The sequence below is a fragment of the Grus americana genome, chromosome 5 (genome assembly GCF_028858705.1).
Source record: "Grus americana isolate bGruAme1 chromosome 5, bGruAme1.mat, whole genome shotgun sequence".
Lineage (NCBI taxonomy): Eukaryota > Metazoa > Chordata > Aves > Gruiformes > Gruidae > Grus > Grus americana.
This window is the reverse complement of record NC_072856.1, coordinates 3,865,446-4,153,803: the sequence shown is the minus strand read 5'-3', so window position 1 is coordinate 4,153,803 and position 288,358 is coordinate 3,865,446. Positions and strand designations below refer to the sequence as shown.

Below are 288,358 nucleotides of genomic sequence, written 5' to 3'. Positions count from 1 at the left end.
GGCGAGGGGCCAGCAAGTATTCTAAAGTCCATAAGCAGATTGCTATTCACGTCGATGGTTATATATAGTCTATGGGATGGGTATTTCGCTCACGCCAGAGTAAGCTAAAAGTAACATGACTAAAATCAATGGAATCACTCTGTAGAAGCACTATTATTGGCTCTGAAATCAGGAATTCATGATGAACATCCTCATTTATTTAGAGGCATGGGCTGAGGCTACAGTCCTAGAAGAGTTAGAAAACTGTAAGATTTATTGGCTGACTTCATTGTTTAAATGCAATATGCTCTCCTTAGATTCATGCAGGTTAATTGCATGTGCAAAGAAGAATGCAATGTCCTTTTCTGGTTAGCCGAACTGCTTGTGTGGCAGCACTGTACAGAAAGGTTTGGGGAATCCTGCCTCTTGGATGTGGTTCTCAGTCTGATGGTACTGGAAATATGTAGTATTTTCTTTATTCCCATAAATTGTTTTGTTTGAAACTGGGTCACCTAAATATTCTCAGAACTGTCTGAGCTGCCACAAACTCATCTTACTTCAGCAGATATTGCAGAGATTTTTTCTGTATTTGAATTTATGATGTAGCTCTGCCTATGACAAAGATCTTTTGATACCTGCTCCTTTTCCAACAAATAGTTCTGTACTTTGCAAGATCTTTATGTACGGGCTTAAACTCAGAATAAGTTGGTAGCATTGCTGCCCGTAATACAACTAAAGTTGATGTGCTTTCTCTTGTTCTTCAATGAGAAATATTAAATATATTATAACTGCTTTTTCTGTGGCTTTTTTGGGTCTAACTAGGATATAACAATATAACAATGAGTGCAATGTCAACAGTTGCTTTGTTTTTTATACACAAGGGATATATCACAAGCCCATTTCTATTACTACTTCTGCCCTTCTGAAACACGTGCAAGTAGAATATGATGAGGTCACAACTATCGGTTATTGGAAAAAGAGTCTCTTTCACAAGTTATCCAGAGTATTCACAAAATCCCTTTGCCCAAACCTAGCAATAACAGAAAGGCAATTCATCTTGACTGTAGGATTACGTGGTAGGTGGTGGGTACCAGTCACTGGACGACTTGTTAACTAACAGATAACAATTAATGTTGAAGTTTTTCCTTAAAACTAATAGTTCATTTTACTTTCTAAACAACTCTTGTTTTCCAAAACCTCCGTTTTCATTTTTCTTGACTCATTCTTTATTTGCGTAAGTGAAGCCTATCAAGCGCCTATCAATTCAGTTTTTCTAGTGCTTTATGAAAACTGTGATAAGATTATTTTATTTGTATAATTTTTTTGCATATGTTCAGGTGTTCATTACATTAGGAAAAAAAATGTTAAGTCTTTTGTACCTGAGCCAGACTGACTCTAACCTCTCCCAAACCAGATCTCCTTCAGGGATGGGAAGAGTTTTGACCTACTCCGAAGGACATGGGGAATCAGATATGCTTTTGAGTAACTTACTAATTCTGGGGGTCATGTAAATAAGCACAGATGTGGCTCAGCATAAATTTCTACCTGTCTGGAATACAGGCTCTCTTAGGTGATCATCCTCACCCTTATAGTACGTAGCCAAATACATGCACCTTACCTCTGCAGTTGGGAGCTTGCTTAGAAGCACCAAAGCCATACCTGTGAATTTTTGTCTATATATATTTTATAGGCTTAGAGTGCTCTTAATGATAGACTATAGGCTTGTTCTTGCTCTCCTGGAAGTTTAGAGGAAAAACTTTTCCATGATGCTGGTAGCATGGTCAAACCTAATGCATACATTTGTGAACTTTTGCCCCAGCAGGATTGCTGTCTGCTTTTGATGAACAGAGCTAAGGCCCATTGGATATGGTCCAATGTTTTAAACTTAAAAAAAAAAAAAAAAAAAAAAAAAATCTATAGAATTATATTGTTGAGAGTTCCTGTTGCTTATAAGAATGCAATTTAAAACAAACAACCAGGCTGTGATAGGTATAGTTATCAGCAATACCGAGAAGATCTTGGCAATTACTCTTTATAACATCAGAGATCTGCTGAGGGTAATTAATGTGTATTGCCGTAAGATTGTAGCACACTTTACGCTTTACAATCACATCATAAATAGTAGGATATCTGCGATCTCTTTCATGTCTGTGACTCTGCTTTTGCTTTTACTTAAGAGTGTTAACCAGATGACACTTCTGTCCCTTAATTTATTCTAACAGCCTCTCAAATGCCAAAGCTCCTGCTGATGGAAACCTTGTCTAAGGAAGGAAAAAAGGAGCAAATATAATCTCTGGGTGAGTTTACTAAATTGTGTTCTCTTCCACACTCCATGCAACCATACCTTGCAGAAGTTGATGTTACATTTTCCTGCAGAGGGGGATTGCAGAATGTTGCATAACAAAAGGCAACCAAAGAGAATTCTTTATCTTTTCTGGAAAGACAGCAGTTTCTTTCATATTTACAGAAAACCAAAAATAAATCACAAACTTTGAAAACTTGGAAGTAAAAATACTATTTGGATCTATATATGCTGAGGGACGAGAATCAATATCAGTATGTAGGAAGGAAGATATTTTTCTGTGCACTGTTTTCCCAGTTACCCTGCATAAATTACTAAAGAAAGGTGTCTCTGTTTCAGGTAGTTGTACATGACTGAAGAAAATTAATATACTCGCCTTAAAATGCAACATGTGTCTTCACTTTTTGAATCTTCCGATGAGTTCAGAAAATAACTTACCTGTCTGGAAGTCAAAGACTATTTTGCCTTTTATCTCAGTAGGATCAGGATTGAACCCCAGCATTACGTTTCCATAGCAGTCACTTGTGAATTACATCAAAAAGAGAAATGGAAGTTTTCCAGCAAAATAAATATTTGTTTCTAAATTAGTCTTTTATTGGCCATGGTTCTGTGAACACGTACAGCCATTCTTCATGTGCACACAAATCTTCAGGGTCCAGGACAATAGCCATTAAAATCTTTTTTTCATGTGGTGTAATACTGAGGTAATAAACTGGTCAATACTGTGAACAGTATACACTAATTGCGATGAATGCCTTAAATATTCCAAGCAAGAAGGTGGCAGTTCCTATTTCTATTTACAGAAACATCGATTGGCAAACTTTTAAACCCTTCTGCGCATGCAGGAAAATAAGTACATATTTACCATGGTAAATGTACACGTAGGTACAGTTTTAAGAGAGTAGCATTTACAGGATCGAAAGCCTTAATCTAAATGAATACTAATTTTGCCGTTGTCTTTAGGGGAGTTTCTATCTACAGAACTTTTCTCTAAGCTGTTTGTCTAAAGCAGTATAATATTGATAATGATGCACATATATGCTTTTATCAATGGTATATGCTTTTCACCATAAATGATCCAAAAGTCTTTTATATTATTTATAATATATAGACTACCTTTACACAGTACGATGTCAGAAGATGTGGGAACACCTCTGAAGGCAGCATTACAGAGCTATTTCCCAGTAGAGAATCTGGCCAGGATCTTTAGGTTAACTTGCCCATGTCCTCTGCAAACGAGGAAAGCATCAGGTCTTAGTGACGATGTGCAGACAGGACATACGATTGTTGTTCAGTCTGGAAGGGCCTCAGTCCCTGCAAGTGATGAAAGAGCAGTGGTAGTGAAGGCTGAACAAAGTTTGTTGTATACATTCGTTTTGTGTTCACTGAACAGCTGCTGTCATCAACTTTTTTCTTTTCGAAGTGCTAAACACAGGTACAGCATTAATGGAGATCTAAATTTATACAGATCCATATAAGCACTCTGTAACTTATTTTCCCTTTTGACTACATTTATCTATACATGCATAAAGTATCTTTATACCAGTATAACTGCTATATAATTACACTGTACTGAGATGCTCTGTATTATGCCTGTTTAACTTTACTAGCATTCTTTTGTATATAAACACTACAATCTGATCCTGAAAACCATTCTCACCTCCCCTGGAATCTGGATTTTCAGGCTAGAGGATTGTCTTAAAAAAAAGCTACAGATAGATAATACCAAGGAAGCCTTCCTTAGGCAATCCCTGTAGAAAATGTCTTAATTTTTTTCTTTTTTTTGTTTTTTACATTACATTCAGAACACTTACAGATTTTATTTTTCTTACACTTAGATAACAGAATTAAGTCTCATTTATCTTGTATATGCCAGCTGACCATTGCAAGAGGTTTAATGGATTCAAAAGGCTCTAAAACCTTTCTCATTATGATATTTCAATTAGTACATCATATGTTTTATGAAGTTTTCCAACAGAAACATTATGTGGAAACTTTTATATAAGATTTTTAGTGGTTTCTTGAATGGTATGGACAGTAAAATGTATTACAGCTTTACTCTGTATTTCCCAGTGAACTCGATAACCATCATAATATCTTTTGTCTATAGAAGAATATACAGGGATCTGCCTTTTGTTGATTTAGTTTTAAGCTACCGTAGTTACACAAATATCTGTTGAGTTCACTCATGTCAAATGTGTAATCTTGTATTGGACCTCTTATACTGATCCTCTTCTTACGATGCCTGAATACTGTCCTTGGGGACTGATCAGTGAAGCGTGAGACTGTCTCCTGTACAGGGCAGGAGCAACATGGAGAACGACAGCATAAACTTTATGATTCAGTCTCACCTCTCATCTGAAAACATAGTGGCCTGAGATTTCAGTTTTGTTCTCTTTTTTTTTTTTTTTATTTGACATTTTGGGTGCTGATGCAAACTGGTGAAGCATTTGCTCGCAGTCCACTTTGCTGTTGTCCTGCACTTTACGTCTGGCTTTCAAGGAACATACAAGCTCTCATTCTTCTCTGATAGCTCTCTAAGCCCACTTTAACTGCTCGCTTTGCATTTTCCTGATACACAACATGTGTGTGTATATGAATGACTGATCTCAGTTTTCACTGCTGTGTTGCCTTATTTCTAAGGCTATCTAAAAGCTTCACAAATTACAATAAAGTATACCCCTGAGTGTCGCTGTGGCATGTGAGAGGCATTGATCTCATTTTACATATGATCTCCTGGAGAAAATGGATAGATTTTGAGCAGATTTTTAATGGTTTTTTTCAGGTTTATGTAGGAAAAAGAAGAGCAATATTTCTTGTTAGATGTTCCAAAATTGGTTAAAGAGATCCCCAACACAATAAAATGGAAAACATTTTTTGTTAGACTACAGATTGGCTTAATCCTTACTACAAGCTAATGCTGAAAGGAAACAGAGAAAAAGTGTAAAACACAGAGTTGTTATGAGTTGTTTTTTTTAGAAACTGGTAAGGACAGAATCAAAATCTTCCTTCTCTTCTTGTTTCTTGCATCAGGAAAAAATTCCTCTCTATCCTGTAATGCAAACACATTCAGATCACCCATCCCACGCACTCTCGCATTTTGGTGCTGTATGTTTTTACGTAGTGTGATATGGCTCACTGGAACAGATTCTGTCAGTGTCACTTAGGTGTCAAACTGATCTACCTCTGTGAATATCTTCTTAGAGGTGGATGACTTTGGTAAAGAACTCTGCCTTTGGAATATGATGTTCTGCCTACGTGAGCGCATTTGTCGGCAGTGCTTCTTCCATACCTGCAGTCATGCAACCGTGGCCCTTCGTGTCAGGAGAGTGCAGCCTCCGCAACACAACTCACTGCTTGTCACTTTTATTCCTGGGCACCCTTGCTGCTTTGGGGCAGTAGCAGAGGGCAGACCTGACCTGGAAGCAAGTGCCTTTCCTGCCCACATGCTTCTCACCGCTGTTCCGACAGGTGGAAAGGCAGCCTGTACGGATTTATCTGCACCTTGTTGCCTTGGAGCACAAGATGGGTGGGGGTGAAAGTAGCCGCTGAGCAAAGTCATTGCAATGGCTGTTTTTTGCAGAGTGTTTCCCCTTCGGTGTCAGTTTTCAAATGGAAAATATTTCACGTGTCACCACAAAACAGAGATACTGCGGAGTTACAGAACAGTGCTCTTGAAAGCTGTCGTGAAATAAATATATATATGAGGTTATAAAAATGGGTTTTGTATAAACTGCCCTCTTTTAGCAAACATTTCACTTCCTATAATTGTGTGCGCTTTTGTTTGAACTTATCAAATATGTGATTGTTCTCCTTCTCCTTCAGGGAGATAAGAAATCCACCCTCCGGATATGCAGAATGATGTTGTTGTAATCACTCTTCAAAGGGAGATCCACAGTAAACAAAAGTTGCTAGCCTGTCACCTCTGCAGCTTCTTTCTGCGAGCTGCAGAACTTCCAGAAGAAGGCTGGGACTAGGAGGAGAGGAGACATTTAGCTTAAGAACAAGTAGATAGTTTTGCTTTCTTCAGTTCCAGGAAAGACCAAAATGTATAGGTCTGTGTAAGAACACCTCAAAAATATTTTTATATACATATTTTTTTTTCTAAGCAGAAATTATTTTGCTTCAGAATAGGTTGACTCTTTGAAGTTTGCCAGCGTTGTTATAAAATAGCAAGACTGGGAAACAAAATTATGCCTTAAGGAAAAGCGCTTGGACCAGATAACACAATATAGCAGCAAGAGAGTTTCAGTGCATGAGCTACGTAAGGGTTTTATTGGTGCAGTTACACCTGCCAAAATCACATCTCTTCACCGAAGCTGCTATGCTGGCCAAACTTTTAAATGCAGACTACAACTTATAGCTGTGTGTTTGGGTATGGTTTTTTTTTTCTGCAAAGATAAAGTTCTTAAAAATGATCAGATCAGCCCTACGGAACTAAACTCTCTAGTCTGCAAAGTTTCCCAGCCTGCCCAGTGTTTCTCCATCTCTGAACAACACAGCAGACTCTTTCCACTCTTCCACTCTAGGCCTTCTGTGTTGAAACTAACCAAGCCACCCAGTCTTAACATAGGTGTGGTCATGTCTTGGACACCCAAGTGAAGCAGGGCAGGGCTACAGCTGCTACCTCACTCTGCCGAGGGGTTGAGTCCTCTGAGGGCTGACGCAGAGTGTTTGTAAGCATAAGGTCAAACGTGGTGAAGAGGCTCATAAAGTACCTGTGTTCTCTCACATAAGCAATGGAGCAGATGCAAATTTCCACCTGGTGTGGAGGTGCTTGGCTCATTTCTGTGTTCTGTATGCAGCCAGATTTGTGTTAGAGTGCAACAGATTTCTGCTCACAGCTTCTTATTGCTCAAGGAATCTAAAGAGCAAAGACCAAAAGCTATGTACGGTGCAAACCCTTGTTTGTTAACAGTACAGTATCCCACTAGAATAGGTGGAAATCCTCTTTGATTTTTATACCCACCACCTTAAATTCATATGAGCTGGAGAGATATCTCTTTAGCTCTTGTGAACTGTTAACAGAGTGAAATTCCAGGCTTATAAATTAGAAGTTGGATGTGATTCATTGTCACATAGTTTGAATTCCTACCCAAATCTGATCAGAATCCTGAAACTTCTGAGATTTGCTGATGCCTAACATAAGCCTTAATGAGTAAGATAGATCTTTAAGGTCACACTGAAGTCAATGAAATTAGGTGTTGCTTAGGTCACAGACAGTTAAAACCAGAAGACGGTTCAGATGTTACAGGACTTTCTGCGTAACTACTGTGGGAAGAATCATCATCTCTTCTTCTCCCTCCCAATTTTCTGAGGTCTGACAACAGTGGCTGAAAAAGGGCTGTATAGTAAATTAGCGAGAGGTAAACATTCAGTGCTTTTGTCAGCACTTAACAGACTTCAATCTCAGCTAGAAAAGTGTTTGTCTAATTGTATTGCTATTCATGAAATGCATTCATGTATTGCTATTCTGGATGTGCTTAATCTTAGCGTGCTTAAAGCCACCATAGGTTTAAATGTCTTTCTTGTTTTAGGCCTCAGATTTTGCACGATCTGGTTACCTCCAGTTCTGTTGTGTACATTTTAACCAGAATTGAAACAAGCAGCTGCTTCTTACAGTGTTTGTGCTCTATTTGAAGCAAAGAGGTGGGAGTGACACTTGAGGATTCACTTTTGCAAAGGGTAAGGAAAGTGTGGAAGTGCAGTCATAAAACTTTGAGTAGCCAGGGCTAGTACACGTGGCAGCACCTGGGAACCACTGCAATAGAGTAAGAGCCTTCTACGCTGTCACGATGGCTTTACTGAGAGGATGGATTATGAAATATTGTCTTCAAGAAAGACTTTGTATCTTCCCTGTTTTCTGGTCTTCCTCCTGAGAAGCATTAGTAACATTGAACATATTTACATTTGAAATAAGATCTAACCTAGCAAAGTGTTTAAGCAAAACTACGCATATCCTTTGAGTTAAACATACATATGTGTGTTTTGCAGGTTAATTATTTTGCACTTTAATTTTATGATTTATGCTGTACTCTTGGTTACAAATCTTACCTATAACTAAAACCTGTCAGCTAATATTAAAGGTCTCATATTCTGAGTGACTGTCATTGCCCCCGCACTCAGATCAAACAAACCCATTCAAAAATGTAAATCCAAGATGATTTTTCTTGCTTTGAAAACAAAGGCTCAATTGTCAGAATTGTCTATTATCTAAGCATTTTTGCAGAACATACATGGATTCATGTCCCTCTGCATAGTGGATCCTTTGTTTGATTTGCTTTCAACATTTTTGACGTAGGTGATTTTTTTTCTTTTCTGTGCTAAGAAAGGTAGTTTCATTTTTCATCACTTCTTTTCCAAAGAATAAAATGTTTGTCTTTACAAAGTTTCATTGAATGATATCTGTAGCATACTAACTATTAATTCATTGGAAGGATACTTGGTGACTACAATAGTGAAATATAAGACTTGTCTCAGTGGAATATGGATTTCCTCTCTTTATGTTGGTTTGGTTACCTAAAGATCAACAGGTAGGAATTTTGTAAACACTGTCAAAATTAGATCAACATCTGAGCACCCTTATCAAATTCATTTTCAAGGTTTCTAGGGCATCCAAATCCTGCCCGAGTCAGCAGGAGATGTAGGGTCTCAGCAATTTAAAAAGCAGGCTATTACTTTTTAAGTGCTTAAAGATGGATTAAGGAAGCTAAATCTAAACATCAAGATTGAAAATTGTGAGGTTTAATTCCTTTGAACTGAGCATTAATGTCATTGTCCCTGATAAAATGAAGGTGTGGGAATTACGGCTGCTATTATGCCACAAGTGTGTGGATATTAGAATCTATTTTGTCTATGAACACTGAAGTTTTGTAGTGTGTGATAGCTTGCTGAAGCTCTCTTGGATTCTAAAAGTCCATTAAAATTCCATTATTAATGTTTCTTTTTCCAACGGTACCTCTAGACACAGAATGCCTTCAAGTAGCTGTATTTTCCATTTGAGTCTACTTGCATGAAGGAGCCTACATGTATAAATATCCATCCTCAAAAAAATTCCATTGCATGTATATAAGCTCAGCTGTTGCATTTAAAATTCTCCTGAGAATCCGTCTGTTTTCTTGTTCTCACTTTCTTCAAATAGTTCACGTCTATTTTTGCAAAATTATCTTGCACAGACATTCACTATGGTGGCCTTGTCTTCCTTGTATTACCATCCTGACACAAAGAAAACTGAGAAGACAATTTTCTTCATTATAGTAAGAGGATTTTTTCAAAGCTTGAATTTCACATACCCTTTATGATTAGGTTTGCTGTGTCTTGTTTGGGTGACTATTGGCTTGTACTGCAAGAAAAAAGCAAGAAGTACAGGTTAGTATATTTAGGTAGCATTTTGAATAAAACCTAAAGCATTGGGGAATAATCGTCTGGAGTGAAAATCAAATTGGTTTGTCATTCTTAACAAACAGTCAGTAAAAAGAATACAAGTAAACTTTGCACAGTGACACAGGTTCAGGTCCAAGAATCCAACATGCAAATGTTCATAACACTGTTTCACACTGATGCCCGTGTTCTTCTGTTGTTCTCTAAGTGGGAGATGTCAGGAGCAATCTGTGCTCAAAGGAGTTTCTGGACGCTTCCACCCATCTAAGAGTGGAGAAAGTTACAGGTATACACATGGTACAAAAGCACACCCAGAAATAATTGTGTGTGACAGATCGTCATCCACGATCTAGTTACAGTACCTGGCTCGATCTGCTGTAGCCATATTACCACATATATTGGTTACATGCCAAAATGTTCTGTGAATTCTACCATCTTCACAGTCGTTTAACTAAGTGAAAGTATTTATGTATACCTTTGAGAAATAGAGTTTAGTTTATATAAGACTTAACCAAGAGCCGCAATAGCAAGGATGGGCAGCACATTGTTAAGAGCAGAAACCACAATAACCAGAAAGACTTTCTGTTTTATTTACTGACCAAAACCACAGGAATTCTTTCATTTCTTTCTTTCTATTCATGTACATACCAAATCAGGATGGGCGAGCTGTCTCCAGCTAAGCAAATTAACCTGCACAGAAACAAAACAAAATGCAAGTTAGCAGGTTTCTGATATTTGCATATGAAAATGAGCTTCAGAACCAAGGTTGTAATCTATGTAAATTCAATGTAGCCACTCAGTATCAGAAGATAACTCCACTTGGGCCACTTAAGGACAAAAACAAGGGTAAAAATATGTTAAGGGTCTACGCTGCAACACCAGATTAAGGTACCTATTGTGTCAGAAATAAATAAATAATCATAATCATAATTTTGCAAGCTTCTCTAGCCTCTGTTACTTGAAGTTAAAAGCAACAAGGATTCTAGTGCAATGATTTCTCTTTTCTTTCACAGTGCTAGCTTGGAGCTACCTTTTGCCACTCAAGTTTATTGCTTTCTTGGACTTTAGTTTGGTTTCTTCTGAGTGAACCAAAGATTGTACTGACCTAAATGTCACTTGAATTAATGTATTCTTGTTTCACTCTTTATTTTTCTCTTGGAGCCACTTCTAGCTTAAATTACCTTGTATTTCAGGGCTTGAAGACAAGGTCACAGTCATGCAAAGAATTAGAAGTATGGGATGTTTCAAGTTTGCTTTCAGTATTTTAAGAGAAACAGGTCTGAACGCAATTATTCCTGAGCTTAGGAAATAAAATAACTATATCAGTATTAATAGCCATTATTATTACTACATAAACCCACTTGCTCAGTGATGTATTCTTCAGTGAAAGTGAGGGGGAGTGACTAGCCAAGCCATATAAAGCTGAGCGTGTAAATCATAGTGGGAACTGGAGAACTCCTCGGCCACAAGTAATTCTGCTGCTGATTTTCATCTTATTTTTCTGATGAAAATTCCTTTCCTTTTGCAGAGCCCACAGCCATCCTGAGTCTCATTGCGTGGCCGCACAGCCTCCACACATAATACTTGGTCTGTCAGCTGCTCGTGAGTGATATATTGCAACAACTCCATGTGCAGTTTTGCCAGTTAGAATCATGGCTCTCCTGGCACCGTTCTGGACTGTCAGTAGAAAAGCAAAATATTAGTGTCTAGTATCCAGAAACATTCTTCAGGGAGAACAAGCACCATTATTAAAGCCCACTTTCTATGAGAATAACCAAGCTATTGCATTCTGCTGGTTACGTGGTCGTGGCAATTTTCCTGGAAAACAAAGGCTAGAGGCACTATTCTAGCATAAGCTGAGCTTTTCTAAGAAGTGGACTCTGCTATTTTGTAGCATTCCTTTAATCCTGGTAGGATTCTCTGTGCTCTCTGCTTTTTCGAAGTACGTTGCTACTTCTTGCCTTAATCTTGTAGCAGAGCAGTGTCAAGGTTTTCTGACGTTTTAGGGAAATATTTGCCTGAGAAAAGAACAGTAGAAAGTAAGGCCAGACTTTTCAAGAGTGGCCAGCTTCATTGGACCACAAAAAAACCTTGGAAGTCTTAGGATATTGGTACTGGTGAATAAAGTCCTCTTCCATGATTTTCATCAGTGGAAGAAGCAAGCCGTGAACTTCAGAAGGACGAAACAAAGGGGGAAAAAAGTCCAAGAGGGTTTCTAGATTCCATTTCTGGATACGTTCTATTTCAAAATTGCCAAATATAATGGGCAAAAGAGAAAACAAACCCTACAACTCACATTTTAAATAAGATTACCTTCCCTAGAAATAGCTTATATTAATATTTGGCATAAATTAACTATATAATGTCATGCTTCCTGATCATTATACTTACAAATAGCAGTTGCAGGCATGCAGAAATGTACTATAATACTAAGGCAGGTGCTATTATTCCATAGCTTTCTAGTAGCTTTTTCTTCTGTTGTTTTTCCATAGACCAGACAAGTTCATCTATCATACAATCTTTCTGTGAAATAAATAGATACAATGATTAGAAACAGCTAAGGAAGAAAAAGAGAAGCATATAAACCAGAGAACAGGAGAAGCTTTTGCTTTTTCATGTTTTCTGTTTATATTCAGTTTGTATTTGTCCACTTACTGTTTAGGTCTCGCTCTTGTCTCTTAGAAGGTAATTCGCTTTTATCTGCCGCCTTGGTTTTCTTATGCTCCTTATGGAGACTGTTCCATGTGCTGGATACTTTTTACATTAACTAAAATGCCTGAATTCACTCTCTGCTCTCAACTTCTACCACTTAAAAATGACAAACTTTTAGCTGTTTCCTGTGTTTTCCTGAAGTAATAGCAGCTGGCACAAAGAATCCCTAACCCCTCTCCAGTTTGATTCATAACCTATTCCCCCTGTGTGTCACACTCTGTTCTCTCATCTAATGTAGGTATAGAGTACAGACTCCAATGAATTGCCTAAAATTGTAACTTCTAAGTGGTTTTCCCACTTAGAATATACCCTCTCTTTGTTAAGAGGCTTTTAACAGCTGTTAATAATTTCTTATGGACACTTTTAAGTAGAAAATTAAATGGAAAACTTAAAATGAAGATGTGCTCACTTTTATCTTAATAATTTGCTTATAAGGTGCCCATAAAATTAGGAAATTGTTTGAAAATTTATCAAATAGCGAAGTGTTTCAATCATTTGCATATGGCAAGAGAAAATGATTTGCATAAGCTATTTTGAATAGAAAATATTGTGATGCTGATCATTCTGGATACATTAGGAGAATTGGCTAGATCTGCACTCTTTTTAAATTTGATATGTGCCTCAGTTTAGGGTCAGAAGGAAGTCGGAGGAAATTGCTCCCTTTAAATGTCCTGTTCCTCAGGGAGTTGGGTGGGTCTAACATCTAACAGACTAAGATATAAAGGAAAACTGTGTTATGTAATTTGCAGCAAATCCTAAGCTTCATCTAAAAGCTGTGGCTCATCAAACTTGTAAGTGCAGTATTCAGGGAAATATGATGTCGCAATGCACATTACATCAGTACTGCAGATACAGTACACTTGGTACTGCTGCTGCTTGAAATTGCTGACTTGTAATTTTTCTTCTGGATCAACTGAGTCAGCAAGTTCAGTGTATTTGGAGTTGTTTTATTTCCACAGCAATTCTGCTTTCAAGTGGTTGCAGTGAAAATACATCACAACATTTCCTGCATTCCTCAGCAAAAGTCATTGTTTTTTAATTTTACTTTTTCTTTGTGTACAGCTGTGACCCCTGGAAAAGAAGGAATCCTCTTTATTCATATTTGACAAGCACTCGAGCCTAAATGTTAGCAAACACCGGGGTAGTACTTGTCTGGCTAAATATGATAAACAGAAGTAGTTGCAGGGACCTTCCTACCCATTCTTCTTGGATGTGGGATTTCTCATGGGATCGACATCCCACGGTTGAGCAACACCTGGTCTTGCTTCATCTCCTGTCAGACTTTAGCTGTGTTATCGAACGTTGTTACTTAAAGCCAGAGAGGAGGGCCTGCATTTCACCCTACCCAGTCATTTGTGGTATAAAGGATGAGGAATAATGATGTGAGGGCGTGGAAGACGACCGAAAGAACGTCAGGGTTATGTACTGCTGACAGAGTTGCTATCTTTATCAAGGCAATCATGGATTCAAGCTGGTTGCATGCCCTGGCCATGTCATCAGGTTATCGGGGCCTAATACCAGCTTTCCTCTTGGACAGCAGGAGCTGCACCACAGCACATGCTTGCCTTGTGGTCTAGGCATAGCCTGGAGCAGCCACGGACTGAGGAGGTCTGGCTTGAGTGCTTGAACATCTGCATTTTGGGTATAGAGCTGAAGCCTGGAGGAATAACCACAGCTAGGAAAGTCTGTGTCTGCAAGAGAGCGGTTGCAGAAAAAGAGATGTCTTGCAAGACCTAGGAAAATGTAAAGGAATGATGTGTAACATTAAAAGGGTTACAGCAGAGAGGCCAGGCTTATGAAAGTCACTACTGTTGAAGACACAAAGTTCGGCAGCTATGTGGGAGGGAAGGGATCACACTGGACATGGAGTGGAGGCAGAGGAGAGCAGAGGAACGACTAATTGCAGAGAAATGCAGAAAAGCCTGCCAATCTGCAGAGCTAATATACCACTGATCACTGAAGCATTTTTAAGCAATTTTGTTGGTCTTTTTGTAAAGCATATGTGCAAAGTAAATATGCAAATAATACTTGTTTTGTTAGAATAAGAAAGCATTTAAGTTTGGTGGATATCATAAAAATGTTTGAGAATATTCAAGAGTAATTAAAGCCTCAGAAATCATGAAGTTAGTAAGAACAACTGTAGATACCAACGTGAGGGAAAAAGACTGTATATTCACTTGGCAAAAGATGGGAACATATTTGTAAAGATGGTTTAAAAGCTTCTGGCATACAGCAGAGCATAGACTCAGAGCAAATATATTCCATACATCACTGGAGCCTAACTTGCAGGTTGGCAAATGTCCTGCAGGCTTGAGTCGGAGTTTTAAATTTGATCTTTTGCTTGCATATTACCTGTGATTCTACAGTTGTCATCTCACTGCTTTCAAGAATTTCCTGGCTTGTGAGATTTCAGCCCCCGTTCTCTCTGCTTTGGGGCTACAAGCAGATCCCCATGTCTTACAATTTTTAGTGAAAGCCACAGAGGTCTTTGTATTTAGCAAATAGGCTCAAAGGCTGCGAGCCTGGTGAGTGAAGGATAATCAGACAGAAGAAATAGGCAGCATTCAGATTTTGTTTCCTAATACGAAATGAGTCTGAATTCTCATATATCTGAAATCTGCCAATCATTTGTAATATTTTAGATGCAAAATGCTTGGCTTAACTATGGTGGATATCACTAGAAAAAAATTAGATTACCTATGATCCATGTGTTGTTACACGTAATTAGTGGAAATCAAAGCTCCGTGGCAATGATTTTTGTATTTGCTTTCATAGCGTTAACTTTCTTGCACATTCCTCTGAAACAGCTGGAGCCAGCCATTGCCCTTCGCAGAATGGTGGCCCAGAGCTGCGAGGCAGGCTGCGGAGGCAGAGCGTGAGAGGTACTTTGGGAAGGAAGGCTGGGGGAAGCTTACATACCTAAAATGGTTTTCCGCCCATGTTTGGGCCAAGCCACTTGTCATTCCTGGAGTAATAAAAGAAGATCCACCAAGAGGTACGGGAGGGACTGCGAGGTGATTTGCCATGCACCAGTTCTCTTGGTCCCCAGGAGGTCAAGAAGTGAGAACAATACCATTCATTTTTCCTCGTTGTTATCATCTTCTGTGTTTCTGTGCAAAACAGTAGAGAAGGTTTGAGTCATAACAACGTGGGAAAAGAGCTGTTGGAAATATTCCTTTTGTGGGAGCTAGATGGCGCCGTGGATTAATGCTCCAGCCTTTGATCGGGGGATGTTCTGGGGCAAACCCAGTTTGGTCAGGTAATGACTTGGCAATTAGTTTGCTGGTGGGAATTTAGACCTAGATCAACGGAAGTATTCAGATCCTTAAATCCTCCTAGGTGCCCAGCCTCTCCTGGACATCAGCAAGGACTCGTAGCTGGAATCGCACCCCTACAAATTGAGCTACGATCCTCAGCAGACACCAGTACCTGCTGCAACAGGAGCCACTCACCCACCCACCCCAACGGTGGGCTCTAAGACAGGTGACTGAGGTAGCAGAAATCGTGCATTTGCATTAATATACCCAGGTGGAGAAATGTACAGCTGGTGCTGCACCCGAGTTTAATCTCTGCTTATCAGCCATAAAAGTCTTCTAAATTTTTTTTTAAATCACTTAACGTTAAAAAAAGCAAAAGTAAGAAACCAACAATCCATAATTCCTCTGGCAACACTGAGATGTATTTCTGGTTTTTCAGGCTATTTCTGTGGTGGTGTTGTTAAAGGATACTCGCCTGGAATCATCCAAACTTTCCACTGAACTATTTAAAAAAAAAAAAAGTAAAGCACAATAGAATAAACTGGAAAGCACATCTCTGTGCACAAATGTCAGCACACTGTTGGGCATGGGATTTGTATTCAAAGTCTTGCTCTTTCTTTTTGTGGGAAAAAGAGTCTTACTTAAAAACAAATGGCTTATAAAACAATGCAAAGACCACTTTATTGTGAAAAACTGAAAATTCAAAGAGCACAGCAATGGGAGCAGCCACAGGACAATTTGGAGGATGATCAGTGGGGATTGGAAACTGTTTAATGGGGTTAAATATCCAGCTCCGGCAGATGCACTGAGTTGTTGTTCTGTGGCCAGTATGAAGCAAATTCGGTAACAACCAGCTTCAAATTCTCCCCCTCCCAGCCCTTCATCATCGTCACTGACCCCAGCTGTTAGGAGAAAGATGAGGAAACAAGTTAACCTTTGGCCGCCTCCAGAAAGGTTGAAACACCGCGATGCCGCCTCAGCTGCCTGGCTATGCGAAAGGCCTGCATATTCAGTTGAAATGGCAGGCAGGGTGCATTGCTGCACGGGGGTGTCCAGACCGGGAGACCTGGGCCTCACTCTGGGTCCCTTCCCGCCCTTTCTCTTCTGCTGATTTCAAGCGCGGGCTCCTTTGCTCAGCAGTCAGTGAACAAGGGCTCTCCTCCACCCTGTGCTGCCCTGACACAAATAAGTGCTTTCAAGCACCTAAAAAAAAAAAAAACCCCAACCAAAAAAACCCAGAACAATAATGCAGCTTAGACAAAATACCTTGGGAAGAAGCTTCCAAGGTTTGTTGCAGCAAGGAAAGAAGATGCCTATGTTTCTTTACTGGCCATGTGAGGGTCAGTACTGAGGGGAGAGATGTTCATTATGGGGCACATTCTTAAAGCTTTACTTCTTCCTATTTTTTTCCTGACATTTGCTGTTTTATACTCTCTGGCAACCAGCAGAGCTCCACCGATGCTGACTTGCAGAGCCCATAGAGATACTAAGGAAATATTTTTCCTAGCAACAACCGGCACACGAAAACATGAAGAAACACTTCTCCTGCTCATATTTCCCTTCAGTTTTTTTCGGGCATCTGGTGCTGAGATAAGAGCTGCACGGTGAAACCTGCTGCTAGCTTGTGTTTCGCAAGGCAATCTGGAATAGAGGAACACGTAAAAACTTTGCTTTTGTCATTGACTAGCGTAGAGACCTGTCTGAAATCATGGCGGCATAGTGCTGAGGGGGCACACTGGCCGCCATGCCACCTGGCCTCCATGTTGCTGGGTCACTCCCATGCTGCTCAACACCAGCTGGTGCTGAGGTACCTTCAAGCAGCTCTTCAGCCAGTGAAGACAAAGAGGTGTATGGCATTGCCTTAACATGGCAGCTGCGTCCAGGCCCCGTAGTACAGTGGATAAATGAAGTGATGCTGTCTGAGGCAAGTCTCTTGCGAGCACTGCCTGAGGCACCTGTTCCCACAGACTCTGGCTCAGGTGAGGCTCTTAGAAGTTGCTCTAACAAAAATGCAACAATTAATGAGGGATAAAGGCAAGCTCTCCTGGGTGTCAGGGATGGGGAGCGTCCTCCAGGGATGTGGCGAGAGGGAGCCCTTGCTGCCATTAGGCTGTGTAGGTGGGAACTCTGCCGGTGTCTTTCTGAGGTAAATGGAGGAGGGATGATGGCGGCCGTTGCCCGCAGGGCTCCCAAGGAGGCCCCTGTTGGGCCCTCCCCAGCTGATGGGCAGGTGTCCAGCAGGCACCTGGGGCCCATGGGGAGTCCTGGCCACTGCAGGTGCCCAGCACACGGGTACGTGCCATGGCATGCTGCTCCATGGCCGTGCACCGCTCGATGGCCGCGCTCCTGAGGCTTCCCTCTGGGCTGGGTCTGGGCAGGCAGAGGGATGGCTGGGGCTGAGACATGAGAGAAAGGGGTCAGCAGTGAACAAGCAGGGATGGGCTGTGGCTTTTTCAACTGAATGTGGTGGCTGGAAGCAGGTTGGAGTCCCAGAGCAAACATGTGAAGCATGGACACCATTTCCTTTCCCTTTATGGCATTGAAAACCTGAGAGGGGAAACTGGGGATGGTGCTTCATCCTGACATGGCAATATTTTCTATTTTCTGCCTGCTAGTGGGACAGAGCTAAAGTGTTAACGTTATTTTAACTAAACTGTAGTTTCCTGGGATTGAATTATTAGCCATGTGGGGCAATGACTGGTACTTGTGTCTGCTTGTGAGTAACTCCCCCTTCTTTTCTGTCCTTGCTCAGCCATGCTGAAACAGCGTTCACAGATGCGAGGGCAGCAGCCACGGCAGAAAGGCTTTGTCAACACCAGCAAATCACTGTTTCTGCCTCTGCAAGGTCAGCTTCTGAAGGCAATGTGTCTGAGACCACGGCTCCACAACCGGTGAGGAACGTGAATTGTCAGGAAGCATTTAGAAATTACACAGTATTAGTGGGTAGGGCAACAGCATTTTCATGGTAGAGCCAACCTCTGAATTTTAGGCCAGCCTTGCACCCATAGGGTGAATACTTTGTGAGTAACTTCAGTGGGGTTAGGATGAAGCCCAGGAGATTCTTAGTCATCACTTGACGGGTTACCGACAAGAAGACATCTGCAGAGCACGTTCCTGTGTCATCAGTGTATTTCCTGAATTTGTCCTCTAGTATTTTAGAAGAAATTATCCTTAGGAAAAAGCCCGATACAGCAAACTGAAAAGCTGTAAGTGGAACACTTATTTTTGTAGTCGTTTAGAAATAGTTTGCATAACGATAGGAGCAGGTTTGTAAAACTGGTTTGAAAGCTGCATGTAGGCAACAGAATACACACTCTATGCAGACATACATGTCCCAAGATAAGAAATTATCCTGCAGGCTTAAACTGGAGATCAAAATCTTGTATTTTACCTGAATGTATATCTCCGTTACACTATGATTCTTACAAACTCTGCTTAATACTGCCATGGTTCCTGTGTGTTGAACTGGAGCTGGTTTTTTTGCAGTGAAACTTCAAATAGTCCCCAATTACGATGATTTAGCAAACTTGAAAAGAAAACTGAATTGTGAAGGATAAAGTTTTAAAAATAATCCCTCAAGGTTTTTTTTTAGCTGAACTTGAACTCTTAACGGGTTTCAGATTTGCCAGTCGCTCATTATAATTTATCCGGGAATTGTATTACAGTGAACATCCTAACATGTAGGGACCAGATAGAAGACCTAAAGACTCTATTGTGTGAGGAAGGCCGTATTTTCTGGTTTATCCTTCACTTCACAGAGGAAAACAATGTGAGGAAATGGTGTGTTGATCAGTATGTTGTACACATCATGTTCTATAGAATGAGAGATACAGGGCAATTGTCTTCTGTCAATTCAAATAATGTACTGTGGGTACATTGGTAAGGTATGCACCCTACTCCATACAGTGCTTAATGGCTTTTTACTATTTATTTTCTGAGCTGTTGCTGAAAGAGTCTAAATATAAGTCAGAGTAAATTCAAAAGCATGTATTTATTTCAAGATAGAAATGGAAACACCCCTCCTTGCAGCTAATAATAGGATCGACATTGTTAAACAATTAAATTGAAAAATATTAATAATAGGTGCTTCATGCATGTTAAACAAAACTTCAGTAAGCGCTCTTTTATTGTTTAACTGTACGTATGAGTCATAAGGACAGTATTAATGTTTGGGACAGATACGAATCGTGTATTTGTGAACAATCTTCCAAGGCCAGCACTGAAATCCCAAACACATTTATTCTTTGTAGTTAGTCAGCTCTGCGCTTGGAAACTGAAAGTGTAATCAAAGTGAGAGTTTGTTTATTAACTAGCGGATGCTGTGCATTTTATTTACACAGATTGATAATGGGGGGTGAAAAATAAGGAAGAAAGCTGGTAATGCATGGAACTCTGTGTCCCTGGGGTTCAAATCACAAAAGGAATCTGAGCAGCAGTAGCACTAACCATTAAATGCTGAAAGCATTCTGTGACTTTAAAAGAAAATCCCATATTCATGAAGGGAATCCATATGGCACCCTATTTGTAAGGAAAGGTGCCCCATTCTTTTAAAAGCTGACTTGCAGCATTTATTGTTTTGACTGCTCTAGCATTAGGGTGAGAGAATTCACTTCAAGGGGAACAAACAAAACAAGTGGAATGCACAGGAGTAACTTGGGTGTTATTATTTACTGTATTGATTTGTATTATAGATAGAAAATTGGAAATACTGAAGGACAAGCTCTTTGTGCTGGCTCTATTTGGGCATGCTAAGGAAATCAGATTCTTTGTAGAAAGTAATCCCACCTGGTAATTATTTCTGATCATTGGTAATAAGTGTGTTCCTGGCAAGACATGGAGTGAAAAGGAAGGTTGAGTTGCTTGTTTTGGAGAAAGGAGAGAGGTGACTGCTAGGGCTCACGCTCAGTGTTATAGGTTAAGAAAAGTTTCTGAGTGCTAGCTGTGGTTTAGGGGAGACATCTCGAAATCTAGTTCAGCCTCTGATACTGCCTGACCTTTAAAAAACCTGTTTTTCTTGTCTGTTTTCCCAACTGTGAAATGGATCCTGAAAAGCATTTGGTCAAGCTGCCTATAGTATGAAGCACAATCCCTCCCTTAGTCAGGGAATTGTGATTGAATTTTAGTTATGCTGGGAGTGTATGATTTATGCCATTATGGCATACAGCATGGAACTGCTTTGGGATGTGACTGAATTAGCGTTGCTTTTGCAAAGGTATGTGTTTGTTTATCTAGTTCTCTGTTGGTTTCTTATAATTTTAAGATGTACTTAACTTTTTTAGCAGTAACAAAAGTTTTCATGTTTCTGTGTACCTTAAGCTAATGTAACATTACCAATCTAATCTTGTAAGGTCATAAAAATTTGAGTATTAACAATAATATTAAAAAGAAGCAAAAAGTAGTTTAAATAGCTTGGCAAGGCTTTGACTGAGCCTGCATTTGAATGGAGAATTCCTGGCCCTATACTCCTACCACTGAACCTCATTTACAGATAAGAAATACCATATATTCACAAAATGTGTTCGTACACAAACTATTCTGCTTGAGAGCCTGAATAACAGGTTTTGCCACACGCTGAAATGTGACTTGTGCTCTCAGGTGACAGGATGCTTTGAGTCACAACTGGTGCACTCCTGGCCTCTTTTGGAGGCTACTGCAGCCAGCTCCACGTTGCCCCGTGGCTTGGGACTTGCCTTTGAAATTTTGTGGAGAGAAGCGTGCTTTTTCTGACCTTTAACTTTAAAGGAGGTAATGGTTAGTGTGCTACTCAGAGAAGATGTAACTGAAGTGAGATTCGGTGGTGGCTGACCAGGTAGAAACATATCTAAAGTACAAATCAACAGTGATTTTACATATAAACTTCATTTCCCAGCAACTTCCTAGTCTGTCCAGTTCCTCAAATGTAAAATTTTCTTTCTAATGTGCTAATATTCACATGTTTAAAGCCAGGCAGTTGCACAAGGTTTACAATAACAGAACCAACTATATAAAGAATTAAAAGCAGCCTATTTTGTTATTTTGGTCTGTATTAATGTTCTGATTAAACAGCTGTGTCTTTTTTGAGTGGGGCCGGACCTATCGTTGCTACTTTCTTCTGTTGCAGAAACATAAATTGAGATTTGATTAGGATTGCCTCCTACCTCAGCCTGTGTTGATTTCTTTGTATTTCTAAGTGGTATGTCCTATCTGCTCTGCTTAAGCAGAAGTAGGGGACTTCTAGTTTTAAAATTAAAGCCCTTTAAAACCCTTTGCGCATTAGCGAATTTAGCTTTTTAATTTTGTGACACCGTATAGGTCTCGTCTTCCTTGTGCAATTTCAGTTAGAGTACAAATACAAATGTACAACCCAATGGCCTGTTGTTGCTTCACAGCAAGGTACTTTCTGGAGGCTGAAATAAAAATTATACGTTCAAATGTATTAGAATTTAAACTTCATATGGCAGACACTTGGATCAGTTTATCTTGCTGTTCTGACAACATTTATTCACTTGCTTGGTACCAAATAGTGTCTGTGAATGATGGTATCTGCAGATGTATCTATATTTATGTCTCCAAATAAAAACTTGCAGTTATGTATTGTAGCAGAGATCAGGAAGATCTGTTCAAAGAGCAATTCCATTGCAGCCTAGTGTGAGCTGATACACTTATGTTGTACTGCCTGGCGTGACAACTGCCCCAAATAAAGGGACCTCCCTGCAGTGCAGAGCTGTTTGAGTTACTCTTCCTTTAACGCATATCCTTATTGAAGCATGTCCAGAAGAAGGGATGGATCTGATGCACTATTGCTCTATTGGTGTCGTAGTCCTCCCTTAGCCTGGATGAATTTAAAGATGTCTTACAACCTTTCCTGTTCTCTCTCTTCTGAGTAATGCTGTGCAGTCCATATCCATAATTTAGGTTGCAGTCTAGTGGTTTTCCTTTTTTGTGGCTTTAGCAGTAGGTCAGATTTATTGAATTTTTTTCTCGTTAGAAGATTAAGCCATTTCTTGTCTACAAAGAGTCTTTCTGACTTCTGCCTGCCTTCAGCAGGGTCAGCTAGCAAAGCTTGCTGCCTTCTCAAGGTTGAAAATTTAAACTTTGCTGCCATACGTTGTCTGTGGGTTAAATAATGACTGTGCTGAGCTGATTAACAGAGAACATTCAGTTTCCTTATTGCTGATGAAAGGGCTGGAATACATGTCCAAATCCCATTAGTGGAAATCTAGTCACTGCTGAACTATGCAAGATTTTCAGAACTTATATAGTAAAAATGTACAAATATGAGGTATGAGAGAGGAAAAAAGAACTCATTTTATGAGCTGCTTCTGCACTATTGCAGTGTATTTAAAAAAAAAAAAGAAGCCATAATCTTTGCTGGTGCAAGGTTAAATAATTATTACTTAACATTTTGTAGTTTGAAGGCACACACAGTGTCTATATAACACAGTAGTTGCACATCTTACCTAAAGAGTCTCCAGACTCTTACAACCAATATACCTGCAAAAAACCAAACTAGCTGCCAAGCTCTCAGTGATGTGACTATGACTGAAGGCAAACTAAAAATGGTCCTGAGTTGCACTTCTTGGATGCTTGTATTTAGCGGTGCTCAGTTGCTTATAGGAGCTGTTGAGTGCCTGACTTTATCAGACCCTGTGCTGTTGAGAGAACAGAATGAGCTGTTATTATTTTTTCTCCTCTACCTATTGAAAGATCCCATGCGAATAATTCATTCAGTCCCAAAGGAGTGCTGAACTCTTCTGCTTCACAGTGATTATCTGGGAAGAGGAGGGATTGTCCTGTTGTTCATGTTCTTAGGGCTGCTCCAGCCAGTTTATAACATCTTCATTGCTGTATCAAGACCTCGAGGTTGGAGCCCTAGATTAGAAATTTGTGGGGTTTTTTCCTGAAATACAAACATTACTGTTAAATGCAATTATTAGGGGATATTTAATATTCAGTTACAAAGAAACTAGTTGAATTCTCTTAGTCGGGGGGGAGGTAATGAGGGCGAGGAGATTTTGTACAGCTCCTTTGTTTCATGAGGAGTCTTCCTCAACAATGGGACTGTTTCAGTCAGCCTCTAAACAGTGACAACAGTGACAACATTGAGAAATATGATTAGGATGGAAAGTTGGTTGTATTTTCGTTGCCCTCCCCCCAATGCCTATTTTGCTAGCAACAAAAAAACCTAACTGGCATTGAGCACAAGTATTTTAAATATTGGAATTAGCACACTGGGTTCACGTTCCCTGCAGTTGATACCTTTCACTGGGCTATTGATAATCACTGGTTTTTGTTTGTTGCTTCCACTTTAGCAGCTTTGTGGTTTGAGTGGCTGTTTGTACAGTATTATTAACACATGTTCCACTAACCTGTTGTTGCAGACAATTATTTCGTATTCACGTACTTTTATTATCACTCCTTTACAACCTGCTTGTCAATTTTTGGGCAGGTAAATGTACTATGCTAAATTGCAGAGAAAGGTACTGATACTGAAACGGCTCACAGACACTTAATAGCTTAGAGTAGTTTATAGCGGCAGGTGTAAGAGATAAAAGAGTGTCATTTACTGGTATATGAGATTCTAGTAAGTGTCGTAAAATCTGACCTAGTGCATCAGAACAGTAAGCAAATTGTTTTATCTTCTTTAAGCTTGGTACACTTATCATTGTAATATTTTGAAGTAAGCTTGTCTGCCTTCTCCTTTTATTGTCTTCAGATTCATCCAGTCATAATATTCTTTGCCTTAAAACTAGAAACACAGACAAACTGCTGATTACTCTGAGTAGGAAGTAGAAAAACAAAAACCAAACCAGTACAAATATTGTGAGAACAGCTTAGAGTATATTTGGATCCAACCTGTTCTTTCTTAAAGACTGAAACATCTCTGGATAAGGTTTATGATAAATTGTGGGATTCGAAACTATTCCAGGTTCGGGGGCTGAGTTCCAAATTGGAGAACTGGAAGTATCTGACAGTTGCTCTTATTAGAGCTGGGGAAATCTGATGTGCTCAGAGAAACCTCAGGTAGTCACATTCAGGGCAAATGTATTGCATTTGACTGAAATTAGGGCCTGCATTAAGTCCTTATAATGATAGATTCAGTTCCTGAACAGGAATTCCATTTGTGCTTTCCCAAAATTGAAAGGGATTTTTAACAAATACTCTGGTTTTGGCTCATTTCTGTTAGAAAGGGCCCCTTACAAGATTTGTTGTCTTTGAGGCCTCTCTGGTTGCACTGGAAAACATTTACAAGCTATACTTCCTCACACTGGTACTTGAAAATGCAAAGGCAAGAATTTTACTCTTTAGTAGTATGTGTCCAGCCCCTCATTCCCTGGATTGAGTAGGTGTTATTTGTCGTGACTCTTTGGAAGGTTTTTGGCAGCCAGGCACCTGTACATTTGAAAGGAGCGGAGCGGATGCCTTTCCTTTTTGTGGCTGTTTCATTCAGGTTATTTCCTCATTACACCAAGACTGCCGGCTCAAAACTACCATTGTGTTAAACAGAACATATAATAATCCATTTAAAATATAACACATTTATCACTTGGCTCAGATCAAAGGTGCGTGGCTTCAAAGGCTCTAATTAAATTGTGATGATGTAGAATGCTGGCTTTATCTATATAGGTTACAGACTGATGGTTGGGTGTTTTGTTTTGTTTTTTTTAAAACCTATTGAGTTAAATATTTGAAAACTCTTGTAAGATGTTTCCCATCATTGTTGTTGATCAAAGTGTTAAAATAAATTCAAATTTTCCCATTAGATTCTTTTTCCTAGCTAGAAACACTTAATATATAAATTGTTTTGTTTAGCTATGTCATGGTATTACTATTCTTCCTTGCTGCCTCAGTTTTCCATCTCCCTCATTTGCTCTCCAAGTTTGCTGCAATTTGCAAACCCTGTACAAAGATGCCACAAATGGGAAGTATGCCTGTTTCTAGTTCAAATTTGGATGTGGAATTCAAGCTGTACTTAAAAGTTTGTAAACCATTTAGGTCAAAATGTGATTGTGTGCTGCAGTCCATAGGATAACTCGAGCATTACCTTGAACTATGGCTCCTTCAAGGATTTGGACTGAAATGTAACCTGGTTTAATGGTTTGCAAGGCTTCAATCAGTGATTTTTAGAGATGGTCAGGAACAGTGTGAGCCGGGCCAACATCCCCTAACACTTAGAGTAACAAAACTCTGAGTAGAACCTATCGATTTTACACACCTTTGTTTAAAAACAACTTTCTTCAGGAAAGCAGAGTTAATTATAATGTATTATCATAAGCTGTCTCTATAGATTGTCTATGAATTATGTTTCTAAGTACTGTTAGAGAGATGAATAGTAAGGTTGAGAAAACGTAGGTGGGCAGATAGCATTGAATTGCTGGATTAAAAGTAAGAAAAATAAGTGTGAGAAAGGTGTGAAAGTCCTGGGTTGAAGTTAAAACTTCAACTGGTTTAGCTAGGTGCTAAACCAGTAAAAAGGTAAAAATGTAGGTAAGAGAGGTTAGGGTTGTGAAGTAAAGGGGGAAAGGCTGTGTGTAGCCCAGCTGAGTCACAGTGTAGCTTCTCTGAAGCCAGTGGAGTAGCACCCAATTAAGGCAGGTATAATTTTTATTTTATAACAGAATTATTAGCAAAACAGAGAAATTAGTTGCCGCCAAATCCAGGGCAAACTCCTTAGCTATAAATGACCCTACTTCATTGAAAGGAAAATGCTGAAGAATGAGGTAATTTGTGGCATTTTGACTCAGTCAAGCATGCGTTGCCAGACAGAGTGGCTCTGGAACAGTAGAGGTGGTTCCAGAAAGTAAGGTACCCAAGACTTCAGCTCTACAGTCTAATAATAATCGATAATAAGCTCAATATTGGGTGTTTTTTATGGTCAGCAGTTTAGAAACAATGGTGAAGATCAAGTAGAAAAATGACATTTTATTTACAGAAATTAGTATTTCCATCCTCACTTTATTTCATACTCCGCTGTTTTCTTAGTGTCAGTGAAACTCTCCTGAATATAAAGGGACAAGCACTCTTTCTCCTATTCTTTGTATCTTTTGAGTAGCCAGGACCATATGTTCCACTTGTCTATCATCAATGAATCATCATTTCCTTTGGATTCCCTTGTAAAATGACATATTCATGTAAGTCTAGCACGTGAAAACTTAAAAGTCCAATCTTGGAAGCTTGCATGAGCAACTAGTCAAGTGAACGGTCTTGTTTAATTCAGTGAAAATGCTCACAAGCATTTTTTGCGAGATCAGGCACACCAGATGATAAGCTGTGTTTTATTACAGTATACCCTATGCTTTTGGCCAGCATAAAGCAGTGATGTTTTGTGATTTTTATATTTTTTTAATTTTTTTTTGGCAAAAAACTTCACTGATATTCAGAAATCTGGAAGGCAGATACTGCATAAATAATTCACTATTTCAGTATAAAGGGGAGGAAGCAGATTTAATATAATTTTCCTCACAATGCATTTAAATTTGGTATGTAGGGTCTTAAAAAGAGCATAAGTGAGAGCCAACTGCCCACAGAGAACTGTCTGGTTTTTTCCGCAGCCTTTTCTTTCAGTGCAGCCAAGTCATCTCTTGCAGTAAACTGCTGAGTCAATACATTTAAAAATTCACCAACTGTTTCTTATTTCTGTATAGTTAACTGATAAGGACCTGTTTAAGGGTTACACCCTTCCGTATTTACAGTGTTAAGGCAAACATGGTTATAGGAAGCAATTACATTTAAAATTTGCAGTGCATATTATACAGTATCACAGTATTCTTTTGGCATGTTTAATTTAATTTTTGTGTGCGTGCAAGTGTAGTGCTAGAAGTTGGAGAGCTGCATTCGGTATGATGGATATGGCAGGCTGCTGCCAAGCAGCTTCCTCGCAGAACCTTCTCTCAGCCTTTCAATTGACCTGATCCTCAATGCTCCTAGAAATAGGCAAGTCCTTCAATCCCCTTTGCTATTTCAAATTCTGGCTGCACCAAAAATTTGCTGTTTATTGAAACAAAGAGATAAATCATACCAGAAATGGCATTCCCAGCCATGGGAAATAGTTTCTTTTCCCCCTTTATGTATTAGTGTTCCCTTGATCTCTCTTTAGGACATTCTTAGATGACTGCAGAGGAACATAGAATCATAGAATACCACGTTGGAAGGGACCTCAAGGATCATCTGGTCCAGCGTTTCTTGGCAAAAGCTCCATCTAGACAAAAGCATCGTGTAGACAAGATGGCCCAGCACCCTGTCCAGCTGAATCTTAAAAGTGTCCAACGTTGGGGAATCCACCACTTCCCTGGGAGCATTATTCCAATGGGTGATTGTTCTCATTGTGAAAAATTTTCCTTTTGCATCCAATCGGAATCTCCCCAGGAGATCCATTTCCTGGATCCTCATTTAAGCCCTTCTTGTATGTAGGGGTGACATTATCCTTCTTCCAGTCTTCTGGGGTGTCCCCCAATCTCCATGACTTCTCAAAGATTGTGGAGAGCGGCTTCACAACAATGTCAACCAGCTCTCTTAGTGCCCTTGGGTGGATATTGTCAGGGCCCATTGATTTATAAGGGTCAAGCTCCTGTAATAGTTTGCATGCCAACTCTTCCTTCCCTGACAGCAGGTCTGTGTTTGCATCAACCTGGACTTTTGTTCCCAAGGCCTGGAGCCCAACTGTGCTGGTAAAGACAGAGGTGAAGAAAGTGTTGAGAATCTCTGCCTTTTCAGCATTGCTGTTGACTAATTCACCTCTCCTGTTGAACAGCGGGCCAATGTTGTCCTTCCGCTTCTGCTTGTTTATATACCTGAAGAACCCTTTCTTGTAGTTTTTTTTGCATCTCTGGCCAATTTGAATTTGACCTGAGCTTTTGTTTTTCTGACTGCATCTCTGTATGCCCTTGCAATGCCCTTATAGCTCTCAACAGGTATTTGTCTGCTTTTCCATCTCTGGAATGCTTCCTTTTTGGTTTTGAGCAGCCTCGGAAGCTCACAGATAACGTGGAGGGGTGCTGCGAGTTCCAGGTACAGTGTCAGCTCTGTGCAGTCATGGGGGAGTTCTGCTGAAAGAACAAGCATCTGTAAAGTTTATAAAAACCACTCCATAAATGTATGCGATGGAATGGAAATCATGTTTCTTCCAACATTTTTTAAAACATTCTGCAGAATTAAATAAATTTTAGATAGAACCATCAATGCAAATACATTTAGATTAAGGTGATTTTTCTTTTAAGATCAAAACTATAAACCATAATTCAATGGCATATAAAAAGGTTTTTGAAAGCTCTATTTTGGATTCCTAAAATTTGCACGTCAAAGATGAAATAATAAATATTTGTGGTTTGGGTGTTTAATTGTAAACAGTCAAGAACCTTCACCCCATCGCATCTCCTCATTTCCTACTCTCATGGGTGATGTTTGACCAAAGCCAAAAGACAGTTCTAAACAGCGCTGTTTCCACGCTCTCTCTGTCTCCTCTTTTCACCTTTTGGATAACTTAAGAAAAAGCAGCTGTTGTGAAGGGTGACAAAACTCAGTAGCTATCTCTGGGACAGGGCAGGATTAAACAATGTGGAAACATGCAATTTCTGCTTTGGATGAACTGCTAAAGAGAGAACTGGGACCAGGATTACAGTTAGAAAGAAATGTTTTGGTTTTTTTCCAATGGATAAAATAGAAGATTGGAATTCAGGTCTTTTGCTGTTTTCTCATTTTTCTGTTTGGTTTTTTTCTGTCTTCTTACCTTTAAGATAAATATTTCAGCAAATAAACTCATTTATAAAATATAGCCAGGTAATTGGTACTGCAGTTTCTCTTCCTCTTGTTTTAAAACTAAATGGTAACCAATGCAAATGTGACATGATCTTGCAGTGTATCTGAGGTACAATCTAAGGAAACCCACCAAATGGAAGCTTCTCAATCCAGATGGGCAAAAAACCAGATGTAATGTCTGGACTTAGGCTAGGCTTGGCCATGACACACAGGCTGAATTCTTCAGCCTTGTCAAGACTGAGGTCTTCAGTGGGTGTTGGTGCAGAACAGGATTTTGGATGATGGCATGCGTCATATCCAAAGCTGAGGCGTGAGTGACATTCAGGCACCAGCAGTAAGGTGACAGCTCAGGTAAGGGTTTCCAAGATTCCCAGCCTGCTCTTATAAATTCACTCAGGGTCTACTTGTAATATGTACCTCTTTCCTGTGCATGACTTCCTTCTTTCCATGGGATTTCACGGGGTGCTGGTTACTCGGATAACCTTTATGCCTTGGAAAAATCTCACTGCCAACAATATTTATGTGATGTACGAACCTTTCCAAGGACATTACGAAATTTAACTTGACTGTCTTTAGGGCATCTGAAAACTCTGGATTATAGGAAAGCTAATAATTATCAATTATTTTATTGCTAGCTCACTTGTGCTTTTTTCTGGGCAAAGAGCAGTATGGGTTTTTTGTTACCTGTGGTTTCTGTGTGGAGTAACAACCTTAGGCTGATTTTTTTAGGGATGTTACAGTAAGAATCCAGATGTTTCTCAGAATAAGAATGAAATTACATTTGGTTGTCCATGTCAAAAATACTCTGATCATCTTATTTTGGTTCATTAAGTGTGCTAATGCTTGAAGCTTAGATTGAATATAGTATCTGAAATTTGGCAGGATTGCTGACTTTCTGTGAAAGACTTTTTTTTTTTTTCCTGTGAATAGAACACATTTTTTAAGTCTTGGGCAAAAAAAACCCAAGTCATCATTTGGATGTGCTTGTTAGAGATTTGTGATACTGCCATTAGTTCATCCCTTGAAGTATGTAAAATGTATTTGGACTCTTCAAGCCCGGAGCTGCGTGGGATCTTCTTAAATCTAATAGCAATCCTGCATTGCTGTGTTCCATGTTAAAAATGGGTAACTGTAAGAGGAGATTTTATTTTCTTTGCTCTTAGAGTCGTTCCTGCACAACATAAAGGAACAAACTGATTGGACTGCAGATGGGATGTAGAGACTGGGAATACAGGTGAAAACCAGAATCTGGATGTTAGTTTAATAGATTAGAGTTGCAACTAAGGAAAAGGAGTGATGTTTAGTGGTAGGGTGTTGAAGACTAAAATAATTTGGGCAAGAAAAATATGATGAGAAACCAATGGAATAGTTGATAAGAAAGACCTGAGGAAGGGTGTGGGCTTGAAGAGAGAAGTAGCATTGCAATAAGGAGCCTGGTAGCTGAGGACACTTGGATACAAAAGCTGAAGAGGAGCTAGAAGATGACACAAGGGAAAACAAGAAAGGGTGTTGTGACTGCAAAGAGTATTGGAGTTTTGCCAGGGTGAGGCTTCTGCATTCATAAATAAAAAGACTGGGACTTGGATAAGGAGGAGAGGCAGAATGGGAAGTGGGGTATGATACCATTAGATGAGCTGATAGGTTTTGCATTGAGAAATGCTCAGCAGTTATTCCCTTGATCAAGGAGCATCAAGATTTTGTTTTCATGTTTGCACTGGGTGTAGTTCTGCTGAAGGATCAAGCCCAGCCTTCCATAAGCAGCAGCAGCAGGTGTAGGTAGGGACAGCCCTAGTGCCACTGGAACTGTGCTCATCTCTCTGTAACCAAAAGTTTCCCATTCAGCTGCAAATTGCATCTCACTCGCAGAAACTTGTTTTGGTGAGAGAAGGTGATGATTTGTGTAATTGCTCAAGCTTGAAATGGATGAAGGGAGATCTTTCCATTTGGTTAACAATTGCAGGGGATACTCCCAGCGTCTCTGGCTGCTGCTTACAAATGCAGAATGAAGCTCCAGTGAGCCTGGCTGTTTGTGTGCCACTTCTGAGCTGAATCATCACCATTAAAAACCACATTCAATACTTTACTCAGAGCGCGCGTGGTATTTCTATAAGGGAAGTTACAGTCACACTGGGTGGAGGAACCTCCCTGTCTAGCTATGGGGATAGTGAATACAAGGAAATGCTTGCGGTTCTGGGCATGATGGCATCTTTTGGTATTTTTCTGCTATTTTTTGCACTGATGCATTTCGTTTGGCAGTTGAGAATTTCATAGCAAACACTGTAAGATGCAAACACTCTGTTCCAATGTTTTATGTTTTGGAACATTAATGGATTTTTTTTTTTCTCCTTGCTAAATGTTTCTTTTTCTTGTGGAGTTAAAGCTCTATGTGAACTACATACTGACAGGGGCTGCTGCCCGACTGAGGCAGGCACACAGATGCTTTTAGTGTTCCTGAGCATCATGAGTGGGCTTTGGGAGCCGCTCTCAACCCCTCCTGTCCAAGACTGGAGTGTGCTTTCCTTTTCCCTCTCTCTAAATGTTGTGCAACGTGCATGTTTCTTAAGAGATTCAGATGAGGAAAATCATTGTTTATCCTGGTCAGTAGCCATGTAGCACTGGAGAATGGACAGTGCTCTGCTTTACATTCTGCTACAATTGTCATGTCCTTTTTTCCCCACCCCAGCAGTTTCAGCCAAGGGTGAGAAATACTTGATGCCCACAGTCTCTGTTCAGATTCTCTCTTTAATGAGACTTTTGGGATCTGTAAGGAGTATTTTGTGGGATTTGCTAAGTGTAAGTTCCTCTGTATCGTGATGAGAAGTGCATATTACTCAAATTTTTGTGGGCTTCATTGTATTGGCCTAAACTTTGACCCTGTACCACTGTGACCTGGCTTCCTGGCAACTTCTGAATCGAGGCCCTTTCATCCCAGCTGTGTGATAGATCCCAAACAGGAGCATGGAGTAAATGTGGTTTCTTATTCATGAATTAAGCCTTAAATGAATTGAGCAACACTGGTGTATTGTAAAAGGCAAGGAAAGATTGAAAAGGTCTTTTTAGAGGACCAGTGCTGAAGGTATTTGGATTGAGACAGAATAACTTGGAGGAGTTACAGCTGGGCGGATCAGTTTATTATTTCTTCAGATTTTTAAGGCCTCCTTTCACTTATTAATAAATTCTAGTCCGCTATCTTTACCTATCTAATTTTGAAGAAAAATAAAAATGATCTGTGGCATAATTCTCCTTTCTTTAGTCTTTGTTGATGAAAGGAGTGCTTACATGCAACTTAAATAATGAAGGCTTCCAATGTGCACTATTTATACTCCCTCTTGTCTATACTTATGCTTTCACGAAAATGAAACTTGACTGAATATACTCTTCATTTCCTCTTCAATATTTTGTTAATGCACAACCACGGTTTATTGAATTTTGCACAGAACAAAATGGAGCCCTATCATGAAATTAGTCTTTTTTGAATGTGGAATATTAAGATATAATCCCTTTTGCTTTCTGTGTCACTGAGTCCGAGAACAGACAGTAAATATGGCTTTTAAAATATATCCCTGAAGTCTGACAAGTCTTCAGTTTATCTTTCAGAAATAATGAACAGCTGCCATTGTTCTTGCTGACTTCAGTTGAAATCTTAGAGTGTCTGTTGCTTAGGAAAACCAGGTCTCTCTCACAAGAAAGAGGTTTGTTTGAGATAGAGTGGTATTCTGTAGTCAATGCGTAAGCCAGAGAAACCTTTGATAATAAAGACACAAGTGGAAGTACAAGAGCAAATGAACATCCGTAATCATTCATGTGCCTGTTGGTGGTTGTAAGCACCACATGTCACTGCGTGGCTGGAACGCCTTCAAACATGACTTGTCTCTGGCATTTTGGGTTGGCCTTGGTTACTGCTCTGCTATTAAAATGCTAGCCAATATTTGAAGTAAACCTAACCTGTCTGTTCCAGGTAACTAATGTTCTTGTCACAGACTTACTGTCACACTTTCAATTGATTTTAAGCCGCATCTGATATGCGTACTTGAATAAACAAGACCTCCTTCCCACCTCCCAATGAACTTTTGTGCGCTGGAGTTGGTCATTTTTAATTCATCTGTGGTTTAAATATATGTAGATAAGATGCGTACTTACGTGTTCAAGAAGACTGTGGATGTATTTCAGTTACTGTTTCAGCACTGGCAAATGAATACCTTTCAAAAATATATAAACCTCCCACTTGTAGCTAGTAGTTTTTGTGCGGTTGATCAATGGGTGGGTCTGTGGTATTTCCATGGGGAAGTGAATGAAGTGAACGCAAGGCTAAGACTAGATGATCTCAAGAGGCCCTTTCTAACCTAAACAATCCTGTGACAGCAGGAGTTGCTGAAGTGTGTGCACAGCACTACTGGGACACAAGCCGTTTCTGAAGTGGTACTGGAAACTCTGCCTGTAGGGGTTTGGTTTTTTTCCAAAGATAAGAAGGGGAATAGCCTTCTGGAGAGCAAATGGCACCCCAACAGCCAACCTCCCCCTCTTGTGAATGGCCTGCAGAGAGCATGGAGCACGGTGCTGCGTCTGGCTCTGTGTGGGCAGGGATGGCAGGGCCGGGGCACTCCCCCACACACGTAGGGCCTGGTGCTCATGAGGGGCTGGCTGCCGGGCCGGTGGGGCAGGGAAGTTGCTTCTATCCAACAGGACTGTCTGTGCAGGACGAGCAGGGCCCCCGCACTTGGCTCTGACTTCTCTCCCCTCTGAACACGTAGTAACCTACATGTGCAAATGTGAGGTCAGTGGGCTCATCCAGGGAGCTTTTGGCTTTAGAGTTTAACTGCTGAGGAGCTTTAATCAAAATGTCTTCTCTCTTTTTCAACTATTTGCTGTTCTATAACAAATAGTTAAATAATGTGAGAATTATTCTCTTGGTTCAGTGTCTCAGCTGAGTTACTGATGCAATACCCTGGGGAACTCTGAGTTTAAAATATGCTATTGCTGTCATTATATCCTTATACTCCATGTATTTTCACGCTGTTCTCAATCCGTGCCTTTCCAGCCATTAATGCCACACAAAGCTTTCCCTTGGGAAAGTGAGCAGAAGCAGCCTCTAGTTGACATTAGGGACCTCTGGGGAGAAAAACAGAGAAATGGAAACTGACTGTAGCATGAACAATTTATTGATGAAACAGATATCTTGTGGAAAGTGGATTATTTTTTTTCCCATGCAGACTTTCCCCTCTGTTGCTACTGCTCTAGCAAATCTATTTGTTAGTGGTAGAAAGAAAAAAAAATTGGTTTCATTCACACAGACCTGATTCTCAGAGCTTCGCAGGCCTTACTGTGGCTTTTGCCAAGTAAAGACATAAACATCTAAAGATTTGACTTTGTGAAAAAATATGATGGCAATAAACCAATCAAATTCATTATATTGACAGCAATAACTCTTCTGAGTTATTTGACTCAGAAGAACTTTGAAGGGACTATTATTTTACCAGGAATTAATCCCACCTGCATCACCTTTATTTTTATGAAGCAAAGTATCTTTGCCTTTGCCTGCATTTACACTGGTCCCTTCACTTGGTGGTAACCATACATACATACAGGGAAGGAATGTTTCCTGTGCAGTTTATTTCAATAAACTATTGTGTATCAGAATAGATGCCTGCATTCCATTGCAACTTAGTTTTCAGCAGTTTGTCCTAAGAAAAATAGGAGATGAAATAGCGGAAATATCCAACTTCCATGTATCAGGAAATCATATGTAAAAGTGTTGTTATTGCTGGCGTAGCCCAATCTGCTGTTAGCCCTGAATCCTTGTTAGTGACCTGATGAGACCGGATTTCATCCTGTGTACCTGCTGGGTGGAAATGCATGTCACAGCAGCAAAAGCATCTGCTTCCTCTAGTTCAAAGCTTTGGCAGTGGTATGTTTGATTCTTAAATTGGTCTTAGAAGTTGTTTGGCAAGTGTGTGCTTAGTCATCTGTATTTTTATTTTTGGTTCATGTCACTCAGCAGCAGCTCTTGGTTACATTCTTCCATTAAAAATGCACAGGTTTGCGTTCTTTTATAGCTTTGAATATCTCTGAGTTTGAATGGTTAACACCCTGAACATCTGGGTGGCAATGAGAAGTGAAGAAGCTTTGAATTCATAAAGCTGGAATGATAGTTGTATGCACAAATAACTCCCCTGTCTTCTCAAAGAAAAAAAATTTTATGAATGGATGAGTCATATTGGTGCAGATGGTGATATCAAAAAATAATAGCTAATCGAGAACAAATATTTAAAGTGACTTTCACCTGTGTACAAATAAACCAGGTGCCTTTCAGCAAACCGAACACTACGACAGCCAGAAAGATGTGCAACTTGCAAGTTATTTGATTGAGTGATATCTGGTGCATAAAGTACTTTCTCAGTCTCTCCAAGTTTCAGAGCTGTATGCAAACAAAATAATTCACTGTCCTTCTGCTTGTGTTGATGATATAGTCTGTGCCTCTGTCATATTTGGGCTGTACATTCCAGCTAATAGGAAAGCCTCCCTCTAGTGCGTCTGTGACTCTAGAAGCAGCTCATTCCATTTAACTTTGTCTAATTAAATTAAACTCTTTAGCATACAAGTCTTGCAGGAATGTTATTGGTAGAAGGCAAAGTTTTTCTGCACTGCAAGAGAATGTGATAAGGTTTTGGACTAGCACAGGTGAGCCAAGTGATGTGGTTCTTACTCGAGAAAGAAAAATGCCCCTGCGGTTTTACCTGACCTGAAATCATTTTATGTGAACTTGACTTCAGTCCAAATTTAGTAGGGAGAGAAGGATGCTCATTGCTTTGCCCAGCCAAAACATATCAGTCCTTTTATAGAGTTTGAGAGTGGGGATTAGCCCTTAATGCCAAATCTAGGCTAGACTTTTACAGTACAGGCTGACAAGTAGAATATTCATTGGTATCTATTACGGTTTTATATATACCTGTGATCAGTAGTGAATGCAGGGAGACTACTAGCTAGTTGGACTGGCCACCGGGGAGTAAGTTTTGTCTTTCTATCCAAGTGAAACTCATAACCTGGGCACCGTTGAGTGGAGGAGCCAAATTTCCCAGGTATTTCTGAGAGGAGGGAAGATTCTAGAATTATGCCCAGTATAAATTCTGCTTTAAAACTATACACGGTGTAGTATTCATGCTTAAACAGATATGCATGCTGTCAGATAGGAACTAAAATTCTTCCAAAGACCCTGCAAATGTAATTTATTTTGCCCATTATGTAACTGAGGAAATAAACACAGACATATTAAGTTATAAAATCTATGTCATTGATTGCAAGCAATCCCTAGAACGAGTCTTTCTTCTGGTTTCTAGGCCTATAGCAGTCCTTTGGCTCTCAATGCCTAGTACACTAATAAGGATTTATAGGGAACACGATTGTTTTGAAGACAGACGTGGAAACTCACTAAGTCAGTAATGGAAAAGACTTGACTGGTCACCTAGCCTAAACCTACCACCTGTTAGTCACCTAATATACTCTTCTGTGGACATAAGTAAAATTAAGAATTCAATGGAAGAACTGCTTCTGAAATTTGGTGTTTTGTAGCTTGGAGGCATAGGTCCCTGATGTGGCTCCCTTGACGTGTACGCTGCAAAAATATTTGCAAAAGTTTAGGAGTTCTAATGCCTTTTGCGGCAAGTTTATTTGCCCTCTCTTTTACCTCTGTCATCACCCCATTTCCCTGATCCACTCAAAAAAAAAAAAAAAAAAGGTAATTAAAGTGATGGGGGAACTAACTGGATGTAGATAACTAACCCCTTTTTGATTTTGCTGTCATATCATGCACATGGTTGATCATGAGAAGTTTCATCTTGCTTTGAGATATAATAAGGGCCATTGAACTCTAAAAATGTAATGTCACAAAAAAAGAATGTGTTTGTACTAATTCCTACTAGCTGCGATGCCGGCACTATAAAAGCTTCTGTACATGTTGCACTGTTTTATGTTTTAGATGCGAACACGAGACACTGCTCATTAGAGAAATGGGAATATCAAAACAGCATTTTTAAATAAGTTTGATGAAAACATTCATGGAATGTATTATCCATACATAAGTAACACTAGTAGCATTATTCATTCTGGCCTTATTTCTTAGCAAGAAATTATCTCTTGAACTCTGCAACTAGGCAGGACTGAAAGGCAAAAGGGTAGTAATGGTTGAAGTGCAAAAGAAAAGGAAATTCTTTAAAAATAAACTGTGAGAAATGGTAACACAGTTTACAGTGACCCTGAGTGTAATACTTATGAATCAATAACTTGCATGTAAATCTGCAGGAGCATTTTATAATGGTGACTACAGCTGCTTGTGTTTGGGTCCTCTTAGCTCTTGTATCAGCCTGGCTCCATTCTAACACAAGGGATTGTGGAAGGACTACAATGCTGTGAATAGCCATACCAGTTCTTCAGTAAAACAGTGTGAAATGAGGTTTTCTTACAGATTTTGGCTGCTGTTGTGCTATTGGAATCTCCGGTTCTGAATACGATATAAAATGGAGATCCTGAGCAGTTTTTGATCATACTGCAAGGCTGGGGGAGAAGTCCTGCTGCCCTGCAAGTAAATTACTGCTGCAAGTAAATTACCCTCTATGATTTTGATAAGTTGGAGCTGTCTGGGAAGATCCAGCAGGTCAGGCCTTTGGTATGCACCTCAGAGTAGTAGGTACCTGATAGCTGGACCTAGTCACTAAATCAATTTTCTAAGAACTCTTCACAATGTAGAAAAAAAATGATCATGGTTACTTGGGGTGATGGGGATGAAGAAAATGTAATCAGTATGACACTCACAAATACAAACTGCTAATTTGTGTCTTGGAATCTGAATTAGTGGAATGCTATGTGACTGCACTGCTATAGATCTTGATTATGCGTATGGATGCATTCTTCTGCTCTTTTTTGTACAGTTATGTTGTCACTATTATACAATTTATAAAATTAAGTCAATATATGAACTTCATTAACTTATCCACACAAGGCTTTGTTGTTTGTGCATTAGGGCTGTGATTTTTATACTGTTTTCTGTTACTGGAGTACCTTTCTTTTGCGAACCCTAGGATTTCCTTAAAGTTCTGCCTATAATTACTCCAGCAACCTGCCTGCTTTCTGACATGCGGCTAGGCTTGCTTCAGTTTGTCACTTTTGATCTGACTAGCTGCTAATGGCATGTGTCAGGGAGCAACTGACAGCTTGAACAGAGATCAGCTTGGAAGAAATGAATCACTTTTTTCTTCCTGTTCAGGTAAGATTCTCCACTTCCATGAGTTGAAAAAAAGAGGGAAATAAGCCAAATTATAGCTCTTGTAATTCTCTCAGATTTAGATGATGCCATTTTGAAGGAGTTACAGGTGCTGAAATAGCCAGTCAGCAGGAAACGAAATACCAAAAAGGGTGTTATTTAAGTTGTCCTACTGCTACATAACTTACAAGTTAATCAATGTTTCTGAGTTCAAAAGAGAGGAAGGTCAACATGGATTCTGATAAAGTTTATCTCACATCAGTAAGTTCAGAGGCTGGAGAGGGAAGATGAATTGAACATTTTTAATTGTATAGTAATTCCCCAAAAAATCTGTTAAGGGAATGCAGATAGTATGGACCCATGGCTAAGAACGTGCAGTGGGTTACTTTGAGAAAAGGAGAGGTATGCAGGGCTGTAGTACAGACAGTATATTTTTATAGTTCCTTGTTTTTGTTTTCCGTATGTCTACCTTCATTCTTGTGGATAGGCTCTAAAAGGTAAAACATGCGTGGCCACACACACAATACTGTTACAACTGTGAAAGCAAATCTTTTGAGTTAAATATTCAAAACTCTTGATTACTTCTAGCACCATGCTAGAAACAAAAACTGGTGAAATTCAAGGCCCATTAAAGCCAGAGGAATTTTCCCACGCTTTTGCTAAAGACCTTCTCCACTTGCAAGTAGTCCACCTTACTTGATTTATAGTGTTGAGATTCTGTTGCCGATTCACTCTTGGTTCAGAGTGTGGTACTCAGCAGGGCAAAAGGATTGTATCGTAGCAGAGAAGTAAAGTCTATTGCAGCATCAGAAGAGAACTTGACTGAGAACACTTTTTTAGATGCAGTAGGTAATGGATAGCTACATGCATTGCAGCATTTTGCAGAAAGATGCATCTGGAGATGCTGCAAGCAACCACTTCCAGTACTCAGAAAAGAGAACTTCAGAAAAATCTGATCTGATTGCAGTTTGGGCATTCAATACTGAAAGTTGTCTTGACAATAAATGTATTTCCCAAATGATTTTTTTTTTTCCTGGCAGGAAATATAGTTGATACAAAAGTTAGAATGATGTCAGAAAATGTGGAATGTCTGCTAGTTAACCCAGAGTTCAGAGATTTACTTAGAAAGACAGATGTATAATAGAGAACCGCTTGGGCTGGGCATACGAAGGGATGAGTCTAGGAGACTGATTTTTTTGGGATATAAATTAGTTCTAATACATTATTTTTGGCCACACGTGGAAGCATATGGGGAAAATGCAGTTCATTAAGAATATTGATATTGGCACGTAATGTTGGGGGTACTGGCAAGTCTGTCTTCATAATTGTACTGTACATCTCCAGGTTTCTCCTCATATTTTTTCAGAGCTGTATATTTTCCAGCTAAGTATGACATGATCAGCTAGTGCTGAAATAAACTGAAGCAGATTTGGTAACACAAATACCTTAGTTAGGATTGTAAATGCACTTTCTCATGAGTAGATAACTGTCCCACACAAAAACATAGACTTTATTAAAAAACTAGAGATGGATTTATTTCATTTAAGGCTGGAATCTGTATTGCTTGCTGTTCTGGAGATGTAATGATCCAAAATAGGATATTTTTTTAATGCTTAGTGGAAAATGTGTTGACTTTTTCATTGTAATGAAAACGTCGAATTCTAGTTGAACTCATTCTCTGTAGTTCCTTGGAAATTTGTCTAAATATGAAAACCAATTTTCTCAACTATTAATTTCAGCTTGTTGTCAGTATAATAGATAACACTCACTTTGAGGCTTGTTTTAGCTGTTGCAATGCAAAATTACTGGACTGCTTTCGTACAACTACCTTCAGGAGGTGTCGTCTCCAAAGCTGCATGTCTTCTCCATTTGCGTAGCAGAGGCAGGTTGATCCGTTCAGGAGTGAATCTAGTTTAATGCTGATCTCCTTCCATACCACATTGTGAAACAGATGGATCTGTGGACCAATTTATTTGGCATACTTTCCTGCAGAATTCCTTAAATAACTGTACTCCCTGACCAGAAGCAATCATTGTGTCTTAAGCCAGAAGGAGACATTAAGATCCTCCAGGTTTCTCGCTGGCCTCCCCTTGCAGAGAGCTCTCCCCATGGAGAGTGTTACCACTTCAGCCTGGGAGCAGGTGATGGAGCAGTGTGAGGCAAGTGCCAGGACCTCTTCGCCTGTTCTTGTGGGTAGCTGCTGGGCTGAGCCAAGCCAGAGGCAGCGCTTGATCTTCTGTCGTCTCCTGCTCTCAGGGATGATCAGGCAGCGGCCACACTTCTAACACTGCATGTGCCAGCACCTCTTCTGCGGCAGGATGAAGTTCCTTGAACTGTGTCTCGCACAGCTGAATTTGTCTGTGTTGACAGTTGGTAAATAAACCTCAGATGGATCTCTTTGATCAGGAGGATCTAAAAGATTTAAAAGAGGATCTCGATTTCAAAATAGTTTCCTGGTTTCTCTCCTGTATAGCTTCACCCTGCCATAGTCTCCAGAGAAGGCTTTTCTACCTGTGAAACATTTTATACCTGGCTTTTAAATTCCTTATACCTTCCTCTTGGCATTCCTAACACCATAAAGTGTGGTTTTCCCCTCTATTTCCTTCTGCATGCAGAAATCACGGGGCCAGCCCTGCCAGTAGGGGTCAGGGAACGCCTGAGCTAATCCTGCCTTCAGCACATGAAGGAATGGTGGTATAACAAAACTGAGACACCTAAGCCTGCAACCATTTTTGCACAGAAATGGACAGTTTTGTTAAACTGCCATATAAATGGTCACTTACACAGACTAAGCACAAAATATTGAACTTCCTTTCTATCTGTAATACAGGTGCCTAAAAAAGACAGAACTCCAAGGTTTCTAAGGTCTAAAACTGCTCTTAGTTTTCTTTAAGAACCTATACGAAAGAAAGTCTATATCCACGGGTTGCACAGCTATTGAAGACACATATGATGAGATGTGACTATATATCACGTCACTGACCTGAAAGGCCTTTCTCTAAAATTTGAATATTTTTCATGTCTTCCCAGTAAAGAAGTAGATTTTCTTCCAGCCCTCTAATTTTTTAACAGAGAATTAAAATTCTGCAAACATGGCCACCTTTCAAAATCAGGCTTGAAACTCAAGCTATTTCTCTGTTTGAGAAGTAAGCTTAGGACATGCAGTAATCACATTCCATGGCTGCCATGTCATCAGCTCAGGTTCCCTTTTGGAATAGGAGCTGTCGTGTACAGATTCATCTCTTTAACCTGCACTAGAGTCTCAGGTAGAATACAGATTCCCTGTGGGTTATGCAGTCCTGTACAGAAGAACAATAAATCTTTAAACATCATTAAACTTGAACGTATGTGCACACACATACAAGTTTGTACAGTATAACTGTTTATCAATCACCATCTCTCTTTGCTGGGCTGCTTTATTCTTTTTTTTTTTTTTTTTTTTTCTTCAGTCTTCCCTTAGGAATTGCTTTTGAAGGTATTTTGATTAGTTATGTAATTAGCCACTTGTACAGTTAAAAGCAAACTTTCAGGTCACATACTGTATGTTTACTCTTTGGCTTTAGGAGAGCTTCATTCAGAAGAAATCGCTATTGTTTCTTTGCCTTCCCATGGGAAAGCTTTAGTTTTGGAAACCATTCAACAAATGTAAGGTATGCAAAGGATACTGTAAAGACAGTTCTTGAGTTTGCCAAACTTTTTTTTTATAGTTAGTAGTTACCAATTACTTTCTTTTGTATAAAGGCAGAGGTTTGTTCTTATACATGCTGCCATGGACTGAACTTTGATTTCTTGATGACCCATGACATTGATAACCTGTCAGTGTCCTCTCTTCCCTTTCCTTCCTACCCCCCTGCCCCAGACTGCAGCAGCTTTTGAAAAGGATAGAATGGCTTACCTTAGCTGATTCTGAGTGATTACCTCAACCACTCTCGAGAAAAAGCTAACTGAGAAATATGGCAATGTAACTGAGCTGTTACACTTTTACGCTCAAGTCTGTTGTACCTCTTTCACTTCCAGTGAAATGGATGTATATTTCAACCATAGAGAACTTTTCAAGATTGAGAATTCACTAGAGAGCTGAAGATGCTCATGAAAATCTTAAAATTGTTGTTCATCTGGAAAATGCTCTTTAGATGCCTTGCTCGCAGTGATCAGTACATTCAGTACTTCAGTACTCATTTTCCTGAATCTCTGTCATATCATAATGATCGCATCCTTTTTCGATTATAGATTTAATACACAGCTGCACTGAGTCCAATATACACTGAATATATCCCCATCCTAAAATAGACTCAAGGTCTGGTGCTGAAATTGGTGCCTTCTGCAAGAGGATTTGGAAGGGCTGAAGATCTGGTGATGGATCATTTTCACAGTCCCAATTCTTACAGACCTGCCTGCACAGAATGAGCAAGGTAATGTGTAACACACAGCCAGTAATAATTTTAGGCAACCTGAGGATTATGGTCTATATGGGCAACCTCTGGCCAGCTGCTTAGAGCAGCTCTCATGTTATTCTTGATGCATCTGAAATGGGGATATCAATATTGGCAAATAGTTTCACGTGCTCGGTCTTTCTTAAGTGATGTCTTCAGTGGTATGGGCGGAATATTCTCTACAAAGACTATGAAATGTATACTACAGTTTGCAGCTAGGATAGCAATGTTTGCACATACTAGGTATGACTGAGAGCCACTGTGCTCTGGGCAGGTAGTAGACATCAGGTGTGCATTCGTGATTTTACTGCAGCAGTGGATATGTGAATAGCTCCAAAAAAAGAGCTGTGGCATTGAACCCACTAGTCAGTGTAGGGCCTATCTGGTTATTCATTCATCTACCAGCAAAGTCTTTTAGCGGTGATTGAAAGATTAATTTAGTTTGTGAAATATATTATTTCAGTTCAAGTAGATATGTAAACTCTCTGGTTTGCTTTGGTTCTAGGGTGAATTTCTCAATTGTTTAATCTCATGTTATCACAGTGATAAGGTACTTCCTAATGAAAATTCTGAACATACCTCCTGAAGATAGTTTTTGAACACTTAAACCATGGAGATAGGCACTTCTCATCCGAACACTGTAGATGTTTTTTAGGCATCTGTTACGTTAGATTTGTGGGGAGCAGAGCTTGATTTTTAATTGACAAAAAGCAGAATTCCCTGTAAAATGCAATGAATTATTATATAGTTATATGAAATGAACCACCTTATCTTTTTGGTAAACTTCAATCTCGTAAAATCCAGTATGGGGTCTTCTAAATGGCACACTGGAAAATCAACAGAAACTTCCAATTGCTGTGTTGGTTGGTAGAATGATAATTTCTCAGAATTATACTATTGTCATAGTATAAAGCATAGGATGAAAATAAATTTGGTGATTACACCTCCTGTTATAAAATATAAAAATTCCATTAAAGGCTATGCTTTATACCTTGTCTGTTGATATAATTGCAATGTGAATAAAAGAACCCCTTAAACATAACAGGTAGCATTTCCTAACTGCACCATGACGGTTTGGCTGTGAGAGGCTGTCATGAGGAAGCACTTGGGCACCAGGGTTACATAAACTCTTTTCTATTTAAAGTCTTGAATCTCTGCATAACTGTCATACATGTGATGACCTTTCCTTCTATTGCTGTGTCCCAGCAACTGAACTTTGACAGACTGCATGGAACACCTCTCCTTGCTTGTTAGTTCACCTTTTATTTTTCTGTGCTAAAAAACCTTCTCAGTAGAACTGCCCAAATTCTCAAGAAGAAAACTTGTTCCTGGGTGACCACAATTCATGTCTTCTGCATTTGAGTTGCTGGAGGTGATTGAAATATAGCATCTGGTTTGTGCTGCTTTTTATGTTCTCTTTGGCTTACGTGAGAGCAGTCATTTGTCTGTCACTGAACACATGCTTTCCATGGACTATCTTGCCATAGATCATTCTATTTAGTGTTCAAAAGTAATAGCACTTTGAAGTTTGCAGGGAAAATTTTCAGCAGTATTGAAAGTAGTGTTCTTGACTCTGGCTAATCTGACCTGATTTAGCACAGAAGGAAATCTAATAGCTGCTGATCTTCTCCTGGGAACGCATGACCGTTGCGTCTGTCATTGTCTTGAAAGCTTTTGACTATATTGAGTAAAATACTTAACAGCACTTTTGCTAACAGACTTGGAAAAAGCAGGATAGGGTTAGTTGGGGGCAGCTAATCACCTGAGTCAGGTAAGGACTTACCCAGCCAGGCTATTGTGTCTCTATTTAGCAAGGTGCATATGGCCAAAGAGAAGGGTCATGAGTAGGGAGGAGGTACAGGGCTACCAGGGGGCCGGATGACTTTGTTAACACTTCTGCTAATGACTGGATTTTGCATTCCTCCTGGTCTGAATTGTATAGTCATACTGAAGTACCTTCTGCCTTGTCCTTATCACTAGGACAGAATGAACTGCAAGCCTAGGAGGAAAATAAAGCAGAAGTCTAATGAAGGTGTGGGTGTTTGTATATATAAAGCAGGGACTCCATATCAAATGACCCCGAGGGAAAGCTAACCATTCCCAGGCAGAGGTGTGGTGGGAACTCAGATAAAGGTTTGTACGTAGCCTGCAGGAAGAAAAGCTTAGAGTAAAATCTAGTCTATTTAAATTCATCAGTCTTGCAGCCTGTAGTGCTGTGGCAGACTCCTGGCTCTGTAAGCCAGGACTGAGACCTTCTTCCAGGCAGACCCCAGTGGAACTATCAGGGAAGGGGTGCTAGGTGCAACAGAGACTATAGCATCGTGTCAGCTTGTATGTGTCAGCTTGTCGAGAACATGCTGATTATACTAATTTCCTTAACTATTTGTATACACTGGTCTTTCTCCAGCTTGCGTGTGTGTTTCAACAAAACCAGAGGAATCGTGTCTCCTTACCTTTAAAGCCCATGCTTTGGGATTTGCTTGCAATGTGTTGATCTTCCCTATCAGAGCCTGTGCCCAAAAAGAGGGGAATAGAAAATAGAGCCTGCAATGAATTTCTGTGACTGTCCATTTTACACATTGATTAAGGATGCTCAGTTATTCTGAGGATATCCTTACGCTGCGGAAAAGGGAACAGGCTGCCTCCTCTCACCCACTGTCATAGTTTTATAGAATGCTTTGCTTTAATCATGACTTAAATAAATAAACAATATATCTGTGAAATACTCCAGATACTGAGAACCACATTGTAATGTGGTAGTTTGGGAGGTGGAGCAATAGCAATTGTTTCTCCTGCTTCCTATTAAAGTAATTGTTACCAGTCCTCACAGGATCTTATTATCCATAGGTGGGGCAGGGACCAGAAGTATCTGAAAGGATTTCTTTGGGTATTGCATTTCCGTTTTGTCAAGTATAGAAACTGCTCATGCAGATCTGACCAGAGTTCTTGTAATCATTATCTTATCATCAGGCCTCAAGTTATTGACCAGTATGAAGTACAGCGGGGTCTTATGAATGGAGCCACATAATGAATTTGGTTGTTTGAGTCTGAGAAATTATGTGAAGCTGCTGAACTGGAATTGCAATAATCCAGAACACGCATAGCGTTTCCTGGTCTCATTAACACTGAGGTTCATTGTATTAGGATGCACAAAGCTTGGGTCAACAATTTTTATCTCTAACACAGTAGACAAGATTCAGCAATCCGTTTGCCTAACAAAAAATTCATTTATAAATGAAATCAAATACCAATGGTTAGCATTTAGGAAATGTTTTTTGGCAAATGGGAGTTCAAAGTTCAATTCACTGTGATCAGGTAGGGAGAGGGGAAATGAGTTTGATCTTCAGCAGTGCAGGTGACCGCCAGACAGGAGGTGTTTGGGGTTGAGGCACACTTGATCCTTCCTTTTAAGTCTGTTTCTTTGTAATAATAAATAATCAAGGAAGCAGTGTGGATATTTAAAAGAGAATATGTGCCTCTTAAAATGATGCTCTTTAAGGAGTTGCAAATTCTAACTTTTACCCCATAACCTAAATATTTAAAGTAGATCAGTATCAACATGGAAAACTGGAATTTCTTTTCTTCTCACTGTCAATCATCGTCACCTTGAGTGCTATGGAGCAGCAGTTCCTAAACTCTTGCCCCAAGTGGAGTCCTCATCGTTGTTCTGAAGGTTGAAAAGTACAACCAGTGAAAATTCAGTTGGGGTTGGGGTTTGCTGCAGGACAGACATAGAACACCTTCTGTAGTTGCTGCTAGTAGAGTTGCAACAGAAAAACGTAGGAATTGAAGGCATTTGGCTGGGACGCAGGTCCCTTACCTTTAGGATCTGATGGGTTAGAGGAGAGACTCAGAAGTGGATTTCCTGAGACCTGAGTGAGTGTTTTCATCACAGAACTGATGAATCCACTGAGCAGCTCCATTGTTTAGTAGCTTTGCTAGTCAAACCCTTAATTTTCCTTGCCTTTTTTTTTTTTTTTTTTTTTTTTTTTTACAATGGACCGAAAATAAGATCTTTTGTGGAATGTGACATTTGAGGCACAAACATTTTGGTCTTTGTTTTACCAGAAGAAAGTAACAAAATGTGAAATTTTCTCTGAATGGAACTGATTTTATTTGTTTATTGGGTCATCAAACATACCAAAGTACCAACATTTCATGACGCTTCATTCATTATATCAGTGTGCTGTAAAACTTAAGCTTATTAGACACGTTCCCGTAATACCTCCTACAAAGGCTGTGATGTATTAGTTGCAACTTACAGGAGTTAAAGAAGCTTCCAGGCTTTGGTTGTAATCTGTTCAAATGCTCCAGCATGTATTTAAAGTGTTGAAATTCAAATGTCTAAATTTCAGAGTTCTACAACATACAAGTGGATGTGCAGAGCTGGAGCAGAGGTACACTGAATCCGATAGTGGATGCTTAGGGAAGAGAAAAAGAACATAGTAAATGTAATAGTGGTACTCTTTCAGAATCCTCTCCTGAGCCAGAGAAACAAGTAGTATTTGAATTTTTTTGCAAATGTTTCTACTCATTTTTTTGAACATGTGTAAATCCTTAGCTTTAGTTCCATCCTATGGTACAGAATTCTCCAGCTTAAACATATTGTATGAAGAAATATCTCCTTTTGTTCACCTTAAATTTGTCACCTGCAAGTTTCATTTGCTGTTCCTAGTTCTTGTATTGGCAGCTACAGAGAGTAATTGCTGTTCACCTTTTCCATGCCAGTCACGGTTTTAGAGATCTTAACCACATGTCCCTCATAAATACCTGTTTTCCAGGCTGAGGGCTCCTAGACTATTATGTTATTCATTGTGTGGAAGCTGTTCTGTGCCCTTGATCATAACTGTTACTTGGCTTTTTCCATTCTACATTTTATAAGATGGGGAAACCAAAATTGCCATATTTGACCTGTGGGCACATCATGGACTGTTTAGCGGGGAATGTTGTTTGTTTCCTAGTGTCTGCTGTCTGTTTGTTTTCTGACTATACTGGTAGACTTCTAGTGCCTGTGTTACGACTGATGTGCTGGAATGAATTTGCTACCATTTGGTGAGTTATTCAATAGGTTCTTCCTACTGTTTACCCTAAGTAACCTTGTACATTACTGTTTCCTATTTCAGTTTCCTGTGCTAATAACCCACACACATGCACTTGGCCAGGCTACTAAGAAAAAGCACTAGTGCCATTGTGAACTTTGGTGTTTCCTGTACTGAGGTATTTACCTACAGCTAAAACAAATGCCTAAACCTGTGAGACTAACTTGTCATGTAGCAAACATTGCACTGCTTTCTTATCTTTCCCTTCCTATATTCCTTTCCTGGCTATACTATACATGCAAGTTCCCTAGAGCAGGGATCTTGCCTCCTTCTTTAGCCCCGCAGCCACAAAATAATCAAATAAAATGTAAAGTAAAAGGATAATTAAGATAGTCTAATGTAATTCTCATACAAGGTACTAAAAAATAAATGTTTTGTAACTAAAAATGATGTCATGAATGCTGTATAGGTTGCATGCCCTTTGCTTGCCAGCAGTGGTATTAGTTTTTGAACTTGCCAGTGTTGTTCAGCGTGCTGTGAGTAGGAGAGCGATCAATCATTATCACCTTGGTCTTTTTACTCAGGTTGATACCAAAAGCCGCTTTCACTGTTAATATGGATGATTGCCAATGGGAACTGGCTTAAACCCTCAGACTTGCTTTACATAACTCATTGAATATCTATGCCAACTACCAAGTTCTTGACATCAGCTTTGAGATTAAAGGATCTATTGTCCATGCAAATCTGATGGTGAAAAATTATTTCTTAATGGTATAATATCTGGCAATTGCTCTTGCAAACTATACCAGATGTACTTATTTGTTGTTCTTTAAGAAATGTGTGTTGCAAGCAGCTTCCCTGCTCTTCATATATGAACTTACAAATATGCCTTGCAGAAACAATTCTGCTATATAATTGCATTCTATTAGTAACTCTATTAGATTTGCATCTCTTTGAGGGCAGACTTAGCCTAAAATGAAGAACTGCATGAGATTCAAATCTATGCATTTAGACAGCAAGAACATTTTGAGACCACAAGGAGGGGAGAGAGTGTTACACAGTTGCTCACTTGCTCTCTCCTGATCGCCATCTCTCTCTCTCCCCCTCTCCCTTCCTATAAAACCAGATTGTTCTCTGAAATGTAGTTATGTGATTTTGCTGCAGGCAGCTGGTTGAGTTACAAGTAAATTGCTGCTTTCTTCCATACCTGTCTTTCAGATGATTTCACGTATTAGAGTAGATTAAGATAAACAATGGAGGCTATTAATGAAAGATAGGAAGGATGGTGAGGGGAAATCACGCACAAAAAATTCGCTGCTTTTTTTCCCCCATTATCTCTGTTATATTTTGCTATGGCACAAAGATATGCAAAGAGCACAGCACGAGGTAAGTGGTGAGAATCTTGATATCAGATGGACAGTAGTTAGTTATTAAAAGTACTCACCACAATGAATAATACTCTTTCCACTCATTTGACCATCTTATTAGTAGAGATCTCCATGAACTTTTATGCTTTTCAACTTACTTTCAGTGACTTGGGAGAAGACTTCTTTGGAATAACTTTTAGAAAAGAAAAAAAAAAAAGGTAAAAAAAATAGCCAGCCTATTTCAGACACTATTCCGGAGTGTTCTTTAATGGTCTTTACCTTTTGTCTGGATAAACATCACATGTATATCGGTGAACTTAAGTTTCTTATAATATTACCTTAAACCCTCAAGTTATTCCTTTGTTTCATTCTTCCATATGTAGCTGAGTTAGTCTGTATTAAGAGTTTAATATAGGTAACAATTTGAATTGATGTAGGATTTGTCATTAAAATAGCATCTGAGACCTTGCAGTGTTCTCTTCCAATGCAAGAAAATGATGCATCTCACGTACCGTAACATTAAGAAACCCAATTGACATAAAAATGTCAACTGTTTTATAGCAGCTTCCTACTTAGGACAAAAGGTTTTTTTCAAATGTTACCGAATTCTCACAAGGGTTCTGTAGGAGGGAAGCTATGTGAATTACTGAAGATGACACAGGAAATGTCTGGTACAAACTGGGAACACTCCCTGACTCCCAGTTTTGTGTAGTAGCTGTAAGATTTTCTCTCACCCAGCAGTTCCTTTACTAGCATGGAGAATTTGAGATGATGAAAAAATTATTTAAATAAGTAGCTAAGCAAATAATAATAATGTGCTGCAGATTAAGGCTGCTGGCAAAATTTCTGAATTCAGATTGAACAATGACAATATGCTTTATTAAGAAAACAGGACTGAAAACCTATAATGATGTTGCAACACATTTTACTGACACTGCCTTGAGCAAACCTGCCTGCAGGATTGAATTGCAATGGACCAGCTGGTAGCTTTGCTTGATAAGCAGAAATACTTGTACTGGTATCCCAGCTTCAGAGCACTACCTTCGAAAATGTCTTTGTCAGGGTGAAAATTGTATGGCATCAAGCTGCTCAGACTAATTATGATCATGTGGAGCTGGAGAGAGTGACACAGTTTTCATTGACAAATAAGATATGTGCTCTTGGCTTGAGAGGATTATCACACTTCACTTATGGGATTCTTTGAATTCTAAAACTTTCTGTGAAGGAGGAAAGTAGATGAATCAAATACCATAGCCTAAACTCAACCAAATCTAACATTCCTCCAAAAAATCCTACTGATCTAAAAGTAGTAACTGTCAAAAGAATTGCTGTTTGATTTTTGCTAAGTATTGTGTTAATGAAATCTCTGGACACAAGACCTGATTGCAATTATAAACTGAGCCATCAGCTTTTGTCCTTATTTCCATCTCACTAGTACACCACTGTGACTAAAACTGATGTGATACATCATTTCCCTGTCACCTGTCTGGCTAACATTTCTATTGCAGGGCTGCAGCAGTAGCGTTCATGAATATAGACTTGCACATGGGCTGTCCTATGCTGAAGCTCGTAGTTCTGTTTATTTTAGTTTAGCAGCATGAAAACCTTGACAATGTGTCTGCTTACAAAAGCCTGTTGGTGAGAGGAGGGATGTCTAGCAAAATCACTGCACTTCATAAGCTTGACACAGGCCAATGGCAAACTGGCAAATGTCCCTTCTCCCCAGTATCCAGGAGGAAGTACTTTGTCATACGTGGCTGGCCGCACTAAATGGTCAGTCCAGTTAGCCTTTGTCCAACAAAGTCCGTACATATGGCAACGGCCTCTTGCTTACCTTTAGGGACCTATTTCAATGAAACCTAGAGGTGACAGTTTCCAGTCATAGAAGAGCCTTACATTCAAACCGATTTTTGTACTCTGTGTTACAGTAGCTGAAGTTTATTCTTGCTGTTCTTCAGGCACCCAGAGGAATGAGAAAGCATAGCAGAAAGGATTCAGTCCAGTTTTGAACAGTGAAAATTTGTCTGGTAAGGTGGTAAAGCATGAGTAGCACACCAGTTACATTCTTTGCTGATAAATTACACACAACTGATGTGATTGGTAGTTTATTTTAAAGGAAATGTAGATGCTTGTTTGGTTCTTCAGTGTAAATTTGGAGATGTTCATACTGTTAATAAGAATTCAGTGTTTTGAAAGGTTTTTTTCTAAGATGAGCTTTTCATATACATCCTTCTTTCCCTCAGATTAATGAGCTTCTTGTGAAGTTGTGTGATAGGATGTGCTAGGTCTTGACTTCACTATCAGCTGTTCTAGTAACTCCAGCAGCCAGTAGTTCTTTCTGAAAAGGAAAGCATTTCAGGCCTGGGAATCCTGGGGGAGAGTCATGTAGATGTGCTGTTAAGCATCTCTTGTGGCTGGTTGTCTGCAGTTGCATTTCACTGGAAGTGTCGCGTGGTCATAGCAGGGGTTTAGTCATAGTAGCAAAGTGTCCTCATTACCTAAGGAAAACAAATTGGAAAAAGCCTGTCACTGTTAACATCATTCCCATTCACTGATTGTTTATTTTGTTATATACACAATGAATCCCATTTAGCTTTCTGGTTATTAGGGATATGGTAAAAAGTTTGAATCTGTGGTATATTTCTATTCCTTGTATAAAGTTCACATCTTCAATAGATATTAAAGAAGGCATAAAGCCTGTTCTGGGTTCTCAGTCAGGATTTAAGTGGAACTTAAATGGAGCGTAGACCATAGATTGGCATAGATATAGTCATGAGTTGCATACACAGTAGTACCTTGTATGCAAGTACTGCTAGTACTTCACACTCCAAGTACAATTTGCGTTGCTAATAGCAGTGACTGTGGAATGTTTACCTGAAAGTCATGCGGGTGTATGATACAAATAGCCGCCTGAAGGGCAGAAGGACGTGCATCCCATAGGGCTTTCTATGAAATCCTTAACACCAAAAATATTCTTAAGTGATTTTTCTTTCACTATTAAAAAAAAGTAAGGTTCTATTTAGCCAACCTTTTTTTTTTTTTTTTTTTTTTTTGGATAACTGTACAAGATTATGCAAAGCACAAAGATATAAGCCATTAATTAAAGAAAAAGGTTACATCCTTTTAAGTTGTGGTTTTGTTGTTTTTTTTAACTGCAAACTCTTTCTGTAGTAAATGTAAGCATTGTAAAAAATGGTAATGGTTGTCCCCTTCCCTTTAAACTCCTTCCTACAGAGAGGAAAGCTTGACTGTCTTTGAAGAGCCTCTTCCTTCCCTGCCTCTCTGGGTTACTTGAGAAAGGTCCTTTCTTTGAGAGTATTTAGAAACATGGCGGCAAGTCTTGAGCTATTAATGTGCATCAATGTGAAATCACCTCAGATACCTTACCTCTTCAGCATATGGTATAGAGTTATGAACATTGTTGACCCATACGACATAAGACCAATGCTATATAGAGACAGGGGACCACAGTGGTGAAGTTCTCTGAAACTACTTTTGAGTTCCACTCTTTCCACTGGATGAAGTGAGTAGTGACCCTGAGGTTATTGCAAAACCCTGTCAAATAGTTTTGGTAGCCGAGTCTCTGGCACCAGTATAGAATTCAGCTTGTTTTGGTTTTTTTTTTTTTCAAAATGCCAGCTCATGTTACAGCAGAACTGAGTATAGAATATGTATCTGTCCCTGCCTGTATTTTACAAACCCTGAAGTATTTAACTTGCCCATGCATTATGGTCCAAATCATTGTGTGTTTTGGATTGTCTGAATTTATATTTTTGCTTTTTTTAAGGGTACAGTATTTATATGATTTAGGATGCTTAGTGGCATGCATACTAACTCTAAAAACTATCCATCAGATATTACCCAGTAGACTAGAAAGGCTCCTTCAGGGCTGTTATGGTCCATCAGGTAAATACATACTTTGGAATGCGTACTAATGTCAAAAACCATGAGTTATTTACCCAAGAGACGCTGTTCCAGTGTACTAGGCAAATGTGTATCTAGGGGCTTTTTTTAACAGCTGATTTTTCATTTTTTCAAACTGAGAAAGTTATATCAATTTTGCGAAAGTTGCCATGGCCATTTATTGGAAAAATATACACGTTTTCAAAGCTAACACATGTGCCAAACTGCTAAACTGTATGCTGTTATTAATATGCATTTATATAGTACCATAATGTTGCATATAACAACCTCTGGAACCAGGTTCCTAATAAGCCTCTATATTACTGTAGTCTTATGTAATGCTGGCTTTGTTTTGCTGGTAGTTGAACAGATGGATTGTTGTTGTTCGCTCCCAAGCACTTTGGGTAGTCAGACTAGTGCCAGGTCCCCATGTTAATTCCTCACCGTGGCTGAAGTCCTTATGAGAGATCAGAAACAATATAACTACATAGCATACATAATACAAACAGTGTGTTTCCTGCACATTAACCACTTCGTCTCTGCATCTGAGGTAGCTTTATACTCTTAGCTTTATTTTACAGCTGAGTCATCTGTGGTACTGAGAGATTTAATGACTTGTCCAAGTTTAACCCACTGGTCCTGATGTGGGGATGCAACACGTTGTTTTCTCAAAGTAAAACTTTCTGGACTTTCTGTGCATTTTGTTTCATCCCCTCCTATTTTTGAACATGCATGCAATCAGACAACAGACAACTCTCTGTTCACGTTACTGAGTGGAATCTCAAAAAACAACATTTTCTGAAAGCACCTGAAATGCAACAAGTGTAGAGACCAATGTATTTGAATATGCCCTCAGAATTTGGATGTCCTTTATTTGGATATTTTCAGTCTATGTTTTAAGACCAGATCTGTAGTGATACACTAACTGAGATGTATTCAAATGTGGGCCCCGTAATCTTTTTCTGCTTTGATTTTACTCCCATCTCAATGGCCATCCCCCCTACTCTAATTTTTCAGCAAAAGGCATCCTAATGTGGCACCTTACTTGCAAAGTTCTAGCATGCAGCTATGTTTTAATGGACAAGCTGCAACGGCAGCTATGGCAGTGCGGGAGGGGAAGAGGGTCCACGGTAAGTGTGCTGATGCCGCTTTTTCCATAGGAGTGCCAACAGCATGGCTATATTAAATTACATAGCACTAAAGCCAGAAGGTCATTAAAATGGTTGAAAATTCCTCTGTTATACAGTTATCTTTATAACTTAGTCCTATCTATGGATGGCGGAACTATGACTTTCATTGATGTGCCAACCACATACTACAATAATTATAATACTACACTCATAAAACCCAATTGCTGTGTGCGTGCACAGCTCAACTAAAGCTCAGCAGATGGGATTGTGATTATAGCCCCAGACACAAAAGGAAAAAAACCCTGTGATATTTGGAGTAAAAACTGAGGCTGATTGGTGTTGTTATGCTACATGTTCAAAGTGTCATTACAAGCTGGTAATTTATGTTTTGCATGCTAACTGAGCGGCCTTTCTTGTGTGTGTAAGTTTGAACGACAATGCATTTTTTCATATGGGAGGAAGCAACAAAATAATAGAGTGAAATTAACCAATCAAAATCATGGTAAATAAAAGTCTCTCTCTCTTTCTTTCTTTTTAAGACTCAAGAGGCAGCTGGCACTCTCAGGCTTTGTTATACTGAGGAAAGAGAACAGCAAACTGCATGCAGTATAGAGTCAGTCTCATTGAAACTAATGGCATGAATGATCTCACACTATTGTAGTAAGACGGAGATTTACTGTGCTTAGTAGAGAACCCATATTATGGAGAAAAGCATCGATCTACTTCCACATTTTATTCACATGAACGACAAACAACGTATTCACTACTATGCAGTCACATTCAATCCCTTAGTGTCTAAGTCACAATGCCTTCCAAGTCCCTCACACTTTACAGCTGTGCAGAGCACCTAGCCAATAACTACTTGTCTCCACTTAACACCCAACAGAAAAGGTTTATTAGTCCCCCTTACTTGACCAGTTTACAGTTTAGACTTCTGTTTGCTGGACAATTTTAGCCACAATCTTTGATTCCTACAATAACATGTCTATTAATATGATGTCCTCTCTCTATGTGTGTCCCCCAACCCCCCCCCCCCCCCCCCCCCCCCCCCCGCTATTTTTCATGTTAAGCATTAGGCAGGTGAAGAGAGAAGCTGTGGCTACACTGCCACTTTCACTTTTTTGGTCAGATTATGAAGTTTCCGTGGCCTAGACGTTCTCCTTCCAAAATCCAGTGCCTGTTTTCTATGCAAACAGAGTGCATTTAAAAACAACAGGGATAGGCTAAAATAAATGAAGATAGGAAAGGCAAGGAGAGATATTCAGTGCAGTACGGATGTTCTGTTCTTGGTCTTTCTGTATTTATTGATTAATGTCTCTTGAAAGAGTTAAAATGTAAGGAAAAATCTATAGCTTTGCTATCATAATGGAGGTATCATAGTGGTAGCTATTTCAAAAGAAGGAAAATGCTGGCAAATTGTTTTACTTCTGTTTATATTTCCTTATTGTTGGAGAGAGACTCGATAATGGTGAAGGATAGTTGAAAAGTGCATAGATAAACCACATGCAGAATACATTTGTGCTTCAATTTCCTGATTCTCCACAGCATCTTTGCAAGTCCTTCTAAACCATGAGAGGATGCTCTTGGTACGCAAACTTCGGATGATTTGGAGTCTCTGCCATCATCGCTTTCAGTGTAGCCTTCGGGGCAGTGGATTAAGGATCTGGGTGGGAAATCTATGTACTGTACTACCGTTCCAAACAATTTTAATGGTCTTTTGGGAAATATGAAGTTGATCTATAGAACGTCTTTAAATAGGATATCTCAAAGCCACCTTTGAGCCCTTCTCAGTTGTGCATACCTGTATTTCAGTCAGTATCACTGTAGCTCTGTTTGCATAACACACTGTGTAGTTGCCATGTCTTCGTAACCTCTGTTGCGCATTCCTTAATTGCACACGTTTTTTATAATCTCTAAATATGACAAACAACAAGACTGCAGAAAACCGTTGTTTTCTAAAATTGCATCACACTAAATCTATAGCTACTGGTTATCATATAGTCTATGTTTCTTCTTCGTTCTGCACTGTCAGGTTAGCCATACTTCTTAGGGAGTCCAAGCACAACAGTTTTTAAAATGTTAATGTTTCATAATGTTAAATGATTTGTCCCAGAGGAACTGTTGGCCAAGTCAGGAATGGAATCTGTCTTCTAAACTCCCGCTCTCATTCTTAAAGGGCATTCCCTTGAGCTTCTGCATCCCCTTGATACAAACTCTGCATATAGTATGGAATAGATGGAAACAATATCTTAGTATCCTCAGTGCTCTAAGGGAAGACTCCATATGCTGCATTTCTGAGTTTACCTTTTTAATATATTTGTTTTCTTGGTTCTTACATCCCTCTTCTCAAAATGGCATCAAATAACTGCGAGATCTTGATTATAAGAATAAGAAACTTTTCATTTTAAAATTGGTGCTCTGATGGGAGCTGAGTGCAGTAATCTCAGCATAAGCAAGACAGGCTGTTGAATTTCTTACTCGTAAAAAAACCCCATGAGCTTGGCTGATTTGAATTACATGCAGCACAATTTCACGATTTGGAAACTTGTGAGATATATTGGGACTGCAAATGGAGACAGAGGAAAAGAATTTCCAGTCCCAGGAAATACAGGTTGATTGCACAATGATCTTATCAAATAGTTTAATAAAGGAAAATAAACGAAAAAGAATTTCTGGGAAGTTAGCTCTAGACACACAAAGTGCTTCATGCTTGCCCTTCCTGACGGAAAGGTGGCTTTGTCCTTTTTACTCTGCAGGAAAGCAACAGTGTTGGAGCTAAATAGGCTTAAGAAGCTAATTTTCAAAAGGATGCCTTCATATCTTTCCTCTATGACTGAGAAAATACACGGGAGCGTAAGTTGCTGCAAAAGGAGCTGATTGATTGGTATAGCCTCAGTTTTCAGACATGGCTTTTATACCTGAGCCTGTACTTGAATATAGTCTATCATTTGTGCCTGGGATTATGCCCACTTTGAAGGTTTAGCTATAAAATGCATGACTTGTTTTTCCTTTTCCTGAGGCTGGACATGCTCAAGAAAATCCAAGCTGATTTTTAAAACAAAGCAAAGCTGTGCAGAGGCTTGTGGGAGGTGACATGCAGGGCATGTATGCAAACAAACGTTTGCCTTCAATTCCACAACAGGTTTCTGAATTCTAGTTTCCCTTCCTTTTTTTTTTTTTTTCATAATTTTTCTTTTCCTTTCGTCTCAGTTATTCTGTACTATTATATATCCAATTCTAATCCAAATGTAACATGGAAGTTGCAATCAGTTAACAGTTAAGTCTCAATTACACAATTACTTTTCCTCCTGTTGTTCAGACATTTTCTGTGATTCTTTGTTTTCCCATGTCCGCACCCTGGAATTGAAGAAAAATAGGATTGGAAGAAACCTCAAAAGATCTTCTAATCCATCCCTCTTCCCCAAGGCAGGATCAATTATACCTCCATCATTCCTGGCAGATGTTTGTCTCCTTTGCTTTTAAAATCTTCCAGTGATGGTTATTCCACCATTTTTCAAAACATTACATTAACTCTTTAAGTTAATGAGAAGTCCTTGGGTGTCTGGTTTAATTTTAAACCAGGACTGCAAAGGATTGGATGTAAATGTGCTGTGGAATATGACTTTAAGGGATAAATTGCCTGTAACCTTTGGGCATAGAACTGAAATTAATCTTTGCAGGGGGTTCTACATAGGACTTTAAATTCATTTTTAATGAACTCTGCTATCATGAATCTTTCACAGCTTTTGCTATCCTTTTAAACATGATAGGTCTTGCCATTTGATTACAGAAATTAGTTTAATTATAGATTGATGCCAAACATATGACGAAACACAAATATACATTCAGAAAATTTAAATACAAATTCTTACCCACTCAACACAAGCAGATTCCTATTAGATAAATGCTTGTTTATAGGAACTGCCAATTTTATAATTCTAGTCTTATGGAGAAAACTAGCATACCTGTAAACCAAGGGTGGAATATTCTTAGCTTGTGTGTACTTTGTATGTTCTCCATTTAGATGGAATTTGTTATTAGAAATATACTGTTGCTACTGCACTTACAATATAGCTATGGTGACATAAAGAAAACAACAGTTTTAGTATTTTAAGATCTGTGGGGTGGACTGTCAATCTTCTGCAACCGGCATAGGATACTTCTGGTGTTGAGGGGCTTGGGTCTAAATAGGATATTCTGTCAATATCTGAAGATGCTGAAATTTTATTAATACAAGTGTTTTAAAATTGTAGCAGATCAGAAATCAGTCACCCTTGAAAGGGGAAGTTCCTGGGATTTTTTTAATGCTGAAGAATTAAAGAAAACCCACCTTCTATGAAACTCTCAGACTTGGTTAGGAAGATAAGCAGAATTCAGGGCTTTATTTATGGCTTAACGTTATCCAAGATACCTCTAAGGAGGTGCTCAAATACCTAAGACTTGTACATATTGCTAAAATTTTACGAAGATACTTATTGGCTCTCGGTTGCAAAAACTGGAAAACTAATAACCGCTTTATCCTGTGAACTTGCATATTTGATTGTTGGTTTTCTTTTGTAGGTTACTACAGTTAGCTAAAGATGCTTCCAAATTTTCCATACCTATTTCTCATACCTTTGTTTTCTTTTACAGGGTGTTTTCTGTTTTCCTAAAATTATATTCCTGTTCACTCTTTTCAGAAACTCTTTATTCTCATTCTGTGCTTGGAAATGAGTGTACGTGCTTGCCCCGGGCCTGCCTTCCATTCACGATTTTGCTAATCCTGGAATTACCCAAGCCAGGTGAAGAACAGAAAGTCTCTTCTGGAGAAATGGGTGGGATACGTGTAGGCCGGGTCAGCCAGTGGCTGTGAAGCTGCTCTGGGCTAACAAGCTAGGCATACTGTAGTGTCTGCTAATCATCAGCTGAGAGGGTCCAGGAGGTCACCTGAAATCCATCTACCCCTTTGCTGTTGTTGTCCCTCTAAGAGCTCTGAGTGTGTTAATGGTTTCTCAGCGGCAGACAAAAGGAGGAGGAGAGATAAGGAGAGCGCATGGGTATTATTCAGTATGGCAGTACACGTGTGACTTGTTTTCTCAGGCTATCGCTTAGCTCTCATGCTACGATACTGTGCAGGAGGATTCTCTGGATGGACAAACAGTAACCAGGCAGCACTAGCTTGGAAAGCAGTGGATCCCTCAATGCCTCTTGCATTTTTTGGTTCATGATCCAGAACAGGCTCCTTTGGCTTCATAGTGAGAATGGACCCTCCAAGCATGACTCTCCAGTCATTCTCTCTCATCATACAGTCCTGTGTTTAATACTACTTCCAGCTAACCTTCATAAAAAAATATATCTATGTTTGCAGAGGAGTAGGAAGAAAAGATTTTGCTAAGATATAAAATGCATTTGATGTGCTAAAAGAGTGAAAAAACTCAACAAGCAAAGAGTGTTGACATATCTTATCTCACTTGTCAGAAGTGGCTTGTGAAATACAGTGAGATGAAATCCATGCTCTACATATGGACAGTACAGACATTTCTTGAACGTATTCAAACTTCATTAGGCAGCCTTCAGACTCGCAAAAGGTGCTTGCTGTGACAAATGTAAGTAGGCTCTTCCTTGTCTTTCAACTTTTTAACTTTGTTATTTCTTTCCTCTCAACCTCCCTATTCTCCTGTTCTACCCTGCTTTCTGACAGCCTGATTTTTGTTGCCTTTCTGTACCTGTAATGGTTATAAGCTAACAGGGAAATGAAGCGATATCTTATAGCATTGATGTTTTGTTGTTTTTTCTGACTTTTTCCCTTGGAGAGTTAGGGAGTATCTGGACACAGAACACAATACCCTTTCCAAATACTCTCTAAGGATGGAAAAGCAGTCAACAGGACACTGAATTGAAGTGACACAGAAACTAACAAAAAAGTGTTAGGTAGGCACGCAAGTGTAAAGCTGAAGTTATGCCAGTGCCAGTTAATGAGTTTCTAATAAGGTATGCAGATGGTATTCAGGAGGGCCGTGCCTGCAGGGAGTGTAGGTCCTAATATGCATCAGCAGCTTCATGAAAGAAGATGCAGAAACATTTGTGGGACAAATGGATTGTTAAACCTGGTGCTACTGGTGGAGAAAGAGCTCTTTTACCTCCATCATTTAATTAAAAATGTTCTACTTCAGTAGTTTGTTCTACATAGGAAGTTTGTTCTACATAGGTAGTTTTTGCTGTGGGCTTTAAGATGTAAGATATTGGCCTCAGTGCATGTGATAACATTGGATCAACGACGAGCCTGTTCTCCACTGTGCCCAGGCAGATCTTTCATTCAGGACAAAGGAAGTGTGGTTTGTGTTAAAGATATAGTTCAACTTTCATAATAAAGCAAGTTGTGAATGATGAATGAAAGCACTTATTGAGCTGAAAGTACACACACCAGATTGAGCAATGTTGATCTTTGTGCAACAATCAGCTGAGTAAGAGAAAGCAGGGGCTGAGTTTTCGACTGTCTCAGTTTGACCTTCATTTTCTACTTTTTTTAGCTGCAAATTGTTAGGCAGCCTAACATCCAATTGTTAGGCAAGTGACTGCTGAAATTTTGCCTGTTACTTACTCAACAGTGCAAAAAAGGTAGATATGCAAATTGCACTCACAAAAGGAAAGGCCAGTCTTCTGACAATATAAGCAATAAAGTCCAGTTATATAAATTGTTATGCAATCAACATGATTATTCAAATTGTTAATTTAGAGGGAAAGATTCCATATTCCCTGGCTGACTCTGAGCCTTTTTCCCCTCCTTCTTCTACCACCTCACCCCCCTTAATATTTTTTTTTCTATGAAATGAAACACTGTCTTTTTAGTAGATTATTTACCATGAAGAAATACCTTGATTGGAATTCAAGCTGAATCAGATTTTAATGTATGAGGAGTGTTTGAAACAGAATTTCAAATGGCATAGCAACACAAAGGTAATTCACAGAGGCGTGTGTTTAAAATAAGGGGCTAGTTTATAGGAAAATCCGGAATGTGGGCTGGAACGTGTTCCAGAATTCCACCCTCTTGTCCTGGCTACACAAACAATGTGACCGAGGCCTGCCAAGAGTTGTCATGTTTAAATAGAGAGAGAGAGAGAGAGAAGGAAAGTGGCAAGAATTCCCTCGGCACCATAATCCCTGCAGCCTTGCTACTTAGCACTTTTAAGAGAAAGGCGGATACAGGAAGCAAGAATAAGACATAGCACACTCCATCTCTTCTCTCCAATAAACACTGCTTAGAATTCCATCTAATCTGAGAGAATAAACATTTTCAAGGCTTTTCTCTGAACATTTGATCTCAGTGACTTGAGCAGTTCACTTTTTTTTTTCAGTCCTCTCCACTTTTCCGCTGAATACTACAGTGTCAGCTTTGCACATCTTGCACTCCAAGACATAACTTGAAAACCAAATCCTGAGGTCTTTACTCAGATGAAATCCTACGAACTTTAACAGGATATTGACTTTAGAAAAACTACTAGGCTTAGCATTGTCACTGCAGCTGAGCTGACAATTATGGAAAGAGTTAAAGAACCTATCACTAAGATGATGACGGTTGCATAAGTCTTAACCTATGTAGAGCTAAATTCCTCACAAGGCATTTTGAATTGATGGGCTTTTATAACCGCTCAGTCAGAAATGAATACATAATGCACTGGCACAAAAATGTCCATCCCACCCGGAGGTTGGCAGGTATCCCCGTGTTTTGAGGTAACCAATTTTTTTATGAACTGTCTGCCTCATTTCTAATTGAAATGAAAGGAATGATTTTATGGACTTCTTTAAAAGCTTTTGTAAATTGATTGGCTGCCCTTTAGCATTACGAAAACTGTGTTTGGGGGATGTAGCCGGAATTCTTTTTATGGGCTGTAGCAGTGAATGGCTGAAGGTTTAGAAGATTTGACATTTTCCTTTTAATGCTCTCCAAAAAGATGCAGACCACACCACAACTGCCCCCTGTTTTCCTACCTGTATGGTAGGTTCGCCACCCACTGCATTCTTCACAAAATTTTCATTAGCTTTTTCCATTAACAACATCAAGTTCTCTTCAGACCGGGATGTACTGATGGGTCAGAATACTTACATAGGCAGCAGTTATTAATACAGAGTCTCTCTTGAGAATGAGCTTCAAATTCACGTAGGGAATGGCAGATCTTTCTCTCTTGTTTGTATGTGCCTCAGTTATGTATGTCTTCATTCTTGCCTGGGGCCTTGAGGTTGTTGCTATCTTCTAAATATTTGCCTTTCTACTGCTACTTTTTAATGGAAATACAGGAGACTGGGGAAATCTGGGTCTGTGATGGTTTTTACTCTAGACTTATTGTTAGAACAGGTACTCTTGCCTTTGCTTTTCCATCTATAAAGTGAGAAAACTAGTGGCCAGCTTCCCAAAAGCTGTTGCTAGACTTAGGCAGCTAATGCTGTAAATTATGAGAGACACTGAGTAAAAGGCAATCGGTATGCTAAGCGTTGCATAGCTATTAATCTCCAGGCCAGGTTTTTCAAGGAGCTGAGCACTCCACGGTTGTTGTCGACTTCCAGTTCAACTCCTAAAGGAAATGCCAAAATAATCAAAACTTCTGCTGGAGGCCTAGTGCTCCAGGGAACCTAGTCATCTGATTTGGAGATGCACGTGGGCAATTGAATTCTTCTGAATATCTGGCCCCTAACGGCTATATTTGTTTGGCACATCCTTCTTACACAACTGGCATATTAAATATTTTGAAAAGCTCTGCTTTTATTTTATTCTGAAAAGTAATGTTTAAAATACAGGCCTTGAAATATATTTTCTTCTCTTTTTGCTCTCTGGGAGACCAAAGTCTCCTATTTATGAACTGAAGAGGCCATTACAGCCTGCAGTTCCCCACTCAGTTCTACCAATATGCCTGCATCCTGACCTGGGGGGTAGGAAGTAGTTTGTTCTTTATGCCCAGTCAGTCCTTGGCCTCTCTCCTGAGCTATCAAGAAGCAGTTTTTCTCATGCAGTATTGCCAACTAGTAACCAAATTGAAGCAATGGAATGGCTTTGCACATGTATCGTATGGTGATGACTTCAGATTGTCAAGTGAAAGTCTCCAGAACCCATTAACAACATTTTGAACTAGTCGATACCCCTCAAAATAACTTTAAAGTCTTTTTGTCAGGCAATTGATTGTGTCTTAGTCTTCCCTGTTTAAAACCAAAGCACAGAACAGTGTTGTATGGCCACTGTCATAAGCATTTGAATATTAGTTGCCATGCATAACTTGCTCTATCCATAGTAAATTTATATATAAATGCTGTTTCAAAGGATCCGATTTTTTTTTTCTCCTCTGTTTTGCTGTTGTAAATGAAGCAAGTCGGATGAACATATAACATGGAACTGTAACCACTAGTAGACTCTTGCTTCTATTAGCTTTGAAGTTGTTTGCATTTGATTCGTTTTGGAAAAATGGACATTCTGAGTAATCAAACCCTCGAATATTTGTTAGGAAGAGCCTTTGTTACGCCTGTCCTCGGTTGTGAAAGCACTTCATGCTTTCACCAAAATGATCTATGACGATGAACTATGAAAGCTATGACTGATGCTGAGAAAGGCGAACAAGTTAAACTTGTTCTTAAAAACTCCCCCACTCTTCTGGGAAATCGGGACCATTGCATAACATATAGTAAAATATACAGTAGTATATATGCTGCTGTATTACTTAGATACAATGGAATGAAAGGATCTCCTATCCTTTTTTTTCTTTTAATTTCTTGTATTTTAACACACTTTTTTTTTGGTGAGAGATTTATATGGATTATATTGACTTGCCATTCTGTTGGCAGCAGTGTTTCTTCCTATATTTAATCTTCCTTAAAGCTGCTCATATTGTTATATTAGGCATGCCTGTTACTTTCGTTTTGAGTGCGGAGAAAAGGGCGGCTGCTTTAACAGTTGTCTTTTCTGTTACAGTCTTATCAGAGGAGCTATAAAAATATGGATGTCTTTATGCACGATTTCATAATCATGAATAAGCTTTGTGCTGCGCTGATTCCTGAGAAAATGAAAACTGCCACCATAGGGCTCAATGTTGTCAAGAGCGCACGTGTGTACATGCGCACACAAGTACACAGTAGACTAGAGAGAGGTGCTGCAAATGCATCTAATAAGTCTTCCTATATACATAATATGTCCTTTAGGTGGTGCCATTGTGTTTTTTTGAGATAAGATTGCACGCTCAAGAAAGTGTAAGACACGGTAACAGAAAGGATGCAGTGCACGATACATCCTTATACCCTAAAGCGACTCGGAAACATCTGAGTGTACAGAGCCATCCCCACATACAGGATGTAATGTTGCTAGAGTAAATATAGAGCGGCTGATGTCAACAATGAAGAAAGCAAAAGCTAAAAGAAGAATGGCAACTTGAAATAGCCAGGAGTCTCTTTTTTTGAAAAAGCTTTCTGAGACATGGTTCGGCTTTTAAATGTTAATGTCAGCGAGGAAGGAAAAGTGAAAAAGCGGAGGGAAAGATATGTAGTTATTAGCAACGGCTGTGATCCGTGGAGACTGGATTTGAACTGCCAGGCAAGGCTAAACATATCCAAAAAGTAAAGTGTTTGGATATGTCAGTTGAGTTCACGTGGTTCTTGGTTGATGATGAATCATGAGGAATCTTAGAAATATGCAGAGAAATGTCAGGGTGGGTCTCACAGCAAAAGCAAAATATCTTTCATCCATATTTTGCTGCTAAGAGGGCAGGCAGTGTTGCCTCACGGCAGGGGATGGAGTAGAGGAAGTAAGAGACCAAATGCCCTGGCTGGCCAGTTGCTCACTGTGGGTTTTTTTTTTAATACATCTTCTAAACTCCCTGTGCTTCTGTTCATTAAGCCCCACAACACTGCTTCGATTTAATGTATTTTAGATGCTTTGAGAATGCTGGATTAATGGGATAACGTACATACAAAGCGTTGCTGTTGTTGTTTACATATTGTTTAGACGATGTTTTCTTAAAAATCAAGGCACCCTCTGTCCCATGTTTTCTCACTACATACAGGTCAGAAAAGCACAAAAGTGCTGTATGTCTGAAACATTTCCAGCAGCTTCCCTGGACCTGCTTCCAAAGCTCATTGAAATCTTGTTAACAGAACACTCTACCTCCCTCTGATACCTCACACTGCAAAACAGCTTTGAAGGCCTAGACTGAATAATGAAGGAAACAAGGGCATCTGGGGTCCATTATTTACCCCATTTCATAAGGCGCTTCTACAAAGTCTGCTGCCTGCCTTTTCAGATCCATGACAGAAATAAATACAAAGCCTGGAAAGAGCGAGCAAGTCAGCGTTGTCTGCTGCCCTCTCCACTGCCCCCCTCCCCTTTTCTTCCTGTTTCACAGGACACATTTGTTTCATCTCAGCTAAATGTAGTTCTCTTTCTGCCCAAGACACTTGTTCTTTCCCCTTAACAGATTGTTTATTCCAAAGAACTCTTTTTTTTCCTTGGGAAGATGTCTCAGACACCTTTGGGTGTTTCTAAAGGAGACTGGTGTGAAGCTACGCTGAGATTTTTTTTTTTTTTTTTTGTTCTTGTCAAACCGACAAGGACTTGAAGTCTTGAAATGTGAATATGGCCACGTTAGGAAAACACATTTGAAATGTCAGTAAAGCGATTCCCATCTCAGTGTGCTAACTCACGGGAGGGTATTTTAAAGTAATGAGAGTAATCTGAAATGTTAATGCATCCAAAAGGCTGGAGCCGTCACAGAGGGAACAAGTTGTGGAAATTTTTGTAAATTCTAGAGTGCCTAAGCATTTTTAAAAGGGCTGGCCCAAACTGTCTTAATATTTCTTGTGAAAATAAACTTCCTGCAAAGCTGGTTTTCCAGTGAAAACCTTTCAGAATGCTCAGTCAACACTAGAGCACTTTCTCTAGGCACTTAGCAGGGCTAGTATGGGTATCTGGGTGGCTACACAGTCACAGAGGAACTGTAAGCTGCAAACTTTAATTATTTCAGAATTTTTTCTGTCTTAATTTCAGAATTTTTTCTATGCTTTTTTTCTGACTAGATGATAATTTCTGCTAATTTGTTAGCTGCCACAAGTTGATGTAGCTGTCCGTATAAACATTTGCACCTGTGGCTTCTATCCACAAACTTTCAAGGGGTTATAGAGGGGGGGCAATTATTTGCAAGCTAAACCCTGCCCTTATTAAGGTTCTTTGCAAGAACTACCACTAAAGCCCCATAGTTCTGGGTTTGTTTTTGGGTTTTTTTTGGTTTTGGTTTTTTTTTTTTTAATTTACTCAGATAGGACACCATCTTTATATGGTGCTTCCACTTGTTCCGCTTTGAGTTAGTTGAACTGTGACAGTTCCCAATTGAGTTCATTTCTTAAGTCTGCAATCCATCTGAAATGGACTTTCTTTTTGCAGCAATTCAGAAATTGCAATGATGTTATTAATGGGTCAAAAAAGGGCTAGAACAGGATGAAAAAAATGGGAGAGCTTTGGATAATTAGTTATTTAGTAAGCTCCTAAAACTAGTTCTAATAACAATTTATTTTCAGGTCTAAAAAAGAAGCCTAGACAGTGCACATCCTGAATTGTAGGGCTGCTACAGCCTCCGCTGTTTAGTCCAAGCCATTCAAGCCATTTTCAAAATGCAATAAGGTTTGTGTTTCAATCTCCCTGCCTATTGTTCAAGGAGTAAATGATCTTGTGTTCTTTAGGATGGGATCAACTTTACGGGACCTTATGTGCCTGAAACGTCATCCAGAATTAATCTCTGAGGTGCAGACGCTGTTGCTGATTTCTTTTAAGTGCACAAAGCTGCTTCCTGGTTATATTTATAAAACTAATGGGTGACTTTTTTTCCTCTCAGAGAAAATGATAAATCTCTGAGTTCACCAGCATGTGTTTCACGGACAGTTACCAACCTGTGATCATGTGCATATCATCTAAATAAGAGACAGAAAAAAATCTCCCAGAAACAGCATGAGTACCATTTATCTTCCTACCATAATAATTTTAGGTTTAGTCAACAAAGTATCTCACAGGATATTTAGCTGACAGCCCACACCACCAGCCTCTGCTGAATCATCATCATACTACATGTGCCATTCCTTTTTTTTTTTTTTTTTTTTTTTATTAGAGAGCCCATTGCTTTGCCACTAGAGTAACTGCCAGGCAAAATAATGAGTCATTCCTTTTTTAAAAGCAAACTGAAAATTTATGTTTAATTCAACCATAACATCTCTTATTTGGGTCTCAGGCCTCTGAGGTGCTACATAAAGATTTACCTGTTTTCAGCAACATGCTACCCACCAGTCACTGTTTCTTTATAACAAGCCCCAAAGAGAACCCAAAAAAGGTAATACTTTCTGCCAAACAGTACTCCATGTTCTGCTGCCTAGGTTTCTTGCACAGACAAGAGAACTGGAAGATTTACCAAATACCTGTTGTCAACCAAAAGCTTTTTATTGTACCTTTGCTACCATTTTGGAGGTATATGTGAAGGCTATTGATGTGAGCAATGCGAGGTGGATTTAAGATGCTGTTAATTCATTTCTTGCCATGGAAGCTAAAAGAATGCCACAGGCTGCACAGGTAAAAAATGAATGCTTACAAGTTAGCAAGGCTGACTTGGACACGGGACTATAATATTCCAGGTTCTGATTGCAACCTTCTTTCATATTTGCAGGGAAATTTGCCTCTTTCACCATACTTATGGAGTAAGAAGGGTATGCGAAAACCAGTTAGTGATTATAGGCAAAGCTCTGTGGAGATGTTAGGCATCATTCCTTTGATCAAAACCTATTGGACAGCACAAACAGTTAAATCCAGAAGGTGGTTGTAGTCTAGCTGTAGTTATGTCCTTCTTGCTGGTCTGACTTCTCTACATACCTTCTCGGGTACAGCACTTGCTTGTTAGGCTGAAATTATGTGGTGGTGAGTACCACGTGCTTTGCAGGCATTACCGCATTATTGCCTGGTTAACTGCAGTTGCTAGACTTTGAAACCAGTGGGTTAACTAACGCTCAAGGGAGCTAAGTGTATGTGGTGTGCTGCTGTCACACGGCCTTGGAGCTGTTAAGCGTGCATGTGCTACGTTCTTTATTAGTTTGGATTTCCTCGCAGCTCTCAGCCTTGGTTTACTCTTCATTTCATGGTTCCTCTCGCATTAGTTCCCTATGCTTTTTGTCCGTTTAATGTCAGCTTCTGAAGTAACTTGGTCTTGCTTGCTGGATTTCAGTATGCTCCTTGCTTGTTTCCTCATATCTGCTCTTGTCCTTCTTGTCCACTGCCTATTTATTTCTTTGTTCTATTCATTTTAAATGAACTTCATAGTTTTTGCAGTTTGAGCCTGCTTTTCAGAAAAGACAGTAATGGGCTACTGACAAAGGCCCTGAAAGTTCTACAGTTTTCAGTTGTGTCAATAATTTGTTCCGATTCATTCATTTTATACCCTATGGTTAAGAATAGGTACAGGCCAAAAATGTTATGAGTGTAACTTATCTTGCCTTGAGGTACTTGGGTAGGAACAGCAATACTATCGATTACTATGATCAAAGAATACTGCTAAGAACTCATCTTGTCTAAATTCCTGCTTTGGGAATTACCCCTCCCTGCGGTGTAGTTAATTTGTTCAATCTATTAGTCTTAATCTTCTTCCATGTTAAATGGCGGTAATACTAATTGCTAAGTTATCTCATGGAGTGTTGTGGGGGCTAATTAGTGCTTGGAAATGAAAAGATGTTGTTTAAACACCACAGGGACCAAGAGAGGAAACAGTGACGTTGGCTGGATTCATCCCAAAAGTGATGGCTCCATCACACTTACCTACAAGTTTTTCTGTGTCCTTTCATCTTGGGAGACACTCGTGTACCCACCAATACAGGTGGATGGATGCGGAGGAGAGAACTGAGTGAGAGTTTAGTGAAGTGGGCAGAAGAAGGAGGGAAGAGTTTAGTCATCTGTCAAATTAGTAATACTCAGTGTGATCTGAACTGTTGTACATCCTCCTCCTTTCACAGCACACCTGATTTGGCCCTGCCATGGTGATATGAGTTTTTTTTTTTTAAAAATAAAAATTAGAAGCTGCAACAATGACACAAGCTGTTTACTGGAACTATTTTTAAACTTTCTCTTGTCCTTCTCCTTCATGATCTGCCTGCTCCTTCTCTTTTATCTCAGCCTTCTGCATCTTTTCTAACCACACGTACATTACCCCATCCTTAGAGTTTTCCTACCCTCTTGTCCATGTCCTATTCTTAATCCTCCTTCTAGCATTTTTCCAATTCCAAATTACAGGTTAATCTTGCGACTCTAATCATCCTACATGTTCTTAAGCCTCCATCTCCTGTTTTCCTTGCAGAGTTATATAGCGTGATGTATTCATCATGCACCCCTGATGTGCTGTTTGCCCAGCGGTTCACGCTTGCCAAAATAGCATCTGATTATTGCAGACTTTGAGATATTGCATGCAGGATTAGCTAGATGGCTGAATGATTAATGAACCAGGCTCACAACCACATCTTGTTAAGACTGAGTTTATCAAATCCATAAGGGAGTTGCTCAAATCCATTATTGTGGATCATTTTTCCTTCCTTAAAAAAACCCACCCCTCTCTCCCTGTTGCTAAAATATTTATTACCTGGTCGTATCCTACCTCGTCTCTTGTATCTGCTTCGTCTGCTTTAATGGCCAATTTCATCATCATGTCTGTGTGTCCCTCTTGAATTCTTGTGATTTTTTTTTTTTTTCCCCATCTTTATCACAGAAAGACCTACGATATCTTGGTCTATGGTCATTTCTAGTTACCTTTCAAATCTTCTCAGGCCTGTTTCTTTGCTTTCCCTTTTGGTGTGGTTTCCCTCTCCTCTTTCCGCTGTCCTTCTAGTGCCTGTCATGGCTCGCAGCTGCCATGTCCCTTCTCTGTAAAATTTCTCTTTTTCTTAGTACTGCCTTGGAACCAATACCTCTTTCAATTTTTTTGCTCCCATTTTATTACTTTTACTAGTAATCTCCACAGGCTTCTTTCTCCAAATTCCTGTGGTGTGATCTGTCTTTTATTCTGTAATAAACTCTTGCTCATGTAAGTGGTTCTAGTAAATGTCATCTCCACAGCCTGCAAAGTCCTGATGCAAAGAACTGACTTTGCAACATGTATGCACACACAGAGTGACTATGTACATCATTTGCAGGTCCTGGCCTGTATAACATTGTTAAGTACATGGGCCTAAGCATAGCCTTACGCCTGCCCATCAGCTATGATTTCTGTGAGCATTTAGCAATGGTTTGAATTCATCATATTTGAAAGTGCCCTTCAGTTCTAAGGTCTTCGTCCTGGTTGTCTGTGCTTAAGGTAACATACTCTTAACTGTGTGAAAGGAACCATAAACTCAACTGTGTTACCATCATAAACCTTTTATCTTCCTCAGTATCTTTGTAGAAAGATGGTGTGCACAATAAAGAGTCTATAGGATAATTATGAACCAGAAATAATGAAAGCACCAACTTGCACGGTTCAGAGTCCCTGTAAATCCACAGGGATAATCATGTAGATGCTCAGCAGCATGAAGAAGATTGTGCAAAGAAACCAAATATCATAACGTGAAACAATACCTGTATGTGCAAGCTGTGAAGTGTTCCAAATAATTGGATTATAGCTAACAGCAGTTACCTGCACTGAGTAGGAATCTTGTGTCCATAATGAGTTTAAGAAGGTATGTGTAGTAAGCAGGTGTTTTCCTATAGGCACATCTCACATGCAAGCATGTGTTGCTAGATGTACCACAGATCTGACATTCTTCTTAGTGAACTTGGGAGAAGAATGAGGTGGAAAAGGGAGGGGGAGCAGAAACCAATCAAAGAAAGCAATACTTTTTATCAATCATATTTGATGCTATTCTTTCTCTCTCTTCCATCACTTTGATCTCTCAAATAAAACTGATACTTTGGCCACTTTCCAAACTCCTAGCTTTGCAGTCTGAGAGGGCTCTGGGTTAGCTGCTGAGGGTATGTGTTTGCAATTATGCATTTGAAAGTATTTTCCCCTCCGCTGAGATAACATTCTTTTTGTGTTACCACACACTTCTGCTGTCTCGTTTTTCTTCTCCCATGGCACTGTAGGCTGAAAGGCCTCACTGCGTTCCCCCTCCTCCCCCGATCTTTGCAACTGATATCTGAATAAAATACTTTACTCTGCTGGTATTTAACCTGCTGAGCCTTTCACTTTCTAGCTGTGAAACACACAAAAAGGGTATCGTGCAGAAATATCCTGGCAGTTTCATTTCTTAATATGCCTCCAAGGTAAGGCAAGATTGAACAGGGGTGGGAAAATTTATACTGATGTTAAGGATCTTCAGCGTTTTAGTTATAGATTAACATTCCCTGAAAACAGCTTTAGATTTAATTTTCCAACTAATATTTTTCCATACAAGAGAACAAATTAGAAAGCTTTTCTTTATTGTTTACCTGGCTGTAATTCAGTGGATGAAGTTTGTAGGACTAATGATCTGTCTTTTATAGGATAGGCAGAATTTTATTTTTTTTAACTGATAAATTTTGGCTTAATGGTAATGTATATATGGAATTATGTCAAATATTAACATAAGAAGATAGGGTCTTTTTGTAATCCCTGACAAATAGCCAAGTTTCTTGAGTTGAATAGCAAAACTCTGTGTGACCCTATGAGCCCTTTACACTGCAACCTGTTCTACCACGCTTGATTTGTCTGACCTTGGACTTGCTCGTTGTGGTCCAAGAAGGAAATACTATTTCTTCAAAAAACACATTGCATTCAGTACCAACAAGAAACATTCCCTAAGTGTAATTTAAACCCTATATATGGAGTACAGCATACAATAAGCTTAAAGTGATTGGGGTCAATAAGAATTTGATCACTACTATCTTAGGTTTAATGTAGCACATTTCATTCTAAGTCTCTGTGAAAATTAAACATGTGGGGTCCAATGCTATGGTAATCCTTCCCTCCCACTGACTTTGAAAGTTGGTTATACACATACTCTCCCTTTCCTACATGTGTGTGTGTGTGTGCTTGCAGCCACATGCACCCACACACGGGATTTCAGAAGAGTAGCTGCCTCGGTGAGAGATGCATCCTGTTTGTTTCTGTCTAGCAAGAAGGAATCCTGTAGGATGGTGCTTGGAGAGTGGAATTGTGCCAGGTGCTTAGCACTGAAACGCCCGAGCATTTCCTGGTTAGGCTAAAGCTGAAACCTTTGCAAATCTTTCTAGATTTTAACAGAAGCAAGGCAGACTTTTGCAGGCCTGCAGATACCTGGGACGGCATATAGACTTCTCCATTCTTTTATTTTGCAAAGAACTCCCAGGGGGGCTTAAAGTACTGCGTGAAATAAAACTACTAGACCAAATGAAGTTCCCAGCTAAATATCCCTGATGTTAATGGCAATGTATATCCTAAGTGAGGGCAGGATTCTATAAAGCTAAGACTAATGTCAAAATCTTATGCTAATGACTCCCAAGTTTGTTTTTTGATCATGATCAACTCTTAATGATTTCAGAGATCCACATATACCTTTACATCAAACTTTACACTGAAACACTGTAAAGGAAACATAAATCTTATTGGCTTAATGCAGGTCTGCAGGCCAGCTTGGTATAAGGATTATTCACGTGATAGTCTTCATGACTTGGACCCAAAAGCAGTAATGCAGGTGGAAAAATCCAAAAATAAAATTCTTAATAAATGGCAAAGTTAACTCTGAAACATTTGTAGGACACGGAAATGGCAGTTAATTAAAGCATAAACTTTTTCTTGGTCATATTTCTTCTACTGTTTCATCCAAGTTGTGACATGCTTCGTTACTACGAACATGTTACAATTCTTATCTAGCTGAGTAAGACAAATCTCTCTCTAGTCAAAAAGGCATTTCAGAGAGCTAAGGACTAGCTGACTGGGGCCTTGGTGCCCAATCTTTGCGCAGAATGTGTTCAGCAGCCACTGACACTCACAAGAATGTATCCTCTTTCTGCTGAAGTCCGGAGTCGGTCTTAATTGCCTTAAGGAAAGCACAAAGCTGAAAGGGAGTCAACAGCGCTGAGTGCTAGGCAGCATCTGATCTTAAAAGGTAAGCTTTTTGTGGATGAGGATATCTTGTTTTCCACGTCACTCAGTCTGGGGTGAAAATGCAATACTGGATGAGTAAATAGCTCTAAAATACCAGCCATTTTGAATTCACATTTCACAGGGCTGGTTAGTCACATCTGTTAAAAGGCTTAGACTTGCTTTGCTGTAAATTGGTGTAGTCAAAGGAGTTACGCTGACTTACACTAATGAAGGGTCTGTCCTCTTGCACGAACCTGCAGCCTATTTCCGCTCGATCTCGGCACTGCAGCAGTCGCATTTACGGTATGCCACATGATAAAGGACACGATGCTGGGTATCATTGAGCCTCCCCTCCCCCTGTTTCTGACTAATGTCTTTTCAGTGTGGGAGCAGAATCCTGATACGCGTGACACAAGCAGAGTACGTGGGAATTAGTTCCATTAAAGCCATGCCATATGGCTCGCAGGGTGCTCTGTGATACCACTATGCTGCTTGACAGTCTTTCCCTATGGATGGGATCAGCGCATATTCCCTGATTTGCACTCTTTTTTAGCGTATCAAACAGGGACAGACTTTTAATTAAAAATGACATCATCATGCTGCTGCTAGCTCGTTGCAGGCAGTCCACATATTAATGCTGCTTGTTTCAGTTTTCAATGATCCTATTATGAATTGTAACCTCATTACACAAACCTTGCTATACAGTGGAATTTCAAATGGGGTTTTGTGGTTTTTAGAACTTAAACAGCTAGAATAAGCACAAAGGCAGTTGCGGTCAGGCAGCTTCCTCTCTTACCGCAGCAGTTGTGGAGATGCCATTCCAGTGACCACTGTTTCTACAATGAGTCAGTTTCATTTTTAACAATCTGACTCAGTTCTCTTCAAAGGGGGCAGCATGTTATTTCTGCATGATTTTTGTGTGCATGACTCTGTACAAAGGGGTCAGTGCCAACTTAACCCTTTGGGATCCAGCTTCCTGGGGCAGCCTGGATTGTCCTGGTTGCAGGGAGGTGTGCTCCTTACTGCAGCATTTGGGCTGCTGGGCGTACATCTCTTTTGCCAAACACGCCCTGTGTTTTCAGCCATCAGAAAACATGGTGTTAAGCACAGCTACTTCCACCAGTGAGCCAACACTCTAGGTGAGCACTGCTGCAGCCTTTGCCAAAAGCTCTTGCAAGGAAGCTGAGGTTAAACCGTTGCCTTTTTGAAATGAAAGCATGAAATAAAAGTGCACAGATCTCCCAAAAAGTAAAAAAAAAAAACCAAACCAACAACCAACAAACCGAGTAAAAAAGGAAGAAAAGTTTAAATAGGCTAGCCGGTGGCAAGAAGCAGTCCAGTTGTTTCTGTGCATGGTGCGTTATGAATCTGTGAACCCCTGCAAATAACAGCCAGTCACCTTCTAGAATCAATGATTAAGTAAATAAGAGTTTATGGAAGTTCAAGCTTTACCCAGCATTCAGCTGCAAGCTCTTAAAGCTCATTCATGTAAATTTTACAAACAAGGAATGCAGCAGTTTTCAACCTTAATGAAATATAAGAATGTCTCTTTCGTTCCGTATGACTCACAGTTTCGTTTCAAAGTTTTTGAGCTTCTCTTAAGGTTATGGAGTGGTCAAGCGAAGCGGAACAGGGTTTTTGAAATCAGGAAGCCTGGGCGCTGTTTCATTCAGAAAAAAAAGGGAGAGAGCGAGAGAGGGAGGGAAAAAAAGCCCTATTCCTGTGTTTGATTGAAAAATAAAACTGCTGCTCTCAGTGAACCTTTGAAGTCCCCCAGCCCAGTAATTGTTTCACGACATTTGCAGCTTGAGGCAGCAAGAATGTTTGTGGTTGTTTTAAAGGCATCTGAGTGTGGATTCCATATGGTTTATTTTTATTTTGTTTTTTTCTAATTTTTTTTCTTCCCCACTTGGAGCCTCAAGTTCTTGCGCGTTGCCTGATACCCTGTCCCTGCCTACTCTATTTCTGCATGAACTGTCTGTGAAAGAACTGAGTGGATGCATTGTAGCCCAAAGATTGAAGCGTGCTTAATTCAGACAACATCTGTGAATGCCTGTTGAGGCAATAGTTGATTTTAGCCGTGCTTTATCGATACTATATTTGGAGTGTGGCTTACTAAACAGTGTACAGTTTGCTTTCCTGAACAAAAGACCTCTTCATATGGCCTATACTTAGAGCATGATACTCCAAATGCTTACTATAGAGCATAGTGCTTGCTGTCATGCTTTCAATAGGTAGTTTGCAGTAGGCCTGATAGTAAGCCATTGGAGTCAAATAAAGGGCCTGATTCACCACTGTGTTCCTCCAGTCTTAGAGCAGTGAAACTGTTTTGTTCAGCAGAACAAGCTGAATCAGATCCAAAAATTCTGAAAATATGTACTATAGAAACCAAAGAAATCTAAAGTCAATTTAAGACATATAAACTTGGAAGTGTCAAGCATACTTGCAACTCCCCCTCGTCTCCCCCTGCAAAAGACTGGCCATTATATATAATATAATAGGTAACACTATATGCATTGATTATGTGTATTGATAGGCTCCAGTCCTGAGGTTATTTATAAATGACTGGTTGCAAGTTGTCTTTTTTACTTTGCAAGACCAAATGCTGGAGGAAGTTATAATCAGCCAAATGCAGAGTTTTTTTGCTTGGGCAGCGGTTGTCTCTGATAACAGTGGAACTCATTCATTTACAATCAGAAATTATACAGAAGAGCAGCATTAACATTTTAGTCTAGTGTGGAACCAGTTGTAGCGACAGAGGAATTGAACCTAGTCTGTTCTGAAGAGTGAGCCAAACTAGAGGGCACTATAGGCTTCATCCAGAGTGGTCCTTCGGTTCCTTGAAATGACTAAATGACTTCCAGCTCTGTCTGATCTGCTTATCTGTGCAGCTATGGTGCTCTCACTGGGGTGATACCGGTACACAGGCTTTAAGGCAAGAGACCTGCAGATGAAGGCTCTATGTCTACGTTAGCATGTAGGGCAACATGATAGGAGCAGATCTACAGAGTAAAACAGCTGGTACTGAGGACCAAGCGGTCTGCATTGCAGGCATTGGGAGTGGCCAAACTGTGCTAGATGACGTAAAGGCCAGGGAAGGAGTCCTGGTACTGTTTAGTGTGCAACTGTAGATGTAGCCTGAGTGACCATAAATATAGTAAGAATGATTGCTAACCATAATGAATATCAGATGAATAAAGTAGTCAGATATGTGTTAACCAAAGAGACAGGAACATGAAAGTTCCTCAAACAAAAATGTTGTAAAAGCAAATTAATGTTTAACATGATTAATGTCCTTTATTCATGGCTATCTATTAAAGGGAACTCTGCTGTTGTTTTATGCTTTCACAATACATATGCTGTGTATTACCTTCATTCTAGTCATGCTGTCTTATTTAGTGAGGCCTGGAAAATTTAATTATGAAATAGTGAAGGAGCCTCTTAGAGGGAATCAGATGATCCTCAGAATCAATAGCAACTGCTGGTCTCAAATGACAAGCCTCCACTGTAGGTAATGGTTCTTGGATGACTTTGGTCAATAAGCGAATTTTTAAGTGCAACCATGTCACCTGTAGGCCTAAACTGAAAAGAAAGGAAACTTTTAAGGGACAGCTTCTCCGCTCCCCCTGCCCCCGCCTTTAGTTCTGCATTTGCCAAAATTAAAATCTACCATAGTTCAAGTATGACAGTGTTTCCAATACCAAGCATGATCGTCTCTGTCAACAGACCTCAGAATACTCAATGAATATCAGTTCTTTCAGTTTCATCTCACCTCGGAGTGGACAAATTGGCTGAGTGCTAACTTACCTGTACAACTGGACAGAGAAAATGTCAAGAGATTTACCCAAGATTACATAAGAAAATTCTGACAGAGTCTAGAAATACTTCTGGCTTGAAAGACAGACTAGAACCCATAAAACGGAGCATAAAACATAGCAGTGTGGCTATGTTATGAGAAGAAATAACACAGCCAACTAAAAGCATGATCCCAGAACCAATACCTGTTTTGTTGTTGCACCTCATTGGGACAAATTTCCTGAATAAGCACTAAACAGCTCTGAGACTTTGTATGCCATTTGAGCAGGGGGTATTTTTATCCAATGTCCTACACATATGAAGCACATCATCCCTTCATAGAGAACTAATTATCTGATCAGTTGATCAGGGAGTTATCAATGGAAAACAAAACTGAAAATCCATCGCCGCTTTGGAAATTCCATGCTTTGGTAATCTATAATGTATGAGAGCTTAACAAGAATGAGGGAAGCTGTGCGTTTCCACTGAGTACTGGAAAGGAGGATGTAATGCCCTAATGTGATACAGATTAAGATAGAGCCAGGCAGATGTAACTTCTATACAATATACGTGTGGTCCATGCACTCTGCAGTCATACTGATGGTGCACTAGTACCTTCCGTAACTAAAGGTGGCACTCTGAAGCCTGGCTGTGCTTCAGTACTTTATTTTAGGAAAATAAATTGTACCTGTTTTGCTTAGATAATGAATTCGTAAGATCGAAAGCTGTCTAGATCAGACATGAATACGTATCTGGCAAAAAATGAATGGTAGAGATCCTGATCCTGATCTAATTCATATCTTTATTACTCTTAACTCACAGAATTAGAGGGTGATTTAGTTTTTGTAATCCTAGAACAGAATCTGTATCTATCTCTGATGCATCTTTAAAGGTATGTGGTAGAGGTTGAATAGCACTTCAAATGGGAATTAAAGAAAAAACATTAACATAAAAGTTCAGGGCTTTTGGAGCAGTCTGTTGTAAATGATGACAACATTAGATATTTTTGGAATGGTGGAGAAATAAGGTTCAGTAAGCTATTACAAGACTAATGTACTACGAAGTGACAATTATGTAAGCACTCATACACTAATAATTGCATCAAAATTCCAATGTAATAGAGAATTTGGGGGTACTTATAACAAGGACTATGCAGTTTTGAAAACAAACTAGCATGTTATTAATGTTTAAGAAATGTAGGTTTATAAGAAAAAAAAAAAAAAAAGAGAAGGAATAAAATATCAGCCTTGTACATAATAATAAGTGCCCAGGAAGGCCATCAGCATCAAAGAACAACTTGGTCTTTGAGTAGTAGGAGTCAAAAATACTTGTCTGGCAGTTTTTGTGCGCCAAACCCACAATTCACTGAAGCTCTCCAACCCTGCCTTCTGAAACTGAGATCAAATCTAGGCTAAATTGTGGAATTTCTGTGAGCTCAAGGCGAATGTTACACTGACGAGGGGTGTATAAGGAGATAAAGGAGGCAAGTCCAAGCTGCAGTCACTGAGCATGTGGAACACAACAGAAGCTGTAAATTCTTCCTGAGAAGTAGGAATATATGGAGGGGTTAGTCTGAGCTGGGCTTCGTGCCACACTGCTAAACAGAGACTGAGGTAGCTCATCCAGACCTTGCTTGTCCTTTCAGCACTTGTCATTGCAAGGTTGCAGTTATAGACAGACACACAGGGTAAGAAATAGATTATCATAACAGCAAATTAGGATCCAAGGCATAATTAACGGGACTAAATTATCATCAGAAGACAAGCTCTGGAGTTGTAACTTAAATTACAAAAATGTCCCAATGAAAATAGAATATTTGCAACATTATTACTTGCTGAATGTGGAATGTGCTAGGAAAGAACAGGTCGTGTTTTAAGGGTTTTCCTTCTACTAATACCAATCACACCCTTGCTACAAATTCAAAATTGCACTAGCACTTGTGAGTTGGGTATCCACAAAAGTCTGGTGCAGCCACTGGGCAATCAAATGTCCAGTGTTGACCAATTGTGGCACTGCTGAAGAGGTACTAGTTCAGTGGGCTGAGGTAGTCTTGAAGAGTAGGTTAGTTTCCTGGAGACTTCTGCTAATTATAGGGCAACAGTCTCATAATTGTATGTCTGACCTTATGTCCAAAGGAAAAACATATATTTTGTCCTGTTCAGAAGGGGTTTGGCAGTGGAATGATCTTTAAGATACGATCTCATCTTGAAATCCTCTCCCTCCTTTTTTTTTTTTTTTTTTTAAATTTAATGTTACTTTTATGTTCTGCATGTCTTGGAGTGAGCCATTTGATAGAGAGCAAAGCTTTAGAAAAGAGCCCTTTAAGTCACATTCATTTTAATTGGTGTGGGTTTAATTATTCTGCTGTACACAAGGATAATCTAACTACCCTGGAGAGTAGATCTGAAAAAGCTGGGCAAGCTAGGAAACGTCTTATGAAAGAGACACTGTATCTGACAAGACTAGACTACAGTTGTTTGGTATTTTAAATTCCACTAATTTTTGCATGTCTTTGAATTAATTATTCTTTCAACATCAAAGGGAAATGGAGGACACTTTTAACAGTTTTGTGCTACAATAATTATCCTATTGCTCCAATGACAAGATTGCATGCTGCTTAGGGTTTTGGGATTACAAAAAGAAATACAGCTAATTATAGCTTGATAGAAATGACAGCTTTGGTTCTTTATTTTCTCAGTGGTGTTTGCTCAAGGTGGGTCAAATCCTGCAAGGTGCTAAGTTTCTAATGCCCATTAGTTGCATCTGAAATTGATGGGGAGTTGAAGACACCTTGTAGAATCTGTCTTTGGTGACGCTTATTGATGTTGTTTTCTCATGTGAGTATAAATGTGCATGTACAGAAACAGGTTTCAACGAAGGCCTTGGATTAGAGACCCCCTGACTCTGATGAATTTTGGTTCTACATCCAAACGTTATATCTGATTTCTTTCTCTAAAACTAGCCAGGCAGGATGTAAGCATTTTCTTTAGCGTGGGAAAGTTCATTTCAGTTCCAGTTCACCTTTTCACAGTTCAAACTCAGTTCTACTGAATGGCAATTTTTCACACTTCAGAAACCATGATGATTCATTTATGTGAGACATTTTGATGAGCACTTAGATTTAAGATGATTCTTTTGAATTTCATGCAGCTTTCCATGCCTCAGTCTCTCTGCAGTCAGCATAGCTACGTTATCCTTTTTCTCCAAATTTGTTCATAAAATTTCCTTCTTTCAGTTAGCATTTCAGCATCAGTTTTTCCTAATCTTATTATGAGAGGGCTCCAAAACTGAACCTTTAGAAACTTGAAGAAAAACACCAACAACCATGAAATTATTTTTTTTTCCTCTACATAATATGTTGACAGAATGAGTGAGAACTCACATAATTTCACCTTAAGTTTTCTATGGCACTTTCTATATTCATTCTCTAGTCTTCCATTCCAAGTTAAAGCAAAATTGATTAAGGAAAAAAAAAAATCCAGTTTCTAATCTAAGTATGTATCTGCAAGTCTTTGGAAATTAGGACTACTGAACAGGTTGTATTTATAGTATTCTTCTTATCTAATATAATTTTTAATTATTTATTTGAAATAATATAGCAACTGCAATATTCAGGCATATCTATTTTATCCCTTGAAACCGTCTTATATAACAAACCTCATGACCATGATTACCCACTATGGTTTTTATGTGTTAGGGGTGGTCACCTGAGTTTTCCCTGCCCATTACTCAGCCTTCTGTCATCTCTGGGAGGGCCATAACCTGATGTCCTTGCCAGAGGTGGGTTTTACCTTACTACACCGACTGTGTCGTTGGTTTCTGCATTTGAAAGCTCACCAGGCTGTTTGGGGACTCTGTTGTTGTGATGTGAAAGGTTTGTGAGAGTAAGAGGCAGCAGGTACTGGCTACCCTTTTCCTGACCTTGATCAATCTGTGTGTGAGCAGGAGAGTCTGGGGCTTCCTGCGCCTGACAGCTGCACCCTGGACAGTAGCAAAAAGAATGATAGAGCTAGAGAAGTCCAGGGAAGGAAGTTTATGCAGCATGGAAGAGTCATATCCTGAGGAAATTGAGTGGAATATGCGTGTATAACTATATAGATAAATATAAACTTTTATTTGTAAGGAATTAAGAGCATTAAGTAGAAACAAGAATAGGTCTGAAGAGGGGAAAGATGCAAGCAACAATGGCAGTAAGCCCAGGGTCACTTTTTCTGAAGACAAGGAGATGAATGTTAAAGGAACAGGGAATTGTGAATAAGCATGTTTTCTATGAAGGTTTTTTTTTTTTTGTCTTTTGATCTTAAACCAATTTGCAGCCATCAAGTTAAGCATACTACTCGTCTGTATCAACACTGGGTTTAATCAGTTTTGTTTCTTTTCTTCCATACCGCCTTTCGGTGTGTCTGTAATCTCTAATCAACCCGCGAACCTGCAGCTCAGCTCTGTGTAGAGCCCTCTGGACTTCAGCTGGGCCTGAGCTGCCTCCGCATGGAAACACAGTAGAAGCAAGAAGGCAGATTTCTTGTTGCACAGGTCATGACTCCCCGTGTGTTTGTACAGCCGTCGGCATATGAGCGTTGAGACTCTGAATGGCACGTTTGGGCACTATGTGATAACAACAATAGTAAAGATAAACAAGGGCACGCTGTGAACTGATCCTAAAATAAAGGTTTTTTGCTCTGTGAAAGCTGACGGGCTGTGTGACCAAGGGACAAAGCTTAGTTTCTTATGGAAGCAGTGAGGGCGAGCTGTCGCTGGAGCGTTTGCCAGCTGAGAGCTCTCTCCCTTCCTTCTTGTGTGTGCTAACTGCTGCTAGAGGAAGGTTGTTGCTGCAGCTTTATCAAATAGGCCATTTCAGCAGTAACCTATGATCTTCCTTCCTTTCACAGAGCATAGCTCATCCTTCCCTCTCTCAGTGCTAGCTGCCTGAACTCTTGTACATCCTCCTTCCAAAGTATGGCATGAAGTCATCTTCTGTGCTTCTTCCTAAGCACACAATACGCACCTGCATCTTGCATTCTGCAGCCGAGGAACGTATTTAATGATATAACCGTTTGCTGGCGCCGTGTATTATAGCGTGCATGTTGAGTTGATGTAGGAGGTCTCTAGGCCAAATATGGATCTAGGCCAATCACAGGACAGACCAGACAGAAAATTACTGCACATTTTGTGGCATATAAAGTTAAGTCATATGCATATATGAAAAAGAGGGGGATGGAGACTGTCAAATGGAAAACGTGGCTCTAGACTGCGAAATGAAGGAAGACATTGCCAGAAAATCTGTTTTGGCCATAATTATTGCAACTGTAACTTGCTGTTTCTTTTGTTGCTTGCAAACTTTTGAGTGTCTTAGGTTCAGGAGCCCTTGAAAGCTTCTGCATGAGGAGTCCCCAAGGAGCTCAAGCTTGTGTTAGTCAGGAGTCAGCATTAGGTGAGTTTGTACATTTACACTCTGGCTTTTAATTTTAGCAGTTCTGACAGATAAAGAACAAAGCTTAAAATCGCTGTTATCGGGAGTCATATCCAGCTAGCGGTAGGAGCTTTATTCCTGATTTGAAGGAAATTGTTTATTGTTACTCCTAACAGTTTAGAGAGATTTTTCATAATGCTTGACCTCAGTTGGTATCACTGTTGTTTTCAGGATTCTATCACTATCACTGATTAGATTTTTATTATTCTTTCTGAATAACTAGGAGTAACAGGTTGTTTTCAGAATTTTGTTGTGGTGAAGTCAAAGAAAATTCCCCAGTGAAAACAGAGGGGGAATAATCTTTTGATGAGAAGTTTAAGCCTGGTCTCAGCTGGACTGATGTGAATCATGAGTAAATGTATTGAAGCCATTAGAGTATATTCAATGTAAAGCCATAAGGTAGGGTCATCGTCTCTGAGTGGCTGTGTACGTGCCAAAAGACAATATGATCTGAGTATCTCTTGCATTTTTTCAAAAACATTTGAAACTGCAATAGTTCTCAGAGAAAACTGCTGAATGAAAATAATTTGAGGAAGGAAATCTGCAGTTATAAATTACAGAGCAATTTACTCCTCATGGTTCCTTTTCAATTATAAACACTTTTGACTATCTGGGGTATTCATTTCCAAGGATGCATTTTTCTCTGGCTGATAGATGGTTCTGAAATCTTAAAAGTGGAATATTACAAGTGGGTAGGCGTGGGAAGACAGTGAAATGGCTTTTAAGTGTGGAGGAACCAAAAAGGTTTTCAATAATTTTATATCATTTCAGCAACGTTCTCTCTCTCAGGATGTCTAGGAATTAAAGAAAGGAAATATTTACATTATAATTTTATTTCTGTTTATTTAATTAAGTTATTAAGCAGATCTGGCATACAGAAGCAGCTCCTTTTAGTCCTAATTGTTTCTCCTAATGTTGCAATTACAGCATTATTGAAAGAATTCAGCGAAGAAAGGCCTGCAATCTCTGTCAGGATGCAGCAGGAGGGCTGGGGGGGATTTGTTCCATGGGAAAGAGAGGCAGTGAAACGGATTGCTCAGCTGCCCCCTCTGAAACAACATAGCAAATCAGTTTTACAAAACGAGACAGAAGTCTGCAAAGGGTAGGGGGGTGGGGAAGACAGCTTCTATCCAAATTCTCTCTCCCTAGTTATTAAACAGTTTACATAGGTCTGCATATGAGGAGCTTTTTTCCAGTCCTTCCACAAAGCCTTCTAGAATAGTAATTTTTATGTCAGGGATATTTATAAGAAGAAGCCCACAAAGCCACAGTCTACTTTCCATACACGTAACTTGCATGGATCCATATATAAAATTTCCGTTAAAAAAAGCACTGTATTGTATTTACTGGGCTTAAATGTCTATTTATTTATTTGTTTGTTTGTTTTTCTGTTGGCTTTTCTCTGAAGATCCTTTTCCCATTCAGGAAATCATAGTAAAGAAGAGTGTGAGGATAAAGAGCAAAAGGAATATATAATTATGGGTGCCAAAGTATCTACATAAATGTGTTTATGCAGTATTTCACTATTTTAAAGCAAATTTGCTTTGCTTAAATGGAGAGCTATTTATATATTTTATTTCTTTTTTAATTTCTGGATTTTTTTGGTGCTTTTATGAATTCTTGCTGTAGAATGATATGTATGGGCTGCCCATTCTTCTTAGTGACTTAAGATCTCTGAAACCTAATGATATCTGTCTGTCTATCTATTGTATTAGATCAAATCACTTATTTTCATGCCGGTACCAGAGCTTCCCATGGATAATTCCAAGTTTTTAAAGGCTACTGGTTTGGTGTTCTTCCCAACTTATCCTAAGGCACTGAAGAATTTCTGTTAATTTTTGTGAAAGTATTCAACTGATGCTATTTGCCAAGTAGAAAAGATGTTTTTGAAAAAGCCCTTTTTTAGGAGAAAGGTTAAAAAGATTAAAAATCTCAAAGTCTGTAGGCAAAGGGTAAAACTTACAAACCCTTTCAAAAAATCTCTCTGTGATCAACGTGGGAATGAGAGGAGAGAGACTGGCAATGAGATCTCCAGAGAAGTAGATGAAGGATTCAGAAATAGGAAAACTGCAAAACTGAATGGATGGGCATATAAACATTTTCCAGGAGGCAACTTACTTTAGAGGAGAAATAAAAAGTTGTTTGTAACTTTTAAAGGTTCACTGAAGATGTACAGTCTTGTTTTTTGTCAGTATTTCTTATGTCTTTTGAATCAAGTGAGATTCAATAACCTCACAAATAAATCAATCAATAAATATCTCCAATGTAAGGAGGGACTTCCACAGAAATTAGCTTCTGGAGTTTTTTCAGTGGCTTTACAGAGAGTTCATTTAAAGAGCTGGAAAGCTTCTTTCACTGTCATGTTTATCCTATTTGCCAAAGGGGCTCCCAAAAAGTGGCACTGGAGTCCAGGGAAATAGGACCTCTGTGCTTCACCTTGCTGTGGTGCCTCGAACCAGGCAGGTCCTGCTTCTTTCCCCCAGCGAAGAGCAGTGGGCTTATGTGGTGCCATTGGTTTTAAAACAGGAATCCATTAGGAAGCCAGTGATGGAATCTGTTGAGTATCATCAATGACATGGGGGTTTTTTTATACTTATTATGCTTATTCATGTGCTGGACCAAGGGTAGGTGAAGTAGGGATCCACAAAGCATTGTTAAATTATTTTACTGATACTCAGCCAGATGGCCAATAGCCATGGCCTGTGGAAAGTCTTGGTGGCACATCATGGAGCAGTTGTGAAGGACAGAGGATCAGGCTCACCTCTGCTGAAAGTGAATGCCTGTTTCACTTCTCTGAAATCCACTTTCCAGGTATAGCACGCAGTGCTATTAGTATCAGGTGCAACTGCATATCCAGTTATATTCTGACAGTATATGCAGCCTCAAGGGGGGGTGATGCCTCAATAACCCTGGCTCAGGAGACCCTTCAGGAAGGCAGAGCCAGACTCTGGCTTGGTTTTCCTTCACTGTCTCCTGGTGTGGGGAGGCTGGGCTGGGGCAGGCTGTTTTCTGCCGACCCCGCGCAGTGGGAGATGATGCCCCCCAACTCAGCCGGGTGGAGAGTGGTGGAGTCAACCACTGTGCCCATTCCCTGCCCTCCCAGCTTAGTGCCTAGCATCTGTTTATTAAAATAGTTTGGGATCTGTAATCATATGCAGATTAAAACTCATGCAGTATTTAAAACCAGCAGTGAGAATCATCATATAACCATGTGTTAGCTTTGTGAAGTGCCAGACACTGCTCAGACTGGAAAAGGCCTTTAGCTTCTCTTTCAGAAATGCTGAGACCGTGGCTCTTCTCTGATCAAGAGAGGGGTCAGCACAGCGCTTTGGCCCAAGTACTGCGCCTTCCTCACGCTCCATCTCCTATGATCCGTAAGGGACCCAATGGTATGGAGAGGGAGTTGGAAACTCGGAGACAAGTGCAATTGCATTCTTCTGGGACTGGGCTTTGCTCACTTTTCCTGTTCTGGGACTTTTCAATTGCTTCAGGGTGAGCACAAGGGACTGGATCTAAGGGTTTCCCATTTATGCAGCTTTGCCGCCACCCAAGCTGACAGCTGCCCGCTTGGCTAAGAGCGTGGCATCTAGTAGTAGGAGAAACTTCTTGTTCCAGCTGGCACTTTCTTATCTAACAGTCAGAGCTTTGTAAGTGTGGACAGCTGCAGTTTCAGAAATTGGCTCTATCTGTATCAATTGGATTTGTGAAGTCAGTGAAAGGGCATGAGGCAGATTCATGGGATTTCCTGTTAGTATTACTAAATGGAATCTACTGCAGAATTTTAAAAGAATAGGAGACTCAGTCGATGACGCTTAAATGAGGCCTGTGGTTAGGGAAGACTACCAAAAAGAAAAATCACTGGTCAGTGAATATGCTGGGCGTGATGGGCATGGTTTCCAGAAATCTTAAATCATCTTGAAACAAAGGCAAGAAATAGCTACAGTGTCTGTTTGTGCACCCTGGATGGCGAAGCGATCATTAGGAAGCAAGTGGTGTAGTGAGTCGGACGGTCAGCCTGTGATGCAGCAACATTTCAGGTTTTAAAAAGTATGTGCAAAGAATGGCAGGAATGTGGAGCCTTGTAGGGGTTCAGCAGCGGCTCTGTCGGGACCTGTAAGTTCTCCTTCCACCTCCGCCATTGGTTTGCTGCGTAGCCGTGAGCAAGTCACATACCTTTTCCCTGTCTCAGTTTCCCAGCCTACAAATGGGTTTGATCATGCTGAAAGCGGGAGGAACTCTGCAAAGGCACGATGCAATTATGTAACAGCACAGAAATAAAAGTGTCCGCTGAACTTCCACTCCCTTTTCTGCTCCTGAGGGATGGGGGAGGGAAGAAAGCACTCAAACATTTCTGTTTACTCCTTAAGTATTTCTACGGGTACGATATAGGATTTCCCCAGGCTGTACCAGATGGGCTATGAGGGAAATCATTCACAATGCCTTTAACTTAGCTGGGGGTTTCCTAAGTTTCAAACTTAGTGTAATGTGAGCAGATTGCAACAGTTCCTATTCAAATTTGCTTAGCTGGGCCTAAACTACTGTAAACCCAGTACTGCAACACCAGACATTATTCATATCAGCGCAGATATTTTCCTGGTAATGAATGGGGGGATGACCAACTTTTACATTTGTTATTTGAATGTCTGGCTGTAAGAAAGTCATTTCACCTCCTGTGAGGTACGTGAAAATCAGCACACAAAAGAGCGATTGCTTGTACCAAGAAAGTCCTGTGTTAATTCTACTGGGATGTTTAAGGTTTTTCCCACCTTCCATTACACCTAAACGATGGCAGAGGTTCATTCTCCCTATCCAGGACAGCAGACCAGATGTGCATCTGCACCTGCCCCCTTTAGCAACAGTTTTGGCAAAGGTACAAAGCTATGAGCGGCAGCGGCTGAAGTGCCAGTGGAGGTTCAGTTCTCCTGGCTCTGCCTGGAGGGTGGGAACATGGCACAGGTGGAAAGCCAACAGCAGAGGGGAGTAGTGTCTCCAAACTCTGGAGCTAAGCTTATTTTTATAGCTGACATCTGTCAGAGCCCTTGCTTCATAAATTAGTGGTGAGGACAATCATTTGAGGGAGCGAAGATACCAGCTCTGGCCCCATGTCTGCTTCTAAGTTTTATCCCCTGGTTCTGATGTCATGATAGGATCCCTTTTTTTGTAAAATTTGAAGCCACTGACTGTTACTAAGGGCAGAAGTCTTGTATTTGCAAGCCTCCTGCCAACAGTAAACACAGAGGGATTTGAAATTTGACTGACGTAATTCTTCTTCCTATCGTTTGATTAATTTTACAATACTTCCACTTCTTCTGAAACGACGTTATATAGCATGTGATTTTGCATGCCTTGTTACTTCCTAACAAAATGACACAATTGCTTCTATAAGAAGTCACAACCCATGGTGGTTGCCCAGCAGAACCCTGGCAGGCAGCCGGTGTGGCCGGCCCCTGTGGATTGTATCACCTGAACAATGTTGCTGATTCTTTTTTTCTAAATGGAATGGTGTGATTTCTTACGCATTGATATTATAAAAGCCATAGACTCCCTTCAATGCCGCAGAGCTGTAAGACAAGTTTGCCTTTTAGTCTTCACACAGCAACAGAAATGGTACTTTTTATCACATGATTAAACAGTGCTGAGAATTTTAAAGAATATTAATCAGCAAAGAGGAAGTTACTATCAGCATATGTTTTGTTTTTTAAGAACTGGTTAGTTTCATAGGACCATATGTTCCTCTTGCACCAGGCTGGTGTTTGCAAGTTTAGGATATGCAAAATGCAAGCTTAGAAAATTGCTGCACAACATTCCTGGAGCCAGTGAGACATCGTATAGAAAGAGTAGCTGTAAAACCTGTGGGGTGTAGAACCCTGAGCCTTCTGCTGTCTGCATGATTAAGATGACTTTTATGGAGGATATGAGCCTTTTCTTACAAAAAATACAATGAAAGTCTCAGCACATACCTTTAAGCCGGACTGAAACCTTTCAATCAACAACTGAAGCACAAAATCTTATCAATATCAGCTGGATTTTCTCCATATGGGAGGCCTCCAACGCATTTATATTTAGCACTGGTGACATACATGTGATTACCATTTGCATTGCATTTCCCATGATAATCTAATCATATATAGTATTTTTCTGACCAACACCATCTGTACCATTGTCTGTACACTGCCATTTTTCTCTTCAAGCTTGCTTTGGCATGATACCAAGTAGGAGGTTTCCCACTGTTTGGGCTTTCTAGGTTGCATTTGGAAGAAGTGAATATACTTTTCTTACAGCACAGTCAGTAGTATCGAGACTGCAGTACAGTGGGAAGGCTCACTAAAAAGAGCAGCCACTTGCTGTCAGACAGAGATCTCTTTATTTTAGAATCATTAAGGCCAGAAGGCAGAAAGAGCAAAAGTCTATGTGTGTGTGGGGGCAGAGGTAATGCACAGTCTTTGTGTCTCTACCTCTGTGCCCGGAAAAAAAATGACAGCTGTTTGTGTGGATATTAGACACTCGGAAATTTAAACATGCAGCATACAGAAAAGAAAATAAGTGTTTTATAGCTACATACATGATGGGCAGGTGGATAGAAAGGGTTGCTTTCTACGCCACGTGTGCTACAGATGACCCAGCACTGGAAAACCTGTGTTCTGAACATACCTAAGTTTTGGGCAGGTTTTTTATGTGCTTTTCTTATCTTTCTTTTTTTTTGAAGATGTGTTAATCTATATTTAAAAGTATCCTAACCATATAGCTTCCAATTCACAGGGGCCTCAGCGCTCTTGGTTCCAGGCAGACACAAGAGTTAGACATGATTAAATTTTAGATCAATTGAATTGCTCATAAACTTAAAGTTCAGAGCATGTGTAATTGTTCTGTCAGCTCCAGGGCAGGATGCCGAGCACCCGTTACAATCAAGTTCCTAAAAACTTGAGATACCATTTTCCATGGGAAAGCACTAGCTTTCTAGAAGATGTTACAAGACTAGCCCAAACTGTTCCTTCCATCCCAGGAGACAGCTCCAACGATTGCGTGGGATACATCCTTGCATACAACTCTATACTGAGCCTTGCTATTGTGATTTCAGCTTGTATAATTCTTGTGCTCAAAGTTTTCCCTTTAATAGATAGGTTTTCTTTTCTATCTTGTTTGAAATTTAAAAAACTACCTGTATTAATTTGGAGGTAAATACGTAAACTAGCCTCAGTGGTCAAGTTTACAGCTCTGTCTTGAGGAAGAGTGGCTGATATTTTGTTTGTAATAAAATTCAGAGCATAATGCTTTTCATATTTTGGGGAGATTTGGAGTGAATGTCTTGCGTAAATTTAACATCAACTCTAGCTGCTGCTTAGATGGAGTTTGTGCTGTCTGTTCCTCCACATTCTATAATATTGACACTGATGCTGTGAGCCTGAGCTGACCTGGCAACCAGCCAAATGACAGTTAAGCATCTGATGTTCTTTTACCCAGTAAAGTGCTGGGTTTTTTTTTTGTTGGTTTTTTTTTGTTTTTTTTTAAATATGATTAGGGAAGCTCCTTTTTGCTACTTATTTCCTCTGACTTAGTGCAGCCCTTGGCTGTCTCCTGAGCTAAAAGCTGCAGCTAAACAGAGTTTTTTCATGCTGAATAGCATGTCTCAACGTTTTCCTCTCAACCATCGTGTAGGTCTAGTTGCATTGTTGATTCCCATTACATGTCTGCTGGGATGTAAATTATTTCAATTCCCCCACACCCCGCCCTTCTGCTCTTGTACTTTCAAGGGGTTTAATCCGTGAAGGGGACTACTTCAAAGCTCTCACAAGAAACTCATTTCTTGATGGATAGAAGGGCCAATAAAACAAAATTAGAGTTTTATCTCATTGTCTCTATAGGAATGAAGTATAATAATTATTTCAGGCAAATACATGTTGGAGACAATAATTAAGATCACTATCATGTCTTTAAGGACAAGCAGATTCTAAAATAAGCATTAGTAATGGGATTAAACATTATTGCAGTGCCCCGGATCTCAGCATTGCCAAAGTGCCTAGCATGTCTGAGTGTATGAAGCTTGCTCTCTGGAGGAAAAAGGAACCAAAAAATAATTCTGCATTTTTACAGAACCTTTTTGGCTTGTGGCCCATTAAAAAGCTGAGGCTCCAATCTGCAAAAAAAAGTCTTGGGTGCCTGAAGGAAGTGGAATTTAGTATCAGTCATCAGCACAGTCCAGAAAGTCTGCTGCCTAACGGGTTGGGTGTCAGCGTTTTTACCAGCAAAGTTCCCAGAGAATGCTGCTCCCGAGTAAAATTGTTAGCTCCTCAGCAGGGCAGAGTGATTTGCTATTTAAGCTTGTTTGGGATCCACAAATTAGGTGTCCCTGTCTCTAAGTTTCTGAAGGACTGCCATAACAGGAGACTCAGTTAACTGTAACCATCATGTAAAGTATGCCACCTGTAAAATATTTATGCCAACTATCTGGACTAAGTTTGTGACAAGCTGACCCTCCATACAGCAGCTTCCCAAGTAAACTTTGAAGATAGACAGTTTCTCTTCTCCAAAGATTTTTTCTTTTCTTTTTTCTTTTTTTCTTTTTTTCTTTTTTCCTTTTTTCCTTTTTTCCTTTTTTCCTTTTTTCCTTTTTTCCTTTTTTCCTTTTTTCCTTTTTTCCTTTTTTCCTTTTTTCCTTTTTTCCTTTTTTCCTTTTTTTTTCCTTTTTTCCTTTTTTCCTTTTTTCCTTTTTTCCTTTTTTCCTTTTTTCCTTTTTTCCTTTTTTCCTTTTTTCCTTTTTTCCTTTTTTCCTTTTTTCCTTTTTTCCTTTTTTCCTTTTTTCCTTTTTTCCTTTTTTCCTTTTTTCCTTTTTTCCTTTTTTCCTTTTTTCCTTTTTTCCTTTTTTCCTTTTTTCCTTTTTTCCTTTTTTCCTTTTTTCCTTTTTTTCCTTTTTTCCTTTTTTCCTTTTTTCTTTTTTTTTTTTTCTTTTTTCCTTTTTTCCTTTTTTCCTTTTTTTCCTTTTTTCCTTTTTTCCTTTTTTCCTTTTTTCCTTTTTTCCTTTTTTCCTTTTTTCCTTTTTTCCTTTTTTCCTTTTTTTTCTTTTCACCTGCCTGTGTTAGTTGTCTGTGTGGGCTCTTGTCCGCACCATTCCCTCATACAATTTCCTCCTACCCGTTTTCAGTGCCATTGCCACTCTAAGTCAGAGAGGGATTTTGGCCTGTTTCTGCATACATACATTTTTGTGTGGAAAAATGTTCAGATTGGGCCTCATTAGTTTTAGACTAATTAGCTGCTCAAAACTGAGAACCCTCCTGTGAAAAGACAACAGACTGTTGTGTTCTGTTAGTGCCTAACACTTAGTATACAAATTTGAACCATCTGGCTAGTGGTATTAGCTTTGATTTATGGTAATATATCTTCACTATACCCAACACCTAGGGATTTGATGTGAAATGAGGGAGGATTCTGCAGTCTTGTTTTTCAGCTCTTACTGACATTTTTTTTCCTTTCTAATGGAAGTCAGTCACATCTATGATAGTAGGTATCATCTGTCATCTTAAAATCTGGTGTTTTGCTTTAGCTTTGTGCTGGTTTATTTTAATTTTGTTTTAAATAAGAAATTTCTATGATTATCCACAAACTGTAAACAACCTTCCTGGCATGCTGTAAAAAATAAAACTCCAGAGGCTGAACTTGTTTCTAAATAGTTTGGGATAAAATAAGTGGAAGCAGCAAATGCAACTCAGTTGCCCATGCCAGCCAACTCTATCCCTACTGTGAGTTTCTTATTTAGCCAGACCTTTCCGCAGGACAGAAATACTGCTAACTAGCCTGACCTGCTATTCAAATGTATTTAGTGAATCTTTTCCAAATAGTGTAAAACAAATATAAGTGGTAGCAGTAAGCAAAGCTCTAATTTCAACATTCACATCAGTCAACAGAGCCTGCTACCATGTCTAATATCTGGCTTGTTTATAAGACAGGTAGGGCCTAGGGGAAGAGCACAGACCGGACTGACTTGTTACAAAACATAACATTCATTCAGTGGCTGTTCTGCGTAGCTCTTTGGAATTAAACATCAAAAAGGAGGGAAATTAATTTGACTGGTAGGAGAAATCAGTGCATGGTAGCAGCTGACACAGCCCCACAACGCCACAAATCTGGACCTCCTCAGTTTCAGTTAGTTGAATCTCCCACTCCATTCTTAGAGTCTGTTCTCCCTCCAAGGTGGTATTTGTTTTGGTTTCTCCTTTTAATGCTCCTTTGATAGCAGCCTGAGGACAACCAGGGGTTAGAGTCTCAATAGCTAAATTAATTGCCAAACAGGACGCCTTGGGAATTTGGCCCAAGAGCAATAATAACTGAAGCACTTAGCACTTGCAGTCTGTCACTCTGTACTTCTTCAAAGCATAGCGCAAAAGGTGAGTGTGCCAAATGTTGCGTTGTTTCATCAGGATAACTACGCTCTTTCTGGAGGAGATTCTTCCATTTCTGTCCTTAGGGGATAGAGACAAAGTGGAAGAAAAAGGAGTAAAGTTCTGGGAACAGGGAATCTGTCATGTACATTGTGGGACGTGTCAAAGGACAGAGTATTGTTTTGGTTCATTAACAGGTGAGAGAATGATATTTTGGCTTTAAACTCCGTTCACAGTGAAAGCCATAGTTACTGATGGTCTGGCCATAGTCCTTACAGCAAGATCAATCCTGATCTTGCTGGATCTCTTCACCTGTCCTGCTGGTATCAGTTTTCCTCCAGTTGTGCTCATACCCACAAGACAGGGCTCAGTGACAGATGGTACAAGGCTTTAACCATTAATAGCAGATCTCAGTGGGACCGTGCCATCAAGCTCTGGATGGTGCAGTAGTGACTTGGTTTAACAAGCTGACCTGGCATGCGCTGAGCAAAGATTGTCAGGGCCACAAAGCAGGTTTCTTACGGTATGTGTTGTACTTGCTAGCAACCAAGTATTGTTTTCTTCCAATCTCTCTACCTAGCTTGGAGACAAAACTCAAGTGAAACTATATGAGAGAATTACAGGTCAAAGTTTTTCTGGGACAATTTGTGATGATGTCAAATTGCATCCCTCTAAGATAAATGGAAAATACAAGAACTTTATAAAGAAGTTCCCTTTTACATCCTACAAAAAGGCCAGGCAGCTTAAAGTTCTTTTTGGATAATCTGAAAAGCTATTCTTCAAGAGAAGACCAGAAATATCTTGTTCATTAGATGGTGATTATTCATAAAAGTATGATAACAACTTCTTTGGTATCTGGTTTTAAGCTAGTCTGAAGGATATATCAGCAAACGGGCTGGTATGTTCAATTCTTTGAGTGGATAAACTGCAAGCAGAGACCAAGATGTGACACTTGAGAGTCATAGTTCAGAAGGTGGCTTGCTTCAGAGCCAGCACGGTGCAGGATTTTATCTGCTATAATTTAGAGATTGTTAATCCTGACTCCTCAGCTTGAATGAATGGGGGAGGACTGGCAGAACTCAAGGGGCTTTATGTGCTTACGACTAGTGGAAAAGATCCCTTCATTAATTCTTGTTCTCTTTTCCATCAGTGCAAGATAAGAGTTTGGGCTTATACCTACCTATGGCTGAGTTGTTAGCACTGAAAAACTGGGTCCATCTGCTGTGTGCCAGCCTGTGTGAAATGAGAGATATGATTTCAGTCCAGTTCCTGACAAAGACATTTGCACTAGCTGAAACCCACACTCACTGATTTGTGCTTGTCACCTGTCATGTCAAGAGGGCCAGTGGCTGAATCAGAAGAGGAGAATGAATCCTCTCTTCCCCTGAAGAGTAAGTGCTTCTTCCATTCTAGAAATTGCTATGCACACCACTCTGCTGTTCAGTATTTTTTCACATTTACAAACCTCTGAAAAGGGGGAGAAGTTCCTGCCAGAAAATACAATCAAGCAAGCAGTAGTTGGAAGTTTCAGAAAGGGATATGACAAAAAGTCAATCAACTAATCTTACAGTACACAATGTGGTAATTTTTGAAAACATATTTAAAAATGCATAACATAATTATAGGATAGATAATTAAACTAGATCATGTAGTTTGAGCTCATATAACAAATACCATAACATTTTAGTCAGTCCTTGAGGATAACTGAATCACATCTTCTGCGCAAGCATCTTATCTTGAGCTGAAGATGTCAATATAAGGAGATTTCTGTATTTCCTTTGGAAGCTTGTTTCCTTAGTTGGTTGCCATTGTTAAAAAAGGAAAAACATACAACTTATTTTTGCTTTTGCTTTATTGGAATTTCATTTTCAGTCATTCTGAAGAGCCTCTTTACAGGGAAAAGAAATTGGATACTAAATGTAATTATACTCCTTAATCAAAGCATCTGTGATATTTTTTTTTTTCCTGTGACAGTACTATGCAGATTGAACTCCTTAACCTCCCCCCCCCCAGGACTCTTTCTAAAGCTCGCTGGAGTTTTGGGGACTTCCCACTGATATCACTGGTTTTTTGAACAAGGTCTAGAAAACGGCACAAATGGGGCTATATGTGAATAAAGTCTGTAGAGTCAGGTCCCTGATAAAAGCAGCTGGCATCCTAATCTTTTGGTCTGGTATCAGATCTAAGGGAGCTGTTTCATCAATATATGCTGAAGAGAACTGAAAAGATTTGGTCATGCCTTTGAACATACTAAAGATTTTGAGGAGGCAAAGTCGGGGAAAAATAGGGACAGCTGGAATTTGTTTTGTTGTTTTTTAATACAATTTAAGGGTTTTGTTTATTTTTTTAATAGTGTGAATGTAATGCTCATGAAAACGCTCGCTATACACTGAAATCTTCTATGAATCAACAAAACATGTACCAGCAGTACAAACTTCACCTTGCCTAAACAATGTACGTCTCAATTCCGACTTGAAAAGACCACCTGTAGGGGAAAAATGTTAGTTCGGTATCCAGGGGCCATTCATTCCTTTGCCACTTTGCTGAGACTGCCAATTAGTGCCAACTTGTGGTGGCAGATTTTGTGATGTAGACACATGTTCTCTGGAAAGTGGGCTGAGATATTCGACTCATTTCACATGGGGCACAAAGAATTATTTGCTCTGTGCTATACAAATGAGAATTGTCCAAAGCTTTCCTCTGTGTTAGCCTCTGTACGCTTACTGAGTGTAAATACAGGGGAAATTGGTGTTATTGCAAGGACAAATTAGCACCAGAACTGAGCTGTATTTTTTTAAATGTGCTGCTAATTGTGCCCAATTTGTGCTGGAGTACTCACTCAAATGCAAAAGCACAAAACCAACTGAACACATTTCAGGGTGCCAAAGAGACCTTGCACTTTTCTCTTAGCAAATTATCCTTCTAGTTTCACACTGCAGCAAGTGCCAATTGGTCCCACTAAGACCTTTATCTAGAGTAATCAAATTAGCACTGCATGTTAGCAAATTAGGTTTCTTTTACAATGGTTTATATTTGCTGCAGATTTGAGCATTAAAAGAAAGCATTTTCTAAGTTTTACTTTAAAATTTCTTATATGAGTGACATTGATTCTGTCTGTGACATTTAAAAAGAGTGAGCTGCTGAAATGGAAGAAATGAGGCAAAATTGTTGTTTGTATTTCACTTCCAGAGAAATGTGGATTAGGAATTGCAGAAGTTTCTAAACTTTAAGGTAGACCTGAGCAAGCTGGAAGAGATTTATTCTTGTTTTCCCAGTAGGTTCATTCTTCCCTTTGGTTCACAGTGGGCCAAATATGTGCCAGTGGTTATACCCAGGAAATCACTGGGGCTACATGGCTGCTGTGGAGGGCAGCATTTGGCTCAATACAGCCATCAGGCACATCAAGAAATTTGCTTCTGCCAAAAGGTATGCCACTGACAGAGTGGGAAATACAAAATGCTCCAAGCGTAGGAGTGAGCAGGATTGCCAAAAGGAGAGAGGAGAAAAAAAAAATCATAGGCTAAATTTCTCTCTGGCAAATATCCACAAAAGTCATCAGAGATTTATTGGGTCTGAATTTCACCCACTGAGATTAATTAATGTTTGTACCATCTGAAGATTAATAATATAAATGTGAAGTGTTATTGAGACTTCTGCTTCCAAGATTGTCTTTTGTTTGAAGTTTGCAAAACTAGCCCAAAGCCGGATTATTCTCTATTTTATGAGGCTGGTTGTGAGAAGGCAGAGAAGTGTAAAACACATAAGTGTGTGTGACAGTACGAACTTCCAGTTGATGCTTTTACAGAAGCACAAAAGCTCATCATGGGGGATACTTCAGCAAAGTCCAGTTGTAAAAGAAGGCAGAGGACTTTCCCAGCCAGTTACAAATGAGGCTACGTCCAGAGGCGCTGCCTGTGCTGGGGGTATGAGAAATAGATGGTTGCCTTACTCAGTGACTTCAGGATACAGTAGCCTGAGTCATCATACTTCCTTGCTGCCAGGTGCAAGAATTTTATTTGGGCACAAAATTCTGCAGGGTCTGTAAAGCACACATGTAGAGGCTGAAGAGTGAGGGGTTTGTTCCTAATTTTGAGGTCTTAGACAAGATCACTTGTTTCCTGATTCAGTGCCTCAAGATGTGTGTGCGTATGTAATTTCTAGCTAGTGCTTAAAAGAATAAATCGCTTGTAATGGGTTTCTGCAAATAAATGTATAACAATCACACTGTTGATCTGCTCTTCGAAGATTGATATCTCTGAAATATGATTTTTATTGCATCAGATGCCAACACATGATTCAAGAAACAAGCTAGAGAGGTGGTAAGGAGGGCAGGACCAAAGAAGCCACACGGAACACCAAGTAAGCAGCAATCACAGCCTTGCTTATCAGCAATACAATGGCATAAGATAGCTATTGAGCACAGTAATCCAGAGTAGCATCTGATTCAGGAAGTCCTCGATTTCCAGAAACTGAGAGGAAAACAGGGGGCAAAAACATCACTTTCTACATGCCCTGGTTTTTATACTCTTTGGCTAAGCATCCTCCAGTGACAGCTGCTGGGGACGGGATGTGGGGCTACTTATAGCTTTGGTCTGACCCAGAGTGATCGTTATGTTCTTAGAAGATACTATCACTATCCTCCTCTGATTACATCCACAGGAAGTGAATCATATATGTAAAAAACCATATTGTACAATTAAATAAGACCACAAGCTTTGAGGAACAGAATAAACACTTTAAGTTTGCTGGATTTGGAATGAAAAAACATTTTTTCAGAACAGTCTCTGAAGTTAAGCCCCCTCCCTAAAGTTTATTGCATGAGCCAAGAGAGAGAGCCCATTCTTTCTAACAATGCCCTTTCAGCTACTTTGATGCTAAAAATAAAAAATGTTTGATAGCTATCCAAGCAAAGAAGGTGAAAACAGTAATTTCCAGCTTTTCTAAAGCTCTTTGGCTATATACATTTGACAAGAACACAGTCAGCAGCAGATGAAGTCGGATAGTTTTTTTTTTTCCTGCTTTGTATGCCTATAAACTCCCTTTCACTTCTCCGAAGCCTGGACAGTCAGAAATAGTAAGTCAACTGAAAATGTCTGCTCATTGATAAACTTACAGAGCAACACTATTTTTTCAGTAAAGATGATGCCTATTTGCTTATAGTTACTGAAGCTTATGGTTTGGCTAAATTTATTTAGTAGCTGCCAGAAGAGTGCCTAGCCTGAGGACAATAACAAGAATTCTCTTCGTAGCATTGCCAGTCACACATTACCCTTTTAAGATAAGATTGGGGAAAAATCTCATGAAAGCATTTAGTCATTGATTTATAAAAGTATTTCTTCTTGGGATCTGATTTTGCAGCACCAGTGACAGGGTTGAAATGGAACTGACAAGAAGAGTTGCCGGTGCTTTTCAGTTCTGTGAGATGATGTGGGAAGTGTAAACAATTAAATCAAATTGAATTTTTTGTTGTTGTTGTTGTTGTTGGAACTGTTTCTTTTGTCAGGCTTTGGAAAAAGGAATTCTTTCAAATGCAAATGCATTTATAATTTTGTTGAAAAACAGAATTCTAAAAATGGAAGTATTGGACATCCTGCATTCAATCACTGTAGTGCTGTAAAAGAGTTTAAAGTTCTGCTGTGTCTTGTCTCATTACTCCCTTATGGGTGAGACTCCCCAAGAGGTGTCATTTCTAAAGACACACAGTCGTCCTTGGAATCCTGCAGCATCTCCCCTGGTCAGGCATGGAGATGGTAATGCGTGAAGGAGGATGAAGTCCTGTTCCAGAGCCCTGTCCAAAGGAGACAGCGTAATGCACAGCAGGCATATCTCCACAGTGTCTGAAATGTCAACTTTTCTTTCTGAGGAAAAACGTGTTATCGTTTTCTGTAGTGCAAAAATAACAAACTCCACCTTCCTGGTTTCCAGGCAGCTCTATTTTAATAATTTCAACTTTTAACAATTTCATTTATATACTTAGTTTTGTTAATATCATCAATGATATTGATGCTCAGAAAAATAAACCACACTAGTATAACAGGCAGGCAATGTACGTGCTTCTCTTGCTGACAGAAGAGTCTCCAGTTACTCTAGACTTAGGCTTTTCCTGCCAGATGAGTGCTGGCTGCTGCACTAAATTTTTGATCAGTTGGTGATGATAAATAACTTGTGCTGACTAAGATGGAGGCTATCGCATGTATTTTTCCTTGTTATTGAGTGAGAATTTAAACCCACGTCTTTGGGAATAAACTGCTGTGTATTTATTCTGCTACTAAGATTACTTTTTCCAAATCTCATGTCAGTAGTAGGAAGCGTAGCCAACATACTGATTTGTAAATGCGTTTCTCAACTCAAAAAGATTATATAGGGTCTCATCCTCTCTATAGAAAATATAGTGCACCTTGGAATGAACACTAATATGGAAAAATATGACTACATTCCAGAAATATCTAACTGTTGCTGATAAGTAGTATTTTTCTCTTATATGCATTATTATGACAGATTCCTCCTTAAAGTTGAGGAAAATTGAACTCTTTATATAGGCCAAATACAAAGCCTTAAATGTTTTTCTTCACACGTTTGTTACTGGATGTTAAAGTCTTAAAGACAATGTGCACACATTAAAGAGGATAAGTAAAGTGTAACTAAAAAGGGGTATTTTGCTCATGCATGAGGGAAGTTGGGATGGCTTAGTGAGCATTTTTGAGGTTTAGGTTTTAAAATAGTAGTAGTTTTCAAAACTATGGATGAGAAGTTGTCTTTCAACCACCTCACCAAGGTGCTCTGAATCGATCTTGGGAAAAGGCTGCCTCTCTCCAGTGACTGTAAAGGAAATACAGGAAGATCAGCATCGACATGAGGTAGTGTTAGGTACATTGTGCGCTCCTCCCTGCTGGCAAAACCAGTTGCCTTTTCAGACTGAAAAGTTCCTTTTTCAGACTGTTCACTTCAGTTGCAGTCCAAGTGAATTTTGAAAATGAAATTTAGATGCCCAAGTTGTTTGGATGTCTAAGTTATTATTTGTTTTCTTTAGACTGACCTGGCCTGTTTTGTTCTGGGGACTCTGAAAGGTTGGAGGACTAGCAGGATTAAAACAAGTAATTGCACTGGGGAATTGAAATCTCATTAAGGAGGAGGCTGTGATTCTCTAATCCCTCCCTGTGAGTCTTGCCTCTGAGCCAGCGCTTGGGTTGACTGAAGCAATGAGGAGGCCAAATGGGCACTACTCCCCGGCACCACAGTGATGTGGAAGGACATCCACAACTGTGACTCTGTGGGTCCAGACACACCATTAATTTGCTACTGAGAAGCCAACACATAAATAAATTCACACCCTCAGGTTAATTTACTCACATGCCCATATTCTGAATCATAATTTGATTCCTGCTCTGATCCTTTGCTAACAACATTGGATAGACTTGCCTGGTGCCAGTTACTGGAGCATTTGGCTCCCGCACACGTTCGTTAGTAAAACACTCAGCAGAAAACACATAGAAGAAAGAGTTAATTCAGATGCCTGCCTGTTTGATTGCTTCTAGTTAAGAAAGTTACTCACCTCTTGTTCCAGGATGGACGGACTGTAGAAGTGCCAAGAGAGAGGGAATGGTTAGTGAGAGGATGGTGTATTTTCCCAAATTCAGATCAGGAGTTTGAACGTCTCAGTGGTATTGTGGTTTACTCTGTCCTAGATATGTGAAAGTAGCTCACATAACTCAGGGCGTTCAGGTGGGAAGTGTGGGTTCAAATCCTCACACTGAAGAGGGACCTGAATCTGTGTCTCCCAACTGCTGAATGAATAACAGCTCATCTGAGGATCCATGTGATCGTCTCTCATCTCCAAAATCTTTTATCGCACACAGGCACTTGAGGAAAGAGTAAAAAAAGTGTTATTTTTTGTTTTAAACAGTTTTAAGTTTGTACGTGGGTAGGGTGGGAATTCAATTCAATAGCAGGAATGGGAAGAAAATGTAATTTTCATCAAGCTGATTTTGGACTGACCCTTCCCTTTTTTCTCCCTTTTTCCTTTTTTTTCCCCCTTTTCAGATCCTTCAGATTTCACTGCAGAAACAAATCTTACATGGAAAAGTTTCTCCCAGTCTTACATGTGGAAAACCTAGTAGGATTCCTTTCATTGCAATAGGCATCAGGGGAGCCCCCTGCCATAGCATTATCTTTGTGAGTTTAGTTTTAACAAATGTACACACACATACACCAGGAAAAAAAAAGCTGTTCTGAACCTAGTTTAAAGGCACATATAAAACTGTTCCTCATAATGGGGAAATTATATGGATGAAGAAATGCTCCAGAGCTTGTGTGCTAACTCAAATTTGCCTGGGAGGCTTGTTCCTCATCAGGAGTCTAAGTGCGTGCTCTCAGCTTGTGATAATGAACAAGCCTCACAAAGGAAAGCTTGAAAAAATTGCACCACTATCTGATGATGAATGCAAAACCTTGTAGTTTTGGGGGTGAGCAGAGATAGTGAGGCTTGTGAGAATGTTCAGGAAAAGAATATCATACCATAATCCAGTTTACATCAAGCATTGAAACAAAAACCAAGAATTTGTCTATCATGACAGCATCCCCAGTTCATATTAAATAACAAATTTTGTAAATGTGTGCATATTTTTCAATTGCTTTCTGAAATCCTGATAGCAAATCTGTTTTAAGTCTTCTCTCCCACCCCCCCGACCTAGTTTACTCCACTTATTCAGGAAATGATCTCTAAAGCTTGAATGCTATTTACATTATCAAGATTTACTTATCTTTTCTTTTTTCCATTGAAACACTAAGCAGCTCTTACATCAATGTAGGTGTGTTTGAGAATTATGAGAGCCTTCAATTCTCATACCAAACTACACCCACACAAGTCAATTCCAGTTCCAATGACTAAAGGTCATGTGAATGGCAAAAAGTAACAGGTAAGAACCTAATTTTGCTATTAAGAGTAACTGAATTTGCAGTTATGGTTTATTAGTGAAAGAATTAATGCCACGAGCAGTAAATCCTTTCCCTACCTTACATTTGTTGGTGTTTGTTCCCACTATTCCTGTTATTATTTTTAAAGACAATTCTAATGGAAAAATAAAAGTATGATGTGTGAGAACCAAGATTTGGTGGAAGAGTATGCCCATTTGCCTTTGAACACACCAGTGACAGTGAGAGACAGTGGTGGGCTAGCTCCTTGCCACAGGATAGGTAGCATTCTCTGTCCAACTGCTTCCAGAGGCTTTGCTAATAGCAAATGTTTGAGTGGCGGGAATTGTCAGGTTCCCTGAGGCTGATGGCCTCCTGTTTGTGCATTATATCTTTCCCAGGATGACATATTCATATTTCTTAGGTTTAACTGAATTGTCACGTTAATTTAGTGGTTCCAGTTCTTAGCACTGCTCTTTGTTTTCTCTCAACCAGCGACTCCCCAGGATAGTGGTCTCTTCTATTTGTCCTTCTCCCATACCATACATGTTTTTAACAGTGTTTAATTTGTGCTGCCTATCCGAGCAATTTGTTAATCTATAGACTCTGAAGACCAAAGTAGTGAAGACTCTACAGAGACTACACGCTGTAAGAGTGGTCTCACAAAGATGTTGCCACCTTTAGAGATTTTCACCAAAGATACAACCTCTTAAGTGATACGTGATTTTCCTGATTTCAGTCATGTGTGGGCCATTAGCCTTCAATATTCCTCTCAACATTACCTTTTGCCAGTGTACAAAAGGTCACACTAGGTGGGAAGTCTAGTTTTAGTTGCTGGGGGCAACACGAAAATATCTTCCAGGAATTCAGGAGCAAAGCCAGTGGTTATGAGAGATTATTTTTTGTTTAGGAAAATACTATGTGTTAAGGGACCTTGCTAGTCTTGCAAATTACTTTTAGTAGAGTGAGTTTAAACAACAGAAAGAAAATTCCATGTGTGGACATCCTTCTTCTATAATAAACCCTCTCTTCTCCTTGGAATCACCTCTTGGCGAGACAAGACCTTAGATTCAGAGAATTAAAAACTTATAAATGCTTTAGAAATTACCTTCAAGACATTCACAGCTTTGCTTTCTTTGGTCTCTCTTTCATCTGATATTAGCTGTATACTGAAGGGAAGAGCCAGTGGCATTCAGAATGATGTGATGGATACTGGTTTTGTTTTTCCAGCAAAGCGGTGTCTGACACTGCTGGTGAGTGGTGTTCAGTTTTCCTTTAAATTACAGCTACCAGAATTCAATTTTCCTTTCTAGAATAAGGTAGGACTTGCTGTGAAGAGGACCGTATGTAATTATCTGGACAAAATGAAGTTATTCTGTAGCTCATCCTTATTATTTGTGACTGCTACAAAGCTCAAAGGTCAGGCCTTTTTTTTTTTTTCTGTCACAAGACTTGCAGTAGATTAAGCTGTGTATTTAGGGTAATTGTTAGCAGGCTAGTGTCATTCTACCAGATAGACTGAGCTTGTTTGACAAGGCATGTGGTTTTCTCAGTTGCTTGCCTGCACCACCTGTCCATCCTTTTCAATTTGTGCTGTTGAGACTTGGAGTATATGTAATGTCATTACAAATATTAGTGGGATTTTTGGTTAAGTCCATTTTTTATTCTATTAAATACAAAAGGTTATCATAACATTCTGTCCATAACAGGGAGGCTAACCAGTCAGGAAGAAACACAAAGGACATCAGGGTAAACACAGGGATGGCAGAGAGAAACTTGGAAAGAAGGACAGGAAATGAAAAAGAACTCTTCTCCCACCCAAAATTTGGCTGGACCATATTTTATAGTACATGTTGCAGACAACGATGGTTTTAACAAAAGAGCAAACCAAAAAGTAAGCAACTGAGAGTACGAGGTTACGTAAAGCCATATACCTCACAGTGAGTTCTGAAGTTAGTGTTATTTCTAAATATGTATCATGGTTTATTTGTTATAATCTATGGAATATCTCTTTGCGTTTAATGAATATTGGTATCTTCTAGTAGAAGAAGGCGTTCAGATGCTGTCTGCAACCATTGCAATGTATATTTTCTGTGTATAACTCTGTCTTGTTATACCTAAACAACATCTTATTTGGAACAGTTAGATGCAAAGCTCGGTCCTGGTTTCCAGCACAGTTCTCGGCCTCCTACCATGTTTATCTACACTTCCTTGGTGGTCTTGTCTGTGCTGGTGGCATGGAAAGTGATAGCACCCCAATGGCTGCCAAATTCACTGCCCTGATCTCAATTGGTGTGGTGCTACCAGTAATTACATATCTGTCCTAAGGCCCCAGTACTCCAGTGACATAAGGGTTAAGTTGTTGTTTTGAAAGAAAATAAAATTTACTGGTTTTTTGGTTGGTGCAGACATACAAAGCTGCCTTCAATTAGATAATCAGTAGCATTAATAAATAATAATATGATTATTGTTATTATTAACACAAGGCCTGATAATATTTGATCAGATAGGAGGGAAACTCTTTCCACTGCAAAAATTAGTGCTTTAAACTCTATAGCTTTCCTTATATAGGACATCAGGATGAAGGATCACAGTGCTCTCTTCTGATCCGTGAGTGTCTTTCAGTACTTTAACCTAAATTCTGGTTAGGTAGCTCATACTTTCACAACACATGTGAGTCAGGATTTGCGTAGCAAAAGGAGCAGCAGTAATGTCATAGTTGACAATTTTTTTTCCAATGCCCTGCCAAAAAATTCAGTACCAGACAATCTGATACTAATTGCAGTTGAGGTTCTAATTGATTATTGTGCTAGGAATTTTCCTTCAGTGCTTATTAAGTTTCAGTTTCAAGATGTTAACTCCTCTGGCATAATAACCTGATGCTTTCCACTCTTACTCCAGAAAGTCCAGAAATGAGAAGGTAGCCTTTCTTGACACTCTTCAGACAACTCAATGAATGCAGTAATACAGAAACTCTGTTTGCTTAATAATGTATAAGACTTCTTACTTTTTCTGGCAGTCTTTAAGCAGTAGCAAGAACCATGGCAAAATAATTAAGATAGAAGGCGTGGTTTCCTTTTCAGATGAAAGCAGTGTTCACTTTGAAATACTTGGTGGTGACTTCGTGTCATGTGTTAGGTGGACCTTTCTCTGCCAGAAGCTGCTACCTTGCCACAGCTAGAGAGAAATTGCTGGGCAGAGCTGAAATCCACTATGGGGGTGAGGTGAGAGGGGAGTTCAAACATGGACCAAAGGAAAGTGATTAATCTAAAGTCAAGTCACTGATGCGGGCAGACTTCCATGTTGTGTAAGACAGAAGATTTAAATGCTATTTGCTGGCATCATTTTTCCGAGCCGTTTCTGCTTGAAGCTTCAGTTAAATGCAAAACAAATCACAGATATGTTAAAATATTACTATGTGGGTTGGGCTGTTGTTTTCAATGAGCAGTGGTAAAACCCCCGCTGTGGTTTAAGTATGGTTTAAAGTCCTGTTTTTGCTGTTTGCAGTGATTAAAAAAAAATAGCATGTTTGATATGCTTTTGAATTATGTGAATGCTTCTGTTTTAAATAATGGAGAAAATTGTTAACAATAGATTAATTTTTTGTTTGTTGCTCAGATGGGATATTTTAGTCCCTAAAATTGAATGTTAGTGTAAATCACTGTCTCCACAGCACTGATAAGTTTGCTTTCAGATGGATTCATGTTAAGGCTTGTTTTCCTTTTTCTTTAATCTTATATTGGTTTATAATGGAGCCCACACCAGGGTCTTCTAGTGAACCAGGCAAGTATAGCTGTCTTCTAGCTCAGGCCTCAGCAGCTGTAATGTACTGGCTTACAGCAAAATAGCTTTGTCTCTTAGGGTTTTGGATTTAATTCAATTGGTCCTGCTTTGCATATTTATTCATAGTAAAGTACCATTAGTTCAAGACCAATACATGGAATGGTGTGAAGAAAACTGTATAAAGAAATGCAATCTACTTGGCTCTCCTTAGACCTAACTTGGTGAAGATTTGCCTGATTCTTTGGTTCAGGAACCTTGTGAAGCCTCTGAATAACGTATATTATGCTTTGCTCATCCTCTCAGTTAACATAACGAATTGAGAAACATTCCAGTGAGGTCAGTTGAGTGACTCTTGAATTATACTCATGTAATTTAATATCTATCCCACAAACTAGGTAGGAACCTTGTTACCCTTAAAAAAATAAGTAGAAGAATCTAATGTTTATCAATGCTAGTAAAGTGCAAATTGAATGTCTTCATCAATGCCACAAAATTTGAGATGGCAGTTTTATACTTGCTGTGTTTTTATTTGCAAATGAAAATTGAATATACAGAAATCACAGTATAAATCATAGAATAATAGAATGGTTTGGGTTGGAAGGGATCTTTAAAGATCATCTAGTCCAACCCCCTGCAATGAGCAGGGACATCTTAAACTAGATCAGGTTGCTTAGAGCCCTGTCCAACCTGACCTTGAATGTTTCCAGGGATGGAGCATTCACAACTTCTCTGGGCAATCTTTTCCAGTGTTTCCACACCCTCATAAAAAATTTCTTCCTTGTATCTTGTCTAAATCCACCCTCTTTTAGCTTAAAATCGTTAACCTTTGTCCTATTGCAACAGGCCCTGCTAAAAAATTTGTCCCCATCTTCCTTATCTGTTTGCAAAAATCTTCACTCAAAAAAGATTGGTGTTCATCTGAACACTCATCTTAAGAAATTTGATCTCAGTTATCCAGGTGCAGGTGATCAATACTGAGAAGTTCATTACAGCTAGTCTTAATGTCCCCAGTGTTTTGCAGTGATGCAGTTTTGTGCTGCTAGGAGCCTTTTGTCATCTTCATAGATGAATCACTGCACGAGCTGATCCTTCAAAGTTCCTTATTGAAACAGCCTTATGTATTTTTCTAGCTAGCCCTTTGAGCTCTTTGTATGAAGAGCACACTGTGACAGGAAACCTACAGAGAAAGGAAAAGATTATCTTTTAGGTTTCTTGTTTGCTAGTGTTTCTGGCACCTTGTAAGTACTGAATCACCAGAAGGTGATGAAATCTTTGGGTTAAGGGAGTCACGACTGAAATATCCCAGCAAGGGTCAACACCATAATTATATAAGCTAATTATCCCTAGCCCTGGAGGGAGATTAAGATATGGATTCCTTTTTACCAATATTTGCATCTAGCTGTCCAACAAATAGTTAGACCTTGCTTCATTGACACTCTTCCCGAATGAGCAATACGAATAGCATAAGCAGCCATTCAGGAGCCAACTTTATTCCAAGGGACTTCAGTAAGGCGTACAAAGTATCTAGGAATCTAGCTCATATTCCTCTGCCTGCTGAAGCTCAAAAGCTTGGTGGGTTTATCATATGCTGTGACAGCAGAGGCCCAGCTGTGGAACAACATTAAAACCATTGCAGGTCAGAAAATGAAAGAAATGTTGTGAGAGTCGCTGACTGACTAAGCAATCTGTCATCAATAATTGATTTTGACCAAGTGGGACAGTAAAAATGTGTGGGAGAAGGAAAAATAAGTCAAAACTATAAAAAAAAATCTAAAATATCTAAATCTATATCTTGGACTGAGGTTCAGTTATAAATAGAGAAATACTGTGCTATACTTCTGGTGTTTTAATCTTGTGTGTAGATGGGAAGAAGTTGCTCTATTTCCATTTGGAAAACGGGCATTGGACTCTTAATGCACTTTCTGAGTTGAAGTTAAATAAGTGGAGAGGGCCAAGCCAGTAATAGTATAAGCAAATAGACCTCTATTACGTCAATCAAGTTGTGGCTATTTATTTTAGAGCTGATTTTGGCTAGTGTATTGCGCTCAATATATTGCATGATGGAACAGTTTGACGGTGCTTCAGATTACTCCTCTGGAGTATATGGTGAAACTATTGATGCAAAGTATCAACTCAAGTTTGGTTCAGTTGTATCACAGGAAGGTTCCACACTGCAGTACTCCACAGAATGCTAAATGGGTTTGTGTGCAGCACAGCCAAAGCTTGCTGTGACACACTAAGCTCTTAGAATGAAAGTGCAGTTTATACTATTGTGTCCTGGTTTTGGCTGAGATAGAGTTAACTTTCTTTCTAGTAGCTGGTATAGCACTGTGTCTGGGTCAGCTGTCCAGGCTGTGCTCTCCCAGCTTCTTGTGCACCTGGCAGGGCGTGAGAAGCTGAAAAGTCCTTGACTTAGTGTAGACACTGCAACCACCTAGCAACAACAGTGTGTTATCAGCATTATTCTCATACTGAATCCAAACCATAGCACTATACCAGCTACTAGAAAGAAAATTAACTCTATCTCGGCCGATACCAGAATATATTGAAAAACATTTTTAAATGATACGACTTACATCAGGTCCATCAGCGAAATAAGCTACTTCAGTAAAAATAGTTCTCTCTGAGTATAACAGCATTTAGGGCTTTTGTCCATATGGAAAAACTAAATTAAACAATGACACCGCTAAACTATACCCGTATTGGTATGACACCAGTACTATACCAGCAAAGGTTTCTGTGGTTAAACTGGTCTCAGACAATTCTGCAGTGAGGTTCTAGCTGTAGGGGAATGAACCTGTGGGTACCTTCCAGCAGTTTGCTGGGTTGAGAGATGAGTGAAGCAGAGATTTTCCCACCCAGCCTCATTTAAAGCATGTGGGATATCAGTATCCATATGGGAAGCTTCATGATTAATCATTGTGGAGATTTGTCTCTGTGGAAGATGTTTCATTTAGCCCAGGATTGAAAAACAAAGGATATGTTGCTGCCACACTAATCAAAACCACAGACAATCTGCTGTTCATATGTGCCAATTGTTGCTGCACTGTAATGTAAATGTACTTAAAGATCAGAAAAATAACTATAGGCAACCATTCTGCAGAAAAACTTATAAGAATATGGGCTCTTTAGGGGGACACTTTCAAGTGCATAAAAAGTCTTTCACAGACTTAAGTCTGATTACTGAGTTGTTCTTTGTGCTTGCAGTTGGTAAATTCATCAGACCATAACACCTGAATTGAAAAACTGCCAAGCAAAAAGTAAAATTGTAGTCAAGGGGTGAGGAAGGTAAGTGGAAATTTCAAACTTTAGGTGGTTTTGTCTGTTGTAGTGGTAAGACTAGGCAGAAACACAAAAACTGACTTGAAACAAAAAGAAACAAAACCAAAAACCACAAAAGACCTAGAAAAGGGCAGCAAGAATGACCAAAGGTCTGAGCAAGTAGCGACTGAACTGTCTGGGATTCTTCAGTTCAGAAAATAAATGAGCAAGGTGGGATCTGATAGAAGATTACGAATAAAAAGTGGCGTGGGCAGGTGGATACTGGTTGCCATCTCTTACAGTACAAGAACTAGGGGCTGTCAAATGAAGTTAGCAGGACTCACGTTCAAAACAAAGAAAAGTAGACTTCTGGAAGTGGACTTCCTGCCTACAGATTCTTTGGATGCAAAAAAAATGTCTGCACGGTTTTAAGGAGAGACAGGGCAAATACCTGCAAGGGACAGCTCTGTTGAAGGTTACTAAATGACCACACCAACCTCAGGAAATATTTGAGCTTAAAATAATTACAGACTGGGAAAGTACTCAAAGTAATGTATATGTTTGCCCCTGTTCTTAACTTACACATGAGGTCTGCTTATGGCCATTGTTGAAGACAGGATGCTGAACCAGATGGCCATTCTGCAGCTCTTATGCACCTATCTGCTATAGTTAAGGTTTTGCCAAGATATTTTAACCCTCGGTATCTGAGACCTTGATGTTTTTTTCTTACTTGGTCAGTCTTCCAGGTCCCAAATTTAGTGCTGATATTTCCAGATTTCTTCCACGTCATCTTGCTAGTGGTATCTGGAGAATTAATACAGTGGGTTTTGGAGTTATTGGAACAGGACTTTTGAAACAAAACTTCAGAGGGCATCGGTCTTTTTTCCACCCCTCGAAGTATTATTGTGAAAATGACTGCACGTTCCTTTGTTTCCATCTGTTATTTGGGAACTTACTGCCACAGAAATATGCTGAAAAGAACTGTGGACTTTCTGTATTGGCTATTATTCATACATTGTTTTGCTACTCATCCCTAAACATCTCTCTCAAACTATCTTTCTCTGAATGTATAAGCCTCGGCTTCCAAGCTAAATTTCATTTAGTTATTTTTACCACAAATACTAACCACTAGTTTGGTTGTTAGTTCTTCTGGAGCTTTTTAGCCTTTCATAAAGGCCAGAGAACACCACCATTTGGGAATCTTACGGGCAAACTTTTGATCCATGATATGCGTGATACAAGAACAGTGCAAGTCTCACATCCCTGTCTTTGGTAGAATGCAAGGCAAGTACATAAAATACTTCCTTATTATAATGCTTAATAGTAAGTGTTGCTATTAAGTCATCAGCTAATTTCTGATTCTGTGAAAGAAGCATGTTTTGGGCAGAAATTTTCCAGGCCTAGGTTTGTTACAAAGTAAATTGTTTGCTGAATAAAAAGCTTTTACGCAGATAGACAGCTGAAAGGCCTGAAATTCAACAGTTGCGGTTTGCATGGAAATTGTCTTTATTGTGGAGTTGTCTATAGGTTTTTTGTTTTGGCCTTCAGTTTCAGTTGTCTCCTTTGCACTGCCGCAGCCATATTGTTTAGTCTTTGCCATTAGAAAACAATCAGCAAACCAGTGTTGCCAAGTACAAATGCATCTCATTTTTAAAGTTCAGCTGTTTTTTTCTTATATGATGAATTTTATAGAGAGACTGCTGCATGATACTTCTCAAATATGGCCAGCTCTGCCAAATCTAATGAAAGGAGCGTTTTGGCCAGACATTATTGTTGCTGCCATTATGAGTTCCACCATTGCCAGACCTTCTGGGCTAAAATGGCACAATTTTCTGCCTTCATATTTAAGGGCCTAACTGGCATAAAAGAGAAACCTTGCATTTGTCTAGGTGCACAGCAGAAAGAAGCAGGTGCATATAAAACAATACAGAGACTCAATAGGAGAGAGCCAGTATCTTTAGGATTTCCAAGATTGTCTAAAAAGCCCCCCAAGTAGAGCTGAGAAATAGCTGCAAACTATCAAAGGATAGAAGAGATTTAGCAGATTAAGAGACCAAGAAGCAGAAGCCAACTCCATGTGAAAAATTCAGCACAGCTGAGAAGCTAAAGGAAGGCAGAGGTGAGTACAGAGGTGATCAAGAAGGTATCAGTGCAAGGTTGAAGGCTGAACATTTGGCAGGTGGAAATTAGTAGCCTTTTCAGGTATTCTAATTCCCTATCAAGCCATGATGCTGGGGCTTAGTTGAAATAACACCTGTCCTAAGCCATCCTATAAAACAGGCTTCTGGAAGGGCTTCTGAAGTTGATTAACTTTGTTCCCCCACCTAGTGTGCTTTTCATGCATGTTCTGGTTTCACTCAGTGCTGGAAATGAGAGTTGTCAGGAAGGCTAGTTTTGTGGTGCACAAGGAAATGCAAGAGCTTGCCAATGGAAACCTTTGTCTGGCTAGATTTTGTTAAAAATGTATTCATACAAATTCAAATGATGAGCCAAATAAGTCAAATTCCTCATTCATCTTGTGACGCACCAGTGAAGCTTTACATGACATGACAACCTGGGAATGATACAGAATAAGATTGCAATCAAACTCAATTGTCACAAGCTGGCTGTAGGACAAGCATCACTTCCAACACTTGTGTCCCTGGTCTCAGACAACAAACTGTAGCTTTTAGTTGGCAAGATAAACCAAAAGATGGCAGAGTATGTTTTCAGCTCTGTGTGTGTATTTTTTGGGGAGCTTCATTCTCTTTTCCTACCTCTTCTCTGCAGCTGGTTTCAGGGAGAAAATATATTTTAAGCTGGCAAGACATGCTTTTTCTTTATTGCCAAACTGGTGAAATGGCTTCGAAGAGAAAAGAGATGGGGGGTTATTTTGGTTTTCAAAGCTTCCGCTACTACTTTTTTTCCCCTGCTCTGCATATCCTTTGCACTCAACAACAACAAAAAATTATTGGATTCAAAAGAAAACGTGCTCAGAAGTCAGAGTCTTTTTTGCAGCATTTATAAGTGAAAGTGCAATCCAGCTGTTGGCAAATCATAACCTCATTGTTTTGGCAACGCTGTTTCATTTGCTTTTTTTTCTTTTATACTAACTTGTTTGCTCAGGTATTGGAATTCAGAGTTTTTCCTTCTTTTTAGAAATTCACACCCTTTCTGGCAAGGTTTGAACTGTTTTTATTGCTTACAATTATACCTACAGGTAAAATAAATACTTTCCCACGGATGTGCTGGAATCCGGTATGGTTATAAGCTGATGTAGCTGTAAGAGCTGAGTTGTACAACTAGTATTTCTGCTGTTCGGTCTTTTCCTTCTGACAGTTCTTAAAGACGCAGGGCTTGAATCTGTTCTTGCTCTTGAGTAATCAAAGCAATTCTTTTTAAAGATTGTAGGGTCTTATCTGTAGAAAGCTGGTGTAGATGGGAAAAGAACCAAATGACTTGTAGATGAAAGACCTTTAAGGGAAACCTAATGTGACTTTGCAACACAAATATTGCTATGGCCTTTAGTGCATAACTGAGCAGAGCTCTATATCATGCACACAAAAATGACATTGAAAGAACATTTTGATGTCACAGAGAAAGGCATGGAAAAGTTAGGAAATGCCCTAATTAAGGTTGCCTGTGTAATTCATTATGATTCATTTTTTAATTATCTGATCACATACTATTTTTTCCGTAGAGCGCTCTACCTCTGTGCACAGGATGTTCAGAGCACTCTTAATGAGCAGCTATTCAGTAGTTTGTTTTATCTTCATTGTTCCATGTGTGGCCCAAGGCCTTATTTACTGCATGCTATTAAATCCTGTTTTGAGGGCTAAATCCATAAAAAGACTTTGGCCTGGTGACCTTGTGTGCTGAAGTATCTAACTTTTCAGCCCCCTGCTGTCCAGCATTGAGAGGTAGAGTTTATGACCCAGGTGTGCTGTTGCAGCTGTATTGCCATCAGAGCAGGGTTAGTTCTCCAGTCTGGTACTGCGGCGTGTTATGTGGACGTGCCAGTGCCAGCCACCCCTAGCTCAGGTAAATTTAGCCTGTCTGTGGCATCAACCTACCATAGTACAAAATTCAAGTAAGTCCAAAAATCCAAATCTTTTTATTACACAGTTTAACAGGAGTCTAAGATTTGTGACTCATTCATCCTGTTTTCAGCAATGCCACTTACGTGCTGAAAAGCCTTGGAAAAGTTTTTCACCAGTTGTGACCCAATTTTCCTCTCTGTAGAATGGGAATAATGACATGGGCCAAACCATGTTACAGAGGTGTTCTCTGGCTCCAGTGTTTAAAAGTCCTTTGGAGTCTTGGATATAAAATGTTAGGGAAATACAATGTATTGCTTCTGCATCCAAAAGTGAAGGTCAAAATTCTGGAAATATCCCCTTGTCTCACTGCCTGAACTAGATTTACATTAGAACTCTTGGTGATTCGTTTTTTCCATAAGCAAATGGGCTACTTCTAGTGCTCTTTAAAGTGGGATCTGCCAGAGTCATCTCAGAAGTCCCACGAACACATTCAAAAGAAGACACGGGAGAATCATGGAGACATAGTGAAAGCATGCAGTTTTCTTCTCAATTCAAACTGTCATGATTATGTCTGTAATCTTACAAAATGAGCCATGGATGATTCTTTAGCCTGGAGATAAAGAACATGGCATGACTCATCCATATGGCTAAACTCACCCTTCTCCCCTCCCAAAAAGCTGAGATACCTTGGCCACAGTGCCTGGTGGAAACAACTGGTGACCTTTACTATCTCTTGGATCATGCTTGAGCAAATCTGGGAGAATAGAAGTTGGCAAGAGCCAAAACCATGCTTGCGTGTAGGCTAACAATGGTGTGGACAACCATAGGACCAGGCTTGCTCCTGTGCTCTGGTCCTATTTAGTTTATCAATAGACGTAGCCTGCGAGGTGTGTAGGGTGCTCAGCTTTCTAGAAATGCATTTGTCACAGTGAATATAGGGAAATCTTTATGGTCTGAGATGTTTCATTGTTTTACCTCTGGGTAGTTTAGAAGGGTCTAGATTATACACATCAAAATTCCTTGTGATTAGAGCTGACTAGAAATCCTGTGATGCAATGACGCTAAACCCAGTACTCTTCAGTAGAGCTGTGGGAATGTACCGATTCCAATGCTTATTCAGGAGAAATTTTGCAACTTAAGAATGCAATTTCTGATAGGTGAATAAAGAAAGGCTTTCCTCTTTCCAGAATACTACTGAGTTTTATATTTCAGGGAAGGAGGGAGGGTCAAGAAGAAAATGGTATAGTAGCTACTTGAACCTGAATCTCTTACAATTTAGGATGACATCCAACCAGGGGGTCATTTGCTATATGATTATTTTTCTCTTTTTCTGTTATTTGTTGGTAGAGGTGGCAGGGATGATAATTTTCTGTTTCAGGGGTGTGTGTGTGTGTGTAATCATTGACAGATTACTGGAGTTTTTCCTTAATGGGGCTTTGATGATGATTTCAAGGGCAGAGAAGCAATTTACTGCTTATTTCTACCCTGAGGCCCTGCCAGTGTGACCTCATGTTCATTTTCAGCCAAAAGCTGCATTGATTTTCTGCATTGATTTTCTTTCATTTAATCTGAATTCAAAAGTGTGTAAATGATACTTGAACTGTTCCTCCTGTGTTAACATATTGCAAATTTTCATTGCATTGACTGAGAATATACTTCCAAGCATATGCATTCACATGGGAAGTCAAATAGACCACAGTTAATATGTGTAATAAGAACAGATTCATGAGAAGCAGGTTTGATTGTCAAAAATGAGCATACGTTTCTGGAAACAAAACTTTCTTCTATCACTAAGGGCCTGATTGCTCTTTAATTTAATCCTTGGTGGGCAAACACAGAGGAAAGAAGCTACATAGTGTGGAACAATCTATATAACTCTCCAAGGTTCAAATCTTGGATTAATGCAGATTAGCAATCTTGCATACAGTATAATTGATCTCTACAGCAGGACAGATTTTTTTTTTTTTTTAAAATCTAGCAAAGAAACAAAACCTATCCAAAATTCTATCCGAAATACATTTTCCACTAAACAGGACTCAGACCTGAGAAGTTGTACTCAACTTCTGTGATTTCTCTCTGAAGTTCCTAGTGCTTTGCCTCTGACTCCTTCCTTCAGACTGCTCAGGAACTGGATTTCAGTGTCGCTAGTACTGACCATGTCCCTGTTCTGCACGCTGCTCGCTGAATCTGATTTGGGGACCTACGATCAGCGCTCAGATACTTTCCTGATCCTTATTCAAACCGTTCTGAAGCTCTTTGGTTTCTATAAATGCGATGATTCAGCCTAACTGGATCCTTGTTGAAGGCTATGACACAACTTGGGTTAACTTCAGAATCAGCCCTGCTGGCAGAACAGACTTTCTTGCGAGATTTATAGTACTTCCTGCTTCTAGCTGGGCTGCAAATAGAACAAGAACAGCCTTTCTCATAGTATCTTGGCACTGCTCCTTCTAGAGGGAACCCAGAACAAACAGGATACAATGAAAAATACCAAACTTTCATGAACTTTTTAAAAAAAAAAAAAAAAAAAAAAAAAAGCCTTTGCTTGTGGTTGGATTTGGTGGACTTTTCTTGTGTTGTTACATACTTTATTCGTGCCAGTTCACTCACCATTAACTTTTATGAAAGTATATATGTGAATACATAAAGTTATAACTCTATGGACTTTATAAAATTCAAGTTGCCTTGAAAAGGTAAAGTTCTGGCACATCAAACACTTAATGTTAGCAACTCTTTTGCTTTTCTTAGTGTTGCATTTACACTGTCACTTTTTGTTAAATCTGTCATTGAGTACCTTTTTACCAGTGAGTAAAACCCTTTAAAACAGGCAGTCCTTGTACATCTGCCTGAGACAGATTAATGGCAATGAACATTAAAGTGACCTTCTGAAGACTGCAAAAGAGGGACATAAAGGAACAGAAAATCAAGGACTCCAAAAATCTTCTGTCAGATTTAAAAAACAGGATGAGAAATCCATTGAAAGGAATAGATTTTTATATTTTTTTTAACTTCATTAGCCTTCATATAAAACTCTGAATACCATGGATGACTTTTGTCCTGTGAAACATAACTTCATACTTTTGAAATACGGGCAAACAAGGAATTTAAATGTTGAGCTGAAACCTGGGATGATGTGCATCATAAATATTTGCAAAATAATAAGTATAATACAATAAAAATATGATTACCATAGCTAGTCTGAATTTGTTTAAAAATTGTGTGCGACACCCTCATGCACGCTAGCAAATACCAGTAGCTAAACAGATTAATAAAAATCTCCTAAGTCCCAAAGTACTCAAGTTTAAAACCTGCTAACACTAAAAATACACTCTTTAGTTCTCCACCTGATACATGTAAACAAGCAGACTTTGTCTAATAATAAATGCAGATGTTCAAAAATAGTGTTTATATTTACAGTCGTGAGCCCTGCATTTCTATTCACAAGCCACGTGGTTTCTTTCCTGACACTTTGCTAAATATATAGGGTTTTTAAAAAAAATCTTTCTAAAGCTTCTGTGGCTGAGGCTGATCTCCAGCTCATTTTAATATAACCTAAGTGATATCCTTTCTCATTCTGCTAAGATCCTTATAGCTGTAGATCCATAATTAATGAACTGTAAGGCTCCTTCCTTTGCTTCTGAAAGACAGCTACACGGATGTATGTATGTATGTATGTTTTCCCTTATCACCAAGATGAAAGGTAGTAAACGACTGCATCTTTTTGTCTGACTGACAAGAGGGGTTTTTTCCTCCTTTTCTTCACACGTTTGCGTGTGATTCTTTACCACTAGTGAATAAGAAAGAGGATGGTCAGATAGGGAAGCTGAAGGCAGTGGTGGGAAGTCAGAATGAGGGATCAGGAGTTTTAATTGCCCCATTCCCGGAGCAGTTTAGCAGGGATGGTGCATATGAGCAAGGTCTGAAAGCTCAGGTCCACTGAATGAAAATGCCCATCCATTTCCTATGTAGCAAAGTGCATACTGGTTACGTTTTTCTAAGAAACCCACCCTGCACATTCTTCAAATGTAAGTTTGTTAATCACCTTTGTTTTATTTTATGACTTTGCATACCTTGGGAGGCCCCAGTGCTCTCCCTTAATCCATCCCTTTTTTAGCCTCCTCTAAAATAGCTAGAAATACTTACATATGAAATAAACCCCATTAAAATAATTTAGTAGGGGCAAATAAATCCTAAATCCCAAATGAGAGGAAATATTAAATAAAAATTGCAAAAATAAGGACTTTTTGTTTTTACTGTGTTTTTCCTTCAAAATGCCCACTTGCAAACAAATATTTGTCAGAGGGACCATTCCAGGCCAAGCGCTGTTAACTCCATAATGACAGCCTTTGGGTGGCTGAGGACACTCTGCCTTGAGCCGGGTGTTTCACGCTGCACCCAGGGCATGCAGTCGTGATAACAACGCGTATGTACCCTGCTGTGCCTCACGGCTTGCTTGACATACGGTTTCCTGTATGAATCAACTGTTTCCTGTAGCTCTCCTTTCAGTTTAAATCCTGGTCCTCAAGTACCTCTTACCCGTCCTAGTAATTCAAAAGGTAATATCAAAAGGAATTAATTTGCTATAAATTGTAGGCTCAACATTTGCTTTATGTAATGTTTGAGAGTGGGCTATAAACAGACACGCTATGGAGAAACTGATATAAATGGCCTGTTTTGTTATTGTTATTAAAAATTAAATGCACTTGGTTTATTAGTTTTAAATTTTATGCGCTGTAATTGTGGTTAAAAAACCCCCATGTTTTTGTCTTAAAGTAACAGGAGTAGAATTAAAGATTGTTATAGGTGTTGGGGTGTAACGGTAACATTCGGCTCTCCTTTGTAACTGCTAAGGGATTTCTTCTCCAGTATGCCTCAGAGGAAATTATTTTCCTTGCTTTAGTGAGATGAGAAGAGACTCAGCAAGGCTGGGAATCTGTTTGTCTTTTCTCTTACTCAGATATAAATCAGCTAGAACAGCCTTCAAGCCAATGGAGTTTAAGGCAGGTTTTGCAGACAGTTATACAGCTGCTCTGAAGGGTCTTCATCATCTCTTGGTACAAAGCAGGGTGAAGAGCCTTTACAGCAGCTGTATGGCAGCCAGAGAAACCCTTAGTAAGACTCTTGGTATAAAACAGGGGTTCCCAAACTGTGATATGCATACCATCGGTGGTACACAAACCATTTCCAGATGGTAGATGAAGGCAGCCTCTCCATTCCTATGTGAAGTTGCTTATAAAGCTACGGGGTAAGTATTTCCACACAGTTACTGGAAGTCATTCTGTGCCTTTGTGCAGACACCCTGTGGCACAAATCAGTTCCTGCCTGTAGCAGATAACTCCAGTAACTGGCAGTGTGGAGGCGCTGAACTGAGCAGTGAGTAGGCGTCTCTGCACAAGCTGTGACCACCTTGTAGCTGGTGAGGATGGGCCATAGGTAGGGTGGGCTGGAGATGAAGGTTCCTTACGTGTGGGCACAAAACTGGGAGCTGTGGTGTCCTTACCTCTGCTGATACCCATGCCTGCCAATGCCAGAGGCATTCATTCAAACCGAGTTAGTAAATCCTCAGCACACTAAGTTAATAAGTCCTTGTCACAGAGGATTAATCTAACTAGAAAATAATGCACTAGGGCACTCATACATTAGATCCGTAGGATGCTGAGTATAGGATCTGACCTGAGTATGCTCTCAAGTGCAGGTAAAGTGCATGTCTGAAACAGCTATAACCACCGTTTTGGCGTCTCATAATGTTTTTGTTTAATGCACCAGAATAAAGTAATGGAGACAGTAAGAGACACCTGAGGCTTTAACCTAGATGTCTGGCTGTGCGCTTCTGTGTCAGTAATGACACCTTTACTCTCTGAACAGCGTGAAGTTGTGCAGCAATGCCTGAGCTAGGGCAGAGTGGAGCTAGACAGACTCAGTGTGACCATGTCAGTACAGGGCAAAGACTGAGCTGATTAACTCGGCTGAGAGGCCTTTGCTTTGTGGTCTGCAAGGTCAGGATGGTTTTTTTCAGTTGTCATTTATGCAACCAGTAGCTGGTTATCGCTACACACCAGCTCACCTCAGCCAGGGCTCTTCCTGGGATTTCTTGCTGATCTCTGTGTTTCCTCTCTGTCAATCCATGTGGCTCTCCTTTTCTTCAGGCAAGCAAAGTTTTCTTTTAGTTGCCAGCTCATTTTTAAATACTATTCAATGGCAGCACAATGTATGTCATTTGAGGAGAGACTGCTTAAGATAGCTTTCTAGATATACCTTTGTAGATTTTTAAGTGGCGTTGCTCAGACTATTTACTTTTCCCCCATTGTTTTCAGTGTCCATGATGCTGTATCAGTTTTCTGATCTTGTACTAATTTAATTATAATGGACTATTGTAGTGGTGTTATTCTTTCAGCAATGAAATAGACAATACAGTTTTAATCTTTGGGAAATGCGGACATTCAGGTTTTTCAAAGATAATATTTTTCAGCACTGATCTGACAAGCAAGTGTAGTGAACTATTACTGAAATGCATTTGTCTCTGTGGTAATATAGTGGCCTTAGTTGGCATGTGACGCTTAAGGTATGCGCAACAAATGCAGAATGTAATTAGGTGAATTATTATTTTGCTCTTAACAAGTTTTTCTTTACCAAAAATAGCTCTGGACCTTCAGCAGGATCTTTGTTTTGCATCTCATTGGGACATTGCTCCTGAATGACAGATCTCCCACACCACTGGCCTTTTATCAAGTCTGTGGAAAGCTTACTGCTACTAACTACAATAAACAGACTTACTTTCTTCGAAAACCTCCAACACAGTTTTTAGATTGAGCCAGCTTGCATATTTTCACACTGATCGATTCTTCAGCTGTAAAATAATCAGTATCTCATTTTTTACAAAAGTCCACCACTGGTTTGTGGTTTTTTTGTTTGTTTTGTTGGGTTTTTTGTTTTGTTTTGTTTTTTGTCTACTCTCCTTTTAGCCTCCCATCAAAGCTTTGGGCCTAAATCAAGAACCTTTTCTGTTGTACTGCTTCCTAGTCCAGATCACTTCTCATACCCTCTTTTCTGCTGGAGTATCGGAGTGCTTCCCAGTAGTGAGTTAAGCAACATGACTAACATCTGTCACGTGTGGTTTGTTCTCTCTCATCCTCCCTCCAGGGAGTCTTTCCATTGACTTCAATGGGCTTTAGATCAGGCTCTAAATTAGTCTGAAGACTTTGGAATGAGTGTGTTTTTGGTTTTTGGTGTGTGGGGTTTTTTTCTTCATTTTTGTAAATGTCTACTAACTTTGCCAACAATCAGCAAGTGGTAAAGACAACTAGAAAAGAAAAAAAAAAAGGAGGAAATTGTTGCTAGGATTGGGACTATTAGATGGGGAGATTATTTTATAACTTCTTGCAGCTGCAGCAGTTATTGCTGATGCTCTAGTACTGCCCTTTCCCTGCTTTACTGTCTCAGATGGCAGGGAAAGCAGATTTATACTTCTGTCTGCTGGAAACTCTTCCCCACAGAAACAACAGTAATCATATATTTTTTCATAATGGAAGAGAGTTTGTGATTATTCATTTCTACTTGTTCATCTATGTCTTTCCATTGGCACGCTGATTGGGCTCATCTTCCTTAAATGACTTCTTTCCATATCTATTTTCTTTCTTTTACATCCATTTTAGCTTCCTTTATGGACACAACCTCTGCACGTGTTTTTTTCAACAACATTCAGTGGAGAAGAAGGAATGGTTTATAGGTGATCCTTTGAAACGTTCATTCGGGTGAATGCGGGGACAATGCTAATCTTTGTCTCTCACTTGTATATATTGCAGCAGAGCAACTTGACCTTTTTTTAAACTGAAGAGCCACCTAAACTTTTCGGGGGGGGGGGGGGGGAGCAAATTTATTTCCATGTACGGCGTTACCATAATAGTTTTTTTCTGCAACAAAATTAAAAAAAAAAAGCCTTGGATATCCCTTTATAACTTCTTATATTAGCCATCTAGTGGGATTGTGTATGTATGTGTATCTCTCTATAGCTATATATGTGTACAGATAATAATTTTGTAGGCTGGCTTTCAATGTCTTCTAGAGCACCCATGCTCCTAGATCACAGCTAGAGGAATGCTTATTAGAAGGAATGTAGGTCATTACACGGCAGCCTGAATTATCTTGAGATGTAACCCAAAAAACCCACAGAAATCAGCGGTGCCATTTCCAGTGATTTTAATACCATTTGGAGAGAGTTCTTACTTTCATACTGAAGTGCTCTTCCTAACTTCTGTGTGTTTGGTAATGGAGTTAGAGCTGGTTTTCTGCCTTCCGCAGGCCTTGGGATCACGGAAAAACTAATCTGAGTATTGACTTTACACACTGTGCAGGGTGTTGTGAGCCCTAAGCTGCTTCTTGCTGCAAGGTTTGGGGTACCAGTTACTGATCAGCTTAGGCTGATTGTCACTTTCAAAACAACTGACATTTTTGTTGAAGAATGAAAGTAATTCTTGCCATGGTTTCTGACTTGTTCACAGCTTTTGCACAGTAGCCTTAGCGACAGCTGTAAACTCCTAGGCTGTCAGGGAATCCTTAAAACGTGGAAAAACATACATATTTTTCCATGCTCCAGTGAACATTGTGAGAATCATGGAATCAGGTCATCATTGTTCATCTTTGCAACACAGCCCATTATATTTTACAGTTTATAATGTCATATGATGGCATGTTTCATCCCAGAAAGCTTCTACCCCCCAGATAACAACTTGCGTACACTGAGGCTACAGAAATTCCAGGTTCTGTCCCAGCCTACACATTGGTAGGTGTCCGAAGCATAGCTTAATAAAACTAGCAATTGCACAATATGTGGTTTTGGCCCTGTTGAAAGAGTGATAAATTTTCCCCAGTCAGCAGTGCTTATGAATGTGAAATACAAGGATGAACTATTTGTGCTTCATAGAATGGTAAATTTCTCCAAAAGAGATCTTCATTTCATTGTTGTAAAAACTGTAAGTCAGCAGGTACACATGAGAAGGAAAATTTGCAGCTGGAAGTCTGGCTAGCTGTAGGAGTAAGACTGAAGTATTTCAGGAACAAACCTCTCTCTCCATAGACAGACACTCAGTATTCTGGCCCATTCTTCAGGCAATCACCTTTTAGCTGTGGGTTATGAACGACGCTTGCAAAGACAAAAGCCTGATCCTGCACTCAGTTGGGTGAATGTGAATCAGGGGCAACTCCGCCAAAGCCAAGACGACTGTTCGGGCTGAAGGGAGACAGAGGCCCCTGGAGAGGTGGCTGCAAGTCCCCCAAGCTGCGGTCAGTCTGGCTAGGTTTGAACGCCTCCATCTGACTCATCTGGTTTGTCTGTGTTTACTGTGGTTGCCAGTGTGGTAGTCGATTACTTGTGTTGTTTGCCGATCTGTGTGAACCTGTAGCACGTTTCTAGTTTGAAATGCTACTTGCATTAGTGACATCATGTTTACAGGGAGGAATGTTAGCTCCGGTGCAACACCTAGACAGCTTTTGGTATCTGAACTGACTGTACAGATAATTTCACTGTTGCATGCTGGTATGTTATTAACAGAGCTCCTGTTGGGGCACTTCTGCCTATGGAAGCAATCTTCCTGCCCTATATCTCCCAAACTTACTTTTTGTATTTATTTGGAATAATTCTCTCTGGCTTTACCGTACTACGTTCACTGAGCAAATAATATTGATAAATAAAATATGCATCAACATAACTTGTAAGCAAGGCCCAATTTTTGGCAGTAGTCTAGGTCAAAGGCTTGAGTTTTTGGAGAATTGCTTTTGTAAATAGTTGATATACCAAATTTGTTCCAGTTTTAACTCTCGAGGAGACTTACCTGAAATAATATGGAAGGGTTTTATTTTGCATAGTTACTTGGTTTTGCATTAGTTTCTCTTTGGAGAGGTAGCCTAGTCCAGCGGTCAGAGCCCAGGATGCAAAGCCAGGAGTCCCAGGCTTCCTTCTAGTGCTGCCGAGTTTGGTCCGCAGCCTCAGAGTATTGTCTCTGTCTCTGCCTCTCGGTGCTGCTATTTCTGAAGTGGGGAGTGATAGTCCTTACGTTTAAAACTGACCATTCAAGGTTGGTGTCAGTATTCAGCAGTTAATGTTCGCTGAGTGTTTGGCAGATATGAAATCCCATATTCTCAGATGCAGAGATTATAAAGCCAAGAGGGACCATTGTTCATCAAGGCTGACCTATTTACTGGAGGTGGGCCCACATCTAGACATTGGATCAAACATACCCAGACTCTGGGGAAGCTCTGTTCTGAATTGGGATCTGGATGTGAGCCTCATGGCTCAGTCCCATCTCTGTAAACACCAGACATGAATACAAACAAACAATTTTGAATATAGGAAAGCTTGGATCCAGAGCTGAACCTTGTTCCAAACTGTCCCAACCGCTATAAATAGGTTTCCCATATCTCCAGTTATAAAACTCCAGAAGTTAAATTATTTTAGTGAAGCTTACATGTCTGCACAGAATATTGTCCTCAGCCAGGTTACAGTAACACGTTGACGAGAATTTGATCCTCAGGATGCTGGTAAAAATCTGGAAAAGCTCCATTACCTTTTGTGCTAGAGATTAGGATCTGGTTCACTGTGTCTCTCTCCTGCTATCTTTTTGTATCTCCCGATTTTAGTAAACAAGAAGGGAAGGAGAGAAAAGGAAGGAACTCATCATAGACTTTGAATGATGCAAACAGTTTAATTAGGAAATAATGCTAGATACTGTTTCCCTTCCTTTGCTGTTTTTCAAGCAGGATGCATCCTTAGGAAACAATAATAGAACTGAGGATTACAAAGCCTTTGTATGCATTGCAGCCAAGTGGCCACACAGGAAAGTGATATACGGACAGGCGCTTGTGTAACGTGAGCGGAAGTTATTCAACATTCCTTGAGGAAGCATAGGACTAACTCTTAGTATCAAGACAAATACTCCTGTCAAGCTGAAAGGGAAGATAATGCTGGACACCATTTTACATTGTCTCTCTTTGTGAAGTTTGCTGATTTTGTTCGCTTGTGCCTGGCTTCAAAATAATAGCATGAACTAAAAATAACTACACATTTGGGCCTTCAAATGTCTCTGTGACACAAGGTCAAACAATAATGGGCATTTCCTACTCTTTAACCTTTGTAGCAGGCAGAAGGAAAAGTGTTCAAAAGGGGCACTGCTATAGAGGTCAACCTGAAACATTTGACCCTGAACCGTTTTGGTTCTTAAATTCTATATCCAGGAGAAGGTACGTGGAAGCCCGTGAGACAAGTTTTCGGCTTCTGTATCTTGCATTTCTCTCCGTACTATTTATAGCTGTCATGATGTTTCACTGCGTAATAGCAGTGTTTGCAAATGCTTATGCAATTAAGCCCCCTCTAGCTGGACTCTATGAGCCAGATCCTAAAAAACAGATCTTGTGGTACGGAAAGCCCTCGTCAATCTGAATAGGTTTGGTCTGTAAATTGCTGATAACTAGTGATCACAGCTGGGAGTCAGAACACCTGTGGTCTAGTCCACCTCCCTGCTGGTTTGCTGGGACAAGATTAGAAAGGTGCACCACATTTCTGAACCTCAGTTTACCGCAGTTACTACTAAGCTACTGAAACTATGGGAAATTTCTTTTAAAATGCACACTTAAAAGTCCTCATAGTTTCACACTGGGTTTCTATAGAAAGGAAGAGCCTTGAGGAATCATTTTGTTGGTCTCCTTTGGGGATACATACCAGATATATTTTTCATACACTGGTCTCTCATCAGAAATTAATTGCAAAAGAATGCTCTGATTATGCTCTCATCAGTACATTCAACATTCAATACCTCTTGCATTTTCAAGTGCGATTCCTGTTCTCCCTCAATAAAATGCTTCTGTTTTCCTGCTTTTGATTGTGGAAAAAGTGAATTTAAGGATGGTATTAAACAATATGCCTAAAATACTGCTTCTTTCCTCTCTGTACGGAGCTCTTTTGAAAGGAAAACTATTATCTGCTCATGTTCTGACTACTGCACTCTCTCTTTTTAGCCTTTGAGTACTGAATTTCTTAGTTCCCTCAATAGTATGCATAATTCTTACTCTAATATCACATGTTTAACTCACCAGTCTGCCCACAGCCTCTGTCTCTGAGCCCCTTCAGAGGCTCTACCTTCAACCTAGTCTTTTACTTTTGAGGCCCTGCATGACTTAGAGGTACTCTTCCCTCTTGGCTTATCATAAAAGTGATTCTTCCCACTCATTATCTTTTGTATTTTCATACTGCTTCACCTGGAATGCAAATATCCACCAGGAGCCCAGATCTTCCTTTCTATTTCATAATATCACACAAAGGGTGGTCAGAATTGATTTTGGGTGGAGAATAGGGGTTTTTGACTAACTGACATTTGTCGTACAAAATGCTGTGAAATCTACACAGCTTCATCTTGAAAACTTAGAAACCAAAGAATGAATTTTTCTAGACCAAAATGAGAAATAAACAAACAAACAAATCCTTGAGGCTGGGGGCGTTTGTTTCTTGTCCAAACTGGCATTTCTTTTCTTTGTTTTCATGGACACGTTTTTTTCTGTCTGCATTTCTGCTTAGATTTTTACCTCTTTGGGACATCTTTTGCCAACACTTCCACATGTAGGCAGCTCAGGTCAACAGAAAGTCCTTGACCACTGCTGCATTTCTGCTGACTGTTCAGCTTACCTTCTCAGTCACTGCTCATTCCAGGATACGAATCAGTGCATGCTAAAGCACTTCAGGGTTCCTTTAAGTATAAAAGAATCTATAGAAAACTAAACTCTTCTGTTCCCTGTGATCAGCATTGAAAAATGCTTTTGCAACAGTCTGGTGAGTTTTAAGTGATTTATTAAATACAATCTCTGATACCAAGTTCAACAAGTGGTGTATATGGAACAGTGTCTCAGTCTTGGGAGCACGAAGGGAGAATGCAACTTTGAAGCTGTCAGCAGTACAAGGCTGACCGAGCCATTCCTCAGCTTATGTCCCAAAGAGAGAATTGTCACTTCAGGGCCAGTGGTGTGGGGAGGAAACGCTGAAACCAGCAGCCCCATCAAACAACAATGTAAAGAAGGGGCTCTTGCAGGTGCAAGCTCTTCTGTTTCTGGCTCTGTATGGGGCACCATGATTTTGTTTTGCTTGAGACTCCAAAGACACAAAAATTAGCTCTTTAGTGGGCTCCCAGAGATTAAATAAATTCAAAATGACATGCTCTGCATCCTTAAGGGTCATACCATTATGCATACCATTTTGTGCAGAACATATGTTTATGATGAGATCTTTTATTGATGGCATCACTAATATCTAAAGAGAGAGTGAAGATTGATCTACTTTGACAGAGCATCAAATAGAGCATCAAATATTTTTGTTAGGGTATAAACACAAATTGTCATCTATGCAGAGAACTGTAGAAAAATTAAAAATTTAATTATGTAAACAATATTTTTAAAAAAAATTTAAAAACTGGAAAAAAATTACTTAGAACCAGATCTACTTAAGTTTGAGGTAAGTTTGTAGTATGAAGCACAAATAATGAATGAAATCATTACCTGGTTTCTTACTCATCTTGCAAAAAATAGTTTTGATACAATTGTAAAAACAAAATCTGAGTTTATTTCAAACTGTTGTCATCTTGTTATGACAAATACAGGCTCATTGGGGCAGCTACTCATGGGACTTTAGGTACTTCTAAATTTATCTTTGTATGGATGACAGGATGAGTTTACGTTGTGATGGTAGGTTCTTTACCTTTCTATCAATCAGCAATTTGAATAATTTAGTTCTCATCTGAAGCTGTACATCAGGGAGTCAGTTTTCCTACTTCAGAATCTTTTTCTATCATTTCCAAGCAGTATGGGAGTTAGGTGAGGTGAAGAGAGGAGGATGTATGTCTTTAATGCTGAGATGATAGTATCGGGTAAAAATGATGTACATTTACTTTCCAAACCCAGAGTTTGTCAGCATTTTAGTTGTTGTAAAAACCATAGGAAATGTAAGTCAACAATTTTGTTAAATATGAATTTAAAATCTTATTTTCTACATTTGAAACTGGGTTTCATCCAAAGACATAAAGCTTCAACCAGGCCTATTAATTTTATTTCACAGATTTGCATTAGGCAATATGACTCAAAAAGTTGGACATAACTCAGATCTGGAGCCTAACATTGTCTCTGCCCCGACTTACTTTTTCTGCCTTGCAGTACCAGGCCGGAGTCTCAAAGCTCAGTTGCTCTGCACAAATCTATAAATGCACCACAAATTTCACGAGTCAAATTTGTGTTGCTGGAGCAGAGCACCTCTTCAGATTACTGCGATTAGTTTTCTTCCTACCTTTTACTGGAATTGGCTGGGCTACTTCTGGTATTTCTGTGTCACACTCTAGTGTGCAGTTTTCCTTTCAGTCACACCGGAGAGGTACCCGAGACATTCATTCAGATATGCAAGTCCCAGATACTTTCTGTTAGGACTTGTTGCACTAACTGGTTTGAAGCAGAATCCTTTAACATCAGCTCCTGTTTCTCTTATCTGTGCAATAAGGAGAGCTCCCACTCTCTTGTAGTTCTGGATTTTGGGGATTTATACATGATAAACTCCACGTAAATAATTAACAGTGTGAATGAATGATTTAGCCTAGTGTGGAATATTATATTTTTCTTTTTTTTTAAAAATAAAAGCACTACTTATTTAGACATGTTGAGGCGGTTGTTTGGGTTGTGAAAGAAAACATTGTTTTCAAAGCTGGATTAATGGCCCTTGGGGCTACACAGAGAAGATGGTGGAGAGACGACAAGGGGTATATGCCAAGATTGAGAAAAATATACATTAACACTGTGCAGAAAATGCCTGCATTGGTGGTTTTGTTTATTCTGCCAAGATTCCTTCCTGATTTAATGATCATATCTGACTCGTACCGACTTTAATTGTCCGTGAGCAGAAGCCATCACATTATTTTCACCACATCTAAGTCACATATCTCTCATACAGAGAAAGTAAGTGTTCCTTGTCATTTTGGGATGGTGCTCTTTGGGAAAGTGAGCACATTTAGCAGGTTTTGCTCATGATGAAGTTTTCTGGTGGTTATCTTTTCTTTGGGAATGAAGGCAGATCTTCTATTCATGGGGAGATATTCCAACCAAGTCCATCTGTTGACTTCACCCTAGTATATTACCTGTTCTCTCTGTAAGTCAAATCCTCTGAATTACTGATTTGCTCTGCAAAGGCCTTGATACCTCTTGTACCGATGAGAGGTGAGGATACGTAGTACCGGTCAAAAGATCCTCAGCACATCGCAGTATCGATACCTCTGGGCATATTGGATCATAGATTTAATTTCTTTGTGAGCTGCTAGATAAACATCGTCGTGGCAATTTTTCCTCAAATTTTGTATTAAATAGCATGTATCTTACCTTTGTATCTCCCTGTGAAACAGTAACATGGAAGAGTGTTCAGGATCGATCTTGTACTTAATGAAAATGACCTGGCAATATTCATTTGCCAGATCACTTTCACATATTTCAAAACAAAACCAAACAAAAACTCCCACCAGTGAAACATTTAGACTGAGTTTATCCCTGGGGAGACGATGAGAAACAAACAACACGTGACAGTTGTTAATCACATTGTGTAATGTACTACTGGAAGGATCTCAGACACTGTAGTGAAGGGCATAGTATTCAGAGTAGAATAGAGAGACTTTGATCTAAGGTTCATTTTGGGTTATGCTGTAGGAAAAAAAAAAAATCAACAAACCTCAAACAAACTTTGTTCTGTTACAAAGATAAAAATGACTAAAACTTTCACAGTGAACTTTATGAATAGGTATCTCAGTAGATGCTAGGAACATGCAAAACCTGAGTAGCAGGGGTAATAAGCATATCAGTAATACGATTATGTTCAGGAGTTAAAAGCAAACTAGTAATTTGCAAATTCCACAGTATTTTATTACACATTCATTATTATTTATTGTATATAACAATCTAGATTTATTATTAATTCATTAACTTTTCTTCACTATTTGCAAAATTTCATGTGCAGTCAATCAACCGGTGCCCAGTGTAAGCCTTCAGTAACAGAATCTGAGAATGCAGAGGATGTCAGCGGGAAGGCACCTCTGGTCATCTAATCCCACCTCCTGCTCAGAGCAAGTCCAATTAGAGCAAGATGCTCAGAGGCTTCTTGAGTTTTTAATCTCTCCAAAGGTAGAGAGTTGCCGCTTCTCTGGGCTCCTGCTCCAGTGTCTGCCCACTCGTCTGGTAAAAAGTTGTATTCTTTTATCTTGTCTGAAATTCTCGTGTTGCAGCTTGTGCCCACTGCCTCTCATCTGAACCACGGGCACCTCTGAGGAGATCCTGACTCTGTCTTCACTTATAGCCTCCCATTAGGTTCCGTAGAGAACACCAATCTTTTACTGAGTTTCATTTGGAGCCAAATCACTTGTTGATTGGTCCTTTTGTTTAAAAGACATTGACTTTTCCAGTTTCTGCCATATAACACAACTTTCTGCATTGTCTTATTCATACCTCTACTACAAAACAGTTTTGGTGAGGGAATTACGAAGCCTATGAAAAAACTAGGCCTGAGAAATTAATGATATATGCCATCTTCCAAAGCTGTCTGCATGACACTATGGAGCACATTGATTAGGATTCTACTTCTAAATCACTCTTATTTTAATTGTTCAGATAGAAGCACAATTATCATGTGAGCGATACACTCCAATGAAGTGATGGATGCTTTGCAAACCAATGTTATTCTAAGAAACTATTGATTGGGCTAGCATTTTCCCAAAACCGGTATTGTTTTAGATGTTACATATCCTTAAGACACTAGGCACTTTCTTTGGGAATTTGATATCGATTAATTGTGAATGCTCCTCTTCCCCCCACACCCTGATTGTGGCTACCAAAGCACTCTTGACCTTGAGAATCATTTGTGATCAAAGTTTTGGAAGATTAAGTCCAGCAATGCCTTTTGAAAATGTGCTGTACACTGAAGGAGGTAGGGCACAATCCTGCCCTTGATGGGGGGTATTCACAAATTTATGTACAAGCCGGGACTTTCATCTTTCTTTTCTGTAATTGTTGGATACTGAAAGGTGGAAAAATCTGTCGAGATACGAGCCTGTGGCAGATGACCATCAGTTATAAGCCAGGAAACCCTTGCCTTGTTCTTTGCCAGTGCTGCGGTGGGAGATAGATGGCAGTGCAAAGCGAAATGAAGAAACATAATTTCTCACTGCTTTCATTTGATCTGCTTCCTTTCTCACATCTCTGTGTGTGGGTGGAGGGGGAGGGGAAGGAGGGTGAGGAGGGGAGGACGAGGGTGGGAGTTTCCTTCATGCTTCAGCAGTGGTGCTGAATGTGAAGGAAACAATAGTTGGTCTGATTCCAGGCATTCACTTGAGCAAGGGCTGTTTGAGGAGTGAGCACAGGCCTGCGATTCTCACAGGTACCATTGCCAGTGGCTGCGTTACCTGTGGGATACACAGGAACAGAGAAAATAGTATGCAGGGCTCTGCCCTAAATTTCATCCTCTGAGTTTTTTAGAAAATAGGTTTTTTTTTTTTTTTTACCTCTGGACCAAGCGCGCATTTTCAAAATAAGGCTTAACGCTCAGCAATCAAGATGATACTTTCTCTTAAGTAATAGCCTTCATTTGATCTGGGGGTACTGAATGTGCACGTTTCTTTCATGTGCTCAAGGGCAATATGGAAAAAAAAAAAGACTTTTTGCAGGAAGAGATACGTACCACTGAAAAGGAAATAAGTGTAATCAACTTGCCGGTAGTTGCACCACAAACCGACTGAGCACCACATTGCTTTCTCTCTTGCTAGCTATGATTAAGAGGGCTGAATTAAAGATAACCGCTTCGAAAAAATTTGAGGGCAAGCATCCACTTAGCACTGTAGCCAAAAGCAACCAATGGTTCTTCACCAAAAATAATTACTGCCTACCTCTGCCTGACAGAAGGCAAAATTTTTGATCAGCTGTTCCCTTCTATTTTCCCATGGGGTTTTTTATAAGAAACATGAGCTTCGTTCCTAGGCATGGGTTGTGATTTATGTGGGGCAAAATCATGCAAACCCACTCTCAAAAGAGTTTAAAATCATTGCAATTTACATTATGCCTTATTTATGGAGGGAAAACTTTTATGGTGAAAGGGTTTTTAAAAGTGCTGTGACTAGACTACATGATTTACTGTGGCTTAGACATGAACACAACAGTCTAAATATTGTCAAATCATCTTGGACTACCCAGGCAGTCTCTCACTTGCAGAATGGGCTCAGGTAGCTAATAATGAGTTTCTTGTTGAGATTCCAAGAGTATCTTCCTTCGAGTAACAGCAATATAAAATTAGTCTTCTCCTCATGTATTTTGCTACATTTGGCTCCAGCTGGCATTGTGATTTACTGAAAATGAGAGCAAAATTCTACCCGAACTTTATTTGAACTCTTACAGGTTTCATTAGGGTTAAGCTCAAAAGCAAGTCAGACAAATGTTATTTAAGTCTTGATTGTTTGTTCTAGACACAGACCAGAAATAAGGGATGGAAAAAGGTTGCACCATGTTAGCAGGTGACCGGTGAGGAGAGACACTGCTGCTTAGAGGTCCTGCATTTGTAGAGACTGCTTTTCACTGCTTACATCTCTTTGTGGTCTCCTCGTGTCTTGGTTCAACCCTCCTGACCAGCTTGGCTCTTCTGAGGAAGCAGCATTCAGGAGGTTTGGTGGAACAGTTCCTCTATCGTCTGAGCTGTAAAGACTACAGTTTTGTGCTACTCTAATACAGGAAGCTCAAAGGTGTCAGGGTAGAAAAGAAAGCCATTCCTGTTCTTCCCTCCCAGCTTCTTCTACCTATAGTGTGACTCTGAGTGAGGATGATCAATCCCGCCCTTTATTTTTAGTTTTTTATAAAGAAGATCTTTTTCTTCCCCCCCCCCCCGCCCTACTTTTTATTATTAATAGAGTATGTGTGTTTGAGGAGGAAAAGAAGGTGGGATAAGGGATGTGGGCAGGAGCGTGTGATGCAAAAAGCTAGCTCTAAGATAGCTCTGTTTGGGAGAGGTTTTTGAAGGAAGAAAAAAAAAAAGCAAAATGATACCTTTGTTTTTCTTGCAGATTTTTGTATTATGTGAGATGAATGTTTTGGCTCTGTTTGGGCAGGATAGTTTGTGTCTGTGTACATACACAGAGAGAGATTGGGAGAGCACATTACGTAGCAGCGCAGGGACCATGCCCAGCCACGCCGCCCGCTTGCGCGAGGCAGCGGATTCTTCAGCTCCTACATCACTCTCAGCTTAGTCAGACGTACCCTGCAGACAGCAGGCTACATAATGTGTTGCTGTTGTTTTGATTTCAAGGCTCTGGAGCCTAGCTGTCAGCTGGCTTGTACTATAATGGCAGCAAACAGCAAACACAGCTAACTCAAAGAGGACACAGGAAATAAAGGAAATACGTGTATTTTTAAGGATACGGATGATGGGGGAGGAATTGCTGATATGACTGTGAACTCTTGTGATGTATTTAGAACCTTGGAGTAAAATTCCAGTTCCACTGAAGTCAATAAAATTGTTGCCATTGAATTCACTGGAAATATTTTTTCTGTTCTGTGTCAGAGGAATGTAATAGTTGAAAATATACATCGACAACACACTCACATCTGTGTCTCCAGGGAAGAAATGACACTGTACTTCCATAATGCCTAAGCACAGGCATACATCTTTCTAAAGATGCTGTCATGAACCCTGAAAAACTTGTCTTTTTTCTTCTTTTCTCAGCTTCCAGGTCAAGTCTTGGGTCAGGTCATAGGTGTTACCACTGGGGAGGAGGAAGGAAACTTGTCCTACTCACTCCAATCCAAGCAACTTTTTCTGGGTTTTTTTTTCTGTAGGGGTGGTGTGTTTTTGGGTTAGGTTTTGTTTTGTTTTGGTATGAGTTATGTTCTCCCTTCTATTTTAGAAACAAAACAAAATGCATAGAAGTCACATATGCAGCCACCTTCAGGTTTACTTGCGCGAGATTCCCCAAACCTCTCTGCAGCGAAGGAAAAGCAAGAGTATTACAAGTGAAGCAGAAAGCATTTTTGTTTTCTCTGAAGTACCTGGGTTCTTTACATCTGTCTGAAGCAGGTGGTAGAGACTGGTGTGTTTCACACTAATATCAAATTGTTTTTAGTATCAGTCACTTGGTTGAGGCGCTCTACTCTGGCTTTGTCTCCTGTGGTGTCTTCTTGGGAAATATTAACTGAACTGACTTTGTCATTTTTCCATGGCTGCTCTCTCTGCAGGATGTGCCCTGTGCCAGATGGTTGACTTGAATGAATTCTCTTTACATAGTTAAGAATCACTTTCTTTTATTATTCATGACTTGTTTCTTCCATCTCTCATGTTTCTCAATTTTCTCTCTGCTTCATAGATGGATAGTCATGCCAGATTGAGATGAGGCTGTTATTTCATCTTACATTAGGAAGCCATGTTGGGGCAAAAAGCATGTCAGATGAACAGAGGGCATTTTCTCAGATTCCAGCTATTTTAACTTCCAGTGCCTGTGATGCAAGAAGATGTAGAGACCTGTTGTTTATAAAGTAACCATGCTGTCATTTTTAGGCTGCCTCTAAGTTTTTTATCTGCAATAAGGGAATAAATAAATAGGAAAGTGAAAATAAACTACATGGGAAGTTAAAGTGTCTGTAATTTTTCAGTTAAACAATTGAGTTGTATAGAAGTACTCTCATTATATATGAAAATCATAATGACTCAGTGTCCTTCAAGATACAGCACCTACATGACTTAGAAAGATCAATAACTGCGCGTAAAGCTGGCCTGATGAAAAGATTAAGCACTCAGTTGCACATGCAGGGCAACTAGGTATTAAAAATCAGGCTCTGAAGTATTTGTTAAAAACAGATCTAACTCCATTGATGTCAAGTATGCTGATTTTCTTTGGATAGGGATCTGTTGCTTTAAGTTTATATTCAATATAAACATCATATGCAATAATAAATCTTAGAAGCACATGCTCAGATTGTTTATTTGATTTATTATTTCATTTAGTGTAATGCTATTCCATTTCATTCCATTCTTGTATTTCTAGTTCCTCTGTAACAACCTTGTAAAAGTGACAGGGAGGCTCAGATCTTTGCCCAGCAAACAATATATATTATTTGCTACATGAAAGTGGTGCACAACTCTCTTAAATGTTCCCTAGCAGACTCCTATTGCATTCCACAATGTGCCTGCACTTGAACCACCTCCATTCATATCAGAGTCTTTTTATCCCAGCACACATTGAGCAAGCTGCTCTGAAGCTTAATTCTCCTGACCCTTCAGTGCAGTCGGATATTGTCACCTAATCCCCTTTTTTTCCTTCTGTCCCATGTGTGGTTTTGACTTCTTTCTCTTCTCAATTCCTTTTTCCTCTTCCCTTTTTCTTTCTTTCTTATTCTATAAGCCTCTCTCCAGGCTCCACATTCCAGAATTCATCCTTGCATTAGGGCTGCAATACAATGCTCTCCCAGTGTTAAAGGATTAGACATTAAGGAGACTGTGGCAACTCCAGCCTTACTATATGCACAGGGGGAACATAAGGGGATGGAGGAGTGCTTGCTAAAGAGTGAGGAGACTGGGAAACAAGGGGGGAAAATGGCATCTTAGCAAAACCAGAGTGGATGACAAAGAGATTTGTGTGAGGAATAGTAGGTGTTTCTGCTCAGTTTAATACTGTAAGTTGTCTCTGGAAGACAGTAAAACAGTTGGAAAGCAAGGCAGCACTACGCATTACACAGTGATTGGTACACTAAATGCAATTTTTATTTTAGCATCCGCCTCTGAGAAATGGCTGGTTTGAAGCACTCATGTGGTGACATGCCATTCCAATATATGTGATGAGACCGTTATCTGAAGTGCCAATGTTAATCAATATTGCACAGATTTTTTTCATAGTAAATTGTTCCTCTGACCCCCCCAATTTCCAAAGTTCATACCACTCCCAGAGAAGGAGTCTGGTATCTTAGCTTCCAAATATTTCCTGCATGTTGGTTTTAATTTGTTTTCATGCTCTTGAAGGGAGTGGTCTTTGTTAAATGTCTCCTCCACTTTCATTATTGGATTGGAAACAAGTATATTACTTTTCAGTATACGTGGGTTCATAAAGGTGTAGAAAAACATATTTTGAAGAAATTGAGGTTAATTCCTTTCTTCACCACCACTTCACCCTGCAAAAGTAATTCTGTAAAAGCAAATTTAAGAATACAATCACGCTCCATTTAAATTAATTAAAAATCTCCAGAAGCTATTTAAGAATGAAATCCTTGAAACAAGGTTTTTTTGAAGCATGCTAAACAGATCCTGTAGTGGAGCAGTAATTGTCTGTTAGAATCTGTAGCATGACTCACAAAACCCTATAGAAGGGTTCTTGTTTTCCATCAAGGTTGTTTTGCTTATTTGTTGATAGGGTGGGAAAACTAAATTGAAGAAGTAAGTTTTGCATTTTGCATTGGAGGCGGTGAAGTTCATGGTCATCCTAATCTATTACGGAAGTGAGTTCTACAGTCGTGGGCCAGCTGCCGAAAAAGTTTTGTCACCCAGACTCATGAGTCTCACCCTTGTGGCTGACAGTTTCATTGTTCCTGAGGAACGTAAGTGTCATGGAAGGTCATGGTTGCATTATTATTATTCAGCTACATTTGAATAAATGTACTTGGCTCTATAAAGAATGCTACAGGCCTACTTACCCTGCTGTACCCCACAGGCATGTGGTGAGGCTTAAAGATTGTAAAGTGCTTTGAGTTCCTTGGAAAAAAGGCACTATATGAATGCAACAGATTCCCATTTGTTCATATAGCATCTGGTCCCACATCACTGACGTTATGATATACAGGATCAGACCCAGAGTGCTGTACATGTGTTTGATTATTCGCAAACATAAACGGAGATATGGCCCCAACCCCAAGGTCTTTACAGCGTAAAGAGCTGACCTGGCAGCCTACCAAGCACACCTTCTGTAAGGCACTGAGTGGGTTTTTCTGCTCATCAGCTTGCAAGTTTGGAGTTAGAAATACACTGAGCAGTTAAGGATGAGGACCGAGATTTGGACCAGTCAGGAAAAAGAACACGGACTGCATATCAGGAAGATGAGCAAAATCAGGGCCATAGAAAGAGAATTTCAAATTTTGAAATTAAGGTTGTTTTGAGTGCAGAAGTGATGTTTTACACTTGGGCGCATCTGCATGCTCACATGTGTTGTATTTTCTCACGGAAATACATAATGAGATTTTGATGAGAATAGAATGAACAAAAACTAGAGTAGTAGCAGTAAGACAGAGAGCATCATTTTAATAACGAACAAATACTAGATGAAGTGAATAATTCTGTTGGCTAGATTCTCACCCTGTATCAACTGGCCTGTATCGAGGAAGATTAGTGGTTTCTGGTGTTTTATTCTAGCTGTAGATTTTTAAATTTGTATTTATTTATTTATTTTTTTTACAAAAAGAAAGCAAAACTCAGACACAAGACAGACATTCATGCCACTTACATGTGGAGATTCTTGTGTCAGCAGGGTGCAGTTTGCTGCCTACATGCATTAAGACCAGGCCATGACATTCTCCAATGCAGACTCTGCAGTGCCTTTCAGGCTTTCATCTCCAAAGTTCCCCAGGACCAACGTAAATGGAAAGTGGGTAAAATGTGGAATTAATACTAAAATAGCACACTCCTCCATGCAATGAAATTCAAGGCTTCTGTTTTCCACATAAAGCCTCTGTTCTTCATGGTTAATAAAAGAAAGTGTTAGGTCTGTTGATAATGTTCACAAAAGCTGTAAGAGCATAGACACTGTGTAATAATTAGCCCAAAAGAAAATGCTCAGAATGACCCTATAATTTTCCCCACCTGTTCCCCAAACTGTCAAAAGGAAACACGTCTCTTATTTCACTCTGAATAAGATGTAGTATGTTTGTGGTTTGGGAGATGATGGCTTGATTCTCTGTCAGTTGAAACAGCTGGCTGCTGTGGTGTGAACCGAAGCCAGGACTGAGAGATCCATGTACCTGCCTTGTTTGCAAGTGTTTGGTCTTAAGGAGAGAAATTTTTGCTTGCTGCAGTTGAATAGTCACCAGCTGAACAGACCAGGACATTAGTTTGAATGTATTTTAATATAACTTTGAAATGGCAAATAAGAAAGAAATGGTGCAGCTAATGAAAACTTCAGAGAGACAAGGAATGGAGGAATGAACAGGTTGAAGGGTTTTAAGAAAAGCTTATGTGGTTATTCAGATGTTCCTCAGATGTATTGTTCCAAACTATTACTGAAGAATATAATAAACTTGCTGTGTGTAGATTATTTTCTTGGTGCAAAAATCCATTGCCCAGTCTCATCTCCCATTTCTTCTCACTGCTGGGAACCCTGTAACCCTGTATCAACTATGTAAAATTCTTCCATATCCTCCCATCTGCCTTCCCTACCTAACCCTCTCACCTCTTCATACTCCTTTACCTGCTTTCTGCCCTGAATCTGCTCCTGTAAAAACATTTGCCAGCTTTGCAGACTGGTAACGTTGGATTAAACTGTTGGTGCAGATTGTCTCAGGAAGCAGTAACCTGGTGATGGTGGTGGGAAGCATGCCCAGGCCCGTGCAGTGCCTGGGAGATGCTGTCAGGGGTGGAGAAACTGGAATCTCCTTATGCCTCCTCTTGTCCGAGGCTCCAATGAAGCCCTGCTTGGGATCAGTCGTGCCACAAAAAGAGCCATCTGGTTGTGTTTTGATACAGTCACTTGTATTTTCTGGAAAACTAAAATTGTATGGTCTTGTGAAAACAAAAGTGGAAGGTGGATGACCAGGCAATAAAGGCTAGATTCTGATTCAGATTAAATCTTCTACATACAACTTTCACATTTTCCCAGTTTTTCCAGGCTGTTAAAATTTTAGGAAAAAAATTCTGAACTAGAAAAAGAAGAAAATGTCTCTAGACTTTGCTTTGTGCAAATCCTAACCATTCTTGAAAGATCTATTCCTACGTGAAAAAAAAACCCAACAACCCCTTAGTTACCATTCCAGTTCATGACTTATTCTTTTTATGCTATCTCCCCAAAACAGAAGGGGAGGGGGGAAAAAAAAAAAAAAGAAAAAAAGGGGAAAAAAAAAAGAAAAAAAAAAAGAAGAACCAAACTGAGAACTACTCCCATATGATAATAAACTGACTCAAAAAAGTTGAGAACAAGCTGGATCAGCCCTCTAACAGATGGGAATCTTTACTGCTTTACTCTTAAGAGACGCTGGTAAATCATTTGGCATTATTAAAGATACCAACCACAAAAAGGATCTGTAAAAATATCTATTTCCAACTTTTCATCATCTGGGATTCTGTAGTTGTTAGTGGTCCATGAGTCACTGCTAATATTTAAATGCAATATATTCATTTTGATAGGTGCATAACAGAGTAACCTTCAAGAATGAAATAATTGCCACCCGTGAGAAAAAAATGGTGGTTTCATATGCTGACATACGTAATCGAAACATCTCTTTACTTGAAGCTGTAATCAGAGATCCAAAGTACGGTAGATATATCAGGTCTGTTTCATGACTATATTGTTCAAGTGCAACTCTGTTGAAAAAGCTGGAGTTACACCAGTGCAAAATTGAGCATTTTGCCCACCAATGCAGCTCCGTATTGCCTCGTGTCCCACTTAGTCATTTGCACCACACAAGGAAGATGCACAGAATTATGTGTCTGATTTTGATTGTGGGATTTCAGTAGATATTTGTGGTACATTAAAAGACTACACAGTGTGGTAGGCAACAGAGAAGCTATCCCACCATTAGCTGACGGAGTGCAATTTGTTGTCTAAGAGTGGTATTTACTAATGGTGATGAACTAGGATTTCTTAGTGTAGTCAAGGTACTTTCCAATACGTGACCGTTCCTGGTCAACATTTGGAATTTGGGATTGAGATGGGTTTTAGGACAGCTGTGAAAATAAATATTAGCAGGACATTAGAAAACACAATATTAACATATCTTGCTTTGTGATTTTTGGAAGTAGACGTTAATAGGCAGGAGACATCATTTTATATAATAATTCCAGTCCAAGTTCTGATGAGTAACATTTTACTTGCTTTCAATAAGCAGAGGAGTAGGTTCCTGCAAAACTTTGTATCTCCCAGTTTCTTTACATATGCATGCCATCTGTACCTTCCATCAATAGTGCTCCCAAGTAAATGGGCAGAATGGCATTTCAGTGGCTTTCTTCCTGCAAATGTTCAAAGTTACTGAGTAAATTATCAAACCTCAAAAAAAAAAAAAAGCAGCTGAAAAACAAATGAGATGTCTAGAAAGTCAGAAGTTGATTCAACATTTCCTAGTTATGCACACAAAAATGACAGCTTAATACACTTTTTCCCAAAAGAGGCAAGGGTTTAGTGTGTACTATCCCCCTAACCACTCAGCACTCTCCAAGCATAAACTCAGTAAAGCTTATATAAACTAACTGCAGAACCTCACAGCTGCTGCAAAATTTTGTGGGCCAAACTCATTCGGTTTAAGTGGAACAAAAACCATGAGGGTCAAAATAGGGGCCCAGTTTGACCCTTCTTTTTTCCAGATAATGTATGGGGGCTTTCTATTTGCCTGATGTATTTTAAATCTACATAATGAAAATACGGTCCGCATCGCTATGAACTTTAGTAGTATATAAACAGAGAAACATGCCATTTTATCACTGAAGTGAAAATGTATGGGTGAATAACTGGTTTGAGTTACTTCTAAGCTGTGAGATTCCTGGCTGTTTCTTTTAGTCTGAGCTGGAGTTGTCAGCAGGTTGTCTTATTGTTCCTTTTACTATTTAACTTGAGAGACTTCATCTAAAATGCAACGCTGGTGTGTGTGCATAAGCTAGACAAATAAATATCAATCATCTCCCATATGGTGATAATATGCCCCATGGGAACAGAGCATAGACTTCCTTTGACACTTCTGCCTGTGTGTACGCACATACGTGCATCGCATTTCTGAGCTCTCCAACAATCCAGCATCCTTTGCTCATCTCAGGTTGTGTATTCAATTACATTCGTGCTGGTATTATTTCTTGTGGACAACGTGCCACTGAATATAGTCCACTGTTTGGTCCTTTTATGTCTGGATGTCTTCTTCCTCAGAGCCAGGTCTCTCAGATTTTGGCACTTGCTGGTTTATTTTATTCTATTGCAGCTTTTATGAATCTGGTTTCAAGTGTGTAATCCAGAACCCTGAATTAGGCATCTCTGCTGCTCATAAAATTAATGAGGAAAGTGAACTGCCGCAGACTGGGCCTCGTGGTAGTGCATGCCCTGAGCAGAGAGACTCCTTTGCTGGTCAGTAGGAAATGATTTCAATTCTACTGCTCCTTCTCCTGGGCTTAAGTGCCTAACTGTGAGCTGCAGCGAGGTATTTCCCTGAAACCTTTCCTGGAATAAGGTACTTATGTCATTTTCTTGGAAACTATCATGGAGATCATTCCTTTCTTTTAAAGTATAGCCAAGAAACTACTGCCAAACCCTTTTATGCAGTATTCACAACCCCAGAATATGAATAGCCCATTCCCTGTTCTCTTGGCTAGGTTTCAGGCCCATATGGCCCAAGTGCCCTGAGGATCCCCTAACCGCTAAACCATACTTGGAGCAGGGAACACTTTTTATCCCTCCTGTTGAAGCCATTCTACTTTGTAGAAAAGCCTGATGAATTTGCTGGACTAGGGAGGCTGAGCAAAAGTGTACTAATGACTAATTGGAGTCCTCGATTGGCAACTGTGGAGAGGACCAGGGTTCTAGTTCCTGCATTCCTGCACTGGTGACTGTTCCCACAGTTTATAATGAACAGTTGTTGGATGAGAAGTCACTGAACATAAGCAGACGATAGGCCTCTTTTCTCTCAGACAATGTCCTATTCCTGGACAGGAGAGTCTGTCTCCATTTTTTGGCCTCATGAAATAGTCTCAATAGGAAAGTCAAGAGCTTATCCCTTTCTTCCTGACACACAAAGCTTGGTAGGTAGCTCCCATGGTAGAAAATGTCGTGAAAGAGCTCATCTTTTACCTGCTTTTGTGAATTTCTTACCTTGCACTTGGTAAGTTTGAGCCCTGAGATTTGTTTCTATAAGAAAAGGCAACCTTGGATGGGGGGGGCAGTGAACATGTTCTCCTTTTGCTTTCTGTGTCACTATTCACTGGGTTGTAAGGGCAAAGCACTTTGGACAGCATGCAGCCACCCTTCATTTCCACACCTGCTGGACGTTGGAGCATTGAGATTGCTTAGAGGCTTTGCCGAATGGGCTTTTCTAGGAATGATGCCTGTGCCCATCTTATGGTGGTTTAGTTGTTGCTGGGGTGGCAAGTTTGGGAACTGTCTGTATTACTGTACCACATAACCCCTCCAGTTATTCTCCTCTAAGTTTCTGATGAAACTCCGAGCATTTCCATAAAATAATTATTGTTCATAAATATGAACCAAAGACCAAACACAAAAGGTTGTGAGACAAGTGAGCATAGATAAGCCACAAGATTATTTTTTTTCTTTCATTTTATTTTCTGAGAATATAAGGCTGGGAGCAATATATGCCTCAGTAGTCAGGGCAGGGTATCAGTTAATTATTGTTTGTATGTGATGCTTGAATGCATAGGCAGGAACATACCTAGAAAATTCACTGATGCATCCATTGCACGGATGTATCTATTACTTAAATATTAGCATCTAAGATACCCCTTTGCTGTCAGGAGGAAGGTAGTAAGTTTTCTCTGTTTTCAATAAAATTCAGGCTTTCAGATTATACAAAAAGAAATGTATTTTTCCTAGTTGTTATGAGTGATTATGAAATGTATTTCCCATTATCTAGATCATTCAACCATCCTGCATCTATGTGGGGAAATGAAAGGGGAAGATTAGCTCAGTGAATGTAAAGATACCCAGTCAAAAAAACCTTGTTTTATATCTGTGTTAGTAAGTCTGCTACTAGCTACCAGATTTCTTTTTTTACTGTATTTTCTCAATTAGAGGAAACAAAATAGTATGCTAGCTAATGATTATTTTAAGAAAAAAATGAAGCTAGTTGATTACTAATATTAATATTAGTATTAAAACAAGCACCACTGCCTTTTAATTTCCATTGATGAGTTCATCCTTCAATGCATATAATTGGTATAGCTCAACAGTGGAGCTGTCCTAATTTCTATCAGCTGAGGACCTGGTTTGTCATACATTATCAAGTAAAGTATGACTTGCATTATAATTACAACTTTAAATCAGTAGAGACAGCAGCAATTTTTTTCAGTTTGCCATGCAATGTGAGTACTAAACATGAACCTCGATCTGCTACAGAGCACGTGGTACTTGCAAAGAAAATGAAAGGGGTGACAGGGAACTGCACTCAGGGACTGCAAGTAATAAAACTTATGTTGTGAAATAAAGCACAAATAGAAAATATATTTACTTTTAAGTTTCTATACAAACACCTTCTGGAATAAGGAAAACTATATCTAGCTAACATAGAAAAGAATAGAAAAGCATTAAAAATTGTTGGGTTTTTTAATTATTATTTTGGAGAACATTGACAGTTTTTAGTTACTTTGGCTTTGCATTTCTTTTGCTCTAGTAGGTGAAAGGTAGGATAGATCCCTTAGGATAGATTGCATTTACTCTGCTATTTTAGAGCAACTAAATTATTCTGAATCTAGTGGAAACTGGCAAAGTGAGCATTGGAGGAAACTCCTGAAAACATAATAACCTGGTAGATGAAGCCGGTAATTGAGTTTCATGTAAAATGATTGATGTTTTTACTGGCACTATGTACTTCTATCCATCATGCAAGGGCTACAGAGCAAGGTAGCATACAAGACCTATCTAGATGTTATACAAATGGCTCTGATTCATAAGGAGGGCTGGCTCGGAGAGGGACACAAGTAGGGGCTCAGGTCCCCAACCACTTACCCTCTTTCCCTTGCCAGGGTTTCCCTCCCAGCCTGCTTTGGGAGGCAGCAGTTGAGTGACAGCAGGTAGCAGCCCACTGTATGCTGTGGATACTCATGCCAGGTGTAACCAGTAAGAGTTCAGGGACCTTCTATGGACAGCTGAGTTGTTCCCTCAGCAAGTTAATGATGCTGTCTTTGCAGTGTTTCCCATCATCTACCAAGGATTACAGCCATTTGACTTTTCCTCCTTAAGCTTCTCCTGTTTGTGTCTCCCAGAGTACATTAATCCTTTCTGCCTCAGCACTTGAGTCTTGCCGGTGGAGTTGCCTGCACTTTGAAGTTCTAACTCCTTCTCAGCAGCACTGCTCTCCATGTTATAGGTCACCAGTTTTTACCTCTGTCTATTATTTTTTCATATAGATGTAACACTTTATTTGGTCAAATGGGCCACACTTACACCTGCTCCAGATTTTTCAGTCTAAACATTCTGTTCCTACCTTCACTTATTCTGCTAGCCTTTGTTGGAGATACAAGGTGGCTAGGTTTGATTTGTATTGTTTTGTTTCTGACAAATGTTAAAAATTATTTCAAAACATTGATAAAAACACTGAAAAGTTTTGGCCATGGGGGAACCCCTAAAATGCAATGAGGTCAATTGTGATTCCCCGTTGATGGATTAAAAAAAAGTAGTACTCAGCCCATTCTTAATGCCTTTAACATGTGCTTTACTGACACTGTGTAACATTGCTTTTAACCACGGTGTTGTACTGTATATTAAAAACATGCCAGAGATTTTCTTCAGACAGGTCTTTAGGACTGTTTGGGGCCAAATCTATGTACCGCCAGGTTTAAAGTACTTACCAGCACTTGATGATCTTTACCATCTTCTACAGTTACTAACAGACTGAGAAGTACTTTATCATCCTCAAGTGAAAAAAGTACTTTATCCTTGTTTATTCCAATACAGAATAGGAATATTTACTGAATGTTTATCTCATCTGCTTGACTAACAGTATTATCTTCTTCATCACTAACAGTGTCATCTTCTTCAAAAAGCTTTAACCATGGAGGCTTTCTCAGATTCTTAAATACTTCAGAAATTATCTTCGTATTAGTTACACACCTCTCAGGTATAGAAATGTCTCTGATACTTTTAAGTTCTCTTTTTCTCCACTCTTTGTTGCTTTTTATATGTATGTTGATTGCTATCTACTCTCTGTTGTCGCTACTTCTTTCCCTCTGAAGCAACATTACACATCTGCAAAAAGAAACTGTCTATATATATTTGAGTAAGGTCTCCTTGGTCAGTTTTAATGTTGCCTTGAAACACCCAAAGTCTTTACGTTTTGCTGAAGGAATGCAAAAATTTGAAAGATTTTGATCCACAGCAGTTACTGTGGATCAGTGAAGAGTGAAGAGTAACTCTACCGCACTGAATGTGAGTGGAAGATGTGAAGGATATGAGAAGGGAAGGTAACACTGTAGCTTGCCTGTCAGAGAACCATGGTTGCTCCAGCTTGGTGGTTTTGGACTAAGTTGCTAAGATTTTGCTTGGAGAGTGAGACAGATACTGTTTCATTTATCTGCTTCATTAAGTTTAGACTATATTTGTCTCTGTTTGCTTTTCTACTTGTGCTTGGAGTGTGTCTATCTGTGCTCTGTTTCACAGAGACTGGAGTTTATTTGCCCGAGTTTGCTTTCCACTGCCATTGGACTATGTTTGCACTGAGCTCTGTTTCATTCAGTCTGGACTTTATGGGCCCAAGTTTGTTCCACAGCATTTGGACTATGTTTGTTTTGCTTTCCAGAGCCTGAGAATGTGGCTGTATATGGCTTGCCACTGCCCAGCAGAGTGTCTCTGTCTATATTGTGGTTAGCCTGGGTGTACTCCTGTGCTAGCTTGGCCTTTGCTCGCTTGTTAGCATCTGCCTTGCCTTGCCCTGTGCCCTGCTTCTGGATTCAGCCAGTTTACAGTAAGGGGGAATCTGAGATCAACTGAGATGGATTAAATTCTGGGTGGATTGTCAAGATCACGGTAACCTATTTGCTGTTTCCTAAATACCAGCATGGAAATCCTACAAAAATGCATTGTACTTTTGCAGACTTGTAGAAATACATTTCAAAGCATTGTTATTTTTTCCAATAGAAATCAATGATTACAGGCAATGATGAGGAATATCCTCTGTAAAGCCACTAATATAAATTGACTGACATGAAGTATTACATCAGTGCAAAGTTTGCCCCAGCTGTGGTACAGGCAAATGAGGTTTATGGAGAGGTCAGAGGAGGAGTGCCTACCAAGTTCCTGGCCAAACGCAGACATGCTCAGCTTACCCTATCTTCAGTTAAAGTAGAAAAGGGAAAAAATTAACCATGTCCTGTAATTCTTACTTCTTAAGAATGATGTTAACTGGAAATGTAGATGCTTTCTTACCTCTCCAAGATTATTAACCTCCTTTTCTAATTCTCTTATTTCCACTTGTCTTTTTTCTTTTAAACTAAATCTGGTTTTCTGCATCTTAACTGATGTGTTGCCTCAGTGATCATATCTCCAAGTCTTCTAGAGAAAAGTGTTTTGATACAAATGCAAATGTCCTTTGAGGGTGCTGTCTAGAACAAGTTGCTTCAGTTAAGTTGCTTTGGAAGCTGGACAGGGACATAGGCATTCATGTAAGACAATTATTTCTAGTGTGTTATATGCTTTCTACAAAAAATAACACACCACCATTTTAAAAAGTAAAGGTTGGGTACTAAGTTGGTTGCATATACCTGTGGGACAAGTACCAGTATCACCCTCCAACCTCCCACCTTCCCCACTTGAGTTTTCCATGACAGGACAATGAAAATCTCAAATACAACCAGGGCAAATTATTGTGTTATGACCTTAACATTTGGATTTTTTTTGATTTTGAGTAGTTGATGTTTTTACTCTTCAGGGATAAAAGAAAAAAATGGCCATAAATGAAAGGAGTTGTAATATATGGGTTATATAAAATTTGAAAGATTTTAATATATTAAAATGTTAAAAATAAAAGTAATGGTTCATAGATCTGAAACATTCACTAAGCTGATCTCTAGCAAGGTTTGGTGATCAGCTTTAGATGGCTTGAGTCTGGAAAAAGACAGAAAATAAGGAGGACTGTATTACATCCAGAGGGGAAAAAAATCTGATTTTAGATTTTGAATGTGTTACATTGGGGTAACAGTTTTTCCTGTTACAGGGTAGATCTTAAGTACATTTATTATAAGACACAATAAAAGTCCTATAAAAGTAGGTGAATGAGAGTTTTCTCTTTAGAGAAAGGAGATGTGAATTCCTCCTGACCAAATTTCAGCTCAGCTAATAAAAACTTATTACTGTGATATCACAGCTTTCTGCAGATAGAAAACCAGCAGTTTTATCAGCCCTTAAAATTACACAAGGGGAAGTGGGAAAAAAATGAACAGCAGCAAACAAGACAAGCAGTAAGATTTTTTTTTTCAGAAGCTTTCTTCTGTTATGGAATCCCCTGTGTACTTTTCCATTGCTGTCACGAGCAGTTATCTGAAATCAAACCGGGAAGAGGTTGGAGCAGAGCTGGATGGATCTGGCACACAGGTGTTTGTGTCTCTTCTTGCCAGCATAGTGACTGGCACTTGTCCAGGGGAAGGGTGGGCAGGGAATCCCCTCTTGTATGTTGGGAGGAAGAGAAAGGACTAACCTCATCTTCGGGCTTAGGACCTACTTCTCCTCTCCAAAACTCAGGATGCAGGATGTTATTTAAGAATATTTTCTTGTGAACAGTCCAATTGGTTTTTTTTTTTTGCTCCACTTATATGCCTAAATTTAGGGATGTGCTTAGTTATCTTCAAACTTCAGTGAAAAGAATCAGTCCTGGACAAGAGAATGGTTAAGAATATCTAGTTTGGGAAACACTGATACTGGTGCTTAGCAATAATTAGCAATGCTGTACCTCAATTCTGGTTTAAACCACTACTAAACTGTGCTGCTACTGTATTCAGAACCTTTCTATATGGCCATCTATCAAATCCCTTTTCAAATATATCTAGTTTTGTGTACACTCTTATCACTATTTCTTACCAAGGCGATAACATATCTGCCACTGATTTCGATTCTCAGTCTTCACAGCACTGATTTTATTCAGCCAAGAGTAAGATTATTGACTAGGTAAGCCCAGTCCTACCTTCATTACTGAGGTAACACTTCCACTGACATCAATTCAGCACATTTAATTTAGAAAAGGACCACTGGAATAGAATCAGTGGGCAGACAACTCTTAGCTTCTTTTTTGTAATATTTTGTCTTGGCATGAAGCTTAGCTCAGTGGTTTTTTTACCAGGCCCGTAGCCAGAAGGTTTTTAAAAAAAAAAAAAAAAAAAAAAAAGAAAGATAGCAATGAGACTCTCCAAGAAATGACCAAACAACCGAGGAAATGTGGCGAGTACTGTGGTTACACTCAGAGAAACATGCTGTGGTGTTTGAATCCAAAGGGGAGTAGAAAATAGCTAGAGGTTGGCATTTCAGGTATCCATCTTCTAAATAAAGCTACTGTGCAGCTGTGGTTATAAAATAAAGATGCAGGCAATTTAGATGGGTTCTTAATGATGCGTTAGGTGAAACACAGTCCATTGCTAGCATCACTAGGGCCAACGCTATGGCTAGGTATTTCTACAGCATCTTTTCTGGGGTTGAACTGGTGGCATATATGTGTCTACATCTGTTGTGCAACCTGTGTGGAGCTACTGCAGAAGGCTGCTTATTCAGTGGCCACCACTAGCATAACCTCAATCGCTCACACCAACCACCAGAGAGATTCGACTTTTATCTGGTAATTGGCAAAATGCAAACAAACTGTTCAAAATAAGGAAATGAGAGTGGGGTTGAAAGGGAAGAAAAGGAATGTTTGTGAGAATATGCAATATTTAGGCTTTGCATTTTAGTAGTTTCTGAAAGTCTTTTTGTGCAATGTGCTTTACAAACACATATTAAGACATACTCCCCCACTGAGTGCCTAAAAGGCAAAGACAGACAAGAATATTATTACATCCACTCTGCACAGAGCAACCTGGGGGATTAGCAGAGAGATTAAGTGAACTACCCAAGAGCATGAAGGGGGTCTGAAAAACATGGGCAGGGCCTCCAGTCCAATGCCTCAGCCATGATATTTCTTCCTTAGTAGCTATGTTTTCTAATCAGACTTGGGAGTCTTCCCTAGCCTCAAAACCCCAGTAAAGATTTCACTGTGGATATTTGCTATTTGACTGAAAAATCATCTTATTTCTGGTTTTCAAATAGAGAGCAAGTGCTGTCTAATGGTTTGTGTATTAGGAGGATAATCTCATTTTCCACATGCTGTCTGGCTCTGGTTGCTGTTATGAGATGTTTAGAGAATGCTCTTTTGAATAAAAAAAAGAAAAAATCAGAGGGGGCCAAACTTGATGATAAGTTAGACCCAGTGCAATGTATTGCTTTTCTTCAATGTTTTCAATGGCAAGGAAACAGCAAGTTACATGAGACTCTGCCTTACGGACCCTTGGCCAAAAGTCTGAGAGCTACGATTTGTTCTGCGGGAAGTTGAAGCTGGGAGACGCGTACAAGAGCAGCCCCTGTAGACCAGCCAGGGGATCCATGTGTGACTTCCGCTCCCTCCCAACTTGGTATTTGCAGTTAAATGATTATTAGTTAGGAATTGTGGCTTCAGTATGCAAAATCCCTTGGCCTAAGCAGAAAACAGTGGTTAAACATCAAACAAATGAGCAGCTAGGTTAAGAGTGTACACACAGCACATACTTTAAACGTCAGTAACATACCATATTCCTGTAGTTGGGTATCCATTCGGTACCCATGGCAGTTTAATCTTACTTTTTCTTGGCAAGATCAAGTAGGTATCTTGGCTGAATAGACAGAATGGAATAGCCTATACACTTTTTGGATTTCACAGGAGGAGAAAAACCTTGAACTGCTTCATTCTATTCCTTTTGTTTAGTAATTTATTTTTATTACCACCTTTCTTTGTACTCTTAGACTTGAATAGCTATTGGTTGGGTTAGGTTTAGGTGAACTAATGGTCTAATAGGTCAGAGGATCAGAGACCTTCTGAAGGGCTAAGACCACCCACCCCTTTCCTTTCAGATCTCACAGATTTAAACAAGATATATTTCTTCAGGTTTTGGAAGGCTGTTTTCACAACTCCCAAAGCCAGAAAGGTCCTCCTTCAATTGACACAGATTATGTTAAAAATCCATTGAAAAATCCTGAAACATTCAAATATTTTTTCTGTTGTTAATTTCGATGTTTAGAAATTTAGATAATTTACTGTTCACTCATGGAGGCAAGGCTGAATATCATAGGTTTTGACTCTTCTTTTACTTCACATGATGCTTCACATTCCAAAGAAAACTTAAATCTCTCAAATACTACTCTATGCTTTACAAATGTTCTGGCTGCTGCAAGGGTGCATTATTTTGATGGAGGGGAAATGATTTGTTTAGCCGTGAAGAAGGGAGGAAGAGAAGCAATGGCCTTGAGATAAGATGTGGGAAACCTATGACAGGGTTTTCAATTTCTTGATTTAGAGGGTCAGACATGCCCACATATCATAAAAATCTCTACTTACTTCCCTTCCTCTGAATGAATTAAGTATCAAGTCCCAAATATTCAACATTGAGAGGCTACAGGAATCACAACCACACAAGACATACAGTTTCTTCGGCAGAGCAGTAATCTAGCTGCATTTAGCCTTACCCGTGTCTGCTTGTTTAATTTATAAAACCAAAAATATTTCAGTGTTCTTGAGACTTTGCCTAACTGCTTTCGTATTTGCAATTCTTACTCATCAATAAACTAGGAGATACAGAACAACTACAGATTTTCTGCTAGAACTTGTCATTTACAGGAGCAATTTTAGATACAAGAGAAACACATGCAGGTGTTAAGATCACACATGGGGGTAAGCTTTACTCCATCATATATTTAGAAATTTTTAATGGAAATGGACAAACATAGCGTTGAATTGTTAAAGTCTTCCCTGAGGTATCAGTAGATCCTAGCAGCTTGGTTTCTGCAGCATTCACAGTTTCTTTCCTGGCTCCCACTGGAGGACAGCAGATTACTTCATTGTCCTCAGCAGAGCATCAGATTCACCACTTACTCACGCAGTTACATTCCCTAACCAGCAACTAAATGAGAGGGAGATCTGAGAGTGCCTCCCACTGCTCTCCCCTCTCTGGCCGCTTTTGGCAAGTAGCTGCTACTCTCTTCCTACACCTTGTGTAGAGCTGAGTACAGCAGTGATGAGGGTCTTTCTTTCCTTTCAGTAGAGGTACCAAGTTAGCTCTGAGTGCGGAAAGGAAAAAAGTTGTTACCAAACTCAGAAATTATTGGAAATTCAGACTTTGGGACTAGATAGCTGAAAAGGCAAGAAGGGGAGATTTCTTGAACTTCCACACTGAATAATAAATATCACTGCTTGAAATAAATCACTTGATTATAGTATCATATTGTGTTTTATACCTTTTTTAGTCAGACATTATTACTCATAAAATAAATAATATGATCATTTTTTAAGAGCTGAGATCATGCCTAGAAATAAGTCCAAACATGACTAGACATTGTAATTCGTATTTTTCAAGGTTTTTGCTAGTCAAGAGCCAACATCTGTACTAAGTGGAAAGGATTTTAAAGAAGATGGGTTGTTTCTAAAACACTGGTGTGTCATTTTCAGAATGTTACTGAAATTAGGTATGAGGGTAACGACACTCTCCTTTCTTTCAAAAGAGTCCATGAGTCCATGCTAGGACTTTCCAATGTGAAATATTAGTAGGATAATATGATTTCTTTAGCTGTATTTTATAAAAGAAAGAAAAAAAACAGGGCTATCTGGTGACTTTAAAGTGAGGTAAATTCTTTGCAGTTAAATTTTTGGACCCGGAAGCCTTTTACCGCAGAGGATCTGCACTGCAGAGAGCACCCCTCAGGCTTACTAACCCTAAGTACAGTTGAGGTTTGGGTCATTTGTATGCCGCTGAAATGCTATAGTGGTTTCCTTTAAAAAACACGTAGACCTCCTGTTTTCCTCTGACCAGTACTGCTGGATTTGGAACCGAACTGGACTTGTGCGTGCATATCCAGGGGACTGGAGCTCATCCAGCACTACTAGGTCTAGAGCAATTCTAACTCAGGCTTGGCTTTTCCAATATGTTTTTATAATCATGCTTAATTATGTGCATGAGAAATAACTAATTATCAAAATGCATAGCTTTCCTCCCCCAAGAAAATGTACCATAATTACTTTGCTTATTAGAATTTGTAACCAATGCAACTATTGTTAACAGAAAAGGTACTAAACATAGAAAATATTATTTCCTTCTCCTGAGTGTTTAGTATAACAATATAAGCATTGACCGTTGTGTACTTTGGTATTATTTTCCTTTCCTGCTTATAGTCCCTTCTCATGTTTCTCCATCATTTTAGGCCCCTAATAGGGATAGGATGAACCCATTGATGTCGGCACATGGAGGCCTGCTAGTAGCATGCCTTTGGTTTTAGTCTCCTAGCAGCAGCCATTCATGTTATGTGGGCTTTCTTTTTTGGGCATTGCCCACCCCTGAAACTGACTTCAGGCATTTTTCACTGCCTGTTCTGCATGAATAGCCACAGGCCTCTTGCCAATTGTCCCCCCTTCTTGAAAGCCAGCCTCAGCCAAAGGCCTTTTCAAGTGTGATCCCAGAGTGCCACACAGGCTTTCAGGGTATTGTTGTCGAGATGAGGGCCCTGCACTGGAAAGTGGGGTCAGAAGAGAAAGCACAATAAGGGGTGATGGAGGCTTCATGCAGTCCTCAGATGCTGGCCTGTTTATTAATTTACAAAACTAATGTCACTGTCTTTAGAGAAGAGATTGAGTGAAAAAGATGTCCTTTGAAGAGCAGAACTGCTTTTGATGCATTACCAAAACATTGCTCCCCTTATTAAATTGATTTTATGGAAGCAAGTACAGCTAGTAAAAGTTCAGAAACACCAATAAAATATTGAAGGTCTGGATTCAGTGTTTTCTTTTTTCCTCATCAGCTCAGACACAATTCATGTTAATGGGTTTTACAAGTTGTCCTTGGGCAAAAAAATTCTTAAATATAATGGGCGCAAATATCTGGTCTTCCTTATGCATGTTACATGAACTATTAGTCAAGACAGTACAATAGTGCAGGCCCTTTAACAGAGCTCTTCCCCATACATAATGTAATGAAATATTCAAGCAGATTTTTTTTATCTTTGGGTGTTTGAGGGGGCGGAACTAAAAGAGTAGGGGTCCATGAATCTTGAATATAATATACACAAGTGGCTTGACTTGTGAAAAGATTCAAAGCTGAGCTTGTATGTTGCTCCTGCGGTCACTGTTGGTGCAGATTAATGGATCTAGGCAAGCAGTTCTCTGACTTGCTAGTTCCTGTGTCCTGTTGTCCAGCAGTATATCAGGTTTGCATTGCAGGTTTTAATCTAAGAGCAACCTTGGGTCTAAATGTGGCTCCTTGATTTCCTTCTTCTTCTTCTTTCCCACACCTGCACAAAAGAGAGGCTTACTGTATCCCTTTGCAGCCACATGCATGGTGGTTTGATTTTGCTGACCAATTGCCACTTCAAACTGCGATACTCCTTTCCATTACTCTCCTACCTCCTCGCTAAAAGACAGAGGTGCTGCGCTCTCCATCTCAGATCAGGTCACAAAGCAATGTGTCATACTGAGTTGAATCATGTTCTCTTATTGCCCTAAGAAACCAAACCAGGACAAGTGTCTTTATCTGCAGATGGCTTACCATTTCCACAAGTGGTTGTTGTCATGAGCTGCCAGAGACACGTGATGACTATCATTGTGGATACTACTTAGGATTGAATTTAGGGACTTCTGATGCCACAAATATGAAACTCTGCAGCTGGAACTAAAGATGACTGTCGTTAGACTTGTATCCTTTGTAAGCTGGATGCAGAAGGAAGGCATTCCAGCCTGACCAGTGGGCTACAGATGCAAGATTAGGAGTCAGTTTTAAACATGTGGCCATAAATGTGTGATTGAATTTTAAGTGCTTTCAATTAATGTAGATCAAAAGAAACTTTTGTAGTTGGACAGACTTTCAAAAGTACCAGACTTCAAGCATAAATCTGTCCAGTCTTCCTTTGTTTTTCATAACTTGTCTTGCCATGTTTGTTAATTATGGAAGGCATTTAGGACTTGCTCTGTCTCATCCAGTTTCTTCTCTTTAGTGCTCCAGCAGTGAAGTCAGCAGTTTTACAATCCACTGCCTTGAACCTTGAAAGTCATTTATGGCCAGCAAGTGGGTGTAAATTGCTAATGGTAACATTTTAAGTCTACTTTGTACGCAAAGCAACGGAGATTGATCCATGGAACAAAAATAGTTACAACCTACTTACCTTCCTAGTAGCAGAAAATAATTCAAAGGATTTTTATCCCTTCTTTAAATGATAATGTAGAAGAAATAAGTTTATAATGATGAAAGCTCTTACCTGAAAGCAAATACCAGAACATCACCCAGTATGATAAACACTGGTAGCTTTTAATTATATGTTTGTTTCAGTTTTCAACTATGCTGCAGACAGTATAGTTCACAGATTCATACAGGTTCAACGTTAGTCTCCATGCTTCTATCAAATACATGTTCTCAGACTAATATATTTGGTTATTAATGTACACATTTGAATCATAAAGGTCTTTTTTTTTTTCTTGAGCAGAACACTGTATTACCATTTTTGGTATATATATTGAAAGCTGATTCTCTACAAATTATTTTAGTTTAAGAAAGACTTAGTATATTTTCAAACATAGAATTCAGTGAAGAATAAGGAGATTGGTTAGTGAATTGTTCTGTGATTTATTTTTTTTTTAATAATCTCACATAATTTTGTACTTGCAAATATTTGATGTGAAGATACTGCACACCTTACTAAAAAGGTGTGAAGGATTTTTGCATACATTACACTAATTAAAATTGGCTAATTTGAAAATAGCTCCTTGAATTATATTTACGAAGTCAGAGTGCTTTCATGATTAGCAGTCTCAAAGTCAAGGTAGATAAACAGGCCAAATATCTTCTTATAACATTGTCATGTCTTTCTCCTCTTATTAATAAAGATTGTAAAATTAAAATGTTGCTAAGCTGACACTGCTTCAATCAAGGCTGAAAGCTACTGACTGCATCTGAAGATTTTATATGGAACATAGCATCTTTACAAAAGAGCATACCTCGAGTGCAGTAATAGGCATCAAATGGCTCTGCAGCCTGTGGCGAGAAATCCAACTCTCTCGACCAATTTGGGACTTGCCTGTACAAGACCTGTTTGTTTTGGCTTTGGGTGGAGGAGAGGATTTGTCCTCCATATATAAACAACCACAGATAATAGGATGTCAATAGACATATTTCAATACTTACCTTTTAAAAATTAATCAAATTAACCACAGTAAAAATACTGAGATAGAAATATGGCAAGCACTAGTAAGCTTCTCATGAATTGTTTTTATTTTCCTTCCTTATGAAGAGCAACAAGTGGTTAGAGTACCCAGGAAAGCTACTCTGGCAAACTTGGCACTCTCCTGGCAGGAACAGTCATGACCAGGTTGAAAAATCCCCAATGTGGGGAAAGGTTTTATAATGGCCTAGAGGCACTAATCAATAAAAAAATAGGTGTCTGGTAAAGATAGGAGTATGAGTAATTCTCAAAAGAAGTTCAGCATTTTGGTTCCGATAACAAGCTAAATAGATTATCTGAGGTTCTCTGAATCTCACTGAGGTAAAACTCAAGCAGCAATCTTATGAGAACAAGGCTTCACATGACATTTCAAACTTCTGCTTCTGGTCCATTTAGAAATTAAAAAAGAAGCGTAAGAATGAAATACTTCCTTTAAAATGGAAGTTAATGCAGTATGCTCTATAGTTAACTGAGTTTTGAACTGGTTAACTTTGGGTTTAGGTGGACCATCTTATGCTTATTTTAAACCATTATCTGTTCTCTAAATAGCTGAGGTTTTCTTGAGCTACCTGGGTAATATCTATATCAGATTCCAAAGCAATACAGCATGGGGTTAGCATCAAATGGGGGTAGCAATGCAAATTTCCACATCCTTTTATTTTTAATCTGTTTGGAGGTCTCTTCCTTCCTTCACAGCTATTTATCATCTGAAGGAAAAAGGAAAGGAGAGAATGGGCAAGTTAAAATAAATTTTTAGAAAAAAAAAAAAGAAATCTATCTTCCTTAATTAGATACTGTTTTCTTTTCGCTCCACAAAATAGATAAACTGCCTGAGAAAATTAGGTTAAATGAAGAGTAGTGACAATGTGATAACCATGGACAAACACTTCAGACAAAATGGTCAAGCTATGAGGAAAAGACACTGGTGGTACTTTGCAATGGAAAGAATATAGTGTTGTCAAGTTAGGTTTTGAAGACCACATGAAATCCTTCTCCTACATTCTCCAAGGATGCTGCTTTTGCTAATTTAAAGCTATGCTATTTCATCCTTAATGTAGTAAATGTGAAATCTCTTGTGAACGGGGAATGTCCAGATTATAGCACCATACATAGCCTTGTTGCAGATATGAAATAGTTGCTTCTCCACTTGTAGATAATCTGGCACAGGATTGCGATGTCTTAAATTGCTTGTAGCATTTGTCTGTCTTTCTGTGGTTTTTTCAGCATTTTTAGAAAGGCTCATCATTTTAGCGCATGCCTTCTGGAAAGGCTCAGCTTCCCAATAGAGCTAAAGAGGTAGATGGATTTTCAGAGGGAAATCTGACTGTATCTTCCACTGGGAGGTCATGAATATAGACCGGTCTGTAAAATCTGGCTCTCATTTAGTTGCCCAAATGACAGCTATGCTTTTAAAAATCTTTATCTCAATTGTCACTGCTGGGAGTCTGAAAAAAAATCTTAATGCTTCTTTTGACTCCTTTTAATGTGCATCCCTGCTTCTACTTATAGGAGTCATCTACGAAGTTCTGCCTGCATCCTTCTGTCTGTCTTATTCACACTGAAGGAGTTCATGAGCATGGATCTGCAGATAGACATGGGCAGAGTTTTGTTACTCAGAATCCCTTATGCATGAATTGATTTCTCCTGCTGTTGCTTGAAATTACAACAGCAAGCTGCTTCATCTCAAAGAGACTTTGTTTTCTGTTTTGTTTTTTTGGTTTTTTTTTTTTTTTTTTTCAGAGTAGTCTGAAATGACCAGAAGATCCACAGGGATGGAAATGTTCTGAAGGACAAAGGTATGGTTTCAATTAATGTTCAGCTTTAGCAGAGTCAAAATGTTTCACAAATATACACTAATTTTGATGGATTTGGATTTAAAGTTCAGGTTTGGTTCTGACCAGAGTCATCTGACATGAAAACCTGTGGGGTTTTTAAAGAGAATACAAAGTAATTTTGAAAATGTTTGAAAAATTTTGGTTTTATTTTATAGCAAAACAAAAACAATGCCAGGGATTCAGAACTACTGTAGAAGCGAATTTGTTACTCACTGGCTATTTTTTTGAAAATCATAAACATGGAAACCAAAGAATCCATCTGATTACCTTGGCATTATTGCCGTCTTCCTAGCTCTTCCACTCTGGAAGTGTGATTGATCTCTAAAGCTTTAAATGGTAATAATAGGAATAGGATTTCTGTGTGGTCCCTGTGCCAGCATCAGAGAAAAGATCCAATACAGCTAATCTGTTCAAATTTAATGAATGTCCTGCTGACTTTTAAGGGACCTGGCTGCCTGCCTAACCCTCCGAGACTTTAAAAATCTCCTCCTATTTTTGTAGAATTTCGTCAGGAAACCAGATTGAGTGAGCCCATATAGAAAATGCCATTGCCGTTCCTACAGGTTTCCACAAGACATTTGACCCCTCCCCTCCCTTTCTTTCTTCTTTTTATACCTCTCTAGAATGCAGATATTTTGGTTAATTTTCTCCAGCTGTCACAGAGTCTCACAGGAAAATGACCTTGCGGAGTGACCACTTCCCCTACTCCTTGACTTAAGTAGATTTTTTTCTTTCAGAGCTTTCACCACATCATCCACATCACTGTCTGGTGTCTTTCATGAGTCAGGAAAAAAACAGGAAAAAAATTCCACCCTTTAGGAAAAAAAAAAGGGGGGGGGGGGGGACAAAATCAGATCAGTTTGGATTGGTATCATCAATTTACATTGTTATTTCAGATCAGTTAGTGTAGCAGAAAGTTAACATTACCCATTGCAATTAAAGAGCAGGGAGATGTTAGCATTTGGGTATCTTCCTTATAAGAATGTTTTTCAGCATGCAATTAGTTGATTCATTTAGTAATGACAGCAGTCTCAGCAAATTTGAGAATCAGACTTCTTTATTCTTTTGTTCTTTTAAATATGCTGTCCAGAGGGGAAAATTTTATTGCAGCAACTATGTTTCAAGTTTAGGTTTCTGAAATAGCACTATGGAAAAATCAACTAAACACTGTATGATAAATATCTATGGCTTATGAAATATGGAAATGAGATGCATATACCTCAAAAGCTAATGGTTTATTAAGTATCATGATAAAAATAAGGACATAGGTAGGAAGAAAATTGCAATGCATTTTTCGTTGGCTTTGCTCACTCCTGAGATAAATGATGTTGTATCCTTGGTTTTATTCCTGCAAGGAATTTGAAATCAATGGGCTATTCAAGGGAGTAATGTTAAACATGTGCATCAGTCTTTGCAGAATCAAGGCCTCCTGATTCTGCATGAAGGTGCTTAGGGCAGCCCCTGCATTTTCATTCTCAAAGTGAAATTCTGCAGTTCTCAAAAACAGGATGGAAATTCTAGTTTTCTATGCATCTCTTAGCCTTTTTGTAGTACCTTTTGTTAAGCATGACTTTCCAGTTCCTGTGAGTGCCTCCTCAGTTACCACAACCAGCTGGTTAGTTAGGCTTGTAGAATCCCAAGATTTTCCAACCATAATTTTTTCCCACAAGTGTTTTTTACTGCCTTACGCTTTGATACCTTTTTATACTTTAAGTTTACCCTGTCTTTTACCCTGAGTTTGAAGTGTCTGAAGTCTGCAAGGAGACTACAGTCTTTACTACACCAGCAGATTAAATTTCTGTGATGTCTTTAAAGGCTGTGTTTACATCTGTTGAGTCTGAGAGAAAGTACTGCACTCCCCTGCTGTTTGAAAGTGATATAGAGCAATTCCATACTGTAATCACTCTTCGTATTCGCTATCTTATGTTTTGGGTGAGTATCCCAAAATCTTGGCATTTTCTGTAGCAGTTTGGGAAGTTTCCTCCAGGAAATTTTAATGAACGTGTTCTTTCCGAGTGTCTTTGCGTTATAGGTGAGCAGTTGTAGCTGTGGTTCTCTAATCTTCCAAAGCTAGTATCAGCAAAGGTTTTTGTATCATAGACTTTTGATTAGTTGAATTTTATAATTTGGGGATTAATTACTTCATACAATCCCTAGCAATTTTGGCATTTTAAATGAAAGAAATTCAAGAAAGATTTTCTTGATCAGTGGTGTCAAGTAGGCTATCTGGTACAAATATATGCCTAATAAAGTCAAGTTCTAAAAGCAGATTACTCTTGTGCAGTGACAAGATCTTGGGCTTTTCTGTCCCACATGCAGCATATATGCCTGGCAGATAATGAGGTCACTTATTTGAAAGAGCAGGCCTGAGGTGCAAAGGGCTAAGCGTGGGTTATGGATGTCATTATGACACAAGGCTGGTACGTAGCCTCATGGAGATGGAGCGAATGGGGCTGGGGCTAGAAAATAATGAGATTTGATCCTGTCTCAAAGGCTGTCACAAAGGACTGAATTAGGGTTCACAGTGAGGAAAATCATGATGTAACTGCTGGATACTTGTTTTTATAACCCTATTGATGATCCTAGGGTTTGCATACAAACTATAAATCATTATTCTCTCTATATATTTGTGACTATACATTGCAGGGGTGCCTCAGCCTTAAATGGAATCATCCTAGTTTGTGATGGGGCTGTATATTCCTCCTCCTCATAGACACTGACCACAGTAACGGATGGGAAAAGTAGCTTTGTTTGATAATGCCCTCAGCTGGATCACAGACAGGTAGTTACACAAGCTTACCAGCTGATGTATGACCTCAGCACTGCTGCTCAGGTTCAGTGTGTGGTCAGATGTGCTGCCTCAGCTGCTGCTGATTCAGATTACTGTTCCTCTCCCCAACCGCTTCTTTTCATTCATTCCCTTAACCCCCCAGCTGGAAGGAAATTCTGCCAAAAGATGTGGCAAATCTGAGGAACTGGAAGGGAAGAGGGATTGTGACACAATCGCTGAAAGAATGTGAAGGGTCACAAACTGTTAACTGGAATTAGCCCTGGTCTGAACAGTGTGTCCAACTGTGCTCTTAGAGGTGCTCAGTCATATGCTGATCTCACTTGCTAGAGATCCCATCTTAGCTGGAGTTGTAAAGGCGTGTGCTTTTGAAGCAGCACTGCAACTTGTGATCCTGCCACCGCTTGAAAATTGAAGTGGCCGTATTGACTATATTGTGACCTGGGAATGAGTAGGAAAACGCTTCAAAATTGTGTGCAACATTCTTTCACTTGCATGTATACTGAATAGACTTGACATTATGAACAATCCCATTTATTTCAGTGGAGTTTCTTTCAGAATAAGCTCTGGCTGAGATAAACAAAAAAGATGGCATCTTTTCCAAAATGATTCCTTCTTGCATGAGCTGAATTTTTACAGCTAAAACGTTTAGAATTTAAGAAATCTGATAAACAGGTTTCCTGAGTCCTTTTAGCCTTAATTACAGAAGTAAAGGAGAGTGATCCTAATGCTATTATGGTCTCATATCCATGCCGTTCCAAATGCTTGCTTTACACAGGATGGAAAACACTGCTATTAATAATAATGTTAATAATATGGATTACAGATGTAATAGCTATTTTCTTGGAATTAGTATCTGTGAGATATTATGGCTCACTTTGCTTCACCTCTCAAAGAGAGGCACACAATTTCCAACTTGTAGATTTTTTAAAGATCAGTCAATATAAAAACAAGTGGTCTTAGTAAATTGTTTAACCTAGAAGGTGAATATTGTGTTTATGAATGAAAATGGGTTCTTGGTAGCTGTTATATACATATAATTACATAAACATCTCCCTATTAACTTAGATGGATTCTTTGCATTTCAAACTCCAGAAATTCTAGGAGGAAAAGAGGGGATGAACCAGAGAATGAATACCATATTCCAAGTGATAAGTGTTTCCTCACGTGTATCTGTTTCAGGAAAAGACTTCAGCATATGTTTAACTTTAGGCATGTGCTCAGGTCTCACTGGATTTAAACATGCACTGATCGAGGATGCTTTCTTAAATAGAAGCAATATGTTATCCCACTGAAGTCAACTTGATTTGCCAACTACTCCCCTCCTTTACATATAGGTGATTTCAACAGGCATCTGTAAAGAAAGGGGAAGCTGAGGTCTATAGAGCAACTCCTGCCTCCAAAATGGATTTTGTTCTTTGTGGTACAAAGTACGGTCTTTCCATTGCCAAAGCATTTTCCCTATCAAAATAAACACGATGTAGCATAATGGGGCTGCAGTCTTCTTTTGTAGTCTATGGGAAAATAATAAATCTCTTTCTTTGGTATTTTTTGTACTATGCCTTCTTCCCTGTCTTTAACCGTCTGACCACCATCTCTAAAGGCCGAGTAGTTCTGGCTGCATAAATACAAGAGAAGTTGCTTTATTATGAAGGGGGAGAATAAAAGGTGTTGAGAGTGACTAGGTCATATTCTTGTCAGTCTCCTGTATTTAGACTCCTTTCAGCTTAGTTTTTGGTGACAAACTGCACAGCTGTAATGCCTTACATTTACCAGCCTGCATATATGAACGATGTGTAATGTTAACTAAGCCCTTTCCCGTCCCTCATGGAAGACCACCATGCCTGCAAAATCTCCAGAGGAAAACACGGCATGTCCTGATCAGAAACTGCCTTTGTTGGCAGAAATATAGTATGTTGCATTAACCAAAACAGCATTTTTAAAACATTTTTGATGGTGGCTGCTTTTTATTTAAATATTCATTTTGCTTGTGTAAACGGATCTCATTTGGTCTTTACATCCCAACATCACGGGACTATCTGAAAGCCTTGTTTACATTTAGCAGTGGAAATTGTTTCAAGCCTTGCACAAAACCTTCAAAACCTGATACGCTCAGGGCAGAAAAAGAACTGGATTCTCTTCGGCAGTCCCCTAGACAGCAATTTTCTCTCAGATGACCTTTCTGGTGATGAAAGTTACCTAATCTTTCCTCCCCACTGACAGTGCAGTTTTTCTACCGGGTAGGAGCTGTTATTAAGCAAAAGTCACTTTCAAAACTTGTTCTGCTTGTCTAATACAGGCTTCTCTGTGCCTTCACTTGTTGCTGTGTGTTCCCCAGCTCCTTGACTGCGACTTTATCAATACGCATTACTTGTTTTCTGAACGGTAGGTAATGCAGCCCCCAAAAGCTGCAATTACCACAGAAATAGTAATAATCATATTGTGCTGAACGCACTAGCTGTGAACATAACTGTGGCAACATCATTTCGGCTCTAATTGTGTGGGTAAAGGGAAAACCTGGGATAATTGACTCCAGGGGAGTCACTTCGAATTCACAGGGGCGCAACTGCGTTTAGAACCTGGCCCCGGGAAACTTGTACTGGCACCACCAATACGGTCTGAGGACATAACAAACATACCTGAACACTACCCTTCTTGTTCCTCCTCGAACCATGGGTATGAAGCTTCTTGCTTCAACTATTACTCTATATACATGTCAGCACAGCATAAAATACACTGTCTAGACTGTCTCCTTGAGCTTGCAGGGTACAAGATTTGTAGAACTAAACCCTTCTCTCTTTAACACCATTTCAGCAGCGTAATTTCACTCAAATAAGACCATTTCTGATTTACCTCAGAAAAACCTCGGGGACACTTGGCTAATCTCAGAGTGCTGGGTTGAATCCTACGCTAAGAAACTATAGCTTGAGTCAGTGTTTTCTGACGAGTGATTTACCAATTAGAAAGGTCTGAACTGTAAGGCTAGTGGTGACAATGAGCCGCTTCTTTGCTGTGTCCCAGTTTTCCCAAGTGTGAGATGGTTGTAATTATGTTAATTTGCCTGTCTTGGATACTGTGACGAGTAAATTGCAGGAGAGCTTATAAAGGGGTATCAAATGTGTGGTTCTAGATGTGAAATCTCTCGGTTTAGACAGGTACTTTTTATAGGTCCCAGGAGAAGTGTCTATCTTTTCCTGTCCACCAGTCAGTCCTTCATTCCAGAGTACATGAAGTAGTGATCATCCTACATCAAAATCTTGACCTTTTTTTATGCATTTGCCTAGTATTTTTCCCACCCAGACCGTGATGAGGGGCAACACTCTCACCTCTCCAGTCCCAAAACTTTTCTGCAAGAAAGGTAAATATTACTCTCTGCACTTCGCAGATGGAAAAACTGAGCAAAGAGATTAAATGGCATAGTCTAATAATAGACAGAGATAACAAGCATGGGAACAATACGTATAGGCAGAAATTTCAGGCTTCTGGAAGAGTTCAGGATCACCGTGCAAATTCAGCTAAAGGCTAAACACTGCATTCACGTGCATCTAGAATTGTCTGCTTTCCTGTGTATCTCCTTATAATGTGATATATGTACAGAGCCAGGTGCAGATGTCATTATGGTAATAACGTTATAGAGCTTTATTAGAGCATATTTTCCTCTCTGGTACTAATCCACTCAAATGCCCGTGGAATAATACCCCCAGTTTTCTTTCTTATTGTATGTCATCTCCCACTCTTCCTGTGAGATTTAGGATCAGTTTCTGGACATATAGAGGATGCAGCTGGCATCCTCACCTTACTCTTCCATCAACTTATTTCAGTGGGAATGGAAGGACCAGATTCTGCCAAGATTCTTAATGAATTTCTGGACTGTGAGGGTTTAGGGATTATTTTTTTAGGAGTGGTGGTGATTTTCAGAAAGGCTTATGGGTCATCTTCATGCCTTTCCGTGTGCAAAGTACAAGGGATTTGATTTTTTTTTTTCCATTTTGAAAACAATCATATGTATTTATTTAATCTACTTCCTGCGGTCATGTACCAATGAAGCTAAAGAGAGAGACTCAGTGCTGGGCTGACTTTCATTCATTTACTGTATTTAGAAAATAAGAGAAATAAAACTTCATCAGCATCACACGGTCTGTTAGGTCCCATACTTTTACCCCCCCCAAAGGTCTTCCTGTTTCCTTGTGTTTTGATAAAATGGCTGATACACTGCTAAATTGCTGGGAAAGTTAGGAATAACATTAATTTAATGAGAGAGTTAGATTAAAAATATGTTGTAGAGCTGGACTGCTGCTTTTGCTTCTTTTTTAACTGCTTGGCATTCCTGATGCTGGGTCTTGGTTTCTGTAGCCATGCAGCATATGAATCAGAGAGAACCCACCCTGTGCTTTGGCATAACTCTTAAAGCACTGACAGTTCCTCTTTCTTCAGCAGTAATTAAACAAGTAAAAACTGGTTACTTTGGTTAGCAGATATAAATGTGGAAAATATTCACAAAATACATATCACTGGGCGTGTGTGTCTAAGGAATCTGGATGAGCTGTGGTTGGACTCTCCTTTCCCACATACTTACAACAAAGGTGCTTTATCCAACAAAGCAATCTGGCCAAGGTCTTTTATTTCAGCTAATTCATGTTCTCTTTTTCTTTGTAAGGCTTGGAAGTTTGCTGATAGTGCAGTTCAGTGCAACCCTTAACGACAGGAGGCACTGTTGGGGATAGGACTCAGCAAGAGGAAAAATCAGTTAAAACCAGGATGAGACGGTCTTGTAGAAATAAGGCTTAGCCTGTCCGTAATTGTACCAATCTGACTCTTCCAGTTAGCTCTGCAATCAGAGAACGGGCTAGCATGGTTCTTAGTTTGGAAGCAATTGTAACACTGAAAAGGTACCTCTTATTTTAATAAGTTCTTTGGTAAATAACCGGTATATTGGTGTAAATGTGTTCATCATGGTACTGGAGGGGTTGTATGCTCTGACCGCAGAGGCAGACGTATTTAAAAGCAGAGCTAAAATGAATGCAGACAAACCCTAACTGACTATTTAAATAACCACATCTTTTGGGAGGAAGTATGAGCTAATGATAAAGCATTAGCAGTGTTTCAAGAGCAGTGTGCTTAAATATTACTTTCTTGGATGCTCCATTTATGGCCATCAATGGAACAAAAGCACTCCCTTTGTGACCCATCTGTAATATGGGAATAATCAAACCAGCGTTTATAAATTCAGAAATCTTTCATGTGATGATATTTCATGATCATCTTTGTTACCCACTATATAGTGCAGGCTACAGAACTTCCTTGGATTAATTCCGGTCAGAAATAATGTAGATATTTAGGAAAAATATACTATCCTGATTTTAACATTTCTGCTAAAACACTTGATAAGTTGACCTATATCTACAATAGTAACATGAGCATAACCCTGATCTAAAGGTGGCAGGCTGAGACTCCTTATAATATAATATCGCAGCAGTTGATACTGAGGTGAGGAGGAGACAGGGTCTAATAATTAATAATGGAAATGCAGGCTCGCCTCTTCAGTCTAGAGTTGTTTCGCTTCAAATTCCAGGTATCCCTATGACTACTGTGTTGATGACCTGCCTAGTGCATTTTCTGTTTCTGTTTCTCCTAACCTTCTTTTGTTAAATTGATAATGCTGTTTCGTGATTTTGTATTTTTCAGTTCATCTTGTGGCTCTTTTCCTAACGTCTACGTTTCAAAACCGTTGGTGGAAGTGGCACCTTATCCAGATGTAGGTTGTGGGGATCCTGCCCAGCGCAGGGCAGGGGAAAGGCAACGACAGAGGAGGAGGAAGTTGCTCAGCACATTAGCAGGAAAGGCTCTTTAGGCTTCTTACCCAGTGATTCAAAAGTTTGGTAGGAGTTTCTTTGTTGAATTCAGCAGGCTTTAGACCTGACGGTCCTAGACCAAATAAGGACAGTTTTGATCTTATTTACTTTTAACAAAACAGCTTCAATTTATTCCTGTAGGCTATTTTATTTTTCTCAAATTACCCAATTCATATTCACCTCCCGCAGGGTTCTCTTTTCTCACTGCTGTTTATTACACACAGAAGAGTTGCCTCTCCTCTAATTTACCCCCGTGTTATAACTCCACTGACTAGAGAGGAGAAATTCCTGCTTTATACCAAAATAAGCAAAAGGAGAATTGGTGCCAGATTTTAACTTTGGTGAGAAGCTTGCTTCTCTTTGCCTGGAATCATCCAGTGATACCACAACTGGGAGCTATAGTCAGACATCCAAATACAACAAATATTTCTGGGTTTGCATATTACGCTTTCCTGCTCCTCAGATTCAGGCCAGGAGGAAGAGGAAGATTATGAAAGAAAATGTATGCATTAATATTTTAGCAATCTGCTGTGTTAGGAAGGAAAAAATGTAAAGAGCAGATGACTGATTCATGGTGTTTTGGTTGAAAATATTGTAGCTTTTAAACATTGCCTCAGTGTGGTTGGGGTGCTTACAGTAAATATATTTCACACCAGATGTGGTCTCAAATGTGCATGACTTAGAATTTTCCTGCACACAGTAACTGCCAGTTCTGGGAGCCCAAGGATCCCCAGGTTTCAAAAAGACCGTTCCTGTTGTAGCTGTCCTGCCCAAGGGGTGCCGGCAAAGTGAACACAAAGGTTGGGGAGGCTGCTGACCCCTAAAAATCTCAAGCTTCAAATAGTCTATAAAACATAGATGCTAGTGTTCTGCTTCCAGGCGCTGAATAATGCCTTTTGTTCCCAAACCACATGTCTTTGCATTAGGAGAAGCGGGCACGATTAGAAGAGGTGATCTTCCATCGACCCCATAACATGCAAGCTCAGCAGATACAGAAGGGCCCATAGGACATTTTCTTTCTCAAATTCATAATACATACATTGGCTATGTTGTTATAGGGTGCAGAAATAGAATGGGGCTTCTGATTCCAGCTGAAAAGCTAACAACCGCTTACCGCGGTTGCCTCTGTGAAATCCCTGCAAGTGATTTGGGCCAGATAGACACATGTATTATGATTTCTGTCATTCACCTGGTGCCATACATACACATGATATCTAGAAAGAATTAAAAGAAGTAAAAGAAAAAGGGTACCATTGATGAGCTGGATGTGGATATTCAGTTATAGAAAGATGCTGAGTACACAGAAAGGTTTTGAGTACATTAGTATCAGCAGAGTGTTTAGCCAAGAGTATATTACTTTTGGAACTGAAGCTGGAATTGTACTTGAATGGGGAAAATACGAAGCCGAGCTCATACACATGAATGGGCAGCTCCAACGAGACCTGTTAAGGAGTCTGTGTGGAACTACTGCTGCGAATATAGGGCTCATTCTGTGCATCTGTGCAGACCTTATTTAAATGTTTGTGATGCAAGAATTTAAGGAATAAAGGAGTATTATTTCATACTACTTAGAATATAAATACCACTTTTTCTCCCAGCAGGTCTGAGACAGTTCACAGCAGTGCCTCAATTAGCACCTTCTTTCCTAGGCTGTACCTAAGCTGCAGTCAGATGTGTCATTGCAATATGCACTGCTTTAGCTAACACGGCTTTTGGTAGCAGGAAAGCTGCAACACCTTGGGCTTTGGGTAAGCTACAAATGATATTACCTACCTGAAACCATGAGCAAATATTTGCCTATTTGACAGCTGAAGCCTGTGGTACTCTGACCTCATCGCTTTCAGCACTCAAACCTAGTTTACAGCTAGTCTGAGATACCTACACGTGTAACAGTCGTGCCTTGCTGTCGCCGTGTGAGTAGATAGTCCGGAGACTTTGCATCATTCTGTGACAAGAATCAAGCTCAAATCTAGATGTGATCCTTTGCTGCCTAGGTCGCAAAGAGGCAAATTTGTGCTGCTGGGTCTCTACAAAGTTATACGAATGGCAGGATTTAATCATGTCTGAATGTAATTTTGGGTAACTAAGTAATTGACGTAATACTGGTCACAATATGTTGGCTGGTGAAGACCGCAATAAACTGTGCATGTCAGCTAATCATGATTAAACACTGATGAGGCCAGGCTAAAACTGCACTTAGCTGACATGTGCTGAATGCTATTTGTTCTTGTCTACACTGATTCACATTGCATTCAATGCGGCACAATATAGATAAGCCCTTTGGGGAGAGTGTAGCTCTGGTCAGGCCTCAGTGTTCCCTGACTGTCCAACAGCTGCTCAGAGCAGTTTTATAAAGGGACCACTTACCCATCCTTTGATGGAGAGATAAGCCACCGTAATGTAATTACAACCAAGGAGATGGGAGAGGGGAAAGAAAAAAATATGCCAATCATGAAGGGGGTACATGGAGAGCCTCAGATTCCTTCTAACTTAAACATTGTGGCAAGGAAAGAAGTCTTAATTAGGAAACGTGTAGGCATAGAACAGGAGCCCATCCTAAATGAATTGGGGTGTGATGAGCATAAAGAAAATGCTTTTTAAAAAGATCTTTGACTCCCACTGAGTGCTTGTTTCTTAGACTTCCTTGTCTAATAATGTCAGCATTTAAATGGCCCCAACTCCCAAATAACAAGGCTTTGAAGTTAACACCTCATTGAGGTATAGAGTTCATACGTTTGCTATTCCTATTATTTGGCTAGAAACCGTTTTCTGCATGGCTAGCTTAATAGGGCAACAGAATATTAAGTTGTATGGGGATTGAGAAAGCTATTCACACAAAGGAAAGAGCTACAGACTTCATGTATTTGAACAGAACCTGACAATTAAGAGAAAAGAGCAAAAGTCTGGGAAGTGCCCTGAATAGCATAATTGCATGAAATTTTTTCATACCTGTGATATTTCCAGTGGCCAGGCACAAACACAAGGGATTTTAGACTTGGGCTGCGTTAGGGAGTTGTAGTTGTAATTAAGAGATGAGAGGAGGTGTTTTTTCCATCCTGCCAAAGTTTTAAAGCTTCAAAAAGTATTCAGTTTTTTAGCAGGGCAAAACCAAGATGTTTTGTTGCAAAAGGCAACAAAATGCTGAAAAATGATCTGGTGCTGGATGGACCCACTACTTAGGGGATGGGTGATCCAGACTCAAATCTTCCCTTGTTGTTTTCCAGCATTACAGCTGAATGCCTCAGCCACCAGGCTATCAGCTATTTTAGAATCTTTTTCTTTTGGTTTTGGCCACAGCATACAGCAGAGCTCTAAGACAGACATCTTCAAACAATATCTTGTTGAGTATATACACCAATAAAATGGCTTTTCATTCATCTGCATTTTTGACAGAGTAATTACCAGTTGTCTCTACTTCTGATCAGATGCTGTGGCAGAACAGTTAGAATCTCCCCAAAACAATTATTCTAAGTCATAATTATCTGTATCATAGAAAAGCCTAGAGCCCACAGTTAAAGGGAGGGCTCTTCGGTGCTTACTGCCATGTGATAGATGTTTTCTTACCCTGAAAATACATGAATAATCTAAATGGCGCAACAGAGAGAGTAAATGATGTTATTAGGCTCGTTTTCACAGGTAGGGATCTGACTGATAACACAACTTGACAAAGACCATACAGGAAACTTTGCAGAGCTGGGATTAAACAAGCTTGGCAGGGTGTCCCAGACTTTGACCAAAAGGAAAGCCACCTGTCTCCTCTAAGTACACCTTAGAGAGCATAAATTAGACATTAGGATGATGACAAAAGTTGAAAAGGTTTAGAAAAAGATGAGCTTCTTCCAGTGCCTATCTGAATACTGGCTTCTACTTTGGGGTTGGTTTTTTTTTTCCTATGGTATTTAGAGTTTACAAATTGCTGGCTGTAAAATTGTCTTTTCTTTGGGATTCAAAACTTTTCTTGTCATTTTTGTCACTCTTTCACTAACTTAGCCTAAGCTTATGCTTCAGTTTATTTCTCTGAATATAGGTATAAAAATACCTACCTCCTCCAGGCTTCAGTTAATGAAGGATTCCATCTTCATTCCTACCTGGTGTAATTACTTCACATCTATACCACTGTAAATATCATCATGACTCAGTCCAATGTTTATAGCCCCTTATCCCATAGCAAAAGGCACATCAGGTATTCAGTTACAAGCAACTGGCATCCATGTTTAAATTAGACAATTATTATGGGTATGCAACCAGAAGAATCTTCTGCAAAAATATCTTTTTTACTCTGTGAGTCCTCTTAGGGCTTGGAAAGCAGGTTGAAGGCAATTTCATGTGTTTATATTAACTTGCTGCTAAGAATGAATCACAGTTTCCGCACAAATCCACTGAAGTGTTAATAGCATCTGTTCATTTTATAGTAAGTGATGGATTTAAAAATGGATGAATGGAGAAGAAAAACAGCCCCATCACCTTGGTGGTCCCGTGTCCAAATGACATGTTGTGCTGAACAGCGATAAATTTTTATACAGCTTCTTTAAAGAAAAAACACCCTTTTGCATGTGTAGACCATCATTCCTTAAGCACTGTGTCCTCTTACAGTGTAAAATCACAATAACAATAATTACTTTGAGAAACAGAAGGAGTCAGATTTCTGTTATGTTGTATAACAGAGTGGTAGTTTGACAGGGCGGGCAGCCCAGGTGTCTAAACGCAAGCTGAAAATGTAGATTCTCAAAATCCCTATTCAGCTGCAGCTTGACTTAAGCTCCCTAGAGGCCTACATTTCTATGAATAAACCTCTCCCTTCAGCCCACAGCCCATTGAGTTGATTTTTAACCCAGGAAGCAGGAGATGTATTTCAAATAACAGTTGTGTGTAGCCTTGTGGTGATGGCATTCATTTAGAAGGGGAGAAGATGTGATTTTGAACATCAGCTTGGACATATCTGTGATGGGAATGGTGAGCTCTTCGGCCTCTCCATCAGGTCCTGTGAAAATATATATCATCACATTGCGTCAGGAGACGGGAATGGGCTCTGAGCTCACAGTGTCAGTGGTCACTAACTCTTCCACTCATGCCCATTTTTTACTGTCTGCTGCAGTTGTAATCACCAATGTTCCCATGTGCAACGTGGCAACTTCTCCCTTGGTTGGGATGGGGTAGTTGGAGAGTGACAGTGATGTGTTTGCACTGGAGATCGAGCAAAATGCAGTAAAAATAGAAGGTTAGAAGCCTTACTTCAATATATCCAATATATATGCCTGGGTTTGAACAAACTCGACTTAAAGGGGGGAGTAAAATCTGTATTGGAGGCACAGATTACCCTCTCCAACCCTGATCCCTCCTTCTCCAGTCCTGATCCTAGCCCCTGTCTCATGGAGGTTCTGCTTTCATCTGACCACATGCTGAGGCAATTTAACTCACTAATCTTGCGGAAAACTGTATTTTGATGGATTGGGTTTTCACTGGGTTAGTGAATAGAGTCTCTCACTGTCCAGTCAGATGAGCTCTAGAGCTGACACAAGCAGCAGAGGGGAGGGACTGAAGCAAGGAGGAAGGAGAAAAGGGAGAATAATTGTCCCCTTTTGGCAGCAGGGATGCTTTAGATTAGCTCAGCCATATCATCTGTCTGGACTGTGAGAGTAAACTCTGCTCTGTTTTCTGTTATTGCTTGCTTTATGCTTTGTTTGTTTTGGTTTTTGATAGGAAGAAACGTAGCTGTATATACTTGGGAGAGGGTTTCGGGCAAACATCCTGATCTGACATCTGTTCAGTGCAGCTTGTATTGGGATTTCTAGACCCCTCCCTACCAAAAAGTTGGGTTTAAAATGCTTCCCTGTCCAGCACATCACATTAGCCAGTGGCCTCCCGGCTATTTCAAGAACACTGAGATGCTTAATTCAGCCCAGGCGCTGCGCAGGTCGCCCTGCTTGTGGCTTCTTCCCACGGTGCCAGCTACTGCTCCCGGTCCCTTTGAGGAGTAGCTCTAGGTCACACAGAAAACTAGGGCAAAGCAGGGAATTACTTTCTCCTTTCCTGTGTTACAATCTGGTATCTTAATTATTATTTCAGTTCTTCCTGTTCAGTGTGAGGGTCCCTCCCCCCACTCCCAGATTTGTGTGTATCTTCTAATCGTCAGCAACAGAGGAGAATCATCTGTAGGCATTCAACTCTGGGCAAAAAGAAAAAAACAAAGTCTTGTAAGCATTCATTCATATTTAAGAATGAATTTTCTTCAGCTGTGCTGTGACTTCACTTATATTGTCAGGAGAACTGCTAGATGAATTTAAAATTACACTGCAGTGACCTTCTTAAGTTCCCTTGTAAAGTTTTGGGGTGTTGTTCGGAACATTATTTTGTTCAACAAAAGAATGGAAAGGCTAAAATAGTTCAGCATTAGTGCCCTTGTGGTCTGCTGGAAAAAATGATTCCAGATATTACTGTCTGTGTGAATATAGTATTTCCCTCACTTTAGCTCATTTCCCTAATGCCTGCCTTGTTTTGGGGAACCTAAGCTGAATTATAAATACACAGATTCTGATTTGCACTATTTGTGCCAGAGGACTGGGCCCTGAAATATGTCGCTTCTGAACTGTTAAGCTATAAATGTGGAAAGGTACCTCCTAAATGGGTGACCCAAGAATATGCTCCTAGCAGAAGATTCCTGTCAGTCTTCCTATCATAGAAGTTTGTTCTTTTGTGATTTGAAACATTTAGAAATAAAATTCTCATCTGTTCTTATTTCTCAAAAACTTCTCTAGTACTAGCATGTGGCCTGCTCTCCACATTAAACCCATCGAAAGCAGCAAACCGATCCTCATATTTAATGTGCTTCAAGAATTTCTTGATCAGTGCTTCATCTGCTATAATATAACAGCAACAACCACTGCCACCACCACCACCAAATAATGAGAACCAAGTAAGCCAAAGCACTGCAGGGACCTTACATGCGGTGGGTTTTGTGAAGAGAATTAACATGAAAGAGGGTTCAGTTTGGGGGTAGAGGTCAGGGCAGATAAACTCCTGTGTTCTGATACATTTCCTTAAAGTGGGAAGCGCTTTAGAGAGCGAGGCTGTGGGAAGAAGCTGTCAGCAACGGGGTGGTCAGCGGTGTCAAGGGTGGTGGCCTATGTTTTTCTTCTGTTGCAGTCTTTCATCCTCCATCTGTCAAGCTCCATAATTTTCAAGGCAGACAGTCCATTTTTAATACAAACCTTTAACTTCCCAGGTCCAAAGTGCCCCTTTTATCTCCGAATAATGCAAAAATGGCAATAACTGTTTCGGGAGATTGTTTAAAGTCAGTGTTCCCACTCAGGTCTCCTTGGGATGGCACAAGATTGCCATCTGGGCAGAGGTATGTGCCGCAGGCTCCCGCTGCTGTTCAAAGGGTGGGCTGCATTTCCCTCCATGGCCGTTTGCAAATGCAGAGGCTGACATGCTGCCGGCTTGCAGATCCCACACGTAGCTGTGATGCAGTACTGAAAGAAAAGGTAGTTGGTCAGAGAAAGGCCTGGAGACAGGCATCCTGGTGAGCGGGGCTGGGCTCCTTACTCAAGCGCCTGCAGACACCCTGGCAGTGGGATCAGCATGGCCTTACACGTCCAACTGACCCTGCCTCGCGTGGCATCACGGCCCCGCTGCTGACTCGGTTGCCCAGTGCTGACCGCAGGATACTGCCACGAGGACTGATGTCCCCAAGCAGGCGTGGGACAGAGCTTGGGCTAAGGACTAGTAGAAGTCCGGGCTTTCTTCATGCTACACGGCATTCTAGCGCGTAGCTGGAGCTGGCATCTTAGCACGGCTTGTGTCATGTAATTTCGGCATGAACAAGACTTGGCCCACACTCAAAATACACAGTCTTTAAGTGTTTAAATTCAGGCTTAACTGACTCAGACACTGAATCTAGTTTCAGCCACTGTGTTGCTGTATTATTAAATGCTACAAATTGGAGTTCCTCCATTCATCTGCAAGGATTATCACAGCAAAACTGGCAATAACTGAGGCATCCAGATGAGTGAACAAGGTGAAATCCTAGTCCTGGTGAAATCAGGGGGAATTTTTCAAGGGGCCGTTTTGAGACCTAGATTTTGTCCAACCATCTCAGCTGAAGTTCTCCCAAGGAGAAAGCTGTACATATTCCTTCCTTCATTCCCCAACACAAATAAACCCCTTAAACATCCAAGGCATTGTACTGAAATACTTGCAATAAATGGACTTAAGTTAAGTAAGCATGATTTCTTAGCCTGGAAATCTCATCTGGAAAAAAATCCTCTTATATATAAGTAACTTTGAGTATAATGGGGATCATCTTATTTCTTGACACCACTGCTAGTTGGACTTGGGAGTTCTGCCTTTCTGTGGTTTAACAGAAGAATGACCTGTTTTATTCTATACTTTCTTGTGAATGAACTCGTGAATAACAACTGAAAATCCAGGTTGGTTTTGTGCATGTGTTTGCATAATTCAGTGCAAGAAATGCCAAAGGCTGAAATCAGGATTGGGCAGGGTTTGCATGTTCAGGTCCAGATCTGAATGCAAATGTTTGCAAATGTGGAACAGAGAGCGGGTTTTGATCCAGACATTTATCTTAGCTTGTTATTGAATTTCAAATTCAGATCAGTTGCAACATTTGGAGATGGATCAGAATTCCCTTGGCAACAGGAAGTGTTTGGATGTGCGGGTATTATTTTGGGCCATCAGTCTAGAAAGACATTGATGAGCACACATGCATCGGCTTGCCCACACACAGACGTGCACACACCGTCCTCTACAAGAGGAGGAAGTGGAAGCTCCCTCCAAAGAAGTGACATTGCAATACTAATGACTTTGGTTGTAAACATTATCACATGCAACTTAACAGCTGTCTTCTGCATTGATGGTGGGGAGCAGAATCTTAGAAACATGGGGAAAAAAAAATCCTAACCGTGTACTTCAGTGCTGTATGCAAACTTTTAGGTACTAAGCTTCCTAATCACTACCGTATGGCTCATAAAAGAAGCAATCCGATACCAAGTACCAAGAGGGATTGTTATTCCTCCACTCTATCCTATACCACTCCAAATGTTAGAACAATAAATACATTTACCTCTTGTTTAAGATCACTTAAAATAAGTTGCTTTAATTAAACCTCCTAGCAATCTATCTGCACTAAGTGATTAAGTGTCTCTTCTTTCAGTGAAAGGAGAAGGGATTATCACAAGACAAGACTGATTGAATTATGGGCAGAACTAGGACTGGGTAAAACTGCTGAATATTTTCCATCTAAATTCATGTGAAAATACTGAAGTTTGAGTTTGCATGATGTTATTTCTCTCAAATATTCCCCCTCCTTTCACTCCTTCCTTCCCTCCCCACTGGCCCAGAGTCAATGAAATAGTTATTTCCCTCAGGTTAAAGTTCAGCTTTGAATATCAACTTTAAAAGCTGCCCGAGAAGAGAGCTTTCTTTACTCAATGGGCATCATTTTCAGCCAATAAACTTAAAAAAGGGAAATGTAGCAATTGTGTTGATGAACTATTTAAAATTTTATCAAATTTGTAAAAATTTTGAGTTGCTCAGCCATCGGTTCTTTGCAGCTGTATCATAAAAAGTGTTGTGGGAGTTGTTATGCTATTTTTACATTATAACTTGGAATATCTTGTGTGACTTAAAATTCAGTAATTATTCTTTCAAACCAAGCTTCTTAAATTGCTCTCAGCTTAGGAATCACACCGGTGAGTTTGTTGTTTTATTGTTAGCCGTATCACTTTCAGGATGGAGAATAGTCACAATAAAAGGCTCTTTTATGTCTTGTAGTATGTCTTGCGATGGTTATGGCAGCATCTATCTTTTAGCTTTTCTACACTGAGTTTCCTTTCCAAGTTCCCTGCCCATCTTTCTCCCCTTTACCCCTAGCCCGGTACCTGACGTGATGGATTGGATGGAAAACTAAATCAAAGTCTAGATCCTGGCACAGCGCAGGCAGGCAAGCGCTCTAGACATACTGCTCCGCTAATTTATTTGGATTCTTTACCTGCAACCTCCCTGCTGTTTTAGTACCGGGGCCTCTCTTGGGCAGAGACAGGCAAGCATGCTGTGTGGTGGTTTTATTGTGATGTGGACAAATGATCATGAGGACTAGCTGGAAACTATCGAATAAACTAGCTTGCAGTGGTGGTATTTAAAGGTAAAGGCATTAACTGTGCGCTGCCACCTCCTTTTATCTCACCCACCAGCATGCTGCAGGCAAGTCAGGCAGGATGCCACCTTGGGAACTGGATGCTGCCGTTTGCATTTTACAAACAATCTCCAAATAGGAGTGAGAGGGAAAGCACAGACAAAATGTGGGAGTTGAGCGTCGTCTCTCATTTTTAATTTCGCCTGTTAACTGGGCGAGGGGATTTGGGAAGTGAACAAGACACAGTACCAGTCCCAAATATGCTATTGTTTTTCTTGCTTGTCTGAATACATGGCACATATACATGAGTATGAGAGGAGTGAGATGCCACTGCTCTGCTTTAGCATGTTTCAGCAGGGACTTCAGCAACCAAGAGAATCTGCTCTCTGGCCTCCTGACCAGCTAAAATGAATCTTGGTTTCAGCAGAGGATTGTGGCAATTCTGCCTTTTAAAAACACAGTAGGAAGTTTGTTTCCTGCATATTTACAGCAAAAATTCAGTGTTTTCAGGTTAGGTGCAGGGCTATATTTTACTAGAATGTACTGCAGCATAAAAAAACCTCTCATGAGAGTCTGTCTTGCAAGTAACATTTGCATTTTTGGTAATTGCAAAGAATCAAGCTTCTGCTTAGGTGTACAGATATGGTTTAACGTTTTTAAAGGAAAGGAATTCCAGAAGGGCTGTTTTGTCAGCAGGGTGAATTAACAAAGTAAAACAAAAAGAAAAATTAAAAAAAGAAAGAAAAGAAAGAAAATTGAGTGTTCTCTCACACATACTTTCCATTTCAGATGTCTAAAATACATGTGATCTTCCAGCTACATTTGCCTCTTGCAAATCCTAGTGGTTTTTATTAGGACAAGTTTCATTTTATTGCCTTGTTTTCCTGTAAAGCCAACAAGTTAAAACAACAGGATTTAATTTTGGATTGGCAGGCCAGCTAAGAGATACTACCTCGTGTGCCCCCTTTTTATCCTTTTCTTTTCCTTCCTCCTCCTGCTTCCCGGTCTCCTTGAGGTGCTCCGCTCTGCCACTGTGCCGCTCAACTTATTGGCCTAAAAATCTTTGCAGGTGATTTATAGAACCCTATGGTTATTGTATGGCTAATGATTCATGGAACTTCATTAAATACCAAGTATGTGCCTGCTTACTGTCTGTGCACACTGCATATTAGAACCTTTGCACTCCCCCTTGCAAATTGCCCCCATTAAAGTCGCAGACAAAAGGTCCTCTCAGTAGCTTACATATTTTCCCACATGTGAGAGAGCAATTGGAAACTTCCTCTTGATAACTAAAAACTTTTGAATTAGAATTTATGAGAAGGGTCTTTTGGTCTCATTGCCTAAGGGCTGAAACAGATCCCAGTGTGTACAAGCGTTCCTTTGATGCATGGAGCTGCACAGGGTAACATTTTTTAACAGGATCAAAAAGCGTAATGCAGGGACAATGTGCGGAGGCCCTTACTCTGACACAAGGAGTCAGAGTCTGTGTTTTTCCAAGGCTAAAAATCTAAATGTGTCCAGGGTAGCAACAACATTTTATATTCTTTTTAATTGCAGTAAAGTCCAAGATAAAATAATGGCAGTCAGTGTTACAACTTCCTTTTCTTTAATGTTCCTCTAAAAATGCTTTGAAGCTGCTTTTACCTTTGGGAAAGTATTGTATATGTGTTAGGGGAAAATATATCAAAAAGAAAATAAAGGGCCAGATCTTTAATTGGTAGAAATCAGCATGGCTCTATTACGGGGATGGGAATTTCTCAAGCTGTGGGTATGGCTAAAATCTTTCTGTCATTTCTCACCATGTGTTAATATATTCCTGCCCACTTCCTCAGTAGGACTATCCTGTTCTGAGTTTACTATTGACAAAATATTTTTCAATAGCACTTCTTTGCAAAGGCAGCAAAAGTCTTAAACGTACATCTAACTTCCAAATCATACATATTTCCTTTGGTTTCAGCTGCGTTATTCAAGAGCTTAAAAAGAGGCACGGGGATATGTACTGGCTGATCGGAAGTCTCTGCAAAAAGGTCTTGATAATTAGAATTTTTCTCACCTAACAGTAGAAGGAAATGACTTGGTACTCCTTCAGGTGCCCTCTATGGTCTTTCATTGTATCTCACTTCACACTATGTGTGTCCATGTGCAAACAAGAATGAAAAAAAAGGAACAGCTTCATCTTATGGAGCCAAAACATCACAGGCATTACTATAAAATGGTCACATTACATCAAACTTGTTGATTGCATTATTGCAATAGAGGTGGTTTTGAGCAGATATTTTCTTTATTCACAGTGGCAATATTTGTAAAAATTGTCATGATAATCAGTTCATACATATTAGCTAAAAGGGATGATTTCACCAAGCAAAAGAATCAGGTTTGAAATACTTAATCTCTCTTTAATGCAGCACGCTAACTTACTAGTTGTTCTACAGCTGCTGAATTAAATTTCTTTCCCTTTACACCATGTGTAGGTCTCCCGAATGAGACAGATGATTTAGCCCTTGATTACTTTTGTGCTCAGTTAAGAGCCAAGTGAACTTTTCAAAATAAGCTTGGCTTGGTCTCACTGTTGCAAATGTTTTTTTTCTCCAGTAACACAGTGTTTGAACCTCAGTGGTGATCTTTAGAAAGCTCAATATGTGGAATATAAAGAGCCCAGAGAAAGTGCTAAAAGACCAGAATAACCTCACACATAAGGCAGAAAATGTAATGGAATTGGTGGAGGAGAGTGCAAAGTTTCCTAAGGATGGAGGGTCTCCTAATTTTTGCTTATATGGTCCCAACGTGATAGGGTCTTTGTCTAATTTAGGTTTGACTGTTTTCTTATGTTTGTTGATTATTACTATCTCTGACTAGATATTAATAGTTATATATCATTTCATGTATAGACATAGATTGTATGCAATATCTGCACAATGCCATCAGATATCATCAGCTTACTCAGAGGGCTGTATTTCATAAATTTGGCCCTAAATTTGTCTCATTTTGGATGTATTAAATTGCGACTCCAGTAGATTTGGGCTCCTAAGCTGAGAAAATAGATCCCTAAATTCCTTTCTTTCTCCATGGCAAGTGGAAACAAATAAACAGAATAAGGTGGCTAACAGTAAGGAAGTCGGTGAGATGGCAAATTACCTTGCCCCAAGTTTCACTCTGTAATCTCAATGGGAATTTGGAATACGTCCCTCAACAAAGGCTTGCACACATATTTGAAATGTGTTCATTGCAAAGTGTTCTTTTCCTTCCAGCTGAGCAGCGTATAAAGCATTGGCTTGATTGGAGTTTTCTAAAAGTAGGATGCCCCAGACTAAAAATTCCAGGGCACTAAATGGAGGGAGAGATTTTTCTTTGTTAAATAGTTTGAAAGTTTCAGACATCAAATTTCATGAGTTTCACCCATCAATAACGGTCCTCTAAGTACTTCACCAAGATAGATGTAGACATGTCTGGCTGTTAGATCAATAAAAAGTAAGAAAAGTTTAGAGCAAAATTAGGCAAAAGAAGAGGAGCATTTTTAAGTGTAGGTAAAGAATTTGCTAATATACTTAAGAGCAGGTAAACATTGTTACTGTGGGGATAATAGCAATAAATCATTGTTCAAGTAAGCAAGAGGTTTCTCTGATTCACAGAAGCATTAGCAGGTGGGAGTTGTCTGCGTGCTGAAATTTCTTTTGCTGCCGCTCTAGTTTCGGCTGCAAGGTTTCGTAATTCTCACAGGGAAATCTGGGAAAGCAACATTGGGAAATGCTGGTGATTTTGAAAGTTCAGTCAATTTGGGTGACATTTGGCATCATCATTTTTTCCTTCTGGTGAGATTCCATTAACTTTACTTACTTTGTTGGCAATAACTATGAACACTATATAGTTTTTAATTGCAATATGGGAACCTCTACCAGGATGACTTAAGGGCAAAACAGCTGCACCCAGTCTGTTCTTCCTCCTCTTCCTGAGTTTAAAGAAAATCTGGTCTTATCTGAATATGCACCCAGAAGACTGGATGGTTATTTAAGCCTGGGTTAGGGAACATATTTAAGAATACGCCTAATTTTAAGCATGTGCTTAAATCAATGCGACTTAAGCAAATGCTTGAAGTCAGGCATGTGGTTGAGGTGTTATCCTGAATGTGGGTCCTAATCCTTAAACAATAGCAAAGCCCAGAGGAAAGGGCAAGCTATCTGGGTTCCATTCTTGGCTCTTTTGTTGGTTGTGTTATAGTCTGTAAAATAAGGATCATTATTCTTATCCCTCTTTGTGAGGCACATTGAAAATTATTGGGGAAAAGCACTCTGAATACTGTTATTATTGGCTATACTTCTTGAGACTGAAAAAATTTAGAGACAGACATTCTCAGTGGATTTCTGGTTCTTCCTCCTTTCACTCAGGCAGGAAATACCATGAGAATGGAAAGAAGGATGCATACCCATGATCACAAATAATCTTAATCTCCTTCTTTGCGCTGACGCTGTAAATAATTAGATATTACTACACTATTTTGTCTGGAAGTTCCTGCAGCGTATGAGATGTACTGTGTGCAGACATACCTGCTTCAGATATCACAAGCGAGCTGAAAACTGCGTTGGAAGATAATACTACAATGGAGAGCGTGTGAGTGTGTGTGTGAGTGAGTGTTTGGGGGAGGAGGGGAGGCTGCGTGTTCCCGAGCACACGTTATTAGTAGAGCTGCACTGAAGATACTAAAGAGGCACAAATTTGTATGAGTTTAAAAGCTTGCTTGAAAAGAGCACTCTGATCACAGTTTCTGAAGGGGCAGCACAGTAAGGCAAACAACCCTTAGTCCCCCACAGCCTTATTAAATGCTGCTTCTATCAGAGAGGTGTTGCAGGACCAGGCTCCGTGGTGCTAGGCTCCCACGTGCAGTGCTGTGTTACTGTTTGGCTGAAAAAACTTGAGGCAGCAAAGAATCTGTTATTGATGATAATTCAGAGTTCTTCACATTCTCACTACCTTAAGTCAGAGCTCATTCTCCAGCTTCCATGTGAAGGGCCTGGAGCCAAGGCCATGAGCCTGTGTATATGTGTTCAAGACAGTTAATATTTATGATGCATCTTACTGGGAAAATTAGTATAAAGCTGTGTTCCAACAGTACATTTATCCCATGACCTAGTTTTATGAATAACGTGCTGAAACACGGCCTGCTTGATTTAAACCTTTGTCACCCATTCTGATGGATACAGTGCCTAGCTTAGGCTTATGCAATACAAGCTAGGATTTGTGCAAAAATGTGATGTGTATTAGTGCAAGGTAAACAGATGGTAATGCTTTTGTTAAAACCAAGCACATACAAAGATATTTATCAAAGGACCACATGTAAGGTCCATAGTTCTTGGCAGAGATCCCTACGCTGTTACATCAGCTAATAAGAATAACCATTTTATTGCATTACATAGAGTTTTTGCAGGGTTGCTTTAGACTGCGCAGGCGACTGCAAAACTTGCCACAATTCATAGGTTAAGTATCTGGTTCTGAATAGTGTTGAACATCTATAATACCCTGTTGGGTTTTGTTGTTATTTTTATTTTATTGCTATGGCTCTCGGCATTTCTCCAGATCAACCCCCTCCTAGGGAATTCCGCTGCTGCTTACCAGCTCTGAAATATGTATGAGAAAGCCAGGCAGCAAATACACTGAAACGTTGGAGTGCAGGTACAAGAAATGGTTAGTGAGAGATTGCAAAGTGAAAGAGAACGAACTGTAAAGATTGGAAGGGAACTTTGACACTCCACCAGCCACAGAGAAATGCAGGCAACTCTGGAGAAGGCAGCAGTTGTTTTTAAAGAAGAGAAGTGTGGCTAAACACAATTTATGCCAAAGAATGTTGTATCTGAAAACTACAAAGCTGGTTTAGGTTGGCAGAGTTTACTCATCTGATTTATACTCTCTTCTTCCATCATCATCACCAGCAGAGATTACTTGTCTCGTATACTGGGGAATCTCGGTCCTTGGAACATAGGCAATGCCCTGGGGGTACAGCTAGTAGCTCTGCAGAAGGAGAAAAAGTTTTCATTACTACAACCAACAAACAATAAGAATTTTGATTTTCATCTCATCAAAAAAGATGTTACTTTGGAGATAGCTTGTATGGTTTTGAAAGCCGTTTCACAAGTTTTACTCTTGACTGTGGAGCTATCTAAAGAAGCCCTAGCCCTGACTCCAAAGCCCTCTCACCTCCCTGGTTGTGAGGATATGTTGTAGGCTGGATCACAGAGGCTCCAGTTCAGCAAACACAAGTACATGCCAGGGCAGCTGCTACTGAAGGAGCCGTCCTTTCCTGTCCCCTGGGCCAGGTCCACTGTTCCCACCCTGTAGCACTTTGTCTCTTATGCTGGCTGAGCATGACTGGTTCATTTGCTACACAGTGAACCAATCTGGAGAACCAATTTGGCTGAAAATGGACAAATTTTGACTTTTTTTTTTTTTTCCTGCCAGGTTTGTTTTCAGCCAGATCATTTTCCTAATCTGTTTTACCTTGAGGCTGTGAACTTGCTTGTGCCACAATGAAGAAATGCTGCTCAGGAGCAGGAACAAGCAGGTGGGGAAGAACAGAAGGGCTTCTTTCAGGTGGCAATGCTGGGCCACATTGACCTAAAGCGTTTCTTGATACAACAATATGACTTGATCAAAAATAAAAAGAACCTGGAAGAAAAGAGGAAAGGAACATGCTTAACTCAGACCATTTCAGGATGCTGTTTACAGCAGGGTCTTCAGTAAGGACATAACTTCAGCAAGGTACTGACGTATCTGAGGGCCACTGAAGTGTCATGGGTGCGGGGACCTGCTTTGCTGTGGCAGCACAGTTACGTGGGATCACACGCTAAGCATCGTGTTTCTGATAGCAAGGAGGCCTGCAGTTTCTAAAGCAGTGTGCTTTTGAAACCATGTAGGACTGTGAAGGCAGCGTGGGTAGCATGGAGCTACTCCTGTGGCACGCCATGACCTAAAATTCCGCACTGAGAAACAGAAATGTGGACAAGGTGCCGATGGAGGAGAGCCCTAGCTCAGGTGCTAGCTCCCACTGACCTCAATTCCTAAGCGCACAGTATAATCTTTCCTGGATATGCTTCCCTGAACCACAGCAAGCAATTGGTTGAAAAATGAGAGGAGGGGGTGTGAGTGGGGGAATTCCTGTCAACAAAGCCACTTTTTCATGAAATTCTCAGCACTGGATTAGATTCAGTTCCCCTTATATTCACTCAGTAGGACTTTATTCCATAGCATTGAAGTTATTAGGATCCTCACAGGTTAAAGTATTACCAAATGATAAGCGAGGGTATGACAGTATGGCCTATGTTTATATAACACTAATTCTGTCACTAGGATAGTTTCAGGCCAGACTGCCAACTTCTTTTCCCTTGGAGAGTGGCTATGAGCAGCTGTAGTTGTGTTGACTTTATAGATCTGATGATGAATTTTCATCAGAAAGGTAAGATCCTCATGATCTGGACCTGATTTGTTTATTATTACTTATATACTGTCTTCCTGTTGTAAAGATAATTTAGTTTACTCTTTCAAAGACTAATTTGTATCATTATTTTAATTCTGTGTATAATTAGATAAGAAGTAGACCTGAAGAAAGCACTTTTGCAGTTAAGTTAGCCTACTTCAAGACACCACTCATGCACACGCTTCATTTTAAGACCTTGATTTTAGAAGAGTGGTGTGACTCCGAAGCAAATAGTGTTAAATTAGCTCTGTTACTTTCAACTCCATCACAGCCATCTCCCTGTGAATTTTATGGCACAGATTTTCTAAAGTTAAAATTCTAAAACCCAGCCCACAATCACTGGGACAGCTCCCAGTAATTGTAAGCAGGAGACACACAGCAGCGGAGCATATATGCTCTTCAAGTCATTTGCCTGCATATCTGCAGCAAAGCTATTAAACCAGTCGGCATCTTGGTCTGAGGTTTCTTTTAAACGTTTTCTCTATTGTAAACATTCCACTCTGTTTTCTTCTGTATTGTGGCAAATGTCAGAATTCAAAGGACTGTCATCGGCTGACATAGTGACCACTGCCCCTTCCCAGAAACAAACCATGCCACAGTATCTTTCCTAAGACTGTCGCTATACTGCATTCACGTTGGCAACCTTCCACGCCTAGAGTTTCAATAGCTCAGTATTCTTCCTTCTCCTGGATTTTGTTCCCCAAAGTTTTTTCAGTTTAAAGCCAGCTTGAAGAGACTCGTCTTGGGCTTCTAATGGATGGGAATGAAATGGGCATGCAGTGGGTAAACAGAAAGCTCCAGACTTAGTTGTGGCCGTTCCTCTAGGGTAATGATCAGTTTGGGGTCAAATGGGAGCTAGGAGGCTGGATCCCAAACTGGTCATAGCTCATACTGGCGGAACTCTTACAGTTTCTATCAGCTGAGGTTCTGCTGCAGGCGGTTTTGATTTCTGACATTTCTGTTATTATTTTACAAGTATTTCAACTACTTGCCAGTAGGTGTGTCAATTGCCTTGTCTAATCTTCCTTTTTGCTGATTCTTGTTTCCCTAGGCACCTCAATAAATTACCAGAACTAGGAAAGGGTCCAAACCAGTAATAGTCTGTAATCATGACGTCTGGGAAAGTTTGGGTTTAAAATTAGATATGAAGGTTTCTGCTAAAATCACACCCAAATCAGAACTTCAAGTCCATTTTTCTCCTTCTGAAGACTATGAATAGATTCTCTGAGGCCTGAGTTACACCTTACATCAATGAGATGTAGGTTTATATCCATCCTAACCAATTCCGTCTTAAGTACCTCATCTTTCCTATGCAATTGGGTAGACCTTCAGGGACTGGGAAGAAACTTGAGGGTTTAGATGCTAGATAAGACTTACCAAGACTTCTGTCAGACCTGGATGCTTTTGAAACTGTTACATATCTGTGCTCAAGATTTACAACAGTGAATCCAGATTTTCAAAACTGAAAGCAAAACTCTTCTTTGCCATCTTCGGACTGTTTAAATGGCTTTGATTATTTTTCGTAGCTGCTCAGCTGACTTTTATATTGATATAGTTATATCAGTGTATATCAGCGTGGCTACACTGAAGCGAGCAGCAACTTATGCCAGTGGAAATTCAGTATCTCCATCTCGGCAATGTTTTGCCACCTGTCGTGTCTTCTGTTAACAAGAGGAAATTTTCAAAATGCCTAAATAACTTGGAAACAAAAGCTTAACTGCAGATTAGTGAGTTTCAGGCTTCTAAATCACGTAGGCACTTTAAAAAGCACATCCGTATTTGATATAATAAGTAGTACTCGGAATTGGGAACTGCCTGGTCCGAAATGACTTCTAATGGACTTTGTGATCTGTGTGATCATTGCGTAAGGAAAACATTACGGAACTTACTTCCATAGCTAAGGGCAGAGTTATTACACTGCTCTATAGCTTAGCAGTCTAAGTGCTACAACACAGTAAATTAAAATAAATCTATCTGAAATAATTGTTTATACAACTGCCATTGCCAGGAGCAGGAGTGGACAAGAAATAACAGCACTTTTATTTCAGGACTACACACAGTATCTGATTGATTGTAGACCTGATACTACACCCAGGATGGCCAAGATTTCGCTGTGGTTTTTCCAGTTTGTTTGACAAGTTGAAAAATATGTATTATTATACCACATGGAAAATGAGGGCCTTGATTATGTAACCCATTTTCAGATGAATGATTCCATTTGGTCGAAATGGATCATTTGTGTTTGCAGGAGTTGTAGTACTGGCCTTTCATTTTTACACTAATTCACTTTTACATTAATAGATAAAACTCTACTTGTGGAGATGAATTGATATTTTTAAGGCAATTGATAATTATTGCAACTTCATTGCATGGCATAAAGTTTTATTTGGATTTATTTCCTTTGGGTGCCATGTGCTAGCAGTACTAGGAGATGGGAGGAATAGGATGCTCTTTCTTTGACCCATTCATTTTAGAAACGTTTCTTTTGTTAAAAATTAGTCCAGTGGCCTTGGGACAAGGCAAGGGCAGGGAGGGCATTTTATTTTGCCAGGGGCAGAATGTCAAGACTTATGGGCTCTTCTGCTTGAATGAAGTTGAGAAAATGGATTGTATCAGTGGGGCTGCTCCCTTCACAGCCAGCTTCATAGGACACAGAGACCCTCCACCATGAAAACAAACTTCGCTTTTACAAATGGGTGCCCATCTGCTTTCTGTGGTCGACAGAGCAAAGAGCTGCACTTGAAGTGCAAGGTGTTTACTTCTCCCAAGTGGACGCTTAGTTAGTGTCGCCATCCACATAGCTCTCACGTAAAAAAATCCTGTAGTCAGAAGGCCAAAATTAGCTTCTCCTTAAAAGCCTGCAAAGGCAAAGAGGAGATTAAAAACTATGTGGGTCACAGTAACCCTCTCAAAATGAAGTGACTGATACTGAATGCTGAGAATGAACTTTCTTTTCCCATTTCCAGACAAAAAAAGAAAAAAGGTCACTCTAGGATCTGGTTTTAAATGGATTATTTGCAGTGGCTCTGATTCCAGGTCCAAGGCCATCTATTTTGAACTGTCTCGATCATGTTATGTCAAAAGGAAAACCTTTATTAGCTTTCAGCACAAAAATGAAATTATGAAAACCAACTGAGCCAGGTAAAACCTGGGTGGAGGGGAATAGTGTGATGACAAAAAGAGATAGAGTAGTAAGCAAAGAAATTCAGAATATTTTTGGAAAGCACATGGGAGCCTTCAGGCATAGAAAGATACAGTCCAATGCACTATCAAACAACCCACTCCATAACCTGATGTGGGGATAGGGTTGTTACAGGGTGATAAACTATGTACCCAAGTAGATAAAACTGTTTAGGAACTTAGAAAGAGAGTACGTTGACATTTATTACACAGGGACGTGGTATGATTTCTGCCCCTTTGCTGGTGGTTAAATACCTGTTCAGAATAACCTAATAACTAAAAAGTTACTTTTAATAGAATTTTGGTGCCAGGATAATGCTAGTAAAATCTAAATATATATGCTTTATGAGTACAGCTGTGCAAATATATTTTCTCTAAGAAGCAAAAGTGAGGAAAGAGGGAGAGGAAGGAATGGGGGTGAGGGGCAGTGAAACCAGCTTACAAGCAAGAAACAGGAGAGGAAATGCATTTCACCCTGAATGAGACATCTCATTTGGGAGATTTCATTTGCCTTTTTAAATTCTAAATATAACTGCAGATCCAAGTGAAACTTTCATACAAAATGAAAATGTGAAGTGTTTTGTCTTGAAAAACTGTGAGATAAATAATTTAAATTTTCAAACAAAACCCAATATTTGAAAGAATATTCAACATAAAAATTTAATCCTTTTGGCTGTGAAGATTCATATATGATTAAAAAAGTATTTGACTGAAAATGTCATTAATTTCTTTTTGCACATACACTTTTCTCATGCCATCATTTAATTGATTGAGCAGCGTTCTGGAATGTAGATGTCAGAATCTAGAGACTGGTGTTTAGGTATATATATATGTGTATATATATACATATATATGTGTATATATATACATATTACTATATTTTCTTTTCAATCTGGTCTTCATGTAGTTTATACCTTGGTGTAATAATTTTGGATCTCAATAGGATCCAAATTTTTTTTTCCTTTTTTATTTAACCAGAGTAATGATATTTGTATGATTGCTATTAAATTACAGTCTTACAGGAATATATTTTATCTATTCTCTTCCTGTATGGCATAAGCCAACTATACCAATATAGCTGATGGTGTAAATTAGATGGGTAGAGAGTCCTAAATACTGAAGTCATGTAAAACTTCATATAGTCTACTGAGTGTATGAGTTATTGCCTTCTCAGCCGGTACCTCTGAAAAAGAATATGTGTAAGTGATTACGAGCAGTCCCTTGATATTTTTATTGAATTGTCCGCACTCTGCTTCTCCAACAGCAACAGGCACCTAAAAATAGTCATACCCTGCACAAATCTCAAGAATGAACACAGTAATCCTATACTGGAATCCAGTAATGCCTCACAAAATAACCAGGGTGAAAAATGTTTCCCAAATTCTCCCCAACAGACACAGAGGAGTGTGGTGGGCAAATGTAATGTCTTGGTAAAAAATGAAAGGTATTTTTTCATTTAAAAAGAAATTGGCTTGTGTGATTTTTATGTCCATTTTCCCTCCACTTTTTTAAAAAATTAGAAGGTTAATTTTCAATGGAAAAATGTGTGAATTTGCCCTAATAAAGAGTCTTTTGAGCTTTGCCTAATGTTTGGGCAGCAGGCCCCTGAGGAATGTCAGGAGATGGAGCAGCAGCATTCTTCTGGCTGCCGGTCAGTGCGAAATCAGCAGCACGGTACGAGGGCTGACTTACTACGCTCCTGGCATTGCTGTCAGTCAGATTAGATGTGAAACTCAGGGCTGAATCACAGAACACGTGTTGCCTTTTTCCCTAGACTTTAAAGTCACAGCCAAATCACTTTGATAATTTGATCTTTGGAGTTGTGTGTTCTCCCACCCAAACTCCTCTTACAATTTCTGTTTGAAATGCCAGTGTTTACTCAGCCTGTTTCCGTCTGTGCTTTTCTGTCCTGTTTGCCAGCTTCTGCCTTTTTTACCCAAGGTGATTTAATCTAACTGGAAGATAAAATTATTTGGTCTGAAAGATTCTGCGCAGACTGAAAAATTCTATTATTTAAATAAAGGATGTCTGAAGCCACCTTTTCGAATTAAACTGGTTTACACATGTGGAACACGCTGGCTGCATGACGGAGAAACAATCATTTTAAATTTAAAACATGCTCTCCCTCATTACAGAAATGTATTCTGCCTTTTTTTTTTTCTTTTTTTTTTTCCCCCCCTCTCCCCCTCCTCGGTTCGTTTAAACAGAGATGCCATTCCTTTCTCCATCTGAGTTAAATACCACAGTATCCTTTTCGGCAGGCTTCTAAGCTAAATCTAATCAAGCTGTGTCACAGCTCTGTCAGGCAGGTTGCTCTTTCTTTGGCCTTGAATAATTGGAAGAATGTTGGCACTTGTGCCTGGGCCATGAGAACGTGACCCGAGTTGATATTTAATCTACTTCAGTGCTAGGCTGCACTAGGACTGGGGCCTAAGCCAGGCCTTGGGAGCAGTGTGTTAGCCATCAGCAGCACTCATTTTACCTTGAAATGGATTCCATTTGATGTATCATTACACCGCTCCAGGAGAATGCTTTAATGAGTCAGATACATGCGCTGGAAAGGATTAAATTGTTGTCCTTTAAACTCTTTTTTGCTTTGCTAGCCTAATACCTACAAGGTGCTGGGAAGTACCTGGGAAAGGCAAAAAGGTTACGGAGCCGGCCAAAAATAGCTAAAACTGAAGGTCTGTCATCTTTGGATCTGCAAGCACTTTGCAACAATTGCAAATATCTGGTCCGCTCTTCTCTTTCGCAAACTGGAAGCAAGCACTGGAATTGTAGCTCTGTTTTCACCTCTTTTCAGGGAATGTTGGTGCTACAAGGTAATTTCAGAATTGCTTCATACGTTTGTTTCTTCGAAGCAGCCCTCTGTGCACAAATAAAACGTTCATCATCACTTGGGATGTGGGAGAGAAAAGTTTTCATTCCTCTTCTCACAGGCGTATATAAGCTCCAGGAGCCCTCAGGAAAAAGGAAATTCCTTTCAGATCTATGGGTTGTTCCTGCTGAGCAATCTGAAGTCATAACGTATTTCAATAGTTTTGTTAACACTTTCATGCAGTTTTTGGTGAGAGTTTGTGAGGTAGGGGGTGGTAGAGAAAAACTGCATGTGGGGGGAAATAACAATTAGAACCTTTTCCGGAGAGAAGGGTAAATTGCCATTTTCTTGACCCACAAGAAAGTCTTGACTGACTTGCTGAGGCTGAGGTGGATGAAAACCCTAGACTGAGGTCACACACTGGAGCAACTATTTGAACTTTGCCAAACGGGGGGAACATACTCACAATTTGCAAGGGAGCTGGAGGCAACATTTAATTTGCATAAAAAGCAGCTGATTTCAATGACCCTTCATCTCTGATAATGAGATGTATCCATGTAGACACAACAAGCTGCCGTACCAGGATCAGCAATTTCCGTATTAAATCTCAGTCCCGGAACTTCAGGTTTCGCCATCCGCATTTTTGCAGCGATGGTCCCCTGCGCCGTAGAGGAATGCCGAGGGCCAACGGGCAGCACCTCTCCATCTGACCGCACGGGCTGAGGGATGTGAATAGTGGGAGAAAGGAGCTTTGTTGTGGAGTGAAGTTGTGAGACACTAATCAGGTGTGTTACTGATTAACTCGGCCTCCTCTGGAATGTCAATGACTTCTTTTCTTCCAGGCTACAGTATTAAGGGATGGAGTGTTCGTCCCTTTCACATGTACTCCCCCAGCCTAATTTCCACTTACATTGTTAGCAGAGGCCAGCACCTGCTTTTAAGTCATTCTAGCCCCTGAGATGCCGGGTGCCTTTTACATTTTACAGTATGTGAGTGCTGATAAAAACAAAGTACTGTTTTAAAATATGATGTTAACTAAAATCTTTTCCCTCTTACTGTGATAAATCATTCTGTGGTCTTGAGAACAATCTCCTCAAACCTTTCACGTCAGGCTAAGGATAATGCTAACCTTTGAAGACAGCTAATAAAACTGCCTTCTCAATTTGTGTTTGTGTTCTGTAAAAGATCCTGGATGCCAAGAGTCTTTTTATACATCTTTTTGTGTACAAAATGATTGGAGAAAAATGAAAAACTTTCTGTAGAACAGACAAGAGTACTCACGGTTGTCCATTATCCTCGGTTTCTTCTCCGTGTTTATTTTGACTATGAACCCTCATATGACTAGAAAGTCCGTTCCTCGCTGGGAATATTTGCTCGCAAGTAGGACAACAATGTCAGACTGACCTAAAGGAGGTTGTTCTATCTTACGTTTCCTTTGAGGTTTGTTTTTGTTTTGTTTTTTTTTCCTTGAATGTGACTTGTTTCAAATGAAGTGAGGCAATCAGAGATGATCTTCTGTCACTGTCAAGCGACAGCTACCACATTGTCGTGTTAGTGGACATTCTGATTTTAAGTTCAGCTTCAAGCAGTCCCTTTACTTCACCTGCTGACCATGGGCAAAGTGTTCACTGAGCTTATTTGCAGCATGGATTTTTTCCTGGAGTACTTTGATATCCCAGATTTTTGAATAGGTGACCAACCCACCTCTGCCATTATTGCCTCATTGCCTGACATAACCATAATTAATTTTTTCTAAATCTTGGATTACTAAACCTCTGCAAACCTGGTATTTCTCTTGAAATAAAATGTTTTGGGCCAAATTTTCAAGGACATAAACAAACCAAAACCCAGAATATTTGCAAGAGCGAACATTCCTGAGGCCAGTTATAGTTACAAAAGCAAACAAACAAACTCTCCCCCAAATGTTAGACAAATGATCACCTTTCTGACCTTTGTCAGATTGCCAGGTCTTTCCAATGGATTTCAGTGAGAATAACAGACAGACAAGGAGTGCAGGACCAGAGGCTGCTGCTGCCTCATTTTTTCCTTACACCTTGTGCATAATCTTAGATAAGATACTTCTTTGTTGCAAAAATACTTTCAGATAAATAGCTAGGGAAAAGGCTATTCTCTACTTGTGTGGCATCCATGACCAAATCAAAATCAGAGTTATTATTTAAATTTATTGTGTGCGCTGGTTACAAACAGAAAACTAGGATTTGTCCTGTTAGCTGCTAATGTGAGGCATTATTTAATAACTTTATAACTGCTGTGTTATGTAGAAATGTTGTGGTATCTTATTAGAATATTACGACACCATTCATCTGGTGGCTACTTAAGGTGGCAAACATGGTGGCTGAATATTTTTCACTTAAGAAATGTTTGCTGGATTCCCCATATTGGCCCTTCGTAGAAAACTGAATTGGGGAAAAGCGAGATATCACACAAACTGCCAAAATAATGCCTTCTGCTTGGCAGCAGGTGAGCAGTCTTCAGGTAGATCTAAAAGCATTGCTGAATCGTCAACACAACTACAGAAGTATAAAGAGAGCAATAATAAGAAAAAGAAAGCTAAAGGAAGCCAGGAGAAATGGAAAGCTGTGAGTGCAGAGGAAAGAAAGGATGGGATCTGGGTGATTATTCTTCTACAAAGTGCTCAGTAAACTGAAAAGAAAGAAGGAATGTTATGGAAGTGTATGAATAAGCGATGTTCATCCTTACTGACTTTATCTTCACTCAGGACAGGAACAAACTCTGACACAGGCGCTGTTGAGGCTTTCCCCCACTATGCTGCAATTATATATTTGGAGCTGAAGAAATCCTGAACTTAGGAATTTGTCTGTCTTTAAATGTATGAGATATGGCTGGATATTAAGCTGAAAGAGAGTGGATTTAGATTAGATGTTAGGAAGAGATTCTTCCCTGTGAGGGTGCTGAGGCCCTGGCACAGGTTGCCCAGAGAAGCTGTGGATGCCCCATCCCTGGCAGCGTTCAAGGCCAGGTTGGATGGGGCTTTGGGCAACCTGGGCTAGTGGAGGGTGTCCCTGCCCATGGCATGGGGGTTGGAACTAGATGGGCTTTGAGGTCCTTTCCAACGCAAACCGTTCTAGGATTCTATGATTCTATGAAAACCATTTCATCTAACAAAGGCAGCTGAAAGAAAATGTGCTTTTCCAAAACTTTGTTTTCTCCCAAATCACAAACTGCTAATATTTTCAGCAGAACTGGAATACAAGCAGTTGCCTGCTACTGAGTTTGGGGGACTTTGATTAAATTATGATGTGAAATAGTATTTCAACATAAATATTCATAGCCTTATGCTTAACTTTAAGCAGCTGCATAAGCTGCTTGAGTTCATAGGCCTGGTCTTCATATGTCAAAGAAATGACCAGACACATGCACAGAGCAAACACAGAGTTTTCAGAAAGATTCAGAAAGGAGGTAAAAAAAAACTTTTATGTGGCATTTTTAAAAAGTCAGGAGTGTATCTCCACAGCTTTTGAAATTAGATACTAAATGCAATAGGTAGATTTAGGGGAAACACAAGGGTCTCCTTTGGTTTACGCAGGCACATTTTTTTACAGAAATTGCAAACTGATTTTGCAGTTACAATTGCACAGTGAATAGTAATGAACTGAAGAACTCCTGAAGCCATATGAGAAAATCTGCATGGGAACTTACTCTGCAACATTCACTAGATGTGGAAATGCAGATCAGTGGGCTAACTACAGTAGAGTACAGAATAAATCTGCATTTCCTGCAGTGCTGGGAGCTGCTTAGCATACATCTTGTTGACACTTAGATTCATAATTTTTTATTTTACATAAATACAGTAAAACTTTTTTTTTCTGGGGAAAAAAAAAAAGTGCTTTCACTGTACAGTTCAGGACTGCTCAATAATACTAACTTTTTTTCCTGGAGAAATGGAAATACCTGGCTGGTGTTTAGAACTTGAGCCCAAGGTTCTAAATACTGCTAGTAAACAGAGCCTATCAGAGACTCACTGAACTAAAAGGCACTGGATTTAAAGGCAATTAAAATAATTTCAAGCATTTTCTCTCATTCTGATGACTAGGCATGAATTTCAGTACCAAGTTTGCAAAACAGTTCATTAGTGCCTGGTAATGTTAATGGACATAATGATTCTATCCTTGTCTTTTCATACTAGCAAGCTCACACACAGTTGAAAATTTTGCCTTAGAAACCTTACTTACAATTCTCTGTCCTTCTTTTTTTTTGTTACTGCTCTTTCTCACCGTGGTGCAGTTTTAAATATTTACTGTGGTTGGATAACCAACCAGTTTCTTAATGTGGAAATACTCTTTTTAGTTGCAAATGCTCCTTTTATCATGCACAACATTGTTGTCTTTTTTATTGTTACAGAGTCATTGCAATTAAAGAAGCAAAAGGCTTCTGAGGTCATCTAGGCATATTCATGCCAGTGCAGGATTGTTCTCTGCAGAATGCTTGATCGCTATCTAGTTCTGAAAGGTCCATGCGATGGAATGTCTTTGGGTGGTTATTCTTACTAAATTCTTCCCAAATTCTTCCCAATTATATATCTAGATTCTCAGAAAATTCTTTCCAATTGCATCTGGCTTAGAAAGCCCTTTATGCTTTTTCTTTCCTCTTATCACTTCCTCTGTCATGGCAATCCCTTCCTTGTAGCAGCTACAAACTCTGCCTCCTGAACAAACTCGTCTGGGCCCACAAGAAGTCTTTGCTGAAATCACCTAACTGAGTCTGGAAGAGTTCTGTCACATGAATTACTTTATGAATGACTCACATTTAGAAAACCCAAGGAAACAAAAATATCTCTGTGGTTTGCAGACCTGTACGCCGTATACATTAATACTCTTCTGAGTTAATCTCTGCCCCGAAGATCCTGCAAACTAAATAAATCAGGCAGGCAAGAAATGAAGGAAAAGAGGCATTATTTTCTGTATTGGGAGATGTAGAAGATTGTGGGTGAGATCCAGAAAAGGTTTTGGGAGCCCCAGAGTGAAATTTAGGCACCTATTATGATCATAAGGATCCCAGCTTAGCCCACCCTAACCACAAAAGAGCCCATGTTCTATGGACACTACCCGTTTTTATTTAAAAATGCCCACTGACCTAAAATTCTCCTTCTCACAGTACAACTACATCACTCCTAGCAGTCCCGAGCAACTCAAAGCTAGAAAGAGCTTGTGTGTCACAAAAACTCAGAAAAGAGGAGTTTGCCCACCTTTGTTCCCAGCAGCAGCAATCTCACATGCATTGTAACACCCAACACGTCAAAGTCCCTAAAGAAGGAGTGGTGGCCATTGCTACCTTTAAAAATTCAGCCACAGAGGAGCCTCCCTGCTACACCACAGGCAGTGCTTCAGAGGGTTTCAGGAGGGAGTTGCAGTGGGAGCCCCAAACTCTACTTATAAGCAATGGAGAGACTAAACTATGGACTGGGAAACCATTTTAAGTTAATGATGGGCCATGACCCAGGCACTCGTTAAATTAAATGGTGAACAACATTATCAGAGTAGGATGCCAGCTTCTGGTGGTTTTCCATTTCAGTGTACCACTGCTCACATGAGAAATACTCAATGAAGGTGATCCTCTCTTTGACATGAAAATGACATTTCCAACAGCAAAGATGACCAAGATGGGAAGGAGGTGATTTGGTCTCTGGAAGGACAAAGCACTTAAAGCAAGGCAATTTTAAGAAAAATGCCTGCTTTCTCCCTCCTTTTCCTGCCAGTAGGAGCACACAAGCAGGACACCAAGGAGGCTCGTTACTGCGTTTTATTCTCTAGCATGCAGAAAGTCAGAAGGGACACAAGGAATGTCAGCTCTCACTGGCCAGAAGGGAGCTGGGAGTGTGAGACTGAATGCGAAGGCAAAGGGACTGTTTGGGAGGACTGGGTTAGCAGCAGGCTGGACAACCAGAGCCACAACAGCCCTGGGAAATCCATGACATGGGACATCCAGGGGGCCCATGAACATTGATCTCTGTATAGAGAAGGTCAGGGTTCAGTTTCTTCCTCTGCCTCAGGGGACTCAAGGCTCATGTCCTACCTCCCAGGAGAGCTCTCTGGCCAATGAGCAATACGCTGTTTTGGGTGAGGATGCTCTCTGTCCATCCTGTCCAAGCTGTGCCACTAAGCAGAAAGGAATTCATGAAACCAGAGGAAGAATACAAGTGTGTTGGGGTATGCTGCGGGAGTATGGGAGAAACACGCTGGAGTTAGAGTAGGGTGATGGGTGGGCTTGTCAGTGTTGCTGCTGTATTTATGTGAAATAAAATCCTCCGTGCCCTCTGCAGAGCCATTCTTCTTCTCCCCACTTGTCTGAAGCTCTATCAGTTTGGCATGGACAAGGTGTGACTATTAATCACTGTCCCATCTCCAGAGATGTTACCGCCAGGAGCTTTCATTCTCTAACAAAGTGGAAATCTTCAAAGCAACATTCAAGGAAAACATTTAAGCATACAAAAAAAAAAAAAGGGGGGGGGGGTTAACTGCATGAATGTGGTGCTTCTATAGGCAGTTTATTAGCAATTAGTACAGATTAGTGTATCTCTGCTTTTCTGTAATAATTTCAGAATGAAAAAGGTTAATTTTAACCTTCAATCAATCAAAGTTAAGAACTTTAAGTTATCTCTACAAGAAGATAGTATTTGCTAAACTGGGGATTGTCTTATGATGAGCTTCTTCATATAGAAATGGCATATGCAACTTAACAGAATTTCAAAACCTGCTCTTTCCCAAAAATAAAGAATTTAGATCACAGGACTTAAATTTAACTCCTTAATTTGGTAAAACTCACACTGGCTTCACTGGAATAGCCTGGTTGGATATTGATATCAGTAGGCTACCCATAAAACAGTGTTAGTAACTAATATTTCATGGAATCTAAATGTTGGTAGTCTAAGAGGTTACTGTAGCTTTAAAATAGTTGCAACATTTCAGCGGCAGTTGATTGAGTGGCTATTTAGTTGTGAATTCAGGTAGACATTGTAGGATGCAATCTGACCCACCCATGCCCTTGCAATCTATACCCTTGGTGACCTACCCAGCACTAAATTTGGTATATCTGTAAAAGCCAAAGCTTCTATTGAGAGCAGGGTAGACCCTTGCTGCAACTGGGAAATCGCGGCAAAGTATTGCATTGGTATTGAAGTTCATCCTGATATGTGCAAAGAATGATCTCGGCTCTAACATATTTTCAAACATGGATATGAATTTCATCTTTATATACATGTGTATGAAAATGAGTGTACACCTGCACTGTCATTGTTGCTAAACTATGCAGGCTGTAACAGAAATCCTCTGAACATATAGTGAACACAAACAATACCATAGAAGAACTTGCCTGTACAGACTAATGCACAAATGTCGCACAATCTCAGAATCAAGGAAGTGGTGTAGCCTCAGTTCAGCCCATTACATCTATTGTATCACTTAGGCATAGTATTTCCCCAAAGGCCTGTGTGTCTCCAGGCTTTTGTAATATAAACCACCACACCTTGCAATACTAGTTTCATATAGTGGTCTTGTCTTCCCGCAGGTGGAAATTAGCACGCTTGGGATGGCACTTTTAGTTGTGGTGCTGCCTCACCATGAGACTTAATTACTTCCAAGATTGCCTGCTAACTGTGCGTGCCTCGCTTGAGAGGTTCTACGCTTCCGAACTCAGCTTTGTAATACAGCTTTAATGTAAAGTCATCCAGTATCGCTCTGCACATTGAGGACCGAGCTCTGAGGTGCTTTACTCAGGAGAGCTCACCCATCCACCTGGCAGTCCTCTGCCCGGGGGGCTGCCGAACAAATGCAGACCTTGTCATTTCTCTGCTCCTGTTCCCAATGCCCAACACCACAGCAGCCCCCAGCTGCCAGGAGCAACAACTGCATGGAAGCTCCTGAGCAACCCCTGGACCAGGCCAAAGGCTTTTTATTCCCTACGTGTCAGGTCGGAGGCTCTGGAGGCCCTACAACCCGTGTCAGGACAGCACACGTGATGTGCTCAGGACCTGCTGAATATCCAAAGCCTTCACCCACATATTTCTTGTTGCATTGTCAGAGCACAGGGCAGACTCTAACCTCTCAAGAGTTTGTAAGTCAGCCAATTCTGGGCAAACTCTCAACAGTAAGGTAAAAGGCAGCCCTTGATCTACTATAATTTAAATCCTTTCTCTCAAGTATGGGTTTCTTGAAAGTGCTTCTTTGCAAAACATCTAAATGGTGGGTTTTTTTCCTCTTATCTTGTTTTGGAAAATGGGAAAGTTTCAACAAAAAAACCCACATAAAACAGCCTGAGGTAAAAACACGGAAAATTTTGGGCCAAACAATTACAGTTTAATGAAGTAAAAAGTCCAAAAGTCTTGGAGACAAAATTTTAGGTAAACATGATTGCAATTACTAGTTCCACCTTTGAAGTATTTCCTGACAGTTTTTTTCTCTCTCACACATTAAACTAAAGGAATTAAGAGAAAGATTTAAATGAACTAAACCCAGGGCTTTTATTCCAAACTCGGTCTTAGATTTAGATGTGTGAAATATTTGTCACCAAACATCAGGATTTCACAGTATCGTCTTGCTTTAGGGCATTATTCAGAAGGCTTTTAGGTTTTATCTTTCTTATTGACAGTAAAGTTTACTATACTGTGGGGTGGCAAACAGATTAGGAAAAGCCCGAGCTCTTCCACCAAAGCTGGATGAGGAAGCAGGGCCTGTGCACTCTGTTCTCAAGACTTCAAACACACCAGATTCTCCCCCCCTCATTTTTGCATAATCCAGTGGAATCTGACAAACAAAAGACTCTCAGAAGTCAGATGGCATTTAATTTGAGTAGTAGGTAATCAGTGAAAGAGAGTATCCTGGAGAGAAGGTAATTTGTCTTGAGCTGACAATTTGAGATGGATGTGCTGGGGTTATCTGCAGTGTCAGTTCAGTCAGAGATGAACTGAACTCCATTTCTCTTGCTAGAAGTCTAAATCAACAGAGACCTCGGAGATAATGAGGTATTTAATGTGTTCTCTCTTCTTGCTAGGAGATCTCACATCTTTTCTCACAGAAAGAGAGCTTGAAAGGAGAAGGAAAGGAAAAAAAAGGAAATGACAAAAGGGAAAAGAAAGCAGACATAAAGGGAAATTTGCTTAGTAATTTAACTATAAGAGCCACATTAATCTAATCTAACTAATGGTACATTTCCCCCCTCAATTGGAGCAGATCGACGGAGTCAGATAAACCATACCACTCTCCTGTCCCTCGGCTCTGCTTTCCAGGCTGTGGTTCATGGACCACTGGAAGACTGGAGTGCCTGCTGGAGTCCTTGGAGAGATGCTGGGCCTTTTCTTTATAAACTAGTACGTCTTAGACATTGCCTAAAATAATGTATGGTAGAATTGGCCAAATCTGAGTTTCTCTTTTGGGGTAGAAGCCTTGTTATTTTAACACTGAGTACAGTCCAGATGAATTCTGGTCACTTTAAATGGGATGCAATGCCATCCGATTGGAGTTTAAATATATTCTTAAATGTTAGTGGGGAGACATGAAATAAAAAACTCATTTTAAGAAATTGAATGCCCAGAGAAACAAAAAAGCTATGAGAACAAATTGCTAATGATGTGTCTTTAGAAAATATGTGAAATTAATTTAGAAAAGTTAACTTTTTTTCATCGACTTGTACTGAGGAATGGCATGTACTGGAGGGGACAACATTTGAATAATATGAACCCACTCTTTGTTTTAGAGAGTATAGGTCTAAATCAAGATCAGTACTATCATAACATAAAGTCTCAAAAAGCTTCTAGCTAAAGGTCATGGCTCAAGAAAAAAAAAAAAAAGAAAAAAAAAAGATTTAAATCCTGTTCAGGAAACCACTAAAATATGCTCTTAACTTTAGAACTTTAAACTTTAAAGCCAATGGCACTGAAACATTTGCTTAGTATTATGCACACACTTAAATATCTGTCCTGAATACGAACACTGAATAACAAAAGAACTAAAAGAACATAGGGTGGCAGAAAGAAAGAATATTATTAAACAATGTTTTTTAAACAGCATGGCTTTAATTTCTTCTGTAAAATATGCAAGTCTTTCCAAGAATCTGGCATTCATTTTTGCCTGCCTCTTTGCTCCAGCAACTAGATGTGTATGAATATTCCTATCGATAATCTGAGACTCGGTCCCACAGCAGTCTGTTTTGCTTCAGAAAAGCAGTATTCAGGTTTCAAAGTGGATGAAATATATGCTACTAACAACCCAAACATTTGTTTAGCTCCTTGTTCATACACAGATCTTTGCATTTATACTCTAAAATAAAAAGGAGTAACTCATGTTTTCCTTATGACTCACAAATCATTCCATTTCCCTATGAATCTCAGGAAGGTTTTTGTACAGTACAGGCAAACAATTCAAAACAAGACCTCTCATTTTCAGTGGCATTTTAAATATGGCTGGCCAACACTTTTAAAATTGAAAGTTCTCTTAAGAAATGATTTATTGTTATCAGTGCAATATTTTACCGTTACGATGTGTTTGAAAAGCAATTTTTGCTATATATCTTTTAAAGAGAATATTTTTGAGCTCTTGTTGTCAACACATGTTGTGGAGGAAGATGATTTTCTAACCAGAGCTGTATTTGACCTCTTAAAATTTTCCCCAATCAGAATTCTCGGGATTTCTCACCATGCCAGGTGGAAAGAGGCATGTTCCCCAGCAGATAGCTTCTGTGTGCCGACAGTTAGGGAAATTTCTGTTCCTCAGAAAATTGGTCCCAGTGCATTAAGACTGAATGGCCAGCCTAGGGCAGAGTTTCCCTAACTGTGGGCTACAATCCCCCCAGGGCCACGAAAGAGTTCAAAGGGGGCTCTGAAGTGTTAGAAAAAACAGTGCTGGTCAGCAGCTGCTGACTTTTTCCTGGCTGGAAGAGTGAGGCTGTGGTTTCATGAGATTAAGACTTCAGCACCATTTCTGGCTTCTGGTATTCCCTTTCCAGCCTTTCCCTACCGCTTGTTTCATCTTCCCTCCTGCAGTGCACGGGCCCCTCAGTTCTCCTGGCGTATTGGTTTGCGGCTCTGCTGTGAAACGGATCAGGAATTCGATCCAATTTGGAGAAAGACACACAAAAAACTAAGTGTTTCTCTGCCAGGCTATTTTTAAGCTGGCCTTATTCCCTGCTCCAGTTCATTGCACAGATGCATCCATAGCTGTACTGGTGTAGCAGGGGGAGCGGTGTGTTGCAACACCGGAGCAAGGGATGAGGAGCGGGAACACGCCATTCTGGCAGTGCCGCCGGAGGGCTGTACCAGCAAAACCGCAGCCACAAGAGGAGCTTTAATTACTGGTGGCAAGAGGTTACGCTCTCTAGGGAACGACGGATTGCTTTTCAGTGCCTTAATTGCTGGCAGCAGCTCAGTTCCTCCAGAGAAGGGGAGCGAGCATTTATCTCTAAAGCCAAAATTACAGCTGAGTCTCACTCTCCTCCTCCCCTGTGGGCCACGAACGCTGCCTCAGGGGGCTGCATGAAAACAGATGTTTCAAAAAGGGGCCACCTTTTCCAAATGTTTGGAAACACTGGCCTTGGAATCCCACTGGGATTTTTATCTCGGGGTGCCTATGACAAATCCAGCTCGGTCTGATGGTGAGCAGTATCTGAAGCAGAAGTTTACTGATGTCAGGAGGAGATTGTTTCTCCTGTGGAGGATGGTCATGCTCTTGTGTCACCAATGACTCCAATAACTTTATGTTGGTGTACATAAAGTGAAACTTTGATTCAGGGAAGCCACTTCACATTCAGAGCCAGCTGATGCTGGTCTTAACAGTTTCAGCAAAAAAAGGGTTGAACTGAATTGCCAAGAAGCGGTATAAATAACTTCAAGACGTTGTTACAACACAGTGGCTGAGCTTCACGGAGGGACTCAATGAAAACAGCATAGAGTTGGAGAACCTAGAGCATGGTCTTCTCTTGCAGCATTTTAGGTGTCAGTGTCAGAGAAGCAGCGACACATAAAAGCAAAGATGACGTGGTCCCAGCTCAACTTGCATCACACCTGCCCCATAGGAAACTTCAGCAGACAAATTCATTCTCTAGGTGTACTCGGCTTCTTTTGTACTCACGGAAAAAAATACAGAAATACCGTTTCAGTGGGGGGAAAAAGCAAGTTATACGTCAGCTGTGACTGTCACTGTTCTATTTTTGCTGTTTGAATTCTAGCACATGTTTTAGATCATGGCAGATAATCAAGATTCATTTCATTGTAATAGTGAGGGAAATGAGAAAAAGTTCAGCCCCTAAGACAAAGGGCTGCATTTTCAAAATATCAAAGCTACCTAGGAACTTTCCTGAAATCAACTGGATTTATTGCCTAAGTGTGCTAAGTTCATACATTCCTAATATATGTATAAATCCCTTTGGAAAATAGAATTTAGGTTCCTACATCATTTATATGCCTTTGAAAATTTACCAGGAGCCTGTTTATAGACCAGAGTTGAGAAGTCCACGACCCTGAGCATCACACTGGTTTTAAATTGAGAAGATGTTATATGAAAACTAAACATCAACTTTATCATCCGCGTGCAGCCAGAATACAGACTCTTCAAGGAGCGGTGACTTTGCCCTGCTGCCTGGGTCAGAGACTGTGCAAGATCACAATCCCCATTTCACGTGGAACCTTTTGTCTGGTGAAGAACCCTATTTCTGCCACGTACATAGGCCAGAAACCCCTCACACTAGTTTTATGCCACATGCCACAAAGTCAAGTAGGTGTTCAAGGCTCTGATTTTAATGTTGTGCATAAAAAAAGATAGGAAATTTGCAAAGTTTGAATCCTGATCTGGATTCCAGTTTCAAAAAAAAAAAAACGCTCACAAATTTACTGTGCTTAAACCCAAGGCTCGAGTTTAAAGTCTAGGTTCATAAAACCCACTATTATGTATCATGCTTCTGACCCTGCCAACAAGGACACACACACACACAGAGAATTCAGTGGCCAGCCTTTAGCCTCCATCATTAATCACTCCGACTTCACAAAAACTATTGCTGTTACCAAAACTTGTCAACAATATGAGCCACATCATTTAAGTGATGCTGATGTTGCTTTCCTCCTCTTTTAACAAAATAATAAACATTTATTTGCAATAGGAATTGGAAACAAACTTTGAATGGTGTGAACTTTTTAAGACCTTGTCCCATAGAAGGGAAGTGCTCTATTTTCATTTGAATTGATACAGCATGGCCAATCCCAAACTTTCAAAGCTCATGAATCAGACTGTCTAGAATAAGGGGGTTGGCTTACAAAATTAATATTTTAAAAAATGAATGGATGCTGGGTTTCCTTTCATTTAAGAGCCTTTCAGTGAACGTAGACTATCATGGTATGTTTTTTTATGGCAACGCTGAGGGTCAATAGTTCCCTTTCAACTGTGAATGAGATTCTTAGAAAATCTTGTAATTTTTATATATTTGCTGGGTTTTATATTGACATGTTTCCATCTACATATGGAACAGGAATTATCTGTGTTAGCAGCTGTACATATAGATGGTCCCTGTCCCAAAGAGGTTACAAGCTAAGCTCAAGCTGAGAAGTGTTTATACATAAACAAAAAAGCTGCTTCAAGGAATCAGCATGTGGTAAAGTTACAGTTTCTTTTTTGCGAGGTTATTTGTGAGCACTGTTTCTTAGAAAGGGTGGTAGAAAGAGAACTGAGTGGCTTTAAGGATATTTATGCAGAAAACGTAAAGACGAAAGTGCTTGTTTGGAAGTTTGCCTTATTGGTGAGGGATGCTGGCATCCCTGAACAATTAGTGGAAGAAGCTGACATCTTGACAGAGCTCGTAGGGATGGAGGGTGGAGGGATGAGGTATCATAAGATTTGAGAGATGGTTGAAGATACTGCTGAATTTTCAGATCTCTGCGATGGGTGGCATACTGGTGAGAAAAAGGAACGGGGCTGCAAGAGAAAGCACGCAACACTGCTTAAACCTGTTGAGCTTACATTTCTAGCTAGATTATGTGTTTACATGTATAGCTAGATTATTCACGAGGTAAACCATGGAAGTGTGCTATAACTTTTGTCTGGGAGATGCATTTTCACAGAATCTCTGTATTCGGATAGGAGTCCTTAAGATAAGCAATTTTAAGGAGAGAGAAGAGAGTACAGAAACCAGAAGGGACATGGAGGTGTGAATTCCAGTGCTAGAAGAGAAAATGTCACCGAGTTAAAAAATCAGATAGCAGTGAGGTGAACCAAAAGGACAAACAGGAGGCTAGGATGAGAGTGATAAAAGATGAAAGGTAGGAGAGTCCTTTTGCAGCAGCACAGCTCGTATATGGGACATGTGAATCGTGCTCTCTGGGGAGGGCGTAAAGGATGCAAAAATGTCATCTGCTACAAGCAGCCCCAGCAGCGGAGTTGTTCAGAAACTTTGAAGGTTTCGAATCGGTGTTTCTTGTATAGTGATGCTCTTGCCCACCCAGTCCAGCTGCCTCTTTAAAATCAAGAAAAAAAGAGACATAGTACAAAAAGAAGCCCAAACTATGTGACAGCCAGTGCCGTGCTGACAGATATTAGGGCAATGTGGGACACATTGTTTTCAAAATTCTTCACCTCACCTCAGAGAATTATATTTATTTTATGGGTCACAAACGAGGAATTTCTTTTGCCTGTCAACCTTGGGCGCATTCTTCATTGCCTCCTTCACACAGCCTGACCAGAAGGCTAGCTGTTAATGATCTGAGCTATTCCAATTCACACATACCAGTGACTGAAAACTCCTGTGTGTACAACTCTCACTGTACTGTATTTCAGTACACTGCAGGCAAACAATCCCATTGTCTCCCATATGTTTCGAACAACAAACATAAAACAGGTGATTAAACTCCATAAACAAACAGGGTTTTCCCAGCAACAAATCAACACCTCTCCACCTCTGGTATCTGTGGAATTTGATAAGCCACCCACTTTGCTCCCTCCCCATTCTTGTTATGTCTGTCCTCAGCCTTCTTCATCTTTTATCCCCACCCTGCTTCACCCAGTCTCCAAAGGCAGGCATTCATTGTTAATTAACTGCTGAAACAGCGCAAGCAGCTTGGTTCATGGGATTGAGATGGGAATGGAGCTTTAGTTCTGAGTTTAAACTGTTTTGAAAGGCCTAAAAGGCATATTTTCTCACTCAGAAGGAGTGAGGGAGGCAGGAAGGAGTAATACATAAGAGAGAGAGAGTTAGGGAATGCAACTGGAAAACCTCAAACCAGTAAATTAAGACACATGTCTTAATCAGTTTGAATGATAGTTTTTTTAAAAAAAAATCAAAGGTTCTGGTGTTTCTGGTACTTATGTGCTCCCAGATGTAAATACTTGCCTCGTATAATGTTTCTGGGCCAGATACCGGTCTCAGTCAGAGTGGTGTAAATCTGGAATTATTCAGAATTAGTAAACACTGCCTTCATACAGGAGTTATGATGGCATAACAAATTAGCTGCCTCTTATTGTGCTGGCTTATCAAGAGTACTTAAAATTGCAGGAATGGCCAAAATAGTCAGAGAAATTGTTAAAAATTACTCCCCATTCACTTTCAGTCAATGTTTGCTAAATATCTTGCACTGATAAATTACTGTATTGCTTCCACATACAGAAGTTTCCATCTTCCTGTGCTGTCTTATCTTATAGACTCTGTTTTCTATTATTGACAAAATGAAGCCATTAATACGTGTTCAGATTCCATCTCTACCAGCAATAAGCTGAGTTTTGGATAATCGAAATGCTACCGCTACCTGATTATTTCTGTTTAAAATGCCCAATCCACTGAGATGGCTCAAAGTCTGACTTGAGATTGTCCTCACTAATTTTAGATGCAGATTCCAGTAAGAAACATTCTTGAGGGGTTGATATTTCTATTCTGATTGTTGAGGCTATAGCTGCATCCACAGTAACAACAGTTGTTCAATATTCCCATTGTATTCTGCCTAATTAGAACATGATCTGTAGTTGTCCCCAGAAATCCATATTGTATTCAGCTTATTTAGATCTAATGTAATATTAATAACTCTTCCATGCAGTACCCTGCAGTGTTGCAAATACATTTAGCCTGTGTTGATCAGAAGTGAAAGCGTTTCATTCCATAAAGAAATCAGGAGCTCTACTGCTGTCAAATTCAGCGGTTAAATGAAGCAGAAACTTAGTTCAAAGGCCAACTCCTGGAAGCATTTTCCTTTGCAACATTTCAAGAAGCAATACTTCCCTTTTGGGATTGTCCAGGAGAACATGCTTATAAACTAAATGCCATGCCTTTTTAACAATGACAAATATTTCATGTCTAGTAAAAAACCCAGAGTGTGTGAATTGGGCAAACCAAAAGGGAGAAATTCATTCAAAGGACTTTTTGCGGCACTGCCTGTCCTGGGGGAGGGCTGGAACGTGGGCAGTCCAATTCTCTCCTATAAGCAACATCCACATGATGAAATGCAGGGATTCCCTTCCCACTCTATCACGCAGCTTGCCCTGAGGCCAGGCACGTTAGTCCTGCAAACTCCTGGATGCCACCTAAGGAGTAAGACACGGAGCGAGAGCAGGTCGCAGAGAGCCCTCATGTCTCTGCAGATCGCTCTTGTGGGGCAGGATCTATTCCCAGAGCAGCATGGCTTTTCCCAAACTGTATTCCCCTGCTGCCTGCTTTTCCTTTTCCTCTGCAGCTTCCTTCTTCTCTGATGTAGGTATAGAGCATAATACCTGCGAGGATCCGGGCACTGTCGTAATTGTAAATGATAATCACCAGCACAGTAATGAAAGGGCGAAGGATCGGGATTTCTGGCTTCTGTTCCTTTGGAGTCTTGGGTGTTCTGCAAGTCTTCTTTAGATGTGCTAATAAGGAGCGAGATGCTGAACTTGAAGAACCCAGATTTAAATATTTTGACCCACAAGCGCAGATATAGCAGATAGTTTAAGGGATTTATCTGGGAGTCTTTTCTCAGGTGAGGAGCAGGCGCTGCTGTACCCTGAAGGTGTCATGCGGTTAATCTGCCCACGGCTGCCTCTCAGATCCCGGGCTGCTCTAGCCGAGGCTCTTTTCCTGTCTGCAAGGGAGCCCAGCTTATCACCAACATCTGAAATGTCGTATGCTTTACCCAGATCTTTTCACCAATCACGGGGGTGTTTTTAATCACTCTGAACAGGAAATAGCATGCTGCATTTAAATACTGTATATAATTATCATGGGAAATATAATTAGCAGGCGTAATTAAATGGGCTTGACTGCATATCAGACTGTTTCTCGATTTTTCACTCAATCCAGCTGTTTCTCACAAGCTCTTTACTTTGAATACTGGTGGTCTGTGATGGAACCTCTGCACAGAATGAAGAAAGAATTACTTCTTTAAAAGCTATTCATTTAATCTAACTAGGCCAATTTATTTAAATGCAATCACGACATTTTCCAATACAACCTCCTTTACTTATTACTTTAGATACTTCATTTTGGAATGTCTAGATTCATCAAAAATATTCCAATTTGAAGGTTTTCTAAAACTTCACTGATGGAGGGGACCGGCTGTTTATTATGCGTTTGTTTAATGTGTTGCACAATGGAGGCCTGATTCTTGATTGGATTCTCTTAAGTGCTACCAGTATATACAAATAAATAATGATGATAAATCAAGAGTGGTTAATTACTAAGTACAGTGCTGGTTTATGATGATATTTTTTCTGAATTGCTGGAGAAAATATTCTGTCTTCCCTCCAGTAAAGACCATAGGCTCCACAATACTGCGGTAGTGTTACAAATGTTGGGAAGGATATGCTGAGAAAATGAGCGTAACTATACATTTCTTTTAAAAATGGTCCTTTTTGTGTGTCAGTGCCTGATCTTTGGACTGAGTCATGTAACATGGCTGAAGCAATTGAACAGTTTGCTGTCAGTGAATGAGGCAAATCCATACCCTCCCCTTCCTGAGCAGAACGCTGCCTTACGCTGGGGCTGATGCTATGGGACCCCTTAGCAACCTGATTCAGCTCCTTATGCCAGTAAAAACCTAAACTTCTTTTTCTTTTTTTTTTCCTGGATTGCCTGAATGAGCTGAATTAGGTCCCAGAGGAATCAGATGAGCACTAACGTCAGCGACGGGGGCATGCAGATCTGTCCATGCAACTGCTGGGGTGGGAGGACAACCCACGCCCTTTCAGCAGGAGTGGGCACCCAGAGTGGCCCAGCAGCCTCCTCTGACTCCACTTATCACCGGGGTGGGGTGGTGAAGGGAAAGGCTATCTGAAGATCGCGGTACGGCATCTCCGCAGTCAGGAATGTTTGAGATGTTCCCATACGCCAGCATGCTTTGCTGAATGACGCTAATTCTTAAAGTGAAATAAACCCCGTGACTATTGGGTCAGTTTTTTTCACGGACCGTGCTCATAGCCCTTTTTTGACGTACCTGTATATGATTTCAGCACATGGACATAAGCGGCGGCAGAAAATGCATTTTAAAGTTCTCCATTCAAACGGCCACACTCCAAGTGCTTGCAGAACATAAAAAGTACGCTGCGACTTACCTGCCAATTCACATCTCTTCCAACGAGTAGAGAATTCTATTTGGTCCACAGATAAAATGTAATGGTTAAATATTTTGTTCTGTAATTTTGTCCAATGAGTAAATTTGAGGAAGATCCAATATTCTCAAGAATATTCAGTGGCCAGGGAAAGAAACTAGTGTAATAAATTATTAGTGCAGGATGTGTAATTACAGATAAAATGTGGTACTAATTATAATTGTAAGGCATGATCACATTATCATAAATAGTGGATGCGTGAGCTATCAAATCACCCAGCTGTATAAATTTGATTTGTATCAGGCCTGAGCACTGAATTACATTTCTATTAACTTTGCCAGACACCATGCTAGGCAGTTTATGCTAACATTATGCCAGTTGTGAAAGGACAGGCAATACTTGATGGAGGACTACGTTAAATGGTACGGACAGACAGTACCTGATCTAGTGAGGATCCTGCCAGTGAAAAATTAACCTCTCGACAGATTCTTGAACAACTGAGACCATGAGAATGATCTGCATTTTGTGTCACGCAGCTGTGGCATTTTCGATCTGGCAGTAGCACCTCTAACCCCAGATTTACTGTAATGTCAAGCCACAGCCCGGGTACGTCATTCAGGTCTCAAAACCCTGCGTAGCGGGAGCCGACTGCATCCTTTTCACAGAGAAAGGGTGGTTAAAGAAGGAAATAGCTTCCTCATGCCCACTGGAGGATCCAGGACTCCACGCTTGTAAACCATCTTCATCAAACCCACAGGCTATGCTGTATTCTTGGAACTTTAACAAAAACTAAATACTCTATGTCTTACTGAGTAAAATAAAAAGAAACTGGAGAATGTATGGCTGATATAATTACTTAATACCAAAATACTTAGAGAAGCTAATTTCCAAAGTGATGGAAAAGCAGAAGTTTAATTTATAGGCAGAGTGAAAGGATTTAGCTATCTTATTTCTTCACGACAAAAGCTACAAATCTTTTCTCACGCCAAGTGTAGGGGAAAGATTTGACTTAAACAGAAGTAGTAAATTCAATACAAAGTTTCTTCTAAATCGAAGATGTCAGATAGCTTTTCCAACGTGTGACTGGAGTCACTATTTCCTGCAGTCAAGGGAGAGAAGCTGGCCACAGCACTTTATAGATAATTAGCTGAAGAGGACATGACTGATGCTGAGAATCGTATGCCACTTCCAACCAAAGATGCCTGACTGACCTGATAACCACAGAGTAGCAAATGGCAGTCGATATCATTAGGGCCCCTCTAATTTGCCTGGTGTCAAAAATGCCAAACCCCAAATTCCACGGTTTCTTCTCTAAGCATACAGTAGGACTAGTCAAAACAGCTGTAAATACATTTCCCCTGCATCTGCACATTCCATAAATAGTACAAATATAATTTTATAGAAATAACTAAGACTTGAATAGTGGGGTTATCTGCTCGGATTCAGACAGTTGTATAGTTTAAATTCTACCATTAGAGTGTGAACTTGGAAATTATTATCGAGTATAAATCAATTCTTGCTTTTACAGCAAAACCATGTGCAACAGGGTGCTTGCTTATTCATGAACATGCTGACATACTCTGGCAGCAAACAAAACTTTTCAAGAGCAGAGATCATCCTGCTTCCCCTGAAATCAGTGAGAATGTTGTCACTACCTTTGAGAAAAGAGTGACAGTGCCCTCTTTTATATACTTTTTAAAGGCACTTTCTTTTTTTCTGCTTTTGTTGCATTTTTCTTTACTTCTTGAGAAATTATTTCGTAATATTGTGTTCACCCCTTTGTAAGTACGTGTACCAGGTTAGGTCTTTTCAGGTACTGAGAAACCAGAGAAATTAATTTTACATCAGATTGTGTCCTGTGTGATTGCATAAGCATATCCTGATCAGATGGGGACAGTAAATACTGGGTGCCCAAAGAGGGAGCAGATGCCACAGAGTTGCCAGACCTTCCTGAAGGAATAAATGGGAGCCAGTCACAGCAGAAGGAGCAGCAGATCTTTCATTCCCTTTGGGGAATCCTGGAAATCCCAGTGTCTCCTGAGCCTGCGGAGCACCTGCACGTTTCAGCGACCAAAAAGAATTAGAGCAATGGTCCGGCCGCTCACTGAGCAAGTGTTGACTCCAAGATGGTAGCTTCTGGAGAAGGAGGACAGCGGCTAGGTATGGAGCAGCTTGTCCATTGTGGACATACTTTTTATTTTATGTTAGGATGAGGTACGCGTAGCTCACTTGGCCAGCTTCCATACTTACAGCTTGTTCATTATCCTCTGAAGTCATCAATCACTTTTCTGTTCACTTCAGTAGGAGCTGGATAGACTTTTTCTGGCAGTTTATAACATCTATTTTATCTGTCTTCTGTCGACGCTTAGTTAGTGCTAAATTGAAGTTAAATAGATGAGGACAAAAGTTGCTGTGTATGAGAAACTCTGTTTTTTCAGAGACTTAGTGACTAGACCACGAGTCCAGATGCTGGGAGATGGGCGAGTTTTGTGTACAAGGGCTGGAATTGATGTCATCCATTTGTAAGCTGGTTCAAGATTCCTCGGTATCAAAGGCAAATCAAATTTTAGTGGAGACACTGGACCACAGGTGGACCGAGCTGAAACAGAGGGCCGATATGAGAAACCGGGGGACTTGGGTTTTGGTCCTGCAGAGCAAATGCTGGGGAAAGTGCTGCTGGCAGGGGGTTGCCTCTACCTGAGCAATAGCCATGCCCCAAGCAGCTTATCGGGCTAAGGACTCCTTGCAGGTTTATTTTTTACTGGGTATCTATACATGTAAGAACTGTAGATGTGCACATTATACAGCTTTGGTCCTCTCTATGGAAAAGGTGTTCCCACCTTACCTGAGAGCTGAAGTATTTTCATACCCTATTTTTAGTCTTTCAACTGGATACCTTGTCTTCAACCACTTGCCACCAGCAAGAAGCCACCGGTGCTTCATTGACCTGGGTGGGTTTTGTCTGGGCTACCCCTCGCGCAACTGTGTTTGGTTATCAGTGTGATATCAGCAAGGTCCAGTGAGCACTAGATAACGAACAGGGACCAGAAAAGCCAACAATGCTTGTCATACAGCTTATTACACTCCGTGCAGAGAAAGTTTCTCCATTGCTTATAGCGGACTGTCACATGTAAGAGAGCCCACAAAGACAATATGTAAAGATAGGACGCTAGTGTAGAGTCTAAAAACAATGCTTTTTGGTTTTTTTCTTGTGAAAAAATTGGAAAAATACAGAAAATACTTTGCGGCGTAACAAAAGTGTGCCCTAATATTATTCATCAGATAGAGCACCTATTATGACATCAGATTCTTCTCTGAGATACTGCCAGAGCTAAAGTGACACACACCTTTGAAAGACAAAGTGGTATATTAGCTCCTCTTGCGGTTGAGAAAACACTTAAGGACTAAGTTGAAATGGCAAATTGCTCTCTTGTTAATTATACCTTTAATTCTGGAAATAATAAATTATTTCGAAGAGTTTATTACAAACAATTGAAAATTATTTTGCGTACCACTGTGTGGTTAGTTTTACTCGGGATAACTGCATCAAGACTTATTTAATCTGAATCACCCACTTTTTCTAGGGTAGAAAAAAAAAAGGTTTGCATTTCAGGAAATGGTAATCAATATTGAAAAGCTGAACCTAATAAAAAGTTGGGTATGGATTATTTGCATGAGAACTACTGTATCCTCAGGGAGGAGTTGTATGTGTATGTGAGTATACACTTCAGCAGCCCGGTACTAGGAAGTGTTCTAATGATGTTTTACGTTAAGTCCTTTTTGTGAGTAAAACTTGTGGGGAATGTTATGCCCATTCAAGTAACAAGTAAAGCAGAGAAATGGTTTTCTTCTATAAACAGACTTGGATATGTTGCAGAAACCTGCTAAATATTGATTCTGTTCAGGCTGAGTTTCAAAATCTGAGAATTTCAGTAGAACCTGGGGAAAGCTTTATGAATTGATTTAGAAAACAAAAATGTATTTCAGTTATTTCAAATTATAGTAATTATCACTTTAAATAATTAAGTTCATCTTCATTTAATTATCTGTTTGAGGGAAGTAACACTGTATATTTGTGAGAAAAACACATGACAAGGCAACAGGTGTTCTCCTGGAATCCCTTAAAGTGCCGTTCCCTGTTTTTCATGTGGTTGTCCCTTATTTCTATTCATAAGAGTGGTCATCTTAGGAGGAACATCAAAAAAGGACTTTGTATTCCAAGTCCTTACAATCCAAATCCTGCAGTGATGGAGCCACTGGCTTTTTGGCTTAACCCATGTGTGGGGGGTTTTTTTGCCACCAGCATGTCTGTATGGTTTGTATGGTAACACCGGGACAAATCTCGCCCTGTCTGCGGAAGGAGGGTGTATTACTTAGGAAGCCCCTCTCTCCCCGGTGTAGCGTACCACCACTCTGACTTCTCAGCGTCAAAACTGGAAAAACATTAATAACTGGTGGGGAAGTGCTGGGGAGCTAATGCAGTATGAGAAAAAAATCTGAGAAACTTAAATGTCTGTTTTCTTCTTGGTTTAATGTGGCTGTTGTGTGGGGTTGTAAACCCATATTAAATATCTTACCATTAAAAATATGTATTCCTTGCTGACTTCTATTCTGCCACTTTTTTTGCATGACCAAGTGGCAATAATAAACACAATTAATTAGGGTTTTTAAATAATTTTGAAATTAAGGATTCAGATAAAATAGGAAAACAACCACCACAGTAAAAAATGGTTATTATATATATAAGATCTTATCCTTTTGTTTTTCAAATACAGTTCCGCAATAAAAAAGTAAGGGTGAGTTTTAAGTATTTCTTTCTCCACAGTTGCGACGCAGCGCTCTCAGAAGTGGATGAGCTTGCTAAATATCGACGTGCTATAAATCACAGGACAACACAAGGCAAATGAAAAATCAGGATACCCAGCTGCAAATGCAGGGGAGTTTAGGCAAGAAAATGAGATTAGTTGAGTCTGAATTTGTCTAGAATAACAGAAACTACATCCCGCCTAATAGCAAAACATCCATAAGATCTCTGAAGACCCCGGGCAAGGATTTGGTTTATTTTTTACCCGAAGGACAGACACAAACAACCTGGGAGGGTTTGACCCGGCGTTTTCAATCACGACACGTGCCTTTCGGTATCGTGGCCGGAGCCTCCCAGCGAACAAGATGGAGGGAGGAGGCATCGCTGCAGCTCCCGCTCAGCAGCCACCTGCGGGCAGGGCTCCCGGGAGAGGTATTCGTGGCTGTGGGGTGCATAAGACAAGGGTTCGGCGACAGCCATGGTCTTTATTTCCCGACAACCGCATTTTCCCCCGGCATGTGCCGCCCCGTCCCCGGCGTCCCCCCTCCAGCAGCCGAGCAGCAGCCAGGGCAGCCCTCCTCCCCGCATCGCAGAGCCGCACTCGCACCGGCTGGGGCCCGGCCGCCCAGCAGCGCTCGCCTGGGGCGCGGGAAGCCGCGAGGGACGAGCTGCAGGGAAGGACTGGCCGGGCCGGCGGCGGGACACCGGGGGGGACGGGACGGGACGGGACAGCCCCCGCACCTCACCGCACCTCACCGCACCGCACCGCGCCGGCACGGCGGCACCGCCCCCGGAGCGCCCGCGCCACTGATTGGCGGGTCCCGCGGGCGGCGCAGCCAATGGGGCGGCGCGGCAGCCCGGCCATTCATGAGAGGCAGCAAGGGAGCGCGCGGGGACCGCTGCCGGTTTGGCTCAGGCTCAGGCTCAGGCTCAGGCTCAGGCTCAGGCTCAGGCTCAGGCTCAGGCTCAGGCTCAGGCTCAGGCTCCCTGCGCCCATCACCGTGGCGGCCGGCATCGGAGAGACTCGCTCCATACGACGCCACAGAACCAGTGCTGCGGAGCAGAGTAATCCTGCTGAGCCGCTTGTTTGTGTGCTCGAAACCAAACTCTGCCTTCTCCAGCGCACGCCTGCCATGAAGTCATTTTTTGGTGCTGATTGAAATCATCTGTTTTCAGTTCTCTGACAAATTAATTGAACTTTCCTCTGACTCAGGGGCCTTCTGACTTTTGAAGCAGATTTTGTCTACATGCCGTCTCCCAGATGAACGCAATTTAATTTTCTAGGCTTTGAATGAACTTTACATTTCCAGAAAGCCAATGAAAGAAGCATTTGTTCTGGTGATAGCATTTCAGCTTTTACAAATATGGCACAAGAATAGAAGCGTATAAAATGTTGCTTTCACTGCAGCTGATAACCAACTCCAAAAGGTGTTAGATCCTGAGATGCACAGTACCGATAATGGTGCAGGCTATGAGTGGCTTTCTTTCAAGTATATTAAAAGAATGCTCCTTAAATAACTGCAAGAGCTCTTGCAGGACTGAGCTGGGACAGCATCGAGCCTGTGCCCATTTGATGTGCTGATAAAATAACTACTGATTAAGGACATGTTCCAGTTCAATTTCATTTCATATGGCTAAGCAGGAGTTGCAAAGTTCAGCTAGAGTCCAAATCCCCCTGCCCCCAAGTCCTGCATCCAGGGTTATGACTCGGGCTCCCTAATGATATGGCTTTTTCCACCACTCTCTTGATCTGTCCCTAAGGACTTTTAAAAGTTGCCTTTCAAACATAATGAGACAAATTCTTCTGCTTTCAGGTACCTGAATGTTGCTGCCTGTGATCGTCCTCTGCGTATAGCCAGTATTTGGAAAGTGACTCAGCGCAGTAAAGACAAGGCTCTGCCAGGCTTGGGGGCTGACGGAGCACTGAAGCTGCAGACTGTTTGCCATGCTAAGTCTGTACGTATACTCTGCATTTTTCAGTTGTACCTGTTAATTTTCCCTATTTAGAAAAGCATCAAAGCACATAATTAACTCTGTGGGCTACTGCTCTTGTTTACTGGGGTAGATTTAAGCCCATTCTCAAAGTTACGCACGTGCTTACATAGTTTGCTGAACTGGGAATGAAGAGAATCTGCTGTTTTTCCTGGCCCATCTGAGCATTTCTTCAATTTTCTCCCCCCTTCCATCCAATCTAAAATCCAAATGATTTGTAAACATTGATTAATTTATCTTTGAAACTCTCCTGGGAAATAAGGGTGTTATTTTTCATCTTTCACTTATATAAAATGTAATTGATACGAAAGACTTTTACTATCAGGAATCAAATCCAAATTCTGTGCTGTGCTTTAGCTGTGACGACCACAGCTCAGAGGGCGAGGACCTCAGCCAGCTCTGACTGACTGCAAAATGTGTATCACGGGCTGACCCTCACACCTTTTCTAGTTCTTTATCTTCTAATTTATGGTTGCTACTTTGAAAAGTCAAGTAGAGAGCACTGAGTGATTGGAAAGCCTGTGTTCCACTGAAGTGTTAGGAAAGAATTAAAACAAAGATACTGAAATTATAATAGTAGGTAGCTGAAATTTCAACACAGAACCTCAGACCCAAACATTCCCAAATGCCAGGGAAATACATAAGTGAATCCAGACTCACACATTATGATTTACCTCTTTTCGTGAATTGGACAAACCAGTCCCCCCCTCCCCCCATTTCTGGCTGCATCCAAACCTTTCGGTCAACATCTTCGATTTCACTAAAGTTTTCAATCTGTTGACAAATCTGAGCTTTGCATCTTGCACCTATTTTTAATTTTTAATTCAATTATACTAACATTTCTAGGACTGTCACTTGGAAGAAATCATCCTTTGATTTCTAAATGGAGCCAAGTCAGCAAAAGACTCTCAATAAAGCAAAAGCTTTATTTAAGTACCGGTAGCGGGTGAATTTAGAGCCGTTCCATGTCACTTTTGCACAACTCGAGATCTGAATACAACCACAGTTTTCAGGCCTGTACGTACCCTCAGGATTGCTGGTGCTCTCTAAAGAACAACAACAACAACAAAATGGCAGGGAAATGTCTTAGTCGAATGACGCTTTTTAGGATGCGGAGTGGTTTGCGATCTGCTCGCGTAATAATGTTGATAATGATATTCAGCGTCTTTGCTTAAGCTTTTCTGTATTTATTATGCAAGCCTAAGAGGTCTGTCAAAAACGTAGCTAGAGATTGGACATGGAATCTGCAGCTGTTCAAACTTTTTACTATCCGGCCACAATAGTTACTAAGGCACATTGAAAACTTTCTGTTGTGAGTGTACTATTAACACTTCAGGGTTGTGAAGCAACGTGAAAAACAGTCGCTGTTTCAGGCTTTTTCAGGAATATCGTGGAAAGGGATGACTATACTCATCTGGTCCACCCATTCCTTAGCCAGTATTGTCATTTTATGCAGTGTTGTGAAATAAAAGTGCACTGCATGCATGTAACCCAGTTATGAATTTTCAGACTTTCACTCTATTGTGGAAGATGCCAAGTAAAGGGGATTTTTGTCTCTTTTCAGTCAAAACTCCCACTGACTTCAAAATTCTCCTTGCAGACCCTTAGAGTTTTACTTGAATGAGAAAGAAGCACAAAGGGTAAAGGCAAGGCCATCAGGATGTTCTGGGATAATGATGGGGAGTCAGTCCTGTGCCCCAGATGAAGGTTGCTGCTGATGTTGAAGATTTAGATGTGTGTCTTTATAACATTTTTAGGTCAATATCAAGTTATAATGTATGTGAAAGTACACCGAAAAGAGAAGACTTGTTTGTGTTGGTCTATAATAATCCTTTAGTCCTTCATCAGATTTCATTTGCTGATGTTTAAGAATCTCTTTCAGTTTACTTCTAAAGGATCCCTAAGTTTTATTGTATGCTCATACAAATTATGTATATATTATGCAACTCTACAACAACAGAGCATACCATGCAATTCTCTTTTACCACAGAATTATAGTCCCAGCTTTTAATACAGCGATAAGTACAGGTATGCAATACATGCACAGGTAGCCACTAGATATGACCCAAATATCACCCAATAGTGTCAGCTCCAAACAGCACAGAATGTGAAACAAAAGGGATTTGACCTCTCTGAGTGATGAAGGATGCTTTTTCTTTGTATTGTTTTTTCCTTGTCTTTTTTGTAAGAAAACAGAGAACATAAAGCTTTTGTCACAAGTTTTACTCCTGCCTGGCTTCTGACAGTTCCTTTTGCTCACCTTTCTGTGATGCCAGGATCCACCTGAATTTGCCTCTCATTTCCCCCCTTTCCCTGTAGCAGGAGGTGATTAGATTTGATGTGTCCCCCTGGCTGAGATCGATAGCAAAACTGTGGGATGCTGTGCCAGGATCAACTTGCAGGTAGGAAGAAGCAAGAGAGGAGTAGACTGGCGACCTGCCTGCCTGTGCAATACCACACGGCCAGCCTGGGGAGGCGGGAAGGGAAACCACTGAAGCTGGCTTCAAACTGTCTCCTTTCATGGCACGAAGCGGGGAGTGAAACCCGTGGTGGGTGACTCTGGTGAAAGCACAAGAGCAGACATGTGGGAGTGGAGCCCCGCCATCTGAAAAGCGCAACAACAAAGTCCTTGATGATAACCGAGGTATGTTACAACAATAATTACTTTGAACTGTGAACCATGGTTCAGAATATCTGTGCAGTTGTGAGGGAGTGAGGAACGAAACTGATTTTGTAACTGGAAAAGACATTTTTGCTGTCATGCTTGTACAGGTTGTCGATGCAGAATTTGGTCCCATTTTATTACAGAGCATATGGAACCAACTGTTACAGTTTTTTTCTTCTAACAGTATGTGCCTTTAGCTCTCCAAAACACCAGAAGAAGAAAAGCAGCCTTCTTGGGCCAAATCTATCTAGTCTTTGTCATTATGAAATAGTCCCTTCAACTTCAATGCAATTATGCATGAGTGAGGCAAGCATCCTCTGTCTCTTGCAACAAAAGGAATTGAAAGTACCCATGATTATTCCTTATGACATTGGCAAATCTGTAGCAAAATATCACATTTCTAGTCTAAACTGAGCGAAGTGCTCTTAGGATGACAGTCAGATAATAAGGGAAACAAACTCAGGGAATCTTGTCCTGGCTTTTAAGTTGAATTTCTCTTCATCTGTGTTCATTCCCCTTTTAATTTGGTTTGTTTGCAAATTGAGCTTGTTCAGGAAGGCAAAGTGTTGATTAGCAGCCAATACTCATTTAATAATGGAACAAAATTAGTTTTGCAGTGAAGGAGAATTCACTTCAGAAAGAAACAGGAGTAACTTGTAAAGATTACATCAACCAAACAGGAAATGGAAACAGTCCCATGTGGTTTAGGTAGTTTTGATTGCAACGCCAAGGGTGTAAATTGCTGAACAGCTTTTGCTGGCTTGAGCTGTCGTTGGCTTTCCCCTTCCTCCTAACTGCTCCTAGGTGTCCACTGCTGCCTGAGCCAGTCCCCTTCCATCTGGATCAAGCCCCTGAGCTGCATTACCGTGCCTCCAGGGTGGACATGGCTGGGGGAGAATTGCTAGCAGCTGCTTACGCTGCTTGATCGTTACTGCCACCAAAACCCGTCTGAGTCAGCTGAAGAAGTATTTGCAATGTGTATTTACCAACAATTGCTAGACAGAATTTGTCTGCACAAAGCATTTGTCAAACAGCTCTGAGCAGGAAATAAATTCAGAGAAATAGATGCTCTTTGTGGTGTGTGGATGGGTTTTGACCAAGGAAAGTGTATGTGCAGATTTGTATGTCTGATATGGCTAATCGTGCTGCTGTAATATTAAATAAAGGCAGTGCAACTGTGAGATGTAGCAGGGTGGGGATTTTTGCTTGGGCCTATTCTGATGATGGATTATGTCAGTTAAACATTTTAGGAAACAGAAGTCACTTCTCTATAGGAACTTACCAGCAGTACTCACAGCTAAACCACAGACGCTCGCTGTTTGAATACGCACCGATGCCTGCCTGGAGTGAATGACTTCTAAAAGCAGCATCACGTAAATGTGTCTGAATAAAATAAGAGCAGATCGGAAGCAGTTCCTGAGACTTAAGTCAATGACCTTTCTTGCTGTTGTCGTTTCCAAATGTTTGGCAGACTCTCCTCTGACCACTATATTTCATTTCCATGCACCCCTGTACTTCCCAGTTCCGGCCAGGAGCAGAAGCAGAAGTAATAAAATACCACAAGAAAAGCTATTCTTGTGATATTTCCGGTGCTACTGGATGCAGCACCAACAGGAAATCTCATGAGAAACACTGTTCCTTCACAGTTTCCAGGCCCACTTTGGAAACCCAAGTGACTTGCTTGAAATAAATAGCAAATAAGCATCAGCGACCTTTGGTGAATAAAACTCCTTCTCCCAGCATTTCTGGTTCAGCCCTCCCTACTCCCAAGGCGCACAAGCCTCGTGGCAGATGGTGGTCACAGAGCAGACGGTCCTTCACGGTCGGCTCAAAATAGTCTGAACCTGCATTTCCATCCAGTTATCTAACACGAAATTAAGCAAGCTGCCAGCACATAGCCGTCTCTCTTCTAAAATGCACCAGTCTGACCCGAGAGCCCACCGTGCTTCAGGATTGCAGCCTCGCGACGACCTGCGCACGTACAGGTGGAGCTAGGAGGCTGTCCCCCTCTCACTTCAAGCCTGTGCTCCAGGAGGACTCCCAGTCTCTCAAGGGGCTGAGATGGTGGAGAGGGAAAAGAGCTCAGGAAAAAAAAAAGAAAAAAAAAAAAAGGTTAAAACTGGCAGTCTCGCAGCCAGCTGATGCAGGAGCAGCTCACAGAAACCATCGCAACACACACAATAAAAACCCACTAGACTTAGGAGCGTTCATACGATTCTCATCTTTCCTTACCTGCTTTTCCCCCCGCCCCTTGTTGCTTTTGTGTACTATGTACTGTAAGCAGGATGGGGAAGGAGCTGTGCCTAGTCATTCAGTTTGCCTAAAATGTTGGGTTTCGGGTGATAGTTCAGTCAGTTTGGCCACGTGCTTGGAATTTTTAATACCGTTTCTAAGTACGAGAATTACCACCTAGGGATCAGACCTCAGCCCACAGAAAGGGGACCTTTCCTTTGGCTTCACAGGGTGGCGAATCAGGTCTGCAGTGATCTGCAGATCCTAAAACCTCCCCGAAATGTTTTGCAGAAGCTCTGCCGTTTGGCTTGCTGATGGACACACACGCTGTCAAAGATGATGACTCAGATGTAAACCCTTCCTGAAGTGTCGCTCTCAAGAACAAATGCCTTCCCTCTCGGTAACTGATACAATATTTCTGGCTCTCCAGCTGCAATACCAGATTGTGTTTGCAGTGTCACTTTGGCAGTTAAAAACCCTTGTCATAGTCATCTGCTTCAACACCAAGCGTCTAGTCCAACTGACTGTGGGCCTCTTTGTTTCCCTCACATGCAGCCAGGATGCAGGTTTCTAGTGATGTTTGATACTCGGGACATTTGGAGATGGAATGTAACCACTTAAAACTGTTTGGTTTGTCACTTTTGGATTTGCTACATAAGGCTCTGTTAATACAAACGGGCCTGTTTATAATATTCATCAGACAGTGGAAGAAATTCCTCTGATGTCTGTATAATGCAGCGAGCAGACTCCTTGATTATTAACATACTGATTGTGTACTCTTATTTCAGATGTTAGCTCAGCATTGGGGAAAGAGAGCTGGGGAATAAAAAATGTAAGACGCATGACAAGCTTGGGATTTGGTCTGTGAGACTGGAAAAAATATTTACACGGTTAGATCGTGTTTTTGTGTCATTCTTTCCTTTTATGTAATATTTGGAGAAGCCGCTGAATTTTCAGTTCTTACCCAAATCAAGCCACACCTCTGAGCACTGGAGCAATCGCCGTAGGAGAGGGAATGGGAGCAACATGTCCCCATCCTTTCTTAATCCTTCCATTGATGTACTCATTAGTGTTGGCACAGCGATCGTCTGATGCATCTCATCCCTCCCCCAGCACTTTCTTAAGCTCGGCGTTTACATACGTGCCTAACTTCCAGCACAGCGGCCGGGACGCTCAAAAGTTACGCCCGCGTGCGTCCCCAGACCCTGCTCCTGTTTGCGGTTGCTAGATACAGCGACCTCTCCCACCGCGTGTAGCTAACCAGATCTTCCTTGCCAGCCCTCAACACAAGCTGCAGAGTAAGGAATCCTGCAGCGCTTGATTGTGTGTGAAAACAGTCCCTCCGACATGTCACAGCACTCGACGTGCTTAATATTCTCCGGCCAGCAATAACTTCGGTGGGTTCGGTTGCTGCATCCCGTCGCCAGTTCCTTACCCATTTACAATACTTTCATTTATTAATAAGGCCTTTTTGATGCCTTAGTCATAGAAAATACGGCAGATACTTTTTGCATTACTCAGTGTTTTCATTTCTCGGGTATTATATCTTCTTTTAATTTACTGTTTGTTATTTTGGTGAAGGAACTTTCACTTTTGGTTAGTTCCAGAGCCCACCCTGGATATCCCCTGGATAGGCTGAAGTACATTAGATATGACATTAACTAGCATTAATGTGGAAATTTAGAATCCAAATAGAACTTGTCCTGTTGCCCAACAATGAGTCATGGTCCTTTTTCTCTTTTTAGCCAACAGCAGATTCAGAAGCTGTGAGACAGTTTCCTGCAGATAAGAGATAAATCGAAGGGAAACCTGGCAAAAAGATGATGGTCAAGCTGCAAGATATCATTTCCTCCAAAGCCCCTACATACTAATTAACCATTCCAAGCATATTTTCAACAGCATTTAGGGATTTCCTCATCAAAATAAACTTCCTCCCATGTTATCTTCATTTTTGACATCCGGTGGTATAGTCTGATATAAGAATCAGGGTTAAAAATTCCTACTATTGGGTTTTGTGTGTATGTGTATATATGCACAAGCGCGCACGCGCGCACACTCGCACGATTGAAGCTTTGCCAGTATTACTTTGGAATTTTAATGCCTGATCCAAAGTCCTCTGTAGTCAGCAAGAGATTTTCTGTTAACTTCAATAGTAGCAGGATCGAGCCTCTGTCCTTCCGCATCCAGATTTTTTCATTTATGCCTTATGACTTGTTTATAACAAACTACAGATGGGCTTGAGTCATAAAGTTCGGAGTATTCGGTTTAGAGGTTTTGCTTTGGGCCCATCCCTTTAATGTACTGCTTATTCCAGACCTGCCTTTTAAAAGAAAAATATTGTCAGAATGAAAGTGTATGTGCAATAAACAAACTTCTCATTTCCTTCCCCTTAAGTTTTTTCCTCTTTTGAAGCTGATTTCTTAACTGGACAATTAGTTTTAGGACTGCCATCGAACGCAAACTTGTCATACCTGATTTGCAATCTTTTCTGTTTCAAGTGCTATCAATTATTTTCTAACTAGATGCTCCTGTGGGATCAGCTGTCACTAAGAGCAAATTTGAACACAATGGGTTGCTTCCTATTTCCAAAAGAATCTGAAGATTGTCAAAGCTTGACAGGCAGCTCCAGTTTTAAGATGAAACAGATAAGTTAGGTTTCCCTGTTAGGCGCTTTTGAAGACAAGTAGATAAAGGAAGTATTGTTTCTAAAGAGGGGATGCCATTTATAGTGCAAATTCACTCTTATTAAGAACAAACTGCAGTTGCTTTAAACACACAGTCAAATACATTTACACTGCAAGAGGTAATAAAATACTTACGAGTCTTTGCAAATATTTCCGCAGACCCTGCACTTAGAAATTTGGCTTTCATATTTTTTTTCAGTGAGAGACTAAGTAAACTATTAAAAAAAAATCAGTAGATGGTATAATGTAGCTGTTGTGTAGATCAGATACACAAGGTGTTGATTTTATAACCAGATTCACCAACAGCCAGCTAGAAGTTAAATTTATGTAGCTTTGTTTTTGAAGATGCTTCATATATCGTAAGCCTTGGTAATTACTTCTGTATGTTGCACGTGAAGATCAAGTGCATGTTATTTTAGGCATATCATAAGTGAGACGTGTTACAGCTTTTAGGTCTAAGGTAGCAGCAACTTTACTTTGTGCTGTGCCACTTTTGTTTCGAGGCGGAAAGGTGCTGCTGAATCATTCCTTTGTGCAAAGTAATGTGAGAGTATCATCGAATGTGCACTTTTTAAAAAAAAAAATTATTTGGAGAGATGACACTAGATTAATGGTCCCAAGGTCGGAAGTGTTCCAGTTGTCCACAGGAGAGACTCACTGTGAGTGCTGGAAACACTCATTGCTTACCTCAGCAAAGAGAGCAGTCCTTCCAGTCCTTTTCTGTTTGCAAAGTCAGTCTTGGCCACTTCGTTGGCTATTGGGTGTGTCAACAAAGATACCGTCCAGTGTCATTTTTTGGCTGGGTCTGTTGTGTGTCCTCACCCACTATGAAGAGGGTAAAGAACTTCTCCTTTGCAACACAAGGCAAAAACCGTAATTATTCAGGTGACTGATCAAACACCCAATGACTGCAAGAATTAACCACATGCAAGTATGTCTGCTTTTGTTATAAGTGCCTTGCCGAATGAAAGACTCGATATGGTACACAGGAGGTCCTGAGCTTTCAGGTGCATGTATAAAAACTGTCTGAGAGGGACAGTAGTCGTCTTTGTCCCTCTAAAATCTGAAACAATCATAACAGGAAATACAAAAGGAGAATGTGACCACTTGGGTTTGCCATTTGTAGTCAGTGTGATATCTTAAACTTTAATATTTTGAAAATTTTCAATTAACCCCAACATGAAGGAAGAGAAAATTTCATTCAGAATCATTACAGCTGGGAAAACACCAAGGAATAGTAAATATCCTTAGACAGAGAAGTATTGTACAACCTGAGCATAGCTGCCACCACATTGATGGATTGTCCCCAGAGCAGATCAAAAGGAGGAATTTTGGCCACGAGGGCAATTCATGCGATCTACCAATGGAGAGAAGCAATGTTATTTCCACTTGCAAAATCATAGGGCTCCATTGCCACACTTTCACAATCACCAAATTAGAATCAGGTGTTAATTAGCACTTGTGTTTGGCAAGCTCAGTTTATTGAGAACATTTGCCTTGGTCAGACTTTTGATTATTTTGGCTCTGAAACCTGGTTTACATTGATTTAATCATTAGAATACCCTCTTCTAAGGCTTTCAAATGATGCAATTAAGTGCAAATACCACATCTCCTGCACAGCAACAGGGATCTGAACAGTTATGACAATCCAGTAGACAGCAGTAAGTGCAATTTTTTACTGTTTAACAAGGTCTAATTCTGCAGGAGAGCATGTGTCAAATATTAAAATAATATATCTTTTGCTTGCCCATTACCATCCTTGTACATTGTAATAATTGCATATCTCTGTATCATAGTAGGCGTCTTTACTGAGTTTCTAAATGAAAAATAGAGTATTTATTGTATGGGAACGTGACAGTCTGTATCCAATTTATAACTCCAGTCATAGATAGAGGCTGTGGCACAAATGTAACAACACACACGTCAGCATCTGCGAGAATTACTCACCCATTCTTAAGACATCTATTCATAAGTGAGACATTTAGGTTATTTCCTTTTAGAAGCTGTTCATCTACTTAACCATGTATATTCTTCTACTTTGCAACAGCTTTGTGGCAGTTCAACTATTTCAGAGAACTCATTTACACATTTTTGCCACATGCATTATTGCGCCATTTGGAACAATTTGCTAACAATTTAAAACTACATATTTTAATTAACTTTTTCCATTTCTAATGATCAGTACGAGGGTACAGAAGCAAATCAACAATGATGCTTTATCTGCAATGAAAAAAGCTGCCTTCTGCTGGGTGTAGTAGTAGGTGATAATTTAGTGTAGTCAAGTTTTTGCTATGAGTTGGATCAAACAGCAAACACTGTAGTAAAATTAAGAACATTTTGACTTCTAAAACTAGGCATCCATATATTATTCATTTTTACACTTCACTGATGCTTTTGACTTGGACAGGAAGGGCTTTCGTAACCTTCCTCACCTTGAGTAGTACCTTACTCTACAAGGATTGCCAGAGCTTCCAATAGACCTACTGAGAGAACTGTCCCACCGGAGTTGAGGTGTCAGAATCCAGCACTCTGTTTATAATTTCATTCCCATACGACTGAAGAAAAACACCCTAACAAAAGAAAGTAATCTCTCTAAGGAAGGCTAAATGTTTTGGTTTTTTTTTTTTCCCCTACTCCTTGAATAGCTTTACAATGGTGATTTTTATCAGATGAGTCATCTGCCAGGTTTTATGAATCGGCGCTCATGTTGTGGATCCATTAGGGGTTTGTACTTCTCTCCATGACCATGAAGTTGGAGAGAGTAATGAGGAGGCAGCTGCTTAGATCAAGTGGCAGTGTTGTCCACTCCTAAGCCTGTAGCCAAAATCAACAGTGTGTCTTTACAGTTGATCTAGGGATGTTACAAAAATGGGATGTTTGCACTAATGACTTAGTCAAATACATCTGGAGCCTTTTTCCCTGAAGAAATGAAACTGATGTAATAACACAACACAGTCTCCTTATTATGTAAATCATGAGGCAGAAAGCTGAGGACGTTATTTAAAGAAAACTGAGGAAAGCTGAAGATTTGCTCAAGTAACTTCCCATTTTTACCCCATATGAGATCTTGCAGATGGCAGGAAGGAATAGAAAAAGCAGCAAGCCCCCTAGCTTCCAAACGTGAGACAATTCTCTTCTCACAGTAAGATTTTACGCCACTGAAAACCTGGAGTTTTCTACAACAGAAGCATTTGGACACGTTGTGAGTAAGAAAATCAAGCCAGACTTTATTTACGCATCCGCTATGTTGAAAATAAAGGAATAATGTTGGTTGCCACTTGTGATGGGATTTTGGAGGCATGAATTGGACAAAGTGCTTAAAGACACACTCTGGTTTTGAGCCCAGGAAATCTCTATAGCTTGCAAACAGAAATTTCCTTCTTTTTACACTAACTGAAACTTGGATGCAGTGGGAAAGAATGAACTAGAATGGTTTCTATAATTTTTGGCTAATCATGCAGAATTCATTTTTACTTCATATAAAGTTTGTGGTCAAAGTTTTGGCTTATTTCATTCAAGTCATTTGGGATTGTGATGTATTTTGGAAGATTTTTCTTCCACAATTTGATTTTTCTATGCCATTTGAAATGTACCATCTACATATGAACGTAAAGCTTTATGGGTTGCTGCCTGTAGATGAAGAAAAATGAACCTTCATGCCATTCCCTCAGCACTTAGCAAAGCCAGGCCAATGCCCTGTCACAAAAAAACCCTCAATAGCTTTACTCTTCTAGCACAACAGGATTTTCCTAGATAGATAGAGCAGATCTATGCTTTAGAGCAGACCTGTGACAACATTTTTGAGGGCATGACTCAGACATGAAATTCTCTGGGGAACGCTCACAGGGTTCGCCACACTCTGCTTGACTGTCAAGGCCCATCCTTTCACATTTCATGTTCTGCAGAGGAAGAGGTGTAGCAGGTCTCAGTGCATCAGTGCCTGGTACGCTACTGAAAGAGCTCAAATACTTCAGAGATGAGTTTATATAAGGATTTACATAAATGACAACAGAGAAGAGTTAAAGACTTAGAGGTTTACTATGTGCTCAGATGGTGCAGACATCGCATCATACCGCTCTACAACACTTATTGCCTTACTGAATTTGCAGAGGATGTTCTGTGGCTCATTCACAGTCTTATGGCAAGATTCACTTGCATAAACAGAATGTTTGTGTACTGAAAGGCACCATCACCTCCAGCTATATGGTACTTCCTTTGTAAACCTTATTGCTAGCCTTCGCTCTTAGGGTATTTTAATCTTTTCACCTCTGATGCGCCTGATCCATTTACATAGATCTTTATTCTTGAATGTTTGTGTGGATTGCAATTAAAGTGTAAGTCAAAGAGGGCATTGGGGCTTTCAGATATTATTTTATTTGCTGTAACATAGACCCGGTTAGCAACCTTAATGAAATGATATTCTGCTGAAGACAGCAAAGTCCTTCTTCCCATGGATGCAAAATCCTTTTTCTGCATTGATGGGATCGGGGTTCAAGCAAGAACTTATTATTTCTGAAATATGGAATGCATTTGCTCTTGGAACACATGTCCTTTTTATGCCCCTGGTTCATGAGCTGGTTGCAAAGCTACAAATTTGCTATAAAATTCCTTTTAAGGTGCAGTGCTGCTAGAAATTTGTAGAATAATAGAGATCCTTTCATCCTTTGTATTTAAGCATGCAATTTGCTTTAACAGGATCTGATCAACCATTAAAACCCACTCTGTGTTTTATGTGTTTAACAAAAAACATACTTGCACAAGTAAAATAGACTGCATGCGAGGCTACAATATACCTATTTATGTTTAACATATAACAAGGTCTTGCAGAACTCCTTTCGTCCTGAGGGGCTTAACAGCTCTGTCCCAACGCCACTAGTGGAAGGTGAAGCCCTTTGGAAGGAAAGCTGCAGCACAACTCACAGCTGACGGAACACGTTTGTTTGTTAGGGCATCGGGTTGGCAGTCCCAAAGTGGGGGTTCAACTCCTGCAAGAGGGATGCTCCATCTCAGTGCTTAAGTCATTTAAAGGTATCTGTGATCCTCTCCAGTTATCATCTGTCCTAGAACGCCAGCATTTTGCAACAGGAACTGTTTTCTCAGATAATGGCTAGTCAAGTGATCAGTTGAAGGGGTCTCACTCTCAGCTGAAATGCTTACTGGAGGATGAATCTTAGCCATGAGGGAAGTCTTAAAGTCCAGAAAGTTTTAAAGCTCAGGAGAGGATGCTAGTTTTTCAGAAACGTTTGCGTGGAGTCTGTAATGTTGAATGTCTCTAATGTTGCTAGTGTGACACTGAGAAGAAAGAAGTTCTCGGTGTTCAAGGTTCATCTGAAAGATATGCAAGATGATTGACTAGCTCTCACTTTTAAATTTGATTAGCCATAGAATTACAAGTTTTGCCATTTTTTCAATGAAGAGGCAAATGCAATTTTTCCTGTAGTCCTGTTTGTTTACGTAGATATGCAAAGTTTATTTTCTTGAAGGCATCAAGCAACAAGGGAGAATATTTTGGCTTGTAGTTCAAAGGCTTTCTCACAGGTAGCACTTCGCTCAACAGCTCATTCACTTTGCTTTTCTCAAGATAGTTTTTTTCTGTTGTTTCTTCTGGCTTTCTTTTCAGCTTTTTTTGTCCTTAATTCTCAATTGTTTTCTCTTGCTTTTTTTTTTTTTTGCTTTTTTCCCAAAACCATGAAAAAACAATAGCAACTAAATCTACTCAACCAACCAGTCTATATGTATGGATTGGAGGCCCCATAGTTTGAACTGTCAGATCCTGTGAAGTTAATTACAGAGTACCAGGAGGACATCATAAACATAAGTGTTAGTGGAAAACCAAGAAATTAATGCAAGAGATACTTCAAAGACATTTTCAGACTTGGGAACTAGGAACTGATAACTTATTTGATATCGTGTCCTCTGTATTTCTCTAGGAATTTTGTTTTCCTTGCTGTCATTAACATTCTAGAATGAAAGCATTAAAATGGGTTTTTATTTTGGAAATGCAAAGATCAAAAACCAATTTTTATTTTGAAGATTCTTCTATGTGATGCATTTGCTGTATCAGAGATGAAGGTGAAAATTAAAAAGACTTATCAAAACTGAGAGTTACATTTCGATAACACGTCCATCCTTTTAAGTAATGGATGTTGTTTACTAAAGATTTCATGCATTCTTTCAAGGAAAAGCAGAGTTTAATTATGTTTTGTCTTTGAAATATTTTGTGACCACGAACACCCCAACCTTGCCTAGTATTTCAATGGATATAGCCAGAACTGCAACTCATTCAGTCACTACAATTTTTAAGGTAATAGTAAAAAAACCCGAACTCTTATTTTTTACATGTATATATATATTTAATGCTAAGGATTACATTTGCGTAACTAGTTTTAAGAGAATATTTTACCATGGTTGTCATGAAAAATAGCACATACCATATTTGTCGTCTTGTTCTTTTTCAAAGCCCAAATCTTTTGGCTGACCAAATGATCTCAAGACCTCTAAAATATTCTGTGATCTTTCTAATTGGATACACTGATGTCTGCTGGAAAACAGATGTGATCAACTGCAGTCATCTGTGAAGCTGTAACAAAATGCAGCATGGTTTTCTTTCAGGAAAACTTTATCAGTAACTCTACCTCCTTCCAAGGCATAGATGTAATCCATAAATAAAAGAGTTGCCATTTGATGAGAAGGAGGAAATTCTATCTTAGTCAATGACAGGGAAAGTGAAATGTGGTCACCCAGAGTTCCTGCAATTCAAAGCCAACTCATGCCCACTTTAATTATTGTGATGTATGTTCCCGTTCAACTTTAATAGGACTGCTTGTACAAGTAAAGGATCTCAATTGCAAGGGTCACATTTGCTTCGCTTTTTCATCTCTAGTTTAGAGTTAGGAAACCTGCAGAAAGGACAAGGATCCTTTGAGAGAGCCATCTGTTCATCTGACTCTGCCTCCCCCAGGAAAGATTAGCGCAAAGCCAGGGTGGTCAGTTTGGGTAGACCCCTGGATAGCGACTGAGTCAAAGGGGGAATAGACTGGCCTCGTATTGTCTTAAGAAGCTGTGGGACTCAGAGCCAACGCACAAGGTGTTTTTGGAGAGGACTGGATTAGCGTAAGACTGGATGGCAGAAACCACCAGATACCCACAGGAAGCCAGTGACGCCAGATAGATCAGTTGAGGGGATGACTGCAACAATTGTTACATTTTCATGTGTTTTATTACTTGTAATTTTAGCTTTGATTTCACCACAGGTTTCTCAATCACAATGGAATATTAGAAAGCAAAAATTTCACATAGCAAGGGAAGGGGGAGTCGGGAATACAGATCTACAAAGGCCCGGGAAGTAGATTCATGGTTAAGTTGTGTGTGGGCACTGCAGGATTGGTGAGGATGGAGATTGTGGATGCTAATTATTTTGATTAGTGGAGGATTTGGTAGTTTCAAGAAGTTTAAAGAGTTTTGGTTTTGGTCCAGGCTCTTTAGAGTCTAAATGGCTTGAGATAGTCTGAGGCTTTGGCAACTGGTGATGGAGTTGCACCTGGGCCTCACCTCTGCTTTATATGTAAATGCTGAAGTTATCCACACAAAAGCTATCTTCTGTGTTGACCTCTCTTTGGAAAACATTGTGTTTCAATCAACCGCTCTTTATCGCTGGGCAGGGTGAGGTCTGTCTGGGAGAGCTCAGCCCCACAGCAGTGGGAGGGAGGCCATGCTGGTGACTCCTGTGGGGACCCCTCCCAGGGACGCTGACTTCGGGAACCACCACACTGCCTCTCTTCCCCGGCAGGATTTCAGCCCGTTAAGAGGACCGACCCAGATTGAAAACTCAGACGTCCATAAAACCATTAAGGTAGGTAACATCTTCAGGTATTATTTACCTGTGAGAGAGAGCTAAGGCATGTCTTGCTTTTATGTGAAAATCAAACTCCTGATGCCAGCATGTGGCTTTGGGAGCTGTGATTATAGCCAAGGACCAATAACCTATGTGCTTTTATCTGTTACGTTTTAGTGCAAAGGTCTAGCAGCTATCTAGCATACATAGATACGAAGTTTCAGTACAAATTTATAATTAATTTTATTCACAGTAATGTCAATAATCAAAGCGAAATCAAAGACCAGTGAGAATCTGACCTTAGACTGTCATTTTTAGCCATCAGAAAGCTCATTCAGAACAAATTAAAAATTATAACAATAAATTAATGAAATAATGTTGTATCTTTTCAGAGGACATAGGCTCCCAGTTTCCATGAAAACTGCTCTGCAGCCAGCTGCTTCTGCAGCTGACATTTGCTCATTGAGCCAAATCCATATCTCGGGGCAGACCAGAGGGAATGTGTCTATTCTGGTTCCTGAGAAACAAAGCAGACAAGGGCTATTTCTAGTGGCCTTTCAGGTCCAGTGTGGGTGGCTGAGAACTTTGAATCAAAGTCCTCCCTTTCAAAATTGAACCCAGTGATATGAATTTTGAACAGGGCTCACAGACTTAAACCCAGTAAAAGAGGAAATTGAGACAGTTTGTGACGAAACAAGCAACTTCTCCGCCTCTTGGAATGAGAATATTATTGTCAACAAATGGGAAAAGCAATAAAAAACAAACAAACTCAGAAGAATGAATTTAAATATTAGAGGGCACTAAAATCTAGGAAAAAATGTTTCTTCAAAACATTTTGCTAGACTTCTGATAAACTAGAAAACACAAAAAAAGCTGTCAGCTTGGGCCAACAAACAAAAAAAATGCTGGCAGATGAGTGGAACGCTCGGTCTTTTGTTTTTCTTTGCAAAGTTTTACAATAAAATCCAGCCAGTGTATGTGACTATGATATGGGGGAGGAGGGAAGGCGGGGAAGAAGGTTAAAGGCTTTCAAACCTGGATGCTTAATTGTAGGTCTCTAAATCTGCATTTCTTACACAAATTCTTTTGAGAAGTGCTTATACATCTCAGAACTCCTCCCCAAATCATTTAAGATTGAATTTGTCTTCTTAAGATGATGTGTTTGAATGTTCTTTATTCAGTGAAGGGAAGCATCTAGAAACCTTTTCTTTTTTGAATGGCTTTATTTCTGAATCCTTGCTTACCCTAAACAGGATCTGAAATGGTTTCTCATGAACAGTAGAGGATGAAGGAGTAGAGGGCACACTGTGTTTCTAAAAGGCAGTCTAATGATAAACAGCGATATATATTTTTAATGCTAAAAGTGATATTGTGTTACAATTTTAAAGCATTTTAAAAATATATACAGTCTGCAAAGGAAGAGGGGGAAACCAATAGGTATTTCATTTTTTATCAAAGACTAGCCACTCATAAATTGCTGAACAATGGAAACTGCATGCAGTGGTAGCGCCTGGACTTAGAGTGAACCATAGCATTTCATAAACTTGTAGAGCTAGGCATAAAGTGCTACTATTGGGAGCCTGCCTCACCGAGTATCTGCTCACTTAAACCCCAGGGTAGAGGAGAAATTTTCATGGAGCTTATAGTGATTTATAATGGGAAGCATAGGCTTTTTCATAGACATTGTTCTCAGTGACAGTGTAAAGAAAGAGAGCACTAAATCTCTTCTCATCATAACTAATGATTAAGTCAGCAGCTTTTTTGGCGAATACAGAATGCCCTTCTACAAAAACAAAGTATTCTATTGTGATGTATTACATTTAAAAAACCCATAAGTATCCCATAAGGCTATTGCAATATTTTTAACTAGATCTTCCCTCTTTGTCACCATATTGAAATAAATGGAATGTGTCAGACTGAGTAATGCTCTTTCAATAAGTTTTTAGGAGCTCACTTAGAAGTTTGGCAAAATATAAAGAAACGAGGAAAACTTTCTCAGGATCCTCTATGGCCTGAATGAAAGATCGGTCCATTAAGGAGAAAAGCTTATGCTGATGCTGACACTAATAAATGGGACCGGGAAGGATATTTCTGCTTAGTTTGGGCTACCTTGCTCCAAGTTTGCTGCCTCAAGTTGCCCCGTGAAATAAATCAGCCAGCTGAAGATGATTCATTGCGTTACAAAGTTCCCATCAATATAATAGGGAAATCAGTTTTGTGTGAGTGTTCAAATGTGAACCCACCCTCAACCGTTAGGAGTCAAAGGGCCAGCAGTCGCTGAAAAATTAACTCCCCTGCATCTGCCGTTCAGAACCTGGATTTGAACTACGGTACTAGGAATGCTTCTTCCTTCAGAGGGTATTTCTGTTATTCGGGCTGGATACTGAATTTGCTTTGGCATCATCCATTATTTGGAAGAAAATGCCATGATTTTGTTAGGCTGTTCCTTCACCAAATTTTTAGAAGGTGCACCTTAAGAATTAGATCTAACTTGGATTTTAAGTCTCTCTTTTAGGGAATATAAATACATTCTCTTTTATAAATATGTTCCCTAAGATATGTTATACATTGAAGCACTTAAAAATACCTCCTCAGTGCTCCCTGGAAAAATTTGCAGTAGAATGGCAATGGGAAAGAAACGGGTTTAATCATTTTCCCCTCAGTAATGGTCAGACTTTAGGACTCCATTGATATCCATGTTACAAGGGCTCTTTTTTAATACCGAGTGTCTTTCATTTTTTAGAAAAAACCCCAGATTAATGAGAATCCATTTTCAAGAGATTCTTCTTTTGTGACACGGATCCTACAGTGTGTTCTTATATTAGATAGCTTAAACATTTCTGAAGTGTTTGGAAATCTTGCCTAGTAAGTCCTTTTTACTTCTCTGTAATACAGCCTTTCCTGAGTAGCATGTCTGGGATCCTGGCCACGAGTCACAAAAGTTACGGTTGGGTAAAGTGGGCCCTCTTCGGACTTAAGAATCCTTTGGTTTTCCTTCCCCCCCACCCCTTCTTTGCCTCACAAAGGTTCTAGGCAAGAGTGGGATAGAAGGAAATCCCCTTAGAGCCTAATAATGCTGCTTCTTTCCAGAGGGAGTCACTAGAAAGTAATTTATTTCTTCAGTGTGCAACTGCAGGTACTCATTTGTCAAAGGCTTGTGCATGCTGGTGCTATGGCCTTCGTTATCCCAGGAACAAGGGATGGAGTTTATGGCCCCAAAAGCCTATTCCTACTGCCAGGCTGGCTCTGTTTGTTCCTTCCTTACTGAAACATCACATACAAGTCCACAGGACGTTCAAGGCTATGCTTATAACTGGAATTTGTACAATGTGTATAAGGTATGAAAAGCCACAATTCTGTTGCTTTCCCATATCAGCACCAGGAAGAAGCTACAGGCGAGAGTACTGCTATCAGCTGCATTCCTTCATCTCCTGACCCATGGGCAGCTCTAATTTTCAGACATGTTTTCCTTTCCCCCCTCTGCTTTTCTCTATTGTTATGTCTTTCCCATCAAGGGAATTCACCCTCAAGTTCAGATCACACACGCTTAGGAGATGCGGTGGAGAATCGGCCCTTTGTGAGCGTGTGAAGGATGCTTTCCTTGACCTGTCAGAGAACATATTTTACTTGATGAGAAAGAATGCTGGGCCAAATTCCTCCCTACTGTAAGCAGACTGCTAGAAGCGGACTTATGCTGGGGATGAGCATGGCCTACTTTGGCTGGCAGAAGGCCTCCGAAGCAGATGACACTTACTGTTTGCAATGTATTGGCTGCTTTTACTGCTCTTTTAAGTGATGGTGGGTGTTTATACCAAACAATGCAAATAGGAAGTCATTTGTTTGTGAGGGCCTAATCCTGAAGCCCTTATTTGGTGTTTACTGAAGTTAAATTCAGCCTTTACTCAGATAAACTCCAGTTGAATTCACAAGGAGTTTGCTACAGTGAGGACAAGAAGAGGACTGTGGGAGCGTGCTGCTTGTTTTTGGCCAAAGAACAAAGATACTTTACGTTAAAAACACATACTGAAGAAAATAGAGGCGCACACAATTACTGCCTATATGCATGCGGCACTATACGTGTGCACACGAACACAATTGCACACTAATCAATACATTCATTTCTTATTAGAACATAATTACACATCCCAGGAGGCTGGAACAGAAAAGTCCCATTAACCCCTCATGCCCTTTTCAGCTTTCCTCTGCCTTTCCATCTAACAGACCTCTGTGTCACTCCACTCATTAGCACTTACTGTCTATGACATTGTTACATAAATAAGGATGTCGACCTGTCAGAATGGGTCACCCAATTCAAGGGTGATGATAAATATCTGTCTTTCTGAATTAGGCCAAAGACACCAGAGTACAGGACAGCTACTGTTGATTATTGGATAGTTAATGTATAGAGGACAAAAGGTGCTGAGGCCTGGTCACTTTTTGGATCATTAATATGGATTTAGGCCTATTGTTAAAAAAAAAAAAAAACCACCACACACACACACAAAAAAAACCCTAGGTTAGCAAGAACATGCATAACTTTCAATTTGGGATAGAATTTATAGATGGCGGGTAGATTCACAGTGTTGAAGGTGTGGCCTTTACATAAATTGATGGTGCTTTTAGATAAGCAAATGAAACATTTTGGGATCAGGCTGAAAACAGTTTGTGCTCCCCCATGCTCACAAATGCAATGTAAGTAGAGGGAATGGTGGGTGCCTTTAAATAAGCAGAAATGACTCCAGGCAGGGGAATATGCAGTAAAGCAGCACTCAGGTCAGAAGCTGCTGAGGCGTATCACACGGCTTGCACTGAAAACCATCAGTTATTGCCAAGACTCTGCTGAAACTCTGCTGTATTTTCAAAACATCTTTTTCTACTTAAATAATGAAGAGACTGGAGAGTATCTGTAACCCCAATTAATTCATTTAGCGATTACTATCTTTTTGCCTTAGTGACAGATTATTCCTTGCAGGTAGCACTTAAGTGTGATGCAACACACTGCTTTGATTTTAATAGCAGATAATGTAAAAATATCAAGGCAGTTTGTAGACAGAGGCTCTTGCCATTCCAAATAAGAATGAATTAAGACCCTTTTCCAAAAGACTCAATGCTGTAACTCACTGAGAAAGTTAAGTGCTGGGCAGGAACATCCCTTAGAATTTGTTTATCTAGAAGTCTAATCGCAGCACCCACAACTTTCCCTGAACTGGATGTCCCGCAGGATCAGACTTCCGTATCACTGTCTAGAATTTATTACAATTTGCTCTGACTGGGAGCTCCTGTCTGGCAGGGAGCTAAGTGGCCTGTAAAGAAGTCAGTGTAAGTACAGCATGTCTTCGCAGAGTCTGGCCCCTCAGTCAGTGCTACTCCACTCGTTCCTACCTCTGTGCGTTGCTATATCCTTGACAGCCCTGCCGCTGAGCTGCAAGAGCTGTGGCTACAGCGTTCTGCTAGAGCAAGGCTCTGCCAGACGATGACACCAGCCCATGCGCCAATTCAGTAGCGCAAGGTAGCTGTAATTCCTTCCGTGTCTCCTTCTTCCTAATTTCCTCCACCCTCAGGGAGCAACTGTTGCAAGGAGTATCCCTGTTTTCCTGGCACACTGAGGTATGGAAAGGTTCTGCTAGTTATTGTAGTCAGAAATCTCAGTCTCACTGGTGGTGCCAGACAGCAATCTTTTGAGCACAGGAGAATCAACAAATCAACTCGAGTTTGCTGAGACACTATGCCAGTCCTGAATTGCTGGTTTGAGTGGAGACTGTGAGTTCTGAGGAACATTCACATCTTTATCTGGGTTCAGCTATGCAGATCTGGAAAAAGAAAACGCAGGCTGATCAGAAATAGAGATCCCTGCAGCTCCTGAATTTCCCTTGCTGGGGTAAGACCCTCTGCCAGCCCTTTGGGAAAGCGTATTTGTGTTGAATCAGTGTTGGCACACAGGAAATCTGAGCAGATGTAGTTGTCCTTTGAGCTCTTCCTTTTCATTTGACAAATAAATGGCTCATTAAAAAGGTATGAGGGAGGGAAGGAGCAGGAAGAAACAAGCCAGAATACTGTCCCATAACAGAAAGATTAAAAAAACTGGAAGGAAGGTGCAATCTGCTTACTGGGTAAAGCACCTACCTGCATCTTCACGTTCAAACTCTGGAGTGCGGAGCTGTAGTAACCCCATCCCAGAGGTCTTTGGATTTCAGTGGTAGAGGAAATGTAAGTTTTCAAACCCTCTGTGGTGAAAGTTGGTCTAACGTAGTCGAACGTAGTCCACTGTATCTGCTGCAAATATGGCAAGGGCTTTGCTAGAAATGTAACAATACTCTCATGACACAGGTATTTTTGAGAGTTTTTGGCTGACACATCCATTTCTAGCAGTGTACACCAGCCTCTACAGCTTGACTTAAGGGACAAACTCTGGAGCTGGTCTACGGTGGCAGATTTATATCCTCAGTGAATGGGATCCACAAGGGAATGTCTAATGTATCCTGTACATGAATCGCATATCAGCAAAAGATATCAAAAATATTTAGAAACACGCTGTTCCCAAATTTATTTTTTCCCCATTCAGACTGCAGTCAGACATACCATTTTATTTAACTGCACTAGATTCTACTATTTTGTGATTATTATTGGTAAGATTCATACTCCTCCATGAAATGGATTTTTAGAATTAATTTTCCAGAACAGATTTGTCTGTGCATGAATCTGCAGATGTGTTTCTGCTCGACTACACGATGTTTTCTCTGCAGACTGAAGCCTTTGGGGTCTGAAAGGCGTAGAAAAAAAGACAAGTCGACCTTTTGTATCATCATGACAACTAAAATTTGAAGATGTTTTGATCTGGCATTTCCTCAATGTATTTTCTAATAAGTGTTGGAGGTGATGTTACAGGAAGGAGAAGGTTATTGCATGGCTTGGAAGTGCACAGTGCAGTAAGACTGCTTGCTAATGCCTCTGCTGCTTCAAGACATAGACCTGTCAGTGCAGATATCATCAGACATCCTCAGTGTTGGTACACCTATTCCGTTATAATGTCTGTGGGAAATATGTAAAACCATAATTCAGAAAAATACACTAAATTACGTTATTTCTTTGTATTTGTTTATTTCCTAAATATTTCACAGAACTAGCGTGGCTGTATTAGCTTGATGCCTGTTAGAAACCAGGGGGAACCACATCAAAATATAAGTTAAAAAATGAAAATATATTTCTTTCCTTTTTAAGATTGATTGTAAAAAACCTTGTGCATACACACATGCTACATTTATAAAAATAATTCCTAACACCCTCTAAAAAAGTCTAATCATAATATCTCAAATATGTGGCCAATATATATGGGATTATTTTGCAGCAGAGGGTTAAGCATATTGCTGGCAAAGAACTCCAGGACACGATGATATAAATTCACAGAAATAGTGCTTGCTAATGCAGTAAATGACGACAGCTGCTGTAACTGCTGAACTAAAAGGGAGCTCTATCCAAGAATAATGAATATTTCCCATTGCATTTCAGAAGTGCATGCTTTGCACATGTGAGTTTGGGTCATAACTCAGTCAGCCCTATGTATCCCTCTGTTTACCGCACGGTAACATTTAGATGAATTAATTAAAGGTCCAAAGTTAATCGTGCACGTATTCAGAGTGAGAGTTCCAGCCAGACAGCCCCTGGTAGCCGAGTTCTCGGTGCAGTCACGGGCCAGGTACTGCCTGGTCAGTGCAGAGTCCCTTGCAACGCCTGGCTCGCCCCAGCCCGCTGAAGGCAATGGCACTCTTGCCGTAAACTGCCAGGGCAAGAAAGCCATTCGGCTTCCTACTGCAGCCCGGTAATGATCTGCCCGTTTGTGCCGGTGGTTTTTGTGCTGTGACTACCTTTCCAACAGGAACTGGACTGAGATCACTGGCTTATTCCAGTCTAGCCACTGAAGGGCTGCCTGTTTATTAAAACCATACTCTGTGAAATGCATCTTTGTCCATGAAATGGCATGGCCATTACATAAGAAGTTTGTGATTTATAGTCGTCAGATAGTGTGTTTACAGTCGGCAAAGCAGTAGGCCTTGAGGGATCAGGATTTGTTAGCCCAAGGCTGTTCTTCTCCAGGTGCTTTCATGGTTGCTTGCTTCATTGAAACATAGCAATCGGTGGGACTTAGCTTCTTGAAGAGTAAACAGCGCTATTTTTACCATTGGATGAGGCAAACTCAAACCAGCAGCTATAGCGTAAAACTTATCAGAAGCATCTGAAGCTCCTGCACACCTGTCAGGGTGACGTGGGAGGCTACCTGGGTTATCTCTAGAGCTCTGGTATTGGTAGCAGTCTAGCTGTGGTAGGATGGAGCACCATGAACATTAATTTACCCAGCTGAGAAGTGCTTGAGGCTGTGGTTCCACAAACATTTTTTTCTGTGGCAATTTTGGCTCCGGTAGGTCATGCTGCCACCACCCAGGGCCATTTGCGGCAGTCCCTACCCCACCACGGAGGGGTGGCAGGAGCATGGGAGCAGGCAGCAGTGAGCTGGAGTGGGCACTGCCTGCTGACGCTGACTCTGTGTCCTGGAGAAACATGTGTGTAACCACAACATGAGGGGCAGGATGAATAAGCTTATGTGGAAGTCTGCGACTAAATCATTCTGGAAAATTGGCTCTAGGCTCTTTTGAAAACGTTACCCATTGCTAGTAGGGACTAGATGTCTTAAAGAAAAGGCAAAAGGCCATTTAGTCTATTCCTTTAAGTGCATAGTGTCATGTGTAAAAGAAATCACCAGCACAGCTGCCGTTAACTGGAAGATATGAGCTTTGTCAGCAGGTAATTGACGGCCATAAAGATTGCACTGCCCTCTCCAAAGTGGTTCCTGGTGTTAATCTAATCAGTGCCAAGTACAGTAGCCATTGATCTGTGCCAAGAACTTCTCTCTTCTATTACCTGGGTTAAGCCTGTTCCCTGGATGCAAAAGTAATGTTTCATAAGTTTTGAAGCCAAAACAAAATACAAAAAAGTTGGTGTCTGTTATGCGGAGTTAGGAAAGAGGTCTGTTGTGTCTGTTGTATCAGTTTATCTGAAAATTCCGGCGGTGAAATGTTCCTTGCTCGTTTGTGTTGTCAAAGGGTGTGTGCGATGTCTGAGAGCAGCAAATGAAGCTAAATTCCTGGGAGTAAATTATCCACCATGAATTACTCAACAGCTCCATACCAATCAAGTTACAAATATTAGTATATATTGGCATGCATGTTACCAGTGTGGCATCAGCTGACGTTGCTAAGGTGCGATGCCATAAATTGCCTAAATGACTCCGTGTACCATTACACGGTAAGTGTGCAAAACCCCCTCTGCCTCCTACAGGTACCCACGCAGCCCCATGCATTATGGCTTGAAAGCATTCCTTTGCAAGTTTGCCCCTAAGTGGTATGATGCAAAGACTTCTTCCACTAAACCCTGGAAATTAGGTATGGAAGAAAGCAAAGACCTCCTGCCTCCTACAATCAGTTTGGCAAAGACAGGTGACAAGAGGCTGATACTTCTTAGCCTTTTTGCAGTACTGAATCTGCCATTCATCATGGTCCCTCTGACAAGAAGGTTATTTGTCCTCCTGGCTGACCTAATGCCAGGACCACACCAGCAAGTGTGTCTTCAGCACGTATGGCCGTGCACAGCGGTGGATATCCTGGCTGGCCTTGAACAGGGCCAGCAATGTCAGTCAGGATTTAGTTCACAAGGTCTCTTTTACCAAAAATAGCAAGCCAAACTGTTGACAGAGGGATGCTGAAGCCTTTGCAATGCCTGCAGCCAAGCATGCCCCATGCTGTGATCTCATCGGATGTCATGTCCTAACTGAGTACTTCACGGAGGGCTTTTATAGTGTGTATGGGAGGCACTGTTGGTGAATAAGTGGCATGCTTTCTTCTGAATCTGGCTTAAACTCAGTCTTAGTGGACACTGTAGATGCCTACTCTAGTAGCAGGCTTGCCATCAAGCTCTTCTGTTGCGGTGGCCATTTTTCCATCATTTTTGCAGAAGTGCATGTAATAATGTGATTAGTAACTACGCTTCTTATGGTAGTGGAAGCAGACAAGTGCTGCAGGGTGGATCTCACATCTAACCGTACAGGACAGGTGTGCAGTCAGGAAACAGAGGGACATGGTGTTCCCCGGAGTCAGGCAGTCCCTGGTTTTGGATGGGAGTATGGGAAGCGTGAGCTGAAAGGGGTAAAGACCATGAGAGAAGAAAGTAGGAGCAACAGGCATGTCCTGAAGCTGCGGTGGAGACAGCGTGAAGACAGAATGACTGATTCTCACTGTAGACAATGTGTGTGATAGAAGCAAAGCAGATCAGAGATTAGAAAATAAGCAAAAACAGAATCTGAGAAATTACCCTTTTCCAGGCTATAGAGCCAAGTTCACATTCTTTCAGGACCTGATTCCATTTACATTGATGAGAGGAGAAAATACCTGCTCGCACTGAAATATGTGATTTCCATTGCTGAATTACAGTTTTATGCACTCAAACATATGGCCCATGTCCCCCTGACCCCACCAGGAACACAGTTCTGTCATAGCTGGCTTGCCATGTTGGGTTGGCGGGATTTCCAGATTTGAGATAGAAAGTTTCTGCTCCATGACCCCACCTTTTTGCAGCCTTTCTGGTATGTACAGAAGGGCATCCTCTCCCAACGCTCACGGCACATCACTGAAGTTCTCGCTAACGTAACAAAAAGCAGATTGGCCCCTTAGACTTCGGTTTGTCCACGTTAGTTTTGATGGATACAGCATGCACCGTAGCCAGCAGGTAGGATGCACAGACTTGCAGATTGCGCACGTTCGTTGCTTACATGGGCTTGTATCCTATTGTCTGAACTTGGCTAAACAGCAGCATTTTAGATTTAGTTTAACTGTCAGTAACACCTTTAACTCAACTCTTTTATAATAGAGTGGTGTACAGCTCCATCCATTAGCATCCTTCTGAATTACCATCGAAATTTTTGAAACAAAAGACATTTTTAAAATAAGTGAAGAATCATACCCAATTATTAAAAAAATAGCATAATTAATTCCAACTTTATGAATTTTTTGCTCGAATTTTGGTATACTTCCTGTGTAGACCCAGAAATGTACACATACATGTGCACACACACAGAGGCACAGATTTATATATATACGTGTGTGTGTGTAAATATACAGATACACATGCGCGTGTTCCATGTATATATGTATTTATGTTTGCCTGGAACGTATATGAAATGCCAGCGTGTCTGTAGAATGTTCTCTAAGATGTTTTGGAGTTCACCAGTGATGTGTCATTATTGATGAGTTATTTGTATTACAGAAGTGCCTACAGAACCTAGCCAAAACGGGGATCAGATTGTGTTAAGCAGTCTTCAAATGGTTCCTGCTTTGATGCAAAAGCTTCAGAGAGGAGGTGAAGAGGAAGAAAGATGTAAGCACTACAAAGCAGACGAGTAGTTTAGCTGGAAATGAATTTTGCTGTCCTCTCTAATACCTTTCGATTCTCACTGGCTTCATGCATTGCAATATGATGAATCATGTATCTGCAGCAGAATTTGTCTGAATGAACGCTATCACAGATTGCTCTGATGCTCAGTCCTGCACGGCTCCCAGCACTTGATGGCAGCCTTCAGAAACTCCTCCTGCTCTAACGGATTTCAGAGTCCTGACACTGAATTTACTCTGCTCGTGCTGTGATCAGACCTTGCTAGGATCATGCTTTGCCCTCAGCACTCAGTCCAAGGTCCCTCTGAAGTTCCAGAGATGTGAGTTGCGGTTTATTCCCATTATTCCTCATTTTCACATGCTTGTTCACATCCAGGTTCCGGAAGAAGCTTCAAGAGGAAGTGCCAGAATCTTATTAGGGAAAGTTTGTTGTGCTTTTACTCCCCGAGGAGGCCTGGCGGGATTATAAAGATAGCAGCATGCTCCTGGAGAAGGCTGAGAGGTGAAGGAAGCAGACAAGATGGAAAAGTTAATAGGAAGAAGGAAAAGTGTAAAAGAGGTACAGTGCATGGGAACGAAAAGAGAAAGGAAATGACTGATGAGGGAGAATGTGAGTCTTCTCTGGTTCGCAGTGTTACGATGTCACTGTGTGCATTTGTCACATCGTTTAACAGTGACCTGCAAATGATTATTTTTATTGCATTTATGCTTTTCATCGCTTCTTGATGATTTACAGTGAAAGCTTGAAAGAGTTCACAGCTTGATTTTTTTTAATATACGCGTTGTTGTTCTGTATCTCCAGCTTTTTGTATACATAAAATTCTTGCCAGCACAACTAAATTAGTTTAGACTGATTTTGATACGTCAATGTACAATCCGTCTCCTACAGGCACCCAAACCCTCATCAGCATCTGGGGGACACACTTCGCTTGGTGCAGTCGTTTCAATGGTTCTAGTTTCTGTCCATAAGAAATGTTCAAACTGGCAAAGCTTTTTGCTGGCAGACAGGCTTTCAAAATGTCAGGAAGATAGAGATGAGGGAAGGGGGAGAGAGTGGAATTTTACAGGCAATACTTGCATGTGCTAAATAAAAAATGGGGAAGGATTTATTTCGCTGCCTCAATTCCCTTTGCAGTTCACCTTTAAAGGAAAATATTTTTTTAATGCACATGTATTAAATGTGCTCATGTTCCGTTATGATTGTTGTTTAATGAATAGGATATTCATTACCTTTAAGCATATTGAACTCACAGAAACAGCTGGAAAAATATTATAAGCATTCATTATACACAAGTGAAGAAACAAGCATGTATATGTATGTGTGTGTGTGTATGTGCACATGTATATTAAACACCACAGAGCATATTATCTGGGAGAGGGCCGTCACAAGGACATGGATGACATGCATGCATGATGGATTTAAAATAACGGAGTAAGAGGTGAAAATAAATCCAAAGATCCAACAGAAACAGAAGAGGAGAGAGGGAACGAACTGAGAGGAAGTTATGCTAAAAACTGGCTTTATTCCATATTAGTTAATTCAGATTTCCAGATTATGAAAACCAATTTTGTTATTTCTTTTTTTGCTCTTTCATTGAAAACAGATACACCCCAATTCAAGGAGATGTCTTAATGCTAACTTTAAGCATGGAAGTAACCCCAGTGAAGTTGTTTTACTGAGTATTCAGAAAAGCCACAATTAATACAGACATTCACCGTGGTTAAAAAGATCGACAGCTTCTTGGTTAGTGGAGAGGGGAAAATAGCTATTACATTTATATATATTTAATTATATATGTGAAGAAGAGGAAGCTTCTAGCAATACACGTGACTGAGAAGCTTAAAATTGCAGAAGAAGAAGAAGGGAAACATAAGGAGAGCAGGCAGATCTGTATCCACCAGGCTCATTTTTTTAATATATTAAGAAGAAAATCTGAACAATACTAACTTTTTTCACTATCTTATGATAGTGGAACAAAAAGGTAAAAGGGATAGGGCTGGCTTTATTTTGGAAAAAATCCATATCATGTAACGAGTATAGGGATCATTAAATATTTTCCTTTCCAACGGTAACTTTAATAAGTTCCAACAGGACCTTATTAAATACAAACTACTGAAATCAGAGTTAAGATCAAAATATCCATATATCTGTACCCAGGAATTTTAAAGGAGCTCAGTGGTTTTCTGGAGTGCTCGTGCATGCCGAGCATGAGCTTCCAGAAACACTAAGCAGCAGATACCATCTCTGAAAAGGAAGCTGTCAAACAGGGATGTAAAAGGTGTGTTGCTTCTGCATTTCTCTAGAATAACATAGTGAAGATCAAGGTGGGTTCTATGTTGCTGCAAATTTTGAAATCAGAGTATAGATGTTCTACAATATACACGCTAGTACGAGTAGGAGTCTTTATGTTATATTGGGAGTAGAACTATGGGATAAATGTATACGCATTTATGTCTAACTTTCTGTTCTCAAAACCTGACTACGTGAGGTGGCTTTGTACTCAATATGCTGAACTTCATATGTCCTAACATGTATTGTTAAACATGTACATTAAACATGTATTTCTTTATGCCTTGCACCGCGAAGCCAAGATCCTAACTGAGGGCTTTCGCCGCACCTCCAGCAGCACACCCCATGACAGGCTGTAACTTGAGCTGAAGTCTCCCTTGTAAATTTTGTCTTGGATGAGCCAAATGCAATCTCCTGTGTGAACCTATAAAATTAAACATATCATCTTTGACCTAAACCAATACAAGCTCAGTAATGAGAACCAATGTGGCAATCTGTATCATGGTGGAACAGATGCTGGGTGCTCATTTCTTTTGTTCCCGGTTTTGATGCAACACTAATGTATCTATTATTTTATTAAAAAACCAGGTACCACGAAAACTAATGGTCTGTGAAGCACTTGCTGATGGCTCATAGAGAACTGATTAGCAAGCAGTATTTTTTACATGTACACGCCATATTACTTTATTATCTCGATAGCTTCTAATTTTTAAGTAACTGTCCTTATTCTGGCAACAGCACGTGAGAGGTTTTGATACAGTAGATGAGGGATCCTGATAGCAGGTTTCTTACTGGAGATAATTAGCCAAACCTTCTTGAGCCCCAGAGATCACCATTTGTAATGAATAATCAAAAGGCTGTTGCATCCAAAGGATGCCATGCTTGAGCTTATGTGGAATATCAAAGCCGAGACTGATACTGGGACTGGTCTTTATGTACCAGTGCAGGCAGCTACCAAGAGAAAACCCTTTAATTGCTCTTTTATTTTTTCTCAACTGCACCGTGACTTATTCATGCTAACAATCATGATATGTAGATCACTGATATTCCTTCCTTGCAAACTTCGGTGAAGCTGAAGGTATTAACACTTGGTCAGACCTTCAGGAGCTAAAATATTTTTCTCCTTTGTGTTAAAAGGGACATAAGTGAGCCAAAAGCTGATGGTATCTTTATTCTTTGGTCCTTCCCAAAATCTGATAATCTAAACAGGGAATAATTAATGTTTCTCAACTTCCTTGAATGAAACAGTATTGATTTATAAGCTGCTGAAATATAAAAGTATTTTACAGAGACATCAGAAAAATAGGGATCAGACTGCAGGTAGAGACCTATATAACATGGATGTTTTTTGGTTTAATTGCATGAATTAAGGTTTCTAAATAGGCTTCTGTTATCTTCTGGAGAAAAGAGAAATAAAAGCAAAAAATACTATTACAGGGAGATAAATTTATAGGAGCAACAGCAGAGAAAATAAATATTGTCATTAATTTAGTGGCATCTTCATTGATTACATGAATTTGGGTTCAGAACAGAATGTTTATAAAGTTAAAGCTTTTCCTTTTTATCTGCACTGTCAGATTGGCACTCGGTTGCCAGGTAAATTAAATAGCTGTCAAAAAAGCTTCCTGTGGATGTAGGCAGCTCACTGCAAGTTGATTCTTAAGTTTTTTCAGAACCTATTGTCTGTCAAAAGCCCCTAGGAGTTAAAAAAACCCACAACAAACCCCAAGATTCAGTATAAGAATTACAGTTGGCTGTTTGGGCCTCTAATTGCCTAGTGTCCTTGGCAAGAACAAACACAGAGCCATATCATTTGATATCTTGAACCATAACCTGCAATAATCCATACTCTTTAATCCTTCATATAGCTGTTGCTATGTCATCACAATTTATTTTAAAATGGTATTCTTTAGTACTAATCTCATTCCTAATCATTCATATTACTGTTAGCATTAGAGTGAATTAGGGCATTATTTGCCTAATATGTGCCATATGTGACACTTAAGTACTTGTAAGTAATTGCGTATCAGAGAAGTCAGCGTTAAATGTGAATGGCACATACAGTATGAAAAATGGAAGAGACCAATATTAAACTTTTAATAGAAATAACTTCAGCAAAACTTTCCCACAGGCAACAGAACTCTGATATTTTTAGCTGGTTGAGGCCAATGTATGTTAAGAATAGCATTTCACTGCAGTGGGAAAATACACAATTTCTATTATGGGGCAGTCAGAATAACAACATACTGATGATACACTGGTATAAAATATGTAATTATCTAGCATGCAAAAGAATAAATCACATAAACTGTTTACAGTAGGAATTGTGAAAGGACAATGACACATTGTCGTCTTCTTTGTGTAGCAAGGATAAAGTTTGGCTCCTAAAATTGCAAAATCTAATTCATGGTGTTTATGTGATGCTTCCTGCAAGAAGAGTCTGATAAGACCAGAATAGAATTTATTTCTAATAAATTAGGTTAGATATTAGCTTGGTTAAAATGGAAGATAGAAATGGATAAAATTAGAAAGATGTTAGCTTGGATAACATCTTGTATTTCTTCACGTTGTGCCATTAGACTAAAATTATACAGAATAGTCCTCCTTTCCCCTGCAGCTGCAACTAACTGCAATTTTGCTTCTAGAACCATTACTGTACTGTAATTCATAGGGTGCAACATTCATAATCATGCCAGAAGTGAAGTCAGACTCCTTGAGCGGTATACATGGAGCGATTAGTCTTATTACAGAACTACTAGTCCATCATATTAATAATTATTAATAATGCAGAGAACAAAGGCGTTGTGTGACCTCATCTATCATTATAGATAAAAATAGTTTTAATTGATAAGCCCCGTCTGTTCTGTGTGCTATTATGGTGTCACTGTAAGTTGTAAAAATAGGGTGAAATCAATATTTTTTATCTATTCGCCTTGGTAGCAAAGAAGGACCTAAGCTTCAGGATTAGTGGTTAGATACGAGGAGGATTTCTTTCTTTGTGATACAAATCTGTATTAATTGATTTTTCTTGATGTGGATTAATTGCAGCTCTTTATTAGGAATAATATCACAAATAAACTATAGGCAAGTATAGATTGCTAAGCCTAGATTTCAACTGAATGAGGCTAATCAATATCTAAGTCTGTAATTTACAGCAATTCATTAAGGCCTCAGGAAAAGCTAAACAATATATGTGAGAAATGTCTCATCTGGAGCCTTAAAGGAGTTTCTCCCTAAACAGAATAAATACATTTGTAATATATAATTATTGCAGATTAAGCTTGCTCAAATGCTTTTCATTTGCCAGCTACTAGGCTCAGGGTGTGGAGGAACACCTCTGCAGCTCAGGCGGTGGTAGCACCATCCTGATGGGCCAGAGCCCCTCGCCACGTTTATCATCAGGCTCTCAATTCAGGAGAGGAGGACAGCTGTCCTACATCTCAATGCCGCAAGTTTCTCTTCACCTTTTTGGTATATATTCTCATTCTAAGGAAGCGTAATGTGTTGTATACTCACTGTGGTTTCTGACGGCCTACGCCAGACAAGTAGACTTCAGTTTTGGCCAAGACATTTAAGCACAGATGATGGCCACCAAGCACAGCCCACAAGCAACTGCCGTGCCAACAGGTAGGGAGGAGTGTTTCCCATGGGCACGCCAATCTCTGGTCCCAGCCTGAAGGATTGCCCAGCCAGGACCCCTCTGTGCCCCGCTGGCCATGCCTTCTGCTGGGGGGTCACTCACTGCCTTCAGGTGCCAGTTCTTTGCCATCCCCCCTGTACCTGTGTGCTTTGCTTTGGGGTGCCCAACACACAGTTGGGGCTCTCAGAATCACTTGTGCCTAGAATGTAGATCCACACAGGATTAATTTTCATCAATATTGTATAGTAGATACATTTTGTGTCTGATAGGTCATTAAGAACTTTCCTTGGCTATTTTCTATCTTGCGTGCTTTGAGAAAGACAGTAATTGGACAGTAGATCACATATGATTTGAGGTTGAAGTTAGCCAGCAGTTACAAAAAAAAAAAACCAAAACAAAACCTAACCACCAGGAGAGCTTAGTGCTTCTGTTAATTCACATTCTTCCTGTACAGCCACACAACATGTATAGCAATGTCTGTGTTACCACTGCTTTAGACAACATTTTGGGTATGTGTAACAGCTTTGATGCTGTTCAGTCTCTGATTGGGCTGGTGCATCATTCTTGCTCTCAGTTCAGTTAAATGTACAGTTCAGGTTCTGATCTTAAGCACCATTTAAAGTTAAATACATGAGCAAACATTATTAAAATTGCTACTCATAACTAGCCTTCAGGAAATTATTTTAGTGACTTTTAGTGAGTTTGTATTATGCAAGGTGAATTTCAGGATTCTGTGACTTAAGAGCTTGAAGAATATAAACTGTATTGTAAAAGAAGGGAAGTGGATGTAGCACTTAACAAATATGATTGCTATAGTACTTGACATGTTCAGAAGCACTAAATATAAAACCTAGGATAAAACACCTAAGTCAGTGCAACAACAATGAACAAAAAAGATAAATTTCAAAATAATGTTTTAATAAGTATATTTTGAAAACACTTACATATTGGCATATGATCTTCCTTGGCATATGATGTGTGTGGATAAGATGGAAACAGACTTCAAGCATATACTAGTAGTTCTGACTAGTTCAAATTTTAGCACTTACCAAATTCATGAACTTCTCTGAGGATGCAAAAGAGATGCATTTGCCTTAGTAGTTCCATGAGTCCTACACTTAAACTTTTCCTGTGTGCTGCTTAAGAAACTTGGGTTTAGAGCTAGAAATCCCAAATTCTTAGTGCAAGTCCCTGGTTTCAGCAAGGCTACAGCAGAGATAAATGCAAACAATTTCTGCCTGGAAAACCATGAACACGACTTTCTCTACAGTGGAATAAACCAGGCAAAACGTTCTGTCGACTCTCCAATGTGCATTTACTGTTAATCAATGCTGCTATTGGTCTAAGCCTTGTCCTCTTTCTTTCTTTCTTTGCCTAGGCTAGTATCGGTCCTCTTGATACCACCTTGAATTCCAGTGCTGGAGCCTGTGTTTTCCTCCAGTGGTGATAATAGATTTTGACTCACACTGTGAAGATACCATAGGCTCACTGGCAGTGAAGATAAGCTAATCAGGTATTTAACTTGGTTAAATGACTTGACTTTGACTTCTGGTTCCCATGTACAGTAGTTTGTCCTTGTCCTTCTGTTAAGTATTAAGTATTGTTTTCACAGCTGAATTACCTATTTCTAAGTAGCTAGTACCTGAACTAGCTAACCATTTCTTGCAGGAAAGACTTAGCATGGTTTGGGACTGATCTTCTGCACACTATGGTTCATTTACAGTACTGTACAGGAAATATTTATACTAAGTATATTTAATTGCTATAGAAATAATGCCCTATGTAATTACATCATGAAAGATGTCAGAGGACAGAAATTTCTTGCTTTTTCTCATTCATTTATACTTCTTAGACCCTTTCTCAATTCCATATTGCTTTCACGGCAGCACCATAAATCAAAGCCTAAATCTGAAGACGTGTGGAAATGGTGGGGCATAAATGTATCTAGGATAGACTGCTCTTGCATTTGACAGCTAACAAAGCCTAGAAAATAAACATCATAATAAGTCAGTGTGCCCTCTATCTGGCTTAGATTATCTGGAGGCCATCTGAATAAACTCTCAGCTGAAACAGGAAGCCCTGGGACTAGATCTTTCACCTTCCTTTGATTGTCATTTTCCAATTGTTTTCATTTTTCAGTGACGCCAGCACACTCGTTCATTGATGTTCCATTTTGGCCTTGACTGTGCCAGATCCACCCAGAGAAGTCAGAAGCCAAGAACAAATTTGGCCTAAATTAAGAGTGGGCTTTCCTTGAGGCATCCTTATATGTAAGATCCTGAAGTTAGATGCAGACAATGCTGAAATTTTGTATAAGTGATGCTGAGAGAGGGTGCTTCAAGTTCATCAGACTTCTTGAATAGGTGGAAATAGCATGTGTGCACACGCACACATACTCAAAATCAAGGATACCGACAACAGAAATATTACTGTGAAAATACACTGAAATGTGTCCATATTGTTTTCCAAACTGGAAAGCTATCACAGCTGAATAGATAGGGAGAGATTTTGCTCGTTTTCTAGTCTCTTATGTTAGCCTGGTAGTGCAAAGGAAACACAGTACCACAAAAAGGTGGCATGGTGTCATACAGCAGGTTCTCCTCTCCTCTCCTCTCCTCTCCTCTCCTCTCCTCTCCTCTCCTCTCCTCTCCTCTCCTCTCCTCTCCTCTCCTCTCCTCTCCTCTCCTCTCCTCTCCTCTCCTCTCCTCTCCTCTCCTCTCCTCTCATGGTTTATAAGGACTTATAGTTTATGGGTATATTGCCCAGATATAGATGCATATTATCAAGCAAAGACAGCCATATCATGCTAGCAGGTTCATCACAGTGATTTCCTGTCTCTTCTCTTTTGGTTTGGTTCGCTGCCAGCCACAAGACTAAGCACTATGCTCTCTTGGTGAGAGTAGTTTGCTCATGTGCGACAAAGGAGCGAGAGATCTGGGTCTTTTATGCACATTGCTCATATTTATGAAGCCATCTGATCAAAACTCCTTATTCTTTGGAAACAAGCGAGGGAGTTGGGATGAGCGTTAAGAAGGCTGGACTTTCTTAATCCTACATGTGGCCTGCCCATTTTAGGCTTGGGACTGGTTGGCAGGGAAAGCAAACCAATGTCCACGCACCTATTTTTCTAGTGCAAAAGTTTTCAATTGCACGGGGATTGTCAGTTTGGCACTCATCGTTAACATTAAAGTTTAGAGGGGAAAGGCTGTTCTGGAATGGTCAAAGAGAGAGTGTCATCCACGTATTTGCATTTTAGTGCTACTAGTGGTGCCGCATTCAGAGCAGCTCTCTGCTCTGAGGACGGGTTTGCAGGGTAACTGCATTTTTGTAGGTTTCCTTTGAAACAGAAACAAAACAGGAAAAGAAGCACCAAACCACAATTTTAAAAATAGGATGCTTTAGGATGCCTCCTGAAAGTCACAGGCTGTCCTTATATCGTTCAATTTTTTGAATTCTTCAGGAGTGAGAACAGACTCGGTTGTCAACAGAGTGCTGTTCACAGAAACTAGGCAGGAAAATGAAAGAAGGCTCGCTATTGTTCGGCGATGTGGTGTAGGCTGCAAGAATGCGTTGGGAATGCAGCGCCTGCATGTCAGGCAGAGAGAGAGGTCTTTGTGTGAAAACACTGAAGCAGAATGTCAATCATATAAATAACTATTATCTTTTTTTTTTTTTTTTAATCTTGATCATTGCTATCACACTTCTTCAATTGAAGTCCATAAGGATAGTTATCAATTTCCTGGAACATACTGGTGTCTAACCGAAGCTGTCCAGATACCGCATGCAGGGGAGCTGACCTACCACGAAGTCAGAAACAGTGTTGTAAGTGTCGTACCTCTCATGTGTCCTCTGCTTTGTACCGCTTTCTGACATAGTCTTGATCATAATTTATGAATAGGTAACACACAACCACCCTGCTCTGATGTCACTTAGAAGCAGCATTGTTTTTCCCAAAATACAGATGTCTTTATCATTCCCCAGAAGAATGTGCATGATTTGAAATATTCATAATTGAAAAAGGAAAACATTGGCTAATAGAAAGGAAAGATGCACACTTACGCAAATGTAAAGAACATGCTTTAACTCACAATGGTTAACATTGTGTCCGGGTGCAATGATGTAAAAGCACTTTTGTGAAATTCCTCAAAATCCTGAACAAAATAGAGGCAACATGCCTGAAAAGGGTACATTTATGATTAAAATAATTTTACCCTTTAAGCAAATTAACACTTGAAACAGAAGCTTGCAGAGCTGGGAATAATATACCTGTTATGACCTGAATTAAATTGACCTCCTCTGAAGTCTCGCTTCTCATGGGTTGGTGTTACTTTGTGATGGTTAAGGCAGATTCGCCTTTGAGGTAACACATCACTGGTTTGCTTGCCAGTAATGGGAGGAGATCCCACACTGAAAAAATCCACCCCGCTGGGAGAAGTTGAGCCAGTATTTTGTTAGCCGACACCATGTGCTGTGTAGCAATCATCAGGGATCTGTTTCAGCGGAGTCATTTAGGGCCAGGAAGAGCAAATCCTGTGAGCTGATTTGCACACCCGTACAGATGTGGCACTCAGAGGTGAGAGCTGCTGGGTGAATGAGCAGGAGGTCCTGAGCAGTATAGGAGACCCAGTCCTGCACCACTGACATCCAAAAGTTAACTTTAATCACAGTTTTGCTGGGCACTGGCCACATTATTACTTCTGTGTACCAAGGCCCAGATGAGATGGCCGTACCTCACAAACACTTCTTCCTGACGTGGTAAGTGGCTAATCTAGGGAGCAAGGAGTAGAGTGGGAAAGCTAATAATAAATACCTCTTAAGTCATGCTTCCTTAGGCTCCTAGCATACTCCATTCCATTTTATCCTGAGTATTGACAAACAAGAGAATTTGGCCAGAGGACATGGGATTTCCTCTTCCTCAGGTATAACATTTGGAAACTCTTTAAGTCAATCTTCCTGGTGTTCCCACCAAGAGAAGCTGTCCTAGGTGCCACCACGCCATCCCTAACCATTTTCCAGCAGAGGTACGAACTGAGTCAGGACGCTGACCTGCGTCAAAACCACCTGATCTTCTACCAAATTAGTTTTAACCTTACACAGGGTTTTTGGGGCCAGATGACCATCTAGCTGCGCAAACAGTTATATTAACGAGAGAGAAGGCAGAATGGACAGGAGGAGGCAATGAGCAGTGAAGACCTAGGATAGAGCAGGACAGCTCGCTCAGCTTCGGCCCCATCTCAAGTCAAAATCTAGCTGCAAGCCTCGGTACCTGCTCTAGCACGTGGTGGCTTAGACTTCTACTGATTCACATCTGTCTCCTGTGTTGCACCCTTTAGCCACCATACCTTCTATGCTGTTTTCCACACTGTACCTCATGCTTCAGAAGGCCTTCTTGAAGAGAGTCCTAAGAGCATGGATTTCAGGGCAAATCATGTTACTTCATCAGCCTATGACACAATTTATTCAGTATAGCGTGTAAACTATAGGCCATATCAACTTCTCAGTTTGTTTAAATCAGTGTAGCTCTCTTCAGTTCAATAGGACTGTGCTAATTTGTACCAGCTGAAGATTTATTTCACTACCTCAGATTTCTTCTTCGTTTTTATAGCAACTGTAGCTGTATAGCACTTAATAACAGCACGTTATTATGTTAGAGTTTTCCACGATTCATTTCAGGAATTCAAAGTACACATAACCATTTGTACTTACTGCTTAAATGCTTTGCAGAAAATCATCTTGATTGTAGGAGCAAATCTTATTTGTGTGCAAAAAATACGGTTTATTGGGCCCAAACTGGCAATTGCCAAAATGACCAGCACATAGAAATATACAGGATGGATGTGCCATTGTGAATGGCCAATAACTGAAGAAAGCCATGTATTGTTTCATGAAATTTTAAAATGTTTTTCAGACTAACCCATGAAAAATATTCAGTTTCATTCTAGAGGGTAAAAACCTTCTGCGAAAGATTTTACATCTGTTCTATTTCAGTTAGAAAAAATCATAATTTATTTTTTCCCCATTAAAACACAATTCAGAATATATTTTAATACAAAATCCTGCAAAATGTTACTGAAAAAATGTTGTTACAGTTCCTTGGGGAAGAGGGAAGGGTTGTTTCTTTTGCATTTGTCTTGTGTTGTGAGGGCGTAAAAAGGAAAATTTCTTCTAATAGCGATAGTTTAGTCAAAAGCTCTTTGAAAAGAAATATGATTTGACTGAGATAGTGGCCAATACTTGATTTAGATTTTTTAACTTTTATTAGCACTGTACAAAGCAAACACTCCAGTTGGGGTTCCAAACTACAACTACCAAAAATCTCTGATGACTAATACTTCCTGGCTGTACTTCATGCTGGCTTGAAAAGAACAAGACTACTTTTTGTCTAAGCCTGTACTAATGTTATATAAAAGGATGTGAAAAAGGTTGTGTAGGTCCATCCACAAACATCCGTCTTTTGCATATGCTTGCGATGTTTTTGCTAGTGGCTTTGGAGAGGGTTAATCTAATATTTAATTAAATCATTTAGCTTTATTTGCAGCATAATTTTTTTTTCTAGCTGACAGTATTTTTTACGCAGGGATTTGCTGCAGTCCCAAAAGAAGAATGAATAATGCTTCCTATTTTGACCACAGAGCGATCTGATCATGCATGCTGTCAGTGGACATTGCTACTGACTGGCTTCCAGGGAGAAGAAACATCCGTTGTCCACTGTGTCCCAGCCGCAAGGTCATGTGGCGGCAAGGTGATGGCGAGTTGGGATTCCTGGACTCTTTCCTTGCCCTGCTCCTGAGTCAGGCTGTGATTCTGGACAAGTTAGGTAGCTGTTAATTAAAATGTAAGTGATAATACCCACATCTCCAAAACATTATGAAGGTAATTTCTGTGTATTTAGGAGGCTCTTTGACCCTCAGATGAAACTGTCAAATGACCACAAATCAAAAATAACAGCTCAATGTAGATGCAGGACTGAGCACGTGTCTGATTTTCTGTAGGAGTCTGGGCCCACCAACCCATAGATTCAGAAGCATTATATAAACTCCTCAAGAAATAAAGACCAAGAAAGATCTACATGAAAAATCCTCTTTTCGCTCAGAAGAAGATACTCTGTCTTCCCATTCCTGCTCCCTCCCTTCCATCAAATAAGGACCTTTCATCTAGCTGCCTAATCCCTGCTAGCACCCACCCTCATGCCTTGTTCCTCCCTCGCTCTTCATTAAACCCTACAAAATGTATTTCCAGTCAACACCGACTGGAAATTTAATACTCCCAAATGCGCTGCCAGCAATACTCTCAGTCCTTTCCTCTGCTGGCCTCAGCCGCTGTTACGGTCCAGCTCCCCCAGTTACTTTTCCGCACTGGGGAAAGGCTAGAACTGCTGGGAGGCTCCAGCAAGACCAGGAACACCCAGGGTTCGGGCTCGGTCAGAGTTTCCCCCACCTCTAAATTGGTCTAAGTGTCCTGTGACTAAACTCTCTCCCTCCTCCCTGCCACAGCACCTTGCATGGATGCTCTAAAATACAGAATTATTACCCGCTGTCCCCTAGGGAATTGCAGTTTGTAAGAAACTCACTGGCCTGAAGATCTCAACTTCCAGCTGGGCACCTTATAATGACCAGATTTTTAGTTGTGTTCAGCACTTTACATTTATTTGTGAGGTACTCTCTGGAAAAGTTTGCTTATAGTAGCCAGAAAGACAAAACTTTATGAAAGGAATAAATAACTGTAGAAAGAACTTGTTCAAAAAAATCAACATCCTGTCCAAAGGTCCAGTTCCTAGGTGTACTTCAAGATCCTGTGAAAAAGTCACTGATGCTTAATGAAACCTTTTCTTTAACATTCATATAAATTTTACATAGCTATTTTTCTTTACTGTAGTCTGTCCTTTGTTTGCTATTTGTACATTAAAACATGGTACCTGCATTTGAAGAGGTCATCTTTGATCTTTGCACTGTTTTCATCTAACAGTTTTGTGGTTATCTTCATTCTTATCCTTCAGATAATTTAAAGTTTCTGCAGTCTCCCTTCTTGATTCTCCCTCAATTTTCATTCTTTTCTTGGGTTGGACTTTTGTTTAGACAGGTTATTCTCAAAGCAGAAACTTAACAGTCGTATTAGCCATTAAATTTCTACTTCCTCAGCCTGTGTCGCTTGGGCAGGGCTGCACCGAGGCTCACTGGGAGGAACACCCCTACGGACAGTTGCGGTCACTGGGAATTGAGACAGTGATTCAGCCTCACAGGACCTGACAGCGCTTCCCCTAACCACAGGTCCCCTAGGTCAGGGAAGCCTTCAGACGTACGCCCCAGGACTACATTAATCCTTTGGCACCCCAGAACACGATGAGGATGCTCTAGCGGGGGGTTATGCTACATCTTAGATACAGCTGTGTAGTGTGTACACATTGCTTGACACAAAGAGGTTGCTATAAAACGACTGCTCTGTTCTAAAATGTTGCTGGCAAATTGTCGTGAACATGGGAAAGAAACAAGAGTGTTGAGAGCTCTGGGTATCATTGAAATATTTAAATATTATGTTTGGTGACGCCTGTAATTCAACATTTGCTGTGGTAAACACAGCAGAAATGACTGTAGCATAATGTTATTCCATATTCTAAGCCAGATTCTTGAGGTTTGTTTTATTTATATCACATGTGGCTGGGAGAAATAATTCTAGGAAGGCTCATACCATATATTTGCTTTTCAAGTTGCCAAAATATCTTAGAGAAATCAATGGCTGGGGACTCTTCTCTGTGGCTAAAGATTTATTTTTAACCTCTCGGTGTGCCAAAATCAGGAACAATTATTAATCTGTCCTGAAACTGCCGATACAACCTGCTAGCAACAGATGGTGTGAATGAAAAGCCAGAAGTGGCCATTTTTTATATTCAATAGATTAAAGAAACCTTAGTTCTTTAATCTTATCTAACCTCTTGTGACCGAGGGTCTAAGGTATTGACTTAAAGACAATATCAATAGCCTTGATTTGAACCTGAATCAACCAGGGGACTGGATCTTCTGCGATGCTTTGTACCTCTAAATGATGCTGCATGTTCCTAGTCTCTGTTGACCTTGGTGGGAGATGAGCCCTAAGGGTTGCTCTTCTGCAACTTAAAAGATCAGGCTCCGTGAGAGCACCTAGTGCTGCAGGTACGGCGTGACTGCACTCCGGGGGTTCTTGTTTAGGTCTGAACTTGTACGGTAGTTAAGAACCAACTCCCGTCAATGCCTAGGGATGGAAAGGTATTACATTACTAGATATTATCTCAGTCTTGCTGTATTTATACATCTCAATTACAAAATCAGGAAGTATTGCCAGCCATCGTTTGGATACAGCTGGCATAAACACACAAACACACGCGCACACACACAGAGAACAAAACAAAAAAAAATCCCAAACGGCAAGCCTGCTTTATTTTTCAATTAGTTAAGGATCATGGAAATTTGACTCTTGCAGCCTTGTGTGGTGTCTGGTGTCTCGTTCAGGTAATGTACGGATGGCCGGGTGCAAGATTAACTGGCTAACCTTTCCAAAAAAAACCTAATCCCAGTTACCAAGCGGGGTGATGCTGTGAGACTGTTTTCTGCCCCGGGTGCGACTGCTGGGCGGGGGGCACACTGTCAGGAGCAGGAACACAGAATTTCACAACTTCCCACGAGAGGTGGATCCCAACCATAGATTCAAGCTCACCTCACCTATGGGAAAGGCTATGTCTGAATTTCAGGTTTAGCACTGCTCGTTATTTTCCGTAACATCTCTGCAGCCCAGATTTATTTGTGAGAAACAAGGCGAGGGGGACGGACTCAAAACCACAACAGCAGGTCGCGTACAAAGGCAGTGGTAGTAATGTGGTGCAGGTGAGAAACAGCTGAAGTTTTTGCACAAATCACTTCCCAGGTCAGGTATCCTGTCACGACGTACTTGCCAAGCAACTGCAGCAGATGTGGATGGATGACAAACTTTGCATGCATGGCTCTGGGACACAGAAGACCTCTTTCTGCAAACCAAGGGCTGCAATTTGAGAAGCTGCTACTTTCTCTATTTTTAATGCCTTTATTGATACTTGTCTGCATAGACCCCACATAGTGGCAGGCCAGCAGCTCCTCACCCACAAATCCCAGTTCTGGTCCAGGTCTCCCTCCTGCAGTTGTTCTGCTCTCCTCGAGTGTGGCCCCTCTGCCCGTTTCCGCCTACGTGTCCGCACACAGAAACCACTGACCACGGTCAGGCAGTCCCCTGACAATACAGCATGTGGGAAAGCTCTTCCAGGGCGAACGGCATCCTTTCAAGAGCTCAGGCCAGAGAGTAAAGGCCGATGCACCATGGGAGAGCACTGAAAGGACATTTAAGTTTTCTGACGAAGGGAAAATGAGCTCTCCCCTGTGGGTTTTTCTCTGGAGGCTACGAGAGTGAGATTTCTGAATTCGAGGAGTGGAAGAAAAAGGAAGAAAAACACGAACAAAATAGTCAGCTAAAAGATGTAACTTTAATTTAGCATATCATGATAGTGATGCTGGGTACTGCTATGAAACAGAAGGTGCTGGGAAAGATCCACTGAAATATCAGTTGATCTTGGACAGCAAAATTTAATATGCCCAACACAGTGAAACAAACACCTAGTGAATGAGGGCACAATTAAGCACTCACTTAGGTGTTACGATGTCAGGCTGAGCTGTTGCTGAATGTGGGGGGCCGCAGGGAGCTCTTTCCTGCTGCTCTCTCGGACAGTCCTGCAGGGAGCCTGATGGGACACTGATCCAGCGATGGACACGAATCGCTCTGCTGCCGGTATAATTTTCAGGAAAAGCAGTGATCTGCTCTCGCCACATGGTAATTAACATGAGAATGAGCAACTAGGCACATGGAGGGAGTTTGTGGGGAAGCAGGGAGGGGTGACAGGGCTATGCATTTTGTTGGCGTTGTGGACTTCGGCTGGAGTGAAGCATCTGCGTAACCATGGCCTGGGAGGTCTCATCTAATGGTCTGAGCAGAAATCAGCAAAGTATTCTTCATTTCTGCTTACGGATGGGGGACAGATTCCCTTCTTAGCTTTGGATAAGTCTTGCACCTAGAACGTATTCATTGGTCTGAAAATGGGGTTGTGAAGGGATTATTTGTGATTGTAATATTTTTTTGTCTTTCTGGTAACTCCATTTATGACAGAAAAATGTTTAAATGTCTACCTGTGAAAGTAACTTTCTACCAGGCTCTGAGATGCGTTCCTAAACGTTCTGCGCTGCAGCCTACTTCAGCAATTCTAGATGCCTGGTGTAGATCTTGCCACGCAGGACACGTGGAGTTGAAGGACATTGAACACTGAGAATTCTTCCACTGTGTGACGATTACAGAAACATCTGTTCTCAGTGACCCTCTGCTGATCATCTGTAAAAATTAAATGTTTAATAGTCCCCAATACTTCCTATTTTTAACAAACATGAATCTGAGCAGTCTGAACTTCAGATGAGTTTTCCTTACAAACCACTTTCCTTACATAGATGTGAAATGTATGTACAGCCCCTGCCTTTGTATCAATGCTTTACAAATTCTCACGGTGTTTTGCAGTATTTAACTCTGCATGGTCGGACTCCTTATCTGACTTGGAGTTTTGGACTGTTTCATATTTCATGGTCTGAATTTTATGATTTGAGTTTATCTCGGATTTCTAACTGGTAGTGAGAAGACCAGACTACTGCAGCATGAAAGTGGTGCTGAATGCAAAACACATTGCATTGTCAAAGTTGCTTTCATGAAGATGTTTCATTTTGAAGTTGCATAACAAAGTCAGAAAAAAACCACTCCCCGTGAGCACATGCAATGATGTCTACAGAATTTATTTTCAGGACATACTTTTTCTCATGATTGTGTTGCAAGTCTCTTTGTCTCCCTGGCTTCTGGTAGAATTTCTGCACTATCACCATGAATGAAGCCTGAATATCAGAATAGGTATCTCTGAAAGTGCCTACAAAACATAGGTTTCTTTAATATGAAGATATTGTGTATCCACGCAGAAAATAGCTTCAGCACCTCTGTGAATGATGTAGTCTCCAAAGTACAACCAGCTCTTGTAATCACAACAAAGCAATTCAGAAAAATAAATGAGGGGTCAAAGACTTGACATGAGAGCACTCAGATCTTTGTAGAAGTGGAAGTAGGATTATCTTTCTGGTTTTACTCTGTGTGTGTGTATTTTAATTCTCATTCATATTTCTCTGATGTGTGGTGGAAAACTGTTAACTATTAAGCTTCATAATATCACTGCAAATATCCCAGATCTCTGCTCCATCTGCTAGACCTCATTGCCTCACTTAAAATTTGTTTGTTTTTTCTCAGAGAAGAGATCTTTCCATTTGATATTAGCATTCTAAAAAAGTCCCGAACTGAATAAGCCCTCGGAGCTCAAGGGGAACATCTCCAGTACTATCTGCAGAGGAAACGGGAATCTCGCACGGTTCCAGGTCTGCCCCACCTACCCCATGCCTAGTTCTGCTGCAGACACAAGCAGTCAGTGCCAGTAAATGTCTCTCACTGCAACGCGGCATGGGACCCAAGACTGGAAATGAGCTTGCGCCATCCTTGGCGCAAGTAATTCTGATACGAGCTTAGCAGAGATGAAAGGCACTTGGACCAATGGGTGATGACTTATGAGCACCATGGGAGGAAGTCAGCGCACCACAAGCAAATTTTTCTGCTGTCTAGATGTACTAGAGAAACACTGCAAAACCAGAAAAAGCCGGAGAATTAGAAATTATATCTTGGTTTTTGTTTTGGTTTTTTTGGGGGGGGGTTAAATCATGTTTTGGTCCACTATTTTTGGGGGCTTTGGGGGTTTGTTTTGTTTTGTTGTTCGTTTTGTTTTTTTTTTTAAAGTTCCTTTTTCTTTTACTCTATATATTGAATCATGCAAGGTATGAATTATACAGAATAGCCCAGCCCCAGTTTGGAGTAAAATGAGGGAAAGCTCAACGTTTTACAGGACTGAATCCTAGTACTGCCAGACTGCCTGGCATCACGTAAACTGAAGAGAAGTCTGCTATAACTTAACTTCTCATTTTGAATGAGTGCCTGGTGCTGGAAGGTACCTAGAGCCATTGACAAGAAAGGCATCTGAGGACACCTAGCATTATCCAGGCAATGTTCAACATCTTCCAAGATTCAGTGCCTCGGCAGGCAAGAGCAGAGATGTAGGGGTTTTTTTAGCATCCAGAAAAAGAAAGGTGAAGGGTTCATCCCAGTTCTAGGTGGTATGTTAAAGCCAGCACGGTTAAGGCATGCCCAGTGTTGTTGCCAGCAGCTTGCAAACCGTTTCCTTTTGACTTTTCCTGTCTGAAGGACCAGATCAGAGTTGGAGTTGGCAATTAGCATGAGTGTAGAGCAAGCTTCAAGCTTACGCCTCATTTGTTTCATCGTCAGACCATTCGTATTTGCTATATCTCTTCAAAACAAACTCTTCCATACATCAGCTCATGTAAATTGCTCTGTAGTCCTCTTGATGTGGGTGAATGATGACTGACATCAGTTGATGATCTGTTCTTCCATTTGTAATTCTGAGATTTAATCTTTTTGTAACAAAATCACAAGAGAATTAAGCCATTTGTGGCAATGAGTGTAGTCAAAGACTATGAAATAAAACTAGGAGCATATGTAAAATAAAAGTATCCATTATATGATCATGTATATGTATATATTTATAAAAATTTCAGCAGTCCACTTGCCAGAATTCTAAAACTGGTGATGAGATGACAGACAGGTGAGAAATATGAAACTTTCAAGTCAGAGATATTTTTCTGTTTATGGTTCATGTGATTTTATTTGAAAAAAGATTTCTATGAAAATGGAGAAATTGGGTCATTCTTGATTCACCCCCCAAAAAAGACATAGATGAATATACGTGTGTGTATATATATATATATATATGGTGTGTGTATATATATAAAAATAAAAGCTATAAAGAAAGAATGTTATGGAAGAAAAACGATATGTCTGACCGATGAGTCTAATGATCATTAGCACTAAACCCCATAATGTCTTGGAGAATTCAGATAGAGCTAGTCCTAAATAACAATAAATCTACTTTTTGCTGGAATTTTAAAACAACTTTGTTATTTTCTCTAGTATGTTGCTGTGAAAATTATATTTTTATTGGTCTGCCTTCAACGGGGTTTAGTTGCCATTTAAGTGATATGTTTAACATTCCATTAATTTGACCTTTTCTGATAGAATAACACCCGGAAAAATAGAGTGTGATATGCTGGCATTATTTTATTCTATCTGTAGTGAAGCAAAGGAATCATTTCAATTCCAAGCACTGAGCTGGTAGAAATTATTTTAGCTGCAGGAGATAAAATTAAAAATAGTGTTAAACCTACATTTATAAAACAGAAGCCTTCTGCACACACAAACCCACATTTGCATGTATAATAATAATTTGATTCTTGCTCAGGTAATATTTTGCCAGTGTAAGCATGCAAGAATACTGGGTCAGTTGGTAAAATGGTACGTACACATAAATGGCAAATTCTATTTGATCTATTGTGTACAAATGTTTGAATCTGAACACACAGCGGCAAACAACTTCAGGTGATGAGATGGAGGAAGAGAAGCAAACTACAATAATAAAATATCTCTTTCTTAATCATTTTTAAATTCCTAAAGGTCTGAAGCAGTTTTGGATGGACCTATTGCACACCTTTCTGTAGTAACGAAGCATTTTAATGGGAATTCATATACATGGAATGCCATTCCTATTTCCCCTTATCAGCAAGATGTTTACCCATTCTTTTTTATACATTATTAATACACTCAAAATGTATAGACTTATAGAATATTTATCATAGAGTCTAGACTAAGCATGCCCTAACAGTAGAATACAAACTGGTTTGTTTATATTTTGCAGTTTAGGAGAAAATTTTCGCGTGCAACGCCTAACCCATTGCGGATCCAAGTGCAGCCATGACACTGCTGTGAGCGCTACTACTGGCACTACGGTCGGTAAATGTATCTGTTGCCAAGAAAACAGACAATTGTTTCTTGCTGCTGGATAATATTCACGAAATACACTTGGCAACTGAGAGAATTCAGTTGGTTCTGCTGTAGTAAAAGACTGGTGTAGACTCCGACTTTCCATTAGATAGAAAAGCATTGTACTGTAGTTGAAACACTTCATTTTTAATGACTAGTGAAATAATACAGTGCCTGGGTAGTAAGCCCCATCACACAGGCACTGATCTGGAAAAATCCGCTATATTTCTTACTAGGAGACCCTCCACCACTAAGCTGCTATCTGACCTAAGGTAGGTTCCTTAGTTTTCCCTGTCCGTAAAGCGAGAATACTGTCCTTTGCGGGATGCTTGTTTATTTATTAAAGCAATATGTATTACTAGAAGTATTAATAAGCCTTTTTTCCAACTGACAAAAAAATTACTTCTTTCGTTTTTATCAGTGAAATATGGTCAGTCATCCAACAATTTGCTTTTTTGGCATGCCCTCCACTTGCTAAATGAGGAATAAACCAAGAGTATATCTCAAGAAATATATGGTTAGAAACAATGCTTTTATGTTTTCCATATTTTGTTATTTTTGCCTCAAATCACAGTTCAGTTCAGCATGATCTGACATGGCTGAAATACTGAAACGCCCACTCCTCCAAAGCAGCGTTTATTATAGAAACCCACAAACTTAACCTAACCTAGAGCAGCTTTTCCAGCAGTGATATAATTACAGTAGTTATTGTTGCAATAAACCAGATGTTCCTGAATGGGAATGAAAGCGCTTCCCCCCGCATTACATTTGTTACGTTGCCCCTTTTCAAGCTTCACATCAGCTGTTCAGAAAGCTCTTTCTTGGTTGAGTGTCACTTACGGGTTCTTGCTGCGTGAGACTTTTAGCGTAAAAGAATGAAATACTGGCAGGCTTCGAATTTTCATTGCTTTCCTTAAAACCTCAAACATGACAGTTATCGATGTCACTAGTTCTTGCCCTAGTTTAAAGACATTTTTTGTCCTTTAAGACACTTTTACTTGGCTAAAAAAAAAACCACTTTGAAAAACCTACTTCTCTCTCAGATTGAATGACTACATTCTTCTGTATGAAAAGTAATGTTCCACTCCTACAAAATTGATGAAGTTTGCCACAGATTTCAGCGAAGCCATCGTTTTACCCCACCATTTTGAGCAACTTAGCTGTTAAGCAATATTGGTAGCTTTGGAGAACAGCATCTTTGTAACCACTGCATCTGCTGTGGTTGCAGCTGCGGACCATGAACAACCATTCAACCTGGACCATGAATATCTATCATCACTTAAACATGACGCATCTTATATTTTTAATAGCGTGTTAGTCAACACATTTCTAATATTTCTGAGCCCAATCAAGTCCTAACTGCAAAACCATGTTGCCAATAAAGAAATGGACTGTGTTTAAACTACTAGGACCTTAGACATGAAAGTTGTTGTTTATATTTTACATGTCTAGGAATAACGAATAGTCGAAAAGTCAGGAAGTCAGAAGATTGCTTTATTACACTTATTGTGCCATTTAATAATACAATAAAGAAACATAAACCAGGCTTTGGGTTTTGTTTACCTATAAGTAAGTTCTCATGAAAATACGGGAACAGTAAGAATGAATTATCAACTTCTCTGAACACGTCATGGCAATCCTGGAAGAAACCTTTGTAATGTTCAGTTATACGTGCTGCTCGTTTTTCTGTTCGCTAATGGTAAACTATTAGTAAACCCATCCCCGTGGTAACTGTAATGTAACAAGGGAGACGAACCAGGGATGAATTCACCCCCGTGAGGTGGTCTGCTAAATTTACACTTTGTAAAATATAAATGTTTCTTATAGAAGGAATTTACATGACTCTGAAACACGGTCCAATTTTTCACTGATGTGGTAGGGGATGCAGACATTGTTGGCCTGCTTTTACAGAAATCTTTGAAAATGGGCCATAAAATAGCTGAGGAAACCCAAGAGGCACCCACACGTTTGGAAGCAGATTATAAGACAGCTCTGCTGCTCAGCCACAATCAGCTCCCTGCTTTCGAAAAGGAATGGTATCCATTTCACATTTTTTGCTTTCCTAATGAGAATGTGTCAGGGCTGAAATAAATAAATAACTAGGACCCATGTCCAGGGAGCCTTGACGTCTTTCCCATCACGGAGGCCAGGAGGCCCCTGTGCTTCCTCCCCTGGCCATGGCATGCCCGGAGAATATTTCCACCACCCACACTTTATTCCCTCTTAACTCTCCTCACCCACTCATCATTACAGCTGTGCAAAGCAGCCATTACAAACCCTGAAGCCATCTGAAACCTACCTTGAGAACTTTGTTCTGTGCTTCGCACACAGCTGGGATTGGTTGGACTTTTGGTAAATTAGCTTTTGAGACTATCGACCCCCAGTTCCATGCAAATTTGGACCCCGGTTGAGGTGAATGATTTATGGGTTGCATATTTTGAAAATCGCTGAGAGAGTTTCATGTCACTGCATCACGCTTCACTGCATAGATCTCTGTCATATTCATGGAAATCAAAAAAGATATGTATATAGTACACTGCAAAAGGGAATAATAATAGCAGTCAGATCCCAAATGTGCTCCATGCATTGCAAACAGTTCCTGGCCTGAAGGACCTGTGGGGGAAAAAAAAAAAAAAAAAAAAGAACTCTTTTTAACTCTTTAACACTTTATTGCTTCAAAGTGTAACTAACTCATAAATTTTTTATTACATTCCTTCGTTTAGCACATATGCATGCCACTAGCATTTCAATTAGATAGGAACTCTGTGCAAGTAGTTGCCGTAATGATGCTCTCAGGCAGGAAGTAGAGGGAAACCCAGACTACAAAATTCAGATTCAAAGCTAGTTTTTCTGTAGCCAAAATGAGAGATTTATTTCACTGGTGATAAAAGTTTGAGTTTGCAAAATTTGGACTTGGATCCTCACTGAGATTTTGGCCAGCTTGGTTAGCAAAACTAAGCAGCGTATTGTTAAGTGCAGACTAGATTACACCAGCCCTGCTGAGTGCCATCTTGCTCAGCCAGTTTTCAGAACTTGGAGGCAATTTCCTCTAAAAACGCTGACCAAAATGATGGATAAACAGGTTTTTTAAAAAGAGCGATTCAAAGGACAGGATTCAATATAAGAGGCTCTGTGCCCTCTTAGTCAGACAGTAGCAGAGAAACTAATTTTGCATTTTAATTTTTAAAGGAAGCCCAGACTATTTAATGCAGAAGTACTGAACACGTCACTTGACATCTTAACGCATAACAAAAGAACTTCTTTGGTTTCAGTTTGTAGCACGACAACTTTTTTATCTGCAAAACAATCTTTTTTTTTCTTTTTTATCATGAATGAGTCCAAGCAGAAGATTGTAAACACCTCACCAGATTCCGATTGCGGAACACAGCTTCCTGTTGATACCACAACATTAATGTAAGTGAAAGCCAGAAGGACAGTTTTTACTGTGTGGTCAATGTTGCTTTGTCATCAGGTGACTTCAGTTATTTCCTTGAAATCCTGTCGTGCGCCAATTTGTCAAAGTGCTTTCAAGATAAGCGGGGAAAAGGCTTGAAAGGTTTGTATAAATCCCAAAAATGGCTTGAGGTGGAGTTGTCTTGGACTTAAGGTCATTTTAAGAAAAGTGTCAAGGCATGGGATTTAGCTGAGCAAAGGTAGATAGGCACAGCCTAAGCAATGGTATCTGAACTAGTCATCGCACGTGAGGCACTGCTGGGTCTCAATTCACGTTTTCCTAAATGTCTGAGATAGGTAAGATGAATCACAGCCTAGAGGTGTCTGTTTCTTCCCATCAGCTATGAGAGGAACGTGAGTGACCAGCTCATGTGTAGCTAAATGCTTGTCTACCTCCATGTTTGGTGAGGTGAGCTCCATTCCTGGGGTCTGCTGAGTGCCCTCCGCAGTGCGAAATTTGGGGGAGGAGGAAGGGAGTCAGGACAAACACGCAGTGCTGTCGAGGTCAGTGCTCTATCCTGCACTGCTAAAAACGGAATTCTTCCCTTGGCCAAGAATCATTACATAAAAATAGTATGTAAAGGATTGGTATGGAAACATTAACAATAAACGGCAAGGCTATCAGAGGTACTCTCTGAAGAAATGGGTCACAAAAATAAACCAGAAGCAGGCTAGGGTTGCAACATCGGAACCCCAAAGTGTATTTATAACACTTTAATCACCACCTTCACTGTGTCCATTTGTTACTCTCACTTGTCGAAACATTCCACGTGCCTTTTGCTTAGGGCCCGGTTTTGTGAAGTGCTGAGCATCCTCCTCTCACATCGACATCAACACATTGTAGACTTATACCCAGGGACAGATAAAATATGGCACGTAATGTTTCATATCGCATATGTGTGGATAGCTGTGAATCAAGGAAGCAATTGCTTTTAAACAAATGATGTGAGACTGGAAAAGTGATAACATAATGAATGGTTTGAGAGGAAAAACCCAGCCCCTTTGAATTCATTTCAATAACAGTAAAGAGTGGTGCCACTAACGGTGCTGTTCTGAGGAGTTAATTGACATTTCAAGCATAAACTTGATTCTTGGGGTTGGTATCTCTGTCATTTCAAGTCATGCTGAGCTGTAACTTAGTGTGAAAAAAATAAAAAAAAATAGTTGCTGAAATGATGGGATTTGTCTCTCCCCCTCTCTCTGCATCACAAAAAAATAAAACAGAATTTATATTTTATGAACTATTTGCCAAGCCTCATATCATAAGCACCTTCCTTTTAAATGAATGAATAATAAAAAGGAAGACAAAGGAGATAAGCAAGTTCAATATTTAAAAGATTTTTCTCAACACAGAGTCCTTCCTTTCCACAAGTTTTTGGGTTTTTTTGTTAATAAATGAGAAATACAGTATGAGTCTCATTTAACAATAATATGAACACCAAAAAAAAAAAAAATATGCAGGCAATTAGTAAAGAATGCTCAAGTAAATGTATCTGTTCCAAACAGAGGTGTCATAAAAAATGTTAGAACTGAAATTTACTACCACTGAAGTCAGCAATAGCATTTCCATTGCCTCCAGCTGGAGGAGGACTTGGTTCCTCGGAAGTTCACTTCAAAGACGGTTATCTTTATATCAGCAAGTCTAGGAGCAAGGGCTCCGTGGCCTTCTACATGAATGCTAAAGGGAATAAAGTGCTATAAATCCCTGTTTCAGCAATGATAAGGACCCTGGCCCCAGTTGAAATATATAGAAATAAAGTACAGTTATATGACTTTTTAAGTCCTACCAAAAATCTCTGAGAAACCACATCTGCAGTCCTACCACAGGTAAATCTTCCAAGGGTCTTGATATAAGTGTGGCTTAAATAAGCAGTCCAGGGCCTGTTTCAGTGTTTGTTATCAGATTGTTCAAACATTTCGCTTGCATTTTTAACTAAAGAAGGTCTCAGACTCTGTGTTTCAGCCATATATAGAATTTACCAAATTCACTGTTCATAATCTACAAGTAGAGACTGAATTATCTGGGAATTTTCAAATAATTTTGTTCAGACTCATTTTCAATAAATATAAAAATAGACTTGTACAGACTTCCTCAAGTTGACTCTGTTTTGGCCTAGTAAATAACCAGTCTTTCAAAATTCTCTATTGGTTAAAGGTAGTGGCAAGATATTTTGGTCACGCCTTTCGAGAATACAGGTAAGCAAATTTCTTGATTCTTCTTTCTCTCCTGTATGTTTTATTCACAATTTTTTATTACTTGGGATGACTACAGTTGTGTACGGCTTTGAATGGGACTGAATATACGGTTGCCCGCTTTTGAACCTCCACTGAATCATGTACCCTGACTCTTGTAATGGAAGGAAGATTCCTTGTTCGTGTTCCCAAGGTCTTGCCAGCAAACCTCAGGACTGACATCCCTCTCTCCGGGCTCCTCCCAAAGCTGTGCACCACGGCTCCTGCAGACTGCCCACCTCTCCTCCCAGTCTGCTTCTGTGCTCCATCTCTGCTGCTCGATCTGCTCTCTTTTCCACACGCATCCCTGCCCAAAATGCAACAAGGTTCCCCACCCAGATCTTTTAAATTCCTGGGCAACCCTATGGTTGCCTTTGTTTTGGGCAGAAACATGTGCTGAACTGCCTCCTGAAGCTCTGAAGAGAAGGGCGGTGGTTAAACCTACTATTTTCAACAAGGCTTAACCCAACCTATAACAAACCCCTCCGTAAAGATGTAAGCACCTCACAACCCCATGTGTGTGCGTGTGTGGAAAGGAATTTGCAGAAGAAATGGCCATCTGTCCCCAAATTTCCAGCTGGACAGGAGCCACAATCGGGACCAGGACTTGGGCATTTCAGTTATTTGAGAGCTGTGCGTAGGAAAAATGTTTAATTCTGAGCATTTTGTTTCTGTTGGGACTGGAGATGCTTATGGTTTCTACCTCAGACATTAGGGGACTAGACAGATGTACAAGCAGCCCCAGTTTTTTTTGTTCTGAGCTGACTTGATCTGAGCACCAGCTTGGGAGCCAGGGAGGCCACACTGGGCCTGAAGTTTGGCCACTCAACAGGTCTTCTGGGCTGGAACCAGCCTCCACCAGAGCTGCTCAGCGGGTGCAGAGGAGCCTTGGGTGGTCTGCCCTTGTCCAAGCTCACCAGCCAACCTGTGTGAGCAAGCCTTTGCTTTCCTGAGACCACGGGATTCAGAATGGGTGAATCACCTATGGGGTGTGTGGGGGTTTCTACTGATGCTTTGCCATAAAAAAACTCAGTGATGCATAAAGCATCACTTATTGAACTTGTGCGTGTCACATCTGTCAATCCCAAATAATGCTAGTCTTGATGGTCTTAATAAAACAGTGTTTATACCCTGAGAAGGCTCATCTGTAGGACATTCAGTTGTCACTTGGCGGCAGGAGGAGTTCTCCGAAGCAGCGTAGTGGCCATTGACAGGGAAAGGCAATGGGTAGGAGGCGTTCCATAACTTGGCATCTTCTTATAGACACTTTATGTTAAGGTGGGTTATCAAACATAACCAACCTTAATCCCTTTTAAATGAAGGTTCTGTTCATAGCATATCAAGGTCAGGATTATAAATGCCGGAACAAATCACCAGGTATAATTAAAAGGAATAATGCCAATTATATTTTCCAGTCGTTTTCAGTACTTGAAACGTGGTCTCTGTACTCCTTGGACTTCTCACAGGTAAGTACAGATGGTATCTTTGTGAGCTAACAGTAACCTGTTTATTATAGCCCCTTTGTTTTTACCACTAGCCTGAAATACATACCAGTATTAAACATTGTATATGGCATAACAAACTAGGTAATTCTTTCAGTTTTTCAGTGGTATGTTCCACAGAGCTTCAGAAGTACTTCCAAAGAAATTTCCAACCTTTATGTTCCCTTTGTAGATAAATTCACTTTGCTTTTTTTTATGCTCTTTTTGTGGTCAATTTCTAGCAGTCATCCCCAGTTCACCCATGAGAATTTCACAGGAATAGAGCGTTTTCTTTACATGTCACAGAATATTTCAAAAACCAGAATGTCTTTAATCTTTATCACATAACTTTGCAACACAAAGCTGATTCTGAGAGATAGAGTACTTCCATCAAGTAAAGACAACAAAAAGTGGTACAAAAGTAGCACATGATCTAATCTTCCTCTTAGAGAGGTAACATCTTCACATTAAATTGAATACTTGAATTAAATTTATAAATATCTTTTAAATAACTAAGTTAAATAAAAATTCAAAAGTTTAATGACAAGAAAAAGAGGAAAATAAGTTGTGGGTTTAGTATGGTTAACTAGAATATATATATTCCATCAGTACAGCCAATTATTGTAGTTAGTATAGCCAGTGGTGCTTAACTAGCAGAAATTCTGCATAGTTAAAGTGTTGGCTTTGTGACAGAACATCCATAAAGCATAGTAAATAGTAATCCTATGTACAGAAATATTTAATTCTTTCAATTACAGAGGTTTATCAAGTCCAGTATATAGCCTCGGGCTGGAAAATGATAATGATACTTTGCAGGTAGAGAATATTTTCCTGACAGGATCCCAAGTCATATTAATAAATAGGGATACTTTTTTTTTTATTTATTTTATTTTCCACCAAAGGTGTAGGGGAAAAAATAATAGTGTTGGGTTTTTTCCTCATTATTTGGTGGTCTTTCCTTGAAACTTTCCAAACCAAAGCCATTTCTCACATCTGGTTGGAACACAGATCTTTAAGACGTTCAAGTAATTCAAGTCAGATGTAAAATTCTAAGCTACACTATAGGAAATTCAAGAACAATATAGTTACAGGGTTAGAAAAGTCTGCAATATGGCACCTCTTTTAATCAATAACAGCCTCAGTTTCAGTTTGTCTGTAAATACAAGACTATAATTAAGAATGATCTACTGCATTAATTATTTCAATACCCAGTGCAGCAAGCTACCAGATTAGTGACACTTTATATCGATAATATTATTAACAATTAATAATTTCTTATCCCTGTAGTCTGGATGAAGTCCACAGCAATATGGTCTGTATTAGATTATAGTTCCAATGGAAAATATTGAAGATCACTAATATCAATAAGTACTTCCTTATCTCAACCGTTTGTAACTGCTTGTATTGACTTTCGTTACATTCCAGCAGTTCTGCTTATACCCAAATGGTAGTCGTTAATTTCCATTAACTAAATCACAACTATACATAATTTAAATTATTTCCAATAAATGTTCAATTAATGCCTGTTATCTGCATTTAATTTCCATTGATTCCAAAAAGCTACTATTGAGCTTAATCGCCGCCATAAGAAAAGCAGTTTACCGTAGGAGTCATTGGGTCTCCGTTAATACCAATGGACAGGCACTGATTTCTCTCTTACTGTCAAGCAGGAGGGAGCAGTGCTACACAGAGATTGCGACGCAAATCAACGGCTAGAAATGCAAACAGCTGCAGCTGGAGTTGACCAAAGAAGAGTAGTTACCTCACTGACAAATGCGTGATCTTCTAGGATACCATTTCAGTTGGCCAGAAAATATTTTAGGGGTTTCCTTAGACTTAGCATGTGAAAATAAAAGCGAGCTACAACAGACGGTTGAAAGTAACCCAGTATTCTGGCTCGTTCCATTTGAGTTAAAAATGTCATCTGGTAAAGAGAAGTTCTAGACCAAGAGAAAAATCAGTGCAACTTTTCTGATTTTTTTCTTTTTCTTATAATAATTTTGTCCATACAAATACCATGGCTGACCAAGAAAAAAAACCAAACCAAACCTTTATCTATAGGACTGTTTCAGATATTTTTGGATACTATAGGCTCTTAGCAACACTTGAAACTCATTGAGATTAGATCACCATTTTAACATATTGTTGGGTATTTTACTTACAATTCAGTTACATTTAGACTCTCAGAAACTGCCAATTCATGAAACCAAAACATCTGTGTAAGAGTGATGATCTTGACTAATGTTCTTTTAGAAGACAAAAGTGAAAGAATCAGCTTGCTGAAAATTAAATGCTACATTTTCAGAATGACATTTTCAATATTGCATTGCAAATTTTTTTTTCCTATTCTCCATATTCAAGTTGAGACCTAAATGAAATATTTTGCTTTTATTCAAACAAATCACTTGACTGACCAACAATTATTTTATTCATAATCATGCTTTGTAATAGTTTGCTGTATTGTTTTATTGCTTTCATTAGGGGTGGAAATAAAACTCAAGCATAAGACATTCCCTGAGAATGAAAAATCTGGATCTCAGTGGGCTTTGGTTAGACCATTTTTTCATTAGCTTCACTTTCTGAATATGTTTAACGTCTAGTCCAAAAAAATCCCTCCAAGCTAGTTCTGCACAAAAGTTGCCACACATCCCACATCGTAGTATGGTCAAACCTCACGTCCATTATGAAATGACAGTGGGATATGGCTTTTCCTAGAGTTTTAATCCAGCCTACTGTTCTTTAACAGTTCTGCATTCATACAGCTAATATAATATATGGTGATTACCTACATTTGGGGCTGGAGAGGCGTAAACTACCATCAGACCTACGACTCCCAGAACTGGCAGACCGTCAGGTATCTATTATTCCATCTGCATTGGCCAATGCATTCCACAGAATGTTCAGCTCTGCCCTGCCTTAGAGAACATCACTGCAGCCAAATCTCAAGGTGACAAAGTCTTGGGTAGTAATTACAAACTTTGCATCCAAAAGAAAAGTGACACCTCGAAGAACCAAACCCAGATGTTAAGGGCTATGGGCTGCAGGTCAAGAGAGAGAGCTGAGCCTCTCAGGCAACCCAGACATGCAAACCTGCATAACAAGGAGCTGATGCACACACCCTGTGGAGGACTGATGCTGTCAAGAGCTGATGTAAAGCACTGAACAAAGGAAACCATTTGCAGTGCACAAAAAGAAGGAATTTTATTGGTCTTAGAGAACTTACCTCCTGAAACCCGCTCTATTAACTATTTGCACAGACACAGGCATCAGTGGTGATAGATATTATCTACACTTCCTTTTGATTGCTTCCCTTTCACGCCAATATTACCTCTGCCTGGTCAGGGCTGAACCTCTCCAGCTAGCCCTCACTCAGCATCTCATCTCAGCAAGGTTCCTGTAAAGCACCCTCCAGCAATTCGGCACAGAAGATGGGGCAGGGTGGTTCCGTACACCCACTCTCTAATCTCCCAGGGATTCCTGAGCATATTCAGTAGGAGGTCTGACAGAAGACAGTACCATAAAGGACTCAGTCCTTAGAGAAGATGTTCACCATTTCACCCTAGGATCTCTCAGACAGAAAGGAACAGAGGCACTACCTAGCAGTGGCATTTATCCCAAGTACGGGCTGAAAATGTGCCACCAATATTTCATGCAAATCCTATGTAATAATCAGACAACAGATAAAGCAAGTAAAGCGTAATTTATTTCTACTTCTTCTAGGGCCTTCTTTTTTTTTTTTTTTTTTTTTTTTTTTTGTGCAGAACAGAGGTAGTCTCACCCCATAGCCATGTTTCAACCCAAGCTTCTCAATGGAAACCTCTCTTCACATTCTTGAATCCCAACCTGCTTCCTGCTTCTCTTGAGGAGTAAGATTCACAGAGTCCCACATCCTTCACATGCAACAGAGATGAAATTTCAGTCTCTTTTTTTTCCCAGACAGTACATCCGAGTCTGACCTGATCCACAAAAGCATGGGGAAGAGCATATTACAGACAAGCAGAACAAAATGACAGCAAAATGTGACAGATATTAAAGGAAAGTCAGCTTGATGTCACAGTTGCCACTTGCTCCAGTTGGTGAAACTCATCCCATGCTCTGACGTGGCATGAAAGTACTTGTCATAAAAATCCTCTTCTTTATGCAAGGTCCCGAGGTTAGAAAACTGCACGCTATTCAGTATGTCGCGTACCAACTGCGGCAGCAACACAGAGAGATGCGGTTGTGAAGAGACAGAATTGTGTTTGCATTCAGATTTTTTTTTTTTTTGCCTAATTCAAACAAAAGCAAAGTTCTACCAGGCTGGAAGTAGGTCATACAAGGAATGAACCGGTAGTCTCCAAAGACAGCTGCACCACACTTCACCCATCCAGAATAAGGCTGGCGAACAGCTACATGCAGACATCCACAATGAGTACAAGTAGCTGTTCCTGACTCCCAGTTTATGATGATATAACATGCATAGCATCTCCTACTAGTACTTGCAAGTCCCTTTTCCCAAATAATTTAACTTTGAAATCACAGGCTATGACCAATGTTTTTTTTACACAGCACTATATAAGGTCATAAATGTTTTTCTCTTAAATCCTATTTTAGAGTTTCCCAGCTCCTCTGTATATTCAGATTGCCCCTATTAAAAAATAATTTTGCCCTGCGACCTCCAGAGGTTTTAACCTCAACAATTTGACCCTCCGTTATAAAATCTGCAACTTTTCCAGGCTCTGCAACCTGGAAGCAAAGCATGAGGATGAGTTAAGTAGTGTGACTGACTCAAGAACAGTTGCTAGTTCTTGCAATGCCACAGCTTATGCCGTTTCACACTCAAATTATCCTGGAAGCCCTGCCCAGTGGGGCAGGCGCTCTCAGGAGATAAGCAGCAGTGTGAAAAGTTTGGGAACTTATCTCATTGTACAATACACTTGACATCTAATCTACCGCTTAGGTTTGTTACACACCCAGCAGAGTTAAACTAATCAACCATTGCGCTCCGTGCATCCCTCCCAACGCTTTTCAGTGGTATTCCAGACAGCCCAAATTCACAGTAACTAAAGATGCTCCATCTACCTGTTTTTCCATTTTGCACACGCAGACATTCACTCAGCCCTGGGCAGTAAATTCAGATGACAGTGGTGTGGAGGATTCCTTCCCCAAGTGGATTCCTCCAGCAAGGGAACTCCTGGTGTACAGCTCTTGCAGGGAGTTGGTCATGCACGTGGTATCTCGCCACTGAGCTTTATCAAGCCTCAGGTGCCTTGGAGCATGTGCAGGATTTCAAAACTTGGATACTTTAAAGCTGGGGGGAAAAAAAAGTAAGTCGTATGATGTGTAAGAAGTACCTTTGGAGCTAGGCATTAGTTGAGCAAGGGTTTTCAGGGTTCAGTTTTAGTTTGAAGAAATAGTACTTGAATTTGACTTCTGTACTAATTTAGATTCCCAAATCTATTTTCTAACCTAGCCCTTAGTGACTAAGGCATCTGAATGAGTGGCAGAGATTAAAATAACCACCTTTGATAATTCTCTAAATTCCTAAATTAAAAGCATTCCTCTGAGATACATAAATGGTTTGCCTGTTTCACATAGACCAGAAAATCAGGACCAAAGTGGAAGAAAAAAATGACATATCAAAACATCGGCTGAAACAGAAGGTTCCAGCTGTTTCAAATGCCACTAAACCACAATGATTATTGCTAACATAAATAAAGCAAAATCTTAATCCAGCTTTATCAAGGAGTTACTAACCATATTTCTCTGTTCTTCCAGTAGTTTTATGAGAGAGCGCATTTCCATAAGGAAGGAGAAGGATGGTATATTAGCGACCACTTTCTCTTGTAATGTAAAAAAACCCAAACACCTCACAAACGTATCTAACAAACAACTGAACTTGGTCAATTCATCTGGAGTAGGAAAAAAGCTGTCAAACCAATGTCTAAATGATGTCCTTGCTAAGTCACTTGACTTGTGGTTTGTTTTTTTTTACTGGACAATGTCACTTCCTTGTGACCACCACAAATGATAACAGTTGCAAGAGCTTTACGGTTGCTAAACCAAAGGAATGGCTGGAATTTTCTGAAAATCTTTACAGCTTCAATACTGAGTTCAGGCTGACATTTTGTACTTTAAAAGCTATCTTTAAGCAACTAAAGAGGTGACAAAGCACTCCAGAGTCTGGCAAGACAAAGAAAAAAAATCAAAGCCTGGAAATGCCAACCCGTTGCACTTTTGCTACACTCCATGATTGTGGTGAAGGGTTTGGGTTGTTTCATTTGCAGATTCGTGAGTCCCTTCATTCCAGTAACAAAAATGTCAATAGCATTTCTAAATTAAACCCAGCATCTTGTCCCTTCTATTTAGGGCAGCTCTTTCTCTGCCCCACCACATCTCCAAGCACAATGCCAGTTCTCTCATACCATCTGTGTAAACTTCCCTCCACTGTTTCCAAAAGTGCCTTTTTTCCACTGCTGGGATCCTCCACTCAAGGAGAAAATTTTCAAGACGAGAAAATTTCAGTGAGTAATTTTTTTTGCTAGCCAAGTTAAACTGATCACACAAAGTTCCCCTTTCTTTTTTTTCTCATTTCCCTGCCATTATGTTACTCTCAAAAAAAACCAAAGTTTTTCTCTGAAAACTCTAATTCTAGCTCTTTAGAATACAATGGGGCAGGGGCTTGTGGGGAGAGCACTGAAGGCTGACGCTGATTTAAGTGTTACTGCAATTCCTTAGCATTCCAAAAGACTCATTGCTAATGACTAAAGGAAAATATATTTAAGGACACCGAAGAAATGCCTGCAGCAGGACACGGCGCAGGGAAACCTGAGCTATCTGGAAATGAGTTCCCCCTCGCTGGAGCAGTGGAGCCACAGAGCAGGACTGTTGAGGTCCAGCAGTGTGCTGCCTGGATAAAGATGTTCTGCTTTTGGGATCCAGAGTGGTGCCGCTCCACGGCAGTTAATGAATCACAGTAATTTTCACCAGGACTTGTGCTTCTACACCTTTTAGGAGATTTTGCCTCTAGTTGTTTATCCTGGCATTTCTCTGTAGAGTCTGTATTTCTCCAGTAGCTACCAGGAACTCCTTGGAACTGGCATGGGAATAAGTTAACAGGGTGCAAAGATTTGAAAAAACAAAAATTGGTTTTTTGCTGGACCTGCAGAGGGATTTAGGATTGCATGTTTCTACTTGAGAAGTGATAATGACAGAGCACTGGCACAGATTGCCCAGAGAGGTTGTGGAGTCTCCATCCTTGGAGATACTCACAACCTGTCTGGACATATCCTGGGCAACCTGCTCTAGGTGACCCTGCTTCGGTAGGGAGGTTGGACAAAAAGATCTCCAGAGGTCCCTTCCAGCCTCATCCTTTCAGTCAGTCTGTAAGAAATACCAAAGTTGGACTATTTATTAAAAAAAAAACCCCAAATAGATTCATGGGATGGGATAAGAGACATCGACTGGATTCTCTGGAATGAGAAGACGTGCCGCTGGTAGTTCCAGATCTAAAAATCAAGTGCCTATATGCTCAGGTAGTGACAGACGAGGTACTTGGGTACCAGACCGATGAGCATGACAGGACTGAATAGAAGTGAAGCAAAAAGGAGAGGTTCCAGTAGCTCCGCCACCACTTGTCCAATATAAAATAGTCCCTTTGGGTTCCCATGCTAATTCATCTTTCCCCTAATATAAATTAGCTGGTAGAGTCACTGTTAAAGTGCCCGAAAGGCCAGGCGAACACACCATCTCTATTTCCGTTCGGTAAAATCTCTTGACCTCAGCTAATAAGTGTATTTCCCTGTTTTCCTATTGCAACCAGCCTACGTGTTCATGTTTGAATGATAAGGTAGCTTATAGAGAAAAACATCTCCTATAATTGTTCTGCTAACTATATTGTTCTTTAATATGAAGACAACAATGAAGTTGTGTTCATAAACTTCCTGTTACCAATATAAATAATTACAAAACCATAAAAAGCATAAATGCACACAATAACCAGTAGTATAACCCCACCAGTACTAAATAGCACGTCATAACTGTGGCTCTGAATTATTACTGCCTCACCACCACAGCCGCAATATCCAGCTTCATAAAATCCTCCGCTCCACAAATTAAACGAATTGGATAATTAAGAAAGCCTATGTTTAGTCCACAAAGTGAAACCACCATCACTATAGCATAAGAATGAACCCACGGTTTAAAAAATGGTAACACTTCCACTGCCTGGCGTGCAGGATCCGTACCTCCTCGCATCCATTTGAAGCCGTGCGCGTTGGGGACGCAGAAGCTGGGCAGCTGCTTTGCTCTCCCTAACAGCCTCAGATGCTCTGCCAACAACTTCAGGTCTTGGTTAGAAAATCTTCAGGGCTGGGACTTTGGCTTCCTACCTATCTGCAAGATGCTTCATTGCTGACAATCAATAGAAAATCACAGGTCAGGTGTAGAAGTCTTGGTGGAAGAAGAACAAACCAAGCCATGGCGCACGGGCGTGCAGGTCTTGCACTAGGACCTGCCTGGCAGGGTTTGCTGCAGAGAGGGGCTGAGATGGCAGCGGCCGCTCGCAGCCGTTCTTTCCTAAAGCATCTCCTGCCGCCGCAGGGAGGGGAGCGGGCCTCGATGGAGCGGCAGCTGTGCTTGTCCCTGCAGGTCTGACAGAGGGGAGATAACCGGAATTACAGGCCTGACCCCACGAAGGTCACCCGTACCCCTAGAGAAAGGAGGCAGAGAGCAGGAATAAAGTGATACAGCTCATAGCGCGTGCTGTGCCTGCTCCCCATCGTTGCAGGGGGATGCACGTGAGTGTCTGTACGTCCATGGGGCGTAAGCCGCGCTCACCATCCCTGCAGTGGGGCGGACGCAGCCCATGTGTGCGCATTAAAGGCTCTCCTAGACGAAAACAGGGGCTAGGGAGGGGGAGAGAGCGCATTCCTTTTCCTTTTCACTCTTCCAAACCTTCCATCGTCTTTCCGTTGTCAGCCTCCCTTCTTTTCTGCCCAGACTGTCCCAGATTTTGGCTCACGGACGTGCCCTGGTCAGCAGTGGTCTGGGTGGCTGAGGATTGCCGTTAGCTGCCCTTTCCTCCGAGCAGCATCGTCGCTCCCGCCGCCGTAGCTGAAGATAGAGCCTTGCCTCTCTGTTTTCTTGCCTTGTGCCAAGAGATATCTAATATAACTCCTAAAATATGTTGGCGGTTCAGCGTTGCCTGATTACCTTCACGCCTCTATAAATAGGACAAAACCACACCTATATAGATGATGTAATAGAATTATGCGCCTATGTTTTATTCTGAACAGCATCTCCAGAACGGCGGCTGATACTTTGCCAGTTGCGTTTCACTTGTAACATTTCAGCATTCGCCAACAAGATTTTTTTTTGCACTGTATGCAGACGGCCAGGTGTTATTATCACCACCCACATGCCTGAGTCCAGTAACCGTCCTGCTCCTGGCAAAATTCAGTCTTTTCTCATCTCTCGACCCGTGTTCATCTTTGTATTGTTTTTTAATTAATCTACGGTTAGCTGAAGCTCCTGCCATAAATCAATGATTTCCTTTCAATTCTTGTTAAAGATTTTTCATTTTCATAAATTTGCAGCGCGGAGCTCAGGAGCCGCTAACAGCACACTTTTCTCTCATTATCAAATCAGTGAGAAATGGGCTCAATGAAGCAAAAACCCATAAACCCGGCACTGAGGACCTTCAGGCTTAAGGGTCTTTCTATCATCTGCTCCAGACACGTTGCAAATGAAAACATTGTCTTTTGCCACCTCAAAAGCTACGGGCCACATCGTCTCGGTGTAAAGCACCACAGCTCTGGTTTGGGATGCAAGATGTCCTGATTTTCTGTGACTATGTATTTCTAAATGCAAGTTTTCCATATCTTTTTATTTTGCCGAGCAGCGTATTGAGGTCTGTACTGAGTGCTTCGGGGGACGCTCGCATCGAGGATGTTTCTCTGTGCCTCCCCGTGCCAATGTGCTCAGTGTATCTTAGCACCGTTATTTAATAAAGTGCCAATCGTTGTGGGGTTCAATTTACAAGAAAACAGTCTTTAAAAATCCCAAGACTTTCTAATTGTGTTTGTTTTAGAAAGAGAAGATGAACAAATTACACAAAAGAGAGCGATGAACATACCTACTTATTCTCTGAAGTGACGCGAGAAGAAAATCCCTGTTTTGGTCAATGAAGGAAAATGCAAGCTTTAACCCATTTTAAGGTAGTGTGTCAGCGTGGCTGTGTGCACAGCAAGTTCTGTGAACCGCACGCACCAGAAGTAGGCCCAGGTACAGCATCCTTTGTGGCTTAAGCCCATGCTCACTGTGCATGTGCATTACATTAAACTTTTTCCTTCTCCTTTTCTCCAGTTACCCTTCTGTGCATTTTGGTCTAAATTTTCAGAAAATTGCACGCACAGTTCCTACGATTATGCATGTAATCAATTAGTTATTTATGTATACAACTACTGTGACCAGGTATGCAAATCTCCAAGCAGCTTTTGCCATTTTTCAATATTTCAGCCCTTTGTCATTCATACATCCACTTTTGTTCAAAACAGTAAGTTCATGGAAATTTAACTCATTTGAAACATATGTGTAGATCCATACGAACCGCCCAAAAGCATCACAAAGAGAAAGGATAACCTCGTTGTTAAGGCAGGAGAGCGCGAAATCTGGTTTCCATTCTGAGCTCTGCCACACGTTTCCTGTGTAACCTTGGGCAAGTCATGAACTGTAACCTATCTCGGTGCAGCTGACCTACATGTAAAGCAGACAGAGCCATCCTTACTTCGAGGGTTATTGAGACGTCTCGTTGGTTAGTGCACATGAAAAACATTGAAACAAGTAAGTGGAAGGCGCTACAAAAGTATAAGCTACAGGTAATGGTATTTATATATAGTCACAGGGACAAACATGATAGATGATCCGTACTCAATCATAAAACAGCGAGTAAAGGGGCAAACGTGGCCATTGAGAACTGCGCAAAGACAATGGCAAACAAATTCAAGCAGGGAGATGAATGAGAACCAAAGAGTAACGGTGAGCATGAGCAGGCATGTGAGTAATTAACCTTTACGCTGCAATTTTTACTGTCCTGCTCGGTCTTGTCCTTTCACAAAGGGCCACAGTGTTGGAAGAGCTGAGCTGGTTAACACGGCACTGACCACCTCGTGGTCTGTCTGATCGGCGTGAATTATTCTGCATTAATCAGGGTAATTCTGAGAGTGATATTCATGCCAAATATTGGCCAAAAGCTGGTGGAGAACATTGAGTTATTGAAGCAATTAATATAGCTGCCTTCAGGGACTGGAAATCATGCCATCTTTGTTTCCTTATACACCAGAACAGAACTGTAAAGTCAATTCTGGTGATGTGGCTGCTTTCTTCTTTTTGGGTAAAATGCAGTTAGATTTGCACATCACTTCACTAAATGTTTGGGGTATGGCCTTATGGGGGTCATATAAATCATTACATATTCTGAGAGAATACACCTCCTTTTAAAAATTACCTAATTTTTGTAGCTGACCTATATATGGCACTCACACTGACATCATTACGGGTCTAGAGTAGACTGATTGTGGTATCTGCCCCAAATTTATGACTTAATACAGCAAAATGTTCACTGTCCCCAAATCCAGCTGGGATAAAGTGTTACATCTTGGGCCCCACGTAGCAAATTTCGATTTTGATTAACAAAATCTTTCCTCATGAGAAATGAAGCGGAGCTTTTGAAAATATTTTAAAGATTGTATCTCTTTACCTCTGCAAAATAATTTGATGGGTCTTTATTTCACGTGTGATATTCCTTGGGAGGATCTGGAAATCAGAATTAAAAACGAACATAGAACAAAGAAAACTCTGGTGCATTAATTTTAAGGTTTGCTGAGCTTCAGGCAAATGTTTGAAAATATGCCTTGACACATACCTCGAAATGCGGTTGTCAACCGCAGCAGAGGAAGCAAGCCTACCAATAGTACAGTTGAATTTGCTACGGAGAGCTTTGTACTTCCAATGTAAAATGTTTGGGTGTCCACAGACGGAAAAAGCTGTGAGCTGCTGCAGCGCATCGGCCTCCTGAGTTCCCTGGAATTCAATCCCTGTTGGAATTGGAGCATATCTTTTGGGAAAAAAAAAAAAAAAAAAAAAAAGATATCATCTTGATTTAAAATGTTCCAGTGAGGAAAAACACACTATAAACTTTGGGAAATTATTTCAATGGCTAATTAAACTCAATTAAAAATCTACAGTGATCAGATGGGAGCTTTGTAGTCATACTTATCAGCTACAGAGAAGGAACCCAGATTTACTCTTTTTATATACGAATTGCACCTGTGTGACGTTGTATTTTTTTTTTAATCACCAACAGCAATAGAAAAACACACTGATTGTAAAAATCTGGCCAGCAGAATGATTAGAAGAGTAACTATTGCCTTCCAGGTCTTGCGAAGTGTTTATTAAACCTATTCAACATAACCTGAACAATTGAGATAACAGGCACGTGCCATGGGAGTAGTTCCACCACACTTTAGCTGGTCTTCATTACATCTGAGCTACAGTCAGTGGAAAAAACCAGGCACTTCTACAACATGATTCATTTGGTCTTAGGCATACACCTACCTTACGTTCAGACGGATGAATCACATTTGTAGTATTTGTGGCAGTTAAGAAAATTTGGGCTGTGGCCCCAATTCTGAGCAACTGAGAAATGCCAGATGAAACAGTTCTACCTGATGGAAAATGATCTGCAAGACAACAGGGTGGAGAGAGTCAATCTTCAGCTCAGATCCGTGGTGTTCCCATGCAATCGCCAGCTGTAGAGAAATGCCCTAAAGCCGTGTCACCACGGAAAGGAGCAGATTTGTCCAGCAAAACTGTTGGAGCCGAGATCCCAACGTCCGTGCTTCCGGTGCTTTAGGGATTTTACTCTGGGCCAGATGTAGTCAAGTCCCTCTGGCTGCATCTAAGCCAGCTTCACTCCTGGAGCTGGAACGGACCTGATGGTTTGGACGAATCTGAAAGGAATCGAGTCCACGAGCTCTGAGATGTGAAGCAGAGCACAGCAAGGGGAACAACAGGGAGATTCACTTCAGAAACAAACTCCAGGTCTGCGCTACAGCGTTAGTGTAGCGACATCCCAAGTGGTTTTTTTTTCTTCGTGACAACAAGGTATGTGGATCTGTGCTCAACGCTTGAGGCTAGATCTCTATTAGTGGTCATTATCTTCTCCGTCCTGGTCCATAAGCCGCTAGAGACATTCAGTCATACGTTCCCAGAGCCGAAGCACGTTGTCTGCTGCTGCTTCTGTCTTGGGATGTGGGTTGCTGACTCCTGTCAAATATAGCTGGTAAGTTCAGAACTATGAAGCTTAGGACAAAAGTGCCTAGGGAGCAAGCCTAACACCCGGTGTCTGCTAGGGAGGTGTCTGCCTGGGTGTCAAACTATGGTTTAGATACTGCCTTCTGAGCAAGTGCTTAATTGTCTATGTTTCATTCTCACCTGAATCCCTGATGAAGCTTACAGATCAGATGGGCTTTGTCGAAACCAGATGCTCAGCAAATCTCGGCACTGCGGTCCTTTCTCCTTTTCCCCACAAATTCTCTGCTTTAGCACGGCAGAAATACCTAATCCCCTCTCCGGCTGGGCTTTTGTAACTCCATAGGCTTTAAAAGCATTTGTCACTTTACTGTTTGCTCTTTGGTAGAATTTCTCCCAGCACTAACGGAGGTAACTCTGGGAATAAAGTTCCTTAAACTGCTAGTTCCTTAAAGGAGAGGTTGTTGCGGTTTAACCCGGCAGGCAGCTAAAACAACCACACAGCCGTTTGCTTGCTCTCCCCGCCACAGTGGGATGGGAGAGAGAATTGAAAAAAAAAAACCCCAAAACTCGTGGGTTGAGATAAAAACAGTTCAATAGGACAGAAAAGGAAAATGATAATAACAGAATATACAGAGTAAGTGATGCACTGCACAATTGCTCACCACCTGCTGATCGATGCCCAGCTAGTTCCCAAGCCGCAGTCCTCCCCAGCCAATTCCCCCCCAGTTTATATGCTGAGCATGACATCATATGGTATGGAATATCCCTCTGGCCAGCTTGGGTCAGCTGTCCTGGCTATGCTCTCCCAGCTCCTCATGCACCTCCTGCGGAAGGCTCACGCCTCCTCTCCGGCAGGGCCTGGGAAGCTGAAAAGTCCGTGACTTCATTGTAAACACTGCTTAGCAACAACTAAACATCAGTGTGTTATCAACATTATTTCCATGCTAAATCCAAAACACAGCACCATACCAGCTGCTAGGAAGAAAATTAACTCTATCCCAGCTGAAACCAGGACAGAGGTCCATCTTTCATTTTCTTCTGTAAGTGTTGTGCTCATCTACAGGCTCTATAGAGTTAATAATAATAATAATGCAGAGTTACACAGGTGGAAACTTAAAACAAGGGGTCAGATGAGAAAGACAGCTTTCATCAATGTCTGGGGTCATCACTGGAATGCAAAGAGATCATTTCATTTGTAGAAGACTCAGTAATTGTAGGAGGAATATTGTCTACCCCCTTCGCTCTCCAAAGAAATTACCTAATAGTTTCCAATTGAGATGGCTTTTAAAAGAATTTGGTTTTGATTCAGTCATCATCTCAGAATAAGGAAAAGTACTTTACTCTTAAATTGTAATTTTCATTAGTTGTCTAACGCCAGCTGAAATTCATGCTGTTCCTCAACTAACATATGCTCCTTAAATTTTCTCACCCTTTGATATACATCTAATAAAATAAATAGGTGAAAATAATAATCTGCTGTACTTCTAACCCAAGATCCAAAAAGTTCCTTAAAAAGCTGGATTTAATTTCCAGACAGGGAAGCTGAGGCAGAGGGAGCTCTAGGGCTTTGCCTGGGATCACAAAGCAAGCCAGCAATTGACCTGGGAATAAAATCCAGGTGCGCTGTTTAATTTCCACATGCGGTCCTCTAACTAATACTACCGTCTCAATTCCTTCTCTCTACAGCTATATCTGATTTCTAGAAGTGTCATAAAAATGCTATTTTTGTGCAAGGTTCCAAAGCAAAGCAGGTTGTCTTACCTGAACCCACTGAATTTTAAAATGCTCTATTATTTTGCTTTTACAGATGAGAAAATGCTTATTCCACCTGTCAGTTCCTATCACAGAAATGAGACTCATAAATCTCAGTGCTCATGATGTCTGCTGTCAAAAGATCTGGTCATTGAAAAGATGAAAAACGTGGTTTAAAATGGGAAAAAAAAAGTTAAGCTATTAATATGACAAATACTTCCAAGGGACATTTTCTTCCCGAGTCCTCTGAGGAGGCTTTTTAACTGTTAGCAGTTGCCATGAAAAGTGGCCCATTGGTGCACACAGGCAAAAAGTAGCCCTCAGAGTACTAGTCTGACCTAAGTAGGAAGGGGCTGTTCCGTTTAACAAGGGCAATGCCCGGCTACCAAGAAGTGATAATGGGGATGCCATTGACTACAGGGATGCATGCAGAAGCCACAGAGATTCCTCCTTTTGTCTCCAGCCGGATCACAAGGACCAGGGTTCTTCCACACACAAAAAGAAACAACTGCTGGGCGCTTGAAGGAAATTCAGTTGAGTCCCGGACAGTGTAAACTAGTAATCTCTTTTGTTCATACAGAAGAAAAATATACCTGTTGCAAGACTTGACGTACATCGATATCAAGTTGTTGGGGTTTTTTGAACAGAATTAGGCACAAGCTTTCTCTGCTTCCTCCCACAAAATGCCTTGGGAACTTGCTGCAGGTCCCAACTGTCAAGTTGTTGCCTTTTTTGTTCGGTCTAAAACACATCTGTATTTTTCTCCTCCCCAATCTTTGTTTTTATTTTTCATTCACCTCAGGTCTAGCTGCATCACTTTGACCTCTCTGTGAGGCCTGGGTAAATCCTGAAGATGCTGGGCCACAATTCTTAAGAAGGAAACTTCAAGTTCTTTCCGCTTCACTTCCCCTTCACATGTCTGAGGCAGTTAACGTTGCTGGCCCATAGTCTGCGTGGCAGGAGCTGTGTGCTAGCTGTGGCACCTATTGTCTGCATTTTTCCTCTCGTTAGTCTCCTTGACCTTTTATTGTCTTACTCCTGCAGTGTCAGGTCAGACTTAGTGTAGGTCTCCCTTCACTAAGGACCCCTTTCCTTTCTTGGATCACTAAGCAGGACAATTGCTCTATCCATCTTTTCAGGGTCTATTGTTGAGCCCCCCCTGAGCTGAGAAAGGTTTGATTCACTGGGAAACCATTTTGGTCAAAGGGAAGCCTGACTATGTGTCCTTTTAGGAACTCTGTCTTAATCACTGACTTTTTTATCTGGGATATGAAGAGGATTCAGGAGATCAAAAGGTTTGGGAGTACATGGGTTTGACCACATTTTTCCTGGAAATAATGGGAAACCTCCACTGAAAAATGAGCTCCGTTACAATGGGCAAACAAGAAGGAAAGCCACATAGTGTTCCCAGAGCATTCTGAATCATCAGACCTTCAATAGCTTCCATAGAGAAGGGAAAAAGTAAACAGAAAATGTAAATGGAATGTAATAATTAATGGACCTAAAGAAACAGACTCATTTGATTTGCGCATAATTGGTGCCTTTAAAAAAAAACCATAAGTCAAAAGAAATCGACAGAGCAGATGGAGAAGGCTGAAGACTGGAAGTTCAGCTTGGCTGAGTACGCAATGGACATGTGCGTGGTTACTCAGAATTAGCAGCTCGCCTCACCTTTACGAGTGATTATACATACAACGGCCCCATGTATTTCCGAGGACCATGGACTGTTACAGAGATCTTGCTGGACCACCACAGTGGGACTGTGTTGATTTTGAAGGTCCTGACTTTGTCACTAGGCATCCAGCCACATTCTCACTAATGCCTTGAAGATTTCTTCCTGTGTGGAAACCCTGACCATTACTTACAATTATAAGGCCTTATATAGGACAATCATGAAACTTCAGTTGACTATATTTCCAAGGAAGTTAACCATTCCCATTCAGGCAATTCCTTGAAATAGAGATGTAGGTGCCTCTTTAGGTGCACAAATTTCAAAGCGATTGGTTCAGGGACTTAACAAAAAAACCAGGAAGAATGAAAATGCCTTTTTTCCTGCAATCTATCTAGAACCCTTTTACCTACTGGTATGCCAAAATGCTTTTTAAAAACGAACATTTCACTCTTCCTTCAACTAGCCATTACCTCTGCACAGAGTCAGCTCAAGCCTTTTCAAAATGCGAAGCTGAATATTGCTGTGTAAGGATAAAAGAGAGGAAAGGGACTGGTCTTGGGAAGGGAGGCAAGCAGAGGGAGGAACTTGGACAGAAAGTCTTGGAGAGCTGGACTCATATTCCTGTTATCAATAAGATGAAAGGAAAAAAAGGTAAGCAGAAGCCAGTGCCTCAACTTTTCCTTTTGACCTAGACAAAGTCAAGAGGAAGTCAGGCTGTTTTGCCTTTCTCCAGCAATCTACTTTTCCCAGGCATTGTCTGTGCCTTTCCTTAATTTTTTTATACTTTTAACATGAATAATTAAGTATTCTGCTTTGGAAAGTACTCCAATTTAGGCAAAAGTTTGCATTTAAACTTCAGTACATGCTGAGATATTTACCCGAGCCAAAGAAAAAGAGTCAGCTGGACATAGTGAGCGTCTATGCATTGGCTTTTGGATGAGAAGCTACAGCTGGCTTCAAACAAGGTCAGACTTTCAGATTAAACATTTCTTCTCCAATAAGAAAGTGAGAAAAAAAGCCTTTCAAAAAAACTAGAAAACTCAGATTAAAAGTCTTTCCAGCCATGAAGAGTAAAAAGTGACACCATGCACATCTCTCATGTAAAGATAAGTTGAGAATTCAATATGTGAACTGTTTCTGTTTTCAACAGTGAAATTGTTGAACCTGACATTTCTTGGTTGGAAAACAGACATAATCCTTGTGATATTTACATTAAGCATGACGAGGAGACTTATTTTTTTCTTTACCGGCATATGTTGTTACTGAAGAAACAAAAATATCTACAGCAACTTTTGTGCCATCTTAATTTGCTCCTGCCATTTGACTTCCCGGTGTCAAGCAATCACTTAGTGTCAGCACTGTCCCTTTCTGTCAACATGACCATGTAGAAGTGTCCAGGATATTAAATATGCTTGCATTTACACATAAGAGGAAGGGAAAAAGTGATCCAAGCATTTCCTGTACTGTAGAAGCACCTGAATATGTTTCAGTTGAATTGTGACTGTCTCATTGACCAAGTTCTGCTCCAGAAGAGTCTTTAGTCCTGATCCTCAATGACACTAAATATCAATTTTCTATTAATGAGTCCCAAATATATGAGGGGAAAAAAGCGATCGGTGAATGAAAACACAAGTATATCTGCACGCCTGGTGGAACATGGTGTATACATGCAGTTTCGAATTCCCAAAGCAGAGAGCAAATCCTGTGGGATATGTTTCGGCCATATCAGGGAAGCTCTTTGCGTAACGGAAGCGCAGTCTACGTGGTTAAGCTTATTTGGAAAACTGTTGGGTTTTATGTACCCTTTAATCTTGATAGAGCTTTGCCGAATACGTCTAAGGATGTAACCACCCCAGATTCTGAGTATGCGGCAATGCCACCAGCTTTCACCTGGTATTGTACGATAGAAGTTACTTTCCCTCTAACTCTTTCTGATGGTTATAAGGCAGGAATCTGATCCAGAGTAACTGTGGTATATCTTGCGTGGCTAAAAAAGGTCAAAAAAACATCCCGGAGGAAATACCTTTAAGAGAGAATGAGGAGTTGTTTCCATTTCTTTGGTGACTAACATTAAGGCTATTGATAGAGGTTTCCTTCTGGATCCCTCTAGGTTGTTTGCCAACCGTCTCTAATGCTACTCCTTCAGCTGACCTGTTGACAGAGCATTGTATGTGAGGGCTTCCTAATGTGCTGTGGGCAAAACCAGATAGACTATTTCAATCCTAGCCTGCATTAAATGGCAGAGCCTAGGTAAATTATATCTACATTTCTCATGGTCCCATGTGTGTCACATTTCCTGCATTTTTTTTTTTGAGAGATCCCACATTGCTTACTATTTTATGAGTTTCCGGGCATAGCTCAGGTGAGCTGCCACACTTCTTTACCTGTGAAAGCAGCAAGTTGTCCTAGATATCCTCACAGTTCAGTCTTTCTTGATGAGCTAACTGTGGTAAAATTTATTATGGGCCTCAGGAGAAATTAATTTCCCTGATAGAGAATTAGATTGAGAATTTAACTGAGCATAGCTAATCTATCCCATGTAATTTGGAAATTCTCATAGTGCCTCCTCTGTCTGTCAGCAGATTGGTGGAGGCAGGACCTCCAACAAAGTAATGGTAAAAGGAGGAGGGTCACCTCTTCCATTAGCACATCTGGATGAGGAAGAGGATGATTTACTATCCCCACCCCAAACTCCTATTGAAATGAACAATCCCGTCCCTCACAAAGGACTAGTGGCTC

General features: G+C 40.1%; 1 long non-coding RNA gene across 3 annotated transcripts; it reads left to right on the top strand.

The window, feature by feature from the left end:
- The first annotated feature begins 60,001 nt into the window (after window positions 1-60,001).
- LOC129207494 (uncharacterized) lies at window positions 60,002-260,674 on the top strand. 3 transcript variants are annotated; one of them, XR_008577458.1, is made up of 8 exons: window positions 60,002-60,074; window positions 156,283-156,338; window positions 213,764-213,905; window positions 216,261-216,585; window positions 229,184-229,374; window positions 248,100-248,234; window positions 250,437-250,543; window positions 256,616-260,674. It is a non-coding gene; the product is annotated as an uncharacterized LOC129207494 (long non-coding RNA). The 3 variants fall into 3 exon arrangements; XR_008577457.1 differs by lacking the exon at window positions 256,616-260,674 and adding an exon at window positions 253,354-254,647; XR_008577456.1 differs by lacking the exon at window positions 256,616-260,674 and adding an exon at window positions 253,299-254,647.
- Window positions 260,675-288,358: the final 27,684 nt, after the last annotated feature.